Source organism: Pipra filicauda, unplaced genomic scaffold (genome assembly GCF_003945595.2).
Source record: "Pipra filicauda isolate LSUMZ 115617 unplaced genomic scaffold, ASM394559v2 scaffold152_size1767362_pilon, whole genome shotgun sequence".
NCBI classification, from domain to species: domain Eukaryota; kingdom Metazoa; phylum Chordata; class Aves; order Passeriformes; family Pipridae; genus Pipra; species Pipra filicauda.
The window spans coordinates 1,059,238-1,345,853 of NW_024104018.1; the positions used below are offsets into that span (position 1 = coordinate 1,059,238).

The 286,616-nt window shown below is 44.8% G+C and overlaps 4 protein-coding genes and 1 long non-coding RNA gene across 11 annotated transcripts; 4 read left to right on the plus strand and 1 right to left on the minus strand.

Annotated features, from left to right (window-relative positions):
• Nucleotides 1-552: 552 nt before the first annotated feature.
• KIF5C (kinesin family member 5C) lies at nt 553-70,948 on the plus strand. The gene is made up of 26 exons (XM_027721044.2): nt 553-765; nt 23,588-23,678; nt 27,429-27,502; nt 31,638-31,742; nt 34,343-34,391; nt 34,825-34,880; nt 35,769-35,856; nt 37,402-37,526; nt 38,948-39,052; nt 39,386-39,534; nt 42,232-42,380; nt 45,302-45,477; nt 46,796-46,864; nt 50,388-50,594; nt 51,471-51,617; nt 54,101-54,289; nt 56,254-56,371; nt 57,059-57,135; nt 58,176-58,285; nt 59,170-59,271; nt 59,893-59,953; nt 60,453-60,524; nt 61,030-61,134; nt 63,781-63,997; nt 65,092-65,205; nt 69,154-70,948. The coding sequence occupies exons 1-25, from the start codon at nt 640-642 to the stop codon at nt 65,196-65,198; spliced, it is 2,874 nt and encodes a 957-aa protein (XP_027576845.1). The 5' UTR covers nt 553-639; the 3' UTR covers nt 65,199-65,205; nt 69,154-70,948.
• A 4,140-nt stretch (nt 70,949-75,088) lies between these two features.
• On the plus strand, nt 75,089-121,698 carry LYPD6B (LY6/PLAUR domain containing 6B). Of its 2 annotated transcripts, XM_027721031.2 has the most exons (6): nt 75,089-75,134; nt 114,081-114,175; nt 115,353-115,504; nt 116,617-116,715; nt 117,616-117,746; nt 119,541-121,698. In XM_027721031.2, the coding sequence occupies exons 3-6, from the start codon at nt 115,390-115,392 to the stop codon at nt 119,703-119,705; spliced, it is 510 nt and encodes a 169-aa protein (XP_027576832.1). In that variant the 5' UTR covers nt 75,089-75,134; nt 114,081-114,175; nt 115,353-115,389; the 3' UTR covers nt 119,706-121,698. The 2 variants fall into 2 exon arrangements, with proteins under 2 accessions (XP_027576832.1, XP_039234933.1); XM_039378999.1 differs by lacking the exons at nt 75,089-75,134; nt 114,081-114,175 and having other exon boundaries at nt 115,277-115,504.
• A 20,413-nt stretch (nt 121,699-142,111) lies between these two features.
• LYPD6 (LY6/PLAUR domain containing 6) lies at nt 142,112-178,677 on the plus strand. Of its 6 annotated transcripts, none has more exons than XM_027721047.2 (6): nt 142,112-142,456; nt 142,638-142,975; nt 170,412-170,557; nt 172,084-172,182; nt 175,130-175,260; nt 176,142-178,677. In XM_027721047.2, the coding sequence occupies exons 3-6, from the start codon at nt 170,455-170,457 to the stop codon at nt 176,364-176,366; spliced, it is 558 nt and encodes a 185-aa protein (XP_027576848.1). In that variant the 5' UTR covers nt 142,112-142,456; nt 142,638-142,975; nt 170,412-170,454; the 3' UTR covers nt 176,367-178,677. The 6 variants fall into 6 exon arrangements, with proteins under 6 accessions (XP_027576848.1, XP_027576851.1, XP_027576850.1 ...); XM_027721050.2 differs by having other exon boundaries at nt 142,794-142,975; XM_027721049.2 differs by having other exon boundaries at nt 142,799-142,975.
• A 7,893-nt stretch (nt 178,678-186,570) lies between these two features.
• MMADHC (metabolism of cobalamin associated D) lies at nt 186,571-198,952 on the minus strand. Its single transcript, XM_027721045.2, has 8 exons — nt 198,864-198,952; nt 198,482-198,531; nt 196,405-196,549; nt 195,972-196,189; nt 193,991-194,096; nt 193,266-193,396; nt 191,369-191,455; nt 186,571-189,044 (listed from the first exon to the last, which is right to left on the minus strand). Exons 2-8 carry the CDS (start codon nt 198,488-198,490, stop codon nt 188,850-188,852), a joined length of 891 nt encoding a protein of 296 aa, XP_027576846.1. The 5' UTR covers nt 198,491-198,531; nt 198,864-198,952; the 3' UTR covers nt 186,571-188,849.
• A 16,934-nt stretch (nt 198,953-215,886) lies between these two features.
• On the plus strand, nt 215,887-221,007 carry LOC113987914. The gene is made up of 3 exons (XR_005562701.1): nt 215,887-215,968; nt 218,900-219,041; nt 220,952-221,007. It is a non-coding gene; the product is annotated as an uncharacterized LOC113987914 (long non-coding RNA).
• The last annotated feature ends 65,609 nt before the right edge of the window (nt 221,008-286,616 follow it).

Sequence of the window (286,616 nt, forward strand, 5' to 3'; positions counted from 1 at the left end):
AGCATAACCACAAAGTTGATGAGGGGCCTGGAGCACTTCCCATATGGAGACAGGCTGAGAAAGTTGGGGCTGTTCAGCCTGGAGAGGACAAGGTTGTGTGGAGACCCCATAGCACTGTCCAGTGTCTGAAGGAAGCTGGAGAGGGACTCTTCACCAGGAACTGGAGTGATAGCACAAGGAGCGATGGGTTCAACTGAAAGAGAAGAAATTTAGTGTAGATATATGGAAGATATTCTTCCCTGTGGGGAGGGTGAGACACTGGAATAGGTTTCCTAGAGAAGCTGTGGCTGCCCTTGGAGATGTCCAAGGCCACGCTGGACGGGGCTTGGAGCAACCTGGTCTAGCGGAAGGTGTCCCTGGGAAGAGAACAGGATGATCTTTCAGCTCCCAGCATCCCCCCCCCCCCTCCGGCGATCCCGCATCCCTGTGATGCCGAGGGGCGGACGCCGCGGTCCCCGCACCGCCCCCGTGTCCCCGCGCAGCCGCGGCCGGTGCGGGGCCGGTCCGGGGCGGGTCCGCGGGCTGCGAGAGGGGCTGCGAGAGGGGCTGTGGGGGCTGTGAGCGGCTCTCGGCGCCCCGGCCCCGCCCGGCCCCGCCCGCCCGGCGGCCCCATCCCGGCGCTGCCGCTGCTGCCCGGCCATGGCGGACCCCGCCGAGTGCAGCATCAAGGTGATGTGCCGCTTCCGGCCCCTCAACGAGGCCGAGATCCTCCGCGGCGACAAATTCATCCCCAAATTCAAGGGCGACGAGACCGTGGTCATCGGGGTGAGTCTGCCGCATCCTCCTTCTTCTTCTCCTCCTCCCGCATCCCTCCCGCGCGCGGGCGGCGCGAGCATCGCCATCCCCCGCCGGGGACACGGCATCGCTCCCCGCCGTCCCACCGCCCGCGGGGGACCCCCAACGCCCCCTCCCTCCGCCGTGTGTCCCCCCCACCCCGGCCATTGTTCCCGCTGCGGCGGAGCGGGGGGGGGGGGGCGTTGGAAGGATGGATGCGCTCCCCGCGCCCCCCCGGCGGGGCTGCCCCCCGCCCACTCGGTGAGGGGTCCGGGTTCCCCCGGGGGTCTCCGGGCAGGGCCGGGGGCGCGGGGGCTCGGCGGGCTCGGGCGCTGATGTCATGCCGGGCACTGGGCATGCTCGGCTGGGGCGGCCCCCGCGCTCCGCCGCGCCCCTGCGGCAGCGCCGGCGGCGGAGTTACCCCAGGCCCGGGACCCTCAGCCCCGGGGTCCTCACCTCCGGGACTCCCATCCCCGGGATGCTCATCCCCGGGGTTCCCATCCCCGGGATGCTCATCCCCGGGGTTCCCTTCCCCGGGGTCCTCATCCCCGGCACCCCCATCCCCGGGGTCCTCATCCCCGGCACCCCCATCCCCGGGGTCCTCATCCCTGGCACCCCCATCCCCGGGGTCCTCATCCCTGGCACCCCCATCCTCTGGATGCTCGTCCCGGGGTCCTCATCCCCGGCACCCCCATGGCCAGGACACTCATCCCCGGGACCGTCACCCCCGGCACCCGTCATTCCTGGATTCCTCATCCCTGGGACCCCCATGGCCGGCACCCTCATCCCAGGGATCCCCGAAATCCTCATCCCTGGGATGCACATCCCCGGCACCCCCATCCCCGGCATCCCCATCCCTGGATCCCCATTCCCGCGGCTGCGGGAGCGCTCCGTGGCCGCAGCGCATCCCCGAGCGGGCGGTGCTGGCGGGTCCCCGCCGATCATCCCGGGGGGGGACGCGACCCAAGTTTTGTCATCGCGTCTGAAAGGATCCAATGGCCCGAATCTCGAGGGTCCCTCTGCCCGCAGCGCCCTCCCCGCGCTCTGCAGGGGCTCGCGTGTTCCCAAGGGTTGATTTAGAGGGAACAAAGGGTGCGGGATGTGGCTCCTTCCCCGGGGCCGATTCATCAGCGCTTCCCTTTCCCTCCCCGCGGCTGGAGCCCCCCAAAAACGGGTCCCTGGGAGGGGTTGATCTCGGGAACCTGCCGGTGCTGGTTTTGGAGGGGGGGCACGGACAGCACCGGGTGCCTGAACTCGGATTTTTGGTTTGCCTTGTGCTTGGTGCTTTATTTCACGTATTGGTCCTCTGTGGTTAAACCGATAACGTGTTCCACACCAGACAACGGTAAAGAGGTCTTAAAAGTAATTGTCAGTGCAAGATTTGTTAAAATTCTTCTTAAAACCTTGAGTTTGTGAGAAACTCCTCTCGTGAAAGTTGCAGAACAGTTGCAAGGGAAAAATGAGTCGATCCAGGACATAAACGGTTATTACCTTGTTTTCTTATTCTTTTATGTAATTTATAGAAATGTTCCCCCTGTAGCCAAATTAATTGTCTTTCTTTGAAGGTTAAAGCTGTACCACCCCCAGCAGCCTGTTAACAATAGAATAATCAAATTGGTTATCAATCTTGGTCAGCAGGGGAGGACTGGATTTGGCCAGCAAATATCAGGAATGAAAATGTAACTGTAGCACGGTCATTTGGGTGTTTTAAAAAAACAAAGGTCAGCAAATTCCCCTCCCCCCCTTAAACAAATAAACCCTCAGACATATTAAAACCAGATTAAAATACATCTACTGTAAATCCTTTAGCAGGGGCTGTGTTTTTAAGAGAAATGGAGTTTGGAATTCTCTTTTCCCCGCTTATAATGTATCTTTTTCCATAAAGTATCTGTTGTCTGTAGAAAACAGTAACTAAGATGCTCTGGAAGAGGTTTTTTGTTTCTTGCTGACAAGAGAGAATTCCTTTGGTAAAGGTAAAAGGGAAAAATAACAGCAACTGTTAATTTCCTACCACTGAAGTTTAAAAAAATAGAGAGAAACAAGCAAAGCACGTGCATTTATTGATATAAATATTTATTTTATATATATATTCAGGTTGGCAGGTTTGAGGGGGTTATTTTTGCTATCTTGGAAATCAGAGGCTTAGAGTTTCTTTCCCAGGGCAAGGTTTTAGGTGCACATTTTAATCACCTCCACCAGTGCAATATGTCCTCAAATCCAGATTCTGCTTTCCAGAGAGAGAGAGGAACCAACCAGCTGGGGCTCTGGGGGGATCCTTGGAGGTTTGTAGGTGTAAGTGAACATGAAAATCTCTCTCTGTATTCTTTGTCCTCTTTATTTGCAGCACTGAGCTCCTTGGGCTTTGGTGTAACTTGATCCCCAGTGGATTCCACTGCAGCATGAGTAGGAAATGCTACTTGTAATTCTCATTTACTGGTTTTAAGGAGCTGCTTCCCTCCAACAAATAATGCCTGGCAGGGGAAGGAATCCTGATTCTGGTGGAAAGCACTACCAGAGTAGACCTCCTCTTAGAAAAGCAGGGGTTTAGACTTCAAAACCTCTTAGAAATGTTATATAAAGTACAAACAAACCAGAACCAAACACTTCTTTTTTTGTGTTTTACTATAGCACTTGAAAACACTGCAATGCAGCTTTTATTTTTGATTCATATGTTGGAAAGAAAAGGGTTCTGTTGAAATTTAAAAGAACCCAAACCAAACCACCAACCCCTCCCAGAGGAATTGTGTCATCACCTAAGAAAAAAAAATCTTTTTTTTTTCTTTTTTTTTTCCCCAGCAAACAATTGTGGGGAAAATTCCTTTTTTTTCTTTTTTTTTTCCTGAACTTCCCACTGTCATCTCCCATTATACTTCCCTGGGGCCATGAGCAGATTTGCCAGCAAAAAACTGAAGGTTGGGTGATATTTCTGAAATCAGACTGGGTGATGTTTCTGAAAACGAGCAGCAGTGGAGGGAGTTTAACCACTTAGGCGGGAGTTTGCCTTTCAGGCCGTGACTAAAGCTGCATCTCTGTGATGCCTGGGGTTGTGGGGGTCAGAGCTCCTCCTCAGGGAATTCCCAGGGCAATGTCACCCCCCTTTGGAGTTGGGATTTGACCCCGTGTTTTATGTCCTGGCCCCTTCCATCCATCCCATCCCCATGTGCTTTGCTCTCGTGGCACAGCCAAGTGTGGAACATCACAAGCCTCACCTTCAGCTTTCCTTTGGTTAAATCAGACAAAACCCTCTGTGTTTTGATTCTGCTTCAAAGTTTAGGCTATAAAAAGCCTCTCAGATGGAACTCACCTTTAACCAGGGCAGGGAAAGGCGAGGGGCGTAAATCCAGCCCTTTCCTTTGCGCTTGGCTGCCCAACAGAGTCCCCAGACTGCAGCTTCATTTTATCTCTATCTCTGCAACCTCAAGGTGACTCTCTGATTGATTGTGTTGGCTGACACACCTAAAAATGTATTTTCCTAGCTGGCTTCCTTCTCGTGGGCTCGTTGGAGAGCGTGGAGCTGTTTGCTGGAGTGAGCAGTGGGGATAATCCATCGTGGTTTTGTTGTGTTCATCCCTGTTCCTCCGAGGGCTTTCAGTCCTGAGCACCTGCAAAGGAAGGATGGAGAGAATCCCAGGTGCTCCCCAGGAGGGTGCTTTCTGCTTTATGTTTATGGGAGAGAATAATTCCAGCCCTGTTGTAAAATATTTAGGAGTTGTGAGGAGATGATGTTTTCACCCTCCTTTTTCTTTTTAAGTCCGGAGCGACCACTTCCTTTGAGTGCAGGGTGATTTTTCCAGGCTGTTAGGAAGGAGAACATCCAAAAGGCAGCTCGGGAGGCTCGTGTTGTTACCAGGAAGGGGATAAAAGACTCTTCATTGTGGCTGTCAGCTGCTTTGGGCGCTGCAGTGGCAGGGAATGTGTAAAGCAGGGAATGTGTAAAGCAGGGAATGTGTAAAGCAGGGAATGTGTAAAGCCCGGCTTAGCGGGAGCTGCTGAGCTCTGCAGATCCTGGTGTCAGGCACAGGCAGAGCCTTTCCCAGCCCCTCAGTGCCCACCTCGATTGGCTCCTGCCCGTGGGAAATCCAGCAGAGAGCCGGATCAGCGGGAGGATCCCCCAGGATTGAGCTTTACTCTCAGGGGGGAAATTCTGTTGTCTCATCCGTGAAATATTCCACATAAATAACTAATGTGCCTCAAACCAAACAAGCAGACTCATCACCTGATACTCTGCCTTGGTCACTGCTGTTCTGCAGTGTCATGTTCCATGAAAGGAATTCCTGTGCAGGGCTAAGAGGTGGATTTGATGATCCTTGTGGGTCCCTCCCAACTCAGAATATTCTGTGAGAGAAAGGAAAACAAAGATTGATGGCTGATTCCCTTGCAGTGGGTGGGGTGGAAGCTGAGCAAGGTTGTGGTTTTTTTTTTTTTTCTTTTGGAATGTCTTGTGGAGAGATTCTCCCTTATTTCCATCCTTAAAATACCTGGATATGTTTTAGCTTTTCTTTCATATGTGCCAGTGAAGTCAGCAGAGTTTGTGCTAATAAAAAAGCACGTTCTTAATGTGCTTTTAAATCCCTCCTGTACAAAGATCTCTAGTGCTGTCAAGCAGTTGTCACTCTGGGGTTAAGACAGACCTAAAAAAAGAGAAATTTATCCCTGTGATAATAGATAAATGGCTAGTAAAGAAAATAAAAATTAAAGAACTACCCTGTGCTGGTGGGCTTTTTTCCTGGTGCTTGTGACAACAGCCAAGCTTCCATCTCTCCCACAAAATGCACAACCCCTCTGCTTGTGGAGGATTTGTTCGTGGTGGATCTATAAATACCTTTTATCAAAGCTCCTGCTGGATGGAAGATGTGAAGATGTGACTTCTGTCGTGGTGTAAAAGCTGTCAGGGGATACACAGAGTGCTGTTCTCCCAGCAGATCCCTTAGCCTGGGAAGCTGATCCCTGCTTTGTCTCCCGGAATCTGGTGTGTTTTCCAGCTCTTCTTTCCCGGCGAGGGCTGAGTGAGTTTTTTGTGAAGGGCTGGTGTGGGATACAACACCTGGCACGGCTGAGCATGGCATTTCTGTGGAATCCTGGTGTCTGAAGACACCAGAGCTGCCAAACACCTTTGTGGGAGCTGCTGCTGCTTTCAGAAGTGTCTCAAACCTTCCCAGAGCCCGAGATTTTCCTGCCCAAAGCTGCTGCCTTGGCTGAGCAGAGCCAGGACGTGCTGTGCTCATCCCCCCGTGGCTTTGGGAGATGCTGCTTTCAGGCCAGACCATTTGTTTTTTTTTTGGTTTTTTTTTTGGAGGGGGTGATTTTTCTCAGTAGGTGCCTCAGGAAGAAGCAGGAGCCTGTAGATCGTGGCGTGTTGCTGTTCACCTGGGAAAGAACAGGATGATTCCACTGGCTTTTCTGTGCCTTGCAGGAAAAACTGTTTCATTTACTCCTGAAAACTGGTGTGGCCATTCAGGGAGCTGAGTTATTTTCCTCAGGTGCTTCACATACACTTTAAGGAGCTTGGGAGAAGGTTAAAATCCTGGGATGGGGTGGACATTGCTGAGGTGACTGGCACAGGAGTGCCTTGGTTCTGTTTTTACAGTGTGTTGGCTAAAGGATGAAACAGTTCTGGAGCTAATTATCAAGAAATGCATTTATTTCTTGGCACAGCGAGACTCCCATAAAGCACAGAAGCAAATGTACAATATTACACTTCCACAGTACAAGTCAGTGGAAAAAAACCTGTCTTGTTAAGGACACTTGAGCTTCTCCAAAGCCCAAACATTGTTCTTTCCCACCCTGCCTTTGCATCTGTCCAGTTCCACAACCACAGGTATCAGGATGAGTGGCAGCTGATTCAGCTCCTGGGATTCTGTTGGCACTGAACCAAATTTTGGGAGGCAGGGATTCTTCCCATCCCGTTGAGATTCCAAGCAGAATCCTTGGCTGGTTAAACACTGCTTGGAATGGTCTTGCTGGGTTTAAGCACAGACCTGTGGGGACAGAGTTGTTTGGGGGGAGTTCTCTTTGGTTCCCTTCTGAATCCTCTGCTATTTTCCCTCTGGAAAGGATGTTCTTTCAGGCTTGTCTGGAAGTGCTGAACTGGGGGGAAATTATCCATCAGGGATCAGTGTGTGCTGCGTGGATGAGGCTGCACTTGTGTATTGTCTTCTCTTTTCTAAAAAAGCAGTGAACTCAGGTGTGAAAACAGCTTCTGTTTACTGGTGGTGGTGCTAGAAAGATGATTTACTCAAAATAAAGAGCTTGTTTTCTCACCAAAGCGATTTCCCATTTGTGTTTTCTCGGGGCATCATTTTTTTTTAACCTTTTCCTAATCCCACTTGGCAGTTTTCTCTCTAAAAAATACCTTCATCCTCCTCACCTCTCCTGTCAAAAACACGGATTCCTACTTACAGCTTTGAAACCTAAAATACAGCTGATGGATTTCAACAAGATAGGCTGTCAAACAACTGGAAAATGTAGTTTCAAGCCACTCTGTGTTGTCTTTTCCCCTCTGGTACCTCCTTTTGGGCCCAGAAGGTTTAGACCTTGAGGATCTGTCCTGGAGAACCTCTTTCCAGCTTCTGGCAGTGGTTGTTCCTTCCCCTGGGATGCACCAGGGAGTGGCTGGGGCTTGGATTCATTTGGTGAATGTTTGTTGAGCCTGGCACAGTGAGATTTAGGGAAGGATGAGATGCCACTCTGAAGTCTTTAATATTAACTTTATTTTTCCCTGTGGTAGTTTTTTGAGGATTGGGGTTGGGGGGAGGGGAAAACAGAGGAGGAAAGATGATTTAATTTAGTTTTTAACTTGACTGCTGCCACCCTTGGTATTATCTCGGTGTCCTTCCTGTTATCACGAAAATGAGTCACTTAGGATTTGTCTCCTTCCAAAATTCTGTCTGGTTGCTGATGAGTTTCTGCTTAAAATCTGGCTGGTTTAGTTGAATACAAAAGTGCATTTGGAACTGTGAATGAAAACTGTTTTCATGAAAAGATCTCTTCTACACAAGGGGATTTGTTTGTGGTTTGTTGGGTTTTTGTTTCATTTTTTAATTTTTTTCATGACATCTACACCAGTCCTGTGCACTTGTGTCTGTTTTTGTTGGGTTCCTTTGAGCTTGGCATGTTTTGTCTTATGGAACCCAACGAGACCAAGCACAGGAACCTCCCAAATACTTCCAGGCTCTTTGTTTTCCCTTTTTTGTTAGGTTTCGTGTTGCTGAAACCTTTTGAAACCCAGGTGTAGAAGCAGAACAAGTGATTTAGAGTCGCTCGGTAACTGTCTGACACTTTCTGACTTCGACTGTGGTGTTGCCAATGTTTGTTTTTCCAGCCCCAGTGGAAGGTACACACTGGATAATGGTGCTTGGCTTTGTGAACAGGGAAAATGCCTTTATTCCATTTTACTGGATTTTGGAGTGTGCAAACATCCCATGCTTAAATAATCCCGACAAAACAAACCCAACACAGCAGCAGCAAAAAAACCAACCCTCTCTACCTCAAAATATCCCAAATGGGATCCTTCAGAATCATAAAGGTGTGGAATGACAGCTATGGGATTCCTGATGGATTTTATTCATCTCCTGGGAAGAGCCAAACCATTCCTATATATTTATGGCCTCTTTGGTTCTTGACTGTGCATGGGATGTCCTGGAAATGTATGTGATTGTTGTCAGGTTCCCTTTATAACATCAATAATTGGTCCCGTGACAGCTTCAGGAAATGCACATTTTCAAAGTATGGCACAGAGTTTAACTGACACAAGGAATGTGGGATTTTTTTTTCTCCCCCCCCCCGAGAAATGAGTATCCAGAGATAAAAACTTAAATATTTGATAACAGTCCTCTTAGATGTCTTTGCCAAAAATGATTCATTTTTTTCAGTGCCTCTCTGCTAAGAGAAATTTGTCTCTGCTCCCTGTTCACGATGATGGACAGGAGGAGCTTTTGGTTGATGGGAGAGACTGTTCTGGGTCAGGGAGCAGTGGGATTCCTGCAAAACTGGGCTTGTTTCGAAGCTTTTGTTAAACATTTCAGCTGCACGAGGAGGATTCGGTGCCGAAACCAGGTTTTATTACAAGTTCAATGGCCCAGAGGCTTTCAGTAACTTTTGCAGGAGGAGACATTCCTGAATTCGCTTGGACATCATTGCTGTGACAGGCTGTTCCATCCTGCTGGCCCCGTGGCAGCCTCCGAGCTAAAGACCTCCGAGTGGGAGGGGTGAAAGTTGACTTTTAAAGTCACCTTGGGGCCGTGCAGGGAAGGCTGTGACACCCCAGAGTCATTGTGGCTGCTGAATTATTCCCCCACTGAGCTGAGGGTGTGCAGGAGACCGTTCTCAGAATTGGGGTAACTGGGTTAGGGAGTATTTTTAGCAAAGCTGTTACCAGAAGTCGGATTTTTCTGCAGTTGTAATCTCTTTTCCTGCCTGCCCAGCCCTCCTGCATTGCTGGGATCGCAGTATTTAGGCCAGCAGGGAGATGTGGGAATGCTGCAGCTTCTCCCAGAGCCTGGAGGTTTTGTGTTGGTCACTTGGTAATCCTCTGCTCCTCCCAGGTTTTCCTGGGGGTGCTCAGGAGCTGTTCCGTGGCACACACAGTTCTCTGCACTCCCACAGCTCCGTCTTCTTCAACTGCACCAGTTAATTCCTCTCAAACACTTATTTTTATCACTGCATAAATCACACAAATGCCACTGCTCAGCATTAACCTGTTACCCTCAAACTGCTGCCCCCATGTCATGTCTGTCCTCTGCTTCTCTCTCCCTTTACATTACTTTTTTTCCCCTGTCCCCTTTTATATTACATTTATTGTTCCCTCTCTCCTTTTATATTACTTCCCCTCCCTCCCCTTTTACCTTGCATTTTGTTTGTTTTTCTCCTCTTAAAAACCTCCCCGTATTCTTTTTTGTATTTTCTTACCCCTTTCTGGGTCAACCCTAAATATCCACCCTGCTGTCATTTGATAAACACACTGCCTTGGTTATCCCCCACTTTAGGGTGTCTTTCACAATTTAACTTCAAAGCAAACCAGTTCAATGCTGCAAACAAATCTTAGAGCAACGTTAATCTCACTATCCAGGAGCCACATGTTCCTTCATCCTGGAGAGAAATATTTGCTTGTATTGGTAAATAAGGGGATTTATTCTGCCCGTTGCTTGCTTTATGTGCAGCCCAGATTTTCAGAGTGTTATGGAGTAACCTCAGCCATAAACTTCAAACGGAGCTGTTGCCAGCAAAACCAACTTATTTTCATCTACCATATGTGATGCTGGAGCTGTGGAGCTCCGAGGAAGGGTTGCCTGGGCAGGAGCAGGAAAATGGAAGCACCTGAGGTGGTTTCATAGCCAGAATTGGTCATAGTCTGTCACTTAATATGTGATTCCTGTTTTTCTTATAATTAATTATCCCCTTGTTGTGTTTCCTGATATGAGCAGGTGCCATTCCAGCAGAGGCAGCGCTGTCTGAATGTGTCATTTTAATGGAGCTCAGTAGGTTGCTTTTTTGCCTTGATGCAGCTGTAAATCTGTTAGCAGGGCTTGGATTTGGTCTGTTTTGGAGGCAGACTCTGTGCTAGAACTCAACAACTCACTGGATTTGACTTGCCAGTGACCCGAGGCGTCGGCTCCTTCATCCCTGTTTGTGCAGTGGGAACACTCCTTGCTTTTCCCTGCTATTTTGTTATAGGGTTTGGAGCTTTAAATCTCAGGGATTTCTGATTTTTGTGCAGCTGCCTGTGCACGCTTCAGGCTCATTTTGAGAAAGTCATTTGGGACTCTGGGAAACACAAGAAGCCTGAAAGCTGAAGCAGCTGCCGGACGTGGGAATTCAGAGCAATTACTGTGTCCTGGAGTCCTGGAGAGAGGCACCCGCAGTGTTTAGGACCTGGAGAGCTTTGCTGTGTGTCTGCCCTGCTTTTCCAATGGGATAAATGTGTCCCTGGATGCAGGAGGAAGCACTCAGCCCCTCCAGGTCCTCCTTGCTGCAAGGTGGTGTGGCTGGGAACAGTTATCCCTCCTTCCATGAACAGTTATCCCTCCTTCCATGAACAGTTATCCCTCCTCTTGGATACAGGAGAAGGATCAGGTGGAGAGGAGATCTTGCTCATTTACCAGTGACCCCCAAGGCTGAGCTGGTTTGTGTAACAAAAACTACTTGCTTTTTATTTATTATTATTATTATTATTATTATTAAAACCTGCCATTTGGGAGTAGCTTTCAGAGGCTTTGGGATCCCAGAATTGTAAATTGGATAAGCATCGAGGATGGGGGAGATGAGACCTCGGTGGCTTCAGGATTAAGGGGTTGGTTTTCGTTCGGTTTGGCTTTTTTTTGAAGCGGTGCCAAGTGCTGAGGGTGGCTGGAGGCTGAAATCCTGCAGGTTGTGGCTTAACAGGATGAGCAACTGCTTTATACTGATGAAAACAAAAGGTCTTAATGATTATTTGCACCCTCCTTACCTCCTGCTAATTGCCAGCCCCGGTGTGTGTTCCAGGTTCTGTTTGTCTCTGCTGTAGAAAAAAATCAGAATATGAATGATGATTTACATAAGAACAGGTCCTGTGTTTACATGACTCATTTTGCAGGTCCTTCCCTCATTTCCCCTGTCGGTGTGTCAGGAAGCAGCACCAGAACTTTCACTCATGGATACAAGTGTTGAACACCATCACTGAGCTCAGGGAATGAAGCATGGCAGGGCTGCACCCTGCTCTGAGGATTTGGGAATTGCAGGGGGAATACATCAGCATTACTAAATCTGATAATGGAATTACTGGCAAATAATTCCAGGCCCTTTCTGGATAATTTAGCAGAAAGTGGGGCTCCTCTGCTGATCTCATTGCTGTGCTGGAGGAGCTGTAATGCACTTCTAGCTGCAGGGAGAGCACAGGAGGGGTTATGAGCCAGAAAATCTATTTTTTTTTGCTCATAAAAAGCCCAAAAAATGACCAAAGAAGGTCCAGGCAGTGCAGTTGAAAAGGAAATTCTGCAGCTCTTTGTCCTTACAGAGTTCACGGAGGGTGTTTTGCTGTGTGTGCCTGGGTGTGGTGTGTTTTACCCAGCTCAATAATACCACTTTTATTCACATATATATATGTTCAATATGTTCCTATTCAACTCTCTGAGCTGCAGTCTCTGTAGTAACACACTCAGAACCCTTTGCCACCTGTCCAGGAAAGCCCAGCTCGTCACCACCAGTTTCTCAGTGTGGGACAAGGTGGTGTAAATATTCTTGCTGCCAAATGCAGAGCCAGGTTGGGACCTTGGGTTTTGAACGAGATTTAAACGATTCTGAATTTCTTGATGACTGATTTCGTTTATCAGTGATGAATTAACTTATCAGAGATGCAAAAACCAGATTGTTAAATGCTCCATTTTCCTCCTGACAACTGGTGTAAAAAAGGGAGGAAACGGTAATTCTGGCTTGTAAGGAACTTTTTTGTCTCTACTTGTCTAGTCACAGGATGTTGTCACCTTACAGGATGTTTTTATGAACTAGAGGTACAAATAAGAATGCCTTGACTGGGGTAGGATTGCTGAGGATTTCCAAACCAAGCTCTGCAGCACCGTGATCCCAATCCCACAAACACGTGGGTTTGACAAAGAACATTGGGGTCTCCATTTAGCAGGTTCCTATTAAGTTTGTTTTAAAATATTATTAAAATTTATATATTTTTTAAATAATTACCTGGTCCTATTAAGTTTTTTTTTAAAATATTATTAAAATGTATATATATATTTTTAATAACTACCTGATTCCCCCATGCTTGTGCTTGAGGGAGACTCGGATGGCTGGCACCAAAATTGTGAGCTTTGAATAAGTCAAGTAAAACTAAGAGTTCTAGTTCTTTTATTAAATCCAGAGGGAATGAGGGATGGAAGGAAATCAGTGCAAGAAGCAGAAGCTGGTTGTGAGGTTGTGGATGAGGGGTGAGCAGGTTCCTCCTTACACAGAGGTAAGAGGAACAGGGTGAGAGGAACTGGGCTCCAAGTGACCAGGGTTTGTGTCTGGCTGTGCTGGGGGGGTTTTGGGGGAGCTGTGCTCTCTCTTCTGCACCCCCACCTCTCTGAGACTTAGTGTAGTGAAGGGGGAGAAGAAACTGGGCAAACTGGGAGAAGACACTGGGCAAACTGGGAGAAGAATCAGGAGGTAAAAAAAAAAAATTGGTGGAAGTTTTTGGGCACCACAGTTTAAAAAAGACATTAAACCACGAGAGAGCATCCAAAGGAGGATGGGGAAGGGTCTGCAGGGGCTTTATGAGGAGGCTGGAGAAGAGGAGACCAAGGGGAGATCTCATTGGGGTCTTCAACATCCTCACTCCAATCCGTGCCCTGCATGAGCAGGAACAAGACCCCAGGGAATTTTAGGTTGGATCTCAGGACAAGATTCTTCCCCCAGAGGGTGGTTGGCACTGCCCAGGCTCCCCAGGGCAGTGGGCACGGCCCCAAGGCTGCCAGAGCTCCAGGAGGGTTTGGACAAGGCTCTGAGGGACAGGGTGGGATTGTTGGGGTGTCCGTGCAGGGCCAGGGGTTGGACTGATGATCCTTGTGTGTCCCTTCCCACTCAGGATATTCCAGGATTCTATAAAGAGTTACCAGAGGGAAGGGAGGTCAGTGATCTTCTGATGGGGCTCAAACACTGACATTCTGGTGCCTTCCTGGAACAGCTGATTTTCCTCTCTGTTCTTGTTAAACAAGCTTTGAGCTTGTGGGACATGGACCTGGCAGGGCTGGGTGTGCCCCAGGCACTGCAGAACCAGGACAGGGAGAGGTAGAGGGTGCCCAGAACCCCCTCAGAGTGGCCCTGCCCGTGCAGGATCTGTGCAGTGAACGCTGTTCTCCCTCTGTGCCTGAAGAGGTTTGTTGCCAGGAGCAACTTGTCTGCATTAGTTTGTAATTGCTCTGCCAGCCTTGACATCTCAAGGCCCTTCCATCCCCAAGTCGTGGCTGTTCCAGCACTCCTTGAGCTGCAGAGCTGAATGTCTCCAATAGATGCAGGTCAAGGCCTCAACTCATCCAGCTACAAAAAAAGAAAAAGGTAATTTTGGGGCAGCCGTGCATCAGATATCTCTGTGGGTAAAACCTGTGGTGCTTTCTGCCCTCTCAGTTCTTCTTTTGAGTATCCCTTTTCAGTGGAAGAGGTAGAGGGAAGTACATTCTGTCGTCCTCCTTCTGTAATTCTCCGAGTTTTAATTAAATTGCACGAAAGGAGGCTGGTGCAGAGCAGCTACACTGTAGGGTTTTAAAATCCTGCTGCAGCATCAGGTCTGTAAACATTCCAGCTTCCAGCACTCCTGGAGTTTAGTGCCTCAGTTTGTAAATGAGGAAGTGAGTCCGAGTTGTTGTTGCTGGTCTCCCAGTGAATCAGGACCAAACTCGACCAGCAAAGGCATCGAGGGGTTATTCCCTGAGCTCTGGGGTTATGGTTGCTCTGTGAATCAGGAACACAGATATCAAGGGCTGAGGGTTGTTTCCTGAGCTCTGGGAGATGGTTACTCCATTAGGTTGTGAATGTCTTGGATACTACTAGCCTGGACTCTGGAATACTTGAGATTTTCAGTTCTTGAGGGCAGAAGAAAATAAATCTACATGTCCCAGTGCTGCTGTTGGTCCCACAGCTGCTGGTGGTGAGGGTGGGATGAGAACACTCAGCTCTGTTTGGTGCAGAACCATGTTCTTGCTGTGACCATCACACAGGGGGTGCTTTGGCTCCTCACAGGTGGGTTTGGGGGGCAGAGACGTGCCTGGGCTCGATGCTGGTGGGAGTGCCAGCACAGTTTTCATAGAATCATAGAATCAACTGGGTTGGAAGGGACCTCTGAGATCATTAAGCCCAACCCTTGATCCAACCCCACCGTGGTTCCCAGCCCATGGCACTGATGCCACATCCAGTCTTGTCTTAAACACCTCCAGGGATGGAGAATCCACCCCTTCCCTGGGCAGCCCATTCCAATGGCTGAGCACTCTCTCTGGAAAGAAATTCTAATATCCAACCTAAACCTCCCCTGGCACAGCTGAAGACCCAGCCCTCTTGTCTTGCTGATCATTGCCTGGGAAAAGAGACCAACCCCCCCCCGGCTCCCCCCTCCTGTCAGGGAGTTGCAGAGAGTGAGGAGGTCTCCCCTGAGCCTCCTCTTCTCCAGGCTGAGCCCCCCCAGCTCCCTCAGCCTCTCCTCACAGCACTTGGGCTCCAGTCCCTTCCCCAGCCTCGTTGCTCTTCTCTGGACCTGCTCCAGCCCCTCCATGTCCTTCCTGAGCTGAGGGTCCAGAACTGGACACAGCACTCCAGGTGACCCCCCAGGAACTGAGACCCCCCAGGAATTCCCCCCTTGGGATTCACTCACACAGTGAATTAGTGGCTCTGGATTAATCCCTGAACGAGACTAAAGCCCAGCTGCAAGTGCCACAGGGTGCTCGGGAAGCGCTTTCTCCGCGGAACAACCGCGGGCAGTGGGGTGCAAGGATCTCCCTTGTTCCCTTTTGCCAGGGTTTATCCACCCTGACGGGACACCCCACGACCAGTGGTGAGGATTATTCCCTGATCCCCCTCCAGCCCTTGCTTTTCAGAGCAGGCCGACAGCAAAGCTGCTCCCGGGCCCGGCGGTGCCCTCTGGTTTGGTCGTGACCCCTCCTGACCCGAGGTGGATTTGAATCCTCAACTGACAGCGCTCAGGATCCCATTACTAATCTCCTGAGCCACCCAGTTGCCCCATAAATCTGCAAGTGATATGTTTAACAAAGCAGAGATTAACACAGAGGCTGCCAGGGCAGAATTGAGCTGTAGTTTGGGCTGGTTTGTGCTCTGCTTCCCTCCTGCAGGCAGAGCTTCCTCGGGACCGGCACCAAAACTGCTTTGTTTTGAAATGTTCACCTGTTCTGCTTTTTTGTTGGGGTATTATAAACCCTGACAACCTGCTCCACGCAGCTTATTCCCACAGTCCCCACCCACGATGGCCTTGTCTGACCCCTCTTCTGTTGCTGCCCCGAGATGCTGCCTGAGGGAGGTTTTCCTGCATTGTTTTCTGGCTGTGAAATTGTAATTTTTGGTCAAAGAAAATCACAGTGTTCTCCAGATAACAAAAAGCCAGCCGTTTCAAACCAGTTTTGAAGCGCTGAATTTTCCAAAATGGAAATGAATCACGAAAACCACAGGATGGTTTGGGTTGGAAAAGCCCTTTAAGAGCATCAATCCAACCATTCCCCCAGCGCTGCCCCAGGTCCCCAAGTGCCACATCCACATGGCTTTTAAATCCCTCCAGGGATGGGGACTCCACCACTTTCCTGGGAGCCTGTTCCAGTGCTTGATCACCCTCTCTGGGAATAAATTCTTCCTAATATTCATTGTTTTCATTCTCAACTGCTCCTAAAATCCCAAGACCTTTAGCTGGAGGAGTCTCAGGCTTCCTGAATTCATTTTCTCTTCTCCAAAGAATATTTTCTGTATTTCCTTTCTAAGCTGTTAGTTTGCATTGTTTTATATACCAAATAAATTGTCAGATTCTCTTATCCCATTGCTACAAGGAAGTAGGGTAGGTTGTTTGGAATGCTGGAGCCTGGTAAAAACCAGGAAAAATTTGGATAACTTGCACTAGTTTGCACCAGTACAGGTCAATAATAATAATGAGAGAGCTGTGACTCAGAGTATTGCTGTGTCAGAACTATAAAAAATGGATTATTTAACAGTTGCCTTTGTTTTGGGAGCTTTTTATACTTAAAATTCCTATAAAGTTTCTTTAAGAGCCTTTTTTCCACGTGGAAGAAAGGCTTTAAAATAAACTTCTAAGGTTTGATTTCCTAAATTGCAGATCTTTAGCAAAATAAAATAAGGCTTTCTGAAGTGTTGGGGTTTTGGTTTGGTTTTGTTTGGCTTGGTTTTTTTTGTTTGTTTGGTTTGTTTTTTTTATTCAAGGAGTTAAAGGTTCTTTCTGCTGGCAGGGAGAGCTAAAAGTGGATCACTGGCCACGAGCCAAACTCCATCAGCTCCACAGAAATATTCATAAAGTAGATCAATAATTAAGCCCTCTCTGCAAAAGAAATGCTGAGTTTGTCTCAGATTGCTCTGCAGTGCCTGATCATACGTGGTTTAATTTATTTTCCAAATGAGTTTTTGGGAATATTAGCAAGATTTAAGCTTTTTTTTTTTTTTTTTGGACAACTTGGTATGACTATTTGGCTTATTTAGGTTTATTCTGAATAAATTTCCTTTTTTTTTTTTTTTTTAACCCAGGCAAATTCAGAAATTTCATCCACTGGGTGATTTGCTACTGTTGCAGTGTTCTTATAGGGCAAGATGACACAGAAAATGGATTGGGATGGCAGTGGCATTTCCTTAGTCAGTGCAACAGAATAAGGGGAAAATGTAATAACTGAATTTAACATAATAACTGAATTTAACTGCTTTTCTTACATGCTTCTGTTTTCTCCCTCTGTTTGTAACCATGTTTTTGATTCTCAGTAGAGATAAATGGCTTTAGGAGAATAGAACCTGTTTATTCCTTGGGCTTTACCAACAAAACTGTAACAGCCCTGGAGCTGCAGAACCTCTGCAGCTTGTGGGGAAAAGAATTCCCTCTGTCTCATAAGTTCAGTGCAATTCCAGGGGGGGATTTGCAGGGCCAGCTATTTATCCCACTTGGGAATGGAGGAGGTGTTCAGTCAATGTGGCCTCTGCATTTTCAAAGGGAGTGAAGACTTGAATTCTTGCTCTCTGGGCTGGAGGGAAGGAATGTGTTTTATTCCACCTTCTGCAGGAGAAACTCGGTGCAGTGCAGGACGTGCCTGGACTGAAAAATGGAATTGCCACTGGTGATAATTTGCTTTCTCCCCTCTCTGAAAAATTCTATCTTCCAGGCCTGCAATTACCCATCTTTTATTTATAAAACCTTTCCTACAAGAGCACTTAGGGGAGGGAAAACTTATCTGGGAAATAATTGGCCACGTTAATTAAGCTGCTGCACGTCACGTGGTGCTGTTACCTGGCTGCTCTGGCAGTGGCATCGTGTGCAGCCAGTCAAACCCACTCACAGGTCATTCCAGCTGCATCAATAAAACTCCTGGAGCTGGACAGGGAGCCAGGATAACAGTGACAGGGATTCAGCACAGTCACGGTTTGCCAAACGATTCGTCCGATAAACTGAGCCCTGGTCCCTGCAGGGACCAAAAGCTTTCCCCAGCTGATGATTCCATGACTCACTGCAGCTCTTTCACGGGGATAAAGGGGGGAAAAGAACCCTCCTGCTCCTGCTGAGCCCCTTTCCACACCTCCTGGCACAGGGATGCAGCTGGAAGCACGGACACGTGGACCTTGTGACCTGTGGTCCCTCTTTGGTTGCTGGTCCTTAGGTCCCCATAAACATGGATGCAGCCAGAGTGAAGTCTCTCACCCAGGAAGAGAGTTAGAAAGGAATTCTGGAAGAGGATAGGACTGTGCTGATGGGATGTGGGGCACAGCCAGACAAGCAGGGTGACCAGCAGCCTCCTCACAGAGCTGGTGCTTTTCCCCCTTCGTCCCATGTTGGTTCCTTCCTAAATCACCCACATCACTCCCTTTCCCTGCCATTGTCCTCCCACAGACATCCCTAAACTCTGGTATCATCCTGAAATGTTGCCCTGTCAGGGTGGCTCTTCCTGGCTCAGAGCATCCCAGAGAGGTTTTGGGATGGGACCCTAAAGCCCATCCAGTCCCACCCCCTGCCATGGGTAGAGACACCTTCCACCAGCCCAGCTTGCTCCAACCTGGCCTTGGACACTTCCAGGGATCCAGGGGCAGCCACAGCTTCTCTGGGAAACTTCTCTGGGACCCCCTCCTGCCTCTGTGCTCTTGTGCTCCTTGGGATGTGTTGTCTGCTCAAGCAGAACAAACTTGTGCCTCTCTTGTGAGAAATTTCAGTGATATCTCTAATTTTAGGGGATGGTTTCAGGCTAAAACTCCTCATCACACCCGAATGTCTCCTCACAGCCCCCCAAAATCAAAGAAACCCAGCAGTTTGTATTCTCTCTTCCTCTTTTCTACTTAAGCAATTCTATCCCTGAGCTCCCTGCTGGCTCTTGGGAATTCTGTCCTGAGCCACCTCACCTTTTTAGGAGGACTTTGGGGATGGGGCTGTGGATTCAGATGCCTGAAGGTGAGGTGTCATCTCACAATCCATGGCTGGAGTCGACCCTCAACTTCTACCTGAAGATCACAGGGATTTAAGTATGGAATTATATTAGGGCTTCTCATTCTTAGCACTGAGAACTCCTCATTTCCTGTCTGGGTGGAATTTCAGAGAGTTGAGAGGTATTTTATTTTATTTATTTTTTAAACTGGAAATATATTTGGTTATCTTAAATTTTTTTAATTGAGACTGCATTAGCTTCTGTTGACAGTACAGCTCTGTGATGGTGCTTGTAAAATTTGGTAAATTTGGAATTTATGGTTAAAATCCTTTTGGTACTTGTGAAATCCTCCTTTTTTTTTTTTTTTTTTTTTTTTAAAATACCAAGCCTGTAAACTCAATAGGAAACCTTGAAAACGTTAAGCCAGTGAAATAATAATTGGCAATATCTATGAAGACAATCCTTGGTGCTATTGAAGGGCCAGAGCAGAATCCATCTTGCTGTCAATACAACTTCAGCAGGAATTGTGTGGGTGGATTGGAGCACTTATCCCAGCCATTATGCAGCAGTGGCACAAGTTAATGGAACAGATTGTCAGGGGGACTGTAGGAAGCAATTGCATAGGAAGGAAGATGTGATTTATGTATGAGAGATAATACACTGCATGTAATGAGAAAGTTTGGAAAATAATGTATGGAGGAGGTGCACGGATAAAATCGTTGGCATAGCTCAGAAAATAACATTTTATTTCTGGCTGCATATTGCTTCCTCGAATTGCTTCCTGATTTTGGTGTTTAATTCAAGCTGAGTTACATTTGAAAAAAAAAAAAAAACCAACAGTGATGTTATTTCTGAAGATGACAATGGGGAGGAAAAAAAAAGACTGCTTGGGATCAGGCTAAAAATCCAGGGGATGTTTGTGTTTGCTCACCCTCCCTCTCTGTTTTGGAGCAATCCTTTTGGATCTGCCAGCGTGTTGTTTCTGTAGGGTGGGTTTGGCTTTTGTTGCCTTTGAGGAAAGTCTGTGAAAAAATGAAGAGATTATAACAATAACAGGAACAAAACCTAAAAAAATCCACCCCAAAACATAAAAGCCTGGAGCTGGTGGGTGTGGTGGTGAGGAGACAGAAGGAAGGGTCCCAAAGCTGGACAGGGTGAGGGGGGGACATGGGGAGTGCCCAACGTTTCTCCAACATCAGAGATCCAGGCAGGAGCTCCTGAACAAGGAATGAGGGAGGAGCATGAGGAGCTGGTGGTGAAGGTGAGGAGAAGGGGGTTGAGGGAGTTTAGGATGGAAAAGAAGTGGTGGCAGAGCAAAAGAAGCGCAAACCCTCAAGCTGAGGGTGGGCAGAGGGTCTGTCCCTCTTCCCTCCCTCACGGGACAGAGCACGAGCCTTTAGTTGCCTTTGTGGAGGTGAAGCACAAAATCCTCCCCAAAAAAACCCCATAACTGCTCTCACTTTGTGCAGTCATTTTGTCCTTCACATCCATTTATTTTCTTCAGGTACCAGGGATGAGTTTTCCAGCCTTTCAGCTTCCCAAACAAAAATCCCCGGGAAGAAATCTGATCCGTGAGTTGCTGCTTTACCTGTGCAGCTTCTCAGTCTGGCAGATAAATAACACTTTGCAGGCAGTGGAGCACAGTTTTGATGGGATTGCTTTTTTTGGGTGGGGCTCTCTGACATTCCAGGCACTGGAAGAGCTGGATTGATTGCACCAGAGTGGTGTTTGCCTGGAGTGCTGTGCTTCCCACGGTGGGATGATGAGCTGACATTGCTCTCTAAGCCTCAGCTCAGGCATGAAGGAAATAAATGGGACAAGGGGATGTCTGGGGTTGTGTGTCCATGTGGGTTTTGGCCTCTTGAATTAGGGATTATTGCCTAAGTGCTTGGGATGAGCAAAATGGGGGTAAGGAGGCAAAAAGTTCCATTGTTCTGGAATAGTTATAGCAGGGCTGGGCAGCCCTTTTCATCCTGGGAGTGAAGAGCTCTGTCTTGCTGAGAGCCACAGTGTGCACTGGCCATGAGGAGCTGTGGAGAGGCAGAGTTTGGGGTGGGTGCTGTCTGGGTGCCCCCACATTCCTGGGAGTGAGACCTGGGATCGGGGTTGCATCAGTCCTGTCGGTCCCAGTCGCCTCTTTGGGATTGTGTCTCACCAAGTGGGTGCTTGGGTGGCCCAGTTTTCAGCAGAAACCCACAAATTATTTACTAAACAACTTAGAAATTGCCTTCTTATCCTTGAGTTCTGAAATCCCAGGGCAAAATATGAACACACTGGGGTCAGGGGCTGCATCAGTGATGTTGGTCCGAGTCTCCTTGTCAGGGTTGTGTCTCACCAAGTGGGTGCTTGGGGTGGCCCAGTTTTCAGCAGGAACCCACAAATTATTTACTAAACAACTTATAAATTGCCTTGTTACCCTTGAAACCCAAAGTCTCAGGATGGAACATGAACACATGTTGCACTGGGCTCAGGGGCTGCATCAGTGGTGTTGGTCTGGGTCACCTCTTCAGGGTTGTGTCTCACCAAGTGGGTGCTTGGGGGCCCAGTTTTCAGCACAAACCCACAAATTATTTACTAAATAACTTACAAATTGCCTCCTTACCCTTGATTTCCGAAATCCTGGGCTGAAACACGAGGCACACACGCAGCCATCCAACACCTCCCTGTCTCCTTCTCCCCCGTGGCTGCTGCTCAGCCGAGTCTCAGGAGCGGGCGAGGGGAAGCTCCTCATCTGCTTGAAGTCAAATCAAAGTGTGACAAAAATGGTTAATTGAGCAGAGCATTGGAACAGCTGCTGGAGTGGCACACGAGTGGCACATCCCCACGACAGAACAACCTCCTGCATCGGGTACCAGCCACCTCGTTAGCTTTGAAGGCCTCGTTAAGGCGGTGTCAGGTCTCTGATGGCAGATGAGAAGGATGTTACACATCCTCTTAGTGCAGCTTTAAAGGAAGGGTGCGTGTTTTAAATGCAAATGTCGTGCTTGTTGTTGGGTTGTAGGGAGCAGAGCTGCTGTCTGAAGGATTGATTGGCCTTTTAAGTGTCAGGCAGCTCTATTTTTAGGGGTGGTGATGCGTGTTTGTCTTGTAACCCATTAGACTCGCTGCAAAGAGGAATCAAAATGCATGTGCAGGTTGTATCCATATGAATAAGTGTCAGTCCTGGTGTCACCTGGGAATCAGGGCAGCTCCAAGTGGAAGTGGTCCAAAATGTCATTGTGGGGTTGTTTGTTGGGGCTAAGGATAAAAATCACGACGACTTCTGAATAAAAAACAAACTTAGAGCAGCATAACAGCCCGATGGGCAGCCTGGTTTGGGTCTAATCGGGGGTTTTATTGGCACATTTACATGTTTAGCCTAGAAATGAAACCAGCAGAGTGCTGGGACTGGGCTGGGCCACCCCAGACTCGGCACAACCAGCTCTCAGGACCTGCAGACTTCAGATTCTCTCAGCTCTGAGTGCTTTTCTCACGCCAAGTCTCTCAATAGTTTTCGGTGATGAGCAGCAAACCCTTTGCAAATATTTCTATGGCTATTCCCCCAGTATTTACATCATTATCCCCCCAATATTTCCATGGCTATCCTCCCAGTATTTCCATGGCTATCCCCCCAGTATTTACATTATTATTCCCCCAGTATTTACATTATTATTCCCCCAATATCTACATGACTATTCCCCTAATATTTATGTGGCTATTCCCCCAATATTTATGTGGCTATTCCCCCAATATTTACATGGATATCCCCCCAGTATTTACGTGGTTATTCCCCCAATATTTCCATGGCTGTTCCCCCAGTATTTACATTATTATTCCCTCAGTATTTATATTATTATTCCCCCAATGTCTACATGACTATTCCCCCAATATTTATGTGGTTATTCCCCCAATATATATGTGGCTATTCCCTCAATATTTACATGACTATTCCCCCAGTACTTACATGGATATCCCCCCAGTATTTATGTGGTTATTCCCCCAATATTTGCATGGTTATTCCCCCAATATTTCCATGGCTGTTCCCCCAATATTTCCATGGCTGTTCCCCCAATATTTACGTGGCTATCCCCCCAGTATTTACATTACTATTCCCCCAGAATTTATATGGATATCCCCCCAATATTTGTGTGGTTGTTCCCCCAATATTTCCATGATTTTCCCCACAGTATTTTCATGGCTGTTCCCCCAGTATTTACATGGATATGCCCCCAATATTTATGTGGTTATTCCCCCAATATCTTCATGGCTTTCCCCTCAATATTTACATGGATATACCCCCAATATTTATATGGCTATTCCCTCAATATCTACATGACTATTCCCCCAATATTTACACGACTATTCCCCCAATATTTATGTGGCTATTCCCCCAATATTACCGTGGTTATTCCCCCAATATTTACATGGCTTCCCCCTCAATATTTACGTGGCTATTCCCCTGTAACTCCCAGGAGGAAACAACCAACTCTTGCTGATATTTCAGCTCATTGTGTCCCACAGCCCTCCCTGCTGACCCAAATGTGAGCACACAGGAAACATATGCCACGTTTTATTTGCCAGCTCTAGAAAAGATGGGTTTGGAGCACACGAGATGTCACATCTGTTTAGGCCACAAAATATTGCACTGAATGGCTCCCTTTGTGAGCAACTCTGCATTTCCTGATGCCTGTTAAATTGGGATTATAAGCTGTGTTAAATGTGCTTTATCTTATGAGTTCCTCTTCTGTTTGCAGCAAGGGAAGCCGTATGTCTTTGATAGAGTGTTACCTCCCAACACAACCCAGGAACAAGTTTATAATGCCTGTGCCAAGCAGATTGTTAAAGGTAGGTGTTGTCTTTGCTTATCCCTGCTTGGGGGGAGGGAAAGAGATGTCTGCCTGTCCCCTCGAGCCGTTTAGAGACTGGATAATAAATGTTTCGGTGTCTGGGTGGGAATTTAGTAATTAGTGATCCCAAGCATTTCCTTTTTTCCGGGGCTTGTCTGGGTAAAAAAGTAACCACAGAAGAGCTGAAGGAATCGCAGCAGTTGTTCCTTCCTTTCTCCTCGTGTTATTCCACACAAACACTTGCTTTTTGTGCTATAAGGAACAAAAAGTGTTTTCTTCATGCAGCGTGAGACTGTTCAGTCCAGGATGAGCGTGGAATATCTGTACCTTGGAGTGGGAGGGTGGACTATGGAAGGAGAGTGTAGAAAGCACTGGTTTCTTCTTTGCATGCACAGAGCTTGCATTTAAAATTGAAATGAGAACACAGGTGCCTCTCAGATAACACCCTGCTTGTTTGAAACAAAACCTTCATGAGCTGTTGAATTTTCATTTGAGAATCAGAGTTTTTGGGTGCATTTTTATCACTTGCCATAACCCCCCACCTCCCAAATCACCTCACACATGGTCCCGAGGCTGGGTGGTCCCTCCCTGGTGGTATTCATAACATCATGGAATATGCTGAGTGGGAAAGGATCCACAGGGATCATCAAGTCCCACTCCTGGCCCTGCACAGGCACCCCAACAATCCCCCCTGTCCCTGAGAGTGTTGTCCAAACCCTTCCTGAACTCAGCCTTGGTGCTGTGACCGTGTTGCAGCATCTCAGAGGTTCTGAGTAGTCCCTGGTTCTGGTTGTTCCTTGTGTGGTGTCCCTGTGCTCTCCCTGGGTTTGGTCCTTGGGTTTTGGTTCCTAAATCCAAGTGTGTGGACAGTGGGAATGGTGTCAGAGCCAGCCAAGGCTGGGTGGTGAACACTGGGGAATTCTGGAGATACTGGGGGTGTGCACAGAGGTGCAGGAGCTGCTGGAGCCATGTGGGAGGACCTGCTGGTGTTTTAGGGATGGAGCTGGATCTGCTCAGAGCTCCTGTGCTGGGAGAGCTCCCTGGAATGAGCAGCCCCGCTCCAAACCCTGGGTGCAGTTCTGGAGGAAATCGGTTGTCCCGCTCCGACAGCCTGGAGCAAACCAACCCGGTCCCACCCAGGTGATCGGGGGCGAGGTCCAGGAACAAAAATGTTGCTGTTGGAGAGTGGAAACGAGCCATAAAAATTCAGTTACCTCTTCTCAGAGGGAGCCTGATTACAGCAATTCTGCCTTTAGATGGGTAAGCCTTTAATAAAAACTGGTGGGGCTGGAGTTGAGGGATCATCAGCTGGGGTTGCTGACACACCACTCAGCTGTTTGGAAGTTTGGGAAGCTGTTCCAGGACTCCAGGGTGTGCTGACAGGAGCAGCACTGGGCTGTTTGAGGGGATTTATATCCCCTGTGGAAGTTGGTTTCCTCTGAAAATGGTGAGAGGAATAAAACCCTCGGTGAGAGGGATTTGGAAGAACTAAATCAGGGGGTAAATTGCCCTCGTGCCATAAATAGGAAGGAAAATAACTCTCCAAAGTCCTGCTGGGAAAGAGAGCTCAGAGTTACCTTCCACGTGGAAGTTTGGTGGGGAGGGGAAAAAAAGAGAAATGGGGGAAAAAGAGAGAAGAGGAGAATAAAAAAGTGAGGAGAGTGATGGGGAGGAAGAGAAAGGGAGGATGGGGAGAGGAAAGTGTAAGACAGGGAGTGAGGGAGAGCACAGAGTGGTGCGTTTTTTAGTGAAATATATGAAATAAAACACTAAAGAAAATATTAAAGAAATAAAATACTAATTAATTAATAAATAAATATGAAAATATGCACTTAGGATGTGGGGAATCAACACTGGGATTGCATTTTTTCCTAAAATACACTAAAGAAGATACTAAAGTAAAATAATCAATAAAACACTAAAAATAAAATACAGAATAAAATCCCCAAATAAATAAAATCCCCAAATAAATAAAATATTAAATTCTGTGCAATAAATAAATAATAAAATCCTAAAATAAATAAAATCCTAAAATAACACACTGGGGTGTGGGGAATCACCATTGGGACTGCATTTTTTCCTAAAATACACTAAATAAAATACTAAATAAAGTAATAAGTACTATCTAATAGATAAATAATAAAATACTAAAATACACAGTGGGTTGTGTGAGGAATCACCATTGGGGTTGCATTTTTTTCCTAAAATACATTAAACCAAATACTAAAGAAAGTAATAAATACTATCTAATAGATAAAGAATAAAATACTGAAATACACACTTAGGATGTGGGGAATCACCACTGGAGACTGCATTTTTTTTTTTGGTGATAAAATGTTATTTATTAATCAGATTATTTTCCCCCTTGGCTTTGTTTCTGTATGGATTTGATTTGGTACCTTGGATCCACCTGGAGCTAATACCCTTTTTCCTCTTTATTTTCCTCCTTTCTTTCTTTTAATTCAAACTATTTTTTTTTAAATTTAACGCAATTTGGCACAAAGTAGAAATAGTAGGAGTGAACTCTTAGGGAGCACTTACACTAGATTTTTTTATCTGTGCAATTATTATTTCTAATTGCTTATTTCAGCTGTCGTTTCCTTAAAGCAAAAATAAGCAGTGGCTCTATTTTTATAAGCAGATGACAATGCTAAATTATATTCTGTGTTTAATTAGAATATTTAGTTTTAAATGGCTTCACTCCAATTTCATCCTTAGTCTTGCTGCACAGGAAATGTGAGTCTGTGCAGCAGAAAAAAAAAAAAAAATCTCTTTCCCTTTCCTTTCTTTTAATCCATTTCTGTTCTTTGAAATAATTTTTATCTGGTTTTTTTTCTCTGATTTTTTTTTTTTTCATACTTGTTCCTTCTTCATTCCTTTTTGTATTTTTCTAATGTATCTTTATTTAATTGTCCTTCCTGTCCGGACCACCTGCTTGGATACATATGGAGATGCAAATTAAGATATTTTCTGTGTGTGTTTATGTAAATATAATATATATGACATATCCTATAATATATAACACAGTCATGTGTATATATTTACTATAAATACACACACACACACACAGATATATTTATTTCCTGGAAGCCTCTATTAGTAGAGATCCAGAGGGTGGGAAACACAAGTATATTTTCCAGCCTTCCCAGATTTCTGAAAGCTCCTGTGGGCATTAAGCACTGCCAAGTTAAAAATGGATATTTTTATATCTAAACGCAATATAAAATGACTATTTCTGCCTTGAAAGAAGTCTATTTTCAATAAAGCAAATTCCTGCTCATCTGACTTTCCTCTTTCTTTGCTCTCCTGCTTTGTAGACTTGGGGAAACTTATAAATTAATGAGGCCACGACCTGTTGAGGGTGATACAGCAGGGGAAATATAATATGACATTTATAGCAAGAAATGTACATGAATTGGTTTAATTTTCTCTGTGCTTTAAAATGCAGACAGTTAAGCTTTTCCTTTCCCGTGTTACACAGATGTACTGGATGATATGTAGTGTCCAGAGATATTTTTTCCCTGGAAAAATAAGCAATCAATAATCCTGCAATTCTCTAATTTAGATTTTAGTCTGATTTTTTTGTTGTTGTTCTAAAATTAGCTCCATATGCCATATTTTCCCCGTTGTTTACTGCAAAAACACATTTTCTAATTGAGCTTCAACGCTGTAAAGACATAAGAAAGGCTGATAATTCAGCTTTAAGACGTCAGTGAGTGTTTTAATTGGTTTTTTCTTCTTCTTGCAGATGTCCTGGAAGGCTACAATGGCACAATCTTTGCCTATGGACAGACATCATCAGGAAAAACACACACCATGGAGGTACAGTGGGAATATTAAATCAGTTTGGGAGCAGCAGTGGGATTTTATGTACCAATTACCTGATCAAGGCTGTTCTTTGGAGCTCTGAGTGACACAGAAAAAGAGATTTGGGAACGTTCGGCCTCTCCTGCCTTTAGTATTTCATTCAACGTGGAGTGGGGTTTTTTTCTTCCAAGAGATATCTCCAGATATCTAAATAAACTAACAAACTGTGAGTGGAAAAAAAACCATCCTGCCAGCTCAGGGGATGTGTAGATTTTAAAGGACTTGGGTGAGATTGGTTAAGGCACAAATGGAAACAGTAATAAGGGTCTGTCTGCAGAGTTCCCTTTGCAAAGGCAGGATTATGAAAATTCCTGCCTTGCTTATTGGATTTCTCATTTGCACTCCCCTTCTGGGAATACCCCTCTGGCATTCTGCAGTGCAGATGGATGAGTTTGGAATTGCTGCTTTGGAGGAGAATATGAAATTAGGTGAAATTACACCAAATTAGCCCAAATTCCAGGGCCTGGAGTCCTGTGCCTGTTCATTTTTCTGCCTCGTGAAGTGTGGAGGGTTTTTTTCCTCTGCTTTGGGTTCTTTTTTTTTTAACTGTTCAGTGTAGAAGACATTTAGACATCCCAGTTTTGCTGAAAAAGGAGGATCATTCAGGCATTTAATCCTTGCATGGGATTGTTCCTTCCCAAACTGGGTTGTCTCGTCCCGGAGCGTTTTGGTTCAGCTGCGAATTTTGCAGGTCGACAGCAAAGTTTGGCTGAGTGAGAGATGAAAAAAATGAGCTTTGCTGGGTCTAACACCACCAGATGGTTTTTTAACCTGAAGGTTAAAGGACAAGGGAAGCCAGAGGGCCCTGGTGAAATGGCTCCATTCCTGGAGGATGCAATAACTGGTCTAATTAAGCCCGTCCTTGGGAGCGTGGGGGAAATCACTGGCTCAGCCCTCACAGATGGCACAGTCCTGAGTAATCCACCAGCTCTGGGTGTAATTAAATCAAAATGTCTGCAGGGCTGGAGCTGGTGCTTCCACGTGGCACGGGGAAGATCTCCTAAAGCCAATTTATATTCAGAATTACAAGCTGTGATAAAGAAAATGACTGGAGAAAAAACCGGCCGGTTCGCTGCTCTAATAAAGAGAAAGCTGTCATTTTAGAGTGGAATCAAGTCTACATTCAGCTTTAATCCCCCCTCTTAGCCTAACATCCTCTTGTGAAGTTGCTAAAGTATGTTGTGGAAGGAAAAAAAAAATTAAGTCTGAAGTTGGAGAAATAGTAAATCCTCTTGGTAAAGCTGTTATGGAGGATTTTCTGTGAAATGTGAAATACTTCCTAGTGTTGGTGTTAAGCTTCAAGAGGATATGGTGGTATAATAGAGCCAGGATGGGCTTTCTGACAGACACAGGTCTAAATAAAAGAGTTGCCACCTGTATAGCAGGATAAACACCTGCTTAAAAAATCACAATTTTTTTTTGCCCATGGGATTAAATTGATGGGCTTTGACCTCATAGGAGAGTTTTCAGTGCTTGGCCCCCACAAACTGTAGTTATGATGTCAACATCCTGAAATGAAACAGCTCTGTCTCCAATGTTGCACTTCTCCTGCTGTGTTTAAATGTGGAAATTAATGTTCTGCTTAAAATCAGAGGCTTTGATGAGCACAGAACTCTCTGTCCAGGGGCTTTGGTGGAGTCTCCTAATGCAGTGTCAGCTTTGCAGCAGCTCCAAACTCTTCCCGAGGTTACAGCTACATCCATGAGAGTATTTGTGGTTTCTTTCTCTTTTTATTCCAGATTTCCAGGGAATATGGTGCCTTTACCTTGCTCTTCCTTTCCAGGTTGTCCCTTCTAGTGGAAGGTGTCCCTGCCCACAGCAGGGGGTAAGAACTAGATGGTCTTTAGGGTCCCTTCCAACCCAAACCAGTGGGTGATGATATAAATTGTAGTGAGGCCTCTTATTTTAATAAAAACCCTCTGAAGTTTCTCTTGACTTAAAAAGGGAGGAAATCTGAGCCCAGGAAGTTGTAGAAGTGGTTGAGTGTCGTGCACACCTCGTGTTTTTACAGCTTGATTTCTCCTGTGAGCTGGAAGGAGCTGTGGAGAGGAAAACATAAAAGCATTTTCATCACGGGGCTTGTTGGGGCTGGGAGAATGTTTAATTAAATGCTTTTACAAGTTGTCGCTTCCCAACAATTATTAGGGGACGTGTTTATGGGCACAGCGATCCCAAAGGTGATTTTGCACCTCTGTGGCACAACTTTGGGTTCAAAGCCTCCTTTTTCTGAGGCAACAACCCAAAGCCTCTGGGAAAAGGGGCATGGAATGGCTGGAGCATTCCTGGTTCTGGAGCTGCCTCTGTTGCTGTACTTTGTAGTGTATTTTGAATTTTGCTGTACTTTGTGGTGTAGACACAGCTTTGGCTGGATTTGTGTGCCCTGAAGAAATACCAACAAATCTCTGTTTATCCTGGTTTAGGAAAAGCTCCTTTCCCCTCTTTGGGAAAAGCTTTTCAAGGACTTTTCCAGGGAGAAAGGCTGGATAGTGTGAAAATAGTGCTGCTGTCACTGTGTTTTGCAGCCAAGCGCTGCACTGGCAAACAAAGTGTTGGGGGGTGTTTGCACATAAAGTTTTCCTCTTCATCAAGGGTTTACTTTATTTAACCACCCCCTTTTTCATTCTCATAGTCTGGAATAAAACAGTGTCTCACTTGGGAAGGATTTTTTAGTTTTTGAGTAGCTTAATAAGATACTGGTTATGGTGCTTCTGCTGCAGAAGGTGATATTATTTGTGTAATATAAACCAAATATTCGCAGTTTAGGTACATCTGAGTGCTGCTTTATGGGGAAGGCAGTCAGCAAGGGAACTGATTTATCTCTGTTCCCTCTTTTTTCTGCCTCAAGATGTTTATGTAATTCAAGGGCAGAAAAACCCAGTAAACTGCTTTAAACACAGGCTGTGGGATGGAGGGAGAGGTTATGTCAGTTCTTTGTGTTCAATTGCCTTCACCCCAGGTTGATGCTTAGAAGTTGACTGTCATTTCACCAGCTTTAGATAAATGAGGCAGTGTCTAAAAAGCCTATATTTGAGTATGCTAATAAAGGCTGGGGAAACTGGGAAAACAGGTCAATGTGACCCACTAGTCATTCACAAACACACATGATATTGAAAACCACATGCATGTGTGTATAATTTTCTCCCTATTTTGCTAAAAAAAAATGCTGGTGTTTAATAATTTTGGCAATTTGGAGTTGTACCATTGCCCTATATATTTACAAAAAGTAATAATTCCCCACCACTGTTTGGAGTAAGACCCTTTTTGTGCTGTTCTGGGCAGTATTAATTGGCCAAAAATATATTCCAAAGGTGTGTCAGAGGTTCTGGACACCGTGTTCTGATGGAGTCTTTGACTACTGACTTGTTAATGCATATTTAAACAGTTTCATAAAACATTTAGAAATAACAATGCAGTCCAGGCTGTAGTCAGAAAAGGTGGTTTTTTTTTCAAATTAATATTTCTGTTCCATTTCCAGTGGTGTTAGCTCTCCTCTACGTGCCTGGCTTAGGGGGAAAAAAAAAAAAAGCAATGCAAGTGCTGTGCAGCCAGGGAAATTGTTGGGATTAGTTAATATTCATTTCTGGAAAGAATAGAGGAAGGTAGTTGTGCAAATGAATATGGAAAGCAGGAGTGTTTGTGAGGCACAGATCTCTGGCTATAGGCCCAAGCGAGCTCAAATCAGAATATATTATTGTAATCCTCAAATCCTCACAACCCAGATTTTCCTTCTGCTCTGTAGCATAGTGGGGGAAGAGAAACAGGATTGTTTAATGCTCCTTTTGTTGCCGCCAGGTTCCCAAATACCTGGTTTTAACCGGGCTGTAATTTGTGTGTTTGTTTGTGTTTGTTCCTCTCCTTGGTCGGAGAGTGACGGTGCAAAGAGTGGCAGGAGCTGCCAGAACAAATTGGTGCTCCGTGGGGTGAGGAATTCCAACGTTTCTGTGCACTGACATCGAGTAAATCCCTCCCCAGAGCAACACACACCCATAGGGACCCTCTGGAAGAGGGCAGGCTTGGTTGGACAAAGCTCTCTCCCCTCTCGTCCCCGAGGGAGGATTTCCGAATTAACGGGTCGGTTTTGCGTCCGCAGGGAAAACTGCACGACCCTCAGCTCATGGGAATCATTCCAAGGATTGCACACGACATCTTTGATCACATCTACTCCATGGATGAGAACCTGGAGTTCCACATAAAGGTAAATGTGGAGCGACACGTTACGTAACGGGATGGGGTGGAAGTCGGGCCGGGCGGGAAATCTGCCCTCACGCCGCGGATTTTTTTCCTCCCTCCCTCAAAAATCACCCTGTAACTGAGGATATTTCCTAGAAATAACCTAACCCAGCTTCTGGTTGTTGATGGAATTTTTTTCCTGAGCGTGTTTCCAGCTCAAGTTTCCTGGGAAAACCAGCCACCGCGGTCAGAAAACACTGATTTCGCTGCGGCTTCTCCAAAGGCTGGAGCTCAGCCCCGCTAATAATGACCATAAATACCATCAAGGACATTTGTGGGAATACTGACATGCTGCTGTCTCAAGGATACAAACAGCCCTGCACAGTATTTGGGGTTGAAATGGGGGAGAGGTGGCTTTGGGCAATTCGTGGGAGGATGTTTAGAAGTAATTTTTAGCTCAAAAGCTGATTTATGGGCTCTTTGTGGTGGTGCTCTAAGGCTCCATTTGAACACCCATGTTTTTCCACGTCCCTGTCTTGATCCCAGCCACATGATCTCTCAGATTTATCTGAGTGACCTTTAATTCCCACTGTTCATCCAGTCTCCTGGGGAGCTCTCAGCCATGGGGGGCATTGCTCCATCTGGCAGAGTCGGGGTCAGGCTGCAGTTCGTTTCCATCAGTAAAATTATCCAGTGGATTGCAGGAAAAATGGGTCCTCTGGGTCATCCCCCCCAAAAAAACCCACAGAAAACACATCTAGATGGTTTCAGTGAAGTTCAGTAGCTGAGCAGAGGTAGATGTGAAGGCACTGTCCCTTCTCCTTCCAAGGGGGATGTTCCCTGGGAATGGAGCTCCCTGAGAATGGAGCTCCCTGAGAATGGAGCTCCCTGAGAGTGGAGCTCCCTTAGAATGGAGCTCTCTGTCCTTCCCGTGCCTAGAAGTTAAGAGATAAGTGACTTTTTAGTTCTGGTTGCACTAAAGCACTTGAAGCACTTCTGGGGGAATATATATATATATATTTATTTTAATAATCTGGTGCCTCTGAACCAGCTCTTCTGCAAGGACTCAATATTGAGAACCTTCTTAGCAGGGCCTGTTTGTGGGGTGCTCATGAAGTACAGACAGTGGTTTAAAGTACAAATAAACCATTAAACACTTCAATAGACCTTAAATTGTAAAAAAAATGTGCTCCTTGAGAAGAGACACCTCTGAATTTTCACAGAAATGGCTTCCACAGGAATGATTGCCACTGGTTTCTTTCCATTGGCTGCAAAAGCTTTTCCCACGTGATCCCAACAGATGGAGACCCCAAGACGTAGTAAATTCCTGCCCCAGCAGAAGATATCACTTTATAAATCATGTTCTGCCAGCACAGGATTGTTTCAATGGCTTCCCATCATAGTTGACATCCATGAATATCTTAACAGAAAAGCTGCCTAAATAGCAGGGAGTGAGTGAGTGATTGTGCAGGGAGCTGTCAGGGAGAGAAATGCCTGTTCTGTCATCAGGAGCCAGGATTTAACCCAACTGTCACACTCCTTTAATAACTGAGCCAACATTGAAAATTAATATCATTTTTTTTTTCTCCCCCTCTTTAATACAGATCCATTTAGAACAGGGAAGGGAACATGTGTTGGTCCTTAGCAGTGTGTTAATAGGATGATAAGAAGCACGTGGGTTAAGTCTGGCTTAACTGGAATGAGCTGGGCCAGAGCTTGGCTTTAAGTGGGGCACAGGGGAAGTAAAGGCACAAAAGCAACATGTATCTGTATTTAATGGCAGTTGTCACTTAGGAAGATCAACTTGTCCCTATAAAAACTCCAGATAATTTATTTTTCAGGTCAGAGAAAATGAGACTTTACTAAATAGCAAGTTTACTGATCCCTAGAATTTAACCACCTAGTTTTCTAGTTAAATAATCCCTGGATGAAGCTTATTTAGGGAATGGTTAGGCCCCACTCCCCTAACACATTTTGTTTGCTTCTGCAAGTCAAATGCCCTTTTATTAAAAGACTCATTTATTCATTTTCCTTCTTAATTTTTTTTTCCTTAGGGCAGTTGTGTCTCTTTGTTAGAGAAAAGCTGATTTTCAGTTTCTTCTTGATTCATGACAGAGTCGTGGGCTTAATTTAAAACTTTAATATTGCTTAAGCCTTCCTTTAAAAGTTTAATTTAATATATATATATTGTTTAGGCTTATGTAAGTCTTATGTTAAGGGTGCTTTCTGCTTTTGTGGAGGGCAATATCAATATACCTTTTACAGATCTCAAATCTGACCCTTCTCATGATGCACCTGCACTGATATGAAAGTATGAAAATATGAATTGATTGACTCTGCTCAATATTTTTTGTCAATTTTGCCCGTGTTAAAAATAAAAAAATAAGATTTTCCTGAAGGTTGGGGGTTTTTTTGTACAATTTTCTGTTGAATCATTGATAAATGGAGAGGGATCAATGACTTGTAAATCATTCAAGATACAAGTTATGTTCCCAAGAAGGATGTAATTCAAACTGTGTGGGAACTGGGGTTTATTTTAGTTTGGTGCTTTAACAGAGATGGAAATACAGGCACAGAGATTTTTAAATCACCAATGTTTAAACCTGTTTATGATTATTTAATTAGGTTTCCTACTTTGAGATATATTTGGACAAAATAAGGGACCTACTGGATGGTAAGTTCTGTGTTTCTGACGTGGCTGAGTGACTTGACTGGTGCTTAAGGGGAAACAGTTACTTTATTTGGGAGGGAATTAAATTTAAACTGTGTGACTGGCTTTGAGAAGGAGAATTTTGCAGTTTAAATCATCTGATCTGTCTCTTGTGCACCTGCCTCTGCAGTGCTACAGAGCTTGGCTATGAATCAGTGAGCACAGAGGGTTTTACAGACCTCAAGGCAGGTCTGAGCCTCTCTGGCAGTTGATATTCTCAAAGTAAAACTGTATTTAAAAAATAAGGAGAGTGTTTTAGAGCACGTTCAGTTCAGATTACTCCTTGCTTTGCTTCTGTTAAGAGGGTTTTACACATTTAATACATTCAAAATGTGCCTGCCAGGACTACAGTTAACACATGTGGAATGTTCCTGATTACCTCAATCTTCTTTTCTAGTGTCAAAGACAAACCTTGCTGTACATGAAGATAAAAACAGAGTCCCATATGTTAAGGTAAAAGGATAATTTAATCCTCAGTTTTTCCTTCTTTCTCACACGTGCATCTATTTGCACATTTCCATTTACATCCCCCTGAAATGATTCAGCTCGTGTTTGAAGCCTCAAATGTTCAGGTTGTATTGGCTCCTGGATTGAAACAGTTTCCTGAAATATTAATGGCCTTGAATCATGTTTGTTTTATTTGCCTGACTTTGAACATTTCCATTTTGTTGGTATGGTGTTAAATTTTAAGTATTCCTATTCCCCTTTCATGTCAGATATGAAGGAGAACAACCTGAAGAATTTTGTTCTATAATATTTTGTTGCACGGGTGCTTTAATCTTGTAGTACTTTAGGACAGATTTGTTGGGTTAGGAATCAGTTTTGTGGATTTCTGGGCCCTCACTTAAATGTGATGTGTTTGTTATGGACACATGTGAGCCTTAATAATACACATAGAATATTTTTCTGTTTATTCTCAGCCTGAGGGGCAAAAAAACCCCAAGATAAAATAATGTATTCAGTAATGTTGCATTGAGACAGAGAACAAGGACTTTGCATCTTGTCTTGTAGTTTGAGAGAGAACAATTAATTTGGGTATGTAAATCCAACCCAAATTATTAACAGGAATATGTGTCATATGTCTTCTACATAGAGAAAATTTCCTGCTGCATGTTTGGGTTTGGCTGAGTCTTTAATCTTGTGAAGAGCAGTTTCCTCCCAAGTTTTACCCCGTGGACTCCTGAAAGTCACCCAAAGGCAGGTTTTGGTCCATTGCCTCGCTAACGAGCCTGGTGGATGGGGATGGTTCTCCTAATTATTTCGTTCATTAGTGCTAAATACTCCTCCTGACAGCTTTTGGAGCACTAGGAATGTCTCTGATTCCCACTTGCCTCTTCCTAGGGTTGTACAGAAAGATTTGTGTCTAGTCCTGAAGAAGTTCTGGATGTCATCGACGAAGGGAAGGCCAACCGGCACGTGGCCGTGACAAGTGAGTGTTCCCTGGCTCCAGGGTTTGGGTGGTTGTACCTCCTGGTGAACTATTGATCCTTCACAAAGCACTCTGAGTTACTTACACCAACAAATTATAACCCTTTAAAATTAATAGTCTGTGCTTTTGTGCCCTTTCGCCGCGCGCGGAAACGTCGATCGGCTCGCGGCTGCGAGCCCCCGGATTTAAGACGTGGCGTTGTGTTGTTCCATGAGCCATCCCAGCGTGGGTTGTTGCACAGAATAAAGGTGTTTGGGAATGGTGAATAACTAAAATGGTGAATAACTAAAATAACTTGCATTTCTCTTTGTGCTGCAAGGCCAGAACTGGGAGCGATTCACTGGTCAAAGTGCAGCCGAGGAGCGCAGAGCAATTATCAGCCTCTGCCTGTTCATCTCTTGCAGTGACCTGGATGGAGTCCCAGTGATGGCAAAGCAAACAAATCTTCCTGAATTAAACCCCATAATAATCCCTTTGGCCCCTGCCAAACCTGTTGACTTGCTGGCATTGCAGGGATGAAAGGGCCTGTTCCCCAGTTTGTACTGGGAGATGTCTTTGATCCAACAGCAGACTTGGCAGAGCCTCAGTTTATAACTCCAGCCTTGGTGGTGGGGTGGTATTTTGGGTATATGTTTTGTTTTTTGTGGTTGTTTTTTTTTTTTAATTTAATTTAATTTGATTTATTTTGATGGGTAACTCCTTTCTCTTCCACGTCTCTACCTTCTTTCTTTGAGAAATGCTATATTACCTCATCTCTCCCGTGCTTTTCCCATCATACTGATAGAAATTCCTTCTCTTTCTTCTGAGTAGCATTTCCTCCCATTATTTCTGCTATTTTCTTCAACCAAAAAATACCCAAATACATCTTTTTTTCTTTTTTTTTTCTGGGATATTACCTATTGCTTTTGGTGCACTTGGAAAAGTTCTGACAAAGGTTGACAGACAATGAATTTTACCTGGAGAAAATTGGGAAATGTTATTGGAAAAAAAAAAGAATTCGGAGATCGAGGAGGAAAAGGGAATTTAAATAATTATGAACATTGATGGGAGTGGGGGAAATGTGGAACTGGTCTTATGGGAACAGAGAAAACAGATGAGAAAGTGGTTTACTCAGTCTTAATATTTTCTTTTTGCTACTTCATGAAACTCCAAGCATAACATAATTACAATCACGCTTAAAGCAAGTGGAAGCTGAACTTGTAGCTACCTGTGTGAAGGAGGATTGTGAAGTATGTAAGCAATTAAAATCATTCTGAAATTTGAATTTAAATAGTGTGGGTTTAATGAAAACTTCTGCTAAACTTTGGGAGACCTCACACAGTTGCACCAAGACCTTCCCAGCTTCTTTTTATTGCAATTATTATTATTTTGGTCGTGCTGGGAGAGAGTGGAAGCTTGTTTTGTAGCCCATGAGCTTTATTTAGGGCTCTTGCAGTGGTCTGGGCTCTCCTTGTGTTTTTGAATTTGGTGACCATAGCCCAGCTCTGATGACACCCAACCCCTTGTCAGGTTTTAAAGCCATTTAAACCAAGCCTGTGATTGCAGATATGAATGAACACAGCTCCAGGAGCCACAGCATCTTCCTTATTAACATTAAACAAGAGAATGTGGAAACTGAGAAGAAACTCAGTGGGAAGCTCTACCTGGTGGACTTGGCTGGAAGTGAGAAGGTGAGTTTTCCTTTCCCCTGAACGATCCTGGTGGGATCAGTGCAAACTGAGGGAGATTTTACAGAAAAATTACCTTAGATTCTCTTTAGGAAGGTTATTTTCACTTTTTTGAATGTGTGGGATGGAGAAAAGGAGCAAATCTGAACTGTTGGTATGAAATGCCATCCCCCCAAAACCTGCAATCACTTATAATGGAGTGACTTATATATATAACTTTACATTTAGTTATGGGTGTTTGAAAAAAGAAATGTAATTTTTATTGGACAGCTATTTTAATTTGCTTATATTCAAACGTATCCTGTTTCTAGATTTTCTGTAATTATTGCACATATTACAATGAAATGCCAGCAGTTAACACAGTTTTGTACCTTAAGTCTTTTTGAACTCCCTGAATGTCTCTCTTGATTGTGGTGACTATTTCTCCTTTCCAATGTAGAAAAATAATAACCAGAAAAAACCCTTTATCTATTTGCCAAAAGAGTAATGGTCTAGAACAGTATTACAGTGCAAAAATATATCCCAGTTCTCATTCTCATGCCTTCTGGAGTGTTCAAAACTGGTTTGAATGGTGTTTTCAGGTTGCTTGTTGGGGCACACTAATTGATAACCCACTGGTACAATGCAGGAGTTAATAATGTTGATGTCTATGATTGCATATGTTATTATGTGTTAAATTAAAAGCTCTTTATGGTGTTTATAAAATGGGGGCCTACTCAGGCACTGCACTTCTCTGAAAAAATTAACTTTTATGGTTCACTATGTTTGGATGTTGTACAGAAAACCTGAAAGAAGGGTTTCCTTGGTGGGTTGTCTTCTTAAAAAATCCAATTATTTTCTTTTTTATGTCATGTAGCATTTTTAGAGGAAAGTACAGATAGTGTAGTTTTAATTAGAGAAAAAATATGGCTTTATTCTACATTTCTGTGCCTTTCCCCACTCACCCCCTCAAAAAAGAGAGAGAGAACAGACTACAAACCCTGTTGCTGCCTGGAGGAGTGCTGGTCCCAGGACACCATCCTCGGGATCCAGTCTGTGGACAGCAAACCCTGCATTCGGGATGAGTGGGATCACACTTTCCTGTCCTGATACTCTCAGTCCACACAGGCCAAATACAAAGCCAAGATGCTCATTTTGAGTGTGCCCTGAGAACGTCCCTGTGGTGTTCCCTCTCTGGATGGTCTTGGAATTGATCTCCAAGTGTGCTCAGGCGAGCACAGATTTCTCTCCCTGAACAAAATAAAGGTCAACTTGCTCTTAGGGGTGGAATTATTACAGGCCTCCCCTAACAAAAAAGTCCATGTAAAGTTCTCCTCCTTCATGCTCTTGGCTTGTTTTAACTCCAAGAGCATCTTTAGCTGTTGCACTGTAGCTCTGTGTGTGCCCCCATGGCTGAGCCTGACTGTTCCTGCTCTCTTTGGTAGGTCAGCAAAACTGGAGCGGAGGGAGCTGTTCTGGATGAAGCTAAAAATATCAATAAGTCTCTGTCTGCTCTAGGCAATGTGATATCTGCCTTGGCAGAAGGAACTGTAAGTAATCCTGTTTTGTGTCGTTGAAAAATGGCTTTTTATTTATGTGTTTCTTCGCCACCCGCATCGAGGAGGAAAAAAAAAACAAACGAGCTAACATTTCAATTCAGAAGGAAGAAAATATTGGCTTTCCAGCCACAAACCAGTGACACTCGTGCTGCTCTGCCCGAGATAAGAAGCTAATTCTCAGTGATTTCACTCCAGTGGTTATCCAATCTTAGCACAATCAAAACAATTACCCCTCAGAACCGCCTCAGATCTGTTACACCTGTCACCGTTGGCTCTCGTGTTTAAAATGAAATTGTTCTTGTCTCTCGCTTGTGTTTGGATCAGAAAACCCACGTTCCGTATCGAGACAGCAAAATGACCCGGATCCTTCAGGATTCCCTGGGTGGGAACTGCAGAACCACCATTGTCATCTGCTGTTCCCCCTCGGTGTTCAACGAGGCAGAGACCAAGTCCACCCTGATGTTCGGCCAGCGGTGAGTCCTGCTGGGAATCCTGGGGGACGCTCCCCTGGGCTCTTCCACGTCTTCCTGGGACTGAGAGGGAATGAGGCAAGAAGGGAGTTAAAATAAGGAAGTTATGGTTTCTGGAGTCGTTCAGAAATAGGACTGGAGAAGTTGAGAGAGCTGTCCCTTCGTTCCCAACGGCACCAGAAAAATAAATGTTAATGTTGGCCAGCAGCTGCTCTGCTTAAAAGCCCTGGTAGGTTTTCCTGCAGAAAGTACAAAGTGTTATCACAGTGCTTTTGGATTTTATGGGGAAGGTAATGGCACTGGGCAGTTTTCTGTTGGATAACCCAGTGGAAAATGTTCCCTTTTGCTTCACCTGGTGCTGCCCTCGATGCTTTTAAGAGGTGTCTTCTCCTTGAATGGCACCTCAGGGATCGTCGTTAGGGTTCTAAAAAATATCTTTAAACCATTAAGAAAATGGAAGAATGTGGACCCTGGGTAACATTGACAACTTGGATGGATTGCCATGGTGCTCATGGACATTCTTGTGTTTGAAGGATCTTAACAAGCCCTCAGAAACGAGCAAGGACAAGATAAACGTGGATGTATCCAGGAAGAAAATTTCTCTCCCATATGTGTTCGTTGCCAATAATCATATGGAAATGCACTTGGAAAGTTTGCAGAAGTAGGTCAGGCTCATTATGTAATTACTGCTCTTGTGGTAATTGAGGAGAACTTGGGTACTCTGGAAAATTACTCATTTTGATTTATTTGTGTAATAGCAAAAAGGAAAAAGCCTAACAGGTTGGGATTGTTAGAAGTAGAATTTAACAGTCTGTAGGATGCAATGAATTTGTCTGAAAATGGGTTGTTTTCCACCATCTGTAATTTTGGGGCTACAAAAGAAGGCAGTGGCCATTAACTTAATCAGGTTTAGAGCTGCCATGTGGTTTTATTTCACCATTTTATGATAAGTTACAGGTTATTGAATATACAAGCTTCTACTTCCCATACCTATGTGTGCCACAGAAAATTAAAATAAACACAATAATTACCACAGCAATTAAATAAAAGGCATTAACAACTCTGAAGTCCAGCTTCCCTGTTAGATTCCAGTTTACCTTCCTCTTGGTTTCGTTTCTCCTGCCAATATTCAGTAAAATTGGCCTTTCTGTTTGGCAAAACGGTTTTCAAAGCCACTTCTGGCATCCTGACTGGCAGAGCCTGGAATGATGTGATTTGATTAAAACTTCTCTGGGAAGAGGAATATTTCATTTTTCTGGTGTGACACTGTTAAGGACCTGAATACCATTAAAGGGAAGGTACACGACTCAGGGGTCATTACTGGTTCCTCCATTTTTCCTAGCTCAAAAAAAAAAAAGTTATATCATCATTAAAATAAGTGTGAGAAGAAAAATTCATCTTCACAGGCCCACTACTACTAATCAACACATACATATCCTGCTCTCATAGTAGTGAATCAGCTTATTCTCTTTCTACTGCACCTTTACTTGTGGTTTTATATAAATTTTCATTTTAGTTTTCTTCATCCATCATTAGGATAAACTTTATGGTGTGATGGTTTTTTTTCCCCCCGGTACAGTTAAATGAGTGTGGAAACTTTAGCCTTGCTTTTGACAGAGACAATATGTAAACCCTGGCCATTAGGAGTTATTTGAAAAGCACGGGGTTATTTTAAAATACTTTTTTAAGGTACCAAAACTTCCTGCAAAGCACAAACTGGTGGGAGGTTTGTCTGTTATTCCTCTGCTTATCTTCTGTTTTATTCAATGACACCGGAGTCATTTGGAGGGACTCTGTCTGAGCAGTGGAGGGCAAAGATCTGAAGCTTTCTTAATTCACAGTGATTTGTTTGGTTTTTTCTTTTGCAGTGTGGCTTTGCTGTTGTAGGTGCTGTGCCTGGTTTTCTGCTTGCTTTGCATTCCCTGGCACGGTTGTGGAGGGCGGGTCGGAGTTGGGCACTTTCTCAGGAACAAAGTGCTGCTGGTTGTTGTTAGAAGGCTTTAAATTTTGGGGATGTTTTTGCCTAGAGAGGCAGTAAATCATGAGTAAATCATGAGTAAATCATGAGCCAGTGAACTCCAGTGGCACAGGCATGAGTTGAGCCTCCGTCCCTCAGCCCTGGAGTAACCCTGGTACCCGGCGGTGACCCCGGTTTCTCCTCCCTCCCTTCCTTCCACCTGCAAAATTGAATTTATATGGCTTTCAAGAAGGACAGATTTCCATATTTGCCTCGCTGGGTTGACATCCTTTATGCTGAGATGTTGGGAACACGGCTGAGTTTTGTTGGTGGGGTTGAAGGGATGGTTGTGACGGGACGGGGAGAGATGGTGGTCAGATGTTGTGGTGGGTCTCGGGCCAGGAGAGGCTGTGAGGTGACAGCTCACCCAGCACAGCAGGAATGACAGGGCTTGGCTTTGTACTTAATCCAAGCACACATTCCAGAGCTTCTCACTCTCATAGAATCCTAGAATTTACTTGTGTTGGAAGGACCTTAAAACCCATCCCATTCCACCCGCTGCCATAGGCAGGGACACCTTCCACCAGCCCAGGTTGCTCCAAGCCCCGTCCAACCTGGCCTTGGACACTTCCAGGGATCCAGGGGCAGCCACAGCTTCTCCAGGAGTTTCCCTTTGTGTTATGGCCAAACTTTGCACTGAGATAAAAGCCAGGCTGCAGCTGAGCCCGGGTTTTGTTGTGCAGAGCCAAGACCATCAAGAACACGGTGTCTGTGAACCTGGAGCTGACGGCCGAGGAGTGGAAGAAGAAGTATGAGAAGGAGAAAGACAAAAACAAGAGCCTAAAGAATGTTATCCAACACCTAGAGCTGGAACTGAACAGGTGGAGAAATGGTAGGTGCCAGGAATCGGGAATGGGGGAGTGTCTTTGTGGTATTAAGTTACATATGTTTAAATCTTGCCTTAAGTCACTAATTCTAAGTTCACATTCAGTTGTAGCTCAGGCTTCAAAATAGGAACTGAAAGGTGAAGAAGCAAAAACCAGGGAAAGCAGCAACAGCTGTTTACAGAAGGAACCATTTAAATTCTCAAATTATTTTGATGTCAGGTGTAGAGAGTACAGGGAGGCATCGCTACTTTTAAAGATGTTAATAATATTAATAAAGAAAAGGGAAAATGGCATTTTTGGAGGTTTTTTTGAAAGAACTCTGCTCCTCAGGCTTGAGAATCAGTTCCATTGTGCTTTAAGGTAACTGGGCCTTGGGGTTTTTTTAAAATTGGGTTTAACATTAGAATAATTAGTCCTTTAGTACAATGATCGGGAGTGATATCTGGTTGGAAGAATCACCACTTGTCTCCTTCTGTGGCTTTTAAGTGAAGTTTATACTGAGAACAGCCAGTTTTCTGTTTAAAAACAGAGGAAATTGCTGTTCAGGTAGGTTGTAAAATCAAGTGTAGGATGGTAGAGAAAGATTAATTTTTTAATGCATACATACAATTAAAGACGTTTTATTTAATCTGGAATGTTGAAAAATAATTTTGTCAAACCATCCTTACTTCAGATTTTTTATTTCACATTTAAAAAAATCAAACCCCACACTCCAAACCAACAAACAACCCCCCCCAACCCAAAGAAACCAACCCAGCATCCCTCCCGAAATCTCCACAAACCCCTGACAGTAAAACCCAGCTGCTTTGGAGCAATTTCTATTTTTTAAAGTGCTTGTCATCCAGGTCCTGTGTGTTGGTGTGCGAGCCAGAAGCATCTGAAGCAAGAACAAAATTTGTGATTTAATTAGAAGTCACGCTTTGTGATCTGGGTTTGAACAGCCTGGGTGCAGCCGCTGCCTGGAAGATAATACCTGACCTTTGTGGGCTTCCCTCTCTCATCTCCCTGTGCTGTTTGCTTGCCTTCCAGATGAGATGGTTACCTCATGATTGTGCTCCCTGCCTTTCTCTGGAGGCTCCAGCACGGGGAATATTTCCCTTATCAGCACAGTGCCATTGCTATGGAGACGTGGGGCTGCTCTTGGGAGTGCTGGGATTTACAGCCTGCTTCTTCTCCCTCCTTCACCCCGTGTTTGCTGAATGGGACCACTTTCATTTCCTCCCCAGCCCAGAATCTCTTTTTTTTTTGTTTTTCCAGAAATCCTTTCTCTGTGCTGTGTAAACAAGCCTGTCTCTGCTGTTTTGTCTAAATACTCCCCCTCCCCATCCCCCCCATCAGCCCTGCTGTTCTCATCAGTGTTACCCAGCAATACATTCAAAATACTATTGATTTCTTGTCTGACCCTCTGCAATCCCATCCTTTGGAAGGATATGCTGTCAAAGGGGCCTCTTTACAAAGGAGAGTTTCACAGGAATTGCATCTTGGATAATATTCCACTGGCGTGGTTTATTCCAGAAATTCAGAGGATATTATACAAAATAAATAGATATTATGCAATATAAAATGGTAGCAGGAAATGGGTGTGCCCAGTCCTCACTGGGGCTGGATTTCAGCAACCAGGTCTGTGTTTTACAGGTAGGAGGTTGTTGTCCAATGAATGGAAAATCAGACATTCCTTTTGGGAGGCTCCTGATGGATTCTCCACAGCCCAAGGAGCACTGCCCTGTGTACAAGCCTGACTGAGCCCACCTTCCCTACTCTGCTCCAGTGAAATCCAACAATGGAAAAACCCATTTACATTTTTCTCATTCATGACACAGAATGTCACCAAGCCTTTAGAAATAGGGCAAAAAAATATTTTAAGTGAAGTACATTGTTAAAGGTGACAGTACTTGATTTCAGATCACGCTTTAAGCTTGAAAAAAATTATTTACTCTGTTAGTTGGTCTTGCTCTTTCATGCCCTGTTTTGTTTCACTTTGGGGCCTGAATCAGCCTGTCTGGGGTTTGATATATTTGTCCTGTTTCCTTGTTTCCCTGCCAGTAGGATAAAACAGAGCCTTTTGGCCAGAGGAATGGCTGGTAAAGCTTTATGGGGCTCAAATATTGTAGCTTTTTGTGGAAAAGGAAATTTGTGCAGAAGGGTTGGCTCTAACCTTCCCACACCCTGAGCAGTGTGTGCAGCACTCAGGGGCTCAGAGTCTCCCAGCAGGCTGTGATGGGAGTAGATTTAATTTCTGGCATGAGCACTTTGCCTGTCTCTCACCACTGAGCTGCAGCGGGGTGGGAATTGTGATGCACCACCACCACTGAAGGAAATATTCCTTGGAGACAATGATTCCGAAGTAAAACGTGCCTGGTATGCACAGACAACATCTAAAAGTTGGTGTTTGTGCTTTAATTTACGTGGCAGAAGGTGAATATTGCTTTAAACACACCTGTCTTGCTGCTGTCCTGGTGCCCTCCCATCACCTCCCAACACAGCTGGAAATCTGAACAGAAAGGGATATTTAATTGCCAATAGTCTTTAGGAAGTCAGGGCTTTTCCCTCCTTATTTCCACCTCTGTTAAACCACGGAGTTAATCCCATCTGTCCAGGGCTTGAGTGAAGGCAGAGCCAGGAGTTCAGTGTTTTTAAAGGCAGCTGCTCAACCTGTTGCTCTGTTTTCGCAGGATGTTAAGGTTGGAAAAGACCTCCATGATCATGGAGTCCATTGGTGATGCATGTTTGTGTTTCCAACCATGGAGATCATCATCCTAATGAGGATGGCCATCTTTCCACTCCTACTTTTCCTTGTCCTTTGTATCCCTGGCAGTGGCATAAAGCCCTTCTTTGCTTTCCTGAGTCCCTCTCGGTGACTCTGAAGGCCCATCCTAAGTTATCCACGGTTTTGGACACCCCTCTGTCTTGGATTGTGTGCCTGCAGGAGAAGCTGTGCCAGAGGATGAGCAGATCAGTGCAAAGGACCAGAAGAACCTGGAGCCTTGTGATAACACCCCCATTATTGACAACATCACCCCCGTTGTCGCCAGCATCTCCACGGAGGAGAAGCAGAAATACGACGAGGAGATCGCCAGTCTCTACAGGCAGCTGGATGATAAGGTGGGATTTCACCCCATTTGCTGGGTGTAAATGGAAAACTCTGCCAAAATGGGTGGCTGGCTGTCATCCTTGGCCATCCTGAATTGGAAAAATGTTGGAAAATTCCAGACACTCTTCGTTGCATCAAATCAGATCTACCTCTGCTCCCTGTGTGGTTGTTTGGGGTCACTCTCCATGAAATCAGAGCCAAAGTTCCCTTTAATTTTAATGTCTCAGTACAGGCTTTTCATCACTCCTTTTCTTCAGTGGTTTCTGTAAAATCCCTCACCAAACTCTTCTCCCCCTCACAGGGGAGAGAAAACAAGGGGGACTGCATTTTAATATTTTTATAATGTATTAGAATTTTAAGGAAACCACAGATGCATCCCTTGGGTGTCTTTTGTTAGTGCTGTTCTAGCTGGGCCCCAAAGTGCAGGTGGCTTGTTTATTTATTTATTTATTTATTTGCACAGCTTGAAAGTCATCATGGGCACTTAAAGCTCTCAGCAATACACTTACCCAGGGCTGGCCATTAATAGCTTTGGCTTGTGTGAAAATGATAATTGGAGGTAAAAAAAAAAAAAGGCCCACTAAAGCCATTGACCATTGTGGATGAGAGCAGCATAAAAGGCTGTCTAGAGAAAGGGGAGCTTTCATCATGAATCAATATTCAATTCTAAATTTCAGTTGTAATTAGCAGGGAAATGTCAGAGAGGGAAAAAAAAAAAAGCTCCTCTGTGCCCTTGTCTGTTAATGTTGGAGTTTGGCTGCTTGTGAATAGCCAGGGAGGGAGCAGGTTGTGTTTAAACCTTAATTCTGATGTGCACGAGGTCTCTGGTTACACCCAGCAGTGTGTTGATGGCATTGAAAAGAGCAGTTAAGGTCTTTAAGAAATTACACTTATTTTTCTGATGGAGAATACGTGCCCAATCTCCAGCTTTTACATATTGATCAGGAAAAGGAAAAAAAAAAAAGGCAACCATTCTTTCACTTTCCTCCTCAAAAGTAGCAAAGCCCTTTGAATTATTCTTGAGGGAACTGGCAGCAGGTTTGAGTTTTGCCCTAGAAAACACAGGAAGAAAATTTGGTGCATTATTGCAGGACTACAGGAAATGAGATGGCATTTAATCCCCAAAACTACTCCAAAATATCACCATTTATTTGCATTTACTGTGTAGTTCTGTGTATGTATATTTTGCTCCCCTCTCACACCGCTCCAAGGTGCACAAGGTTTGCTGTATTATTTTTCCTTCTTTTCTAGAAAGGGGAAATAAAAAGTGACCAAATGAGAACAGTGAAAAGAAACTAAAAAAAATCTCCAACCCTTTTTTCGTTGCAGGACGATGAAATCAACCAGCAGAGCCAGTTGGCTGAAAAACTAAAGCAACAAATGTTGGATCAAGAGGAGGTAAGCAAGTTAAACCAAAAAAATAAACCAACCAAATGAAAAACTCTTACATTTTCCTCACGAGCCCCTCGTTTAGTGATTCTGTCACAGTTGTTCATATGAACTGGCTAAAATTCAATAGGCAAGAGAAACCTGTGTGTCAGCCAGGTTTAAACTTCAAATTTCATAATACTGGCAGAAGAACATTAAACCTTGATAACTCCTCATAATAACAATCCATCCTGCTGGGAGGTGCTGCTGGAGGTCCAAGGTAGGAGTGTGGCCAGTATTTTTCACTTCAAATGTGGTTTTTCAGCATGTCTGTGCCCTCTCAGGTATCCAGACACTATGGACTGCAAGGAGTTACAGATTTTCTGCTCTGACTGTATAAAAATTACTCCTGGTAATAAATTACTGATGTTCATTATTTTGGGTAATTAGAGACAGTAATGGGAGAAGTCTGTGAGATGGAAAAATTGATTATTGGTGCTGCTACGGGCTTGCTTTAAAATCTTGGATTGCTCACTTGAAACGTTTGATTTCATTGTCTGTCCATAAAACGAATGTTTGTTGGTTTTAAGACGGGGGAAATATGATCACTAAACCTACAGTCAGGTTATTCCCTGGTCTGTCATTTGTTTACAAGAGGATTTGAAGATGCAGAATGAGGCAATAACACTAAATCACCAAGTTGCCCAAACGTTGCTGTGATATTTCTTAGAAATTGCTTTTAGGCTGGCGGGAAATTGGATAAGGGCCATCCAGACCCGGAATATAATCCTGCTGTGGGAGTTCATCCATCACCAGTGTTCTGAAACACTGCTCTCTCTTTTCAGGCCACACTGCTAGGATTCTCTAGGAGTGTCTCTCCCAGCTGCCCAGCTGGAGCACAGCGCTGTTCTGGCTGCTTTTTTGGGGTGTGAAACCTCTCTTTTCATGGCAAAATCCTTCAGTCCTTACCCAAGCCCTCAGAAAGGGTTGCCAGGGCCCCCTTGTCATGTCTGAACATGGCTGTTACTCGTCACTCATGACTTACCTGCCACCTTTGGGGCTTGTCCTCTCTGCAGGAATCACCAGCCTTATCTAATTCCATGATTAAGCTCCTCATGCCCTTGCCACAGCTTTATTTGGCTGCCCATGCCTGTGGCTACACAGACACAACAGCCTTTTATGCCTTCTCAGCACCATTATTTTCTGATGTGTGTTGTGGTTCTATTTGTGTCATCTCACCTCTCCCATCTCTTTCACATCACTCTTCTCACCCAAAGCTGACTCTAAAGCTTTTATTTATTTATTTATTTATTTTCTGATGTCTCATTTTTGGGGGGGGATGTGTATTCCTTTGTGTTAGCTGGTTGGGAGCAACTAACACAATTATTCCCCATTCTCCACGTTCCATACTCGATATCACACCTAGAATATGAACCAGGTTTTCAGTGACCCCTAATCCTTGCCCTCCAGACCACTTTCCCCCCTTTTTTTTGCACTTTCCTAGCTTTGCTGACTTGGGAAATCTCTGCAGCTGATGTCTGACTGCTTGTTCAGAAGCTTTATCTGGTTCATCTCAGGAGCTTGTCTGTCTCTTACCTTTGAAAGCTCATGTGATATTTCATTTTTCAAGGTGTTTTTCCACCTGCTCTGTGGGAGGGATGTACCTGCTCTGTCCTGGAGCTGTGACTGGCTCAGTGATACATGAGCTGAGAGCAGCTGCCTCACTCTGCTTCCCCCTAATTAACCAGAGGCCTTTTTTCTGCTTGATTAAGCCAGCAGGTTAATTATAAATCTGAGGCCTGCTGCAGATGGCATTGGGCTGATATTGGTGTCTTTTGGTGCCTTTTCACCCCTGGCTGCTTCTTAGGGTGCATTTTTGGGGGGATTCTTAATACTCCACCCTGCACCTCCCATGCTGTGAAGAGATCCACGAAGTGCTGCAGCCATTGTCCCTTCCCTTTGTTTCCTGTTGATCCTTATAACGTGTCATTAGTGGCCTTTGAAAATCTCTTTTTTCCCCACATAATATCAGCAAGAACCTTCTGGGGAGCCGTGTTTATGCTCTAGGTGATGCACAGCACTCCTCGAAGTCACAGCGATATCCACGCAGAAAATTTCTTAAGTAAACGTAAATAATAGTTCCATCTGTGTTTGGCAGAAAGATTATTTTAAGCTATTTTGTTGTTTAAATATTTACATGCCATCTGGCTTTGGCAACTCGGCGGGGTTTTTCCATAACGTGAGTGCACTTCTGAGGCTGCAGCATTACCAGAGAGATAAATTTCCCTTACATCTGAATCCTCCCTGCACCACTTTTGGGCACGTGCCAGCCTCTGGAGCTGCCTGCCTGGTTCCCCATTTTCCATTAGAACTCTGAGCCAAAAAAAAAAGGAAAAAAAAAGCCCTGTCTTACCTGACATTCTGCTTTTTGTGGTCTGTTTTAGAGGGGGGGGTGACAGGTCAGGAGAAGTCAACCCAACTCAGTACAGCAGGGCAGGTTTTATTGCACTGTCCAAGAAAGCTTCAGTACAGCTCTATTAAACTAATATATGTATATATGTTAAACTAATCCATACATAGGAATGCTTGGAAAGAAGTGAATTCTGTGAATGAATGTCCAAACTTTACTGTTAGGATAAGCAGGAAAGCCTTCTTGTATTTCCTGCACTAGTTTTATACCTTATTATTCTCTATTGTATGCAAAGTTAAGTCCTGATTTTGTTATTATTCTCAGAAGTACAATATTAGTATTTAATGTTAGGTGGCACCTGTTGTTTATTTTCACATATTCTGCTGGTGGGTCTGGGTTTGTGCTGAGAACCCAGGAGCTGAATTTTCAGGACTTTAACATCTCACTGAACACTGGTTCAAGGGCAAGGGAGAGGACCATGCAAGTGACCTCAGCCCTGTCACTGAAACTCCAGCATCTCCCTTAGCAGTGTGCAAAGAGTAGATTTAATAAGTTTTACCAGTTGGAAATACTCACTAGTCTGTGTGAGGTCAGTATTTGCTTCTTCAGTTAATCTTCTCCCTCAGCAAATATATGAGCAGCTAATCTGTCTTCAGCATCGTGCCTCAGATGATAACTGAGAATAATCATCTTAGGTTTGCTTATCAAAATATTTCTTTAATGCCCCAAGGTCTCTGAGGCTGCCTCAGAGAGCCCTTTCCCTTGGCTCAGTTCAAAGCTCTGAGTCTGTGTTGAAACATTTCACTTTGTGGTGTTTTTTGGTCCTCGCCGCAGCACCGTATTGAGGGCAGAGGATTTCTTTGGAGCTCTGATACTGCTTAAAATAAGTTTCTCTGCCTCAGTCTTGTGTCATAACAGGATTTGATAAAGATTTCGTTGAAGTTCAGAGGTTTTTTTGTGCTTCCTTCAAATACATTTATGCTGAAACTGGTGCTGCTTCTGGCAGAGCAGCAGGATTTCTTTGCTCCTGCTTTCTCTCTTGCACACACGTTTTCTCTCCCTCTGTCTCTTCTTGCTCTTTCCAGTGTTGCCTTTTGAGTGAGCTCTTGGGTGACTTAATGCTTCTGTGATACTTTTTTCCAGCTTTTGGCCTCCACTAGGAGGGATTATGAGAAGATCCAAGAGGAGCTGACCCGTCTGCAGATCGAGAACGAAGCGGCGAAGGACGAAGTGAAGGAGGTCCTCCAAGCCCTGGAAGAATTAGCTGTCAATTATGACCAGAAATCCCAGGAAGTGGAGGACAAAACAAGGACCAACGAGCAGCTGGCTGATGAGCTGGCACAGAAGAGTGTAAGAGCAAATTGTTTGAAGTGTTGGTTCCCTCCTCACCCCCCCAAAGATTTCCACGGGGGTCCCCAAAACCTGTGTCGTGGTCCCCCAGCAGCAGTCAAGATCCACATTTGCTGATGCTGCTTGTCTCTCTTCTATCTTAATTAAACAATAAAATAAGGGTAATGCAGGCACTTCTCTGTGGAAGCTGGTGGCAGATTGTGGCTCTTGCAGCCCCTGTGCTTTGCACACTCTAACAGTGACTGAAATGAATGTGAGCCCTGGCCATTCTGTGTTTTGGGTGTTTAAAAAGTCTTATCGTGCCAAGAAGGCTGTGAAAATCTGCTTTATGCAAATGGCAGCATTCTGGGTTTTTCTGGACTCTGTACTGAGAGGCAGGGCATCTCAAGGAAGGGATCAGAAAAAATAAATCAGCTTTTTTGGCTGATCTTAAGGAAAAAATCGGAGGGAAATCAAGATTGGTTTATTAGCTTAATGCATCCTTTTCCCTTAATTCATTACACAAAGTGATGAAGCTCTTGTTAACAGATATATTTCATTAAAGACTTTGTTATCTACTTCAGTAGAACAGATTAGTATGAAATCCATTCGAAAAAATTGAATTTTATATCCTTCTATACCTATTTCTCGGTGATTAACCTTCTCTGATGTATTATGCAAATAAGATTCTTACTGGATTTGCTACATTTAATACATGTAAAGTAGCCTTGGTAGCAAGTGAGTTGTGAAAGGGGATTATGTCAAGGTGGAAGGGGACGTGTCAGCACGTTGTGCCACGGGCACGTTCAGGAAAATACAAGACAACACCATGTAACCCAAATGCCATGTGAGAATTGGTGGGAGAGGAGGGTAACTCTTCTTTTTAAACCTTCTCAGAGTGCCCTGACAGCGACCCAGAGGGAGCTGGGCCAGCTGCAGGAGCTCAGTAACCACCAGAAGAAGAGGGCGACAGAAATCCTGAACCTGCTGCTGAAGGACCTGGGGGAGATCGGGGGAATCATCGGAACCAACGACGTGAAAACAGTGAGTTGGTTTTGCTGCTTGTCCCCCACACCTCCTGCAGTGTGAAAATGCTCCATCTGATCGTGGAATCACAGGATGGTTTGGGTTGGAAGGGACCTTAATGATCATTTCGTTCCATGGGTGGAGGCATCTTCCACTAGCCCAGGTTGCTCCAACCTGGCCTCGGACACTTCCAGGGATCCAGGGGCAGCCACAGCTTCTCTGGGCAACCTGGGCCAGGGCCTCCCCACCCTCCCAACCAGGAATTCCTTCCCAATATCCCATCTAACCCTGCCCTCTGGCAGTGGGAAGCCATTCCTTTGTCCTGTCCCTCCATGCCTTGTCCCAAGTCCCTCTCCAGCTCTCCTGGAGCCCCTTTAGGCCCTGGAAGGGGCTCTCAGGTCTCTCTGGAGCCTTCTCTTCTCCAGACTGGACACCCCCAGCTCTCCCAGCCTTAGCAGAAGGTTTCCAGCCCTTGGAGCATCAGTTGATGTGGAATATGTGGATCCAGCAGTCCTTCTCCCAGGACACTGCCATGGAAGTCCTGGCTGGAGCTCTTTGTCTGGCTCAGTGTCTGGACACACAGTTCCCACAGTTATTCCCAGCTCAGTGTTTAGACCCAGACTAGTGCAGCCCATCTGTGGGTTGATGCACTGATTAATGGGGCTCTGAGTTCCCTCCAAAACTATTCCCATGCAGCCCCACTCCTTTCTTAGCTGGCACGGCTCAGAATTCCCAGAACCTGAAACAGTTTTATTGGTGGGATTTGGCATCTGGGGTGGCTACTTTTTGTTTAAAGGTTGGTGCAAATTTTGGGTAGCTCTGCTTTGAGATTGGCCTGTCACACTCCTGTGGGAGATAAATAAAATTCCAAGTTTCAGAGGAGATATTTCTATGGTCCGTGCTAAATGGCAGTGATGAAATTTTTCCCTGGCCTGGAAAATCTCCCAGGTGATTAATAACCATCTTGCCTGTCCATTTAAAACCACGTGAAAAACACCAATGATTAAAACTTCATAAGAAATCCATTTTAAAGACGTATGTGGATTCCTTGCAATACACTCATTTTTCTTGCTTTTAGTTGACTTCTTGCTGACGTCCTGCTCAAGCCCCCTTTATTTAGCAGGATGCTCCAGCCTGCTCCTGCTGCAGAGGACACAATCCCTGCTGTCCCTGTGGTGCTGCAGATGCCAGGAGCAGCAGACCAGCCTTTGGCAGATGTCACAGCAGCCTCTGGTGGCCGTTGTGACAGGGACAGTGAGAGAAAAACCTTCGAAAATGGAGGCAGAGGCAGCGAGATACAGATTTTTATATAACTAAGATGTCAGCGTTTTTGAGGACAGCTGTCAGCGTAAACAAGGCCAGATTGAGAAGTGTTTGGAAGAATAATTTCGAATTAGTTGGCAATTAGCATCTTCTCCAAGTGTGTCTAATTTCAGGCCAGACTGAGAGTTTTGGAAGCAGTGTCATTTTTTTAGGCTTTTGGGGATGCAGCACATGTTCCCTTCCCCTTGGCAGTGCTGGGGAAAGGTGAGAAGCAGATGAAGTTCATCCCTGTGCTTGCTCAGGGAGAACCTGCACAGCCAATCTGTGGTTACAGGAATTCAGTAGCTGAAGAAAAATCACAAAGAGAAAGACAACGTGTTAAGCCAGTGAAAGAAATTATGTATAAGTAGAATTATACTAATATTTAGAGATGAGAGCCATTAGTTTTCTCTTGCCAGGTGATTTCCAGACCCCTGTGTGTCTTACAGCTCCTCATGGAAGAAGCACAACCCTTCCAGAGGGGAATTCTTATAGGAGTGCTTTGAAAATGCTCTTCAGCTTTTTGGAATGGTGAAAGAAAGAAAATTTCCCCTGCTGGTGACATGAGAATGTTTCTCCAAAATACACTCTTGCCATGATGGTGGGCTTGATTCTTTTAGGTGTTGAACCACTGGGTTCATAGAATCATGGAATATCCAGAGTTGGGACCCACAAGGACCATCCAGTCCAACTCCTGGCCCTGCACAGACACTCCAACAATCCCACCCTGTCCCTCAGAGCGTTGTCCAAACCCTCCTGGAGCTCTGGCAGCCTTGGGGCCGTGCCCACTGCCCTGGGGAGCCTGGGCAGTGCCAACCACCCTGTGGGGGAAGAACCTTGTCCTGAGATCCAACCTAATACCTGTCAAACTACATGATACACATACACACATATATAAAAAACATACTAGATAAACACACAAATCAAATCAAGAACTTCAAAAGTCCTCACAAAAGGTGTCTACTTAATATAATAAGTGGTCTCTGCTTTGCAGAAACACTCCAGTTTTGATTTTTTGTCCTCATTTGGGGCGTGAATATGAGTTGTTGTACATTCTCAGAAATTCCCACATAATAATTAACATCCCTCTCCAGAGCCTCTTTCTGAAATGATATGTGGGCTGTCAAACTGTCCCAAACCCCAGACCGAGTCTCTACCCGGTTCCCGGAGCAGCACAGCCCAACTTTCTGTGTGCTCAGTTGGCAGATGTGAACGGGGTGATCGAGGAGGAGTTCACCATGGCCCGGCTCTACATCAGCAAGATGAAATCCGAGGTGAAGTCCCTGGTGAACCGCAGCAAACAGCTGGAGAGCGCCCAGATCGACTCCAACAGGAAGATGAACGCCAGCGAGAGGGAGCTCGCCGCCTGCCAGCTCCTCATCTCACAGGTGGGGCTGTTCCTCCCCGCTCCCAGGCCTCCTTCCTGCCTTCTCCCGAGCTTTGAGGGCTTCCTCAGCCTCTTTCCTCGTGGAATGTGTGTGCTCGGAGCGAGAAATGAGGCTTCAGGGGGCAGAAGTGTCTGTTTTGTTGGGTTTTCTCTCCCTTCTCCCGTTCCTCGCCCTCAGTGTTTTTCAACACATTCTGTGGCGAGATCGTGTCCTGCTGTCCTGAAGTGTGTTTTATGGAACAAGGCTGAAAAGGCCGTATTCCTCACCGTGAATTTGTATGGGATTTCCATGTCTATTTATATGGGATTTCCTTACCCTGAATTTGTATGGGATTTCTACACCTGTTTATGTGGGATTTCCTCACCATGAATTTATATGGGATTTCCATATCCATTTTCATGGGATTTCCATATCCATTTTCATGGGATTTCCATATCCATTTTTATGGGATTTCCTCACCCTGAATTCGTATGGGATTACCATATCCGTTTTTATGGGATTTCCTCACCCTGAATTTATATGGGATTTCTGCACCCATTTATGTGGAATTTCCTCACCCCAAATTTGTATGGGATTTCCATATCCATTTTTATGGAATTTCCTCACCCTGAATTTGTAGGGGATTTCTACACCCAGTTATATGGGATTTCCTCACCCTGAATTTGTAGGGGATTTCTGCACCCGTTTGTATGGGACTTCCTCACCCCGAATTTGTATGGGATTTCTACACCTGTTTATATGGGATTTCCTCACCCTAAATTTGTAAGGGATTTCTACACCCAGTTATATGGGATTTCCTCACCCTGAATTTGTATGGGATTTCTGCACTCATTTATATGGGATTTCCTTACCCTGAATTTGTGTCTTGTATCATCTTAAAAGCAGCCTGAGAGAAGAAGCAGTGACCATATTGTTCACTAGCCAAACCTTTGGAGAGCTCCTCATACCTGCTTTGTTAATATGCTGCCAAGATAACAAGGCAGCAGTATATGAAATAAAATGTTATGGAAAACTGTATAGGATGGTGTAGGGGGTTGGCCCTGGCCAGACACCCACCAAAGCTGTTCTATCACTGCCCTCCAAAACTGGACAGGGGAGAGAAACTCTAATGAAGGTTCATGAGATAAGGACCCAGATCCCTCACCAAATACTTCACAGGCAAAACAGACTCATCCTGGGGATAATAATTGAATTTATTGCCAACAAAATCAGAGCAGGATAATGAGAAGTAAAACAAATGTTATAAACACCTTCCCCCACCACACCATCCTTCCCAAGCTCTACCACCTCCAGTGATGCTGGAAGATGGGAATGGGGGGCACAGTGAGTTCATCACAGGTTGTTCCTGGTGCTGCTCCAGTCAGAGTCGTTCCCCTGCTCCAGGGTGGGATGTTTCCCATGGGAGACAGTTCTCCATGAGCTCCAATGTGAGTCCATCCCACTGGAGACAGTTCTCCATGAGCTCCAATGTGAGTCCATCCCACTGGAGACAGTTCTCATGAGCTCCAACGTGAGTCCATCCCACTGGAGACAGTTCTCATGAGCTCCAACGTGAGTCCATCCCACTGGAGACAGTTCTCATGAGCTCCAACGTGAGTCCATCCCATGAGAGACAGTTCTCACGAGCTCCAATGTGAGTCCATCCCACTGGAGACAGTTCTCACGAGCTCCAACGTGAGTCCATCCCATGGGAGACAGTTCTCACGAGCTCCAACGTGAGTCCATCCCATGGGAGACAGTTCTCCATGAGCTCCAATGTGAGTCCATCCCATGGGAGACAGTTCTCCATGAACTGCTGCAACGTGGGTTGTTTTCCACGGGGTCCATCCTTCAGGCACAGCTCCAGCATGGGTCCCACACCAAGGGGACTCAAGTCCTTCCTCCTTGATGTGGGACGGCACCTGAATTCCAAGGAAACAGGCCGTGCTGCTCACATCTCACTGCTGTTCTCCTTGTCTCCACAGCACGAAGCGAAGATCAAGTCCCTCACAGACTACATGCAGAACATGGAGCAGAAGAGGAGGCAGCTGGAGGAGTCCCAGGACTCTCTCAACGAGGAGCTGGCCAAGCTACGTGCTCAAGGTACCACTCTGGGCCTTGTGGCCACGATTCCTTTTAGCAACTGTGTCCTAGAAAATTCCGTGTTGGGTTTTAACGATGGGAGAAATTAAAAAAAAGAAAAAAAACACACGAATTCTTCAGCCAAACAGCACCAGGCAATCTTGCTAAATGTTCTGTAAAATTGTTAGAGGTCTGTCTGATTTCAGTTGTCCCTCTGGCAAACTCCATTCCAAAGGGAGCTGCTTCCCTTAGGTGTGCAAAAGGTGTGTCCTTCCCAGCTCCTGTGCAGGATCCAGATGATTTCCTTTTAAGGATTGCTTGCTTTTCCCCTTCATTTAATGTGGAAAACGTGTATCTATCAAGAGCAATTCTTGTAGCTTTGCTGAGCTACTGTTTTATGTAAAATTCCATCACTCTGGATTTCTGCACAAGGGATTTTCTCTGACTGAGGGAGCAGCAGGTGGTGACAAGACTTTTTTTTTCTTTTAACTCCTCCTGCATTGTTAGAACAGAATTTTTATTCTGTTTCCTGCTCTTCCTACCCCGCTGATAAGAAATGACCTGGTTCTAGAGGCACCATTCCCCCAGTGAAAGCAGAATTGGGATAAGTGGGATTATAAAACAGACAGGCATAGGTTGGGAAATGGCTGGATGTAGCATGTCTTGGAATTGTGTGGTTAGTTCTCAACTGTCTCCACCTTCAAACAGAAAAAATGCACGAAGTCAGCTTCAAGGACAAGGAGAAGGAGCATCTGACCCGGCTTCAGGATGCAGAGGAGATGAAGGTAGTTTAACACTGCAATTTTAGAGGGCATTTCTCAGTGAGATCCTTCACCCAGCTGATAATTGGGGTGTAATTTTGCCTTCCTCTATTAAAAATTGTATTGATTCACCTCTAAGTTACGCTCATTTTTTGCTGGGGGGACTCTGCTGAAAGTCAGTTTGCTCAGGAGTGAGTCAGGATGCTGAGGTTGATGTAATTTAGGTACTAAGAGATTTGATTTACAAAGAGGCCACTTTCCCGAAGTTTGGCAAGAATTCTGACTATCCCCTGGAAGTAATAATAAAATATAAACCTGTTTCCTGGTATTTTTCCTCTGGAATGTAAAGAAGTGTTGGCAATGTGTTGGTTCAATGGGGTTGCAAGTTGCAGACAAGGAAAAAAAATAGACTTTTTAGAGGTTTGTCTTCTGCAGAACTTTTCCCTCTGTTATAAAAATTTAAAGGGATTAAAGCAGTTGTACAGTTCTTCCTTACAGCTGGAAGAGAAAAAACAAATCTTTTATTAGCAATTTAAAGAGGTGCATTGGGTTTTTCTTACTGATCTTAGAATTTAAATTTAAATAACAATTTAAATAGCAGGTCTGTGGATACACAATTTTCAGAGGTGGGAGGAGGGTGGTTTGGGTTTCACTTCTGTCACAGGCAGAGCTGTTTTTTTCTTGGTGAATAGGCAGGTGAAATAGAGCTGTACACATATTTCCTTGGTGGAAAAAAAGAGGTGAAATAACAGAGGACTGGTGTAAAATCAGTGTCATTTGTGGCACTTGATATTCCAGGCCCCTGACTTTCACTGGTGGCAGTTTTTGCAAGGAAATGAGCAGAAATTGGTGTACATCTGTTGCTAAAAACTGAATTAAATGCTCGGATGAGCAGACACACAGTTTTTAATCACAGAAAGATATGCCAGGCAGATTCCTGAGTTAACTTGATCTGATAATTTCCCCTCAAATCCAGAGGAACAGGTTGATTTAGGGGGCAGGTGAGAAGGAAGCTCAGCTGTGTGTGCCTGGATTTGTTTCATACCCGGCTCTGGTGTTTGCAGAAGGCCCTGGAGCAGCAGATGGAGAGTCACAGGGAAGCCCACCAGAAGCAGCTGTCCAGGCTGAGGGATGAAATCGAGGAGAAGCAGAAAATAATTGATGAAATCAGAGAGTATGTTCACTCCTTCCATCACCTTCTCCGTCCTGTGACACTGTAGGGATGTTTTGGGGTTGCTTTTGTTAGTTTTAATGGATGTTTATACGTAATATTCTGTCCCTTACATGTTTATTCTGTCCTTGCATGCAACAGCCAACCCTGTAGTTATTTTATGGGGTGGATTACAGTCCCTACTTCTTTAGTGGGGAGCTTTAAGTCCATAAAATTACAGAGAGGAAAAAGGAAGAGTCATGTTAGGCCTGCAGGTCAGTAGGTAAGAGGAGCTTGGAGGAGAACAGATTTCAAGAGATCACAGAATCATTTAGGTTGGAAAATACCTTTAAGGTCATCAAGTCCAACCACTACCAAAGCCACCACTGACCACGTCCCCAGAAAGGTTTTTTGGGGGCCTCTTACAGCAAGTGCTCCTGTCACAGACTTTCTGAGGGACTCAAATTCTCCCATTTTCACACCCTTAATATTTCCTCCTGACCCACCAACGTATCTGTTAGTCAGATACTCCAGCCCTTGGACAGTGGAGTGTTTTGCTCCTTGTATTCTTCTTTTCCTAAAATCTAGGCAACCCTGGTGTAGTATTTATTATTTTATCGTATTTATTGTGTGGCCAAGGACTAATCATAGGGAAAGGAGGAACATGAGGAAGCAGGACAGAAAGAACAGGTTGTGTCCTTTAAGGTAAAGGAAACAAACCACTGATTTTAGTTCTCCGGTATTTTAAAATATCGTTCTTAGGATTCTTTATGCTTATTTCTTTCAGAATTTTTCAGTAGAGAGTTACAGCTTTTCTTTCTCTGTCCAACCCCACTTTGTTCATGGGGATTTACCCGTTTTCTGGGGTTCAGGCCTGAGCTGTACTGACTTTTCCTTTCTCGTTCCAGCATGAATCAGAAGCTGCAGCTGGAACAAGAGAAACTGAGTGCTGATTATGATAAATTAAAAATTGAGGACCAGGAAAGAGAAATGAAACTGGAAAAGCTCATGTAAGTCAAGAGTTTTCTCATCTGGTGTCCTTCAATCTCTCAGTATGATCACAGGAAATGTGCCAGTGAGAGGCATTTGTGTTGCGATATTCACATTGAAAATACCAACTTGCAGCATTAATAAATGATTACCAATTGCTCCGTTATTTTTATATCAAAGGCTTTTTAGTAGTGGGTTTGATACTTACCCCAAAAGATTTTATTAGAGCTCTGATTTTATAAAATATCACAGCAAGTGTTAAATCTCTCATTCCTTAACGAACAGCAAAAACAAGAAAAAGGCTGAGGAGTTCAGGTGGGGTTTTATTGATTTTTTTTTTTTCTTTGTTTTGGTTTGATTTTTTTTAAGTAATAAATCAACTGTCTGAGTAAAAAACCCTTTCCTGGAAATGAGAGATAAAAATTTCATGTGAGGACATAAAAGATGCAGGTGGTGACTCAGCCCTTCCACGGGATAAAGCTGCATATTTGGGGCAGTCAAAAGCATAATTACAGATGCAGAGATGTGCAATTTGCTCACATTCTGCAGATGTGCTACTCCAGCTGAATGCTGTTTGATTCTCTTCTGTTTAATATGACTTCAGCATCTCTGATTTGTGTTCCATGTTGTGATCTTTCTAGACTGCTTAATGATAAAAGAGAACAAGCAAGAGAAGACCTTAAGGGGCTGGAGGAAACAGTGGTAGGTCTTAATTACACTTTATTGAGCTTTGTCCCCAACATCTGTATATATACCCAGATGATATATATATATATATATATTGATTTTTGTATAAACAGCTTTTAACTACTCAAAATAAAATTAAAAAAGGGTTGCTCTTCTTCTCTTCAGTCTGGCTATGGAGCTGGATGGGGTTGGGATGAGCTGGCCTTTCCTGCACGTGGGTTAGTGTTTCCCTCCAGTCTGGGGTAAGGTGGTTATTTTGCTGAGCCTGAGGAAAAAAAAAAAACCAAAACCACCAAACTGGGAAAACCTAGATTTTGGCCAAAATTTTAAAAGCACTTAAAACTTCTGAAGTGCCTGTGAGTAATGTATTTGCTAAAGAGAGAATCCAGAGCTCTCTCCCCTCCTATCAACTAAAATCCAAGGAGAACTTTTACACCACAGTATCTACTGTATCTTACTGAGGGATTTTTTAATTTTTTTTTTTTTAATGGTTATTTTATTGTTTTTATTCCAGGCAAGAGAACTTCAGACTCTTCACAATCTGCGCAAACTGTTTGTCCAAGATCTTACCACCCGCGTTAAAAAAGTGAGACTCTGCTCCTTTTGAACCCAAATCTTGCCTTTTCCTTGCAGTATTCTTGTGATCTGCTGGAAGCCCTTAGTGCATGTTGTCACCAAATGGGATATTGTCTTTTTTTAACAACAGGGAGAAACAAGATTAAAACTACTCTGCTGTTTGTGAGCTTTTATTTGGTCATCATTCGTTAAGGACTAGTCTTAGTTAAGCAAATGAACCAGTCCAATTGAGTTCAAATAAAAATATTCTCAAAGATGGTATTAATGGGCACCAGAAATCATTCAATATAACTTGATTTTCCTATTCAGGATCCCCCCATAACTGCTCACTAAGAACAGTTTATTTTTTACGTAGCGGGGAACGCGGTTGTTAAACATCAAATGAACAGGCTAAATAATTTTAATTTGGGGCTCTGGAAGACTTTCCTGCCTTTGAGAAGCTTAAATTTCCCAAAGAGCTGAGCTTGCTCTGGAGTTTCTGCCTGGCTTTGCTGAATGCTGAACTCTCTGTGCAGAGTGTTGAACTTGACAGCGACGATGGAGGTGGGAGCGCCGCGCAGAAGCAGAAAATTTCCTTTCTTGAGAACAACCTGGAACAGCTTACAAAGGTTCACAAACAGGTAGGGGCTCCCCTTCCCTTCTCCCCTGCTTCCCTTCTTCCCTCCCTCAAACAAAAAATACACTTTTTTTTAATGTTTCCAAGGATAATTTTGGCGGGTGAGCTGCGCTGCCTGAGGGAAAGGTACCCACAGGTTTTAACTCCCAACTCCTTGGTGTCAAGAGCTGGTGTGAAGCTGCTCTTCCCACCACCTGTATTTCTATGAATGTGTGAAATAAGCATTATTTCCTCCATGAAAATAGACTTTAGCTCGTTTTTGGCACTAAGAAATACGTAAAAAAAAAATAGCTGTGTTTTTTTTTTGTGTATCCCAAATTTTGACTCCTGGGCTAAAGCTGCTCAGGGGCACCTCGGAGGTGACTCGAGGGGGTTCAAGGAGCACAGTGTGAAAGCAAAGAAAGGGAGGTTTTCTGGGCAGCTGAAGGGCTGGTGCCTCATTTGTGGGCATTCCACCCCTCCTTCATGGAATTCCTGTTTCACAGAATCCCAGCCTGGTTTGGTTTGGAAGGCAGTGCACTTTTCTGAAACTGTATTAGTGAGACATACTCTGAAATTCGCTTTATTTATTCCTTTGGAAGTGCCAAGAGGCCAAGTGGTGCTGGGACCACGACAAGTGTCCACTAAGATTCAGTAGTTTGAGATTCCCAGGGAACAGATGGTTTAAAGGCCTACTTTCTAAATGTGGAAATTGGGACATGTTGGAGGAGTGTCTTTTTCTTTTGCCATTTTGCCTTTTTTTGCACTCGAATCACGCATCTGCTGCCTTTCAAATCCGCATTTTTATAGCTCTCATTAGTCTGTATTTACTCAAAACCAACTTGGAATCCACAGCTCTTAAGAAACTTAGAGGGAAAAATGACATTGGACTTGACCTGACTGTGCTGCCATCCTGCTCTGATTCCATATCATCACTATTTCCTAGGACAAGGGTTCAACACTTGCAGAAAAAGCACATTGTGACAAGTTTTTTTAGCTTGTTTGTGTTTTATTTCAGCCCTGAGCCTGGCCCAGCAGGTGTAAAACATTTTGATTGTCAAACAACGTGTGAATGTCAGTCCGTGCTGGTGCTTTACTGTGTTATTAATGTGGTGGTTAAACCACTTTTCACTCTAGAAAAGGGAGGATCACTCCTTTGGAGCAGATTTCTGCTGACTTCTAGCACTGGTTTAATCAGTTCAGTAGAAATTGTGCTGGATTTTTCTGACTGTTTTTATTTATTAAAAGTCAATCCCCTCTCTCTTGGCTGTTGGTGCATGGAAAGTCAGATGTTATTTAGATAATTGATAGACCTCGCTCAGGTTTATATTAAACTGAGGAAGTGCATGAAGTCAAAATTGCATATAATCACCATATTTATAGCTACAGAACCTAAAAGTGATTTCTTAGTGAAGTTTCCAATTTCTTAGTGAAGTTTCCAATTTTCCCACATGCCTGGGGAGGGAACACACAGGTGAATGTGTCAGAACCATTTGAGATGATGAATTTTGGACGGTCCCCAGTGTTGTCTGTAAGGCATATTGAAGCATTACTATTTTGAAATCACGAGGTGATCAATTATTTGCAAAATATTTCTGTGTTCTGAGCAAATGTAGAGCTTCTGCTGCAGCTGCTGTAAAGTCTAGAGAAGCAGATATGGCAGAAGAGTGTCCTGAAGTGACAGGTTTTGTCCTCAAGCCCTCACCCTTCAGGATCAGCTCTGTGAAATTTTGTTGGATGGAATAAACAGTGGCATAAACTCTGTTGTTCTTTGACTTTTCTGGAAGATTTAAATGAATCTCACACCTCAGGCAGACAATTGTGACTAAAACTATGAAGTTTGGACAACTCTCTCAGGGTCATGGTGGGATTGTTGGAGTGTCCTGTGCAGGAGATGGAATTGATGATCCTTGTGTGTCCATTCCAGCTCAGGATATTCCAATGATTCTAAACTTCTCTTTGAAAAAAGAATATTTAAGTGAATATCACACCTCAGCCAGACAAATGAACTGTGTGATTAAAACTGCAAAGTATGGACAACTCTCTCAGGGAGACACAGTGGGATTGTTGGGGCTGTCCTGTGCAGGAGATGGAATTGAGTGTGTCCATTCCAGCTCAGGATATTCCAATGATTCTAAATTTCTCTTTGAAAAAAGAATATTTAAGTGAATATCACACCTCAGCCATACAAATGAAAAAGTATGGACAGCTCTCTCAGAGAGACACAGTAGGATTGTTGGGGTTGTCCTGTGCAGGAGATGGAATTGATGATCCTTGTGTGTCCATTCCACCTCAGGATATTCCAAGATTCTAAATGTCTCTTTGAAAAGAGAATATTTAAATGAATCTCACACCTCAGCCAGACTAATAAAATGTGTGATTAAAACTACAAGGGATGGACAACTCTCTCAGGGAGACACAGTGGGATTGTTGGGGTGTCCTGTGCAGGAGATGGAATTGATGATCCTTGTGTGCCCATTCCAGCTCAGGATATTCCTCAGTCCTACATTTCTCTTTGACATAAGCTTTTCCCAGTCATTTCTGGGAGAAACCTGCTTTATCCACAGCCCGCGAGGCGCGAAGAGGAACCGGCGGCGTTTTCGGCCTCTCCTTGTCGGAGAACCCTTCCCGCGGTCTCTAACGGGCCCTTTTGGACATTCCTTTCCTGCAGCTGGTTCGTGATAATGCAGATCTTCGTTGCGAGCTTCCTAAGCTGGAAAAACGCCTTCGAGCTACGGCAGAGAGAGTTAAGGCCCTGGAGAGTGCACTGAAGGAGGCCAAGGAGAACGCCATGAGGGACCGCAAGCGCTACCAGCAGGAGGTGGATCGCATTAAGGAGGCCGTGAGAGCCAAAAACATGGCCAGGAGAGCACACTCTGCTCAGATTGGTAAGGCCATGGAGCTAAAGGGTTGCCCACATTCCTCGTGGTCGGCGTGCTGGCTCGGGTTTAAGCCGAGCTCTGAGAGCAGCGGCGGAACCGCGGGGGCCGCTTCTTCTCCTGGGATCTTCAAAGGCTTCACTTTTTAATAGAATCTGCCCCACCTCAAGTTTAAAGAGCCTCTGCTATTTAACTCGGTAAATAAGTGGCATAATGGGGCTTGTGTGCCCTTCTAGTGACCTGAAAACTTGTCTCCTTAAATTAGTCTCTTACTTTCTTCCTCCTCCCCCCACGCTCTCCCTTTCTGCTTTCATTATTTCCTTGCCTTTCTGGACCTTGTCCCTTTCTCTTTCTTTCCCTTGATTACTCCTTTTTGTGATTTAATTTGTGGCTGTGCAGAGTCAAAAATTCTTCCTGTGTAATTCAGATGCTTGATGTGTCTCTGTGCCACAATGTGTGCCTTCCTGGACCTTGTCCCTTTCTCTTTTTTTTTCCCTTGATTACTCCTCCTTGTGATTTAATTTGGGGCTGTGCAGAGTCAAAAATTCTTCCTGTGTAATTCAGATGCTTGAGTTATCTGTGGCACAGTGAGTGCACACAACCACGGGGCGGTCAAGATGGGGCAATTTTAGAAATGATTTGTTGGGATTGATGAAACACCAGGGTGATGGTCTGGGTGGTGATGCAAATACTGGTGGTTTAAAACCAAAGAGAGAATCAGGCAGCACACAGTATTACCTGTGTGGGAAACCATCGACAGCTTTGTCTTGGCGTCTTCTGGAGTGATATAAATCCTCAAATTGGACATGGGAAGTGCATCACTGCCCACCAAGTGGCCATGACTCCTCTGTGTTGCCCAGGCAGCCCATAACCTTTGGAGATCCCAAGCATGGGAAGGCTAAAGGGCTCTGTCCCAAGCAGAAGATGGATGTGTTGGCTGAGGGAGGGAATGCCGTGTTCCGCAGAGCTGGATCACAGACCCCTCTGCCAAGCACAGCGCCGTGTTTGGGAACAGAGGGGTTTGTACCAGAGGAGAAGGTGAGGTGGAAAACCTCCTGTGAAAGCTGAATGTGTTGTTTGGTTCCCTCTTTTTCCCTGTGCAGCCAAGCCCATCCGCCCTGGCCATTATCCAGCGTCTTCTCCGACGGCTGTCCACGCCATCCGAGGGGGAGGGATGTCCAACTCCAGCTACTACCACAACACCAAATAGGCGAGAAGTAAGACCAAAATACCTTCCTCATCTGTTCTTCACTGATCACCCACTCCCCTACAGTTGAGTCTTGCTTTCAGCAGACACACAGTGTATTTTTTCCGTTTTTAGTAGGAGTCGTTTGCTGATATTTAAAAAACTACTAATTGAGTGCCTGTTAGAAAGGTTTGATTTTAATGACTTATAAGTTAAGACTTTTTTAATAAACTATAGTCTAGTAAATCTGTACTGAAATTCCCACTTGGAGGCGTGAAACTCATGTAGTAAAAATAGAGTTCCAGAGGTTCCTTCTGCCAATATCATTGGCTGCTTTCTGTGCCATGAAAGTGTTTCCATGTTGTGATATTCCAGCCTGGGGCAGGGGTAGAGCAGCACCAATTTGAATGGCACAATTTGGGAAACATTACTTTTGTTTCTCTTGCTTTGCACTCTTACTCAGGTCTCTTTTAGAAAAGAAAATAATTTAATATTTTACTTTAATTGTAAGGGCTTGAGGATTTCTTCTGAGCAAAAAAAATCTCTGGAAAGACGAGCAAGATATCCCCAGGAGACTGTTTCATGGACTCTAACCTCCCATTTCCTTCTTTAAATGCTGCTTATCTGAGAGATTTTTATATCTGTGTTATTTTAGATGATCACTTTATGTCACAGACAAGCCAAGAGCTGGATGGTGGTGCAGTGAAAAGCACCCAGGGCACTGCTAATTTGTCCCTCCAAGTCTGGCTTTTTCCCCCTCTCCTTGAGGCTTAATTCTGTCTCATGACTCTCCTCTGATGGTCTGTGGTTTCGTGGAGGCACTCAGCATTCTTGGGTGGTTTTCCCTTTATTTTGGGAATGCCTCACGTCAGGCCTGCACGCCAAGCATCCATCACAGCACACTCAGGCTCTCTTTGTGCTGGGGGATTGCTCCTGCTCATTGTGTTTTCCCTGGAGCTTCAAGCAACATATTTTCTCCGTGGGTAAATTAGGGCAAGGCTTTGCTGAGTGGTTTTGTGCATTAGTTCAGTCTGAACTGAAAGTGGCTTTTCCAGCTCACAAGTGAGGTGCCTCTGTCCATCTGCTCCATTGCATTCCCACCTCTGGGACTGAGGAAATATTAAAATATTAGTAAAACACTTCTAAACTTTCATTGCAACAGCTGCTCTGGGGCGAAAAAAAGCTGCTATTTGCCTAAATTAAACTTACTTTTAATATACCAACTGCTGTGAAATTAAGTCAGGCTCAAACAGGCCACACATTAGGTACAGGCACATGTCAAGTGACCAACCTGATTAGATTAATAGGAGCTATTAATTAAAATAAAACTAGATGGGTTTATAAGACTGTGGAAATCAATAAAAAGCAATCAGAAGGCACAGAATACCTGTCAGATATTTTAGATGCTGAAGGTGGTGCAGGATGAGCAGATTCAGGCCACACTTGGAACACATTGCAGAGGAGCTCATGGAAAGTGAGGGTGGAGGAAAAAGAAGAAGGAAGACCTCAGAAAAAAAAATGGATAAAGTTATGGATTTATGGTTTCTGAATAAAATTAGAAAAATTCTGAAAAGCAATTCCCCAGAGGCTGGAATGAAATAATTTAAACAGTGTGCTGTAGATTTTTCTGCTCACACCTAGAAGTAAGTCTGGGAGATGTAGTCAGGTAAGGCCAGGCAGTGATGGAAGAAAGTCAGTTCTCATCAGTTTTGGTCCTTTGGTTTAGAAGATTATTGGCAAATTGCAACTATTTCACTGCCAACATTGGGAGTATCAGAGTAATCTGAATTTTGAGCTGTTTGGATGAAAACCCAGGGGTCTGAGCAAGAATGTTAATAAAGGTACTGCTTGTGCAGGGAAAACTTTATCCAGATTATCTCCAGAATATTGTTGAGACATTCCTTTTGAAAGGTGCAGTTTCACACAGCTGGAATTAGATCAGAACTTCCTTTTATATTCATTTAACAGTGGTGAAATAAAGGTGGGATTTCTGTACCAACATTTGCTGTCAAACCATCCCCATTTCTGGAATGACAACTTTATACCAGGATGAGGAGAGATTTATCTTGCATTCATTCATTATTCACCACAAAGATAATAGACATTTAGTGCTGTTAGAATGATCAGTAATTATGATGGATTGACCCAGCAGCAGATGGAAGAGAAAGAAATGTGGGGTGTTAATAAAATGTGCTCCTGGAATTGCACATTGCTGGTCTCCAAGAGAGAATTCCTCACTCTGTCCGCATTGTAGATGGTTTTGGGAATACAAGTGCAATGATTTTGTTGCTTTTAAATATATTCTTCAGCCTAAATTTAAAAGAAAAATAATTATTTTTGTGAAGGGATGTGTTTTGACAACACTTCAAAGAGCAGTACTCGATGGCTGTGCATTAATTTCCTGTCACTGTGTATTGTCATATTTAAAGCTCTAGATGGGGATAGTTACTAAATATAACTCAATATCTACTCTACAGAGTGTAGATTTCAAAGAATTTAAGTTTTTTCAAACAATGCCTGGACTTCCAAAAGCAAAAATTGTGGTATGCATTTGTTGTTTTGACTCCTTTTCACGCTGCCCCACAAAGTTTAGGCCAGAAACTGCACAGAATTCTCAAATTCACTATACAGTCTGGGTTTATGTGTTGGTTTTTTTTCTGAATCATTAAAGAGAAACTTAGTTAATAATCAGTTTTAGAAGTGGAAATAAGCATAAAGGTGGTGTCTGGGCAAACCTGAGTGTCCCTTGCAGTGTCTGGTTAGTGGCTGCCAGGCTGAAGTGGATAATGGGGCAATTCTATGTTGAATTTTCGTGCTTAAATATGTGGCCAAATCAGTGTTAATAGAAATCAGCTCGTTTTGAAGTTCTGCCTTCAAATTCAAGATGAATAAATATTTTTAATCCAGCCAGAACACTGCTAATGCAGCCAATAAGATGCATAAATTAATAACCATCTGGTTTCCTATAAGGTGTTAATAAAGAGGACAATTAGGAGCCAACTACAACTCCCAACATTAAATTTAGGGCAAATTTAAAAACACTGATGCATCAATATTTATGTATTTATTTTTATAACTTGATCTTGAATTTGGACAAGGGTTTTTTTTTTTAATAACTGTACAAGAAAATGGTTCATTGAGGATCCTTGTAAGGCTGGTTTTGTATCAGTGTATCCAAAAACATTCCAGGCACATTCAGTTGCTTACGTGGTGTTTTCCATATGAAAAATGTGGGGGAAAAAATCCAATTAAAACCCAAGAGCTTTTAAAAGTATGTATGTGGAATGTTTTGTGATCAGCTTTATGATTTGTAACTTTTATAAAGGTGAACCAAGCAACCTTGGCACTTGGTCACGTGCCTTGGACTTTGCTTCTGGATGGAATTATTATAAATTAGTCAGAAAGATGCCTGTATAATGTGCATATGTAAAATTATATACTATAGTGTTATAGCATTAGATTGGATATTATCTATAAAATACTTTATACATATTTATAAATGCATATTTATTTATATATATGTGCACATATATATATATATATCAGGAAAGGCTCTCTGTCAGCACATGTAGAACAGAAGTATTTATATTTTTTCATGCCTTTGTTTTATGTTTTTCAAACACAGCTGCTGTTACTTTCCTTATTGGTACATAAGATAGGCACAGATCTGCTCTTGAGCACATCCAGTGGGGAGAAAAATCCCATTAAAGGAACAGAAGGATTATAGGGAAAAAAAAAAAGTTAGGCCTTTACAGTGTTTAGGCAAGACAAACTGCCAGGTTACAGGTGGTAAAGAATTAGTGTAAATCAAGAGAATTGGCACATTGTGACAAATTCCTAATTCCATGAATTGTTCCCATGTGGCTCCGTTCGTCGCCGTCGCGGAGGCTCTTTGGTTGCTGGACGTCACCTTTGGGGTGATCTCCTTCCTAACCCCAAAAATGGGCTAATTTCCCTTGCTTTCTGCTCTCTTTGGCAGGTCAGTTCCACTTAAGCATGTTAAGGACTGTCATTAAGTCACTAGTTTCTTTTCTGCCCCTCTTCGACCCGACCCACATCCCGTTCATCCTGCGCTTCCTCCGGCCGTCGGCAACGCACCGGTCCCAGGTACCCCGAGCTTCGCAGGACCTCCACGTGTACAGAAGTGTCCAGATCCTTCTGCAATGTATTGGACATTCCCATCTCAGTAAGGATTAGGGAGTCTGCCACTCCGAGCCCACCTTGGCGCTGGTTTAGGTTGGCGCTTCCACACTCAGAGCGATGCTTTTTTTTTTTTTTTCCAAGTCCTCCGTTGCATCGGTAAATCCCGACTTCTGGCATCAAGGAATTAATTATTCACTGACCAAGTGCCACCAAAGGCAGGTGATTGTGCTCTGTCATGACTGATTTACTGTATAATATACATATTATTTTATATTTTTAGGGGATGAAAATGTGCTGCTATATGGTTTTCGTTTTACTTGCTTTACATTTTCAGAAGGAAATTTCCCCAAAGAACCATTTGTAAAATCCCGAGGGAACAAAAAAAAAAAACAAAAAAAAAATAAATAAAAATCTCTGGACTGTGTAAAATAACCTTTATTGCAGTACCTGGTAAAGATCAAACGGGATGCAGAGAAATCTGTTAGTGTAGAGCTAGGATTTGAAGTTTGGTAGTTCCATGAATATTATCTGTGTGACCTATTTTAAAATTAAGATCCGAGCTGCTGCTTGTAGTTCTCCCGACGGTGGTGGGTTTTCCTGGAGTGTGTTTGTGAGCGTTGTTCCCTAGGAAGTTTTGAAGGCTTTTCAGAATGCGGTGGAAATCTTGTCTAGGAAAATCTGACAAGTGTTTCCCCCCCTCTCCTCCTCCTTTCCCCTTCCCACATGCCTTTGGGAATTCAGATCCCGGAGGGAACATTCCCCGACCAGAAAGGACATAGCTTAAAGGAACAAAGGAAAAGAAAATCCCCCAAATCCCAGATACTCCCTTAAAAAATTAGAGAGTCCAAAAGGAGGTGAGAGTTGTACACTCGAGCTGTCCTTTGCAGGCCAAATTTGGGAATACATTTGCAGGGATGTGAGGAGCACATCCCAAGGGGAAAAGAATGTTTTTGTAGGTCACTGTATGCAAATCATCCTACGGATGGTGCTCACCGAGGTAAGGACGAGCCTTTCCTGGATCTCTTTTTCCAGCCAGGCAGCAAATTCCCATCTTCCCAGCAAGGGGGCACTGGAATCTCTCCGGGAAGGTGCTGCTCCTCCTCCTCCCTGCCCGCACATTCCTCCCGGGGCAGGTGACACGGTCGGGCTTAGGGAAGCCGGGATTCCAGGAAGGTTAGGCCGAGCATAGCCCTCTAGTCTTCTTTTGCAGACCTTTGCTCTTATTTAATTTGAGATTGGTTGGTTGGTTGGTTGGTTGTTTTTTAATTTCTGAACCTGTTTGTTAGTAAGAGTAGAACTATTCAGTTACTTAGAGTGTATTTTGGAAGATTGTGAATTGACTTTAGATATTTTTTTTCTACTGAAACTAAGTTGTTGCAAAGTAAGTTGGGACTTAATTTAACTGTTTTGGTTTTTTTTTTTGTTGTTTGTGGGTTTTTTTTAATGTTGCACTATTTTGGGGAGCGTTTTGCTAAACATATTTAATGAAGCTGCAAATTTGCATGTATTTAATTTATTTTGTATTTTTCAGAGTTTTATATTTTCTTTCTTTACGTGCATGTGCACTGCCAGAAGAATGAACTGTGAACTTGCCATATGCAATCTTGAATAAAATCACTAATCCACAACTACTCTGTGCTATCTTACCAGCTGCTGGGAGCTGAAGTTTCTACTCTGAACTAATAATCCTCTTGTTTTGGTTCTGAAACAGCTATTTTGGGAAAGATACCAAACTTATTTGCTGTCAAAAGATTTTTGTGTCGTAGGAAAACTTTTTGTTCTGTCTTTTGAATTGGGAGTTTGGTATGGAATTGTATTGTAGATGCAATATTAGCTTAAAAAAAAAGGTGTGAGTTCCTCAGAGCATCACCAGGGCAGTTCTGGAGGGCAGTTCTGAGAGCTTTCTGCAGCTTGAGGGATAAGTTAACTTGGACATCTCTTAATGGTGCTAGTGCTGATCAGCCAGTCAGTCCCACTAGCCGAGAACAAATTAAGTTTCTCCAAGTTCACTTTTCCATCCGGACTGCAGGAGGATTTCCTCCAACTGGAATGCCAAAAGGATGCCTTGGGCTAAAATTCTCCAAATGTGTAATAACTGGAAATCACAAATTCTCAGTTGAACATACTCTGCTTCTGTATCTATTTTGATTTTTTTTTTTAAGCCTATTTTAATCAGGCGACTTCAGTTTGTACCGCGTGCTGTATATTCAACTTTTGTACCATTTTTAAAGCTTTCACGTTTTATATCGAGAGGAAAACCACACATCTGCTCTGCAGAGATCCAAACCTGTCTCCTGCCGTTTCTGCCACCTGATCCTTACTTTCTTTGCTCTTTGAGTGTTGTGTTCTATTTACTCGAGGCTCATTTTCAAGTTGTGGTTTGTACAGCGCAAAAGAAATTTCACATCTAAAAATGTCATGCATGGGACAAATTTGGGTGGAAATACGAATGGGAAACGTGTTTCAGATGGAACTAAAGTGCATATTGTTCTTTTTGCTAGTATTTAAAAAGTATTTCTGGCTCACTCGAGCTTCTCTTAATGATATGTTCAAATATCTTGTGTTCGTCCTTGAGTTCATGTTTCATCAACTTGTTTTCTGGAAAGCAAGGAAAGTTTTAGGCCTGGAAAGATCTTGGCTGATGCATTTTTAAGTTTGTATTCAACAAGGGTGAGAGTTTGATTATCCTGAATATACCAAAAACTTAAAAATTAAGTCACAAGGATTTTTACTACAGAACCCTGAGTAAATTTTCGATTTCATTTTATAAATCCCGATGGACTAAGGTTGCACGTTTGCCTGAAATCTTTATAAATCAGAGAATCCTGGAGTGGATTGGGTTGGAAGGAACCTTAAAGCCCATCCAGTGTCACCCCCTGCCATGGGCAGGGACAGCTTCCACTGTCCCAGGTCGCTCCAAAGTGGGCTTGGACACTTCCAGGGATCCAGGGGCAGCCACAGCTTCTCTGGGCGACCTCTGCCAGGGCCTCACCACCCTCCCAGCCAGGAATCCCTTCCCAATATCCCACCTAAACCTACCCTAAGAATTTTAATTTGAACACAGTTTAATTTGAAGAAAAGGGTGTTTAAACCCAACGGTGCCGAAGGTCCGACGGGAAAAGGCCCCACCAGATTTCCGCTGCCGGAGGAGAAACACCTCCTGCAAACACCAAGTCCCACCTCGACGGGAAGAGGGGAGGAATCAGGAAATAAATTGATAGCAGGATAATCTTAATCTCCCCTTGCTTTGATATATTTTTTTTGTTTCCTGTCTTCACTGTGCCTGTACGAGCTGCGCCGTGCACCGGCAGCATCCGCCGTGCAGGAGGGAACTGCTCCGGCCGTTCCTTCCCGCCCTCACAGCCCTGCCCACGGACACCCCTCTCGCTGTGGGAGAGCCACGGGGGGGGGCTGAGGCATTCTGTAGATTTATACCTGTCTAGTTTGTAAAGTTGTGTAATGTGTACTGCAGATGTGTATTCTCTGGGCTCTATGTATCTTTACAGTAGTGTTCAATTTAGGATTAAAAAAAACAAAACAAAACAAAACAAAACAAAAAAAAAAAAAAACAACCCAAAAAAAAAAAATGTGGACACGTTTTGCTGGTACCAAGGGGAAATTTTTTTTGCCATTGCATCAAACGATGCTGAAATGTATTAAACTCTTGATAGGAAACCTGAACCCTCTTTCCCCCATCCCGTGGAGATAAGTCTTTTATCTTCATCCTGAAGTTCTACCGGAGATGGATGGATACACTGGCAGACTGCATGAGATGTATCATTCGAAATCCGTTACAGTGGAAAATAAAACTGAGCTAAACTCTGCGGTGTGGGCCTTGTGTGACACGGGACGTCCAGCAGGGACTGCTCTCTGTGACAGGGACAGCACCCAGGGAATGGCTGGAGCTGTGCCAGGGCAGGGTCAGGTTGGGTCTCAGGCAAAGGTTCTTCCCCCAGAGGGTGGTTGGCACTGCCCAGGCTCCCCAGGGCAGTGGGCACAGCCCCAAGGCTGCCAGAGCTCCAGGAGGGTTTGGATGATCCTCTGAGGGACAGGGTGGGATTGTTGGGGTGTCTGTGCAGGGCCAGGGGTTGGACTGATGATCCTTGGGGGTCCCTTCCAGCTCAGGATATCCCATGATTCTCTAAGTGACCCATTCAATGGAATTGCACTCCAGAGCGTGCTGGAGTCCGTGTCCAAGGCCACGCTCTGGATTTTAGCTTTCCTTCTAAACCTGCACCAGGTAATTCATAGAATCCCAGACTGGTTTGACTTGAAGCAACCTTAAAGCTCATCTCATCCCACCCCCTTCCATAGGCAGGGACACCTTCCACTAGCCCAGGTTGCTCCAAGCCCCATCCAACCTGGCCTTGGACACTTCCAGGGATGGGGCATTAATTAGAAGGTTTGGATGGCTGGGAAATGAACACAGCATTTTAAAATTTTTTTTAATAAGTAATTGCATCTTCTCTGTTACCTCTCCATGGACATATTCCTTCTTCCTCCTCTTTTTTAGTAGCCTGGAGTATGACAGGGAGACTCTTCCACTTACCTTCTGCATGCATTTCCATTTTTATAGGAATATTACACTCACTTTATGTACAGTGTAGTGAAGTTCCTGCCTCCTTGCCACCTCCCTTAAGTCATACTCGGGAGCTTTATAAACAGCTTATTTCCAGTAATTATTACTCTGAGCAGTTCTCAATTAAATCATTACCTTTCTCCTCAGCAATGGAAATTCCATTGGATTCTGTGGAAATGGGTTGCTCCCTTTTTTTGGTTGATGAGTGGATTTCTAATGAGAATTACGTGGTTTTTGCACCAAGCCTAGCAGAGGTAGAAATCAGTCTGGCAAAATTTGGAGTTGATTATTTCTAAATCAGAATAAATATTGGATTGTGCTGCTTTCAGTGCGTAAAAGGCACTTCCTCGTGCTCTGAGAAGCTGCTGCCTGCAGGATGAGGATGGATCCATCGGGGAAGAAGAGGCTTTCCAGTATACATGGTTTATGTTAGGAGAGCAGATGGGAAGTCCGAACCTTCCCCCATAGTCCTGTAGAGGAAGGCAGACGCTGTGCGGTGCCAGAGCTTTTTCCATGAGTTAAAACCCTTCTAGATCTCTTTGATAAACCTCGTGCCTGGAGGATGAACTCAATTACAGAGCAGACTGTTTGCAAGTTTATCCCTACAATTTCGCTTTCGGAATGTGGGATCGCAGCAGTTAATTAACTCCATGAAAACATCACAAATTACTGTATCCATTTCGAAGATCCGGCTTACGCAACAGCCCAGCGAAAAACAAAGGGTTTGCATCCCTAGAAAAACACTCGCTGCCAGCCTCTCATTGTTGATTTCAACACTTCTTAACTCCGGCTTAAATACTTTAAATTTACCTTCTAGCACAGCTGCACCCAATGGAGACTATTTATCCTTAAAATGAGGTTGGTCAGTAGTTTGGGCTCAAGTCACCTGGTGGTCACACGAATCAGCTCGTCCTTGATACGCTTTGATGCCACGTTGATGCCGGTCCCGGGGGAAGGGGAGGGTGTCGGGGAAGGTGTCGATGCAGCTCTCGGGGGGATGCTCGGGTGGGGGGTCCCCTCCTCGCCCCCGCAGCCGCCCGGGCGGTCCCGCCCTGCCCGCAGGTCCCACCGCCCCGGGGGCGGGCGCGGGGTGTCCGAGCCGAGCTCCCCGCCCCGGCCCCTCCTCCAGCACCAGCACAGCCCCAGCCCCGTGTCCTGGTGCTCCAGTGTCCCGGTATCCCGGTGTCCTGGTATCCCGGAGTCCCGGAGCGGCCGCCGAGCCCGCCCCTGCACGGACGGTGAGTGCGGGGAAGGGGCCCGGGAAGGGAGCGGGGCTGGGACGGGCTCGGGGCTGCGGGTCCCGTCCTGCCGCCCCAGGGGATGCTGAGCCCCGGCCCCAGCCCCGGCGGTGTCGGGGAGCGGGAGGTGGCACCGAAATTCGTGTGTCCCCAGCTCCGCGGGGAGCCGGAGATGGCACCGAAATCCATGTGTCCCCAGCCCCCCTGGTTTTGGGAAGTGGGAGGTGGCACCGAAATCTGGGTGTCCCCAGCCCACTGGTTTTGGGGAGTGGGAGATGGCACCTAAATCTGGGTGTCCCCAGTCCCGCGGATAGTGGGAGGTGGCACCGAAAACGGGGTGTCCCCAGTCCCAGGAGTTTTGGGCAGTGAGAGGTGGCAGCAAAATCGGGGTGTTCCCAGCCCTGTGGGGAGCAGAAGTGGCACTGAAATCAGGGTGTCCCCAGCTCCACTGGTTTTGGGGAGTGGGAGGTGGCACCGAAATCAGGGTGCCCCCAGCCCCACTGGTTTTGGGGAGTGGGAGGTGGCACGAAAATGAGAGTGTCCCCAACTCCGTGGGGAGCAGGAGGTGGCAGCAAAGTCAGGGTGTCCCCAGACCGTGCAATTTTGGGGAGCAGGAGGTGGCAGCAAAGTCAGGGTGTCCCCAGCAGCTGTGGTGCTGGTGGGAAGGAGCCAGACTGTGGGAAGGAACCAGGCTGTGGGAATCGCTGGGTGTGCAGCGTCGAGGGACCCAAATCATAGCCCGTGGTTTACAAGTCTGTTGTAAAATGCAGTTATTGCACATCTCCTGATGGTTATAGAGCTGTAAAAGGTTCTGTGTTCCACAGCTATGGCAGCAAAGCTTGGGCTCTTTTAAAGTAGGCGTGTTAGGTTTCACTGTAGGAAGTGCCAGAACACAATAAAAATGTACCTAGGGAAGCAAATACCAGCAAGAAATACAAGCTGCCCACCATGAAGGCTGGAGAGGGACTTGGGACAAGGGATGGAGGGACAGGACACCAGGAATGGCTTCCCACTGCCAGAGGGCAGGTATAGATGGGATATTTGGAAGGAATTGTTGGCTGTGAGGGTGGGGAGGCCCTGGCACAGGTTGCCCAGAGAAGCTGTGGCTGCCCTATGCCTGGAAATGTTCAAGGCTTGGAGCAACCTGGGCTAATGGAAGGTGTCCCTGCCCACGGCAGGGGGTGGAACAAGATGAGGTTTAAGGTCCCCTCCAACCCAAACCACTCTAAGATCCTATGAAAGTACGTGAGCAGGTGCTGGGCTGACACTGGCAGGTCGTTGCTGCCTTTTGAGTGGTGTTTCTCCTGAGAAGGGACCCTGGCTCCTTGTACCTATTCCCTATATCCAAATGCATATCCCTGCACTGAATCAGGCTGTAAATCCCCTGGGACAACCACCAGCAGTGTTGTTTGGTATCACAGGCACCGAGGGCTCGGTGCTGAGTGAGGCCCATGGGTGCTCTGCTAATGCAGGGAATGAAAACAACCTCAGCGTTGAGGAGTGTCCGTGGTTCACCCAGAGAGAACTGGTTTGCAAGACTCAGCTGGTTGATTCCTAAGGGCAATCTCAGGAAAATGGGTTTGTGTGATTTCCCATCTGTCAGAGGGTAAGTGCAGGGAGAGCCTGGAACCACAGATGGAGAGATCAGAGCAGTGGCAGAGCCATGTGCTGCAGCCTCTCTCATAAATACAGGACTGGTAATCCCAGATGCTCAGATAATGACTCAAGTTTCTCTCCCTCAGCAAACATGTTTTTGTTTAAAATCATAAAATCTTAAATGCCGAGATCTCTCTTTCTCGGCTCGGTTTGGAACCTCTAAGTTTAAAGTTTTAGAGCTTTTCCTGTAACTGTGAACCTCCCCACTGCGATGCCCCATCCTGCCTCTGCTCCAGTGAGTTTTGAAGAAAAAGACAAAATTAAAAGGTTTATGATGACAAAGGGTTGTGTTTGAGAACACAGGACCAGCTTTGGAGGAGGAGAATTCAGAGCTGTGGTGTCTGTCTCCCGTCAGTCCCTGACCAGGCCATGTACCTGCAGTGCAGGTGAATTCCAGAGGTAATTGCAGATGGATGTTTTATAGCATGGAGGAAGGGAGTTGTCCTGGTTGTTACACAGCTTGGTGATTCATCAGTCTTTGCAGGGTGATGGTTTTGCTCCTCTAGTCAGTCCACAATTGACTCAGTTCCCAGTGTTTTCCCTCTCTCCCCTCCATGTCTTGCTTTAACTCAGTTAACATTTCCCAGCGTGGTAATTGCAGTGCCAGCTCCCAGCCAGTGCCATCCCTTCCAGAGTGGATAATCTCCCTCAGCCTGGCTTTGCCAGAGCTGCATCTCCGAGGTTTGACATCTGACTGTGTGATGTTTGCTGTCAGGGGCCCGGGAAATCCTCTAATCAGCTTGTGCAGGATGGATCCCACGTGCTGATCCTGGAAACACTCGGGAGGAATTCCATCCTCTGGCTGGCTCTGGGTGCTTTATCTGGCAGGAAGAAGAGGGAGAGCACAGCCAAGCTGGGGAGATGTGCTGGGGAACGTGTGCCTTTGGCAAGCACGAGGTGCTGCAGGGAAGGAACCAGTGCTACAGGAACAGGCACCTTTTCCTGCACCCTTGGGAGCTCTGGAGAAGGGACACCTGTGCCTTGGGAACTCCTAAGCAGATTCCTGCCAGGCAGACAGGTTATCACCATCTCTTCCTGCTTGGTCTTCTGTTTGCCCAAGCTTCAGCTGTGGGAGAAGACAGAGGGAATGTTTCCTTTTCTACTCTTTATACAAATTATGTAGGAGAGCCCTGTCTGAAATCAGGAGTTGCAAACTTGAGTTACAAAACAGAGTCACCATGATTTCCACCTTTCAGTGGAAGGTGTTCCTGCCCGTGGCAGAGGGATGGAATGAGATGGGTTTAAGGTGCCTCCCAACCCAAACCATTCCATGATTAAAAATAAAAAAATAATGATAATTTTGCTGCACGAATTCTCACAATTCTGAAAACTCCCCTCTGGTTTTTTTTTTTGTTTTTAAAGTGTAAGTTCCTAAATATTTTAATCCCTTGTGTCCGTGGGCTGGATCTTGTGGATTCAAAGGAAAGGAATTTTTCAGTTATTCAAGTGTGTGACTCAAAGGCCTCCTGGATGAGGAGGGCTCAGAAGTGGTGAAAAGGTACCTCCGATAGTGCCACACCAATAAACTTCAGAAGGAATTTCTGAAGCTTAATTCCTGAATTAAGCTTTCCTTAAGGATTGAGTGGGATCGGGTGATGCCTGTGATGTTGGCAGTTATTGTGCCATTAATTGCTGTGAGAATCTTTTAATCTCAGTAAGAGCTTTCCCCTGGGCTTTGCACGTGCTTCCAGCTGATCCCTGGGCTGGTTATTCCCGGTGCCAAATGTTGGACTGGGCTTGGAACAATCTGGTCTAGTGGAAGGTGTCCCTGCCCATGGCAGGGAGTTGGAACAAAGTGGTCTTTAATGTCCCATCCAGCCCAAACCATTCCATGATTCTGTGATTTTAAGGGAATGCTCAGGATAACTGTTGGCAGTTGTTGTTTTCTCATTGTCCATGAGCAGCCAGAACACAGAGCCCAGACCAGGATCCCTTTTCCCAGTGCAACAGCACCAATCTACCCACACCAACAAAACCAGGCTGGGATTTCTTGCCTCAAGCCTGGGGCCTTTTGATGTACCTGCTCTGAACTCCAGGTTTTTTGGCTTTGAACCAAATGAGGGTAAACTGGTGTTCATTTGGGGTTTTTGTCTGGGCTTTGCTTTGATATTGAAACAAATTTAAACTGTTGTGTGAAACCTGCTTAAAATACACTTGGAGATCCCACTGTTGATATCACTTTGCAGATATGGAAATGGGACAGTAAGAGATTGGAACCTGAGTCTTTGTGCTAAAAAAAAAACAACCAAAGAATCATCCTAGAATAGTTGGGGTTTGAAGGGAATTTAATATCATCTCATTCCACCCCCTGCCATGGGCAGGGACACCTTCTTCTAACCCAGGTTCCTCCAAGCCCCATCCAGCCTGGCCTTGGACACTTCCAGGGATCCAGGGGCAGCCACAGCTTCTTTGGGAAACCTGTGCCAGGGCCTCACCACTCTCATAGACAAGGAAAGATCGAGGCTTTAGCAATATTCTGACTGGATGAATGGCTCTAGATAAGTAATTTATCTTCTTTCAGTGTATTTCTTGTCTCATTCTGGAGAATTGTGGACTCTTAGATCTAATATTTCCACTCACCAGCTCTCAGTCCAGGGAAAGGTCCACTCCATCCTTCATTTTCATCCTTCATTATCCTTCATTTTTTATAGTAGGAGTACATACTGAAAAGCAAAATGGGAGGAGATGCTTGCAGTAAGAAGGTGAAAAATTGGATGTATAAATAGATTGAACATGCTGCCTATTCAAGATTTTGAAGTGGAGTCATTTTAACACTCATTTTAATTAATTTTGCCCATAAATTAGTGTGTCTGTGAGAACAGTTTTCTTTCCTATGTCAGTCGAAATGGCCTTGTAGTTTGGCACAATGTAGAAATGTGTCTTTCTTCCCTGCAGCCTAATTACACTGGTATCATTTGGAAATACCAAATGATAGAGAAGCTAAGACTGAAATCCTCGGGATATATGGATTGAGAACTAACACCAATTGTAGGAGCAGACTTGATTTGCATCTGTATTTTTGCCTTAGGTTTCAATGCAAGATATTGTAATTTTTTTCTGTTATTTAAAAATTGAAGAAACAAAATTAAATACCATCTTTAGTGGTCTGTAGGCCCTCAGGATGATAATAATTCCTTCCAAAATTGCTCCATGTGGTTTTTCTCCTAAGTGTCTGACACACAGGGCAGCATTGAAGCTGTGTTGGGAAGAGCAGGCTGCCATCCTAGACTGGCTCATCCTCTGGGATCTGTGGAGCTGCTGCCCCTGGCAGTGATGAATAACTCGTGCTTCAGGGCAGACTTATCTCCTCCCTTACACACCTTCCCAATTGGGCCATGTCAAAACCAGCAAGAGGTGTAAGATTATCTCCCCGACCCCAGCAGATCGTGCCCTGGAGTGTGGTGATTACCCTGCTCGGAGTCTAAACATGCACAAGTGCAGATGGGAGCACTTACCCGTCATCTAATCCTGTTTTTTGGGAAAAGTGCTGCCCTGGCTTTGTCTTGATGTGAATAAACCTGTTGTGGCAAATTGCACTAATTCAGAGCTCAACTTAATGCACTGAAATGGAGGCTGAGGGGTTATGACATGGGGAGCAGCACAAGGCACCATGATGGGGTGAGTGTTTTGTGTCCTCACGGGGCCTAAAACCTTCTTGCAGGTGCTGGTTCTGCCTTAGATTTGATGTCATTTAAGGCTGGATATGAAAAGCTTCGGTGCCTGCTTAAGGAGCACTTATTAGATGTGAGCTTAAAGTGTTGGTGTTCCTTCTTTCAGCTGAGAAAATACATAGAATTACAGAATATCCTGGGCTGGATCCCACAGGGATCATCGAATCCAACCCCTGTCCCTGCACAGACACCCCAGCAATCCCACCCTGTCCCTCAGAGGATCATCCAAACCCTCCTGGAGCTCTGGCAGCCTTGGAGCTGTGCCCACTGCCCTGGGGAGCCTGGTCAGTGCCCAACCAGCCTCTGGGGGAAGAACCTTTCCCTGAGATCCAACCTAATCTTTTGTGACACAGCTCCAGCCATTCCCTGGGTGCTGTCCCTGCTCCCAGAGAGCAGAGTTGGTGCTGCCCCTCCTCTGCCCCCGAGGAAGTTGTAGACCATGGTGAGTCTCCCTCAGTCCTTTCTCCAGGCTGGACAAACCAAATGACCTTGTCTGGTCTTTCAGCTGCAGAGCATCAGGTGGCTGTTCAGATCCCAGCACTGTTTCCTGGCTGGGATCATAATTTTTCCTTGCAAGTCCACTGTCTCCATCTGTTGTTCCTGGCTCAACCAGTGTGACATCTTCCCTGTGCTCATCATTACGGTTGTTTCTGTAGTTCCAGCTCTTTGTGGCTGCAGGACCCTGTAGGATAATCCCCTATTTGGCTTTCAGGATTTAGCAGCTTCTTGATCTCAGCTGCCCAGGGTAATGTGGCTGCTCCAAAACTGGAGTCTGCTCAAAGGACAGGCCCTGTGTCCATCCTTTAGAACTGAGCCTACAAGTCAAACTTATTAAATAAATCAAGATTGCAGTGGTTCTTCCCTGTTTGGGAAGGTTCAGGGCACCTCATTTGCCTTGATGTGGATTCAAATTAGATGATGTTTATATGAACATATAGGAGTTATTTTTAAGTATATTACAACACCCCAACAGCTCAGATTCAAGAAAGCAGCTTGTCCAACTAAACCCAAGAGCTCCTGGCACAGCAGCTGTTCCTCTGGGGTATCACTTTTTAAAACACCACGTGGTTGTAAGGGTTGAGGATTCTCTCCCTTCAAAGCTCATTTCAGCCTCAGGCTGCATTCTGTGCATCTTAATTCTTTTATTTTTCTAAGATTATTACAGCAGTTCCTGATACCAATCTAGTCTGATAAAATTCAGAATTCACAGCACAGAAGGGAAAGACCAGTGGAGTTTCAGGAAAGAGCTTCCCTGTGGGTTTTTTTGTTTTCATTTCTGGTTTTTTGGACAGTCCTTTCTCCATTGGGAACTTCAGGGATGTCCCATGTTCTCCCCTGCTCTCAGATCAAATTGATGCTCTGTGCCTTAATAATGGTGTTTCGTGTTGAGTTAGTTTGCCTTAACAATATCCAAGGGATTTATTGCTTTAATACATGTGTATCACTACCAAAACACAAATTAAAGTAGGCAAAATGTTATTGGTTGAGGGCTGTACTGTAAGTTTACAGGAGTTATTGTTGAATAGTAGAATAGTGAAAAATTCGCACTCATTCACTAGATCAAAAAATGAACAGGATAATAAAGTGTTCTTTATTTTATATATATATATATATATATATATAAATAAAGCTTTAAAAGAATATCACCATTAGGTTCAGGAAGACTTGCTTACCTCTTTATTTCAGCTTAAATATCTATTTATATGTATATGTAGATATATATATAAACTTATTTTTAAATAACTTTTCAGAATTAACTATTTGGCTTCATTTCTTCAAAATGATCCCATTCAGAAACAAAATTCCCATAATTCATTTCCTTCCCTTTAATAATTCTCCCATTTGGAGAGATCACCAGATTTATGGGATTACAGCTAAAAAATTTACACTGACACCGAGGCTCTCTAGTGCAAAAAACCCTTAAAATAGGTGTTTACAATATTAGTGAGGTATTGAGGAGCTGCAGATTTGCAGTGGATCTGCACAGACTTGAAAACATCTCCTCTTCTGTGAGGCAATAAATGAAGTTAATAATTACAGTACAATTAGAGAAGAACGACGCGTCAAGGGAGGGAGGATTTCTCCTTGGCTGGTCCCAGGAAATGAGGGATTTGGGGTGTAGAGCTGTGAGTGTCCTTTGGACACTCTCTAATGTAGGTGCTATAAAATACTCAGAGGAACAAGTTTTTGTTGAAACCAGGCTGCTAATTTAACTAAAAATCTGCATTTTTTTTTCTTTAGGAGGCAGAGGTGAAGGGCTGTCACTGCCTACCTCGAGAGCCTCCAGGCACCATGAATTCTGTGCTAAATCAAGCTGGAATTCAGGCATTCACCACCCTCAGCTGGAAATGAGGGTAGTGAGGCCCTGGCAAAGAAGCTGTGGCTGCCCCTGGATCCCTGGAAGTGTCCAAGGCCAGGTTGGACGGGGCTTGGAGCAACCTGGGCTGGTGGAAGGTGTCCCTGCCCATGGCTTTAAGATGAGCTTTAAGGTCCCTGCCAACCCAAGCCTTTCTACATCTCTATCACTCTATAATTCAGGGCATCTGGTGTTCAGGCTCTGTGTTTTTCCTCTCTTTATACCATGACTAACCAACTTTTTGAATGTGTTTGGTAGTAGGACTTTCATCTAATCACAGTGCCTGAGGCTGCTGTACTACCTAAATCTTTGGATATGTGAGTATGGACTAAGTGCTGCATCACCTTCCTAAGGATTTGGCATTGCAGGGCATCTGACATGAAATGTGATGGAGTGGAATGCTCTTCATGGTGAGAATATCCCTTTATACCTCACATTTCCTTTGTGTTATCCCAGCTTTCCTCGTGTCCCTGTCAATGAGCTGTAATTGTGTTATCTGGTCCTTTTTGGTTTGTCGTGGTTTGGGCAACAGACTCCTTAGTTATAAGCACATGGAAGTACTTCCTGGGTTCTGAGGAATCACAGGATCATGGAGTGGCCTGGATTGAAAAGGGACCCTAAAGATAATCTCATGCCATGGGCAGGGACACCTTCCACCAGCCCAGGTTGCTCCAAGCCCCGTCCAACCTGGCCTTGGACACTTCCAGGGATCCAGGGGCAGCCACAGCTTCTCTGGGCAATTCCTTCCCAATATCCCATCTAACCCTGCCCTCTAGCAAGTTTAACACCATTCCCCCTTTGTCCTGCCACTCCAGGCCCTTGTCCATAGTCTCTCTCCATCTTCCTTGTAACTCCTTCGGGTCCTGGAAGGCCACAATGAGGTCACCCCAAAGCCTTCTCTTTTCCAGGCTCAACAATCCCAACTCTCTCAGCCTTTCCTCATAGGAGAGGTGCACAAGGGTCCTTGTGAGTCCTTTCCAAGTCAGGATATTCCCAGTAAGCAGATTCTGTTTTCAAAACCATGACGACAGCAGTTTATATAATTTATGGATTTGCCTTGCAAAGAATCAAAACACAACCCCTTTGTGTTAATATACTTAATATAAATATATAGTATATTTAATACAGCAGAGTGGTGCCATTAAATTGAATTGGAAGCTTCTGGAACCAAGAAGTTGGAGCTTGAATAAGAGATCCCTGCTCAGGGTGACTAGTGAATTCACCTTCTGTGTCCTGCACGCTGTGGAATGATGTGAATGCTGAAAATAGATGATCCTTGCTGTGTTTGTTGTTCATTTATTTTTGCTGCAAGTCCTTCTGTATTTACCATAATGTGTCCTTCCAGTGCTTGCCAGCTGCAGTCATTCCTGGTTGGAGGATGGATTGTTTTGTACAAACTCTTGATAGGTGAGATTTATACATCCCACCTCCTTGCCAGAATTCAGAACTCCAGTCACTCAGAGCAGTTCCTGAGCTATTGTGAATGTCCTGAGGGAATGCTCTGCTGGGCTTTACTCCCTTTCCTGACCAACAGGGACTTCAGCAATGCCCTGGTGATTTGACAGATGGGTGGCTGATGGGAAAGAATTGTTTGCTGTGGTTTGAAGCCAGATTTCAGAGGTATAGAAAAATACTTCACTAAGAATTACCAAGAGAAGAAGAAAAGGCCTTTAAAAAGGATAGTTATGAAATGTGGAATTTTTTTTGTTGATGGAGAGGTTCCTTATTTTTTCTTATTTAGGGTGATAGAGTCACATCAAATAATTTCATGCATTTTTTTCCTGTGTCATGTAACAGATGTAGAGATCAGAATTTGGTGCATTGACTGTAGAGAGCTGGGACAGCTGACCTGATCTGATCAAAGGCATTTTTCATATCATATAATATCATATCTCCTATCCTATCCTATCCTATATCATGTCTTCATCAATAAAACCTGAGGTAGCTGTTGCTCAGGGTTATTATAATATTGCTGGGCATTGTTCTGCTAGTGGGAGGGTTGAGTGGTTGCCTCTGCACCACTTATTAAACTGCATTTTTGCTTTTTTTTTTTTTTTAAATTTTGAATAATTTTTTTAGATTTTTAAATAAAGCATTTTTTAAAAGTGCTTTCTAGAGTGTCAGACATCCTATAATAATTGATCACCTGAAACTCTTGTTTGGTATTTTGGCTGCTCTTGGATTTTTCAAACCACCAACTCCCGTCCCTTCCTTGCAAAATAAGACCTTTAAAGCCTTTAGGAATTGCAGCTGTAGGGTGGGATGCTGCCTCCCAAAAAGATGGATGACAAAACTACCCTTGGACATGTTTTCACTTCTTTTTAAAAAAGCACAGGGCAAACAAGCAGCTCTTCTGATGCCTTAATTCAATGGAAAATGCTCCAGGAGCTGCAGAATGGGGTCAGGTTTTTAAAACAGATGCCAGATCTTTTGAAAAATCAACACAGAAATATAGTGAGAGAAGGTACAGGGAAGCAAAATGTAGCAAGGCCACTTTTAGCTGTTTTTAAAGGTTGTTCTGTCTTGGGGAAAAAAAAAAATGTCCAAACACCGGAAAATGCCATTGGACACATGAATTTATTTATGAACACTCTTTGTATCCCACTGTCATGCCAGAGTAAGGACAATTAGGGACAGATGCTGGGATTTTGAAGGCTGAGTGGCTGCATTGTGCACAGCCTTGATGGTCACAGAGATGCACATGGGGCAGTTTTTGGCAGAGCGGAGGGAGGAGGAAACATTTCCTCTCCTTCCTTTGCTTTGGGCAGCCTTGCGTTATTTCTGGGGGCTGCCCTGACTTCAGCATTCAGAAATGGGAGAGGGGGGCAAAAATGGTTTTTTTTAGGGTTGACCTGAAGGCCTGGAGGTCTTGGCAAGGATTCACCCCAGGGCCATTCCATTGGGTTATCAGGGAAATGGTGCCATGGCCATTAAAACCATGGAACCGGGCAGCTGGTGCCTGGAATTCAAACTCCTGGACACCACGAGGACCTGGTGGTTCCAGAGGGAAGGCTACAAAGACTTGTTCAAAATAAGAATCTGGGATCTCCAAGGCTCTATCTGGATGTGCATTCAAGAAAATAAACAGAGCTGATAGACTTGTTGTGCTGACTTACCATTCCTAAATTGCTTTTTAAAATTTTATTGATTATGTTAATATTCTACCTGGGTATTTTAACTGTGGAATTTTATGTATGCTGGAAGACTTTTGTCCTTATAAAGTATAGATAAGTTAACCCTCTTGTTATTTCTAAGGTCTGGGGAGTGGTTAGAACCATATTCCCATCTTCTTTTAGTATTGCTAAAAATGTGGCATTGCTTCAGTGACGATGAGAAAATCCAGTTTGTATCACTCTTCCCACACTCTTCCTTTATTCTGTGTGGATATAAACCCTTTTTATTCTCAGCTAATTCCCAGGTAGGTAGAAAGTATATATTTATTAAAGATGCACTTCTACATGTGGCTTTGTGAGCTATCAGTAGTTTGACCACCCGAAGCAATTACGTGGTGAACTCTTTTAAGAAGAATGTGGAATGGCAAAGGAATCTTTGCCTGTGTGCTTAGTTGCCAAGATAAAGGGAACTGAGATCTGCTCTGAGTTGTCAGAATGTTCTCTTGACTAGTTAAACCCATGTTTACAACCTTGCCTGTGGTTAACCACCACTAGATAAGATCATGGACTGTCTCCCCGTGAGTGCTCACAGGTGAGGGGTTGATGATACAATTCACATTTAAATGAATCTTCTGCATGCTTTATTTTTTTTTAATTGTCTTTGGCTCCCAGGGGAGCTTGCTTTGCTGGGAGGAATGTTATCAGTTTATTAACTCTCTCAAAATAATCCATTGTAGGTGGAGAGGTAATGATTGGCCTTCTAACACTGCAGTGCTTCCAGAAAAAAGGCTTCAGTGGTTAAGGCTGCTCTGATAATGTGTTAAATCACATGTCTGGACATATGCAAGACATGAAACCTGAAACTTGGCAGTTTCTACACTTTTAAGTCAACAGAGCTAAAAGCAGCCGCAGTACATCTCTTTGACTGTTGTTCCTGTTTCTTAGTTATCACGGGAAAGACAAGAGAATTTATTTCAAGCACTACCCTAATCTGGGCTATTAGTGTAAGTCTTCTTCAATTTTCACTAAAGTTTATCAGGTGAAGGTGATATTTGAGCTGGAGCATTTGGGGTTTGCCATCAGGGTCATCGTGTTTGAGTGCTACTTATTTTACCAGAGAAATCACAGTGTGTATATATATATATGTGGAAATATAGTATTTTAAGCTCGTTATGAAATTAATTAATAGCAGTTAAATTAGCTAGGCAGATGAGGGGCTTATCCTCCACCACTGCAGAATTGCTCTGCAGAACAAATCTGAAAAATAATAATACTTGCAGCTGAGTTTCTAGGTAACCTTTTGTGGGGTAAAGTTCTTATGTATTTCCAGTTGGGCATTTAAATGAAGGATTTTGTTATGAGCACCTGGAGCATTTGATTATTCCCCCAAACAATGGTAGGAGCAGGAATTGTGTGGACTGTGGCAAGTGTCTTTCATTTTCATCTCTCTACTTGGTTGTAGCTTTTTTGATCTCTTCTTCATGTGCTTTGCCAGATAATTTGATTCAGACTGTGCATGAGATTTACATTTCTTTGGGCAGCCTCAGCACTTGATTTCCAGACAGAGTAGAAACAGCTGGACTGGGAGCTGTTCCATAATCCCTGGATGAAGAATGCTCCCTCCCATGGGATGGGTATAATAGTGTGATTGTCTTCATTTTTAAAGGTGGCCATTGGATTCTGACCTGCAGGAAACTGGAGGTTTCCACCTGCAGGGAATTTACTTGTTTGGAGCTACTGCCTTGCTGGAAGGAGGCAAGTTCAGCTCTTCTGGCACTTCAGCCAGCCTGGCTTAAGCTTCATTTGCTTCTCTATTAATATGAGATAAAACAATAAAAGAAGCACAGGTCTCGTGAGGAGCTGCTGAGGGAGCTGGGGGGGCTCAGCCTGGAGAAAAGGAGGCTCAGGGGGGACCTTCTGGCTCTGCAACCCCCTGACAGGAGGGGGGAGCCGGGGGGGGAAAGTTGGGCTCTGCTCCCAGGGAACAAGGGACAGGACAAGGGGAAACAGCCTCAAGCTGTGCCAGGTTGGATATTAGGGAAAATGTCATCATGGAACAGTTTTCCCAAGGCAGTGGTGGAGTCCCCACCCCTGGAGGGATTTCAAAGCCCTGTGGATGTGGCACTTGTGGACAGGGGTCAGTGCTGGCCTTGGCAGTGCTGGGGGATGGTTGGACTCCAGGGTCTTAGAGGGCTTTTCCACCTTCAGCAATTCCAGTCCTTATCCCAGATCTCTTAAAAAATGGCTGTTGGCGAGCCTGGATTTTCGAGAACACCATTTCCCTGCTGGCTTCTCCCTCTTGTCTCTTACATCATATTTTGTTTCTCTCCATAATGGACTCGGTGCTAAAATGCACGTGCTGAACCAAGCCCCTGTGATGTCGTGTGGGATTTGGCACCCTGCTGGGAGGGATTCTGATGGGAGATGCCTGGCTAATTCCCAGCACATGCAGTTCCCACAGACAACCTGGAAATGGGTGGGGTTGACGTGAGCAGGAGCAACAAAGGTCTGAAGCTGAGATTGCCTTCTGGAATGGCAGCTCATCAAAGGGCCAGGGAAATCTATAAAATGAGCAATAAAGTTACTTTGAAAGTTTCAGGTTTACTCATTTTACTACCGCAGGAAGACGCTTGTAATGTATATACACGTAAAACACTGGTTAGTATTGGGGATATATTCACATAAAGTGCATATTCTTTGAAGAAGTAGATAAGGGGAAATCCCTCCAGAACTCTTCTAATAACTGTGCTCCTGCAAATGGGTTGCTTTCTTCTGGGAGAATTTTAAACTGTGTGTTTCTTTAACTGAATTGTTTCCTTTGTGTAAAGGATGCAGTAGTTAATCAACTTCTGAGTCTGCTTGGAAGAGGGTTAATTGTTAATCACTATCACCAATACTCAGAAGTGCCTCAACTCATTTGGTGAAATGTATTCTCCCTGCGTGTTTTTCAGTCTGCTCTAATAGACATCGATTATACAGCTTTGCCATGTGGCTAAATCCCTGGAAATTCTGATATGTTTTGAAAATAGCCCTTAGAACAGCACTGAAATCCAGAAAATGCCACATGGAGCTCTAACATCAGTGTTTTGTGTGCTTTACTAATGACAGGGAATTCACAGCCAGCTGTCAAGGGCTCTATTCTACCTGTGGGAAGCTGCCTGGGGCTATGCAGGAGAGGGAGGATAAGGAAATACAGGTTTTTAAACCAGGGCTCTCTTGGAAATAGGGAGCTTTATTCTGGTTTACCAGAGGCGTTTATCTTCGCTGAGAATGCAGATGTTGTATATGCCAAAGTCATTGAGTAAAAGAGTTGATAAGGGAAACAAAGCCTGGAATGCAGGTTTTCCTCCTTCCCAGTGATTCTGTGCTCTGTGTGTGTATGTGGAGTTTTTCCCTCTGTATGTGTGTGTGGAGTTTTTCCCTCTGTGTGCGTGTGGAGTTTTTATCTGTGTGTGTGTGTGGAGTTTTTCCCTGTGTGTTTGTGTGGAGTTTTCCCATCTGTGTGGAGTCTTTCCCTGTGTGTGTGTGTGTGTGTGGAGTTTTTCCCTCTGTGTGTGTGTGGAGTTTTTCCCTCTGTGTGCGTGTGGAGTTTTTATCTGTGTGTGTGGAGTTTTTCTCTGTGTGTTTGTGTGGAGTTTTCCCATCTGTGTGGAGTCTTTCCCTGTGTGTGTGTGTGTGTGGAGTTTTTCCCTCTGTGTGTGTGTGGAGTTTTTCCCTCTGTGTGTGTGTGGAGTTTTTCCCTCTGTGTGTGTGTGGAGTTTTTCCCTGTGTGTGTGGAGTTCTTCCCTGTGTGTGTGTGGAGTTTTTCCTCTGTGTGTGGAGTTTTTCCTCTGTGTGTGGAGTTTTTCCTCTGTGTGTGGAGTTTTTCCTCTGTGTGTGGAGTTTTTCTCTGTGTGTATGTGGAGTTTTTCTCTGTGTGTATGTGGAGTTTTTCTCTGTGTGTATGTGGAGTTTTTCTCTGTGTGTATGTGGAGTTTTTCTCTGTGTGTATGTGGAGTTTTTCTCTGTGTGTATGTGGAGTTTTTCTCTGTGTGTATGTGGAGTTTTTCTCTGTGTGTATGTGGAGTTTTTCTCTGTGTGTATGTGGAGTTTTCCTCTGTGTGTATGTGGAGTTTTCCTCTGTGTGTATGTGGAGTTTTCCTCTGTGTGTATGTGGAGTTTTCCTCTGTGTGTATGTGGAGTTTTCCCATCTGTGTGGAGTTTTTCCCTGTGCGTGTATGTGGAATTTTTCCCTCTGCGTGTGTGGAGTTTCTCCCTGTGTGTTTTTGTAGTTTTACCATCTGTGTGGAGTCTCTCCCTGTGTGTGTGTGGACTTTTCCTCTGTGTGTGGGGAGTTTTTCCCCCTGTACGTGTGTAGTTTCTTCCTGCATGTGTGTATAGTTTTCCCATCTGTGTGGAGTTTTTCCCTGTGTGTGTGTGGAGTTTCTCCCTCTGTGTGTGTGTGAGTGTGGAGTTTTCCTCTCTGTGTGTGTAGTTTTTCCCCCTGTGTGTGGAGTTTCTCCCTGTGTGTGTGTGTGTGTGTAGTTTTCCCATCTGTGTGGAGTTTTCCCCTCTCTGTGTGTGTGGACTTTTTCCCTCTGTGTGTATGGAGTTCTTCCCTGTGCGTGTGTGCAGTTTTCCCCCCGTGTGTGTGCAGTTTTCCCCCCGTGTGTGTGTAGTTTTCCCCTGTGAGTGTGGACTTTCTCCCTGTATTTGTGGAGTTTTCCTGCGTTTGTGTAGTCTTCCTGTCTGCAGGATGGACCTTTGATGTTCCCTGCGAGGTGTATCAGCTTCCACAGGAGAGATCAAGGGCTTTCCCCTATAAATGAACCCACGGGTTGATAGAACACTTTCTTGGAGAACCCGTGGTCTGAATCCCAGCAGGAATTAACCCAGATCTCCCACATCCGAGGCAATGTGTTGCCTAACCCCCGTTGAATAGAGCTCCCAAGAGGGACACAGCCCCTACCAGCAATTCTTCCCTCCCCAGGAGTGCTGGAATCTGCTCTGGGTGCCATCTGGATCAAACCCCTCGCATGAAGCCCTCCAGAAGGGCTTGTGAATACAAGTGTGAGCCTAAGCTGGAAGATAGGGTGGAAAGCTGCTCAGGCCTGTCAGATCTGGGTGTGCCTGAAAGCTAAATTTCGTGGGATTACAGAATGGAAAACTTTGAGGAGCCTGGGGAATCCTGGTAGCAGCCGTGAGGGTGAATGTGAAGTTTGCACTTTTTTGTTACTCTGATTTTTTTTTTTTTTTCAATTTGTTTTTCTTTTTAAACACAAGTTCTCTTTGGTGGATATAAAATCGGGTGCTTGGAAAAACTGCCGGTTAATGTCAGTAAAAAAGAGTCGTGTGAACCCATCTCATCAAAATCAGCCCAACTCTCCAACATCCAATCCCAGAAATAATTTCTGATGGTGGATTTATGTCTAGGGCTCCACTGGAGTTTGGTTTAGGTTTTTCCTTGTCTCTGTGTGGGTGAAAAAGGACTTAAATTTGAAGGGTTGGCAGGTTGTGCTTGGCTGCATTTTCACATCCTGTGAATGAAACACCCAAATGTCTTTCTCTGCTGGAGGATTGACCTGTCATTGCAGTGACCAGCGGTTTAGAAAGCTGGAATTTTTGTTTTCTGTTTTAATAGGAAAGCCCTGAGGCTGTGAATATGTGTCGTGCAGTGCAATACCCCACAGTGTACCAGACGTGAAAATTCATTGTGCCTGTAGCTATATTAGTGTGTTAAATACCAGGGTTATTAATCTTTCCTCGCCTCAGAAACTCTTAGTCCACGTATTAATGTGTTTTTGTGTGAGATTTAATTGCTCAGACTTGTAACAACTCAAAACCTTAAGATCCTGTTTCCCACTCAGTCTTGAGAAATGGGTTCTATGGAAAAGCAGCAAGTGGTTGTTTTGATTGTGTTACATTTTCCGTGGCATATGGAGGCTCATCTGTGGCTTATAAAGGAGTGGAGACCGAGGCCCAGACTAGGGCAGGGATTTTCCAAAAGTAAATAAGCAACCAGGAGTGATGCTGGGAAAGGAATTCCAGAGTTATGGCTTCCTGCACTTAACTTGAATCATGTCAGCACCATATTTGCTATCTGAAAGAAATTACCACAATAAAACACCTTAATGTTTACCTTAACATAATAAAGGAAGGTGTTCCTAACAATAAAATATGATTAGACCTGTGGAAGAAATAAATGGTTGCTAAATTAGCTTCAGATGAAGGCCAAGTGTACCTTTTATTAAAGTTTTGGCTTTCACATTGCATGAGCTCAAGGCAGCAAAGCTTATTTTTAAGGGGTAACAAAAAAATAAAAATGAAAGGTTAGAAAAATTTTTAAAAGGTTTTGACATTCAATCTGTCATCATTGTCTTCTCAGGAATGCACATGTTTGAAATAAAAAAAAAAAAAAAAAGGCAAAAGGAGAGGTCCTGTTGAATGACATTGATCTTCTTTGGAGTTCTCGTTTGGTTTGATCTTCTTATTAAGCTCCTGACATGGAAACAGACTTAAAAAGGCTGAGAACTGTGACGTGAGATGCAGCTTTTAGACTTGTCAGCAGGTCTAGCAATAAAATATAGACTGAACTTGGGTTTTATTAAGTTTTTTTTAACAGCTAGAGCCAATATTTGAAAATGATGGTGCAGCAGCAGGAGAGAAGAGCTGATAGAAGAGACAGTATAGGAGACATAAATCATATACTGTGTATATTTTCTCGTTTAAAAACAGTATGAGGGAACAACTGTGCAGTTCAAATAAATTCAATTGCTGTCTCTGATGCAAAGAGGAGAAATTCATTACCAGAATCATCACTGGATAACAGGAAAAAAAGGGACTCTTCATTTATTTTTCTGTCCTGTAGTGTCAGAAGCAGCTGAAGGCCTCGTGTGACCAGAATGAGAGGGTGGGTGATGTAACCACAGAGCAGCAGCTTCTCCACGGGGGATTTTGGAAGTTTCTGTGTGGTTTTGGCAGAGTTTGGTGGCCTTTTAATAGGCTGCAGCTATTCCTTTAGATGGTACCTGTGGTGGCAGAAATGCTTTGCTTTGTACAAACTGCACAGTGGAAGGGATTTGAGGTTGTTTTTTTTTTCTTTATTTGATGTTATGCTGAGCTTGCTTAGAAAAAAAAAAATTAGAATACCTGGCTCTTACACCACTATCCTTTTCTTTTTGAATTATTTTTCTTTCATATGGTTTTCTGGTACCTATTTATACCCATCTAGAAGAAACCCAAGTGCTTTTTTGTTTAACCCTTCACAGCTGTGTTTGATACTCAGTGTTCTGCCTGAAATGAAGTGTTTTGCACGGGGTTTTTTTGGGCTACTATTTGTGAATTCCATGCCTTAATTTGTATTGTGGACATGGAAGCAAATTGGGGCAATTATAATGCTTTAAATACGTGCCTTCTTTTCTTTTTGAGGGAGGAAAAAAAAGAAAACCCAAACCAAACCACCAAAATAACAACCTTTTCATTTTGAAAATGTAGCAAATCCTTAGCACAAATTAAATTCTATTAAATTTTTATTCTGTAATAGAGTGAGAACGTGTTTGTAGTGGAATTCATTTTAGTGCAAAGTGGGGAGCAGGAGGTTTCAGTGGAGCTTGCCAAGGGTGACTGGGCCTCAGTGAGTGTCTGCATGGAGACTGTGAAATTAGAAGAGACATCTCGTGCTGAAACCTCCTTTTTAAATTAACTTGCACCAAGTGCAAGACTTCAGGCCCTGCTTGAGGTAGAGTCGGGGTCTTTCCCAGCAGAAGTGAAGACACAGAAATCAAAATCAAATCAAATTCTGATCTCTGGTGCACTGCTCTTGTTTAGCTTCACGTGGAGAACATCAAGGGGGTTGGTGAAGCCAGGGAGAAGTAGGTGAAAAAGGCCTGAAATGTTGTTTAAATCCACATTCAGCCTTTTTTGCCCTGCATTTTCTCACTGTTTTCAGGTTACTGAAGAGAAAAAAACCCCAACTTGGTGATCTGGGAAATCTATGGGAGTGACTGACAGGACACAGGAGGAGGTGATGCTCGTTGGGTCTGGCAGGTTGTCCAAGTCCAAGGCTGTGATCACAGGGACAATCCTGGTGCTGGGAATCTCTGCAGAGCTAAGCAGCTGATGCACCCTGTAGTTTCTTAAAATATATGTGCATGGGACAGAAGTAGGTCCTTCTCCCTCCTGGGAAATGACACATGACTTGCACTTTTCCTGGTCCACCAGTGCTGCTCCACAGTCACCCCCCTGTGCTGAAAATAGGATTTTCCAATTTATGAAGTGCACCTTTTATGTCAGGAAAATTATTAAGCAAAGTAAAATAAGGGATTTATTTGCCGTTTCTCCAGGAGAACAGGATTCCATCACACCCAGTGGTGACTTGGGAAGACAAACCCCATCACTTTGAACACCTCCTGCTTCCTTTTCTTCCCCCAGAAGAAAAGCCTGATTCCATACGGTGTGGAATATCCTTTTGGTCTGTTGGAGTCAGTTCTCCTGGTTATGTCCTCCCAAATTCTTGTGCACTCCCAGCCCACTCGCTGTTAGAAAATTCTGTAAGCACTGCTCAGCAACAGCTAAAAAATCAGTGTGTTTTCAGCACTGTTTGGGTCATAAATCCAAAGCATGGCACCTTCTGAGCTACTAAAAATATATATATATAAGTGTCCCAGCCCGACTCAGTACAACCTTACAGGCATTTGTTGATGTTTTCTTTTAGGTTTCTGTTAATCTCAGCATATTTCACATCATTGGTGCTTTCATCACTTGAAAACCCAACCAGGCAGGGATTTCTTTTGCTGGTTAATTCTCCCCCCCCTCCTCCACTTCTTCACTTGTCTGCTTCAAAACGTGGCTCCACATTCCCAAACCAAAGCAGCCTTTCCCCAGGGATTAACTCTCCTCCAAAGACTTTTCATATTCTTTAATCTGAGGAGTTTCTGCTCTCTTGAAGTGTCAGGAATTGATGTAAACCACGGGCTTGTTTATTGTCTCTGTCGTGGAGAAGTGGAGAAAAGTTGTTTATTTTAATGGGGAGGGTTTTCTCCCAGCCTGAAGTGAGCATTAGACGCCCTGTTTTGCCCCACATAAAACAAGGATGCGGCGTCTTTCATGGCACAAAAGGAAACAATTGTTCCTGAATTCTCATTATGTTCTCCTGGTTTCCTAAACAAAACCCGCCCCCCCAGTTGTTTCAAATAATACCCAATTAAAAAATGTGCTTCAAACGAAATGGGATTTGTGGGACTGGAGGAAAAAAAAAAAAAGAGGCTCCTTGTGCTTGATGTGTTTTAAGCGCAAAGAGTGTGACCTACAGGTGTTGAATACACAGTAATTCCACTTGGCTTTGGGCCACTAAATTAGCCACCCTGCTTTCTTTTTTCCTGCTGGGAAAATTGCAAATGCATGGGTTTGTGTCTCCTTGGCAGGCAGGAGTTTTGCAGGACATTGATTCCGAGCAGACTCCAGACAGAGTCCCATTGTTTATCATTAAACTGTGCCAAGAACTTATCAGATGCTGGGTAATGAGCCCCCTTCTCTTAGGGATGCTTTGGGGCAGAAAAGGAGCTGCTGACAATTACTGACATTCATTTTGTTGGGGGGTAATTTTAAAGGAGAAAATAAAAAAAAAATATTAAAAATTCTATTTTTAACTTTTTTTTTTTCATGGGTTTCACCTGGTCTGTCAGAGGACACTCCTTAAATGGGATTTTTAAGCGTTTGTCTGGGGCAGGTAATGATTTCTCACCGTTAATATTGCATTTCCCAGGTGTTGTGGCTCAGGGATTGTCACTTTTTCTCCATCCATGTGCCAACTCTGCAGGTATGGACTCGGTAAGAAAACTGATCCAGTAAAAAAAAAGTCAGAAAAAAATTCCCCAGCACGATCAGAGTGACAGGTGAAAATGTGTGTAGGTGGGGTGAATTAAAGGCTCAGTGCTGCCAAAAGATCCTGTGCTGTTTCCCTGCTCTCCAGTTCCTTCTTCCCCCCCTCACTTCACTCCATCCACTCTCTTGCTCACTCCACTTTTTTCCTTTTCCTTTTCCTTCCCCAACCTTCCCTTCCCTTTGTCCTTTCCTTCCCAAACCTTCCCTCCCTTTCCCCTTGGAAAAGCTTAGGAAGGGTGTCAAATGGGCACTGCAGCTAAAACAGGCAGTGGGGCTGTTTGGGAGCTCAGGGAAATCATCAGGGCTAAAGAAATAAATAGAAATAAAAGAAAACCAATATAAAATTCATTTTTAAGCCAGGCTGCTGAGGGCTGGGAAAAGCCTTGGTGCAATCCCTCCCTGAAGTGCTCCTCGGGCAAGGGTGGGAGTGTCTGCTCGTGGAACTCTTTCAAATGGCAATTTGTAAAATTTCTGCCTGACTGCCCAGAGTGATCTGAGTTTAGAAATCAGGTATTTCATCAGCTCTAAAAGTTTGCTCTCGCTGTTACAAGTGGTTTCCCAAGACTGCAAGTGAATTAAGCATCTCTGCTTTCCACTGGGCCTCTCTGGGCTGATAGACCATACTGGATATGTATATTCAGTGGGTGTTTTAAGTGTAACATTTCTGTTTTGTCAATTATAAAATGCAGCAGAAAGGGCTTTCAAGTGTTAATTTGGGGCTTGGGGCAACCTGGTCCAGTGGAAGGTGTCCCTGCCCATGGCAGGGGGGTTGGAACTAGATAAACTTTAAGTTCCCTTCCAACCCAAACCATTCTACGATTTGATTTTTTAAAAGCCCACCCTAAATTATTATTAGTTTCCTATAAGGAGCATCACGTTAGAAGTCCTAGAAATTGCTTCATTTTGCTGTAAAACTTTACAAGCCTTTTGATTAAAAGGAGATAGGAGGGGATTACAGAAGATAAAATGCAACCAAGCAAACTTTCAGCCCGTTTAGAAAAATATTTGAACTATTACCTCCTTCCAGGGATATCATGATTAATGACCACTGAGCAAAGAAAATTAATCTGGAGTGATAAAAACCTTCCTTGGTCACATCACCTGCCTCAATCCCTCTCCATAAAACTGCTGGGATGCAGGAGGGGAGGATTCATGTGTGGAGAGCCCAGGCTGCACTTGGAGAATCAAATTTAAGAGATCCTGGTAGGTAAATGCAGCATTTTTTGTGGTCCCAGAGCACCTTGTCTCACTTTTCTTCGGGCTCCAGATTTATGGAAAAGCTCTGACATCCCCAAAAAAGGAATTTCAACTGTATTTCCTTGCCCAGATAATCTGGGTCGTGGAAAAACTGTTTCAGTTTTGTTCTTTGCTTGTTTGTTCCCACTTCAATTTTTTTGCAATATAATAAGTTTGTGGCATTCTTGGATATTTGAAGGTTTTTAAGCTAATTGTGAAAATTCTCTCCATAATTTTACCTCTATTTAGAGTTACCTTTCTACTTTAAATCACCTTTTGATGGTGACTTGCAGCCTTCTCTACTGTAGAAATACTTCTCCCATGCTCTTTGTTGAGCAACATGAAAAAATGAAGGTGAAAATACTATTTTTAACGTAAGAATAAGAAAAGAAGTGCTCAGAATGACTTAGTCTTACCTTCTGCATTGAGACAAACTTACACAGAATCATTTAGGTTGGAAAAAAAACTTTTTTTCCATAAGATTCTTTTTCTGAAGTTAAATCCTGATTGATGGGAAATTTTCCTGTTGCTTTCAACGATCAGGAGTTGAACCATTTTAAACTCCTTTAATACTCTGCCTATTTTTTTTTAACATAGAGCAAAAATAAGATTTTAATTTTTTTTTTTCCTCAGCTTCTCCCATGATTTTCTGGGATTTAGTTCTTTGCTTTCTCCTCAACTTTCATTAAGGTGATCTAATTATTAACTTTTTAGTAACTTGTGTGCAAATTCTCCTTTTTATTTATTTTTTTTTTCCCAAATAGTGCAGGACTAATCAGGAGTCCTTAGGTGATACAGTTAGTAAGAAGCATTGGAGCATGAGTTAGCAAATGCCTCTTCTGTCAAATTAAAACCACTTCAAAACAGTTTGTGGTGCAAGAGGAAATATTTGAGTGATATTTCCCCTTCCAAAGAGAGCAGCAGACTGAGAGCATGTCCCTAGTTACTCTGTCCATGTTAATTAATACAGCAGAACAAAGGAGGCAAAAGCAGCTGCAGATGATAATGTGCTGTTCCAATTAGTCAGTTAGACCAGGAAATATGTTTGGTGTCTTTACTGCAGATTTATTACAAATTTATGGCCCATCCACCAGCTGGGAATTGCTCAGTAAATCTTTTCTAATTTCAAGGCAGCCAAGCCCAAATTAACTGTTGTGGTTCAGTTCTTTTCCTCCATTTTATGCTTTGGGTTCCCAATTTTTGCCTTCAGGTCTGGGCTGGACCAGGACCAGACCATTTTGCCATGGTTCATGTGGTTCCTCTGCCCAAAACAGGTTGCTTGGTGTGCCCAAAGTGGGGTCAGTGCCAGGGAGGGCACGAGGCTCCTTCAGGTCCTGGGTGTTGAGTCAGCTCGTTAATCCGTGACTGATTATTTATTAATTCATTTGACACACTGGGGCTTCTCTACACATTCCCTCAATTACCTTCTTCTGAGGCACCACCTCTCCTCTTAGGGTTCCGTGTCTTTTCACACTGGTTGCTTTTCCAAATCTTTGAGTCACTGAATTATTATTAAATTGGCAGTCAAATTTCTCCGCTCTGTTCTTCGCTTGTTTCTGCCTTTTTTATTTTTTTATTTTTTTTTTTTGATGGCTAAATGGAATCCCAGACTGGTTTGGGTTGGAAGGGACATTAAAGTTCATCCAGTCTCACCCCTGCCATGGGCAGGGACACCTTCCACCAGCCCAGGTTGCTCCAAGCCCCGTCCAACCTGGCCTTGGACACTTCCAGGGATCCAGGGGCAGCCACAGCTTCTCTGGGCAACCTCTGCCAGGGCCTCCCCACCCTCCCAGCCAGCAATTCCTTCCCAATATCCCATCTCTCCCTGCCCTCTGGCAGTGGGAAGCCATTCCCTGTGTCCTGTCCCTTCATCCCTTGTCCCCAGTCCCTCTCCAGCTCTCCTGGAGCCCCTTTAGGCCCTGGAAGGGGCTCTCAGCTCTCCCTGGATCCTTCTCTTCTCCAGGGGAACCCCTCCAGCTCTCCCAGCCTGGCTCCAGAGCAGAGGTGTAACTTCATCCACACCACCAACCTGTGTGCTTGCCTGCATGTGGACTCAGGACTATAACCCTGTTCACCAACGATGTCTGCACTATAATCAGGTCAAACCTACCAGCCTGAGCCTCCCAAAGCTGTTTTTTTGGGGCCAGGTCACACCCCCTGCCATAAATCTGCTGCCATAACCCCGCAGGCTTTTGTACCGAGTGGTGCAATTTGCATTCATCTGTGTCTAGTTTTTGTATCACCTCGGTTTCTAAACCCAGGTAAAGCTGCTGAGGGTTTATTGATCCATTACCAAAGCACGTGAGGAATGTGAACCAGCTCCCCAGGAACCGGCTCAGGGCGGGCGGGGAAAGGCCAGAGTTTATTTTAAGACAGACTTGCTGGAGGGGTGAAGTTCACAGGGAGCTTTGTGACAACACAAACCAGCACCCAGGTTGTCTGTTCCTGCTCATTCCTGGGCTGTGTTTGCATAGGCATTTATACAGCTGGGGAGTGAACTGAGCCAGGGAAAGGAAAGTGGCTGAAAGAGCCACCTTTTTTTTTTTTTTTGAGGGTTATTTTCACCTGGAGCAGTTCCTGTGCTGGAAAGCTGCTTTTTGTGAGGGTTATTTTCACCTGCAGCAGTTCGTGTGGTTTGTGGTGTGGCCACACATGAGGGGCAAGCTGGAGGTGGGATGAAATTGGGGGACTGGGGGGTGGCTGCTGCTTGCACTAATTTAAAGAGTATGAATAAATATATGAATAAATGCTGCTGAATGTCATCTTCCAAAGCCTTTTCCCACTTCTCATCCTCCCAGCTGCCATCCTGGGCCTGGCACCCATCCTAAGGAACTTAGGGATGCTGAATGGCTCTACTAGTGCTTAAATTCTCCAAGTGTGGGGAGCCCTAGATAATTTTCCATCCAGACACTTTTTAGGCAAAAATCCATTCCATAAATCTTGAGCAATCTGTGGATAGCAATTTGGTTCTTGCATTTCCTGGGAGAAAGGTTTCTTTTTTGTGCCCCTGCACTGCACAAATGATGTTAATAATGTGATGTAAGGACAGAGAATTTGTTTGTTTTTTTTTTTTCTTTCTGTCTTCTTCATAGGATCTCAGAATGGTTTGTGTTGGAAGGGACATTAAGGATCACCCAGTGCTACCCCCTGCCATGGGCAGGGACACCTTCCACTAGCCCAGGTTGCCCCAACCTGGCCTTGGACACTTCCAGGGATCCAGGGGCAGCCACAGCTTCTCTGGGCAACCTGTGCCAGGGCCTCCCCACCCTCACATTAAATAATTTTTTTGGGTTTATATTTTGATTTGTTAGGGTGTGCAAAACTGGAACCATTTAGTATTGGTTAATACACACAGTTAAAAAAACCCAAAACCCCAAACAGAGAAGTGTGACTACGTTTGCAGGAATGTAGAGAACATCTAAGGGATTTTTATACCTGAGATGGGATAAAAAAAAACTCCTGTCAGCAACATAAAGGGAGAAAATAACAGAGCTGTAAAAGATCCACAGCACAGAGTGTTGGTTTTTAGCAGCTGTGACATTTTCATAATAGCTGAAGCCCTGAAACTTCTGTTCAGCGTTTTCACAAGCAAAACACCACGTTTGGAGATCTCTGCCCACAGCCAGACTTCTGTAAGTAAAGGGATTATGAGGCACAAGCACGTGGATTTTGATTTTTATAGTGTGTGTCGAGCCTGAATAAGCAATGACTGATGAGGTACAGCAGGCTTTATACTTTATATCTTTTCAGAATGGAAGGTATGTGTTTCTAAAAAAAAAAAAGGAATTTTTCAGAAACCCTCACAACATTTGGTATTCAACAGCAGCTGGGAAGAAGAAATTTCTAGCTGCTGAAACCGGTGTGTTGTTGGAGGAGTTAAATCCACATTGGCTCAAAAAAGTGAGAATAATGCTCCTAATTCTTCTTTACTGTTGTGATAGTTTAAAAACAATAGATTTGGGCCTTAAAGGGAATGTAAGGGACACCTTCCACTATCCCAGGTTGCTCCAAGCCCCGTCCAGCCTGGCCTTGGACGTTTCCAGGGATGGGGACAACCTGTGCCAGGGCCTCCCCACCCTCACAGCAAACTATAATTAAGTATTTAGAATCCTCAAGAGCTTCTGCAGCCTCTGTAGGTGTCAGGGAGCTGTTTCGGAGGGTTTTGCCATCCCTTATCACCTCAGGAGATGTGTTGTTGATGTTGGTGAAGTGCCTCTCTGGTGACAAGTGTTGAAAGGAGGGTGGAGAAGTGCAGGAAAGACTTTCCAAGGCTTCTGATCTTTTTCTTACCCAGTCTGTGAATTGTGGAGAGCTTCAGTTGTCACTCTTGGCATTTGTGATTCAGAAGCATCCAAATTCTTCCTTTAAGGTTACTGTGTCTTCACTGAAGTAGCAGTTGCTTTCAATTCAATCAAAACTATCTAATACAGCTTTCTTTTGGGTTCATTTAAAGTTATATGCCAGTCAGTGGTTGGCTTGGTACCTTATTAGTGTTATTTGTGATAATTCTCCATGTTGAAGTAGCAGTTGACGTTTCAAGGACCAGTTTCATATTTTTTTTTACACTAAATACAGCTTTGTAAAGGACCTTGAACTCCGTGTTTGGTGCAGAGGTTACAGTTATTATTATTAAATTTCTTAAAGGTTACAGTTATTATTATTATTATTATTATTATTATTATTATTATTTCCTCCTTCTGCTGAGATGTCAGCAGTTAAATTTGATTTCTTGGCAGGTGACACAAAGAAAATAGGCAACACAAGAGGATTGCTCTATTTGCAAGGAAGTCCAAGAGAGCTTTCTGTTTGGCAAGTGGAGGGAGATCTTGGAGCAGTTGGGAGACATTTCTGCCAGGATTTTATACTCCCTGGAGTGTCACCTTTTGTTTTCTCTCCCTCCCATCCCTGAGTGTTGCTCCTTCCTCTCACCTGCATTCCAGCAGTGGGTAAAACACTTAGACCTGACAGTAGCAACAGGAGAGCAGGAAGAATATGGGGAAGAGATGGATGACCCCAAAGTCAAGCAAGGAGGGGAGGAAAGAAGTTTTTGGACGTGGGGAGAGCACAGTCACACCTCCATCACCCAGCTGGGGAGGCCCTGTGTTGGTCCTGGCTGTAACCTCCAACCTGGGGCAAAATAAGCAATAATTCCAGCAGTTTAGTAAAGAGGAGCATTCCCTCACCCTCTTCCCGTGTGTTACCACTCACGAGAGGATCATGCCAAGTGTTTTCTGTCCAAGGCAGCTTTCTGAGCCCGGGAGGTAGCTGTGATACAAAGCAGGAGAACTTTCACGTGGATGGGATCCTTAAACTCTATTTATAATTAAGTTGGGATTATTTTTTCTTTCACTCCACCCTGTTTTTTCCCCACCCTGCCCTTCCGAGCCTTTGAAGGGAGGCCAACTGTCTGGCACGTCTGTCACAGTTCTCCTGGTTTTCTGGAGAGCTTCCAGTGCCAGAGGTTTTGGGCAGCTCTTGTGGAACTTAATTTTTCCATGCTTAAACCATGGACAAGGCATTCCTCTCTCCTTCAATGCAATATCTGTCAGCACTGATTGGTTAAATCCTGCCTATTTCTGTTCTTTAGGGAATAGAAATAATCACGCTAAATTGTATATTAGATTTTAAAGTGGTGTTTAGAGTTCAACTGTGTTTTTCAACAAACTTGCTTCCTTGGAGACCATTAAGTGTAAAATTGGATTCATATCTATAAGAACACAACATTTATGGCTGCCAACAAATACCTCCCAGTCTGTCATGGATTAAATAAGTTTAAAGTATCCAATTATTCTTTTTATGATGGAAAAATGAGAAGGCTGGTGACTTGCCTTAGATGTTTGCAGAGGAGTGGGACGTTAGACCCTTCCAAGTCTTAGGCTGGTAATAATATGGCCATTTTTCCTTGCTTGATAGGCTCTAAAATCCCAGTCAATTGACTTCTTGGAGGGAACTTAAACCTTGCTATGAATAACTTTCAAAACTAATGCTAATTACCCGTGATCTTTCATCTGTGCAGTAATTTCTGTAGAGGGTTGTACGACAGCTAATTAATTTTCTTGTCTCTAGTTATTGATTACTCAGCTTGCTTTGAGTGATGTGTTCTTGGTTCAGCTGGACCAGCCCTTTCCATGCCTAATCCTTTTGTCTCTGCCTGCCCTCCTACGTGCTGAGTGTTTTTTTCTCTCCACACAGACTTTATTCCCGAGAGTTTAAGCTATAAAAACCTCATGCAGAAGCTTGGCTGGGTTAACTTTTTGACCCCATTTTTGGGTAACAGTAGCAACCATCAGCAGATGGAGAACTTTTATCTTCCTGCAGCACTTTGTGGTGTTTGCACAGTGCCCCATAAGAGCTGGAGGAATTCTGCCCCTGTTTTGGCACCTCCTCCCCGTGTTCGAGGATTGTAGGAGTCCAAAAATTGCTACAAAAAGCAAAATATGCATTAATTTTTTTCCCTCCCAGATTCATACTTTATCCTGTGTGGAAAAAACCTGTCTTTCATATTTTCTCCTTGACTAATGAGCTTCTTTTTTACCTTTTTTACCCCGTGCTCTTCTTTTCCCATAATTACTTGTGGCGATGCAGTTGGCTGACTGTGTTTTGAGTTCTTCAGAATAATGAGGATTTTAACTGGATTTTTCCTTTTAAGGACTGTGTTCTAGGTCTGAGGAGCTGAAGACCCCCAAATAGGTTTCATCTTACAGGTTTGGATAGGCAGAACTGGAGGATGGATGTGGAGCTGCTGCTTGGCTTGCTGTGGGTTAATCACGGCTGTGTTTTTGGGGTAGGATTTTGGGAATTGCAATTTTTCTTTGCATAAAAGGTGGCAGAAACACGTGATTTGGGTGCTGAGTGGGCCATGGGAGTGTGTTGCCACTGCCTTGGGGCTGTGATGAGAACAGCAGCAACCTGATGGTCTTTTTTTTGCCCAGAGAAGCTGTGGCTGCCCCATCCCTGTGAGTGTCCAGGGCCAGGTTGGAGCAACCTGGTCTAGTGGAAGATGTCCCTGCATATGGAAAGGCTTGGAAAAAGGTGGGCTTTAAGGCCCTTTCCAACCCAAACCATCCTGAGATTCCACGGTTTGTAGGAGAAACCAGAGACCTGCCTTAGAGAAGGTCTGTCCCAAGCCTGTGGGTTGAGATCCACATGCATGGTTAGCTCTGTTCCAAGTGTTTTCCTAACTCCATCCTTGAAATCATCTGGCTGTGTTTCAAACCTGGAATCTGCTCTTCAAGGTCCCAAATAAATAAATAGTTCCAATTAAAGGTCAGGCTCAGACACATGAGTTTCTGGTGGGGGAACTGGAGGGTGAAGTGAGGGGGGTGATGAGCTGAAAGCTGTGGAACATCAAAGGGGTTTTTCACACCAGGGTGGGAAGTGCAGGAAGCAGCTCAGGGATAATAACTGGGAATTTGCAGAGTGCTCTCAGGCATCTGAGTTGCTTTCTGTGTATCAGCAGATCAGGCTGGACCTGCAGCAGGGAGGGTTTGAGGGTCATTCAGCACTTAAACACGTTCTGAATAATTTGGGGTTTGTTGTTGTACTTAACCTTTAATCTTGTTCTGCATTAAAAAGGTCATCATACTTTATTTACTTGGCACGTACCTGGTTTCTTTAATTGCTTAAACAACCAAGGATTTCAGGAGGTGATGGAGAGACACGGAGCAAGAGGAAAATAATCTTTTTGCAGTGCACTGTTTCTTGGTCTGCATTAGAGAACTTAGCTTTTAGTCTTTCTTCTGCTGACGTGGTCTTCTCTAGAATGTTTTTCTTACCTCTCTCAGCATCTTTCTACTCAAGGGTTTATCTCAGCTCCTGATTTATTTTGTTAAACAAACACAAGTGCCTTTTATGGACCCTGATCAGCTGTTATAGTCAAATGATCTATTTAATTTTTGTGAAGGTCCCATAGCTAAGTTACAGATTTATACCTGTAGCACAACCAAATACCATGTACTGGTTTATATTTAGTTACCCTCTGATACTTTCTTAGCACAAATAGCTGCATGTATCAATGTAACCTGATTAAACAGTATTTTAAAAGTGGAAATTCTGTTCCATCAGAACCAGATGCACAATTTTGTACTAAGCTGTTCCCTTCAGCTGCTCCATCCACTTCTTTGCAGGTATTGCAGTATTTCCCTGGAAATGTTTAAAGATCCTTCCCAAAAGCACTGAGGGGTTTTTTGCTGGTGCAGCATCCCTTTATCCTGATAACCCAAGTGATTAAACATCACCTGAGAACTGTTCAGGAACGTTGGCCCCTGTTTTCCCTTCCCTGCTGCTGGTTTTCAGTTGTCAAAGCCCATTCATGGGGGATAACTGAGAGCACAGAATTGCAGCAAGAAAAGTTCTCTCATCCCAAAAGGCTGCTGAACTCCTTTTTTCCTGTCATAAAGTTTATTGCTTCCTATATATTTGCCTGGCATTATGGAAGGGAGAGTTTCCCCCTTGTTCTGCAGAATTCTTCAGCTTACACTCAAAGCTCTAAAATTTGCTGGTTCAGCTCACTGTCTAAATTCTTCACTACTTCACTTGTCCTGCCCCTCCTGTCCATATTTTTTTTATTTAATTTATTTTTTTTTTTTAATTTCATGATCTCAGTAAGGTTTATTGGTGCAATATTTCTCTTTTCCCTTCTCTGTCACCACGCAGTGAACACTTTGTTAAACCTCTCCTTTCCAGTGCAGTAACAATTAGGAGCCTGAAAGGATGTTCTTTTTGAACTTTTCTGTGCTTGGGGGATTTAATCCTGTAGCTCACCCAGAAAATTTCGCTCCAGGCTGGCACTTGGGATTGAAGGGCTGTGTTTCAGAATGTTTTGGTTCTGTTATAAGGTGCAGGATAAAAAAAAAATAATAAAACCAAACAGCATCTAGTAAAAGGTGTCCTTGCCTATGGCAGGAGGTTGGAACTAGATGGTTTATATTAAGTCCCTTCCAATCCAGGCCATTCTGGTTCCATAATTCTATGATTTTTCATAATTCTATGACTTTTTGTAATTCCATGATTTTTCATAATAGTGTTTATTTTCTTACTAGTATTTGTTGGTTTGGGTTTTTTTCCTTTATTAGTGTTTGAGGGGATTTTATTAGTAACATTTGATGTTTTTCTTTCCACTATTAGTGGTTTGTTTTGTTTTCTTACAGCTGATTTTTCTTTCCTTGTGTCTCTCCAGGCCCTAATTTAGCAACGACCCAGCAGCCTAAAATCCACCCAGGGTTGTACAAAGGGTTTCTGGAAGGCTCTGAGTAACCTCCTGAAAAAAGCAAGTGGTGCCTTTGATTGTGAAGAGTTAGAATTTGAGCCCCCATGCACAAAAGGAATAAGATTTCTTCTTTTCCCCCAGTGAATCACTTTTTATTTGGAGGGGAACAGCAGTAAAGCGAGTTTTCATCCGTGTTCATTTACATGGATATTTTGCTCCGGTCGCCTCTGAGAGTCCCTGGAATTGGCCTGCAGGGTAGGAAAAGCACAATAAAGAGAAACTCCTACAATAAGTTATTTATTCAGCTTTTCTGGTGTGTTGGGCACCTGTTTGGAAATGCACTGTGCAAATATTGCAGGGTTTGCTCGGTGGTTTGGACGTGTTTTAGCAGGTGAAGAGCATCAATAGTCCCAGGGAGTCAGAGCAGACACCCAACCCTGCATCCCTTTGGGAAAGGGGGGAGTTGTCAGGTGGTGTGGATCAGAAATTTCCAATCAATTTAAAATAAATTATTTAAATAATGAAAAAAAAAAAAAAAAAGGCAGGTTGAGCATTTGCCTCTTGGGTTTGAGCTTAGTCCACTCACAGCAGCTCAAAAATCTTGGAAGAAATTCTGCAAAGCAAGTGCTGGCATTTCCCATGCTGGGATGGGCATTCGCTGCTAGAATACAATGCTTTTATGTTTTTAAATTGTCAGGCATTTATTGGTTTGAATTTTTAGTTTTAATTATTTTAGGAGTTTTAATTTTTTTTTTCCTACTCTACGGTGGTTTCCTGTTTAGCACTGCTCTGGATTTGTGAGCAGAAAATGAAGGAAACAGAAAATTTTGGCACCTTTAATTTGTCAAATTAAACCAGGCAATCTGTACAGTGAATAAATCTCCCCATCCAGGGCATTTCTTACTGGTCCTTGGTGCCACATTACCAGCTTAATTAGGAATATATCAGTGTCTTTGGGGCAGATAAGTGCCCTAAGAGACTTTATTTTTATTGCTCTTCTAATTGAATGAAAACTGGCTTTTAATTCAGATTATAAATGATTTCCTGTGTTTTGTTTTATTATTCCACTGACTTGGCTGAAGGGTTTTATGAATATTAGGCTTTGAGAAGTACCAGCCAGGAGTACCCGCGAGCTAGAGGTGATTTCTTCAGAGGTGTGAAGGTGGGAAAGACTATTTGAAATGTAAATAGGCTTAATGGGCTCAGAAAATATGATGGAAGAGCAGGGATGGTGCTGAACAGAATCATCCTGGCACTTTAATTACATATATGTATATATATTTATATATTTATTTATATATTATATTTATATTTATATATATAGTTTTATATATATATAAAATTGTTTCCTTCTAGCAAGAGAGACAAATTTAACATCATACTGAAGAAATAAGGACAGTGGTGAAAATAGCAAATATTATGGATGGGGTTTTTTTCTTTTTGAATCCTGGGAATGTTCTCTTAGTAATATTCAAAGCTCAATCTTTAGCAAATGAAATGAACTGAAAAATCATAGAATCTTAAAATCACAGAATCCTAAAATCAAAATAAAATAGAATCATAGAATCATGGAATCATAAAATCATAGAATCACAGAACCATAAAATCATAGGATCATAAAATCATAGACTCATAGAATAATAGAATAATGGAATCATAGAATAATAGAATCATAGAATCTTAAAATCATAGGATCATAAAATCACAGAATCAGAGAATGGCCTGAGTTAAAAGGGACCTCAAAGTGTGATTTTCTTCCAGCTGCTTTCCATAGGCTCATGGTTCCTGTCCCAGACCATGGATGTTTATGGTGAAGGGCAGTGAAAGAAACTGTGCAAAGCTAATTTTTCCCCCCCAAATAATTTAAATTAAATATCCTTACATTCCATTATGAATGCTTAATGCCGATTTGTGTCCCTGGATGTGGAAATTATATGCTTCTGCTCCAGAAATTTGAGCTTCAGAGGAAGAAAACGGCGGGTGCAGAGTTTGGGTTTGGAGCTGAAGTTATGCCATAGATGTCAACAGAGCTTTTGTGGACCTGTGAAAGGAGCTTGTTATGTTTGTATTGTCCCTCCCTTTGAAAGGAGGGCAAATCTCTTGTCTCTCACAACGCACCAGAGGCTGTTCAAACACCAAACTGTGCCAAAGGCTGCTTGTGGGGGACGGTTCCGAGCCAGGAAAAACCGGAATGTGCTTTCTGCAGCTTTCTGCTGCTTTCAGCTGTCTGGATTAGGGTGTTGATGGGAAGGAAAAGCCACCTTCCCCTGGCTGAGGTTGGATGGGTCAGCAGTTTGCTGAGAGGGGCTCGTTTAAAGCATTTCCAACCCAACAAAATCCCTCTGAAGCCTTTTTGTGCCTGTAACCACGGGAGGAATCCAATGGGACTCGGTGAGTCCTCTCGGGAAAACAAAGCCGGTTCTCCTCGCCCCTTTCATCTTGATTTTCCAGGGTTCACATTTCCCAAACGAGCCTTTCCCGAGGGGGATAATGCCATCAAGTACATGTGGAGATAGGTTCTGTCAGGTGAGGGTTTTTTTTTCCTGAAGGGCATCATCAAAATGCCTCTCTGATGATCAGCTCAGCTCCCCCTTTGCTGGCAAATTTGGGAGTGAAAAGTTCAGCCGGAAGGGGTTGTAGGAACCAGAGTGCTGCCAAGAAAAGGGGATTTTCATCAACTCTTCTCCATTAGTGTTAGCTACAATTTATAATAAAACTATATTAAAAAAACCCAACAAAACAACAAAAAAAGGGGATTGTACTGTAGGGAAAAGCCAGTATGGAAATATCCAGGATAAATGTAAGAGTGGATGTCTCCCGTGTGATTTAGGGAAAATACTCTGAGGGGAAAGTTTCCAGCAGGGATAGAGACACGTGCTGAGCCTCAACCCACTCTCAGTTTGGGGGATGAATATTGAGGGCAGTGCTCGGGGCGTCTTGTGACTTTTAATTTATTATTTATTATTATTGTGAATTTTAATTTATTGTTTATTATTTATTATTATTTACTATTATTAATCATTTAATATTTTTATATATTTATTATTACATTATAAAATGTAATTTGCAAAAGTTACCTATTATGGGTAATAAATAAATATATTTATATTAATTTATAATATTTATTAATTATTATTTATATTTATAGATATTTATAGATATTTATTATTTATTATTATTATTAATTATTTATGTTTTTATATATTTATTATTACCATATAAAATGTAATTTGCAAAAGTTATCTATTTTTTATGGGTAATAAGTAAATATATTTATATTAATTTATTATATTCATTAATTATTATTAATAATATTTATATTTATAAATATTTATAGGTATTTATTATTTATCATTATTATTAATTATTTATATTTTTATATATTTATTCTTACCTTATAAAATGTAATTTGCAAAAGTTACCTATTTACTATGGGTAATAAAGAAATAAATTTATATTTATTTATTATACTTATTAATTATTATTTATATTTATATATTATTATTTATTATTATTTTTAATATTAATTATTTATATTTTTATATATTTATTATTACCTTATAAATATAATTTGCAAAAGTTACCTACTTATTATGGGTAATAAATAAATATATTTATATTGTAAATATACAAATTCGTATTATAAATAGTTATTAATATATAAATTTATATTATAAATATATAAAATATATTTAGATAAAAATATATTTATATTTATTTATAAATGGAATAAATTTATATTTATTATATTTATTTATTATATTTATAATATTATAAATATAATATATATATTTATATATATAAATATTATAAATATATTATATATTATTTTATTCCACCTGGAGGTGGAATAGCAGCCCTGGGAATTGCTGGTGTCTTCCCAGAAGCTCTCCCAGTGGTTCCTGGTGCATTCCAGGAGCTGGCAGGATTCCAAGGATTGCCCAGGAACACCAAGCTGCTGTAAACACGAGGCAGAGATGGTATCAACGCCGTAAATCTCACACATCACACCCTGCCAATACCAACCTGACTCTGTGTGGGGTTTTTTTTCCCCAATTATAGTGCAATTATTGTCTTAAACTGGCATAAACTGGTGGCAGGAAGGCCTTGGGGTGCTGCACTCGGGGATACTGGAGGCCTTTTCCAACCTAAAAAATTCCACCATTCTGTGATTCTTGGCCATTTTCTTATTCTTGGGGGGAAAAAAAAGGCAAACTAATCGCTCTGGTGTTGTGTTGCTGTAGAAAATATAGTGCCTGTGGGTTCAGTGGAGTGTCAGTTGAAGGACATTTTCTTTGGACTCTTACAATAAAACTAGACAGAGGTATTTTACCTTTTTTCCCCTCTTCTTTCAGCTCCAAAAGCGGGTTTGTATCGGCACATACACGACACCAAACCTTTTGTGGCTTGGGAGGAGGTTCCAACTAAAACCAGAGGTTTAGTTGAGCACCTTGGAAGGATTAAAGAAGTCTTTTATTGATTGTGGTCCGAGGCTGGAAGTGTAGAAGAAAAATACTGAAAATCAGATTTTTCCTCTTCTCTCCTACATTCAATATGTCCTTTAAATTTAATTTTCTAAACTGATTTGTACAGAAGTGCTCAAGAAAAGAAAAACCACTTCTTGTTCCTGTAATCCCTTTTTTTTTTCCTAGAGTAGTATTAAGTTCCTGTTTCCAGTCTGGCACAGGTGAGAGAGAGATTTAAACCAGTTGCATGGGATGTGGAGAAGCCATTCCAAGCTCACGTGTAAAAGCTTTTGCTCATCCATAGCTTTGCCAAAGGGCAGTTCTTCGAGGAAATGGAATATTTGTGGAAGAGAATAGGAAATTTAGCTGGAAAAAAATTTAAATTTATCTGGAAATGCAACGGATTTTGAGATGGGATAACTTTATTTTCTACAGATGATGGGGGATTCTGAATTTTAAGTGAACGTCAGTTTGGGCTATAAGAGGAATGTGAGGTAATGCAGCTTTCATTACATGTTTTCTCCTTGCAAATACCTCACTTCAGTGGTACTTTCTCGGGTTTATCGTGTTAATCAGACATTGTTTTGTTAATCAGACATTATTTTCATTTCAGAGTCACAGCAGTTGGGTGGATTGTGTAGCCAGACACCTCCGTGGCTCCCAGTCATTCCCATCACACCTCCCCGTGCCAACATTATCCCCGGAGCTAAAGGATGTTGTCATTCCCAGCTCTGTTTGTGCTTTGCTTCTCTAAGATCTGAGATAAAGAACTCCATCATTTCTTGTAATTAAGCCCCAGGTTTCATCCCAGCCATTGTTGAGGGTGCTGTGGGTGAACCTAAAGGAACGTGTTTAAAAATAATGTTGATAAGTTCAATTTGATTCTGTCAGTGAAGCGTAAAATATGTTTTTCCTCTGTTATTCTCTGCTCGTGATAACAGGCAAAAAGTCAAAAAGCAGAGACTTCCACTTGGTGGGTAAGAAAAAGTAAAACTTGTATAAATAATAGTTTTAATTTGCAGATCCGCAATAATATTTTGGGTTTTTTTTTTTTAACCCTTCAAAATATTTGCTTTTCACCCCCTTTTTGTTTTAAATGTTTAGATTTTTTTAAATGCCTGTTTCCCAAAGGGGTTTTTCTCATTTTTTCCCACCCATTTCTTCATTTTGGAGTGGGGTAGATGATGCCTTATAGATCAAATTTAAAGGAAAAACGTGAAAATGGCAGTTTTTCCCTAAGAAATGGGGGAGCCAGGAGATGAGTTTTGCCCTTTTTAGATAAATTCAGTTTTCATTTTTTGGCCTCTCTGCTTTGTTGCAGGGAACACCTGATGACGTCAGGTGTTGGATTTAACTTTTTCAGCCCTGAACACACATACCTTTGTGCCTGTGTATTCCCCAGCTCTTATGTCCTGAAGTGGTATTTAACAGGCTTAACAGGAGCATTTGCAATTATCTAATAGCACCTGAAAATTGCTTTTACTAAATGACAGCAGGAAGTTTCATTTGCATTCCGTATCTCCGTGTTCAATCTGCTAATCCTCCAGCAGGAGCTGCCAGCAAAAACAATGTAGACAGGCTAGAATTTTATTAAAATCAGAAATCAAGCTTCCTACTTTTCTGTTACACACTGAAAGGTGAACCTTAAAACCTCCTGGAATATATTAATTAGTTCAGCCATTGTGTGCCTGGTTGTTTTCTTGAGGTGTTCTTTATTCTGGGGGGTTTTTTTAATATGAGCAGCCCTTCCCTCTTGGGTTGTTTTCCCTCCCTCCAGGAAAGCTGGAGCTCCGTGTTTCCTCTTGTTTATATAAGTTAATCTTCCACGTTGTGACAGCTTTTTCCCTTCATTAACGAGGGCTCCTAATTGGCCCTAATGAAACATTTACTCACGCTGCCTGATAATATTATATGAAAGCACAACAGAGATGAGATTTAAAGATTGCGGATAAGATATGAAAGCCATTTTTTGGCCAATATTTTCCTATTTTATTTGAGAAGGGCTCCTGGTGCAGCTGTGTAACCAAGCCCACGTCAAACAACATCCATTATTTATTGGCCTGGTTGGCAAACAAGGACACCTTTGACTACATCAAATCCTGAGGTCGATTTACTGTGCCTTACACCGACCAAAGAGTGGCCTTTTTGTGTTTATATTCTCTGAATTTTTCCATTTGGCATCGGCTTGTCCTGGGAAAGCGATAGGAACTCGGGGGGAGGGGGGGCAGGAGAGAGCCTGGATTTGTAGAAAACTGGCACAGGTGTAATTGTGCCTTTTATTTGCTATCCAGGTGCTTCAGATCCAGTTACACACCAGCCTCCCCATAAAGGGAAAGTTTCCTTAACCCAGCAGGAGCTGCAGAAGGTCCAGGTTGAGGGGATGAGTTTTGCAAATGCTCTGCCATTGGAACAATTCAGTTCCAAATGCAGAGGAAAACTGAAATAATTAAATGCTGTCGAGCTGCTTGAAATTTGATAAAACTCTCCATACTTGATTAAAACTGGGCTGCTAATTTATAAATATCTTAAGATATTCAAAGGGTTGAAGTGTCTCCAAGGCCAGGTTGGATGGGGCTTGGAGCAATATGGTCTAGTGGAAGGTGTGGAAGTGGAAGGGAGTGGAACAAGATGAGCTTTAATGTCCCTTCCAACCCAAGCATTCCATGATTCCATGAGAAACAGAGTAATTTTACAAGGAATCCATGAAGAAGGACGTTGGCCCCCCAAAAACATTCTCCTCATGTTGTTGCCAACATCACTCAAGCAGCCTCTGTGCATTAAGGAGCCCTCTTGGAGTCAGGAAAACTGGATCCCTGATGGTCCAGGGACACAGGATAATTAGGATCAGGAATGTGTGGCTCTGAAAATTGCTACCTCCTTGTACTGGAGTTGTATTTTTAACTCCACACATTGAGGGGACCTGTTTGCTTCATTAGGTTCATTAGGAACCTCTAATTAGGAGGCTGAGGGTTGTCTTTGCTCTTCCAGGTTCCCTTGCTCCTGATTAGTGCTTCTATTTTGGGCACAGCTTGTGTGGAAAGCTTGGATATCTGTGGAGTGTGGAATATATATTTCACCTGGAGTGGTTTGGTCCTGCCCATTATTCACTGGATAAAGATTTTCCCTTGGAAGAGAAGTAAACTCATTCTCATGGAAGGACTGAGCAGCCTCATTCCTTCACTTTTTGCCTTTTTTTTTTTGTCTTTTGTGGCATTGGGATGAGCCAAACCGTGTAGTTCAGGTGCTTCTCTGGATATTTTGTTATAAACCCCAAATTTTTATCTTAGTTTTCAATATGAATAAGGACATAGAGTGTTTCAGCTAATTAGTTTCTTCCAAACAGAATTATAATGATCGGTTTCTGGTTTGTTTTTCACAGGTTCTTCTACTTAATGCTTTAGGTTCTGGGCTGTAATCAGAAGAAATCTGGACCATCCTGCAGAAAATCGTGTTGGAGGTGCACTGGGAGCAGAGGTGAGCTGAGGCTTCCTCAGGATCTACTGAAGTATGGTCATAAAGCCAGGATTTAACAAGCAGATCTTCAGTAGGATAGCAAAATGCACTATTAAAATCGCAATTAAATACTCAGTTCATAAAATTGAACTTTCTGGTGTTCGATTTGTTGGCAAAACCATCTCAGTTGGAAAAAGAAACAGCGAACCAAAACAAAAAATATAGGGAAAAGTGGGAAATTCTGTGTCTTCTCTGCTGTGGTGACTTTTTCAGTTCGGTGCCTGGGCCTGGGCAGGGTGTGTTGGGAGGGTTTGGAGGGAATGCCCTTGGCACCCCAATGCCCTTGGCACCCCAAAGCAACACCTCTGGTTTGGCTGGAGCCTCCACTCCAGCTTGTTTGTCCTGCTGGGAATTTGCATGGGTGGAGTGAGGCTGATCCTGCTTTTTTAATCTCCAAACCAGCCCCTGGTGTCACTGCAGTTTGCCACAAATCCCTGTGTGTGTGTGGACATCTAAACACCAAACCAACCAAAATGTTCAGTGCTTAATTCTCCTCCTCTATAAAGCCTTAGCAGAGGAGCCAGGGGGGACCAAATAAATGTATTTTTGTGTCATTTTATCTCCTCCCTCTGAACTTTCCACCCTGTGCTTCTCCAACCCTTGCCTGCCATTCCCAGGTTTTTCCTCAGCGTTTCCTTGGGATGCACTTCAAATAAATCTGATTTACCCTCAGAATTAGATTGTGGAGCTTATCTGAAGTCAACAGCCTTACACTGATCTGTCTCAGACAAGGAATCGGTTTGGGCTCGAGGCTGGTGGTGTTAAAAACGACATTTCCCCGCTTTTTTGCTCTCTTTAATAATATTATATTCCAGTTTCAAGCAGCATATAAAAGGAGTTTAATTTTCATGTCAATTTTTTAGGAGACCTTTCAAGGAATCTTTGAGGTTGACATCGGTTGGAAGGGCAAACAGATGAGAGGAATAACGTGAACTTGAATTTTGTGGGAGTTTCAGGATTCTGGCCAGCAGAAGGCACTCCCAGCTCAGCTTTGTGTCGTTCAGCAGCTCAGACTCGCTGCCTTTAGACCTCCCCACGGAATTCCCAGGGCTCCAGCCGTATTTCATAGGAAATTTGTTGTTCTCCACCCTCGGGTCCTCAGATTTCCCCAAAATAATGTGTTTTCTTCCTTTGCCAGGGCTGACTTCGGCTTTCCATGTGCAATAATCCTCAGCATGTCCTTGTTCCATCCCACTCTGGCTGGGGCCTTTCTCCTGCTCTTCCTCCTTCCAGGAATTTGGGTTGCAGCTGAGAACATCAACTTCTATGACGTGAGGCCTCCCCTGGACCGTAAGTAGGGGCTTCTTTTTTTTTTAATTTTACATATATCTGCAATTTTCCCTTCATATTTAACTTAATATAATATAATATTTAGCTTAATATTATAGTTACTCCCCATATTCTTCCAATCTTTTGGGGTTTAGGTGGTTTTCCCCTTCAAACACGAGAAAAAGTTTAAAATAACCATTTTGCTTTCCAACCCACAGCGCTTTATTTCGAATATTTTACAAGTTGACTGTTTGAAAACAAACAATTGCAGGCACTGCTAAATAAGGAGTTCACATTTTAAGGTCTTTCCCGTTTTATTCTGTTTTTCTGGCTCTGAAATGTCTCCCCACAGAGCAGATTATGCAGTGGGTTTCTCATAAATAATACAGGACAGGTGGTTTTTGTCTTTTATCTCGTTGGGGGTTTTGTGAAGGGAAAGAATAGGTGTTCTGTGTGCAATTAATTCAGTCTGAAGGTAATTAAAAACCTTGTGGGACCTGTGAAGCCAGTTGTCACTAATGGCATCATTTTTTTTGGCCTCTTATCTGGCATCAGAAGGGTTCTATCCCTTCATTTTCATTATGTGCATCATTAAAACAGTCAGGACAGGCAGATAAATTAGATATCTATGTGCATCTAGGGAGCTGTGCACCTTAAAATAATTGATTTAAATAATGTAAATAAGATTTTAAGCCAGTCCTCCCGATCCCTTTGTTAAAAGGATCCAGCTTCTCCTTCAGAGTTGAAAATCAAGCTCTGAAGCTGCTTTTTAAGGTGCCTTTTTTTCCTCATCAAAGGAATCCAGAGCCATTTGAATGTAGATTGAGTTTGTGTGTCTGTGCAAACCTCCACGAGGATGTAAATAAACTGTTCTCTCTCTCCTGCTTTTCCCACTTCAGTGATTTATTTTGGTTTGGGAGAGAATGAAAACACAAGGATACATTTTAAAGTTCAGGCCTTGCAAAACCAGTTGAAAACGTAAAACTTCTTTTATTCATCTAACAGTAGAAATACCCTGGGAAATAAGCAAATGTGTGAGGTTTTTATATGCGTGTACAGGAAATATTTCGAACGTTCTATTTTTTTTTTTTTCTCAATGCTTGCAAACTTACTGTGTTTTAATGCTTTTAAAGCCACCCCGTTTCCAGAGAGTTTTAAGTGCTTTACCTGTGAGAATGCAGAGGACAATTACAGCTGTAACAGATGGGCTGAAGATCGATGGTGCCCTGAAAGTAAGTGTGAGTAAGTCTGGACTAATGTGAGACTTAAGTGTGACTCATCACCTTGTAGAAGTGTGATTAATGAGATTAATGTGCCAACTGTGGGGCCCTCAGTCTTGTTATTGATGATATGAATCATATAATTTCTGCTGAGGTGAATATTTTGAGCGTTTCAGAGCTCAGAGCAACAGTGAAAAAATTATTTATACGTATCTCTGCATCTACAAAACGTTTTGTATAACACATAATATGTAACAATACATTATCAATATACTAATTGAAGTCTTAATAATATATCCATATATATAATATCAGTAATATTAATTATATATGTCTTTCTGTGTGTGTATATATGTGGGCTTCCTAGGAGTTAATTTTAAAGATTATTTTTTATTTTAAATCTTAAAAATTGCCTTTGTAGCCTCATCCCACTCCCTTTGGATGCCATCCCAAGATTTAATGGCTTCCTTGTGAGCAGCAGGACCTGAATAACCAATATCATACCTGTATGAGGGAATGATGGATCCATAGGAAAGAAGGGAAATACGTTTCCTCATTTTTCTTTGCACTGATATTCCCAGTAATGGTGGGAAAGGGGAAGAAGTAAATTAGAGGGAACGTGTCTGAAACAAAGTGAGAATGTGCTGCCAGAAAGAGCAGAGAACGGAAGATAAATGTGTAAATTATAGTGCTAATAAGGAATTGAAAGGGTAGCAGCCTCCCTGGAGGTTTGAAGGGTCAGTTAAGCTTCAGGTTTCATCACTAATTAATCGCTAAATGCTATTTTAATCAAGCTGAAAATAGCTTTGTGCCGCCAAAATAATGAATTTCCTAGGAATATTTTTCCGAATCACGTGAAGTCTTTAAACACGTACTTAATGCAAATAAACCTCTCAAAATCTTATTTTCCAGGCACTCAGTACTGCTTGACAGTTCACCTCTTCACGGACCACGGGAAGAGCACGTCAGTTACCAAAAAATGTGCCACGGGGGAGGAATGTCACCTCGTCGGCTGCCACCGGCACGGAGAAAGTGGCCACACAGTAAGAGCTCCTCTTGCCCCACTCCTTGAGGAAGAGCAGCACGAGTTGGGCTGGAGTTTTGCATTCCAGGACTCGTTTTTCTTGCTGAGCCGAGCGGGATGTGCCAAGATCCGCTGCTCCGTGGTGTTTAACAATAGAAGTGGGGTTTCTGCAGCCCTTCCTTCCTCCTTCCCTGTTCGTGTGGGACAGGGTGGGACAATAAGTCTTGAAGGAACACCTGAGCTTTCTAGGGCATGGCTGGGGTGTACCCAAGGAGGTTTGGGAGTTCTCAGCGAGGTTGTGCAACGCTCTGTTTGTCTTGAGTTTTTGTTCCATGAGAAAGAGCTAAAACTGCTGCCTTCTCTCGTCCTTGGGTGATGGGTGGGAGTTTATTCTTAATAATCAAACATAGCTCACCAAGGTATTATTTCCTGCTGTAAGTAACCCACTAATTCCTCAGTAGTTGTGAAGATTAATTATGTTATTTTTACCATGAAATGTTTCAGACACCAAAAACGAAGCAGACAACATCCGTGTTATCCATGTTAAATATCAATGGATCTGTCCATGTTAAATATCAAAAGATCTGTCTATATTAATTATAAAAGGATCTGTACGTTTTCTGGCACGATTTCCAGTGATTCCAACAGGTTTTGGTGGATTGAGGGAATGAAATGACTTTGCAACCTGCCTTCTATATTCATGGAATCATAAAATCACAGGCTGGTTTGGGTTGGAAGGGACCTTAAAGATCATCTCGTTCCAAGCCCCTGTCACGGGCAGGGACTTTATCTTAGAACAGTTCTTTGCCTTTGGATTAGATAAAAGTTGGCATTTTATTCATTTATTCTCTTGGCTTTTCTAGTAAGGAGGGTCAAGTAAGGAAAATTGTTTTCAGATCCCCTTTTGGAAGTCAGCTGTGTCAGTGGTTCTGTGGCACCAGAAACTGAGAAACAAAGTATGAATTCAGCACTCAAAACAACACTGAATATAAAAGCTGAGGGTAAAAATGAATGAGAACAACAGTTTTTTACAGCCAGAATTTTTTAGTTTAAAAAGCTGAAACCTGAAATGTTCAAATGCAGGTTTTTAGCTCATGTGTTAGAAGGGGAGCTAAAATAGGGCTCTATTTTCTCCAGTGTTGGTGCACTTGTCACTGTGTGACATCCCATCCCAGCCTGGTGACACCACCAGGAGATCAGTTGCTCCAGGAAGGCTGTGCCCAAGATTTGGAAGAGATTTGATTGGTGTATGTGTTTAATTTGGAGATGATTTGTAGCATAAATGCTCCTTCTGCTGCTCTGAGTCAGGCTGCCAAGTGGAAGTGATGGGTCTGTTCAGCTCAACTTGGCAACCAATTGAAGGAACATTCATAGAATCACAGGATATGCTGAGTTGGAAGGGATCATCCAGGATCCAAGAGGATCATCCAGTCCAACCCTTAGGCCTGCCTAACAATCCCACCCTGTCCCTCAGAGCATTGTCCAAACCCTCCTGGAGCTCTGGCAGCCTTGGTGCTGTGCCCACTGCCCTGGGGAGCCTGGTCAGTGCCAACCACCCTCTGGGGGAAGAACCTTTCCCTGAGATCCAACCACCCTCTGGGAGAAGAACATTTTCCTGATATCCAACCACCCTCTGGGGGAAGAACCTTTTCCCCAGATCCACCTAAACCTCCCTGACACAGTTCCAGCCATTCCCTTGGGTCTGTCCTGGATCACAAGAATAAAGAGATCAGTACCTGCCCCTCTGCTTCCCCTCCCCAAGCCCCTGCTGAGCTCCCCTGTGTCCAGTGACGATCTTTTTTTTCCCCCCCAGGAATGTGTTTCCTGCTGTGAGGGCATGATCTGCAACGTGGAGATCCCAACCAACGACACCAACGCCGTGTTCGCCGTCCTGCCCGCCCGGAGGACGTCGGGTGGCAGCAGGAGGACAGTCAGCGTGGCAGTGCTGGTGTCAGCCGTGATGGTCACCCTGTCCTGACCCTGCACCCCCACCACACACCTCCTTGGGCCATCAGAACTGTCAGGATCCTCAAGGAGAAATCTCTGGTAGTTCCTAATTACAGAAAATGCGAGTGCGCATCATGGAGTCCTTGGATATTTTAATGAAGACGCTTCACGTGGCCCCCGGCATTTACAAATATTTACAAATAAACCCCAGGACAACCCACTTGGACTGAGCAGGGCGGGGTGAACTCGAGTCCTAATTTACTGGTTTATGATGAAAATGCACATTTTCTCGGCGTGTTTTTTGGACAGAGAGAACCGTGACAATCACTCTCCCAGCTGAGACGAAAGGGAGCTTTCCATGGACGATGTGCCAACGTGGAAACTGCTTTTTAACTGCTTATAAAGGACCCAGAGTTTCTTGTCTTGGTCAACAGGTGTATTTAAGCTTGTCTTTAGTCGTGGTTTTCATAGAGAACATATATGAGAGGACTTCTTCTGCTTTGATCAGAGCTATAATTCCTACTGCCAATAATACAAAACGATCCTTTATATCTTGCTTTTCTTCAAAATGTGTCACCCTCCAGTTCTGAAACAGTGTGAAATGATGGAGGATTCCTAAAAATGACCAGAATTCCTGATCCCCTGCCCCCAAGGGATGATTTTCTTGCAATTGAGTCTCACCTCAGCTGGATTTTCACCTTTGTGATGTTGGAATCCCACGACTTTGAAATTGCAGCTACAACCAGGCAGCTTTGTTGTCATAAAAATTGTAAGTGGGCACTTGGTATAAATAAAGAGAGAAGTCTCTGTTCTCTCTTGATTTGCAAGAAGTTTCTCCCAGAAATGTTATTGCCCTTGATGGATTTTCTAGGTCCAGCACTGTTGGATACCCCAGGCCTCTGGGGATCATCCTTGTGTAACTTTGTTTGAAAAGTCTGGGCCAATATTCTGCTTTTCCTGACAATATTCTGGGGTTTAATGTGGTTTATTTGCATGGTTGGACTGTCTGACTCCTCATTTAGGTGATTGTTCACCTCGTTCATCAATTAGATGAACAGCTGCAAATCTGACAAACAGCAGAGTTTAGATAATGCACATTATCATACTTTAATTTATTTGAGAAAACTGATTTTCAGGCACTCCATAGTGTCTGTATTTCAGCTTGGGGTTCACAGGTGTTATAACTCAAATATGTTCAATTTAATGCCTAAATTAGCCACACATTTTGGAAATTATGTTCCTGTCAATGCACATCCATAACTTTAAATGCCCTTTGAACCTGAAAATAATTCACAAATAATGGCAAATCCCTCAATTTGTGCAGCTGAGGAAAGAGAAGTGTATTTTTTATGATATGTAAGTGTAATATGATTTTTTTTTTATTATTTACATTGCACTGAACAGCCTATAGAAGGTTTATTTTTAAAAGCCTAAATACTGATAAATTCTTCACTATTCAGTGTTGTTTGTATGATGTTTCCTGTCTGCTGTGTTACTGGTTTATATCTTCTCCAGAAATGGCACTTTTAATTAAAAATATTCAAATATTTGCTGGTGGAAAATATCTGTGGTGACAAAAATTGTTTCATAAACTCCTGGCAAAATCTTATTTTGGATTAAAATCTCTCCTGGCCTCAGTATAGTTTAGAATTTCATCTGCTTTGGCTTTTCCCAGTTTTGGGGAATATTTACAGATGCCAATCCTCCCTTTTTGGAGGGTGATTTATCCTGGTAGAGGCACTCTGTGCCCAGAGACATTAAAAAGGACAAGAAAAGTTGATTAATTTGCATTTCTCAAACTTTGATCGCTGGAATCATTACTAAAGTGTAGTTTTGTGGTGTTCAAGTGGAAATAAAATTTACTGTTATATTTCATAGAATATCCTGAGTTGGATCCACAAATCATCAAAAGAAGATGAAGGTTTAAAAAGAATAAATTAAAAATATAAGTATTTCAGAGCACAGAGCCATTTCCGTAGAGTGGGAAGACAGAAAGGAATAAATATGTTTAACATTCATAATTATTTCAGAGTATTTCTATTTTGTGGTGATTTGTTAAGGTCATTTTTAGCATCATCAGTTTTCTGTGTTGAGTTGCTTTTGAAGGAAGGAAAATTCGAGGTTTGATGAGATTTGTGCAAAAAGAAAGGGACTTTTTTTAGCTTTGTGGGTGCTTTGGGGGATATTTATTGGATTTTTTTTTATTATTTTTTGATCTTTTTGGATCCACTATCCCAGGTTATCAGCCTGTATTGGCAGTAAATCAAATTCTTTACAAATGTCTGATGGAGAACATTATATTAATGAGTTTTCCCTGCAGCACCCCCCAAAGTGGGACATCATTCCTCCAGTCTGGAAAGCAGCCCATGAGAGTTGTCAGTGAGAAGGAATTCCTGGAATTGAGGTTTTTCTCTTTGTTCTTGGGTCAGAATGGAACATCCTGGGGTTTATTTGGGTTTTTTGGCAGTTGGTTTCTTGGTCTTTGGGGCTGGTTTGTTTTTGGGGGGGGGTTCTGGAAAGAGTTTTTGAAGGGTTTTGTGATTTTTTTGTGGGTCTTTTTTGTTTGGGGTTTTTTTTTTGCTTGTTTTTTGAAAGGATTATTTTGCACTGATGGAGAAAGTGGGACATGAATTGAAAGAGCTGAGAGAAATTGTTGCAGGTTCTGCTCCTGTGAATGGTTCACTTCCATCTTGTTAAATAACGTTGGGATTTATTTGGGACGAGAAGAAGAAGAAGTGGGAAGAGCAAACCTGCATTTTTGCAAAAAGAAATTGCATATGAAAAATTTTCTAACATATTTCTGGATAAGATATTGAGGTAGGAAATGAAAGTGTGACACTTACTTTTTAAACCCAAATTGTCCTTTGCCCTTTGTCTCTTCACAGGATTTTTTAAAGTTGTTTAGATCCACAGGTAGCACTTGTTCAAAGGAAAGCTTTCAATTTGCTTTTAGAGGACTGTAATTTGGTTATAATTTCATGGCTGAACTCATTTGTGCATTTGCAGGCAGGTTTCAAAGGGCTACTTGAACTTAATTTCAGGTTTCCTTTGGTGTTTTCCATAGTTGTCATCTCTGTGGAAGTAAAGTTTTGGAGAATGTCAGAGAATCCCAGAATGGTTTGGGTTGGAAGGGACCTTAAAGCTCTTATTTATGTGTGTTTTATACATATATATGTGTATAATATACATATATATGTGTGTATCTATTATGCTGTAATGGCTGGATTTTACCTAAATGGAATTATCTGATGCTTATGAATTTAAGGGGATTTTAATATTACTTTAAGTCCATATATGAAGAGTTAGTAAAATTAAAAGTAATTAGATGAAAAGTAATGAAAATAGATTAAAAGAACCTGGTGAATACTTGATTATAGTTTTCATTTATCAGTGAGAGATCAGTCCCTCTCTCTGTGACTTTGGTCCAGAAAATTCAGAAATTCAGAAAATGCTTTGACTAATCCAAGTTTAAATGTTTCTCTTAAACCTAATGTGGTTGCAGCCCTAAATGTCAAAAATCAGTGATTTGGCTGAGTGACATTTGACTCCCAACATGTTCCTTTCTGTTTGTGCATTATTTCTGTTCCTGAGCTATAAATGAGTGTTCCACTCACACACATAAAACATGTCAAGCAATCCCAGACCTGCTCTGGACACTCAGTGATCCTTCTTTTCTTCATATGGACTGTTAATATTTCCTAATAACTGAAGGTTCTAAATCACATCTGTCCTTCCCTGAGTCCCAGGATTTTCAGCAGCTGAAATGTTAAATTTTGAAGGTTTCATTTGGAACATTTCCCAGTTAGAATATCCTAGAATTTCATATATAATGATCCCAGAATGGTTTGGGCTAAAAGGGACCTTAAAGCTCATCAGCATAAAGGTGGTGGTGAGGAGTGTGGTGTTTGGTGAGGTCAGTATTCCATGGAGGGACAGGACACAGGGAATGGCTTCCCACTGCCAGAGGGCAGGGATAGATGGGATATTGGGAAGGAATTGCTGGCTGGGAGGGTGGGGAGGCCCTGGCACAGGTTGCCCAGAGAAGCTGTGGCTGCCCCTGGATCCCTGGAAGTGTCCAAGGCCAGGTTGGACAGGGCTTGGAGCAACGTGGGCTATGGAAGGTGTCCTGTCCATGGCAGGGGTGGGACTGGATGAGCTTCAAGTTCCCTTCCAACCCAAACCAGTCTGGGATTCCTTTTTTTGCATCATAAAGTGTCAAACATCACCCTGAGCCTGATCATCTCCTGGATCATCAGGAGAGCTGGCAAGGCCCTTCACAGGGGAGCTTTGTTTCACTGCCTCCCTCACCGAAAAATAACCTAAATTAAGTGTGGGGAAAAGGGGAAATCCTGCAGAAAGAGGAGGATTAGGAGAGTGCAAGAATCAGGAGAGGACGAGCGAGGAAGGGTGGTGGGACAGCGGCATCTGAGCTGTGCCTGCACAGCCTGGGGAGGGGCTGGGTGGCCACACTCTTTGGAAAAACCAATTACAGAGAACTCTGAGAGTCGATGTGGGGGAGGGAAGGCAAAGCACGGTGGCAGCGTGAGGGAACTCGACTTCTGGAAGTGCTCTTTCCAGCGGGATGAAAGCGCGGTGGCGGTTCCGGAAATCGCCGCAGTGATTCATCTCTAACTGCAGGGTGGGGGCTGGATTGGAAACCTGAGACCTTTTTCTTTTTTGGCTGGGCCAGAGAGAGAAGATCCGTGGGGAGGTGGGAGTTTGAACATCCCAGTTGTGACAGTGGATGCAGTGACACTGGGTGTTGGACTCAGAGGGGCTAAGTGTGGTTGGCGATGCTTCCGGAGACGCCTGGATTCCAGAAAATAAGTTATCCAGAGGAAAATCCTGCCCTCCACGAGAACATTGGCACTGCACAGGTATCAGGACTATTTTCCATCTGTCATCAGAGCATCCCAAACAGTCATTATGCCTGAGCTTCCCTGCAACTGCTGCGGAATTTGCTGTCCTGAGGCGAGGAATTTCGGAGCTCCCTGACCTGACCTCCAGCCCTGGCTGCCATTAAATCCTGTAAATCTCTCAGGTATGAAAATCCAGCACGGGGAGGTGGTTTTGGAGATAGTAAAAGTGACTGAATCACGGTGGGTTTGGGGTTTTTTTTCTTTGTTGTCTTATTTTTGACCAAAAAAAAGGATGGGGAGTAAACCTTTGGAGTAAACCTTTGGAGAAGGATCTTAGGGGTATAGATAAAAGAACGATCTGATGGATAAAAGTGATTGATGGATTCAAAAACTGATATACTAATTTAATTTTTCCAGGCATTTTATAATTGAGATGAAAAGGTTCTGATGTATTTAGATTAAGTGAAAAAGTCCCTGATCAGAGACAGAAAAGAAATGTCTCTACAGATTGAGGTGCTCTTATGCCTCTGCTTCCCTCTCCCTGGATTTCGGGGGCCAAAACCTGTTTGGCCTTAAGGTCCATCAAGAACTTGCTCCCTTTCATCTTCCAGAAGGCATTTAGGTGCTGCTTTAAATCATGGAAGCAAGAGGTTTGGGTTGGAAGGGACCTTAAAAATCACCTTATTTGAACCACCCCAATATGGGCAGGGGACACTTTCCACTATCACAGATTACTCCAAGCTCTGTCCAACCTGGCCTTGGACACTGCCAGGAATGGAACAGCCGCAGTTTCTCTGGGCAACCTGTTGACATCATAATTATTAACTATTTATTTAATGCTAATTTAGTGTTAATCTTCACCTGCATGCTCAGCCCTGAGTCTGTTGGAAGCACATCTCCAACACTTCCCCCACAACATCTTCCTTTCCAACAGCTCAGAGCAGCCTCTTTTTACTGTGTCCCAGACTGCCTGAGGTGGTTTGGAGACCTGTTATTAATCTTTCCTCGGAGAAGCAGCTTCCCTTAATAGCTGAAATGGAGCCTAAATGCCATCCAGGGTATCTCTTGCTCATCTGACCTGTCTGTGCTGTCTCGTGGCCTCATCCCAGACCATCCCACCACCACCCCACGTGCTGGTGTCGGACTGATAAAGGCTCCAGAACTGGCAAAGAAACACAAAGTCTTCCCTTTTGTACCTCATTTTCACGTGCTGAGGGATTATTTCTATTTTTTATCATTTTTTTCCCTTGTGATGAACCTTGCAGGAACCTTTGAAACCCACCAGAACTGTTTTAGGGTGTGACTTTTGGGCTCTGTGGGCTCTTATTTCCCCCATATCACAGGCCATATATGACAACAAGAATCGTGGCACACGTGGGTTTTATTCTGCTTTTTTTTTTTTTTGTTTCCTGACCAAAAGCTGGAGGCAAAACATCCATCAAGGAGGGAAGAATTTATGTGGGGCCTTAGGCTAAAAACTCTCAGGTTTCCTTCTCACTTGCAAAGTGAAGCAAAAAGATCCATCTGACAAAAAAAACAACCAACACCCAAACTTCAGAAAATAAACTGTGGGTGAGTGTTGTGCAGGAAAATTGCTTTGTAGGCAAAAAAATTTCCATTTTTGGTTTATTCTCATGACTTGCTTTGGTTTTTAACAGGAAGTGCCTCCACGGGTAAAATAATACATTAAAGCAGAATGATTTTTGTATCCCATTTGTTTCTCCAAACTGCAAGTTTTATTTTGGATTTATTTTTCGTGCCACTGCCTTTTATGAGATTTTGTTAGTTATTTATTTGTCCCTTTAGCCAGATTACGCAATATACCTGTACCAGAGGTCATTTGATATACAATAATTTAATATGTACAATTTTATATAGCCTTGTCTGACACTGATGCCCTCCAGAATGAGCTGTTTAAACCCCTGATACTTCCTAGGATTAACCAGTAATTAGTCCTCTGAAAAAGCTTTGCTCATCCCAAAGATTTGGGGGAAAAAATACAGATATTAGTGTGTTTTAAATGTTTGAGTAATTCTAATTATTCTCCTGCAGTTCCACCATGTAATTCTCTCTATATTTGGCCTCCTGTAAAATACATATTTATTGTGTCAGAGGGGTGCTGGGGATGTATTAGAAGGCACCAAGTCTGGTTTAATTAAGTTAAATGTTCCTGTAATTTTAAGTTATCGATGTTAACAATGTTTAAAAGGTTAACAAACGATAATGTCAAAATGTTGATAATATATATAATGTTATACACCATATATAAGTATATATAATTACATATAAATATATAGGTATAAATATATACATATATGTATACATATAAATAGATATATGTAAATATATACATATAGAATTACTTGGAAAGTAACAATAAATAAATAAATAAATAAATATGTTAACATTTGTAATAAATGTTAATGTAATTAAACCAGGGGCTACAATAAGCTAGACATTTGTCATCCCAGCCAGTTTTGTGTAACCCTGAAATGAGGCTTCTCATGGCAATATAAATTTAATTTCTGGGACCCTGAAGTACCAAAACGTCCTTTCCAAACTGGAAAAGGGAGAGAGTGGCCAAATTTCTTCTCACTTTTAGTATCAAACAGGCTCCTCAGGGTCAGATTTTGAAGCTGCTACTTCAAAATACTTTTAAGAGTATTTTACAATACCCTTCAAAACCTGCCCCCCCAAAAATTATCCAAGCCAACTTTTCCAGCCTGGTAAATCAACGAGCGAAGCTTGAAAGTCTTACCCACAGAGAACAAAAAAAAAAAAATCCAAATAATTCCTATTGCAGGGAAGATCCCTGTGGTTTTATTGCTGCCAGGGGTGCATTAAGGAGCAGATTTTTGAGGGGTTGAAGCATCTGACTAATCCTGGCTGGATTCAAAGGGAAGGACCAGCAGGAACACGCTTTTCTCAGCTCAGATAAAGCCACAGCAATTTGTCTCACGTGAAAAGCTGCTTTGCTGGGTTTTTTTTGTGCCCCTCCCTCTCATGAGCTGCTTGTCACCGGCCTTAAAGCAGGAACAGGAGTTTCACCCAAAAATCCATGAAAACTGCTGGCAGGGATCTCTCACGGGCTCATTTTTGGTTTTTTCTTCTTTTTTTTTTCTGTTCTGGGTGTTTTAACTGAAGGTTATAATTAACATATAACTGATGTTATAACTGACGGTTATAACTGACATATAATAAGGTTATAATTGATATATAATAAGTTTATAACTGATAAATAACTGATGTTATAACTGAAGGTTATAACTGATATATAACAAGGTTATAATTGATATATAACTGATGTTATAACTGAAGGTTATAACTGATATATAAGTTTATAACTGATATATAACTGATGTTATAACTGATATATAATAAGGTTATAATTGATATATAATTTATATATAACTGATGTTATAACTGAAGGTTATAGCTGATATATAATAAGGTTATAACTGATATATAACTGATGTTATAACTGAAGGTTATAGCTGATATATAATAAGGTTATAATTGATATATAACTGATGTTATAACTGAAGGTTATAGCTGATATATAATAAGGTTATAATTGATATATAACTGATGTTATAACTGAAGGTTATAGCTGATATATAATAAGGTTATAATTGATATATAACTGATGTTATAACTGAAGGTTATAGCTGATATATAATAAGGTTATAATTAATATATAACTGATGTTATAACTGAAGGTTATAGCTGATATATAATAAGGTTATAATTGATATTATATATCAGCTATAACCTTCAGTTATATATCAATTATAACCTTATTATATATCAGCTGTAACCTTCAGTTATATATCAATTATAACCTTATTATATATCAGCTGTAACCTTCAGTTATATATCAATTATAACCTTATTATATATCAGCTATAACCTTCAGTTATATAAGATTATAATTGATATATAACTGATGTTATAACTGAAGGTTATAGCTGATATATAATAAGGTTATAATTGATGTATAACTGAAGGTTATAACTGATATATAACAAAGTTTTAATTGATATCTAACTGATGTTATAGCTGAAGGTCATAACGTGGGTGATGTGGGAGCTCTGAGATGGTCCTGAGGGACAGGGGAGCCCATTGACCAGCCTGGAAAAGTTGGCTTGGATAATTTTGGGGGCAGGTTTTGAAGGGTATTGTAAAATACAGACTTCAAAATCTGACCCTGAAGAGCCTGTTTGATACTAAAAGCGAGAAGAACTTGGGCCACCTCCTCCCTTTTCCAGTTTGGAAAGGATGTTTTGGTACTTCAGTGTCCCAGAAATTAAATTTATAATGCCATGAGAAGCCTCATTTCAGGGTTACACAAAACCGACTGGGATGACAAACATGTCCAATTTATTGTAGTCCCTGGGTTAATTATATTAACATTTATTAACATTATAAACATTATTTATTTATATACTACTTTTATAAATTTATAAATATATATTTGTAATATATATTATTAACATTATAAACATTATTTGTATACTACTTTTATATATTTATAAATATATATTTATATTATATATTATCAGCATTTTAACATTATTATGTATTAACCTTTTAAACACCATTTATTAACCTTTTAAACATTATTATTTATTAACCTTTTAACATTATCATTTATTAATACTTTTAACATTATTATTTATTAACCTTGTAACATTATCATTTATTAATACTTTTTAACATTGTTAACATCGATAACTTAAAATTAGAGGAACATTTAATTGTTAATTAAACCAGGCTTGGCGCCTTCTAATACATTCCCAGCACCCCTCTGGCACAATAAATATGTATTTTACAGGAGGCCAAATAAAGACAAATATAGAATTACATGGTGGAACCGCAGGAGAATAATTAGAATTCCTAAAACATTTCAAAACACACTAATTTCTGTATTTTTTCCCCCAACTCTTTGCGATGGCAAAGCACCTAAATGTGAAATGCAGCCTCCTCTGGAGCTCTTAAGTGCACAGTAATTACATCAAATTTGCTCAACTCTTCCCCCTATCCCTTGAAATCTAAGAGAGGGGGAATGTGCAGTTGGACATTAAGATTGATAGAACCCTCGATAGGCCGGAGCAGCTCAATAGCTCTGTGTTCCCTCCCTGGATTCCTTCAGTATTCCCATTGTTCCCTTCAACTTGATAAATGCAAGGAGATAGTGCAAATGCAAGGCTGGGCTGTTCCGTTCCTGTGGAGGGGACGGGGTTTTGCCCGGTGAAAATTCACATTTTGGGTTCTGGTTATGACCCCGAGCGACGCGACGTTCATCCTCCGGTGTTTGTTTTTATGCTCTGATGCCTTTTAAAAACCCAAACGTTGCTCCTTGTTAGGAGGGGTTGATCCCAAGGCTGCTGATTTCCAGAAGTGCTGTAACCCAAGCGTTTGGGCACTGATATGGGGCAACAATGGTGTTATTCATGCTGGGCTTCAGAGATTGGAAATGAGTGATTACAGGGGCTGCACTGCTGCCTTTGAGAAAATGGGGGCTGTGCTCCCTTCCATATTTATTTTGGGGGGGAAAAATAGCATTTTTCGTTCCCCAGGCAGATTTGTTAAACAATTTCCTAGTGCTGAAAATCAGATGCAGGAATACATCTGATATATCTAATAATATACAGGGCCAAAATGCTGGTTTTGAGGATCTGATCTAAGCTGCATATTGGTGATAATACTTTGTGCTTCTAAACAGCTTTTCCCCCAACCCCTTCCTGTTTGAGGTCTGATTCTCTGGGATGTCAAAGCTAAAAGTGATGGTTTCACTCTGGATGGAGACTTGAGTACCAGGGCACCACGACTTCCCTCCTGCTGTGGGTTTGGAATTCAGGCTGAATCCTGAAGGTGTGAAATGACCCACCTCTGTTTCCCAAGATTCAACAAATGACATCAAATTCATCAAAACAAGGTACTCTTCCTCAAAACCAGTACTTCATCACTTACTGGAGAGAGATGACCGAAGTCACAGAGCCCTAAAGTAGGTTTTTCCAGAAGCATTTTAGAGCTGGTACTGTAGGAAAAATCTCATTGAAAATAATGATTTTAGATTTTTCAGCTTTTTCTTGGCCTCTTTCTGGGGCTAAAACAATAGAACCACACAATGGTTTGGGTTGGAAGGGACATTAAAGATCATTGTACTCCATCCCTGCCATGGGCAGGGACACCTTCCAGCAGCCCAGGGTGCTCCAAGCCCCATCCAACCTGGCCTTGGACACTTCCAGGGATCCAGGGGCAGCCACAGCTTCTCTGGGCAACCTGGGCCAGGGCCTCCCCACCCTCCCAGCCAGGATTCCTTCCAATATCTCATCTATCTCTCTGGCAGTGGGAAGCCATTCCCTGTGTCCTGTCCCTCCATCCCTTGTCCCCAGTCCCTCTCCAGCTCTCCTGGAGCCCCTTTAGGCCCTGCAAGGGGCTCCAAGGTATCCCTGGATCCTTCTCTTGTCCAGGTGACCCCCCCAGCTCTCCCAGCCTGGCTCCAGAGCAGAGGGGCTCCAGCCCTTGGAGAACCTTCCTGGCCTCCTCTGGCTCCATCTCCAATTCCATGTGGCTTTGAGCCATCTCAGACAGTGCTGAGCATGTTCAGTCTGGTTTGGTCCTGCCCAATTTTGCTCATGTTCCCTTCAGACCCTTCTCTCCAGCAGAGTTTTCCCATGTTCTCCACACATCCTGTACCTGCCCAGGCCCATGTGCACACACCTGATGAGCTGAGTTTTGCTGGGCTGGGCTTTGGTTTTGCTCCTGTTCAGGTGTCACTGATCTCCCACAACTTCACGTGTATGGAAGAGATAAAATTCCCTTACAACCATTAAGAGAATTTTCCAGAATTTATGACCAGTAAGCCATTTTCCACGGAGAAAATGGCTTTTATAACCATTGCCATCCAAAATATCAACCTGGATGTGAACTATTGTTCACAGTCAGGATAACGTAGGATTTATCTGTGGCAGGTGGTGTAAAATTCATGGAGCAAACTCCAGGCATTTGTCTTGTCTTGTGCCTTTTCTCCCCTCCGACTTATTTAAAAATAATTTTTATTTGTTTTAAGCAAACTCTCGTGGATTACTGTGTTCATTATTTAAAATCTATATTTAAAATCAATGTTAACTCTCTAAAATCGATGTTTAAAATCAGTCTTCATTATTTAAAGTAGATATTTAACTTGAATATTCATTATTTACAATCTATAAAGAAGGGCTTTGGGCTCCAGGTAGCTCTGGCTCTACATGAAGTGGCCCATGTAGAGAATTTTGGCTACTTGGGAAGGCAAAATATGGATGCAGGTGCATTCAGAAATATCATAGAACTCTTTACAGAGGTGCAGAAGAGCAAAGTGTGAGTTTATATGATAAGTTAAAGATTAGCAGTGGTAAAACAAGTGCTGCAGAAAAACAGAGGAGCCAGAGAAATACAGGCTTGGGTTTTCAGGAGACACTTGAGTGTTGAACATTATGAACCACTGTGAAGAGAATTAAGCCCTGAATTTGGAATTCCACTTGGAATAAAGCAGATTCAGTGCCTGTATAGCAGCAAACTAAATGTGGTAAAAGATTCACCATCTGTGCTTAGAACAAAAAACCAGAAGGAAATAGTCCAAGTCAACAGAAATGTTGTTGAAATGCTGCTGGAGAGGGGCAGGACCATGACAAGGCTCCCCAAATCACAGCCAGGACAGTGGAACCGTGGCTTTTGTATGAGTTGGACCTGGAGGAGAAAAGACCTGGTGATCTGGACTGGGGGGTAAAATAACATCTCTGGAAGCAGCTGAGCCCCTAAACCAACACTCTGGTTTAAGCCCAGGGTGAAGCTTTGGTGTCTGTCTTGCTAAAGCTGAGAAAAGGTGGGGAACCTTGTCTTCTTCACTCCACTACTTGGAAAAAATGACCTCAGATCTGTACAGACAAGCCTTGGAGAGGGCACAGTTCTGACCCATTGCCACGGCTATTCCCAAATTTTCAGGTGTTTCAAAATAGCAGAGGATGATTCCCAAGAGGAGAGGACCTGCCTACAGGAGAATTCAGGGCTGGGGACTTTCTGCAGCTCTGAACAAAAGCAGCTCTGAGGGTTTTACACAGAGGCTGGGCTCCAAATCAAGGTGCTGTGAGGGGAAAGAATCTGATGATTAAATAACTTTCCACAGGGGCAACAAATTCCCTTCTGTATTCAGGTTTGGGGCTCAAACACCTGGAAGAAGAGAAGAGCCTAAACACTTTCCCCATACAATTCCTTGCCACAGGAGCTGCTGTTTGTGTTCAGTTAAAACCAGGTTTGCACAGGATCTGGCTTTACAGAAAGGTGCTTTGGTCAGAGCCTGATTTATACTATAAAGGGAAGAAAAAAAACCTGTGCTGACAGTTCGTTGGCAAAAATCTTAATGAGAGGATTTTTGGAGCTCGTTCTTTTCACCACTCATTAAAATCTTCACCCATAAATCAGTTCAGACAGCATCAGACTGATGGAAGGATTTGGGATGTGCAAATGCAGCACGTGCAGTCGGTCTGCAAGTGTGAGGGCAATGTGACATTAGCAGTGACATGTTTGGTTGTGGGACAGCCTCTCCCTCTCTTAAAATACCCCTCAACTCGTAGTCCACAGGAATGGGATTCATTCTCATATTTAGAATGAGTACTTTCATAATTTTCTCCATTAATATAACATCTCCCTTGCCATTAATCATCTTCCCTTAGCAAAACATGCTCTTGGAGGAATTTTGTTTCATGTTCCCCTCCTCCCCAGTTTCTGCTATTAATCTTAAAGACAGTCATCTCTTCCCAGCTTTTCAGATTAACAAGATAAATTATTCACTAATGTGTTGGAAAAACAAGTCAGAACTCCCAAACACTATCTGGAGTGTCCTGTGCCCTTGGAAAGGGTCGGGGGCAGCTGCTCCCTGTAAAGTTTTGTACCGTCCAAGCAGTGAGAAATGGAGCAGATGTTCCTCCTGGTGCTGTTTGCAGAGGGTGTTCCAGAGGGGTGCTGGTGTCTGAATGCAGGGAATACCTGTGGTCAGCTTGCCAGTAGGTGCAACTGGTGTTATGGATCTGAAGAAGACTCAGAGAGGTAGAAATGGAGGCAACTCTGCTCCCTGTGCTCCTCAGCTCCTCCTGACCTGGACTGGAAGATGGACCTCTACTGAGGGCATGGAAAGCTCTTCCTATTTTTCCCTGCCCTCTCTGTTAGGATTTTACTCCTGTCTAGTTTGAGTGGTTTTTGCTGCATTGGGATGTTCACTTGAAGGCCAGGTTGGACAGGGCTTGGAGCAACCTGGTCTAGTGGAAGGTGTCCCTGCCCATGGAATGAGATCTTAAAGGTCCCTCCCAACCCAAACCAGTCTGGGATTCTGTTGTGAACAGGCTGAATAGATGGTCCCCTGTCAACCTTTAGGGAACTTGCCCTTTCATTCTGTCAGAAAATGTCTGTGGGTTGAACAGCTCCCACCCATCAGACCTTTCCCTGAAGGTCATGAGCTCTGAGCTCTGTTCTTTCTTGTTTCTCTCTTTGATGCTTTTCCTTCTCTGCTGGTTCAGCCTCTGTGTCTCTCTCTGTTCCCCTCCTGGTCCTGTCCTGCCCTCTCCTAAAGTGCCAATGTGGGAGGATGTGGGTGTCTCCAGGGCAGAAGGCTCTGGGAAGCAGGACAGGGGTGGGCAGAGGTAGAAGACAGGGAAAAGCAGGAGGAAGAGTCTGTGTGAGGCTGAAGGCAACAGGGAAGCACTGGAGGGTCCTGTATGAGCTACAAAATCATGAGAACCTTTCTCCCCTTCCAGCTGGGGGTCCAGATATCCCTCTGATGAGCCTGTTCCCGTTGCCAGCTGGACTGAATCCTGGTCCAAAACTATGTTGGAAACATGGAATGGTTTGGGTTGGAAGGGACCTTAAAGCCCATCCCATTCTACCCCCTGCCATGGGCAGGGACACCTTCCACTAGCCCAGGATGCTCCAACCTGGCCTTGGACACTTCCAGGGATCCAGGGGCAGCCACAGCTTCTCTGGGCAACCTGGGCCAGGGCCTCCCCACCCTCATCACAAGCATTTTAAATATAAATATATATATATATATATATATATATATTTTCAAGCATGTGAGGAGCCCAACTGAATCCAATTCCCATTTTGGGGCTGGACCATGGTAGGTGAGCTGGGGAGCTTCATGGCCATGAATGAGGCATTCCCATTCCTTGGTATTCCCAGTGCTGAGCCTGTTTGCCAGAGCATTCATTATCCTTGAACAGGCAAGTTTTTAGCCATTATGTTTTCTGTGAAACTAAGTCATCTGGGTGATGAAGATTTCTGGGATGAAAATAGTCCAGACAAGATCGGTTTCCACTGTGCTATTTTAAGAACAGAATCAGTCAAGTGACAGCTAATGAGCTTGAAACAATGCCAAAAAAAAATTATCAACAGAAAAAAAAAAAAAGTGTAAAAAGGCTTTAACTCCCACTGGTTTCATTTCCAGTGAAGCAATTTATCATATGCAGTGTTGGATACTCGTAATCAGGATTCAAAGAAAAAAAGAATTAAATGAAGAAACACAAGAGCACATTTAAAATTTTTCAAGGCATGTGAGTATTCCAGTGACAAAAATCTTTGGAAAGCAGCCCTTGAGCAGCCTGACTGCAACCAGGGATGGGGAAAGGGCTGGATTTCAGCTGAGTTCTGCAGTTTGGGAGCGTTCGTGTGTTGCCCAGTTACTATCGGGGAGCGTTTGTGGGAGATCTCATCTCACATTCCTCCCTGCTCGCTGTGGATCCCTGTCTCTCCCAGGTGAGGGAATTTATCTTTGCACTGATGCAATTTTTTACAGCTCCTCTGGTTTCTGAGCAGGAGCAGACAGCTCGGCTCCGGGGCTGGGAGCACAAATGGTTACTGGGAAGTAAACAGAGAGGAGGAGTTGTGTTTGTCCTTCAGGTTCCTTACAGATCCTTCCAAATATTGCCTGTTCACCCACCAGGAAAGAAGATTCCCAGGTAAAGTTGTAATCCCATGAATCAGTTTTAAGATTCCCTAGAAATTTCTATTATTTAATATAAAAATGTAAAGTTAGTGTTATATTACAGATATCATTTATATATGTTTATGATATGATATGATCTTATATATATATATACAAGGGGCTGGAATTATGGGACAAGGGGGAATGACTTCCCACTGCCAGAGGGCAGGGATAGATGGGATATTGGGAAGGAATTGCTGGCTGGGAGGGTGGGGAGGCCCTGGCACAGGTTGCCCAGAGAAGCTGTGGCTGCCCCTGGATCCCTGGAAGTGTCCAAGGCCGGGTTGGACTGGGCTTGGAGCAACCTGGGCTGGTGGAAGGTGTCCCTGCCCATGGCAGGAGGTGGGAAAAAATGATCCTTAATTTCCCTTCCAACCCAGACCATTCTGGGATTCCATGACTCTGTGATCATCTGAACAAGATTCCAAATAATTTCTGATATTTGTAACGTTTTAACAGTTGGATCCTTGATTAAGTACCAGGGAAACACCTCTGTTTAAATCCTCACTCACCCACGTCCCCAAGTGCCACATCCACGTGGCTTTTCAATTCCTCGGGGATGGTGAATCCACCACCTCAGGATCATCAACACTGGATTTGTATCGACGTGCACAGCACTGTAAATAACCAGAAACTCTCTCCTCAGCCCCAAAAGATGCTACAGAGTGGGAGGAAAATCTAGCTGGGCTTTCCTAGCTCTGTCACAGCCTCTCTTCTCAGTGACTTTTAGGCTCCCTCACCAGCTCACCGCTGGATCCAATCTGTCCAGACCATCTTTGCATTCGAATTCCCAAAGTTTCTCTCCTCCTCTCTCCTAAAGATTCCTTTTAGGCGGCTTGGGAGCAGCTTAAAAGACAGTTAGGAAAACAAAGATGTGATCTTGGAGTGACACCTCCTAACGAGACCTCTCAGGCTCCCAAACTTTCTCGTTCATGTGCCCCAAATGCAGACTTCCAAAATGACAAAAAGATTTCCTCTCCTGGCCCAGAAATAGTCTGTGCTTGGAGTATAACACGTTGTCTCCATCTTCTTGGCTCCTTCCCAAAGCAGCTTCTCTTGGCATGCTGCACTTGATGGGAATGTTACTGTAGGAAGAACAAAGTGCTTTTTTTTTTTTCCAAAGGAAATAATAAATCTGCTGTGGGCTTTCAAAGCAAACTGACATAATCAGACAGGGAGGTTTTTATTTTATTTTTTAAGAATGTAGGAGGAACACAGGTGTCATTTTGGACCATTAGCATCTGAGCTATAAAGACATGCAAAGTATTTCCCAATGGCTTTTCCTCCTTCTTTTGTTTATTTTCTTTCTTTTTTTTTTTAAATTAAACCCAAAGCTTTTTTTCATCCTGTGTATTAAACATGGCAACACCACGGTTCTGCCAAATTGCCAGTATGGTTTTCTGAGCAACTACAGCTGGATATTTAATTTTCTTTTTTAAATTGGCTTGTCATTTCGCCACTTAATATTTCATCTCCTTGATGTAAAACCCCAAATAAAATATCCATCTGTAAAATCAAAATATACAACAGGCAATATGGTTTGCTTGCTGACTTCAGATATCAACTAAAAGATACCTAAAGAGGGACAAAACCCAAGATGTTCTTGATAATTAAAAAAAATATTAATATGTTGATGGAATTTAATTATGGGGAAAATAGACATATTTGTTGTTTTATTTTTTCATAGAACCATGGAATGGTTTGGGTTGGAAGGGAAACTGAGGATCATTTTTTCCCACCCCCTGCCACAGTCAGGAACACCTTCCACTATCCCAGGTTGCTCCAGCCTGGCCTTGGACACTTCCAGGGATCCAGGGGCAGCCACAGCTGCTGTTGACACTGAATGAATTTTAGTGCTGTAACATTTCACTTCCAGGTGTGAAGAGCAAAAAAAGCAAGAAATCCTCTAAAGCTGCAAACAAACAAAAAAATCCTCCAGAGTTTTCCTGTGTTTCCATTTTTCTGAGGAGTGGATGGAGCTCAGAGCTCTGGGATTCATTTCCAACTTTCCCTCCCGACTGCAACGAAGTTCCACAAAGCCTCCAACCAAACCTCTCATTAGTCTCATTATTAGTTTTCACTCTGTTAAATACAGCAGTGGTGCTACTCCCAGTTAATAAGAGGCAGTCAGGGTCCCTTTCATGCCTGTCACTTGTCTCCCTGCTCTTTGCAACACAAAAATAGCTGGTGGGGGAAAAAAATTAACCCCCTTTTTGCTCCACTAACTCTCTATTTTTGTGCTTTCTTTCATGGTTCTCTGCTTTTTGCGGCTGCTGCTGATCCAGAAGTGCTCCTTCATCCAGCAAAAAGCCTCACAACTGGAGTTCCTACTCGGGGCCTGCCTCTGGAATTCCCTTCCTGGCTCAGAGTCTCAGGAAAAACACGCAGTAAGTTGTTTGCTGGAATATGGGGATGGGCTGAAACTGCAGTTTATAAATTGTGGGGTGTGTTGTTAAAACATCCCACACAACCCTCAGTACCTCCAACCATCCAACCCGGCCTTGAACCCTTCCAGGGATGTGGCAGCTTTCTTGGGCAACCTGGAATTTCTCCATGCCTTTGAAACATTCCTACTTTTCCCCCTCCTCCAATTTTCCTTCGCCTGCCCATCTTTCTAATTCCATTATTTCCTATAATGTCTTCTTATTAATTTGATGTATTATTTTTTTAAAATTAAACTAGAAATACATTTTTTTTTCTATTAAGCCAGTCCCTCTCAAAGGGATGTCCAAAAGGAATAATGTCTGAGAGTTTTGAAAATTAAGGAATGCTGAACTGATATGAAATCCTTTTATTTTGGAGATTGCTTTGGTGGTTGGGGTGTTAAACTGGACGGAATGAAAACTTATAATTGATTAGATTTTTCACTCTCTTCAAGTGATCCTTAATCCAGGAAGTCTGAAGTCAAATGAAGGGTACAGGAATTCCCAGTATCTCCTGTTCTTCATAAAGTGCTGTGATTTAATAATGTGTTTCCAGTTTTACTACTGGGAAAGTAGTTTCCAAGTGCTGGAGAGCAGGAACACCACAGATTTTTACTTTCATTCCCTCTGTAGGACTGGAAAATTCAGTCTTAATTTAGACTTCAGGCTCTGCGTATCTGCTGAACATTATTAAATGTTGTTAATTATGTCACTAATTCCATGTGAAACCAAGGATTGTTTGGGCATGTAGGAACCCAAACCTTCCATTTGCAATAGGACTATAAACCACCAATAGCTTGGAATATGTCTCCAAGGTGTGTTGTCATTGAGTCTCCCACTAAATGAGTGAATTTGGAAGAATTTTGGAGCTTAAAACTTTCAAAACTCAATATTTTTGGTCGTGTTTCTTTGATGGAAATTCTAATGTCCTTGACATTGATTTTGGAGCTCTTTTTTGCTACCTGGGTCACGTGGAGCTTCTCATCCACCAACACCCCCAAGTCCTTCTTTTCAGAACTACTCCAACATCCAGCCCCAATTCCACAGGCCCAAAGGTTAATGATTTAGGTTTTGCCTTCCAAAATCTTGGTTTAATCCAGGAGGTTATTGAAAATCAGAGACATAAATGGGACCAAAACTGGCAGAAGGCTCTCAAAGGAGGACATAACAACATTTAATTTAGGCAGATGTTATATTTGATGCTGTGGGGAACTATAAATAGTTATGCTTAATAGGAGAGTTACTGTTCTGAGACACAGATGCCAAGCCCAGCCTTGGGCCTGGACTAGTCTAGGTCATGATGGACACAGGGAATGAAATGACAGTCCCGGTTTAGCTCTTTTCCCAGTGTTTATGGGGAATTTGAGGAATCCTTTCTAGCAGTGCTGAGCAGCTGCTGCTTGTACAAGAATCAGCTTTCATCTCCCCCAGCCATGAACCGATGGTTCATCAACCACTGCAAGCAAGAGATGAATAAAAGCAAGAAATGAATAAAAGCCATTGAATGCTGGCACAGAAGCCAAGGGCTGCACTGGAGATACTGTTAAATACTAATGGGTTTCATGTCTGGCCAATTAGGAAGTGTCTGAAGATGTGTGAAAATCTAAATCTATTTTTATATTGTGCCCAAAGGCAGAGCCTCAGCATTTATGGCCCCCAAAATCCCTGAAGGAACAGATGCCAGTCACTCATTCACCATAAGGGTCTGCTCACAACAGAGCTGGTGTTGCCCTCTGTGAACATTAATTCTTTCATGTAATATTTTAAATTAATGAATTAATAACAGCTATTAATAGCTGGGCTTTGATGCTTTGGGATTCCCCAGGTTGGCTTGGCTGAGACACCAGAGCACTCACTGAGCTGTTGGGGTTTAATTGCTGCTCAGGACCTGCCTCCAGTATCACATGTCAGGGCTCAGACTCTCAGCAAAGGGATGCACGTGATGCCTGGATCCTCCTCAGGAGGAGAAAGAAATGCCTTTCACAATACATTACACAGCTTTTTTTACGCTTGACATCAATTATTTCATTAATCCTCCACTCTGTATGGGACTCTTAAAACGCTTTACAATTTGTTTCAGAGCTGACATAATTTTATGAGTTGTTTTAACAATGGGTTTGACACACAAAGGGTTTGAAATAACTCTGTACATGCACACACAGGCAGGGAGGTGTTCCCTGCTCTGGGTACCAGTGGAGAGAACTGGAATAAATTCACTCATCTAAACCCCTGAAAATCAGACATTTTGACCTCATAATCTCCCTACAGGAACACAGGGCTTTTGTAGCCTTCCCAAGACTTACAGCCCTTCTAATCCTCGCACTGTGTTGGGATTTCTTGCCTGTCTTGTCAAACTTTTCATTCCCCTGATGTCATCTCACAGCTCTGTTGCTCCTTTTCTCTTCTCTAAGCTCCTTGTTTGGGTATCATTGATTCATTGGGATGATTCACCAGCACTGAAAGCACCAAACAGGTCATTCTGTTCCTATTAATGGTATTTGTGGGGACAAACGTGGAAATCATTAGATATGTGTAATTAAATCCTGTATGTCAGGTAAGGGTTTTTTAGTCTGATGGATGATTTGAGCAGAGTGAGGAGCTCTGTCCCAGGCTGTCCACCCTCTGTTGGCAATGCTCAGTGTCTGTTCCACTCTTCTAACCATGTTTTCTGCCCTGAAAAGGAGATTTCTTTCTCTACTCATTAATTTTTGGGGTAAGGCTGGCTACCACCTCCATCCAGAGAGGATCACTGCGGCCACTCGATGCGATCCAGGGAGATGCCCCTCCTTAAACTAAAAGAGGAGAGATTTAGATTAGATATTGGGAAGAAATTCCTGGCTGTGAGGGTGGGGAGGCCCTGGCACAGGTTACCCAGAGAAGCTGTGGCTGCCCCTGGATCCCTGGAACTGTCCAAGGCCAGGTTGGACGGGGCTTGGAGCAACCTGGGCTGGTGGAAGGTGTCCCTGCCCATGGCAGGGGGTGGAACAAAATGATCCTTAATTTCCCTTCCCTTCCAACCCATTCTGTGATTCCATGATTCCTGGCCCAAGCAATTCCCTGTCTCTATCTGAGGCTGCCACAGCTTCCTCCTCACACAGAATTCCCAGCTCCTGCTCTCTCCATCCCAGTGCTGCCTGCTCAGCACAGAGTTCTTGTCCTCCACACCCAGCCCTGACTAAGTTCTTACACCCAGATCTGGGACCTGCCTTTCAGCTCATGGTCCAGCACCACCCCCAGCTCTGGTCCTGCAGCAGGACAAGGACAGGGATCAAGTCCTGCCCATGCCAGGGTTTGTTCCTCAGTCCCTTAAAGGTTTTCCCAAATCTCTTTATTCATTGCCTGCTCTTCTAGACCATTTCCCTCTTTCCCAGTCACTTTCCAAGTGCTCCTCCAGCCTTTATGTGACTTTTGGGATGCAAAAGGAGGTCTGCCCTTGACCCTGAGTTAGGGCTCAATTACACAGTATTTTTCAGGCAAAACCCTAAGGAATCTTTAAAATTAATATTTATACCTTAGTAACCCTAAGAGAAAAATACGGACTTCTCCAAGAGGCTGTGTAGGTTAAAAAAAAAAGGCAATTAATTCAAGAATTCTGACTTTGCAACCTTTACAGTAAGAGTGGTTGTATCAACAGAGCAACTCTTAGAAAGTTAAATTATACCAAGAGTCTACACGTGGCAGTGCTCAAAACCCAGAGGACAAAAACACCTTTGGCCATGTCAGAGAACTGTTTGAGCGAGCTTGTTATTTTATAGATGCTGTTCCCATAATCACTGCAAGAGGAAGCAGGAGCAGCACGGAGCAGGAAAGACCTGCCGGAGCCCCTGCCCCTGATTTGTGTGCTGGGAGAGCAGTGGGAATGGGAGACAGGTTGTGTAGCTTCTCCCAAGAGCATTCCTGCCTTTATTAGCAGCTTCCAACTGGCAGCCAGAGCTGATTTAATAGTAATGCTTTTTTTTTTATGAATCGTTGCTTAGACTGTTTTGAATACTTTCTGCATGACTAATTAACGACCCGAAATGATTTAAATTGCGCTGTTAAAACTTCAGGGCGTGCGAAACAAACGGCTCTTCTTCAATATTTTATCTAATCTCGGCAGTCGCGGGGACTTGGGGGGGTATCGCTCGTTATCTAAAAGCCACTTAAGTGAGCTAAAATGTGATGTCATGTTCTCTAAATACACGGAGGTATTTGTGCTCAGTCTGCCGAGACGCAGCCGTGACTGCGCTGTGATAAACCTAATTACGGCCTTTTAAACGATAACAAAACCCGCTGGAAACTGGCAGGAGATGAAAACCTGCAGCCTCGTACGCGCAGTTTTGCTTGGGTAAAGCGTTCTGTAACATTATGCCGGGATAAACCGGAGTGATTCATCGCTGCAAAGACACTCCCAGCCTGGAGCAGGGAGTTGGAACTCGCTCGCCGGTGACCCTCGGGAAGAGCGGCATCAGCCCCGCCGAGCGGGAAAGCTGCTGGGAATAAGGTAACCCCGGAGCCAGGAGTGCTCGTGGTTCGTGTTTGAGGTGTTTGGGTCGCTCTTTGCTGCTCAGGATACGATTCCTCTCCCTTTTCGGCTGCTTAATTCCCTTCGCTTTTGAATTCACGTTTATCCACAGATTATTTTTTTTTTTCCTCCTCTCCCCCCTTCACCCCCCCGGAACAAGGACGGCTTGTGTAAGAGAGCAGGATAACAACCTAATTGTTCGATGTGTATATAAACGCTTGAAATAATGCGGCATCTAATTTTTAATGAAGCATGAAGGAAAGCTAGAGCTCAGCACAATCCCTGCCCGCCGGAGATCCTAATCTTCCCTTCCCAGCGCAGGAGAGTGCTCCATGAGCCGGCCCCGGGAGGGAGCCGAGCCCAGCCTGCAGCCCCGGCACCCGCATCCCTGGGTCCCGCATCCCCGAATCCCGCATTCCTGGCTCCCGGGGTCCCCCGGCCGCCGAGGGCGCGATGGAAATTCCCTGAACGACCGGCTGGAAAATACGTGCTGCAAAGGTACGTAACCCTTCTCTCTAACCCTTTTCTTTATTGTTTTCTCTATTTCTCTCTCTTGTTTTCTCCGTTGCTTCTCTGTTGTCCTCTATTGTTTCTCTATTGTTTTCTCTATTGTTACGGCGAAAAAAAAAGCCACTTTTTCTACTCGGAAAGTCACTCGGCTTGACACGTGCTTAGGAAAACAAACCGTGTCTGTGTCAGGTTAAAGGGAAAATGCCCTTTTTCAGCTCGTTCAGCCCTCGGACAGTTGATTCCAGCTGGATTTATGGACCATCGCTCCGTTCTTGGAGCAGAACCGGCCCCGCCTTTGCGAGCGGGTTTGGGGGCTTTCAGGGGGTTCCAGCCGAGCCCCCCGGGGGTTGGAGCCCTCCTTCCCCTCCATGTCCCTCTTTTCCCCCCAGAGTCACCGGTTTGGGGGGTCCCAAACACAGGAGCGGGTTCTCCGGGTGCTGGAGGCGCTCCCGGGGCTGGTCCTACCCCGCTCCCCAGCGTTTGGCAGCAGACTCTGAGCGCGATTCTTATTTTTATTTTATTTTTATTTTTGAGAGCCTGCTCCTGGAAATGTAGTTCTTCACAAATCGTTTCCCGAGCCAAAGCAAATGGAATAATTGTAGGTGTTGTGAATCTCCAAAAGAGAAATGTCACTGCTGCAAAAAGGGCTTCCCGAGCTTCCCTGTTAATTAAAAAACATCACTCTGTAAAAAATCATGGAATGGTTTGGGTTGGAAGGGACCTTAAAGCCCATTTCATTCCATCTCACTGCCATGGGCAGGGAAATCTTCCACCAGATCACGTTGCTCAAAGCCCCATCCAACCTAGCCTTGCACTCAATTAAATCAAAAATTAAATTAATATCATGGATAAATAGTTGTGTTTCCAATTGTAGCCGGTGTCTGCGCTCTTTCTGGCTAAAATATACTTTTTTTTTTTTGGAGGGAACATTAACCATTTCTTAATTATAATTACATTCTGTAGCTAAACACTCAGTTACATCACTTGCCAGTACAGTAAGCTGTACAATTTTTCATAAACCCACGTGATTTCTGTTATATTTTGTAAATTTTTATGTGGCAATAGATATGGAAACCTGCCCAAATTGTGGGATTACCTGCAGGAATATCCCTTGTGTGTAATACAGTATGTTGTCAGGTGTGTGTTGGTTGATTTTTCCAGCATCAGGAGCCCAGACTGCACAGAAAGGCTGTGATTAGTTTTTTTTTATCACTTTAAGATTCATTGGCAGGCCAAGCCAGACAGGGCTGATGCTTATCATGGATTGTGAAATTCCAATGGGCAGAACTGGCAAAATATGTGTATTTTTTATTAAAAAAAAATTATTATGTTGCGTCAGAGATTTTGTCGTGTGGAAATTATTGTAACTAAGGCAGATCCCAGTGTGAACGGGGTGGAAATCCCCACCTTCAGAACAACCTCTGGTGAATTTTTTCCTGCTTTTATTGCTGTGGAAATGCTGTTTGGCACCGAGACAGGAGTATCTGGATGGGTCAGAGCTCGGGGCCAGGGGTGGCAGGGGGTCGAGCTGGCTCCGCATCCCGATCCCGCTCCATGGCCTTTGGATGTCAGACCTGTGAGTTTGGTTTCCTGGTGTGGAAACACTGCCATCCTTTGTGTAATGAGTGTTCAAGGAAGGACAGGTGGAATGGAAACTTAGATATTCCTGCTCTGGCTGTGGTTAGGGATGAGCTTTCAGTGTCCAACACCGGGAGCGAGGAGGTGTCAGGACGAGGTTTCTCCACTCGGCCGTGGAACGAGGTGAAAATAAACCGTGGGTGGAACACTCCCGGGTGGGTGATCACCAAAAGGGGCACAGTGATTTAGCTCATTAGCATTGCCCAGCTAAAATGATTCCCAGCACTCCACTGATTAGTTATGCAAACACCCAGGACAGGCTTTTAATGGGGCTCGCCCTCGGGTCTAACCCTGCTGCCTCCGGACAGCCCCGGGAGGTGCCAGCAGGGAGGGAATCCGACCCTTCCAGTTTCCACTGGAGGTTTTTTAGGCCGGTGCTGACATAAAAACATGTGAAAAGCCATCCTGGCCGTGTTACAGTAGAAGATTTGTTCGCTGTAAATCTAAAACTTTATTTATGCGTCAGCGATCCGCCGGTTTAATTATTTGGCATCCGCGTGTCTGATCGTGAGTCTGATTTCCTCTGGTTCTCTGGTGTAAAAGGCAAAGTTTAAGTTACAATGGAGTTTGGAAATAGAATAAATTATTTTCTTTCAGTTCTGCTCATGAGTAGGGGTGGGAACCCAAGCCCGAATCTCATGATTTACCCAGTTAGGAACCGGATCGATCGGCAACAAAAGAGTTTAAAATAATCGCTGCCCGTCCTTCAGGATGTCGTTCAGCCACCTTTGGGCCTGAGGGCAGTAAGTTATAACCCCCTCTCCTTTTCCTGGCTCCCAGGTTGCACCTTGTGTCTGTCAAACTGATGTGATGGAACGGGCAGAGCGAGTCAACGGGGTCAAGTGATACAACAGCCAAGCTTGGGCCAAGCAAACTCCGCAGGGGAGGGTGGAGTATCTTGGGGAGCCTGATAGTTTGGTCCCACAGGGCTCAGTGAGACCTATTTAGTTAAAATGGACTCATTTGCCTCGAAAAACAAACTGTTATTTTAATCCTGGGGCGGCCGACGTGGTCCCTGGGTAAAAGGTGGCGTGTCCTGGTTGCTGATGGGGCAAGAAGGGATTTACTGAGTGACAAGGGCACAAAGTCGGTGGGAAGGTAGAATTTCTGCTGGTTCTTTGGCACTCTGGATAGGTTTTTACATTAGGCAGTACCTTCTTGTGATGTAATTGGTGAGGAAGGGCAAAAATACAAATATATCTCATGCTTATGTCATTTATTTTTTAAATTATTTTGGATTCCATGATTTTTTTCGGAGGACGAGTCAGTTCAAGCGACAACACTCATCCGAAATCCTTCTTTCTGTGATAAAGTGGATAATTCCTCGTGGTTTTCCGTGCTGCCAAGTGTTACAATATCTGGGGTAGACCTTAGATGCCCATTTTCCCCCTGGTGTGTTCTTTGTTGTGTGGTGTGACCTACTGAGAGAGGAGCGTGGTTCTTATCCCTCAGTCACCATATGTTCCCAGAAATAATCATCGTTTTCTGTCGGTCCCAGTGTTTGGCCTGTTGTGTGTCCACAGGACCTTGTTGTCTTTGGCAGAGTTTTCCTAAATTTACTGTGGAAATTCTGATGGTTTCCACGGTAGGGATGGAGATCTGCAGGCAGCACTGCTCTGTCACAGGAAATATATCATTGTTAACTCCTTAAATATTGAATTTTGCATGCCAAGCAAACCCATGATTTTGTGGTGTTCTAAAATAAATGCAGTTATTTTCTTGTTGTTTTTTTTTCCCCAGATAAAAGACATTTTAAACAGCTTCTACTTTGGTATAAGTGGATTTTAGATCTGATATTCAGGTAACAGAAAGGCAAAAGGCTTTGTCATTGTTTTTTGTTCTCAGAGTGTGGTTCTCATGAGGAACTGCTTTTACTGAGCACATTTCAGTTGAGGCAACCAAGAGTTGAACCACTTGTTAAACGAATTAGGGTTTACCTGCTTAGCAAAGGTAGAGTTTTATATACACTAAAATCTGGGAATAGAGTTTGGTGTTCAGACAACAAGCCCCTGGTTTTGGGGAGCTGGTAAAATAAAAATCCTTGAGTCTGACCCAGTTTTAACAACAAATTCCCCACAATGTGCCTGGCTCCAAGGAGACCCAGTTCTGAGGAAGCTGCTTTCTTAAAAAACTTGTGTCTTACCCCGGTTATTGCTTGGCACGGGTTAAAAAAGGGAAAAATCCCGTATAAATGGAGTCACAATTTGTGCATTGCCCAGCTTTGTGCCTACGTGATCCCGGCTCAGACCCTTCCCCGGCGGTGCATGATTCCCTCTGAATCCACAATATTCCCATTTATTGGGTGGCAGCAGTGCCAGGGCATTAAGACTGGGGCTCTCTCCCGAGGGATGCTGCAGATGCACGGCGGGAGCTGCGCCTCGTGCCGGGACTTGGCTTTGCTGGAATACTCGGAAAATTCTCCCTGGGAGCCTCAAAGTTAAAGACTGGGAAGTGCTTTGGGTGAGGACATAAAATATCCCATCTGCTCCTCTCGGGGTGTGTTTCTGAGTAAGCTTTGTCTAGTTTTATATAAATATTTTTAAAAGTTGATATAAATAGCTGAATATCCTATATATGCTAAAAATGACAGGAATCCGTGGGAGGAATTAACTCGATTATAATTAAAATTTATTATATCTTTTACCCTTTTACGTGTCTCACTTATACAAACTATTTATAAGTATATAAAATTCGTGCATTCTATTTAAATTCTGAGCGGTTCATCTGCCTTTTAATTGTCTTCCTCCACGAGTGCCTTTCGTAGAATTACATAAATTACTGTCGTCAAATTGTGCCTGCAATTACTTCATATCAGTCAACCCCTCTGCTTTTGTGTGTCTCTGCTTTCATCTCCCTAGCTGGGGTGCAGACCAATTATGACTTGCAGGCAGGTGACTGGCTCCCAGTGGGATGATCCCTGTGGATACAGAAGGTATTTGACTGGCAAAACGGGCATGGAAATATTTCAGCACCGGGCAAGTTGCAAAATTCCCGAGGTTTGAGCTGTGGAGGGTGTTTCCATGTGCTGCCAGAAAGAAAAGTGTGTAAATTGATTATCAGACCGAATTATTCGGATTCAGGAATTAGTTATGGTGCAGTGAGTAAAATGACTCTGGGAAGCTGGAATTAGGGCAAACAGGGTGTTTTCCTGGTGTTTTATATCCAGAAATGCTGAAGGCTGAATTAGAATCTTGTCTGATTTTGAGCTTGTTAGATCTGGCTGTGAAGTGCCCAAGGGCAATTTAAAAAAAAAAAATCCTCAAAAATATCTTTTTTCAGAAAATTATACGAACCATTGCTCTGTTAGTGTCTATTTATTTTTTATTAATTAATTACATTCTCCTCCCTAAATACTTGGAAATCACTAACTGCAGTCCCTGTTCCCTTTCACTGTTACTGTTCCTTTATCCATGAAGAGATTTTCAGATGGAATCACGTCTCAGTGTGAGTCCGTGCTGTTTTCCAGCACTTGGACCGGGGTGATTGCAGCTCATTGTCCTTCTGTGCCACGAGATTCATGCTCCCATTACAGAAATCAGGAATTTTTTTGGTCTGGCTGATGGAGGGAGAGGCCTGACCTGCTCATTTCTGGAGTTTAATCAGCTGTAGGATGGATTATTAAAGTAAATAAAGTGCGTCTACTGTTGTGCCCTGGAAGACGAGGTAAAGATACGCCATAAAGTCACTTGAAAATAAGGTTGTTAGGAAGGAGAAGGTCAATCAATCCAGAATATTTTTCACTTGAACCCCTGGATTTCTCTTTGCCAGCTCCAACTTCCTCCTGCAGATTTTAATTCATTGTTTCGTGTCCACGTGCGTGATTTTGGAACGAGCGAAGTAAATTCCAGCGGGTTCCTTCTCAGATGTGATTTCTGAATAATTGAATCAAAACTAATTTGGGCAGATGTGTGAGATAACCAGTTCCCCCAAACAGCACTGATGTGAGGGCAAACAATAGCTCTTGTCTGCAGAAGAATGGAAGCCCTTGATAAAATTTTAGCATCTTAAGTGATCGCTCTGTTGCTCAAGTCAGACGGTCTCGTGGGCTTTCACTGACCACGGTCCCAAGGAGCAGCAGTTTAATCTCATCCCAAACTGACTGTTTTCATAGTTGTGACGTCCACTTGCAGTTGGTTTAGACTTGATTTGTATTTTTGTATAAATACCCATCTCGTGCTATTTGAGTGTCATCACGTGAATCTGATGTAGGTCCAAATACATGAAATAAAACAGAACCTTTGAATTGTCATGAACAAGGCAAATAAACACAGTTTTAACATGAGCACGAATGTATTTTCATGACCAATTTGGCTTATTCTTTTATTGTGTATGTTTAAATAGTTAATGGAGTTTAAGTTGGTTTTTTGTATATTTTATATTTATTACATCTATGGAACTCTTTGTTTTCGTGGATGTCATTAACAGCCAGACTTTTCTGTGGATGTTAACAAATCAGACCATAAATATTTAGCCAAGGCAGTTTGTTTTCCTGAGATTCTTGTGTTAGCAGGACAGGATTCTAAAGCTAAACCAGCGCAGGGCTGGATTTCGTAGAAATCCCGCCCGGTTTGTCTTCCCAGACAAACATTTGGGGCTAAACTGCCGAGGAAGCAGATGCCAGTCTGCAGATATTAAGAGTTAATACATCTCTTGAGATGTGTTCATGCTCTTAAGGAGCTTCCAGCCCTCAGAGAGGCTCCTTGTCAGCGAGATCCGAGGGGCTGGAGCGGCGTCTCCGGCCACGGCGTCGAGCGGCGTTGGAGCAACGGGTGAGTGAAGGGTTGGGAGACGCCCTTTGGAGCCAACTTCAACCTGTGTCCTTGGGATAGAGGTGGTGGCTTTGGGCAGTTTTCCGGGGATTCCAACATGTTTATTTGGTGGGCGACAATTGTGGTGGGTTCGAGCATCCGAGGGAGTCAACAAGAAGGGGTTTGAGGGGAGTGAAAATGTTATTGATTCCCAGGAAAAGATTAAGTGTCCTTGTTGTCCTTGTTTTACCTCCTGTCTCTGCTGAATGATGAGTGTGTGCATCCATATATATATATATATAAAAAACCCTATATAAATATATATAAAATATCTATTTTAAAGTGTATAAAATACGTACATAAAGATAGAGATCTATATATTTGTTAGTTGGTCTTCAAGGGTTGAAAAGATTTTAAAGCTATTTTGTCAGCATTAGACAAACTACTTTGTAAGAATGAGAGTTTCCTTGCTATTAAGTGGTTTTCAACAAGAGTTTAGCTTGTAAGTACCAACCCTACACTGCTTCAACATATAACAGGGTACAAAGCAGTTTTGTGGGGTTCTAAAAATAAATGCAATTATTTTCTTACCTTTCCCCCCATAAAAGGCATTTTAAACAGCTTCTGCTTTGGTATAAGTGGATTTTAGATCTGATATTCAAGTGGCAAAAAGGAAAAAGGCTTTCTCGTGGTTTTTTGTGTCGTTCTCATGAGGAACTGTTTTACTGAGCACATTTCAGTTGAGGCAACCAAGAGTTGAACCATTTGTTAAATGAATTTGGATTTGCCTGTTTAGCAAAGGTAGAATTTTATATACACTAAAATGTTTCTTTCATTTGGGAATGGAGTTTGGTGTTCAGACAACAAGCCCCTGGTTTTGGGGAACTGGTAAAACAAAAAATCCTTGAGTCTGACCCAGTTTTAACAACAAATTCCCCACAATTCAGACCATGAGCCCCAGTTCTGAGGAAGCTGCTTTCTTAAAACCTTGTGTCTTATCCTGGTTTGTAATTCAATTTTTTCCCCATTATTGGGGCACCTGAAAGATTTTTCTTTCTTTTTCTATCAAGTTTGGTGAGGGTATTTTTTGGTTTGGTGGCCTTTTTGGGTTGGGATTTTTGGTGTCTAACGAGGTGCTGATACAAATTGCAGTGTTCCCTTAACTGAGGCAGTTGGAGGATGTTCCCGGTGTGTGTTCCCTAATTTCCCAGCCTTCTGCCTTCACGTCCAGCCTGTTGAAATGCCACTGATGGCTCTGGAGGAACCATTGAGCGACCCAGTGGTGGTGGGAATTGAGGTTTCTCCCCTCACCTTGAAAGTCTGCTGCCGGTAAAACTTTTCAGCACTTCTAATAATTGAAAAGTACTGATTTCCTCGCTGGCTCTTAAATGCCTTTTAGTGGATTAGCTTGAATCACATCCACTAAGAGCTTGATCATCTGCCAGCCCCTAGAGTTGGGCCAGAGCTTTGTAAATTAATGAGCTCAAGGTGATTAGTACAGGTTGGGTGCTTTGGACCGTGCACCAAATTGTTCCTGTGCAAGGTGTGCAGCCCTGGCTGTCTGTCACGTTTAAATCCCTGTGCTGTGAGGGGTTTTCTTTTTTCTGGCTTGGCAGTCAAAACAAACATGGAGGAACTGTCTGATTGCAGAGAATGAAAATTAGATTGAGGTTCCAAAAGCAGGACCAACATTATAATCACAGCTTTGTTGTGGAGACACTTGTTGCTGTGATAATTCTGACTCAGTTGGAGACTTGTTGTGTATTTAACAGGTTTGTATCCAATATCCATTCACGGGACGTGTTATGGGAAGATGTAGCACATAAAACCTCTGTGGGAAGGGGTTTTTTTAAGTCTTGCAGCAACACTTCAGTGTCTCTTTGTGAAGGGAAAAATGCCTTGGAATAACTATGTTGGGAGCCACACGGAATTCTGTAGACACCAGCACATCTTCCCCATGAACTGTTGGCCCCGAGTCAAGGAGAGGAACTGAGCTCTTGTTACCCAGCAGGGCAAGTTCTGGTGATGTGTTTAGAACTCACATTATCTGCAGAATTTTTTAAGAATATAGGAACTTTCAGTGAAAGGCAGGAAAGACCCTTTTATTTCACAAGCTCTCAGACAGACCCAGGTGACAGAAAAATGATGTGTGCAGTGGACATCCGAATTCCCTCTGGCATTTGTGGTGCCAGTGAGAGTTTGGCAGGGGAGGTCTCATTCCTGAGGCTGGTCCCATTCCTGCCTGCTACCTTGCATCCAGCATCTTCAGGAATGGAGAGCACTTCCAAGGCCACTGGCTTGAGTTTTGGTCTAAAATACCTGATCAGTGTGTTCAGTGATATTTGTCTTCTCTCACTTTTTCTGTCTGATCAGCATCCATGGAGAGGAGGTTGGAACTAAATGATCTTTAAGGTCCCTTCCAACCTAAACCACTCTGTCATTCATTCTGTATAATTGATTTTCCAAGCAATTTTTTCCTCACAGTCCTGTTCTTCCCACGTATGTTTGGAAAAGCTTTATGCTTGTTGGGTATCATCAGCTTTCTGGAGGGAGGATTATTTTCGAGGTGATCTGTCTTGAAAAGATTCCATGTGCTTCCAGCAGCTGTCAGCAGCATCTGACAGGTCTGGAGCAGCAGTGCTGGATCTGTCTGAGCACTGTTGGATTTTTCCCATTATTCTCAAGTGTTTCAAGTAAGACTTTAAGATCAGCTTGTTCTTTTGAAGTCCCAAATACCTACAGCTCTGGGTCGGTTAACTTGGCATTTTTCAGGGCACTGTGTGTCACAAGAGTTCCACTCAGATTGGTTTATCCTTCAGGAGTGAAGCTCTCTCTGTGGTCTCCAGTGGGGCAATAAATCTCCTTATAGCTCTAAGAGGTGTAAATACTTTGTCAGTCCTTGGTTGTCTCATCTCCTGGTGTGTAGGTCCATCCTGTTGGACTCATGGAATACTTGTGGTCCATCCCTAATTGTCTGGGTGGCTGGAGAAGCAGCCAGGTGCCTCTGAAGCACTAAAAATGTCCTGTCCCATGGACACACCTTGCAGAACGTGACACTTGACTGTATAACACAGAACTTTCTGTGTCATCTGGATTTTTTTGGTCCTCTGACACGTGAAATGAGGCACTGAGGCTGCTTGAAGGAAGCACCACCATCACCAGGCCTTTGTCCATGGTTTGCTGGTGGTGGAGAGCCCAGCTCAGGCTGTGTGTGACAAACCTGAGCCCAGTCCTTCATGGGGGGCATCTTCCCTGGCCAGTACTCGGGGACAGTGGGGTGGTGACTCGGGTCATCAGTTGGGTGGTGACTGTGCCCTGCTCAGGTGAGACCCCCCTGCAGAGCTGCCTCCAGCTCTGGGGAACATCAGGAGGACGTGGAGCTGCTGGAGAGAGTCCAGAGGAGGCCATGGAGATGCTCCCAGGGCTGGAGCCCCTCTGCTCTGGAGCCAGGCTGGGAGAGCTGGGGGGGTTCACCTGGAGGAGAGAAGGCTCCAGGGAGACCTGAGAGCCCCTTCCAGGGCCTAAAGGGGCTCCAGGAGAGCTGGAGAGGGACTTGGGACAAGGGATGGAGGGACAGGACACAGGGAATGGCTTCCCACTGCCAGAGGGCAGGGATAGATGGGATATTGGGAAGGAATTCCTGGCTGGGAGGGTGGGAACACCCTGGCCCAGGTTGGGCAGAGAAGCTGTGGCTGCCCCTGGATCCCTGGGAGTGTCCAAGGCAGGGTTGGATAGGGCTTGGAGCAACCTGGGCTGGTGGAAGGTGTCCCTGCCCATGGCAGGGGGTGGAATGAGGTGGAATTTAAAGTCCCTTCCAACCCAAACCATCCTCTGATGACAGGGTGCACTAGTGCAGGTGAAGTGCTGTTAAAACCAAGCCTTGCTGTGAGTTGTAACATCTAAATGTCAGATTCTCTCTTAATCTGACCCATAATTGTACTCTTGATTTGATTTGGTTAAACCTCCTTGGTGTCTCCAGCTCTCAGGACTGGTTGGCAGTGGTGTTAAACCAAGATCCAAATGATTTCTTGTAATTCCAAACAAACAGTAACTCCTCTGCCTCCAACTGTTGTTTGAAGTTTCATCTTCCATCTCTTCCATGTGCTCCCCATTTGGGAAATGAGGACATTCCTTGTTGGGAATGTCTGTGGTGGGCAGATCTGAGCCAGGGGCTTGATCCTGCTGTTGTTCTTAAGTGTCTGTGTGTCTGTCCCTGATTTAAATATAAACCCATCACGTTAGACCCCACAAAAAGTGTATTTTGTTCAGTGCCTGGAGGAGCTGAGAGTGTGATAAGATGGTAACTGTGCCTGGAGTTGGACATACAGATTCCTATTAACCCTCGGGGTAGTGAGGAAAAAATGCTCTTTTGTTCCCAGTTTAGCACAGGAAGCTCATTTTGGCTTCTTTTAATATCACTGCTCCAGCTGGCAGGGAGTCAGAAATGCAGTTACATGACATCATATCTCTGGCACAGCAGCAGGGTTTGGAGCTCCAGGAACCAGCCCCCCTGATAATAAATCAAAATGTGAGGTATCTGAGCAGGTCTGTCACGACAAGAGAAGGTTGTACAGCACATTTTTGATTTCTTCTCTTCTACTTCAAGAAGAAAGACGAATTTTTCTGAGCTGTTCTCTGGATACCAGAGGATGAGCAAGCCCGAGGGGGGAAGTTATGGGGTGTTCTATGGGGATGGGGACCTGCCCTGTCTCCTTCTGTGGCTGTTGGGGCTGAAAAATCCCTGATGCCCCTTCACTTTGGCTGGGATCTGCTGATTTAGGGCAGAATTGGGGTCAAGAGGGTTGAATGTGATTCCAGTCACAAAAAATCCTAAATCTGTGCTGGCAGGTGAGAACATGTGGTGGTTTATCACAGACCATGGAATGGTTTGGGTTGGAAGGGACCTTAAATCCCATCTCATTCTACCCCCTGCCATGGGCAGGGACACCTTCCACTAGCACAGGTTGCTCCAACCCGGCCTTGGACACTTCCAGAGATCCAGGGGCAGCCACAGCTCCTCTGGTAACCTGTGCCAGGGCCTCCCCACTCTCCAGCCAGGAATTCCTTCCCACTATCCCATCTGTCCCTGCCCTCTGGCAGTGGGAAGCCATTCCCTGTGTCCTGTCCCTCCATGCCTTGTCCCCAGTCCCTCTCCAGCTCTCCTGGAGCCCCTTTAGGCAGTGGAAGGGGCTCTCAGGTCTTCCTGGAGCCTTCTCTTCTCCAGGGGAACCCCCCCATCTCTCCCAGTCTGTTTAACCTGCAAGAGTTTCAGCTAGTTTGCTTTTGGTGTAAAGTTTTATTTTATTATTTTATTTTATTATTATTTTTTTTTACTTTATTTTTTTAATTACTCTTTACTGAAAGAGCAGTTTTCGTGACTATTGGGCAAAGTTTTAGGGTTTATAATGGGTGAGTCTGGAAGAAAGAAATCACTTGTTTGGGATGAGACCTTTCCTGCTTTCCTATTAATTCTATTACACAGGTTGAAAATATAAGACCAAATTGTACAGACTTCTACTTGTTGTTTTTTCCCCCTCTTTTCTCTATAATTTTTACCTCAAATAACACTTTTTGTCTGCTGGTTCTGGAGGAGTCAGGTGTGGTGCCCGTCCTCCTTGTAAACAAAGCTGTAACAGAAAGAGCAGACACCTGATCAGAGGTGGGGACCTGCCTTCTAATTAATTCCTGCTGCTTCTCACGCTGCTGTATAACTTTATAAGGAGCTCAGAGAGATCCTGTTGCTTGGTTTGGGAGGCTTGGTTACTGCTCTCCTTATCCCACTCATCTCAGCAGGTCTGGACCTCTTGGGTTACCTGTGCTCCACAAAAAGGTACATTTTTAAAAGCACTTCTTGTTTTGGGAGGGCTTTTTTTAATGCTGCTGTGTCAGAGAGGGGTGGTTTCCTGGGGCTGTGAGGTGCCAGGGTGGTGCTGGGGCGAGCTGGGGGATGAGGAAATGAATTTTACTGTGATTTAGGAATTGTGGCGTTTGGAGCTGTGGCTGCAACTGTGAGCTCATCTGTAAAGCTACACTGGTGGGAGGAGGTGCCAGGTTTGGGTGGCACCCACAGCTCTGGGCAGGGGCTGGTCTTTGCTCAGCCCTTGCAGGAGGATGCTCATCTACAGCTTCCTCAGGAGGGGCAGGACTGAGCTCTGCTCTGGGGGGACCAGGGACAGCACCCAGGGAATGGCTGGAGCTGTGCCAGGGCAGGGTCAGGTTGGATCTCAGGAAAAGGTTCTTCCCCCAGAGGGTGGTTGGCACTGCCCAGGCTCCCCAGGGCAGTGGGCACAGCCCCAAGGCTGCCAGAGCTCCAGGAGGGTTTGGATGATCCTCTGGGGCACAGGGTGGGACTCTTGGGGCTGTCCTGTGCAGGGTTGGACTGGATGGTCCTTGAGGGTCCCTTCCAGCTCAGGATATTCTGGGATTCTGTGTGATCTCATTGCTCATTCCCACAACATCCCTATGGAAGTGGTGTTAGAGGTCAGTGAAAGGGTTTCTGCTCACTTAAATGCCATAGCACTGAGCCCCAGAATTCCAGAGGAAAACAGAGCAGATGAAGTGTCTTCTCCTGGGAATTTCTGGTTTCCATGTGCTTTTGGAGTCAGTAAGGCTTGACACTTAAATATATAAGCAAACCTTGCTGACTTATGCTAAGAGGAACACTCAGGGTGTAATCACGGAGATAACTGCACATTTTCCAGCCTGAACTTCTACCAGGGATTCGTGGAATTGTCAGAGAATCACAATGGTTTGGGTTGGAAGGGACCTTAAAGCTCAAGTCATTCACCCCCTGCCATGGGCAGGGACACCTTCCACTAGCCCAGGTTGCTCCAAGCCCCATCCAAACTGGCCTTGGACACTTCCAGGGATGAAGAATCCACAAGTTCTGGCTTTAAATTGAGAAAGAGTAGGGTTAAAGTAGATATTGGGAAGGAATTTCTGGCTGGGAGGGTGGGGAGGCCCTGGCACGGGTTGCCCAGAGAAGCTGTGGGTGCCCCTGGATCCCTGGAAGTGTCCCAGGCCAGGCTGGATTGAACTCTGAGCAGCCTGGGATAGTGGAAGATGTCCCTGACTATGGTGGAACTGGATGGGCTTTAAGGTCTCTTCCAACCCAACCCATTCTATGATTCAAAATGAATTATAATATTATAATAAAGAATAATTATAATAATAAGTTATTATATCTAATAATAAATTATAATATTATAATAGGTAATAATTGCAGCCAGTGATGACACCCTGGAATGTGCCAACGCTGTGCCTTCATTCCAAGATATCTCCAGAGCTGCCCTCCCTCATGAGCTGGGTGGGAGTGATCAGTGCCCAGAGCTCACAGAAACCTCCCCAGGGCTGTAATTCCTTTTTTAAATGCCTTTCTTGCATTGTTAATTTGAGATATTTCCAGCCAGTGTGTGTTTTACTTACAAAGAGAACAGAAATGCCATTTTTCTTTAGTTGCAACCCAGCCTGGCTTTAAGCAGATAGCTGGTTGTACAGTCAATGACTCGTGGCATAATTGGACATTATGGAATTAAATCAGTGTTTCAGTGCCCAAATGTGTCTGTTGGTGAGCATGGAGGGGGTGGTCACAGATGCTCTCAAGTAATTTATGTTTAATCTATAATTTTCTTGGAAAGTCAATCATTCCATATAACAGAAGAACCTTATTCCATGATAACAAAAGAACCTTGGTTTATTTTTTTCATGAGGTCTTGATGACATATAAAAGAATTAATTAAAATACTGGCATGGAAAGCAATTTAAAATTCCTTTTATCAGACTTGTTCTCATGTATCCTTTGGACCAGTAAGATTTTTGAATTTACAGCTCATTTTCTAGTTAGTCTGTTGGCTTTATGGAGTTAACTTCTGTCATATTTTATTCTAGAGTGATTTAATTTTATTTTTGGTGGTGTTTTTGTTTGGTTTTTTGTTTTGCCCTTTTTTGGTTGCTTTTTTGTTTGGTTTCTTTTTGTTTGTTTGGGTTTTTATTGGTTTTTTGTTTGTTTGTTTTGGGTTTTTGTTTTGGGTTTTTGTTTTGGGTTTTTGTTTTGGGTTTTTGTTTTGGGTTTTTGTTTTGGGTTTTTGTTTTGGGTTTTTGTTTTGGGTTTTTGTTTTGGGTTTTTGTTTGTTTGTTTTTTCATACAATGTTGTGGGCTGACTTGATTGTGCTCTCAAGAATATCTTGACCCTTATGATGATACAAAGGAGCTTGCAGCCTTTTGTAGGTGCTTTCTCAATTATTAGGGAGTCCTTTGCTAGAAAAAAAAAATGAAATATAGTGATGTTTACCCAGTGCTTAAGCTGGAAAGCAAAACTGGGCAAAGCTTCAGTTCAAATGTTTTCAAGAAAATGGATTTATTTTGTCTTAAATATTCTATTGTGTTTGGTTTGGTAAAAACAGCAGAGTTGTGGCTCTGGTTGGGGAGTATTTTTTCTAGAAGCCTCTTTTCTCCCAGGGCTGGAGGAGGAGGTGCCCTCAGAGGGTCATTATCTACAGTGGTCTGTGTTTACTGCCAGCACTGAAGTAATTGTCAGAAAAGGCCAATTTTAGAGAAATTAGTGGGTGAAAAGCTGTGTATTTTCCAGTCAGATCCACATCTCGTGGATCAGACGTGGATTCCTCACCCAGCTGGGGGCAGGACTGAGAGTGGAGATCAGATCTCCTGAAAACCAGTAAATCACCATCTTTCAGCAGTGAAAATGTCAGTGGGGACATAATGAAAGTTCTGTATCGTGGCCTGTGGAATTCCAGATGATTCACGGGTGAAAATTAAGCAACTGGTTAAATTGGGGGGGGCCCCATTTTGAAGACTTTGTCTGTGGGTGAGTGTTGGAGGCTGATGAGTTGGAGCATGATTTTGAGGTATTCTCCAGCCATGCTGGAGATAACATCTCTGAGCTGGCAGACACTGGAATTACTGATGATGCTCCACAAACACTCTGTACCTTGGGAAAGTGGACTTTCTGATGCCAAGATGATGAGGCATTCGGATCTTGCAAGAGGCAGAGCAGATGAAGAGATAAGTGAGGAGTCTCCAGGAGGTTTGATGGATCAGATGGAGCAGCAGGACCTCCCAGCTACTGAGACTGAATGTTTCACTTAATGTCCTATATAATATTTGCCATCTGGTGAACTCGTGGTACTAAAGCATCTCAACCGACTGAAACGGTCGGTGGCAGAGATTCCAGGGCGTGGAATGGTGGGGATGGGAGGAGTTAGGAAAGGTGTTGGGGCAAATGGAGGAGGCAGCAGGGTGTGGGGCTGGTTGCAGGTGAGGGCAAAGGGGGGCTGAGGGAGTGGAAGGCCTGACCACCCCGTGTGGGAACCTGCCCCAGTGAGGCTTGGCACTGAAGAGGTCACACCTCCTCCACTGCAGATGAGCCAGGATGGAGGGAAACATTTAATTTATTTTTTTTTTTATTTGTTTAAAGTTTAATACCAAGAAGGTGTTAGAGTTTAATTCATGAGCCAGGAAATGCTTCTGTGTTTTCCTCATTCTGTTATAGGGTGAAGTGTAGAGAGACGTGGAGCTTCCAGGGCATGAAGAGGCTCCAGGAGAGCTGGAGAGGGACTGGGGACAAGGCATGGAGGGACAGGACACAGGGAATGGCTTCCCAGTGCTAGAGGGCAGGGATAGATGGGATATTGGGAAGCAATTCTTGGCTGTGTGGGTGGTGAGACCCTGGCCCAGGTTGCCCAGAGAAGCTGTGGCTGCCCCTGGATCCCTGGAAGTGTCCAAGGCCAGGTTGGAGCAAGCTGAGCTAGTGGAAGGTGTCTCTGCCCATGGCAGGGGGTGACACTGGATGGGCTTTAAGGTCCCTTCCAACCTCAATCATCCTGTGATTCCATCATTACAGGGGGGATTTTTCAGTGCTGAATGTATGAAACGTAAAATGGGTTCAGTAATAGAAGAAATGTATCATATATTGAATACTGGAGGCAAACACTTCAAGATAACTTTATTCATGTCCTCATTATTTCTGCCAAAATGAACATGTGAATAAAAGTTTGTTATTTTGAAAAAGTATCAGTTAGCCAGGAACCACAGTTTCAGGGAGATTCACTTCTTCTATCCTTGGGCACTGTTGGTGTTTGCAGCTCACCATGAATAGACACAGCAAACAAGTGATGAGCTCCAGGGAATTCTTTCTGGTGGGTTAAAGTAACAATTGAAAGAAAAAGAAATTAAAAAAAAAAAAAACACAAAAGAGAACTAAAAAAAAAAGCCCCAAGCAACAGGAAAATCAACAACAAAAATTCCTTTTCTGATATTCCTTACAAATGGCTGGGTTTGTTCTGGAGAGAAATCCAGGAGGATGAGAGCCTGGGTTTGTGCTTGTACTGATTCCAGTGCAAATGTTTACCCCTCTTCAGTATCTTATTTTATTTATTAAATAAATACTTATTTGATTATCTATTCACTGCTCTTTAAAATTAGCACATAAATTTATGCATCAGCTTCATGACAATGAGCGATCATGGGAATGTTTTCCTTTCTAGCTGTGGAATATAACAGCACAATTTTTATTACAATATTGTGTTATGCCCATGCCCTTGTTTATGTGATATATATACAGTAAAATTGAGGAGGGGTTGATTAACCACAGGTGAAATGTAGGGGGGGTGCAGAGTTTGTGTGAAAAATGAATGGAAAATTAAATGCACAAGGGAACTGATGCTGGGGGGAATGAATATATTTCCATTTTATTCCTGCAGTTTTCTGTCTGCTGTTAATTCACTGTATAAGCATCTCCCTCCAAACTGAAGTTGGAACAGCGAAGCTGTTCATTTTGGCTTCAGAAAGATGAATTAAAATTAGAATTAATTCAGTTATTTGGTGAAGGGTGAGCACTCTGTCCGTCTGGAAATTGTAGTGGCATCAACAAGAGGGGGTGACTTTCTGCACAAGGGGAAAGAATTTTCTGTAGGAAGGCACCTTAAGTGCAGCTCAGCTTCCCAGGATATGGATGGATGGATAAAAACCAGGGAGCAGAGCGAGGTCTCCACCTCAGGAATATCCACTGAGCTGGAAGCTTGAAACCACCACGGGAGCAGTGACCAAAATTGAGGATGGTGTTTTACAGCTTCCCATCACGGTGGAGATGATAATTTTCTTTTAATTAGACCTTTTTTTTTTTGCCAACAAGTCGGAAAAACAAAGGAATTAAATGGCTTTTTCTAGGAGGACAAGTGGCAATTAACTGGCCATTGAATTCAAATAACACTGGAAAATCATATGGAGCAGAGGGAGCCTTGTTTGTTTTGGGTTATGCTGAGTTTTGTTCTTCTGGAAAAACTAATGAAAATCTTAATGAATTACAGAGTTGTTTACTCTGTGGATTAACAGACAGCTGAAAGAACATTAATTGGTCAGTTCTCATTTGGGTTTATTTAATGATAGATAGCTTTTCTATTGTTTATACCAAATAAAATATGCATTAAAAGCAGAGGGACAGCAGCGGCATCAATTTGAGTAAAGCTTTTTGAGGAAAGTATTTAAATTTTGGTATCACAGTATAGAAAATACCAAATCAGGTGAATTTTGCCGTTTTAAAGCAACTAATTATGGCAATTTCTGCAAAGAGACTTATGACAAAGTCTGTTACAGGAGCAAAGGGTGGCAATAGAAATAATCAAATAGAGCAAGAGAAAGTCTGATTTGTTTTGATGTAGAAAACTGGTTTTGGGAGCCACCTCTGACTCTGCTCCATGTGGGCACAGACAAACACAAACTACTTTATTCTACCAAGAGAAAAATGAGATTGAGATACTTATCCAAAGGGTGGTTGTGCCAGGGTCGGGTCGTTGGCCATTAAAATTTAAGTAGGTGCCAAAACGGAATAGCTGGGAATGGTCAGTCCATTCCCAATTCCCAATTATTTCCCTGGGGGTTAATGCCGACATCCCTGCGGTGTGTCCTCCAGCCTGGTTGGAGATGTGCCCTTTGGAAAGGAGTAAAAGCAGAAGTGTTGTCCTCCTCCATGTCCTCTCCCTGGGTTTTTGATGCCTCATGCCAACGGGAATTCACGGGCGGGTCGGGAAATGAAAAATAGGATGAACTCTGGGTGAACTGCCAGGGGAACAGAGCCTTTCTGCAGCCTCATCTCTGCGTGGCCAGGGCTGGAAAAAAACCTCCTGGTGTTCATTAACTGCTACATGCAAATGTTAAATTGTTTGGGGGTGAAAAACACGGCATTACAACGGGAACAGGCAGAACAAGGAAGCTCATTAATATCTTTCCCGTTTCAAGGAGCAATAACGGCCCAACCAATTTTATGTTGGTTTTGGTGACAAAACGCTCTTCAACAGGGGAAAAAGCTCAAATTTTGAATCAGTTCACGGCAAGAAAACCTCATTTCCACAAGCTGATGTTGCCAGGGCTGATGTCTGAAGTCGTACAAAGCTGGCTTGGGGTGGACGCCGAGCGGTTTGTGACTCGGTGCCTAATCTAGCATGTCAAATGTGTGGGGTGATGTCCCAGAAGAACTGTCACAAATCCCTCTGGAGAGAGGGGGGGGGAGGCATCAGGAGAGCCAGGACACAATGGTGCAGATTGATGTGTGGTTTTATTAAAGCACAGTTTGTCGCACGACGACTCGCTCGGCCTTTAACGTCCTCGCCGGCCTTTCAGCAAGAAGTTTCTTGTCAATACTTCTGGGACAAAAATGTTGAACCTAGACTTGCAGGAAAGCGGTGGTGGGGGGGGAAAAAGTAAGTATTTTCATTTGGAGGCGCCCTTTTCACCAATTAGATTTGGAGATGTCACTAAGCTGGGTTTTAATTTGGCCCGGGCATGCCTGGTTAATTGGGTAGAACTCGGTTTTGTAATCACAAGGGTTTGGTGCTTTGGGGCTGTGCTTTGGTCTCTCCCCAATTATTCTGTGTAACAGTCTCCTTTCACAGCCAGAGCCGGAATCCTGCCCCTTGGCAAACTAGGGGTTTGTTTGGAGACCTCTTTTTCCACAACATCCACAATTTTTATCCATCCATCCATATCCTGGGAAGCTGAGCTGCACTTAAGGTACCTTCCTACAGAAAATTCTTTCCCCTTGTGCAGGAAGTCACCCCCTCTTGTTGATGCCGTTACAATTTCCAGATGGACAAAGTGCTCATCCTGCACCAAATAACTGAATTAATTCTAATTTTAATTCACCTTGTGATTTTTTTTTTTTTACCACTCAAAATACTTCTTTCTGTAGGACAAATAAACTGCTCTGTGAGCTTACCCAGGATGACCTCAGACTCAGCAGTTGTTCCTTTGAGCCTTTAAAAATACTGAGTTTGTGCTGAAGATCCTCCTGGTCTCGAGATTGTCTCAATTTTCTGGAGGTAATAAAAATACGTCCTTAAAAGCTCAGCAGGATCATCTCATTCCTCTCAAAATGCTGTTTATATGTATGTGCCAAGTGGAACATAGACTAGAAAAGTATTTTCTTGACAAGTTTCATGTCTTGGTTGCAGATTAGATCATTTTCCAGCCCTCTGATCATAAACATGGGGCACGTTTTGTTTGATTTCACTTCTCTTTGGCATCTCTGTGACTATTTTATTTGGTAACACACTGAATTTCTTTCCCTTTTTCCTAGTTATTTGAATGGTCTTGCTGCTTGGTTTAAATGAAAGTAGGAAAGGTGGTCTGGGATGATCCCAACTGAGCTTCACCAAAATTTACCTTTAATGCTCAGGATCTTGGACCTCATTTTACTTTTCCCTAGGAGAGCATCACCACCTTGCCCTCTGCTCATGGTGGGGCCACCACCCCTGGACCATCAGTCACAGCCTCCCTGTCCTGAAATATCCTTCCCTGGGTGTCCCCTTCCTCCTTTGCTCCAAGATTTTCACTGGGAGCAGAAAGGAGCTGTAGGAACCGTGGGATCCACAGGGATTACATCCCTGCCTCGGGAAGTGGAGCCCTTCCAGTTGCCCCTGTGAATTTAAATGTTTATTTAGGAAATTATTTAACCCCCCTTCTCCAATGGAACTCAATGATTGGGGCTTTTGGCTTCTTATTAGCAGGAAAATCCCGGGATTTCTGTGCTCATGCGTGGTTTCCTTCCCCTCTGGCTGTGTGGAGCCGGGATGTCTGAGGGCTCCCCGTGCACTGAGGTCACTCCATGTGCTGTGGGACACAGGAGGGGTGGTTCCTGCCTTCCAAAATTCCCAAACTGAGCCAAATCCCGATCTTCTGCATCCCACTGAGTCCAGGGATTGCTACCCCTGCTGCCTCTATCACATACCATGCAAAATCCTGGGGGATAGGTCTTGACATGATTTCTTGGATCATCCATTTCTTCTGATTCTGAAGTGTTTATGCTCAGGGGTTTGGATATCCTGTGTAATTTAAAAATAAAAATAGTGGTGTCCCTGCACCACTGTGTGTTCTTTATGGAGTAAAATGGGAATGAATTATGCCTAACTTTTAATATCTCCTCAGCTGGACAATTAATTTGCAGAAATTCTATTTTCTCATATGAACATCATGCCCTGCTGATTTTAAGTTAATTTTTTCCCCTTAATTTATGCCAAATATGACTCATCTGAACTACTCAGGTGAAATATCTCTGTTCCATCCCCTCTCTGTGTTTATCTGAAGCTGAACTATCCAAAGGACACGTGAACAGGGGTTTGTATGAGACCCAAGAAAAGTTTTACTACCGAAAATAGAAGTATTTCAGGTTGGAAAGAGAAGTATTTCAGGTTGGAAACAGAAGCAACGTGCTGCTGGTAAAATAATCTTGGAATCACATCCTGGTAAAGATTAAATTGCACCCGAGGGAAGGTGGCTTGAGAGGGAACATATTGTCCCCCCCTTCACTTGCCCAGGACATGGGCTTTTAGCTCAATGAACTCCAGGCTTGGTAATTAGCAGCAAGGCGATTAGATTTCTGGGAGTAATTTGTGCACTAATTGTGTTTGATTGTTTAATTACTCTTGCTTACTGTAATTGAGGAGAGGCAGCGAAGCCCTTCTCCAAGAGGTTCTTTAGATCCAAGCTGGGTGTGCTTCACTATGTCCCAGGTTATGAGGAGACATGTTTAACCATTCCCAGGGAAAAACTGCAAGGAAAAGCCTCTAAATGGCATGTGAGGAGAAGCTGGATTTTAAGGCAATAATAAGAATTCCAGTTTTTGTTCAGAACCTTTCTTATATGTGTGGTGGGAACTAAAAGAAGAGAAACGAACAGAACAGACAAAAATTAAAAAAAAAAAAAAGGTAGGAAAAAGGCTAAGTGGGATAGAGGAAAACAGGGAAAACTACAATTAGAGCTGGAGAAGCTGCAAATCGTCTCTGGGATTGTTGTCTGGGATCCACAGTGGGCAGATGGGAAAGGTTCCATTGCCATTCTGATTTGTCTCTGGACAGTGATGATGTGACACAGGCAGAGAGCTGGGCTTGGATTCTGAAGCTGTGGAGAGATGCAAATGAATCCAAATACTGTAGATTCAGTCATGGAAACCCCAACCTGCAGCTTGGTGTGAACTGGGAGAAAAATCAGCTGAGTGAATTCTTACGTTATTTGGGAATGTCCCGCTGGGGTTGTGCATGAGGAGGAATTCCTGTTGGGGAGACCCTGCACCCGGGAGCAGATCTTCCAGCCTTGTCATGCTGCTTGTAGCTCCCATAACTTCATTTCCTCCTGGTGAACAGCCATCCTAACCCAGGGCAGGGACGGCCCAGCTGACCCCGCACAGCGGAGTTCGCGAGAGCAAATTACTCGCGCCGAGGTCTCTGCAGTTTCTCACAGATGTTGCTGCTTGGACATGCTGTGCCTGCTGCTTTAGGGCTGGTGAGTCCCGCTGGGAGGGAACTTTTACTTGCTCCTGCTGGTTTGTTTAGCTGAGGGCAGCGTTGCTTTGGGGCGTTCTGAGGTGGAGGCTCTTCCATAAGCGAAAATGTCAAGATGAAATGAGGTAGGAACCTCGCAGGTACTTGGAGGGTGGCCTAGACAGCAAGAAGGAGATGCAGAAGGAAGGTTGAGGTGAGATTTCAGCAGAATCATCAACCTCCTACGGCATTAGATGCCAGGGAGAGCAGGGAAATGCTCCATCTCCCATGGGAGGGAGGTGCAGGGACACTGCCCACTGCAGCCTGTGCTGTAGGTTCATGAAGAGAACCACAGAAATGCCCATGAACTGGGAATTCTTTCATGCCTGGCTTTGTCCAAGTGTCTGTATGGGAAGATTTGGTGTCTGGCTCCTTTTTTTTTTTCCATTTTTCCCCCCTGAAATGGTGTATTTCCTGCAAACTTGCAGCTGGCAGTGGCCCAGCTCACGGGCTTCAGTCGTGGTCAGTTAGGAGGTATCTGCTGAGCTTGTGAGAGGGACAGGAGGGACAAACACATCCTTAAAAATAACTGTCTCCTCCATCAACACTTCTCCCCCAGACTGGAAGTCTGACATCCATCCGGCAGCGCCTCTGCTCCGGGGCTCCCTGTCCTTCCTCGCAGGACGGGGACCTTCCATTGTCCCAGCGCTGGTGACAACGAGGACGAGATGTCACCTCCCTAATGAGACCTGACAAATGGGCAACTGGGCTCTGCTCGGGGCCTCCAATGGTTCATCTCCATAGCGCCGTGTCGGGGCAAAGGGCAGGAAGGAGTAATCCCGGGATGGGGATGCCTTTCCGACTGAAAGGTGCTGGGGAAGCTGGAAAGATGGAGTTTGAACCAGGATTTCTGTGTCAGCGCCCAGGACCTTTCACAAACAGACTGTATGATCTAAATACCATGTGATGTGGCCCCAGACTGCAGCCCGGTGGCGGATTCAGAGCAGGTTCCATTAGGCTGGGAAAGGAGCCTGGAAAGGAGCCGCGTTAATCCAGAAGGAAAAAATCTGTGCCCGTGCCCCGGAGAGGTTCTGCCAGCAGAGGTTTAGCCCTGGGGTAGCTGATCCAGCACCAATAACTCCATGAAAAACTAGTTTTTTCTGTGAAGTTTGGCACTTTCGGTGAAAGTCATGAACCAGAAGGAGCAGAAGAAAAAGTCTTTGTGTTTTTGGTGAGGCTTCTTAGGGCTTTGGGCACCCCCAAAACTCTCCCAGGTACCCCAAAACACACCCAGATACCCACAAAACCTCCCTGGGGACCCCCTGAACCCTCCCAGATGCCCCAAAACCTCCCTGGTCCCCCCTAAAACACACCCAGGTGCCCCCAAAACCCTCCTAGAGGCTTCCTGAGGAGAATCCAGCATTGCAGGAAAATATCATTTAGGATCATTTTGGGAACTAAATCTATTTTTTGGGGGTCAAATGTCTGCAGGTTTTAAGATAGTGCATCCATATATTTATCTCTATATACATTTATCTATATATATTATATTATCTAGTCCTTTAAAAGCAATTAGATTTTTATTTTTATGCATGGGTGTAAAAAAAACCAGGGAGGATGAGTGTGCAGAACAGTAATTATTGAATTTTTTTTTTATATTTTATAGTTGCTTTTATTAAAAACATCCCTGATGTTCCTGTGAAATGTTGTTATCACCTTAAGCATCAATGAACATTTTCTCGGGTGGAGGTCACATATTTATACCTGTGTTTTGCCCCTCATGAAAGAGAGAACTGTGTGAACCCATGTGTTTATGCTCAAAATATTTATGAAATATTGAGTATTTGGGTTTCTGACAGCAGTTAATGCAGAAATGCCTATTTTTATACTACCTGTGTGTGTGGAATGAGCAGGGGGGACGTGCCCTCTGTGGCAGGTGTTTTGTCACTAAAGACTTTCTACTTCACCAAGTGCCATAATTCAAAATATTGGCCCTGCTGGCCTTGCCCTGGATCATTTTGTAACCCACAGTGTTTTTAACTTGAATTCTCTGCCTGCAATTAAATGTTCCAGACATACAAAATAGAGATGGGAAGTGAATTCTCCGTACTCATTCACGGTTCTTTCTCATTAGAAGCGGTGGCGGCAATTAAGCTCTTTGCAATTACGAGAGGCACGATGTGAGCATTTTTAGAGAGCAGCTGGAGGATTTCTGCCACCCTTTCAGGCAGGACTAACAGCCACTCGTCCTCTGAATCTGATGAGCAGGCAAGTGCTAACAGGGTTTGGAGACGGGCTGAATCAGCAATCGGTGCCACAAAAGGGAGCGTGTGCGAGAGAGGGAGAACCGGTGTCCTCCACTGGAAGGCTTTGATCAGCACTGCAAAGACAAAAGCTTTTTGTGGTTGGGATGAGCAAACTCAACAAATTCTTGTCTTGTTGCACTTGGGAGGAATTCACGCCATTGTTTTAACCTTGTTGTGTTCGAACTTAAAATATTGGTTAAAATATTATGGTTGGACTCGATGATGTTGGAGGTCTTTTCCAACCTTAATGATTCTGTGGCTCCTTTATGTTGATACCATATGTTAATCACTGGTTGCTGATTAGCACTGAGCTGAGCTCCTCTCTTTGGGATGTGAATCCCAATTTTTTGGGGCTATAGCTCAGGGTTGCGGCTGCGACCACACGAACCCACGGTTTCACTGCAAACAGCTGATGTATGGAAAGGAATAGTGGGGCTTGTAAAATCTGCCTTGAGTTGTTTGGGATAAAAAAATAATCCCAAAATCCCTCTCCCCTCCAAACCTTTGTAATCTTAAGGGTATGAATACTGAGCAAATTCCATGTGTTGGGTTGAGTGGCTCTGGTTGAGCTACGAGCAGAGAGGCTGATTTGTGTGTGATGATGGAGAGACTGGGCTCAGGAGCCCAAAAACATCTTGTTTCCACACTGAGCATCAATGTGACTTGTGTTATGCACAGATCCATGTTCTGGAAGGGAAATCTCCTGGAGTGTAACATGTTTACCCAGCGCTGCTGCTTGTACAGCTGATGGCTTCTGTTGTCCTCAGCTCAGGGGCATCAGGGCGATGTCAGCATTTGGCCAGCTCAGCTCCAGGTCCATTTGGATCCATGAGGAACTCAAAAATTCAGGACTATTCAGTCCCAAATCCATACACATACCTCCCTCACCCAGGTGGGCTCCAAATAGATTTGCTGTGAGCTTTCCCTCCAGACCCCACGTGGAGCTGCTGGACCCATTCCTTTCATCTTCCACAGGACTGGGAGAGGTTTGTTTTACTTCCTGTCTGCTTCTAATCAGGCTTTCATTTTCCCCTGCCTGATAGGTATCTGTGGAGTAAACCCAGGGAAAACTGGCATTTCCTTCTCAGAAGGTTAAAACAACAACATTTAATGCACCACGTTGTGTGTTATCTGTTCCCCTCACTATTTTTATGGATTTCACTGTGTTTTAATAAAAGAGCTGTTTGCACACCAGAGCAAGGACAATGACAACCCCCCCGATGGCCTTTGTGCTGCTGGGCCTGTGTGGTCTCTGCTGAGAGACAAACATTTGGAGGCAGAGGTGGAAGGTCCCCACCCCCGGCACATCTTTCCTGAAAAACAACCAACACAAAATATTTGTTAAATAACAGTTAGCACACATTCAAAGGTGCCTGGGAAATATCTGGGTATTGCAGATCTCTTGGTCAATCTGGGTGGGAGAAGAAAAATCCCAACCTTGTGTGTTGTGGATGGATTCCAAGGGAAACCAGTGGCTCCTGCCTGGCTCGGCAGCCACGTCCTCCTGGGATTTTCCTGTCCCGTTCGGTTTTTGAGGCACTGTCATAATTTGTAGGGACTTGTAATAATATGAGCCACATATTTAATGATGTATTAGCATTGTCTGCTCCTGGATGGCTCCCCACAGCTTGGATGCAGGGATTGGGATGCTCCTGAAAGCTGTCTTGGGGGTGGTTTCACATCAGTTCCCATCAGTCAGGAACATGGGAAAAAATATGTTGCGCTGTGGGTCAACGGTGTCACAGAGGGAATAGGACCCTTTGGAGCATGGATGAGGAGAAAGCAGGGGTCACTTTGTGTTATGAACAGCAGCCAGGTGAAGGCAGAGCCCACCTGCAGCAGCTGGAGCTCCTCAGCTTCCCTGAGATATATGGGAAGTGATGTGGAGCTCCTGGTTTGTACACTGATGGAGGGTGGGAGCCTGGGCTGGGGCTGGAGTTGTGGGGTGGAGTTGGGTTGGAGAGTGGCTGGGGGAGACCCACCCCTGCTCTCCCAGATATCCCAATGGATCTCCACCTACTGTTTCCTTTCTTCCTGGTCTAATCCTGCAGTTTTCCATTACTCTCTAACAGCTGTTAAATCCTGTCACAGCACAGTCTCTCATGACTTTATCAACATCCTACTGAGGCTTTTGCCAACCAGTCTCTGACTGTTTAAGTTCTAAACAGTGACAAAGTCGACCACCTTTGTCCTTGGCTCCTGTTTGCAGCTCTCCAGCCAGGAGAGGGTTTGTCCACGTCCTTTTCCCAGGCAGTGCCAGGGATGTCTATGCCAAATTATTTTTTACGAATTTATAACTTGTTCATGTAACTTAATTAATTGTATTTCTTTATTTTAATTTAATTCATTTAATTAATTTAAATGAATTTATTATGATTTATGAACACCACTGCCTGACCCATGGGAGGGCAGTGGAAGGCTCAGGGGAGCATCCAAAGGAGGGCAATGAGGATGGGGAAGGGCCTTGATTTGAAGCCGTGTGAGGACTCTGAGGGCATTTGGTGTGTTCAGCTGGAGACCTCAGTGCAGTTCCAACTGCCTGGGCAGGGGCAGAGGAGGGGCAGGGACTGAGCTCTGCTCTGGGGGACCAGGGACAGCACCCAGGGAATGGCTGGAGCTGTGCCAGGGCAGGGTCAGGTTGGATCTCAGCCAAAGGTTCTTCCCCCAGAGGGTGGTTGGCACTGCCCAGGCTCCCCAGGGCAGTGGGCACGGCCCCAAGGCTGCCAGAGCTCCAGGAGGGTTTGGATGATCCTCTGGGGCACAGGGTGGGACTCTTGGGTCTGTCCTGTTCAGGGCTGAGGGTTGGACTGGATGCTCCTTGTGGGTCCCTTCCAACTCCACACATTCTGGGATTCCGTGACCGTGTGGCCGTGCCTTTGCCGAGGTCACATTGCCGGGGCTGAGGTGGTGGCCCTGCTCCTGGTGGCTCTGCTGTGCTCACCCCTGCTCTCTGCTCTTGCCCAGGGGAGGTGTTTCGGCCGCCGCATGAGCACGTCCTCGCCGGGCCATGGCCCCGCCGCCCGCGCCGGCCTGGCTGCTGCTGCTCGGCCTGCTCAGCGCCCACGGCCGCGACTTCACCCGCAAGGACATCGTCTACCTCCACCCCTCCAGTAAGTCACCTCGGGGGGGAGCGAGGGCAGGGACAAGGGCAAACACACCTCAGGGTGGAGCTGAGAGCAGAGCGAAGGGTAAACGCATGTCCCCACACTCATGGAGCCGAGTTGGTGTGCAAGAAGAAGAACCAAGTTCTCTGGACCCACCTCAAAGTTTTTCCTTCTGAATTAACCCAGCAACCTGGGCTAGTGGAAGGTGTCCCTGCCCATGGCAGGAGCTGGAACAAAATGATCCCTTATTTCCCTTCCAACCCAAACCATTCTGTGATTCTACGTAAAACCAGACCAGGGTTTATAGGACAGGTTGGGGTCACAGGCAGCTGCTGGGCGTGTCAGGAGCCTTTAGTTCACTATTTTCTGTCCCTCAATAATCTCCCTGGCCAGGAGACCATGGCCACACGACCCTGAGCACACGGACAGCTGAGAGCAAGGGCCAAACACCACCATTAGCAGCTGTGGCACCAGCAGCTCCTGGCTTGATCTCAGCGAGTCCTGGAGCAATGCTGTACCAGAGTTGGACATCTTTAGCTCTTCCCTGGTCTCTCACTAGTCTGTTCACTTTATCAGACACAAACTTAGTGAATTCCATGAGAAGAGGGTGCTTCTGGAGCTGTTCCTGCCATCTCTTCCCAGAGAAAACTCACCACTTCCTGCATTTGGCTGGAAAATTTATATTCTGCACAAGCAGGATGAAACTCTAGTTTTACACCATAACCACAACCAGCAGTCCAGAGTGACAGGGATAAATTTAGTCTGTGCTGGTGTGTTTTCCCACCCCAAGCTGTTCCTTGAGGGCAGCACCAGCCCCACCAGAGATGCTCCCAGGTGACTCTGGCCCAGAGCTGAGGGACAAGGGAAAGAGAGGAAGAGGAGGGAGGGTTAAGATGTGATCCATGGGGCTGTGAAGGTTCAGTTTACTTCACCCCATGAAGATAAACATGACCTGTTCACCGTTTGGCTTCTGAGAAGGTGGCAGCACCTTGGAGAAGCATTGGAGGTGCTCCAGAAGTGCTGCCAGGAGAGCACTTAAGGAATTATGCTCTTTGTTTGGCAAGAGAAATTAGAACAGAGGCTGCTGGTGAAAGCTGGAGGTTCAGCACAGTGATTTTTCTTCCTTTTGGGAACATCAGCCTTCAACAGGAGCAGCTCTTTTCCTCGGTGGGAAATTTTCCAGAGTATTTTAATCCATCTGATATTTTGTTATCAGCACCCATAAAGCAGCAGTGTTGGATGTGAGCTCTGATTCCAGGGGAATAAGTGTTCCTTGCTCACATTAACTCCCTTTGAAGTCAGTCTGCTGGGTAAAAACACATCTGAAACGAGTCCATATGTACCTAGAAGTGCCTCTGCCCTGCTATAGGTGACGGGGTTTTCCAAATCAGGCCCAACCTGCCGAAGCTCACAGGTGTGTATTTGTAGAAAAACAGATCTGAAGAGAACAAACGTTGCTGTGTGCCCGTGAAAAGCACCATGGAAGCAGATTACCAGGCTCATTTTAACTCCGTGTTATCCATTCCTTCCAGCCACGCCGTATCCTCGGGGATTTAAGTGTTTCACCTGCGAAAGGGCCGCGGATAATTACGAGTGCAACCGCTGGGCTCCGGACGTCTACTGTCCCAGAGGTAACGTTAATTAGTGTTTAATTAAACCCACCTTCCCACTGCTGCTCCCTGTTCCTGCCACAGGCCACGCTGAGCCCCCGGTATTCCCAGATCTGGTGGTTCTGCTCCTTTTGCCTGGGAAGTCTCCCCAGTAAAGGAAGATGTGTAAGCGATAGGAGTAATCCTTTAAGCTTTTCTGTCTCTGTGCTGGATGAAGTTTAGGACTTTCATCTCTTCCCTGCACTCCTCTGGTTCAGCTGGGGATTAAATCAGGGGGATGTTTATTTTATAGAGTCGTGGAATCATGGAATGGTTTGGGTTCAAAGGGACTTAAAGCCCATCTTGTTCCAATCAGGGACACCTTCCACTGGACCAGGTTGCTCCAAGCCCTGTCCAACCTGGCCTTGGACACTTCCAGGGATCCAGGGGCAGCCACAGCTTCTCTGGGCAACCTGTGCCAGGGCCTCCCCACCCTCCCAGGGGTGTATTTTTAAAGGTTGTGTTTCATTTACTGGGAAATACAGGCCTGGTTCTGCCTTTGTTCACTTCCCTCCCCTTGGGCACGAGCCCACACTCAGGGCAGCTGAGGCTGGAATTTTGGTATTTTCAGTGGTTTGATCTCATAACTCCCCTTGGAGTCTGAATTTTGGAACAGCTCAGGAAAACCTTTGGAATACAGGCACTCAAATATCATATCCAGGCACTGGTGAGATCCCCAGACCTCCCCTTCCCTTCCCACTCTTTTGAGACACTCCCAAGACATTAAGATTATCCAGCCTATGATGCCCCTTTAGTTGGGTTGGGTCTGTTTTGGGACAAGTGCCCTCAGAAAATATTGACTTTGGAAGGAGGGAGGCCCTGACCTGCCCTGTGTGGGGACACAGATATGTTTGCAGCACGTTATCTGTCCCAGAATTGGTTTCCTTTCAGCTGAAATCAGCACAGCAACAACAACAATAAAAGAGCTCAGGCTGCCTGGCATGGGATGAGACAAATATTCCCAGACACTCCCTGTTTTGACAGGAGAAGGGGGTATTTAGGTGGCTGTGTGCAAGGAGAAAGGGGTGGCTTGCAGGGTCTGCCTTTAGAAACAACCAGCAGGAATGACTTGAGCAAACCCAGTTCTGATCTGGAAAGTGAAATCAGTGACAAATGGTGTTTTAAGGGAGAGGAAAACTGTGCTTTGGTGTGTCCAGAGCATCCCCATTACTTAGAAGCATCAACTTTCACGCTTGCAATGTTTGATTTTAATTGCTCTAAATTTCTCTTGTTATTTTTGGTAAAAGTTTTGGGTCCATGGTCTTCACAAGCTCAGCCTGGAGTTCCTCCTCCATCCCTCTGGGCAGGAGGGCTTGATGTTCCCCTCCTTTACTTTCTTCTTGGCTCTCCCAGTGTTCTCTGGCTCAATCCTTACACTTGGAATGCCTGGAGAAGAGAGTAAAAGTTAATTTTCATTGGAATGAGTGGATTTTATTGCTTATTGTGGATTTGTGTGGAGCCTTGCAGGAGGTGACAGCCTCTCCTGTGCCTGGTGTTCTGTGCCAGGAAAATCTGTATCTCCAAGATGATTGCACAATATTTTCTAGAGGAAAGGAGGGAAGAAAGAATGAAACAGCCTTAAAAGAGTTGTTGAGAGAGGGTGTTGGAAGTTTTATTCATTCCATCTGGGACTGGTCAGGGGGAAACTCCACTGCCAGAGCAGGGATGAGAAAGCTCAGAATTGCTGGGAATGGCACTTCCAGGCAAAGTCCTGGGAGGAGCTCACAGCTGGGGCACAGAGGGTGCTCTCCTTGGGGTAAAACCGTGAGTTTGAGGGCAGGAGAGGCTGGAAAACACATCAAAAGCCCTGGGAATGAAGGCAAACAGCACACGGAGAGACTCCATCCCCCGGTGATAAGTTAAGTCTGTTCTGTGATATCACACTTGAGTCAAGAGCAGGTCAGAGATATGACAGATATCTGGGGGGTTTTATTGCCTAAAGAATGACATGTTCAGTCCACAAGCTCGCTGGGATGTTGCTGAATGCCTAAAACACGAGAGGAATGCAGGGTTTGCCCACTGGGAACCAGGGCTGGGCAGGAATGGGGGCTTTAAATGCACCACACTCCTCCTTTTTGCCCCTGTGGAAACGACAGTTTTATTCACAATAAGATGGATTAATTAAAGAAATGTATAATTTAGAGGATAAATATATAATGGTGTGTTTCTTGTGTTGAAAATCCAGTGTTTTCAGCTTGGAGTGCTTGGAAGAAGGGGAGCAGCACCTTCAGCTTCTCTTTAATGACTAAAGCAGGAAATAAATCTGAATTCCTAATGCTTGGAATTGTCAGTCATTTGTCAGTCATTCTGCTGGGAATTTTGGGTGTGGTTTACAGATGTCACTGGAGAAATGGCTTAAAAAAGGAGGAGGAAGAGGATGGTCCCTGTTGGGGACGAGCAGAAGGTGCAGTGGGAATAGCAGGAATACCAGCCCATGGCATGGTGCTTTTTCCAAAACCTGGAAAAACTGAGAAATACTTAAATCCTCCTGAGTGTTCTATAGGTATTCTGGCATTATTTTATGTATGATAAAAGTGAAGGACAGAGAAGGTGAAAGATCTTCTCCAGGCTGTGCAGGAGCACAAGGACAACTTGCCCAGGTTTTTAGGATATAGGGAAAAGTGTCTCCATTGGGGCAAACCCTAATTCCACAGAATTAATGATGCTGCATGAAACCAGGAAAAAAAATCGTATATATATATATACAAAAAAGATATTATCTAAAAGTATCTATTTTATGTTGTACATTGTATATATTTATATATCAAATCTTTTCACCTAAATGAAAATAAGCTTCAGACTTAAAGAGGTATTGGGAATATTTTCATCTTTAAAGGCTTCTTTCCTATTTCTTCCTCTTTGCAGCCTATCAGAAAACTGGAATTTGACAGATAAACACATTTTTTCTGTTGGGTTTTTTTTTTTTTAGGTACAAGGTACTGCTTTAGCCAACATATGATGAAAGTCACTGGGGAGAGTGTGTCTGTCACCAAACGCTGTGTGCCACTGGAGGACTGTCTGTCCACAGGATGCACGTATATAAAGCATGAAGAGTACAAGGTATGGCAGAAAAAACCTGCTTTTTTATTCCATGGAGTAACTGGGAATTGGGGTCTGACAGAAGCCTGACTGGTTCCATGGCCAAGGGCATCCTGGCCTGGATCAGGAATAGCGTGGCAGCAGGACCAGGGAAGGGATTCTGCCCCTGGACTGGGCACCAGGGAGGGGCACTCGAGTGCTGGGTCCAGTTCTGGGCCCCTCAGTTTAGGAAGGATATTGAGGGGCTGGAGCAGGTCCAGGGAAGGGGCTGGAGCAGCAGGAGGGGCTGAGGGAGCTGGGGGAGCTCAGCCTGGAGAAAAGGAGGCTCAGGGGGGACCTTCTGGCTCTGCAACCCCCTGACAGGAGGGGGGAGCCGGGGGGGGGTCGGGCTCTGCTCCCAGGGAACCAGGAACAGGATAAGAGGGCACAGTCTCCAGCTGTGCCAGGAGAGGTTTAGGTTGGACATCAGGAAGAAATTTTTTGCAGAGAGAGTGCTCATACCTTGGAATGGGCTGCCCAGGGAGGTGGTGGAGTCCCCGTCCCTGGAGGTGTTTAAGGACAGAGTGGATGTGGCATCAGTGCCATGGGCTGGGTGACAAGGTGGGGTTGGGTCATGGGTTGGACTCGATGATCTCAGAGGTCTTTTCCAACCCAGTTGATTCTGTGATTCTGTAAATCAGCGTTGTCAGAAACGAAGTTTCTCTTGGGAAAGATAAAAAAGGAGGGGCGAAAAAAAGGAGAAAAAATTGGTCTGCGAGTAGATGGATTAAAAAAAGAAGGGAGGGGGAGGGAAAAAATGGGCAAAATCATCAGACTGGCCACTGTGCTCCTTTAAAAATATCATATTATATTCCTTGTGTTTTTATTCACCAAAAAACCAAGTTGTGACCTGTTCCTCCCAGGTGTGCACGTCCTGCTGCGAGGGCAGCATCTGCAACCTGCCCCTGCCCAAGAACTCCACAGACGCCGTGTTCACCACCCTGTCCCCCCTCAACAAGGCCCAGAGACTGTCCCCTCCTGTCCTGCTGACCACAGTGTGCCTGTGGCTGGGGCTGCTGGCCCAGCACTGGGTGACAATGGCACAGCTCTGGGTGACAATGCCACACGTGGCCCGGCCGGGCAGCTGAGCCGGGCGGGAACATCTCATGGACATCCAACCTCTCCCTGCAGAGCTGGAGCTTCGGAGTTGGCTCTGAAAGGCTGGTTTTCCTCCTGGTTTCTCGGTCATCACGAACTCCCAAGCCTGGGATCGGGATGGGTTCAAAACCTCCACGTCCCTACTGGGTTTTTTTTGAAGAAACTCATGGAAAATATTCCCAGAATCCAATGTGCTCTTCACAGCATCACTTAGGTTGAGAAAGACCTCTAAGACACCGAGTCCAGCCTAACATTTGTTGATGCCTGTGTTATCTCTGTGAAGAAATGTTCTTTCCAAGTACTACACCCCTGCTCACGTCATCACTTACTGGACATGGCCCTTTGCCACCTCCCCCTGCACTAATTCCGGTGTCTCCTTAACCTGCTTGAGAACCCACAGTAAATAACACACAGTCCGTGTCCCCCACACTTCCTGATCCTCTTGGAGAGGGCAGGAATTCGCAGCAAGGAAGCAGCAACCTGGAAGGGATGAGCTCAAGGGACCGGCAGGAGCTTGGAGCAACCAGTGGTGCCCAAAGGTGCTTCTCCCGAGGTGTCCCACGGCACAAAGACCCACCCCCAGGACCCCACCCCCCTCCAGAAAATCCCTGGAGTTTATAAACTGAACCAGCAAAATTCAAAAAATCCTTGTTCTGGTGTGACTAGAGGTGTGTCATCCCCAACCCTCAGGTGTGAGGAGGATGGAGAGCTGGTGGATCCCCACACTGAGGTGCTGGTGGTCACCAACCACCATCTCCACGCTGGTTTTGGACAATATTTTCCTGTTTTGGCACCCAGCCCTCGAGTATGAGAGAGAGAAAACTGATCCTGAATAGCTGTGTTATTTTATTTAATGAAGTCTGGGCTACCCCAGCTGTGTTTTGGTGCCCTGTGTTGCTTGTTTTGCTTGGAAATCTCGGATGCAATATTTATTTTTCTACGTTGAGTAAGGTCTGAAGTGTTTAAAAGATTCTTAATGCTGATATTGCCAGGAAAAAAAATGGGTGTTTTGCAAGTCAGTGAGCCTGTAATATATAAATTATCAGAAATATATATATATATAAATATATAAAGAATCAACTTTGTTTGCAAAGTCAGTAATAAAAGCAGGGTGTCATGGACTTGCTTAACTAAAGTTAAATCAAACTGTTTTATAATTAATTTTTTTACACCATTACAGTCATAAATTGTCCTTTTATGAGCTAATCTTTTGCTGCTCAGGCTCCAAGGTAACTTGAGCTCAAGTTCCAGCATGTTTTTGCCCTGAAGTGCTTTTTTTGGGGGGAGTTACAGTGAAATGCAGATGAAGGAAGGCAAAGTTGGAATCCAAAGGCTGTGTCAAGGGATCCTGGAGAGTCCCAAAAAGTCAAATCTATGTGTGGGATACCTTGAAAAAATGAGGAATCTGAAGATCTGGGCATGCAAAGGGTTGTCCTGGGTTTTGTGGCCTTGGGACTTGTGCTCCTGGGAGGTTTCTTGGAAGCAGAGGAGGAGGATCAGGAGCAGCACTTGCTCCCCACTGACCTTCAGGTGATTTCTCTGGGGAAGGAAAGGCTGGAAACCTCAGTGTGTTGTCATTAAAACATGTATATATATATATATATGTGTATATATATATATACACATAAAAATGTACATATACACCACTGGAAATCTTACCTTCCAACACTGTTTATTTTCAATTTTTTTAACATAAAACCCTTTTTGAGGGGGGTGCTGGTTGACCTCACACACAGCCAGACATTTTGGTGTCCTTTCAGTCCTTCTGTGACTTGCTCACAGATCTCCAATATCAAGAGGGTTGTTGCAATCTGTTGTTCTATGCAAGTTTAACCCACCTCTGGAGATTCCCAAAAAAATCAACCCTGCAGCCTCCTTGAAGCCTGTCCCCTCCTCTGTATTTCGGGAATCTAGGGAATTAAGGTACTGAGGGGCTGGGGGAGAACGAGGCAGAGGGGGTTGTGACTTCTCTGACATTAATTTAGATATTTATTATTATTTTAGCCTGCAAAACGGAAGAGTTTAAGATTGAACCGAGGTGGGCTCAAGGCTTGGGCTGTATCCCGAGTCCTCACTGTCCTCAGGGCTCAGGCAGGGGTAGCTCAGCTGGGCATTTTAAGGGGATTGCATTTTAATTTTGGGGGCCTTGTAGTTTTAAATATGTGTATTTAGGGGATGGCACCTCCTGAGCTGAGCTGCTGCCTTGGGCAGGGGCTCACAGTTGGGTTTCTGCCTTTTCTTTGTGTTCTGTCCCTCAATTTATCCCTGACTGGTTTGGGTTGGAAGGGACCTTAAAGACCATCTCATCCCACCCCCTGCCATGGGCAGGGACACCTTCCACCAGCCCAGGTGGCTCCAACCTGGCCTTGGACACTTCCAGGGATCCAGGGGCAGCCACAGCTTCTCTGCCCAACCTGTGCCAGGGCCTCCCCACCCTCCCAGCCAGGAATTCCTTCCCAATATCCCATCTCTCCCTGCCCTCTGGCAGTGGGAAGCCATTCCCTGTGTCCTGTCCCTCCATCCCTTGTCCCCAGTCCCTCTCCAGCTCTCCTGGAGCCCCTTTAGGCCCTGCAAGGGGCTCTCAGGTGTCCCTGGAGCCTTCTCTTCTCCAGGTGAACCCCCCCAGCTCTCCCAGTCTGCCTTCACACAAGACACATATTTTGCAGTTTGTTTGTTATTTAAAACCCTTCCCTGTGGTTCCTCTGGGCTAAATCTGTGGAACCACAGGGGCTGAGCTGCAGGAATGGCCGGATTTCTTGATGAAATGTTGGATTTTGGGACCACTCCCACCTCCTGCAGGGTGTGGTGCCTGCAGTGAGGCGAGGTGGGCTCGGTGCTGGCTGGGGGGCACTCTCAGGTGGGATCTCCGTGACCAGAGACATTTTTGGGTTCTCTACCCACAAATTCTGGGATGCCACTGATCCACTGTAGTTATTGGTGTAGTAGAGAGATTAAACCAAGCCATTACTTCAACTCCCTCTGGAACCAGTGGAGGACAAAGTGGCATTTCAGGGGTTGATTTGTTATATATGAAGGTGGAGGGTTAAATTCCCTCAGCTCAGGCACATGATGGATGTGGATAATACACCCCACTGAAGGTGTCCAGCTCCCAGGCATGTTAAGCCAAGACTAATGCTTTGCAAAACCTGTTTTAGGAGCCACTCCTGAGCACGTCACCAGCTTTGCTCCCACCCGGACGTTGCTGCAGATGGAGAAAATCCCAGTTCTTGTGCTGTGCTGGTGCCTCTCCCTCCCCACTGGGCCACCATCCTGCTCTTCCACAGGGACCTGGGCCCTGCCCAGCTCAGCTGCTCCTTCCTGGTCTGAGGATTTTGGACACTGAGCTTAAAAAAAAGGAAATTAAGGTGACTGAGCCCACCCAGCACCAGCAGCTCCCTGTGCCCGCTCTGCCCACCGAGCTCTCGGGGGGTTTCTAAGCCACACAAATGCTGAGCTGCACCATATTTATTTTTTAGGTTCTCTCTGTCTGTGCTGTCGCTTTGAAATGTCTAATTTTTTTAACTCTTGTAAATGCTGTACATTTGTATAAATAAATGTTTTAAATATGCACACGACGTGTGAGGTGGTGTCTGATCAAATTGTCCTCACCAGTCCTGATCTCCCATGAGGTGCCACCTCTTGTCCTGTATCCCTTTTCCTTTCTCTTCCCTTGTCCTACCAGCAAAAAACCCAAAAGTCGAGCTGTATTTAGAGAATTTTTGGAGCTCTATTTAAGGAATTTTGTTTTAACTCTCCCTGTAGTTAATGAATCTTTCCCATGGTTCCTCCCCTGTTGAGCTCCCGTGGTTATTGGGTACAAATTGTTTCATGTTGGACAATTATTATTTAATAAATAAGTCTGAGGAGGTTCCTGTTTAATCTCTGACCCCTGGATCTTGCTTTCCCTGCTCTGGGAAAACATGTTCTCCATAATTGTGCTGTCACACTAATTTAGTCCCAGCGTGTTCTGGGGTTTTTCGTGGCTTTGCTTCTCATTTCCACTCCTGAAACCAACAATTCCTTGGATGGAAACAACTTCCTGGAGCTGATGGAAAGGTTTCCAAATTATTTGCGGATAATGCTAGGTCAGAGGCAGCTCACAGTGTTTCTGCACAGCCCCAATTCCCACAGCTTAAAGTGGAATAAATGCAATTTATGGTAGCACAGATAACTACAGAATATGGATTTAGAGCTCCTGAAATTCCCAATAATCCCAAAATAAGCTTCTCTGGTGGTTTGGTGTTCAGTGCACCTTTGGATTACAAACACTTTGTTATCCCTTTTTAACCTACCCAAGGCAGCCAAAGTGATGCTGAACCTCCCAGTTATTAATCCCTGATATTTAAATTTTTGAGGATTCAAACCAACTTCTCCATTTTCAGCCAAAACCCAGCCCAGCCCCGCGAAACCCAAGTTGAAATAACTGGCTGGGCAAAGCTTTTAAAAGCATTTTTATCTTCACCAGGTTCTAGACAGGTAACATTCACACCTTTCATCGAGTGCAGCTCAACCCTACAAGCCTCAGGCTGAAAAAATTCCGGGATATCTTCAAAAAGATGGACTTTATCCACCATAAAGGCAAACATTCCCAGCTTCCAAGGATTTCCTTGTTGGATGGTGTTGGGATATTTATCCAGAGAAAAAAACCCAGCTAGTTTTTATCCTAGGAGCTACTGTGTAGAGGAAAACCTCATTCACTACACTTTAAATTGAGAATAATAGAGTTTTTTTCAGTTAAATTGTCATCGAGATGCTTTTTGGAACCTATTTTTTTATCATTTTATTGCTATTCAGCTCACTGATAGTTCAGTGTTTTTAAACTCATTGATAGTTCAGTGATTTTAAACTCTTTGATATTTCAGTGGTTTTTTTAAACTCCCAGATTTCCCAGCTGGCCCCACAGGTTGGGCCTGACCACCTCCCCTGGCCCTTTCCAACACCAAATATTCCCTGAATCTGCACCCATTTTCCAGCATCAGAGCCAGCAGAAAACCTGACCAGTAAAAAAAAGCTGGCAGGGAGAGGAATTATTTTTAAATTGTTAAATATTATTAATAATAACACCCCCATCTATTACTTCTGTTTGTGAAAATCCTCTTTAATAGGGGATTTCTACAATTAAATATAGATTTTTTTTTTTCAGCCTTTCTGTGCACCCACATAGACCCTCAACTCCTGCAAGAGCCAGACACACATGGGAGTGTCCACCTGTCTATAAGTACAATATATATTTATTTGATATATTTAATATCTATTATTATTTATATATCATTTAAATATGTATTATATATTTATATTTTATATATAAATTATTTATATATATTTATTTATATTTATATATTTATTTTGCCAGAAGAATGAGGCCAGGACATACCTATGGAGGAGGAGGAGTTGATCACAGTCTGTTGTTAAATATGCACAGAAAAAGGTGATGGATCACACAGCCCTGGATTTCTAAGGAATAATAAACTAATAATTAGTTTTCCAGCTCTGTAGGGAATGATTAAGGAGTGTTTTGTGTGGAGGGTGAGGAGCAGCAGGAGGGGAAGGGGCAGGAATGGGGGTCCCATCGCCCCAAATCTGCAGCACAACCAGGAGGGTGTTGGTTTGTAGGGAAAACTCCTGGGCTAAAAAAATCACATGTTGCTCTGGATGTTTCCATAAATACCAGGATGGGGTTAAATACCTACATTTCCTTTGATTCCTACTGGGATGCAGGAGTTACTGATGTTATTACCTGTACTTTTGTCTCTGAATTCCCAACTTCCCTGATCCCTCTCTCCTCTCTCAGACCCCAAAGTACCAAGTCAGCAACAATCCTGCCCTCTCCCCTCACTCCCTAATTTCCTTTTCCACGCTTCCAAACAAACCTACCTCACTCCTGCACCTCTTTTCTTATCTCACTATTCATCACCAACCTCTATTTTTCAGCATTATGAAAATATTATGTATTTCTGGACTTCAAACACACAACACTCCTCCCCTTAGAGGGAGCAAACTGCACAAAATGAAGAGAGAAACATCTCAAAAATCCTGCAAGAAACCAAAGGAAATTACTAAATAACCACCTCAGCATTTAGTTTCTACTCAAATTAATAAGTTACCTGGTTCAAGATGTTTCAAATTCAGTTTTTCCTGAGCTAAGCCTGGGGTTGAGCAGCAAAAGGAGCCCTGAGGGAAAGCCCAGCTGGCACAAAACCACCCAAGTGTTTGAGTTCACTGATACCTTGAGGCTTTTTCTGCTGTCACCACATCAACTCCTCAGCAAAGACCGACAAAAATGCCACCCTGGAGTCTCCTTCTTCCTCCTCTCCCCCCTGCACAGTTCCAGATAAATCCCCTCCAAAACCTGTAGAACTTTCACAGGCTCCTCATCGCCTCAAAACCCAAATATTCTCAGGGCAACTTAAATTATTTTAGAGTAATTTAAATTATTTTCACAGCATTCAGAGCCAAAAGCATCTCACAGACACAACTTACCTGTGTGGAGGCAATAAAACTTTGATTAAGTCCTCTTGGGAGAGGCAGGATTAGTTGAGCAGCTCAATAAAAACACCCCAGCACAGGTTTGGTTGTTTTTTTTTTTTGATGGGGACAAGCTGCTCAGGGCTAGGGGGAAGAAATAATTAACTAATAATTAGTAATATGGGTAGTGATTATTGAGGGGTTTGTGCTGGTGGAGGGGATTAGAGGAGCAGCAGGAGGGGAAAGGGCAGGAATGGGGAGTCCCATCACCCCAAAGCTGCAGAACACTGAGCCCCAGTTTCCCCACCTGCTGAAAACCAGTAACCACGGGGTGAGGGAGGGGTTGGTTTGGTAGTTTGCAGCTTTGCCAAGCTAAAATTTGCTTTTTTATGATTTTTTTTTGTGCTTAAGTGCAGTGTTTAGGGTGGGATTGTGAGTAAACAACTCAGACTGAGAGCTCTGGTTAAGAAGTAACCAGGTTGGAGAGTTAAACCTGTGTGTTAACAGGGCAAAGCTCAGCTTTGCATCCTTAAACCAGACCTAAGGGTGTCACCCAGACCTAAGTGGTGTCACCCACCAGCTGCTGACAAAGGAAGCCCTGATTTCCCTGGAAACAAAGGGAATTATCCCAGAGCAGGATCCTCTGAAGAAGCCAACACACAAGTGATTCTTGCAGCTGGCACAGGCTGCCCTTGTTGTCCCCAGGCAGCTGCTGGGAGTGTGTGTGGATCTGGGCATGTAGCTCCTGGATTTAGGGAAAAGTCCCCCCTAAACCAGTGCCAGGCTGCACGAAATTTAGGGATTAACTGGAATTAAATTAGCCCTGAGGAAAGGGAATAATTTATTTTGTTTATTTTATTCTGTTTCAAATAAACTGAGGGGATTTTCCGCTGTATTAATGTTATTTATAATTAGATCTCTCTCTGCTGGAAATTCTGACTGTTGGTGCTGTGGCACAGCAATTGCATAAAGGAGATATTTTTTGGACCAAAAATATAGACTCCCAGGATGGTTTGGGCTGGAAGAGATCTTAAAGCTCATCTTATTCCACCAGGGACATCTTCCACTAGCCCAGGTTGTCCCTCCAGCCTGGCCTTGGACACTTCCAGGGATGGGGCAGCCACAGCTTCTGTGGGCCAGAATTCCATGGATATTCCCATGGATACAGTTCATTCTCCTTCCTCAGTCCCAGCTCAAGAGTAAGGGGAGGAATTAATTTAACAGCCACAGGCCCATGGGCAGCTTTTAAGTGGCAGCACTGTGAGTTTGTCACCTCGTTTCTAAAGTACACAAATTCAGAAAAATGTTTATATTTATATTTATATATATGCTGTGTACCTTGCAACACAACGATAACCTCCTTATCTGCATCCATCAGCCATTTTATTCCATGCAGCCATGAAAATCAATTCCACACAGGTCTGAACCAGCAGCTTTCACATTTCCCTCAGGAAAACTGCAGGGAGAGCTGCTCTCCAGAGCTGCAACACAGGGAAAACCAAGCAGAGCAAAGTGTGCTCTGATATCTTGGATCACACAAATCACTCCAGGAATAAAAATGGTGCTGCCACTCCATAATTATTTCCAATTATTTGAGCAACAGCATCACTTCCAAATTGATGTTTTCCCATATATATCCAGATTTGTGCAGTTAGTTGAACCTGACTGGGAAGCTTTTAGAGCAAGACCAGGTTTGAGGGTTATTCCTGTGACAAATAACTCCCATCTCGCGGCCTCTCCGTTCTGGATCAGCTCCTGGAGCTGTCTAAAGTTACACCTGGCTTTCCTGGGCTTTAGGAATTGCAGGATCCCTTCAGCTGGGGCTGCCCCTGGATCCCTGGAAGTGTCCAAGGCCAGGCTGGACAGGGCTTGGAGCAACCTGGGCTAGTGGAAGGTGTCCCTGTCCATGGCAGGGAGTTGGACATAAATGGACTTTAAGGTCCCTTCCAACCCAAACCATCCTGGGATTCTATATTTTTGGTCCAAAAATATCTCCTTTATGCAATTGCAGTTGCATAAAGAATAGTCAGAATTTCCAGCAGAAAAGTATAAAGAACATTAATATAGAGAAAAAATTCCTGCGGCTTATTTGAACTAGAAGAAAATAAATATAATAAACTATTCCCTTTCCCCAAGGCTAATTTAATTCTTATTAAAGGGTTGATGGACTGAAGTTTTGAGCCTGCCATTAAAACTTTTGGCCAGAGAACTTCATCAGCCATCCAGACCTCCCCCTGATTTTTGCTGCCACTGGAGCAAGCCAAGCTCCCCGAGCATGTTCCTGTGACAAATAACTCCCATCCCGCGGCCTCTCCGTTCTGGATCAGCTCCTGGAGCTGTCTAAAGTTACACCTGGCTTTCCTGGGCTTTAGGAACTGCAGGATCCCTTGTTGAATGACACCTCAATTAGCAGGAAAGGGCAAGGAGCCCCCAGCCAAGATGGCAGGCACAGCAAAGGGCCCCTCTCCCCTCTTTGACCCTCGGGATTGTTTTTTCCAGCCAGGTGGCTGCCAGTGGAAGGGCAATATTGTTCTTTGCTGTTTATGCTCTTAGAAATGGGAGCTGCTCCATGACCCAGCTTCTTTTTTCCTGTTCTTAATAAAAAGAGGCTTTAAAAGGAGCAGGCACATGAGGCAGGGCAGTTATTTCGCTCTTGTATTTCAGCTCCTCATCACTAACGGGGTTTTTATTCCCTCCACGTGTACAGTGTTAATTTTTTAACTCCAAAGCCCAGTTTCTTTGCTCTCTCCCAAGTTAAGCAGGGCTGAATGTAAAGCTGAGCTGTAAATCCTGCACTGTGGCACGAGGATCTCATGAATAAAGCAACGAATTCCCTGAACACAAGTGGCTGAGCAGAGGATTTGGAAAGGATTCCTCCATCCCAACCTGGAAAATCCCCACCTGGTGTTGATGAGGTAACAAACAGCTCTGACAACAAGCTCTTACACTGAACCTTTAACTTGCCACTTCCTGAGAACACACATTTTTGGGGCTTCTACCTCAACATTTCTACTGAAGTCTGATTAAAAATGATCACCAAGTCTGAACCTGAGGAGTGTCCACGTGGAAAGATCCCAATCACTGAAGACCTGAAGATGATTAGGCAGGAAAATGTGACCTTACCTTTCTTCCCCCTAAAAAGGAATTCATTTTGTAACTCTGAAAGTTGTTCTGGCTTTTATTATCAGAAGTTCAGTCACACTGCATTCAAGGACTTTTATTTCCTAGTATATTAATATAGTTAATTAACACACAGTTTGGGCTCTTCTGATGGGAGGGGAATAGAACTGGAATAGCTCTTTTGGGAATTAATATGTAGGTGAAAGTTCTTTTTAGAAAAATATCTGGAAATCATCCCTCCCTTCAAATCCTGGCATGAAACATTAATATCAGTGAAGGCAAAACTCTCGTTATTTCCAGTGAGGTTTCTGACAAGGAAAAATCCTTTACAGGACAAAACTTGACATGAATTTAAAAATGAGCATCCCAAGCTTAACTGGAATAACCTGACAGCTCCCACCCTTTCTAAAACACAGGAAGTACAGGGAAAGGTAACATCAAGTTGTCAGGATATTTACAATATATATGAACTCTTTCACAACTTGATTTTTCTAATATTTACCCAACAAAGTTCTCCCCGAGTCCAGCAAGACACCACCCCTCTTTTATCCCATGAGCTCGTTTGTGCTCACCAAAATTAAGTGTATTTTGCAAACAGACAAGACACGCTGCAGCTTCTCAAGCTTTTTTAATCCTCTTGACGAGAATGAGGAAATCAAACAGCAATAAAAGACTTTGAAGTGACAGTTTTCTTGGACAGCAGAGCAGAGGGCAAGAACTGGGGCTCTGGAAATACAGCACAAATTCCAGGACAAAGGGAAAAACAAATCCTGCCCCAGCAGCCACACACTTAAACCTTGGAATGTGGGCAGAGTAGAGCCAGTGAAGGGAAGGTGAGTAGGACAGCCCTGGAATTGCTGGCTTTGGGAGGGAATTCAGGGTGGACAGCACTCACTTCTCCAGGGGAAAGGCTTCCTCACTTCCACCTCCCTGATCCAGCAAAGCTCCCAAGGACAGGGACAGGCACTTGGGAAAGGATCTGGTTCTAAAGCCATTAAAGCCAAGAAAAGGACTTTGGTGGAAACTGGCTGAGACCTGAGTAGGGAACAGAAGAACTACACACACCTAGGACAAGGTTCAAATCCATGGTGTTGGTGAACACTGGGAAAAGACAGAAGGATAAAATCCCAGGCTACCTGGCAGGAAGCTGAAACTCTTGGATCCTCATCGTGGGCAGTCATTATCCTCGAAATTCAACTTTCTGATGGAGTCAAGACTGAGGGGTTCCCACTGTTACATGACTGCAGGGGTGCCATAAAGAATGGCCCCAAAACTGTGATGAGATTAAAATCTACTTTATTCCTTCATCTCTGGAGCCAAATTTCAAGGCATCGAAATTCCAGGTATTCCAGGTGCCTTGAAATGTCTTCCCTGTTCTTCCCCCAGTACCTTCAACTGATCTGATTGTTTTTGTGATCCCTGAAGAGCCTGAACTGATTTACTGAAACCCTCCTTTTATAATTGCACTAATTGATCATAATTGCTCTTTGCACAGGCATTTCAAAATTCCAGAGACAAGTCTAAATTGCATCAGAGTCCAGGAAAACAATGTTGATATCCAAGCATTGCTCTATTATCTTTTTTTTTCCCCCTGTATTTAATGACCTAAGTAAGTTACAAAAGCAACTTTAAATTACCTTTATATATATAAACTAATTAAATATATTTAGCTAACACTGCGAAAATAAATCCCAAGCACCATGAAGACAAAAAAAACAATAAGAGATGACTGATTTTAGAGTAATTTAAGACTTTTTATGGAGTCTGTGGATGTAGCAGTTGAGTGAACACTTCCTTATTGAAGCATTACTTGTATTTAGAGCTTATCTCAATATTCTCATTTTAAAACACTGAGTGATTAGTCCAGTATTAACTTATGTAGTTTTTATAAAATTCTCTATTCTGGGAGCACAATTCTATTGCTTATTCCACTTTTTTTTTTTCGCCACTTAGTCATTTCAGTAAGTGGCAGAATTCCTAGAAATTTCAGTGGCATCCGGATTTTTATTACTAAGCAGATTTGTTGGACACTGAAAGACAAAATGGTTGAGAAGTGTGGCTTGTGTGATAAAATTAAAAAAGATAGCTATGTCCTTTTATATTTAAACTCATTTAAGATGAAGGAAACTCACAGCTGGAAACTCGTGTGGCACAAAAGGATCTGTTTGGATGCTGCCAGTTCATCTTTCTAAGTCACATGTGGTGACCTATTACTTTTATTACTTATTCTACTTTATTTTTTTGCCACTTAGTCATTTCAGTAAGTGGCAGAATTCCTAGAAACTTCAGTGGTATCCGGATTTTTATTACTAAGCAGATTTGTTGGACACTGAAAGACAAGGTGGTTGAGAGGTGTGCCTTGTATGATATTAAAAAATAAAATGCAAGTAACTATGTTTAAACTCAGTCAGGGTGAAGGAAACTCACAGCTGCAAACTCGTGTGCCACAAAAAGATCTGTTTGGATGCTGCCAATTCATCTTTCTAAGTCACATGTGGTGACTTATTACTTCTATTACTTATTCCACTTTTTTTTACCACTTACTGAAATGATTAAGTGGCAGAACTCCTAGAAATTTAGCAGATTTGTTGGACACCGAAAGACAAAATGGTTGAGAAGTGTGGCTTGTGTGATAAAATTAAAAAAGGAAATGCAGATAACTATGTGCTTGTATATTTAAACTCATTTACGATGAAGGAAACTCACAGCTTGAAATCTGTGTGGCACAAAAGGATCTGCCTGGATGCTGCCAATTCACCTTTCCAGGTCACGTGGTGCGGTGAACACAAAGACTGAAAATAAATAACAGCTACTTTATTACCTAAGAACACTTGAAAATGTGGCATTTCCTCGGAGAGGATCATCAAGTCAAAGGGTGCAAAGGGGCTTTAATTGCCACTGAGTTTCCTCATGATGGGGCTGTCGGGCTCGGCGTTGGTGAAGATGCTCCCCACCACCACGTGGGTGCCCCAGAGGTTGTGCCGGATGACTTTGCAGCAGCCGAGGTCGTCCACGGAAAATCCCAAGTGCCGGTAACGCTCGTCCGTCTCGAACAGGCTGTTGTTGGTGTAAGGCCCGAAAAACTGCGAGAAAAATGAAGGTTTCGGGTCAGAAGTGAAAAAGAACTAAAAAAAAAAAAAAAAAGAGAGAATTTTTTGCCTCAGAATTGAAAAAAGGAGAATTTTTCACCTCAGAACTAAAAAAAGGAGAATTTTTCGCCTCAGAACTAAAAAGGAGAATTTTTCGCGTCAGAACAGAAAAAATTGAGAATTTTTTCTCAGAACACAAAAAAGGAGAATTTTTCGCCTCAGAACTAAAAAGGAGAATTTTTCGCCTCAGAACTAAAAAGGAGAATTTTTCGCCTCAGAACTAAAAAGGAGAATTTTTCGCCTCAGAACGGAAAAAAGGAGAATTTTTTCTCAGAACGGAAAAAAGGAGAATTTTTTCTCAGAACACAAAAAAGGAGAATTTTTTCTCAGAAGAGAAAAAAGGAGAATTTTTTCTCAGAAGAGAAAAAAGGAGAATTTTTTCTCAGAACAGAAAAAAGGAGAATTTTTTCTCAGAACAGAAAAAAGGAGAATTTTTCGCCTCAGAACAGAAAAAAGGAGAATTTTTCGCCTCAGAACTGAAAAGAGAAGAATTTTTTGTCTCAGAACTAAAAAAAGGAGAATTTTTTGCCTCAGAACTGAAAAGAGGAGAATTTTTTGTCTCAGAACTAAAAAAAGGAGAATTTTTCACATCAGAACTAAAAAGGAGAATTTTTTCATCAGAACTGAAAAAATTTTTCACCTCAGAAGCGAAAAAAGGAGAATTTTTCTCATCACAAGTGAAAAGAGGAGAATTTTTCGCCTCAGAACTGAAAAAAAGGAGAATTTTTCGGCTCAGAACTAAAAAGAGGAGAATTTTTCACCTCAGAACTGAAAAAAGGAGAATTTTTCGGCTCAGAACTAAAAAGAGAATTTTTCACCTCAGAACTGAAAAAAGGAGAATTTTTCGGCTCAGAACTAAAAAGAGAATTTTTCACCTCAGAACTGAAAAAAGATTTTTTCACGTCAGAATTGAAACAAAGGAGAATTTTTCACGCCAGAACTATAAAAAAAAAGAGAATTTCTCACATCAGAACTGAAAAAAGAGATTTTTTCACGTCAGAACTGTAAAAAAAAAAGAATTTTTCACGTCACAAGGGAAACAGGAGAATTTTTCACGTCAGAACTTCCCCTTTTTAAACAAAACCTAAGCCTAGAAATAAGTTACATCTGTTGGAGGAAATTTTATGTATATTTTTACTTAAAATCTAAAGGAGAAATTCAGCAGAGCAGCTCTGGGTGTACTGGTACCATATTTTAAAGGTTTTCCTTGGGCACTGAAGTGCATTTGAAGTCTCATCAATCACACCCAGAAAAACCTCACAGGCTTTGGAAAGCTTCTGATACTTCTTTAGGGATTAAGGACAGAACCCCTCTGTGAAACAGCAAAAATAAGACCTGTGCTAAGAATAAAACTCTCTGTGGAACAGCAAAAAAAGCAGAAATGTACCTTTTCAGTGCTCCCCCTGCAAAAAAAGTTGCTTTGAAGAGCAAAAAGGGGCTTGAATTGGAATTGGAAATGGGTATATCAGTTTTTTACCTCATCAGGAAGCTTCTGACTCGTCCTGATGTTACCACTGAACTGGATTCTGAAAACAGAATCTTACTTTCATCAATCCCTGACTATTCTTTAAATGCATGGAATTTCTGGGAAGTTTTTAAGCCCTACACGCCCCTTAACTGCCTGTTCAGCTTATAAACATCCCCTATTAAACCTGTTTGCAAACAGGGATATTTGTAAGGTGAACAGACACATTAAATATTATTAACAGACACATTTTGTTGTGTTTTTAAATAAAACCCCACTAAACTGAGCTTTGCTATATGGTTTTAATAGTTCTCAGACAAAACCACACAGATTTCTTGCTTTGATAGAAGTTTTCTTAACTCTCTGTCTTGTAAATTTTAAGATTCTGTTTCATAAATGTCTTGGTAACAAACTCAGCTCCTCCAGAGAGCTGTGTGATCTCACAATCAATGCCCACACTGTTTGATAGGAACAATTATTCATTTTTTTCTGCTGCAAAGAGGCTTTTTAAACCCTCCATCCACACAAACAGGTGTCAGGGTTACCAAGTTACCCTGGCAGGGCACAACCAGCTTCTTGTGCAGTGAGCAAAAGCTTTTTTTTTTTTATGGGCATAAAAACTCCAGCTCTCTAAAATCCAACTTCATTTCCTCAAAGTGCCAACTGCAACGAGAGCTGACACCCTTTGGGAATGGCTCAGGCTTACTATCTTTGATTTATTAAAGGAATTATCCTTTTGGACCACTTGAAAAAGTTGGATTTAACCCATGCAGAAGACAAATTTCACACTTACTGCCAGTCCTGAGGATGGATCAATGAAATCAGCCCAGTAGCCCTCAGAAGAAATTGCATAGCAAATTTCCTTGGCACCATTAATGAACTGAAAAAGGAAAAAAAATGGGAAAGAAGGATATCAAATGAGATTTCTGTTACACATATCCCTGATCTCATAAAACAAGAAATATTTCTAACTTTATTCTATGTATTTATATCTATTCTAAATAAATCCTTTATTTACTTACAGTTCTAAGAATTGTTCTTCACAATTATGGCCCTCAGCAGCTCAAGGTTTCAATTTTATTCAATTTTATTTTAATATTATAGTTACTCAACTTCTTAAGGGTCCAAAATACAGGAATTTTACCCCTTTCCAGTAAATTCTTCCGTATTTTGAGGTTTGATGGCTCTGCTGATTCTTAAGGGTCCAAAGTAAGGGAATTTTACCCTTTCCAGTAAATTGTGTATTTTGAGGTTTGATGGTTCTGGTGGTTCTTAAGGGTCCAAAATAAGGGAATTTTACCCTTTCCAGTAAATTCTTCTGTATTTTGAGGTTTGATGGCTCTGGTGATTAACTATGTCTCAACTATAAGTCACCAATAAAATCAAACCACCTGAAAACAGCATTTTAGACATTAGATTTCTGACCCAGGACATCTTTTGGTGTTGTAACAACCCCTCAGCAGCCACTTAATAAACATTTGAGAGGCACCACTGTAAAAATTTAGATTTGGCTGTACATGACCCTCATTTCTTTAGCACAGGCCACTCATATGAAATATTTTTAAGGTTAAATCTCCCAAGAAAACATCCCAATTCCCTGTGAATTTTGCTGTTTGTAACCTCTGGGCTGGGAGGTTACAACCAACATCCTCACACCCCAACAGTGACTGGATTAGACCTGACAGGGAGGTGCACAAGGAAGAAAGATGCCAATTAACATATAATTAGACCAGATTACAAAGCCAAAGACCAACAGACCAGAAATAATTCAAAGAGAAGAACACACTGAAATGAAGGGAATTTTAATTTGTGTGTAATCTTTGTGTTGATCCTTCACATTGTTGCTTCCTTTTTTTCTTCCACTGCTTTAGAGAGGCCACACTTGCATTTATAGGATGGGAAGGATGTTGCCAGATTATTTTAAATATAAATTTAACACAGATAAAAATCCCACAGGGTGACTTTTTGCTAGATTTGGAAGAATTGTGACAAGTAATAGATAGAAATGTTTTATTTTGAGGTGCTAAGGGAGAATGGCAGCAGTGAACAGCGACACTTGCTGGGGGAAACACAAAATTCCTGAAAAGTGGGAAATAAAGTGATTTTCAGAGCCCTCTAGTGGCAATAGAACAAGACAAAGTTCATGAGGATGGTTAAGATGAAATAAATATAAATGTAACAGGTTAAAAGAATTAACAGTGTCCATTATCAGAATGGAAAAACCAGAAACACCAGAGCAATTGGTGGTTTTTTACACCTTTTACCAGTGAGGCCACAGACTCTGTACTGGGATCTTAATTAAATCACAGGAAAGCAAAGATAGCAGTGAAACCCTACAAAATATACTGTACTGAAGCTGAACTGAGGGGAGAAAATAGTTGCTGCCCTTTACCTGGATCAGGACAACATCTTTATTAATCTTTGTGGCATTTCAGCCTATTTTTGACTCACCCCACTATAATGAATTCAATAATTCTAAGGAGAAGTTTCACAGAAAATAGTCAAAAAGCTCTAAGCCTGCAAAAAATTACCAACCATTTTAACAGCAAGAGAACACAGGAATAGCCCAAAAATGCCTTAAAAATATAATATATTACTAGCAGAGCTAGAAACGAACCAAAATACACAGGTAGGTCAGAAAAGATTCATTTCCAAACCAAAAGAAGCCCCTGCTGGTGTCAGGTACTCACATTTTCTAAGAGCATCTCTCTCTCATCCTCCACTTCTTGGCTCCACACAGTCATGTCATTTTTGGTCTTCTGGGTGACAGTTAACACGGTCAGGCGGTTGGGACTCACCTCTGGGAACATGGATTCAAAGTCTGCAGGAAGAGAATCCACCAGCTTATATTTTAATCCTACATTTTCCTCGCGTTTCCTTCCGTTTGAGACAAATCAGGGACCAATTCCAGCCACATTTCAGCCTCTTCGCTTCTTAAATCGGGTTTTATTCCAATTTCATTTCAATGCTTTCCTTCTTGAACTGGTTAAAGATACAAACCTGATGCTGTCAGAAGTTTCATGATTTCCATTTGCCATTTTAATACTGCCAAAACATTTGATAACTGGTTTGGGGATAGTGGATTAGCTCCAGAATCCACCTGACACTAAAGCTGAAAGTTACTCCCTGCCCCAGCTGATCTGAAATATAAATGTGAATTTTATATGAAATACTAAATGTTGTCAACAGCAAAATTATATAGTATGTTTTTGCCAAAATATTAACTCTTTTCTACTCCACATCCTGTGGCATCAATTACAAAGTATTTACTTAACTATTTAAAAAAAAATTACACAGAAATAAAAATATTTTTAAGATATTTAAAAAAAAAAAAAGATTTATAGAAATAAAAGTATTTTTTAAACATTTGCAAAAAGTTGTGATTTCTTGGCTGCAAATTGAAGTGAAACCCCACCTTTTCGTAGGAGCTCAGGGCAAGCTTGGACTGCACATTCCACCTTGGCATTTTCAAAGTAGGTTTCAGCATTATTTATTTGCTGCTTCTGGGGAGCACCAGCACCCTGAAAAAAAAGGAGAATTGCAGCTTTCTCAGTTAATGTGAGCACAGGAATAACTTTGTAGACTTAAATACCCAGATACGCTCGAGCAATTTCACACAAAGATGATCTGCAGTCAGATTTAACATTTTTTTAAATATTAAAAGTGGAATTGATATTGGTTTTACTTAAACCCACACAGAAATTTTATATTTTTTATATTTTAGTGTTCTCCCTAATCAGAAACAGTACAGAAATTTTTATTAATAATATTAACTAAAGGTACCAGCACTAAATATTTGTGGGAATGTTGTGATCAGGCTGCAAATTTATCAAGTTTTTGCTGTTCATGATGTGTGTGATTCAGTGCCAGCTCTGCCAGCACCACAATCCAGATTCCTTGGGAGATGCTGATTTTCCTGTGAGAATTCCATGGCTCTCACAACTAAACACTGTCCAAATTATACAAATCCACATCCACTAAATGAAATACTAAAGGAATGACCAATTCTATTTATTAAATGGTGGCAAGACTTGGTAAGCAGCAAGTTTTAAAAGTGATTTTTTGCCACATCCACGTAATTAAGTCACTTCTAAAATACTACTTCCAACAGCAGTGAAATATTTCTTTCTACCTGAAGTTTTGAAACTGAAGTCCTCCCATATTCATACAATTAAGTCACATCAAAAACACTATTTCAAAACTCATCCTGAAATATTTTCAGCTGAACATTCTGAAACTGAAGTTCTCCCATACCCACAGAATTAAACACTCAAAATGCTATTTCAAAACACAGCCTTTCTACTAAAGTTTTTTTTACTAAAAGTTCTGAAATTGAAGTTCTCCCACATTCACAGAATTAAGTCACATCTAAAATGCTATTTCAAATAGCAATGAAATATTTCTTTCGACCTAAAGTTTTGAAACTGAAGCTCTCCCATATCCACAGAATTAAGTCACATCAAAAATGCTATTTCAAAACACACCCTGAAGTATTTTTTTTCAACTAAAAGTTCTGAAACTGAAGCTCTCCCATATCCACAGAATCATTCAAAATGCTATTTCAAAACACAGCCTGAACCATTTCTTTTTACTAAAGGTTCTCCCTTACCTACATCATTAAGTCACTTCTAAAGTATTATTTCAAATAGCAATGAAATATTTCTACTGAAATTTTTGAAACTGAAGTCCTCCCATATCCACAGAATTAAGTCACATCAAAAATGCTATTTCAAAACACACCCTGAAGTATTTTTTTCAACTAAACATTCTGAAACTGAAGCTCTCCCATATCTACAGAATTAAGTCACATCTAAAATACTATTTCAAAACACACCCTGAAATATTTCTTTCTACTAAGATATTTTTCAACAGGATATTTTTCAACTAAACATTCTGAAACTGAAGTTCTCCCATATCCACAGAATTAAATCACTCAAAATGCTATTTCAAAACACAGCCTGAACTATTTCTTTTTACTAAAAGTTCTGAAACTGAAGTTCTCCCATATCCACAGAATTAAGTCACATCTAAAATACTATTTCAAATAGCAATGAAATATTTCCACTAAAATTTTTGGAACTGAAGCCCTCCCATATCCACAGAATTAAATCACTCAAAATGCTATTTCAAAACACAGCCTGAAATGTTTCTACCTCCACTTTTGAAACTGAAGTTCTCCCACATCCACAGAATTAAGTCACATCAAAAATAATATTTCAAAACACACTCTGAAATACTTCTTTCTCCTAAAAGACAAGACTTGATACTGGTCCTGTGTAATCTCTTGCTCAGTCCAGCTGGAGTTCATTTTACAAAACCAGCCAGAAAATCCATTTTTCAGGAGGGAGGAGAGATGAGTTCTGTTCCTCTGAGACAACACAGGAGTCTGTTCTTACCTGGAACTCATTGATGTATTGTGCCATTACAAATTCATGCCTTTCACTTGCTGAAGGCTCTGCTAAAATATCAGGGAGGCTCTTGGAAACTTGGTTTTTCCTCTGGGAATCGGTGCCATTGAGGTGACAGCCAAAGCCAATGTTTCCAGGCAGCTGGAATCTCTGATCCTGAGGTCCAAAGGGACCCATCACTTCATCTGGCCACACAGTCCTGGGACCTGCAGGAGCCAAGGCCTTGTTTTAGTCACCACACCCCCAAAAAAAAAGGGGAAAACCCAAATGAAACCCCCTCTCCCACGCAAATATTTGCTCACCAAGTAACCCCAAGGCACAAATCAGGGCCCTGCCATAAAAACCACACTCAGAAATGTCTCTGGAGTGCAAAGTTCTGACAGCACACGGGTTCAAAGGAAAGGAATTTGCTTTTTCTTACATAAATCAGGAGGTGCAGCAGCCACATGAGGCTCATCTGAGCCAGAGGAACCTGCTGTGGAAAAAGCCTTGGGATTTACAACTCTTTTGACTAAGGAATAAAACCCTGGGAGGTAGGTGACCAATCTTGCTCTGTTACAGAGCACCTGAGAAGACAAAAAACAAAAGGACAATTACAAACTGCTCCCCAAAAACTCAGAGTTTAACACAGCCCCGTGGGTCACAAAGAAATCCCTGCTCCATAATTCAGTTACAACTTTAAATGATGATCAACTGTAGCATCACGTTTCAGAAGTACTGGATTGTTATTCTGATATTTTACTGGTTTATTTTCAAAATATTTAAATATTTTACTGTTTATTTTCAAAATCAAAACACTCCTCATAGGAGGAAAAAGCCCTGAAAACTTGAAATAGCACCAGTGAAACCCCACAACCTAAAGTAAATTATGGATGGGGATTCTTTCCATGATTATTTCCATGCATGTCACTGTTTCCAGGATTATCACAATTCCAGCATGAGGGTGATTACCAGAAAGATTTAGAAATATTGTTAATTATTGTTAATTTTCAACAATAGCTCATTGTTCATTTTCAGAATTAACTTTGAAGCCTAATGACAATATTTTAAGGAGTAACGCAAGCAACTGTTATTGGTGTTTTGTGGTTGTTTTGTTTTTTTTAAGAAGAAATACCCAGGTGGTGCCATTAAAGAGAATTCTGACCTGTTTTTTATGCTTTAGAAAAACACTGACAACTTTCAAGCTGCATTGACACACTCAGAACAGAGAAATAACCAACCAAACACTCCAGATGGAGAGTTAGGAGTGTAATTTTAAAAAATCAAGATTAAACTCCCCAGCACAAAACTGCTGCTATTTGACAAAACTGCACCAATTTTGCAGGTATTACTGGAAAATACAAATATCACCTACCAGAGGGTGTGGTTTTTTGTAAAATTCTATTTTCCAGGTGAGGGAGAGAAATTGTTTTCAGAAAATGACACAAAGGGATTTTCCTTAAGTGCTGCAGCTTTGATTCCATAAATATTTATGCACCTGATTACCACTAAATATTTCTGCAGCCAGGTTACTTCAAAAGGAGGGAGTAAATGCTGCTATTTGTATGTTTAATATAAAAACTGTATTTAAAGTATCAGCACTTAAGGAAACAAAAGCACCAATTTCTCCCACACCACCTCTGTGTAAATATTAAATAAGTCCTGCCAACATCATAAAGACTCAAATGCTTAGAGAAGCATTTAATTTATGATTTAAATCAATTATTTAAAGCCTTAAGCTGTTTAGTTATAACAGAGGTTTAAAAGGCTCCTTTAGCACAACAAAAATCTGATGCCACTTAAGTTCTTTTTTTTTCTGTTATATAAAACGACTACTGAAATTAATTTCTGCATAATGATTGTATTATAAACAGATGTAAACAATTCCAGCTGACACGTAATTACAAGAGAAGAGCTTTTTTTTCCCTTATAATCAGAGTCACTTAACATGGAGATGTCATTAATTACAGCTATGACTGAGCTCACTCATGCAAATATTGACACACCTGGCATTACACAAGCGAGAAAACACCGCTGAAATCAATGAATTATTCATGGCTCCATGGCAAGAATAAATCAGTAAAGGGGGTTTTATTCTCCAGCCTGAGAGGAGCCTGGTGAACCCGAGCCCTGCAGGATCACAGAACTGCACCCGAGCTCGGGATGTTACAACAAGCACAAAACAAACTGCACTTAATCTTAGATCAACCCTGTGACGTTTTAGGTAAAAGAGAGCAAGTTTAGATGGGATATTGGGAAGGAATTCTCGGCTGTGAGGGTGCTGAGGACTGGAATGGAATTTCCAGAGAAGCTGTGGCTGCCCCTGGATCCCTGCAAGTGTCCAAGGCCAGGTTGGATGAACTTGGAGCAACCTGGGCTAGTGGGAGGTGTCCCTGCCCATGACAGAGGGTGGGACTGGATGAGCTTTAATGTCCCTCCCAACCCAAACCTGTCTGTGATTCCATTTAACCCTCAATTGGACTATTCCCGCGATATCCACGGAATTCGGTGTCACTCACATTGGCCATGGCAGACGCCGCTCTCCTCTCGCCAACAGGCCCGGATGCCCCTGGAAAAGAAGAAGAGAGGAAGGAAGAGGAAAGAGAAGAGAGAAGGGGAACGGAAGGGAAAGGGAAAAGGGAGGGGGAAAGAAAAGGAAGAGGAAGGGAAAAGGAAGGGGAAGGGAAGGCGCTGGACTCCGCCGCCCCGGACCCCCCTCACGGCCGATCCCCTCAGTGCCTCCCCCGCGCTCCCCGGACAGCGGTGCCCGGTGTCACAGGGCCGGAGCTGCCAAGGACAGACGACGGAAAGAGAGAAGGGGACGGAGAAAAGAGGATAAGGAGCAGGGAGATGGAAAGGGGGATCGGGGAGCGGTCCCGGGGCACTCCCGGCCCCTCTCACCTCTTCCTGCAAAATGGCGGCGCCCGCCCGCCCCCGCCGCGCCCTCGCCGCGCGCTCCCAGCCCGGGCCAGCCGAGCCGCCGACACCTCGATTAGAGACGGTGCAGAACCGGCCAGAATCGGCCGCTCGGCGCTCGGTTGCTCGGGGCTGAGGATGAGGCGGTGGGGGGCTCGAGGGGAGAAGCGGCGATGGCGGCGGGGACGGGACGGCGACGATCGTGGTGGGGCTGGGGCGGCCCCTCGGGGCGGCCTCCAGCCGGTGTTATCCCGTGCTATGGCGCGGCGAAGCGCTCCCGTGGGTGCGGCGGTGGTGGCTCGGCGGGCGCGGCGGTGCAGTACCCGCCGGGGGCACCAGGGGGCGGTCACGGAGCGTCAACCGCGCTCACGGTATCCCCATACACTCATGGGGATAGTGAAGTGGAAAATGGGGAGAAAAGGGGGCTTTTCTCCTGGAAAATGCGGAGGAAAGGGGATTTTCTATGGAGGGAACGAAGAAGGGAGTGTTTCCACCACTGCGATTCTCGGGGGATCCCTGGGAATGCGGAGCGTCAGTGTCGCTGCTGCCACAACACCAGGACTCGGAGGCGAGACCTCGAAGAACTGTTGTGCAATATAAGAATAAAAACCTTCAATGTCTTTTGTTGTTGACTTTTTTTCTTTTTCCCTTTTTTTTAGGGGGGGGGGGTGAGGGAAAGGCACTGCCCAGGCTCCCTAGGGCAGTGGGCACAGCCAGAGCTCCAGAAGGGTTTGGACAATGCTCTGAGGGACAGGGTGGGATTGTTGGGGTGTCTGTGCAGGGCCAGGGGTTGGACTGGATGGTCCTTGAGCGTCCCTTCTGTTAATTTCTGTACTTGCTGTTAATTAACTGCAGAAGTTATTAATGCAAACGGATATGTAGGCTCTGAAACTGTTCTTTGTGTGGTGCTGGATCAGCTTGGAGGGATCCCAGCACGGGTCTGTCCAGCAAAGGGAAGGGTCGTGGTTTTACTCCGCTCACCATCTGAATGTCCCAGAGAAGCTGTGGCTGCCCCTGGATCCCTGGAAGTGTCCAAGGCCAGGTTGGAGCAACCTGGGCTAGTGGAAGGTGTCCCTGGAGGGCTGGAGCCCCTCTGCTCTGGAGCCAGGCTGGGAGAGCTGGGGGGGTTCACCTGGAAAAGAGAAGGCTCCAGGGAGACCTGAGAGCCCCTTCCAGGGCCTAAAGGGGCTCCAGGAGAGGTGGAGAGGGACTGAGGACAGGGGATGGAAGGAGAGGACACAGGGAATGGCTTCCCACTGCCAGAGGGCAGGGATAGATGGGATATTGGGAAGGAATTCCTGGCTGGGAGGGTGGGGAGGCCCTGGCCCAGGTTGCCCAGAGAAGCTGTGGCTGCCCCTGGATCCCTGGAAGTGTCCAAGGCCAAGCTGGATCCAATGAAGGTGCTCCAAGCTGGGTTTATGGGCAGATCTTTGTTGCTCCAAGGAAAACAGGTGACACAAAGGTAGCTGATGTTTGCTGTTGAGCCCTGGTGACTCCAGGGGTTCTGCTGAATAAAGAACTTGTTATCCACAGAGAATGTGTCGAATATACACAAAGTCAGTGGGGCTCAGCCAGAGCCATTGATCCCAAAGCCATGTCCCTGTGCATGTGTAGAGCTCCTGCTCGTGATTTTTCCAGAACTCTGCTGGTTTTCCAGTCCATAACCTTGGTTCAAATTGCCATCCTTTGTTTTTTTTTAATGTCACCTGGAACGTGACACGTTTGTCCCGCTCTGGCCTGAAATGTATTTGTAGGAAGGACCATTTTAGCTCCTTTATCATCATCCCTTCAAACACCTTAGCCATCATTCCAAAGGAGGATGGAATCCGGGATCCCTGGAAGTGTCCAAGGCCAGGTTGGATGGTGCTTGGAGCAACCTGGGCTAGTGGAAGGTGTCCCTGCCCATGGCAGGGGGTGGAAAAAGATGATTTTAAGGCCTCTCTAAACCCAGACCATTTTGGAATTCTGTCTCTCCCAAATGCCTCCTCACACCCCACATCTTTTCAGCTTTTCCAACAAAACCATCTATGAATTTTCTGCTGCTGAGTCCAGAGCAGCCCCCACAGACACTGTGCTGAACAACCTCCTCGTCTTTGTCTTCAAGTCCGGTGTTTTCTGTTTGCCCAGCACCAACCACCCTCTATTCCTCCTTTTCACAAGCCCTGGCAGCGCTGGAAAGGGAAGGCAGAAGCTTTGTGGGCAGCTTAAGGCTGGGTATTGTTTTCAGGTACCTTTTTTGTGGCGTGTTCAATATTGTGATTTCATTTAAATCAGGAGCTCTTTGAGGCAAAAACCTCCCCACTTGCATATGTGGGGAGTGCTGTGCATACTAATGCAACTATTTAAATGCTGAATTAAAAATATCAGGGGAGAGGTGCCCAATCCCAAATCTGCTTTAAAGCTCATATAAAAGAGCTGTTTTGCTGCACTAGAGGGGAAACACAGACAAACCACTTCAGAATACCAGGATTAAGACTCTTCTTTCTTATTTTTTTTTGCCATTTCTTTGCTGTCGGTTCCAAGCTAGTCAAGAAAAAGGAACTTTAATCTCTTCAGAATAAAAGATTGGGCATTCAGATCCCTCAGTGACTCTGCACATGACCTTTAATGTACTTTATTTATAAACCAGGTATTTCTGGACATTTATTTGGCTTTGCTGCTGGTTTATAAGGGTAAATTTATTAGCATAAACCAGGTTTCAATATATAATAATATATAAAAATATGTAATAATATAATAATAAAAGCTTTCAATATATCACTCTGTAGTTCAAAATCAGAGCAAGAAATTGGTTTTGTGGTCATAATATTCAGCCTACAATGTTCTTATTGCATTTAATAAAATTTTGGCTTTATTTGATGGCGATCAAGAGGAAGTTATTATATCCAATTCCAAACATTATGATATATTAAGGAGCTATAATGTTGCAATTTCGATTTTTGGGCTCTTTCATGAGAACATTTGCTCACTATTGCACGCCACCCAACTATTTTATTAATTCCATGTTAGCACACTTAATTCTCGTTTGCTTTTGAATTAAATATTCATGTTGAATCTCTGAACTTCAGCAAAAAAAACCCCAAACAACAAAATGCTGGAGAAATTCAACTTTAACTCTTTACAGAATATAATTCAGATAAATTGGATTCCAACCAGCCTGTATTGACTTGTCCTGAGGCAATCCCAGTTTATCTCCTCTCCAGGGTGAGCACTTGGAGATACTCAAATCAATCAATGAGTTATCACCCCCCCTGAAGTTTGTGGCCTGAATTCATAAAGATTCATTTCAATCAAGTTTCTACCTCTATTCAAAGGGGGCTGCGAAATCAAACAATCCAATTACGGATTTATCAAATATTAATAATGAAAATCTCCCAGATCTTTTGGATGCCAACATTCCTCTCCCCTGGTGTCGAGAAAGTAATTAGCAGCTGGCTTTGATTAAATTCTTCCCTCAGAGATTACTCCTCTCGGTTTGAGGAAGGAATGCACACAAGATGATCCCTAATTCCTCATTTTAAAGCCTGTTTTGGTTCAGTTCAGTGAAGCTCAGTCTGTGCCCAGGAACCCGCAGCAATTTTGGGGGTGAAACCTGAAGAGCACGAGTGGCTTTTCCTGAGATGCTCTTTTTCCTTGGCTTTGGGCTCCCCAGCACAGGAAGGACGTGGAGATGTTGGAGCGAGTCCAGAGAAGGCACCAGGATGATCAGAGGGATGGAGGTCCTCTCGTGTGAGGAAAAACTGGGAGAACTGGGATTGTCCAGCCTGGAGAAGAGAAGGCTCCGGGGAGACCTGAGAGCTCCTCCCACTGCCTAAAGGGGCTCCAGGAGAGCTGGAGAGGGACTGGGGACAAGGCATGGAGGGACAGGACACAGGGAATGGCTTCCCACTGCCAGAGGGCAGGGAGAGATGGGATATTGGGAAGGAATTCCTGTCTGGGAGGGTGGGAAGGCCCTGTCCCAGGTTGTCCAGAGAAGCTGTGGCTGCCCCTGGATCCCTGGAAGTGTCCAAGGGCAGGTTGGACGGGGCTTGGATCAACCTGGGCTAGTGGGAGGTGTCCCTGCCCATGGAATGAGATGAGATTTAAGGTCCCTTCCAACCCAAACCATTCTGGGATTCTGTGTTTCTGCCAGTCTCTGGTTTTGGTGACAGTGGTTTCCTCGCAGCTGCAGTACCAGGAAGAGTCTCAGCAGCTGCAGGAATGTCAGAGCAAGGAGGAGGCAGAAGGGAGCTTTCCCAGCCACCACCACGCTCTGAAAACTGAACTCCCAACCTCCTTGGGGTTCTCCTTCCCCATCCCCAGACTTGCTGGAATCCTTGCTCTGTGAGCAGGAGCAGCCAGAGGTGCCCGAGAAGGTGTTTGGGTGCCTACAACAAGCACAGGGTGAATTTTCAGCCCTTCCCTCTCTGCTCTTCCATGAACCCAGAGAAGCTGGGGAAACTCCACCCTTGGAGGCTTTCAAAACTCAGTGTGATGAGGTCCTGGAATTGGACTGGAAAGCTCCAGTGTGGAGATGTGGCTTTTCCTGTGAACAGGTGCTTCCGTGCTCATGAAAAACAGGGATCTCCTCACACAAACATCAGATGCTCCTGGATGGTCCAGTGTTCCTCAGCACCTGCACCAGGACAGGTAGGTGTGGGATCTTCAGTGTTTTTGTGACCTGTTTATTTGGGACTGATGGACCTGGATTCCTGGGAGGTTGGCCTTCCTTGTCCTCTTCACTTGTTGCACAAACAAGACCTTAATTAAAACCTCTTTGTCACCATCCCTATCCATTACCTTACAGGTAACATTTTTGTTAAGCCTGTCCAAATAGAGGCTTTTGGAATCCTTCCCTAAGCATTAGAGCTGCAGCTTTTCCCTATTTTCCCTAATTTCATCCTTCATGTGGATTTTGCTGCTTGTATTTCCCATTCCCCCCTGCACTTAACCAGCTATGATTCACTGGTTAACTGGAATTGCCCCTGGTTATGGGAGCAGTGGTTTTTTTTCATTTGAATACTGCAGAAGCCTGTTAAGTGGTCATAAAAATAAGGAGATATTCTTTATTCCCGTTGCACATCTATCTGTGCAATGATGGATAGAGCTGGGACTTGCAATTTATCTAATGGCCTCCATTAAACTTCATTAGGACTGTGTTAAACCCAACTTAAAATCGTTGCCATTGATTTTGGATCTCTAAAACCTGCTCAGGGCAAATCAGGAATGAGCATGCCCAGCTCTCTGAACATTCCAACTGCATTCCCTGTGGTTCAAGAGAGCAGAGGGAGGGAGGGGGATCTCAGCCTGTGGTCCTTGGGATATTTGGGAGCACCACGCAGCTCGTCTGAGCTGACAGTCCTCAGCCATCACATCCCCTGCCTCTGTCACTGCCCCAGCCAGGGAATTTCCAGCTCTACCTCGACCTTTTCTGTTTATTCCTCTCATTCCCTGTATTTATTTTTCCTTGCATATACAATCACTACTCCCCCTCTGCCTGACCTGCTAAACCCCATGTTTGGAATGAGGAATGTCTGTTCCCCTGATGAAGTGGAAGGGAGGAAAGGTTTTAACATGCTCTTTTTTTTTTTTTCCAGAAAAGTAAACATCCTCTGGCTATAGGAAGAGTAAACTTCCCCTGGAAATGTATGTGTTTATATGAACAATCTCTTTCTTCTGGCATTTCCAGAGATTTGTTCGCTGCCACTGGGGAAAGAGGCTTTTAAGTCGGGCGGTGCAATTACACAAGATAAGTCTTTGCATGATTTGTTTTCTTTTCGGAAAGATATCCCCCCTGGATCTGTTTCTGTGAACCTGAAAGGGATTTCCTCCGTTATCTCAGGGCGTTGCTCTGTGTCTCAGTCCTTTTTGAATGTCCATCCAAATGGACAACTGGAGGAAGCCGGAGGAAACGACCATTTCCCTGAAAACCGCCTGGCTCTGACTCTGCTTTACTGGGGGGTTACTGGAAATCCTTTAGCAGCATCACTTCTCCTGGATCTATAAACTACCAGTTTACATTTTTACCAAAGAGAGACATTTATTAACCAAACCAACCTGGGATGTGCCCCATTTCCACCACCCTCGCGTGTGATTCTCCAAATGGATCTGAGGCTGTAAGACAGACATTAATTCATCTCCATTCTTATTGCAGCTTTTAATGTTCCATTGGAGGCAGCGAGGTTGAGCTTTAAAAGCTTTATAATTTGTTTGGGAGGGATTAAACAGGGATATTTTTCCTGGGGTGACAGCATGAGCTGCTCCTGCCTTCACCCCTCACATGGAGGGAAGGGGAGATTCCCATGTCCTTTCTTTCCAGGTATCACTTCCACCAGCATTTCTGGGATGCTTCTACATCCAACATGGCCAGGCTGCCTGTGGAGAACAGGAAGAGTTTGCAGGTTGGGTATTTTGGGAGATATTTACATTTATGACGGGGAGGTGTTGCTCCCTCTCTGAATCTGCCTCTTTGTGAGAGCAAATAGGGAATTTAGGTATCAAAAATTCACTGCTGAGACTGTCACCAAGATTGGAGGCCAGAAGGAGCCTGGAATAACCTCACTGTGACCTGAGTTTGGTCCATATTGAACCTGAACTCAGAAAGGGACTGTTTTGTTTCAGAACTGCACCCAAACGTTGCTGTTCTGCTCGACCAAGGTCCCAGGTCTTGGGTGGAGAGATCCAAAAGGAGGAGGAGGACGAGATGGAGCTCTCCTCTGCGATCTCCTGGTGGGAAAGCCATCCGTTTGGCAGGCTGGAAGTCCTCCAAGTCCCATCTCCTGGCTGTGGTGGTCTTCAGGTGCACATCTGCCCTGAAACGTGGTCCTGCAGGCTCCTGGCTCTGGGTCTGTGTGCCAGATGTGCTGGGTGGCAGCTCAGGAGACAGGTTCCCCTCACAACTGTATCAAAATCAGCCTTTTATAGGGTCTTTCTATCTTCTAAAACATCTATCTAAATCTTTATTTTTTCCCTCGAGAAAATGTTCCCTTAGAAAAGACAAGAAGCCAAAATTCCTGCCTAAACACAGTGCCATTGCCTAATGGGCTACTTATTCCATTAGATTCCTCATTTTATTGTTTTTAAATATATGGGGTCGTATTTTTTAGCCCTCCTGGATATGAGATATTCCTTGCAAAAAGGTTTCTGTGTTGCCTGTGAGTTATGAGACTGTTCCTGTCTGGCAGTGAATGAAAGAGCCCAGCATCTGGCACTGGTGGAAAACCAGCTATCCCAAAACTTCTCACTCTGAGGAGATGGGATGGAGGTTGTGATAAAGTATCTCTTTTGACATGTGAGTCAGGACAGTTGGAGGCCCTTTCTGTAAAAATTTATGGAGTTTATCCAAACCTGGCTGGAAGCTTGAGGAGATCAGTCCCTGTGCAGCCTGTGCAGGGAGGCCTAAATTCCTGCCCTTTTTGTCCTGTGTGTCAGGAGCAAATCTCAGCTCAGCTCTGCAGAAAGGGAGGTGCCCAGAATTTCAGGGATCAGTCCCCAGAACCTTCTTGCAAAGTCTCACCGAGATTCTTGTTACCCACACTCAGAGCCTGTTAAAGTTTATAGAAGACCTGTAGTGAAAACTGGACATAAAAATAGACATTGAGACATTGCATGTTAGTAATTCCCCAAATACTTCTTACCATGAGTCACTGAGTGAGGGAGAATCCAGGTGGAAAGCCTCTGTCCAGGCTCCCCAACATCGATCTGGTACGTGGGGGTAAAATTATTGATGTAGAGGAGATTTGGGTGGAGATATGAGATGAACTAACAATTATTCAAATTACTGCATTTTTCCTTCTCATAGACTTAAACCTTTGAACGTGGGGAGTGCCTTTATTGTTGAGAGCAAAACACTTCTGCTGACAAACCCGGTTGGGTGCTATTACATATTTCTGTCAACGAACTCTCTTTCCTGATTTGCTGTTTTGCTGATGCATTTTTGGCCTAATTCCAGGGCACAACACTTATTTATGCTTCAGGAAGCATACGAAATAGTATCATTTCCAGAACACATCCCCAGCAGGTTAAATATTCTCTTTTACCACTTCAGGAATAACAAACAACCCCCTGACTTGTCAGTGACAGATTCCTTTTCTCCGACTAAAACAAATGACTGAAAACTCCATTTTGCACGTGTCAACCTCCTCTTTGCTAAAGGTATTTCAAAATAAAGGCCCTTCACTTTTTTACATGAGCTTCAGAAGAAAACATCAGACATGCTCTTCGAAAGTTCTGATAGGAACAGATGAGACCTGTAAGATGATCAAAGGGAGAGTGAAGTGAGCTGCAATTCCCTGCCTGTGTGATGGAGCCATGAAATGCTGGGGGTTCACACTAGGGTCTTTACTGAAAAAAAAAAGAAAATCAGTGGTGTAAAAGATTGGCTGATCCTGTTGGATAAATCAGTGTTATCCTCTTGGATAAATACTGCTCAGAATGGGACTAGTCGGGACAAACTGCAGTGCTGCTTTGGAAGGGATCATTCCAGGTCCATGTTACTGATTCCCTGCTGAATATTTAGTTGCATCTCCCAAACAGGCAAAGGCCACTGTTGATGCACAGCTTTGGCAGCCACAGCTTTGGCTGAAGCATCATTTCACTGGAGTTGAGTTAATATTTGCTCCAAACCTGTAGAAGAACTGTGTGAGACCCACAAACAGAGCAACACACACACACTTTTCATGAATATATAGTTTTATTCAAGCTCCCCACAGCAGACCCAATGTTTTATGCTCTCTTCCAAATGTTATCTTTAGCTTCCCTTTGACAGCAAGTATAAATCAGGGCCTGGGGTGTCTCACAAAACCCATCATCAAGGATCTCTCTGTGTGCTTGAGTATTCAAACTCACATCTTTATTCATCTCCCTACGAAGTTGCTCATCACCAACTATGGAGATAAACCACATGAGCTATGAGCTCATGGCAGCTTTCTCCACAGAGGGACAAAGAAGTCCCATGAGGTCATGGTAAGATCATCATTTCATCATGCTGAGATTCCTCTGGGAGCAAACCCAGCTGAGCTGCTCACAGCCAAACCTAGAGAGCAAAGTATAGATCGAGAGAAAGGAGAAGGGAGCCCTGTACTCCTCTTTGCCAGCCTGGAATAAAACAAGTTTTAGAGTGAATCAGTTTGAGGGAAGAATGTTTGGGGACAAATATTTACTTGGGTAAATCAGTTTGGTGTGGAAAACCAGCAGAGGGGTTGAATCTCCTTTAAAGCTTTTCCTGTTCTGTTGTGTTCACTTTTTTTTCATGGGGAAGAAGTTTTTGGGCAAGCTGCCTTCAGCTCTGTCCCTGGGTACACCTATTTCACGCCTCTGTGCTGTTCCTTTGAGAGCTTTTTGGGACAGAAGAAGCAACTTGTGGAAAAAATGAGATTTCTTTTAAGTGTGGGCGTTCTGGAAGGGACAAAGGGAGTGGGTTTTGAAAGGTCACTGGGGCAGGGTGGCTGTGGTGTTTGCACATCTCCTTTGTAGGACATTATTGCCTTGTTTGGAGCATGCCTGTCCCTCTGGGCTTTCCAGTGTTGTAGGGAAAGTGTCCACAGCTTGTGCAGGGCAGGGCTGTCACTCCCAGAGAGGAAATGAAGGCCCTGCTCCCTGCAGCACCTCGTGAATATTTATGGTGGCAGTGCTGAGTATTGCTATGGAGCTGCTCAGCCTGGAGGGATCTGGAGTTGATTTTGCTGCTGCTGTTTACTTTACAAAGTGCATGCCAGGAACCATCCCAAGAGACAGCTGAAGTGCCTCTGTGCCCAGCAGCGGTGGGGCTGTGACACCTCAGAGAGACCCCACGTCCATCCATGTCACTGCCTGTGACAGTGGTTGCCCCTCACGGGCCCGGCCAGCAGCTCTGGGGTGGGCACAGCAGGGCAGAGCTGATCATAAACACACTGATCACCCCCACAAACACCCCAGGGTGCAAGTACAGGGAGCAGAAATGATTTGTGTCAGCAGAGGACCTGCTTGGCCAACTGTGGGAGAGGACCCAGCTGTGGCACAGGTTGCCCAGAGAAGCTGTGGCTGCCCCTGGATCCCTGGAAGTGTCCAAGGCCAGGTTGGATGGGCTTGGAGCAGCCTGGGATAGTGGAAGATGTCCCTGCCCATGGCAGGGGGTCGGGATGAGCTGAGCTTTAAGGTCCCTTCCATCCCAAACCATATGATCATTCCATGACCCGATACAGTCCTCTGGCTTTGCCCTCTCCATCCCTTATAGCCAACCCAGGGAAGGCCACAAACTCTTCCAGACTTGGCTACTGAGTGGTTTAACCACTTGGCAGTATTTAAACTGAGCCCTTGGCAGTAATAAAAGCCAGTGCTGTGTGTTTGTGCACTGACTGCAGAGAGCCTGAGCAGGAGAGGAGTGGGTTAGGCTCAGCTTATTGCCTTTGTCCACATTACTGACCTTTTGCCTTGCATATTGCGTGGCCTGAGGGTGGAGGAAGGAGGATTAAAGGTTAAGAAACCTCTCTTGAAAGAGTTAGGATGCCTAAATGTTTAAAATGTTTCCTTTCCCCAGTAATTCCAATATATATTAAAGCTAAAACCCTTCTGAGAGGTAATAAAACAGCACAGTGGAGAAGATCATTGGGAAGATTAGGAAGAGGAGACTTAAGAGCTTACTCTTGATGCTTCTGGTTTTATCCTTTGTTCTTGTTTTACTCTGTCAATCTCTTCTAGTGTTTCTCACTGTGATTTTATTGTGTTTTTATGGAGCAGGGGTGGCTCCATAGCTGCAAACTACCAGGGAGAAGCTTGTTGTCATTTGGTGGAGAGGGGAAAGAACATTCCTTTGCACATTTTTCGGTGTTCCTGTTATATCTCAAATTTAGAAAAGTAACAAGAAGTAGCATCCAGTTTTCATTAATGCCTCAGGGGTTTCTTGGCACATATGTTTTCATTTCCAGGAGAGGCAAAGGAGAGGATGAAATTCCTCCTCCTCCCAGCCAGGGATGGAGCACACCAGGACCAGGGGGAATCCCTGGATCCTGCTGCCAGGTAGGAGCCTGGTAACCTGCTTTGTGTCTTTGCTCTGCCTCTAAAGCAGCAGCACTGGGAAGTACAATGATGGTTTGTCAGGACAAAGGGTCGTGCTGTGACTGCTTCCCTTACGTGAGAGTTCCTTCTGACACAGCCTGGCTCGTGGCCCATATTAATTTGCTCCAAAAAAAGAAAAAAAGACATGATATTCACATTCTTGGAGGAGTTGTGTGTTCCATCTGGATCCTGCAAACCTGCGAACCCCGTCCAAATAATTCCCATGTTCCCCTTGCTCAGGGAGTGATTTTTGTGCATCTTGTGAGTTAAATATATCCGTGAGCTCCTGAGAGTGTCTCGTGCCTGTCCCTGCTTCCTCGCAGCCCTTGGGAGATGGTCCCACGAAGCATTTGCTCCCAGATTAAATCCCAGCAGTGTGTGACTCCATTTGGGACAGCTCACAGGTCTGGGTTGGCAGGAATGCTGTAAAATTCCCACGGAGATGTGTTTTGTCAGCTCGAGCACGAGCAGGCCTCGAAGCTCCGGGCCTGGTGCTCGCTGCTGTGCTGGAGGGTGCCTGGACTGGGGGACCTTAAAAGACTTCTCTCTCCCTTAATTTTGGTGTTTCTATGGAAACGGATCCTGAACAGAAATCGTTCTTTCCTGCTTTTTCTCCTCACGGTTTTGTCGGTGGGAAAAAGTGAAACTTGGGATGAAAGGCAGAGCACGCAGCGGTAGGTGTTCCAGGGAGAGCTGGACCGTGTCCTTCCTGCTCCTGCTCCACTTCCAAATCAAAATACGTGGAAATAGGGACCTAAAACCTTTGGTTCTTATTAAAGAAATAATTTCTGCCTTGTGTGACCATGACGTTGGCCAGAGTGTTGCCACCAGCTGGAGGGGAAGGAGGCTGCAGGGTGAGGTCTGTGGCTTCCCAGATTCCTCCTAACCAACCTGACCTGCAGCACCTCTGGTTTGGGGTTTCAGGAAGAGAAACTTGGGCTCTGAGCACTGTGCCATTGTGGGAATTAAATGGTCACTCAGGTCAAAGAGAATTTGGATGAGAGCAGTTTGGGGCCATGGGGCTGGCTGGTGGTTGTTGGGAAGATGAAAGTCAGCTAGTTTCTGCTCTCTGGGATATTTGGGTCTCATCTTCATCACCATCCTCCTGCACAAGGTCAAGAGGTGCCTGTTGAGGTTGAAGCTGGAAGGAGAAATGCCTCTGCAAGTCACCAGTGAAGCAGCTCCTTGGCAATAAGACTTCCAGGGATTGTTTTCCCTTTGGAGATAGACTTTTAAGTCTGGATGTTGAATGTCTACTTGGCTGGAGTTCTGTGGGGTGGGGGCTGCAGGGCTCCCTGCACCCAATGGCTTCTGAGGCAATTCTGATGCTCCTGGTGGCTGTCACTCAGTGTCACAGCAGGGTGACAGCTTCCCCTGTGGGCCAGGTGTCTTTATCTTTACTGCAGGGTGTTTCCACTGATGGATCACATCTTGTTTCACACCTGTCTTGCTGTGGAAGGTGGCAAATCCTTCAGGCCCAGCTATCCCAGACCTGTCAGAAATGCAGAGTGGAATAAATCCCAAAAAATCAGGTTGTTACTGATCAAACTCCAGTGGCCCTCTGGCTACACACAGGGAAGAGAGAGTGAAAAGGAGAGGAGGAGGATGAGCAGATGGACAGGTTCTGCCCTCAATCCCAAACCAAACCAGAGGCTGATCACACAGAGAGGCTCTCACAGGTTGGCTTGTGAATAAATCACTTTTTATAAGATTACTCATCTCCATGGCATTCAGAGACAAAGCACAGAGCTCAGGAACACCATCTGCTCCTGAAATCTCCAGCAGGAGGCAAAGCTGTCCATTGCCCTCTTAGTCACCCTAAGAAAGGAAAGCAGAACTGCCCAAAGATTCTGAGGCTTTCCCCAAATCTCCCCATCCAGAGGGATGTGCCTGAGCTGGGCTAGAGCTCCTGATGGGATCTTAGTTGGAATAGCTCTCAGCTTCAGCCACCTTGTCATGGGGGTACAATTCTTCAGCAGCCTGCTCTGCTCTGTGTCTCTGGTCCCATCCTCTCAAAGGAAAGGGAGACATCACTAGAAAAATCTGTGCTGCTTTTTCATACAGAAAAGCAAGAGTTAATATTTCTTTTTTTTTTTTCTTTTTCTTTTTTTTTTTTTTTAGGGCTTGCTTTTCTCTAAGTCTCGGTATTTAAAATTAATGAAGAAAATGAGTAAAAACCGTGGATCAGATTACTCCTCCTCAGCTGTTTTGCTTTTTCTGGCGAATTGTTGCTTGTAGAGGTCTGGCATTTTATTTCTTTTTGGTTTGTGTGTTTGTTTTTGAAGCACTGACATCTCTCATCATGCTCCATATAACTCTTTCTTGGGAATTATATGATGGGTGGATGGCTGCTCACTGCTGGTCCTGCTCCTCAGGGCACCCTTTTGCAAAGCCATTCTTCTCCCTTTTCCTCCCTCCTCCGACCTGTGGGCGTCTGACTCAGAGAGCTGGAGACTCATTGTGGAGTTTTCACGTGGAACTTTTCATTAATTAACTTGTGACTCAACACGTTCACGTTAGAAAAGAGATAATTTAGTGGTTTACTTTTGCTTTGCCTGTTTTTGTGGGTGGCATCGATGGGTTATTGGTCCCTTTGGAGATGGTAACATTTGTAGGGTAGATGAAGTTGTGGAGGCCCCATCCTGGAGGTGTCCAAGGCCGGGTTGGACAGGGCTTGGAGCAACCTGGGATAGAGGAAGGTGTCCCTGCCCATGGCAGGGGGTTGGAACGAGATCATCTTTAGGGTCCCTTCCAACCCAAACTGTTCTGGAATTCTATGATTTATAGGAGAAATCAGAGACCTGCCTAGAGAAGGCTCTGTCCCAAACCTGTGTATTTGTAGGAAGGACCATCTTCACTCCTTCTTTTTCATCATCCACTTCAAACACCTTAGCCAGCATTTCACAGAGGGGTGGAATCCAGGATCCCTGGAAGTGTCCAAGGCCAGGTTGGATGGGGCTTGGAGCAACATGGGCTAGTGGAAGGTGTCCCTGCCCATGATAGGAGGTGGAACAAGATGAGCTTTAAGGTCCCTTCCAACCCAAAGCATTCTGGGATTCTCATTGTGGTGCTCATGGTGGTTCTGCTGTGCTAAAAACAGGCCTGGAAGGAAAAGATCTGAAAGCAACGAGTTTCTTGAGGAAACTCCTCTGCCCGTGTTGACCTTTAGGAGCTGGATCGGCCGTGCTGGTGATTCCCGGGCACAAAATTCCGGCACAGTTGGGCTCCTTCCCTCAGCCCCAAGCCCCTCATCTCCCATCTGCAGAGGGGCCAACCCCTCCGGCTGTCAGACTTGCAAATGAAGAGGCGTTAACGAGCGTGGAGGCTGCTGCTGGCAGCAATTCCCAAATTCTGGCGAGGTTTGGGAAAGTGCCGGGTGTCTGGACTCCACCTCCGCGGGACGGGGACCGCTCCAGAAGGAGACATCGCAGAGGGGTCTGGGCTCGTCCCCACAGTCAGATCTGCCCGTGTTCCTCGGGGGGGGGGGGACGGGACACACACATCTCCCTCCTTGGGAACTTTAAATGCCCGTAAACCCCCCGTGTTTCCCTTTCTTCCAGTTTGCAATTTAGGAATGTTTTGAAAACCGGAGCAGTTAAGAGAAGGGAAAATGGTTCAATTGAGTTGAGCATCGAGCCGCAAGCCCAGGGCAGGAAAATCAACTAAATCCACTCCCCAGCTATTCAAAACACCCCAAATAAGTACAATAAAAAGCTACAAACCTAATCTTTAACTTTTGCTCGCTGTATTGGGGTTATTAAAGTTATTAAAATCCAGTCGTTGGAAGGCTTGGGGACTGCGTTAAGGTATCTGCGGCTCATTGAGCCTCGCGGAGGAATTTTGCCCGGGGGGGATTTGCTGCTTTAATGCATCTGTTGACTGGCAAATTGCTTTCTGTCTGCAGAGCTGGCTGGGGGAGTCCTGGGATGCTTCCATATGGAGGGACCGCTGCTGCTGCTGCTGGAAGTGGAGGGACAGAGTGGGGGAAAAACTCACAAGTAACTCAAAACCCGTGTGTGATTTACCCTCCTGCTGCTCTAACCCAGCTATAAATATTAAACATGGGCTTGGGGTGGGATTGCAGCTTGGCCTGTTGGCTCCTCTTCCCGATGTGCAGCAACCTCATCCATCTCCAAGCTCGGAGGAGCAGGACGTCTCTCTCCTCTCCTTATCCATTTTTCCTCTCCTTATCCATTTTTTTCTCTCCTCAATTAATCACACTAATAGCAGGCTGGGGGAAAAGGAGTCTAAAAATCTCAATTTGTCTACAGGAATGTCAGAATTGGAGCCGTTTCTGCCCCACTGGCGAGGACACAAAGCGTCGGGGAGGGGGGAAAGCTCTGGATTTTGGGGTCTGGGGGATGAGGGATCCCCCACTGCTGGGGGGTGGGACCTGCCAAGGGTGCTGCAGGGTCACAGAGTGCTGGATTTACTCCTTCTGAGGGCTGTAAAACCTCTTTGCAAGGGGCATGTTTGAGTTATGAGTTGCAAAGTCCTGCAGAACTGAGTTTCCAAACTGAGCCCCAAAGTCTGGGCAGGAATGTTCCCCCAGTTCATTGTAAACACAGGCCTGCATTAAATAGGGTTCAATTAGCAGGAAAAAGCCTGGAAAACCAGAAGTTTTTTTGCAGTTAGAGAGGCTGGAAGAGGGAGAAGAGAGTCCTGGTGCAAGCCCTGGGAAGGCTGAGCCAGACCTGATTTGCCTTGAGGAAATTGCTCCCTTTTATATTATATTTTATATTAAGTAAATGTAAAGTTGGAAATAAATCTGACCAATTTAAGTTGTACCAGCCTAAATTTCAACTTCCAGCTGTGATAACTTCTGACAATGTTGCCTGCCAGGCTCAGAGCACTCTCCTGTTAGACTGCAGAGTATTAAATCCATGAGATATTGTGGCCAAGCCACCTGTTGATCTTTTCCTTCACGAGAAGATTCATCTATTAAGCTTAAATTTTTCACTATAAAAATGTATTTAGTGTTATTTTTTTGGAGTGAACAAGCTTTTTCAACCTACCAGCCCCATGTATCCTTGGCTCCAGCAGTGGGAGATAATTTTTCACGTAAGAGTTCTGCAGAGGACGAATTCAAAGGGAAATATCTCTTCATGCCTTCCTCCCGAGGAGATATATTGCATTTTGGGGGGGAAAACAATACTCTTTAATAAAGAATATTGCATTTTTTCCAAGGCATCTTTCCCCAGTCTCTTCCATTTTGGGTGTTTGCATCGTTTGGGCAGAGCATTTAAACTGAATGATCTTAGATTTAGCTGAGATTAGAGATTAGGAAGGAATTCTCGGCTGTGAGGGTGGTGAGGCCCTGGCACAGAGAAGCTTTGGATGCTCCATCCCTGGAAGTGTCCAAGGCCAAGACTTAGAGCAACCTGGGCTAGTGGAAGGTGTCCCTGCCCATGGCAGGGGGTTGGAATGAGCTGAGCTTTAAATCCTTTCCCCCCCAAACCATTCTGTAGTTCTGTGATTTGGAGTTCTCACTGAAAATTCAAACCTTTCCCGACGGTCTTTTTATAAACCCTAAAGTTATTTCATTTTTTGGAAGACTTTTTCAGAGAGGGGGGGAGAAAAAAAATCTTGGAAGAGCTTTCCTGGCTGAGCCTGAGAAAAGCCCTGGGAGTCTGTGTTACTTATTCACTTGGATAAATGTGTTTAGTTCCACAAAAGCAAAGGGGCCGGTGCTGCAGGTGTGTTACTGGGTGATAAGTGCTGTTCATACACTTACTAAAGCAGTGTGGAAATAAATGACCACATTTCAGATTATTTTAAACTCCTGACGGGTTCCTTATGGAAAGGAAACAGCCAGCACAAATAGATTAAGCCCAGAATTTATGTTTAATGGATGAAACTCTTTCTGAAGGCGTCAGGTGCTAAAAAAGCGCTGCGGGAAAATGCAAAATCCCACAGAATTGGGACAACTTTGGGGATTTTGCAGACAGGAAGGCTGACAATTATTGCACAGTGATGGTCTCCTTCCCTTTCCCATCCTTTCCAGGCTGCTGTGATGGATGCACATCATTCCCAGGCGGAGAGCATCTCAAACAGTAATGAAAGCACCGCACAAAGAGGTGGGTATTGGCAGAGCACAATCATTAAGATGATTTTCCTCCATAATGAGGTGTTGCGGAGTACAGCTCCATTCAAACCCCTTTAAATAATGTTAGCATTGAATATAATAACCTGACAGGGAAATAAAATCCCTCGCTGGGTCTGTTTCTGTCTCTGAAAGGGAATCAATTTGCTTTGCCTGATGGCTTTCCCCGGCACTTAACGGGGAGGGGGGAAGGGGGTTATTGTGAGGGTGGCCCATGGATTGCCTTCTGAAGGTCAAATCTTTAAAAAAAAAAGAAAGGAAAAGAAAGGAAAACAAGGTCTTGTGACCCCTGGCCTGCTGCTGCTTCGATGGGGTTCATGGTAGGGTACATTTGTATTAATTATATGTACAAGGAGGCTGTTTGTGCCTTCCTTAAAACACCAAGAAGGAACCCAATCATAGCCTGGGTCAGTCATTTGGGCTCTGTGGCTGTTTGGGAGTCTCTGTTTTGGTTGGTCCATCCAACCCATCACTTCTGTGGCTTTTGGGACAAAGAAATGCAAAGAACCAGTCCAAAAATTCCATCTTCCTGGCTGGCTCCTCTGTGGCTTCGCAGGGAAATCCCCAGCAAGGTGCAAAATCAGGGAGCCCTTTAATAATCCACTTAATTCCCCTTCTCAGGGAGCATCCAAGGGAGGGAAGGCGCTTGTTGCCCTTGGTTTGCTCCGCTCTGCAGCTCTAAAAACCACGAGGTAACATTTTGGGGTGAAACCAGGTGGGTTCAGGCCACATTCCCGAACCACAACCCCCCCAAAGGCAGGATTAACAGCCTTTAAGGAGCTTCCCAGGGATAAGAAGAGGCAGGATTTGGATCTCCTGCGGGATGCAAAGCCCAGGGAAGGTGTGGGTCAAGCGATGAGATGCCTGCAGTCAGCAGAGGGGGAGTTCAGCTACAGGGGGGGAGCATTTAACAGCCAAATCCAAGTGGGAAGCAATTCCCTCGTAAAATTCCAACTGCAGAGTGTCACCATAATGCACCTTAATGACGGGAGGCGGGGGGGGGGAATTTTAGAAAGTGGTTTTAAAACACCACTCTGGAATCCATCTGGATTCTCTTAGGAACAAGCAGAGCCTCCTCAGGGACCACTTCCAAGAGCATTTCCTCGTGCTTAAATTATCCCACCCAAGCCCGCTCTTGCATGGACATCGTTACATTAGGGATGATTTCTGACTGCTCCTGATGGGAACAAACTGCACAATATTCCATTAGTGATTCCCAATTTGTTTGGAGTCCTGCACACAGCCTGCCTTGCTGGCTGGGCTTTGGAAGTGGGAGCTGGGGGGGAATTCCACAGCCCTCCAGCGAGATGTCCTGTCTGGGAGCTTTGGAAAGTGGAATTAATTGTGGTTTTTAGTAAACAGGCTGCATTTATATTTATATTTATTCGTATTAATAATGTCGTATTTCTAATATTATAATATTAGAAATATTTATATTATTATAATTATGTATTTCTAGTAACGTTGCATTTCTAATATTATAATAGTGATATATTTACACTATTATAATAGTTTTATAATAGTGTTTAAGTTTGTTATAATAGTGTTTAAGTTGTGTTATATTTATATTTATAATACTGTTGCATTTATAATATAATAGTGTCATACTCCTCATAGTGTTTGAGTTGTATTTATATTTATAATAGGGTAATATCTATAATATAATAGTGTTATAATAGTATTTAAGTTGTATTATATTTATATATATAGTAGTACTGTATTTATAATGTTATAATAGTGTTATAGTGTTTGAGTTATATTTATATTTATAATAGGGTTATATTTATTATATTATAATAGTGTTATCACACTATTTATAACACTATTGTATTTATAATATTATAATACTGCTATACTCATAGTAGTGTTTGAGTTATATTTAAATTTATAATAGAGTTATATTTATAATATTGTAATAGTGTTATAATAGTGTTTAGGTTGTGTTATATTTATTTTTACAATAGTACTGTATTTTTAATATATGTTATATTAATAATAGTGTTTCAGTTGCTTTCAGTTTATATATATAAACTAACGTGTATAAAATAGTATATATAATGTATCTTTTAATATCATCTATATGTAATGTTATATTTATAATACTGTTGAATGTATATAATCGTGTTTAAGTTGTTTTGTATTCATATTTACAGTATTGTTATATTTATAATATTCTATGTTATAATTATAATAGTTATATTTATATTGTGTTATAATAGTGTTGTATTAAATGTTATATTTATAATAGTGTTTAAGTTGCTTTCAGTTATATATATATAAACTAACATGTATAAAAGAGTATATATAATATATACTATAATATATAATGTATATATATACTATATATATTATATATATACTATACTATATAATATATAATATAATGTATATTTTTATATCATATATATAATGTTATATTTATAACAGCGTTGCATTTATAACATTATAATAGTGTAATAATAGTGTTTAGTTACGTTATATTTATATTTATAATATGTTCTATTTAAAATGGCTATAATTTATTATTATATGTTATAATGGTGATGCATTTAATGTTATATTCATAAGTGTTGAATTTGCTTTCAGCTACATATATATCAAATATCATGTATAAAATAGTATTATGTAATGTATATTTGATATCATATATATGTTTATTTGTATTTATCTTATATATGCAATTATTTATATTCATTTATATTTATTTATATTTATTTATATTTCTTTTTATTTATTTTTATTTATTTATATATTATATTTTAAAAATATTTATTTCTATTTTTTTAATATTGCACAGGTCTGATGGCCAATGTCTGCACCCCCTCCCTGGGATGCAGGTCCCACAAGCTGCTGCCACACCAGATATCGCCTTGTTTGATCCTCTTTCCTCCTTTTCCCTTTTTAGCTGCTCTGTAAGTGATGCAAATAATTCTTGGGCAAAGCCCCGTGCGTGGCAGGGATGAGGCAATGATGTCATTTTGCTTCCCAGTGAGATTCCCTGAAGGATACAGCTGCCTTTCCATGCCAGTGCCAGGATTTGCACAAGGGTGAGTCAAATCAACCCCGTGGAGCGTTGGGGAGCCTGGGATCTGCCTGGGCTTCTTCCTTTGCTCTTTTGTCACCTGGCATGTGAAGGGAGGGCAATTCCTGCCCAGCCCAGGAATTGGAAAGAAAATCGAAATGTAAGACCTTAAAATGGATGTTTGGTGGGAATAAAGCAGGGTGATTCCATCCTGGTTTTTGTACCACCAGGGAATGTCACCAACTTCCTTTTTATTGTAGAATCCCAACTGGTTTGGGTTGGAAGGGACCTTAAATCTCATCTCATTCCAACCCCAGGGACACCTTCCACCAGCCCAGGTTGCTCCAAGCCCCATCCAACCTGACCTTGGACACTTCCAGGGATCCAGGGGCAGCCACAGCTTCTCTGGGCAACCTGTGCCAGGGCCTCCCCACCCTCTCAGCCAGGAATTCCTTCCCAATATCCCATCTAGCCCTATTCTCCACCCTGGACTCCTGTACTTTGAACCAGGAAGCAATTCCAGGCCCTGCTCATCATCCCAACACTGACCCGGCCCGTGCAGCTGATGCTTCATCCCTGCTCCTCTTCAGGAATCTCCTGCAGGAACAGGCTGAACCTGCTCCATGCTGAAGAGGAAAACAGAAAATTACCTATTACTTCATTTTATAGATATTAAAGAAGATATTTTCATGGCTCATCAGCACACCGGGCCATTTTGTTCAACGTGGTTTAACGTGTACCATGTACGAATCCAGCAGCTTCAGCCCTGGAATTTTCCAGCAATCCAATAAACCCACAGTGGATTGTTGTTTTTTTCAATCGACTCCAATATAGCTTGAGGTTCATATTTGATATCCTGACATTACTTCTGATTTGATGTCCTGTGCAATTTTCTCAAAGCTATTTGACTTCCAAATCAGCACTTCTGGCTGTGCTTTATTTTTCTGCCATTGGTGGGTTTGGGGGAGGGGGGGGAGTTTATACCCCCCTCCCCCACAAATTTTGCTGTACCATAAAAATTCATAACTTCTGAATGTTTAAAGAAATGAGATTTCCAGGTAACTCAAGTTTGCTCATACTAAAAATAAAGTAAAGCTGTGTGGATAATGGATTTAAAAGTAATTAATGGCCAAACCGAGAGAAAGGAGATTCAAATGAAATAAAATATTAATGCTTTTCCTTTAGTGTCTGCCTAAACCATCTCATTATATCCCTGTTGGAATCTGGAGGGCTATTTGGGGTGAGTTAATCTTGCTGTTTAACCTCTTTTCTTTTTGGAGTGGATCAAGTTTGCCATTTTGAAATGAGGCAACAGGGGGGAACCTTCAGCCATTTCTGAACCTGCCAAATTCAGCCTGAGCTCGTAAATCATTTCATTCCTCCCGAAACACTGTTCTCCTGCTAATTTTAAATTAATCTGAATTTATGCTCCACAGAGAGGAAGAAACAAGTGGGAAGAACAGACTGGATTTTTTTTTTTGCTGAGACTTTGGGGATGCAGCTCTGGTGAGTCCTGGGGAAGCACCAGAGACAGCACTGGAGGTCTTGGAGAGGTTTTGCACATTTTCTCCCCCCTTCCCCACTCAGACACAACCTTTCTCTTTGCCCAAGTCTGAACTGAGGGAAGCAAACAAAATAGGAACCCAGCAGCACAAAGTCTGTCTCGCCATCTACATGGTTATGGGGCCACGAGCTGAAATAATCTGATAAAATTCATGTATTTTTCATAAGGTGTTCCCGATATTATTTCTGACCTGGATATTTGCTAATTCTGTGCAGAAAAAAAGAAAAAACAAACCCAAAGTCGGGGTGATATTTTTCACAGCTCCTTTTTGCTCAGCGAAGGGAATTGAAGAAGACGAAACGTTTGCGATCTGTCACAAATCAATATCGCCCTGGAAAGGCTCTGACACATCCATATTTTTTTTTTCCCAGGGAGCACGAGAGGATGGAGAACACCAGAAAAAACCACAGTATTACAGAGCACGAACACCTTTGTCTGTGATCTGATGGGTTATGACTGATGTACCCCCGGCTGGGAAACAAGCAAAGCACGACCCGCAAACAAAGAATTGAGATCCGAGATGAAACCAACTCCCCGGTGGCTTCCTTTTATTGTAACAAATGATATTCATGTTTTATGAAGTGCACAATAAATCTATCCTAGAGCTGAAGACTGAGGTGAGTTTTATCCTCTGGTTTGAGAATACAGAGTTTTGTTTACTGGAGGTATCTGAGATTTGTGGCCGAATGGTGGTGAGGACTCCTTGCAATGACTCCTATATCCATGTTCCTTCTGGGAACAGCTGGATGCAGAGGGTGGGGGGGTCACAAAAGTGGCAAAAAATAAATTGTGGGTTTTCTAGAACTGTGGTGGCACCATATTAAGTAAAACATAACTGTGACTCTGTCGGTTTGTTGTAGAAAGGGTGTCCCGGGTGGTTTGACACAGTTTGCCTACTTTGAGATCATTTTGTGATTTAATGTCTCGTGCTAAAATCAGCCAAAGTTTTGACAAGAGCTGGGAGGAATCTTTGACAAAATGTTGGTGAAGTTTGACAAGGCTTTGACAAAGAACCAAGGGAAAACAGCTGTTTTGACTGAGCTCTACTCTGAGTTTTGGTTTTGCAGGCAGAGCAGGGACATACACAGACAAGGACATTTTGGCAAGAGCCAAATCACTGCTCTTTTGGACCCCCTGCAAACCAAAAATGGGAACTGCTGACCACGAGCCACCTCTTTGAATGGATGGAGAGGAGGGAGCAGATGTTGCTGTGCTTGCTGGAGGAAGGCAGTGAAGGAGAGGTGTGGGCAGGTTCTCAAAGGCTCCTCCTTGTCACATAGACTCTGTTTATTATTAATAACAATTAATTTAAGAAGAATAATAATTTAATTAATTCATGAAGAATTTCCTGCCTGTGAGGGTGGAGAGACCCTGGAACAAGTCACCCAGAGAAGCTGTGGCTGCCCCTGGATCCCTGGAAGTGTCCAAGGTCAGGTTGGATGGGGCCTGGAGCAACCTGGGTCAGTGAAAGGTATCCCTGCCCATGGCAAGGAAGGAGATGAGTTTTAAGGGCCCTTCCAACCCAAACCATTCAGGAATTCTATGATTATATAACATAATGGAAAGGTTTTGAAACTAATGCAAAGTAGAGCTGCCCCATGTCTGCTTTTCACTTGCAATTTTAATTCAGGGCATTCTTGTTCTTATAGAACCATTTTGGTGTTTCAAAGGAGGGTGAGTTCAGGTGCTTTGGGGGTTTTCAGCATTGCTCACCTGCGTTGTGGCACTCATTTAAATAAAGATGGAATGGAAAACTTGATCCTTGCTGTGAAGGGATCGAAGGAAACAAGAACACGTGGGGGTTTGCGTTTAAGTTCCTCTCATTTACATGACACACATTACTCAGATACAATGGAGTTTGAAGAGACCAAGAGAAAATGAAGGTGTGATTTCCTCTGCTGCCACTCTTGGGTTTGTCCTATATAATTTCGAAAAACACAAGACCCCATGAAAACATCCTGCAATTGCCCACGTCTTTGTTCCCTGTCAGAGCCGTCCCCGGCTTGTTACGCTCCCCGTTCTTGGCTTTCCCGCAATCTTCCGGCTGTTTAGCCCCGGAATAATGTAATCCAATTTTCTTTGTTGCCATAAAGGCCTTAATTATGGCTTCACGGGATATTGTAATCAGGAGACGTCGGGTTTGCTCACACGTCAAAGCCGCGTCTGCCTCCGATCCATCAGTGTCCTTGTGTTGTCGGAGGCACCGGGAGCCGGGGAGGTCGCGCCTCGCTCCACGTGTCGTCGCCACAGACGAATTTATTCAGCCCCAGCTCTCTCCTGCAGCAACGCAAACTATCAGCTGGCTTTGAGTTTTTGTCTTTATCTTCGTGTTATTGCGGCAGAAACGTGATAACCTCTCGTTTGGGCCAGCGCTGATAACGTTGTTCCTGCTTTGACTTCTCTGTTGACGTTTTGCGGGAAGGTTCGGTCGCTCCTTTCGCCTTGACCTTGGGCCGTGGGGTGCTCAGGGACCACCTGGGCTGCTGCAAAGGGTGGGCACAGCAAAGGTCCACCCTGGGCACTCAGAGCTTTGCTGGAGTAACATGAGGGCTCTGTGTCTGAAGCAAAAAAAAAAAAAATATGAAAATAAAGTGTTTGGAGAACGCTGTTATCTTGCACTGGCCAGGGAACGGTTTTAAGGCAAACACATTTTTATTGCAAAGCTGGTGTTGGCTCATCTCCAGCCCCTGTGTCTCCAAGTCACCTCCCCAGAGGTGATGGGGCTGGAGCCAGGCTTGGCAGGGCTGCCAGGAGGGACCTGCAGCCTCAGGCACCAGGAAAAACAGGAGTTTCTGAGAGCAGGAGGGTTTTCAGCCCCAGAATCACAGAATCATGGAATGGTTTGGGTTGGAAGGGACCTGTAAAGGTCATCTGGTTCCAACCCTCCTCCATGGGCAAGGACACCTTCCACTGGACCAGGTTGCTCCAAGCTCTGTCCAATCTGGCCTTGGACACTTGCAGGGATGGGGCAGGTTCTCTGGGCAGAAATAAATACATATATAAAAGGAAGAGTGACACAATGTGGACTGAAATAACTTCACATAGAGCTGAAATCTTTACCTGTGGGTGAGACGGGAGGTGCTGGAGCAGAAATGATGCTCCTGCACAGAAGAACTTCCCTGGGGCCTCTGGATTTGTTAAAATTCCCAGCGGTGCTGAGCCTGGCTGCAGAAAGGAGGCACCAACACACTGGGAATGTGGTGGCTGGAGATGGGCTCACTCCACCCAAACCTTGCCAGCCAAGCTCTTCTGGGTGTGGGCTGGGGAGCTCTGGCTTTCCTTCAGTTAAGCAAATTAAATGGCTTCTGTTAATTGATTATTTCCAAAGTGCTTTGCCCAGGGTGGCTCACACGGACGAAGAACCTTGATCCTATTTTTCCCATCCAACCTCCAGTTTGCCCCGGTTGGCTGAAGGTGGGATTTATCCTCCTCCGAAATACTGCTGTTGGATTTTCCACGAGGGTTTCCAACACTGCCTAATCCCTCCCCATTTAATATAAAAGCCCGGGATAGATTATAACTATTTCCCAGTTTTAATCGCTAAATATATTGGGAGTGATTTTATTTTCCCAGAAATACCGTTCGAGTGGTGCCGTGGCCGCCCCCGGGGAGCCGGTTTAGGAATGTCCTCTCCAAAGGGAACCCAGCTGGGCGTGAAATGAGCCCTTTTGTCTGTCAGGGATTCAGGATGGGGGTCGGGATGGGTGGATCGATACGGCCACGCATCTGAAAGAGCCCAGCCCGGCACCTCAGACAGCAGCAAACAAGGTTTAAAAAGCTTCCCGCTGAACGCAGCCAATGGCAAATAATTACAATTTTAGCAGGAGATTAAATTGCTCCTCTTGCTCCTGTTTTAGTGGTTCAGCTGAAGCCCTGAGCTGGGAATGGTGCCCTTGGATGTCGTTAGTCTTTTCCTAACTTTAAGAGCGACATTAAAGCCACAGCTCCGTGCAAATCCAACCTTTGGAATATTTTTTGGCCAGGCTCTTTCCCTCCAACAGCGTTGCTCTGAAAGGTGTTACTGCATCCTGGAGCAACATGGGAAAACCAGCCCGGCTTGGTTTGTTAAAATCCTTTTGCCCTCTGTTTCAAATCAATTAATCCACGTTTCTTCAGACTCCCAATTCTTTGTTCTGAGGTGCTGCTGCACATTTAATGTTGGTTTTATTGCAGCTTCTGCTGCTTGCCAGCGTTTATGGCCCAGTTCGGTAAAGGCAAAGGCAGCTGGTGTCTCCAGCAGGGAAAATATGGAATGCTCTTTGCATATATGCAAAGTGTCTCTGCAGGAATTTCGGGAGGGGGGGAGGCAGGTTGTGGGGATGAAAAGCTCAGTGTGAGTAGGGAGAAAGCACCAGGCTGGGACCTGATGTTTCCTCTCTCCATTTTGAAGCCAATCCATAAAAAAACCTGCCATAAATGTTTCCTCTGCAAGGGAAAAAAAAAAAAAAAAGGCTGAATTTTGATGTTTGTGGTGTTTATTTTTCCCTGTACATGACATTTATTTCCCATTTTATCGCCTTGCAGATGTAGAAAGTCACTTTGTGAGGAGGCAGAGCATTCACTCAGCTTTGAACCACGGTCTTTGTGTCTTCCCAAGCGGAGCTGCATGAATTTTCTTAGGCAAATACTCCAAGAAAATGTAAAATCAGGTCTTTCAGTGTTATTTGCACAGCCCTCTCTACTTACACAGGTATTTTTTTTTTTGAGACTGAAAACCAGCCTGTAAAGTTCACTCCAGCATTTCCCAAGTCCATCATTCTGATATTTGGATTCAAGAGAGCATTTCATTTGCCTCTTTTAATCCTGAAATGCCAGTGAGGGGCTGTGCTGGAACTATTTCATTTTCACGGGGAAAAAAAATGATGGTTTAACCCTGACAATGGAGGAGTGAATGAATTTGAAATGGTTTTTTTCCTTCCCAGGAAAGCAGGATCCCAGCCCTTCCCAGAGCTCCATCTGGGGAACATAAATCCCATCAGGTGTTGTCCCCACTCTGCTTTATGGTGGGGGATAATTTAAGCCTTCCCAGGCTGTGAATCTTCCCAGTTAAAGTGCTCTCACCCAGCCTTTCTCTCCCCTTGCTCCTAGTTGGGAATGCTGCATCCCTGCTCCCACTTCAGCTCCCTGGGAGTGCTCTCCAGCTGGATTGATCTCGGTGACAGCTCTGTGATACCTCGGGGCATCTTAAAAACATCAGGGGTTATTTTATTTTCCGATTGAATTTCGATTTGGAAGTCGCCAGATGAGGGCTTCGCATTCATTCTATTTTATTTGGGAAAAATTCCCATCAAAATATCCCTTATTTCCTTGGCTTTGTTTCTCCCACAGAATCCCAGGCTTGTTTGCTCTGATCCTTTTTGCTTTAGTGTCGTGACCCTGCCCTTTTCTTCCTCCTTCCACACGCTGTGCTTGTCATTTAATCTGAAGGTTATTAAATAAAGTCATTTCTACTCCATGCATTCCCCCCTCAGCTTCCAGAGGTCTCCTCAGGGAGATGGGGATCTATCCAGGGACAGCACAGCTCTTAAATAACACTTCTAATAATCCTTAAAGAGTGAGATATATGGTAATTGCTGCCTTTAGAGCACTAATGTGTGCTCAGGCTGTGCCATTCCCTGCGTGGTCACAGGCAGAGTTTCCCCATCCACCCACTGCTTTGGGTTGTTTTTACATTTATTCCATAGAATCACAGAATTCCACAAGGGTTTGGGTTGGAAGAGACCTAATTTAAGCTCATCACATTCCAACCTCCTGGCAGGGACACCTTCCACTAGAGCAGGTTGCTCCAAGCCTTGTCCAACATGGCCTTGAGCGCTTCCAGGAATTGGGAGTGGGTTTGTTTTTTTCCTCTTAATTATGGCCTGGGCATGGAAGAAGGAGCCCATGAAAGATTAATGGTGCTATTGATCACTCCAGTGCTGTAACAACTCCTCTTGCAAAGCTGCTGCTGACATCCAAGGGCTGCTGGCATTCCCAGAGATAAAAGCTGGAGCCATCATGTGGATTTGTCAGTGTGACATCGTTCCTCGTGTGGGTTTTTTTTTTTTTCTCCCTTTATATTTTCCCTCACGTTCTGAGTATGTAAAATAAAGCCCTGCCAAAGGAACAGGAGAATAATGAGGGTCAGGTGGCAGATTTGTTATTTATGATGAACCCCCTTGTAGTCTTCAAAATAATTTCCAGTGTTATTGGGTAATCAAAGGCAGGAATAAAAAGGGGAAGATCAAATAAATAACGTGGAACTAACGAAGCTCCAGCAAATGTCAGGAAAAAAAAGGGCTGGGCATGCAAATGCCTCTTCATCCTGCTCCCCAGGGAAAGGTTCAGAGGGACTGAAGGTCATCTCAGACATCGTGATTTAGGCATAAAGTGATGCTGGAAGAAAGAACCTCCACAGGAATCTTTCTCTTGTTTGCAGGATTTGATCCCCAAGGAAGCCTTAAATCTGAGATGAGCTGGAGCATAAATGGAGTTCTGGGCTGGAAACTGGAAGGTGTCCATGTCTGGTGATGGTAGGACAGGTGGAACCCCTTGATCTGCTGGAGAGAAGCTGCTCTCACATCAAATAAATGTGAGGGAAGGGAGAAATCATTCTTATTTCTGGATGTCCCAAACCAGGACCTGTGATATCTTTGCCTACAGCCCCAATTAATTGTGTTATTTAATGGTATACTGGAGGATGCTCCTGAAAATATGAGGAGCAATTCTGCCCTGACAGCAGGGAGGAGTTAGATGATCTAATTCCCTGAAGTCTGAGATTTCAGATGGCTGTTCCAGCTCCATGTCCCAGGGTAGATATTTCATACCATACCATGTCATTCCTGAGTTGTCCAGCCCCAATTGGTGTCCAACAGGTACATTTTTATGTCCAAATTCCACCCAGGACTCTGAAAATGTACCTATATACTTTTATATGCTCTTTTTTTTTTTAACATATCAAGATACCTTTGATGAGCAACTCGAGCAACAAATGTATAAACCTTTTAAACTCTCATTTATAAACAGCTTAAAACACTGAGAAAAAAATAGATGGAAATGAGTGAAAGAAGAGCTTCTGACAAAAGCAAATAAATACTGCATTTAATAAGGTATCTAAACAAAGATAATGCTTTTTTTGTGTGTTAAAAACATATAAACCTCCACCTATCAGAAGAAATATGAATTACAGAGGCATCAAAGCCTATTGAAAAAAACCTACATTGCTTGTGATGATAATTTAAGTCTGGGGGATCTGATAAGATCTGTGAGGAACAGCTCTGCTCCCTCTTAACTCCCACAAGATAATTGGGAGAACTGGAAGGAATTCCAGCAGCGGGAATTCTGAGATGGCTGAAGCTCTTTTCTGTTTGTTTTATTTAAAACCCAGATTTTCTCTTCCTTTGTTTCTGAAGTAACTCCATTCTCTTCCTTTTGTGAGAATCATCAAATCATGGAATGGTTTAGGTTGGAAAAGCCCTCCAAGACCATCAAGGCCAACCATTCCCCAGCACTGCCAAGGTCACCACTGACCCAAGTCCCCAAGTGCCACATCCCCATGGCTTTGAAATCCCTCCAGGAATGGGGACTCCCAGCCTGTTCCAGGGCTGGACAACCCTTCTGGGGAAGAAATTTTCCCAAATATCCAACCTAAACCTCCCCTGGTGCAACTTGAGGCTGTTCCCTCTCCTCCTGTCCCTTTTTCCCTGGGAGCAGAGCCCGATCCCCACCTCCTCCACCCTCCTGTCAGGTGGGAGATGCGATTGTGAAGGTCATCCTGACTTTGCTCTCAAGGCAGTCAGATCTCACCACCTCCACAGAAGAAGACCCAACCAACGCAACCCAGAACCTGTATTAAATTTTCCCCTCCACAGGCAGGGAATTCCAAGGAACACGAGTATATTTTGGCATCAGCCAGCCCTTATTTACCCTGGCATGTGGTTTGATCTGAAGGCCTCAGTTCATGGTTGGATTTGATGATCTTAGAGGTCTTTTCCAGCCTTAATGATTCCATGATTCCGTGACTTGCTGCATTGCTTCCTCGTGCCCGGAATCCTTCCCACCAGCACACTTGGAGGCCGGGGTTGGTGCTGCCTGGCTGGACATGCTTTTAACACCACTGAGGGTGAACAACCAGCCAGGTTTGGGTGTTGGAAGAGCCAAATGTGTCCCCACATCAGCTCAGGGACCTCAGTGACAACTCCAGGGCGGCTCCTCTGGGAAGGTGTCCTGTTCCAGCCCGGATTTGTTAAGCCACCTCCTGGCTGCTCTCCAAAATGTAAACAGACTTCAGGGCTGGGCCTTGGGAAGCAATTTAAAATGTGTTAGCTCTAATGTTGGGAATTTGGGACTCCTGAAGCCCAGGGCCTAAAAAGAACATTGTTTGCCTTCTCATTAGTCCTTTTGCTGAACTCCAGCCACGGCCTCCCTGGATTTTCCCACCAGTATCTCTTTATCTAACGGGGCTGAGAAGGAAAACCTGGTGCAAGCATTACATATTTTCTGATGGGTCATGTGCTTAATTGTGTCTCTGTAGGATCATATTTATGGGCCACAGAGCTATTCTGACTGTTTCTTGGATTACAGCTTTAAACCCTGAGGACACTGCCAGCTGTGGAGGTGACCTGCCTGGGGAGGGACACAAGCAGGGTTTTTTGGGAGAAAGCTTTCCTTCCTGTGCTGCCAGTGGGTGATTGCTCCTGCTGGAGGGATCCTCAGCAAACAAGGATTGTGCTTCTGAGCTGCACTTGGGGGGAAAAAAACATCTTTGAGAAATGTCTCTGCAGGAAGGACTCAGCCTGGGAGCCCTCTGGGATGTTTGGTCCTTCCCACGTGCATGGAGCCTGGAGAAAGGGCCATGCTGGCCACAAGGTGCCTTGGGGACATCTCCCTCCTCCTGCCTGGGATCAGCTTCATTCACTCATGTCCTGCTCTATTTTTTGTCTTTGAACTATTATTCCCCCTGCAAAATAAGCTGAAATTAGGGCTGGATATTCCATTGATAATCAGGATCACTGCATTAAATCTGATGGATAAAATAAAGATGTGGGCCACTAATTTATTGAAGCCACTGGTGACAGTGGCTGAGTTTCTGCCTGCCCACCCAGCTGTTCCAGTGGGATAAAATTCATCTGCTTTACCTATTCCCGGCTATGTTTGAAGGGAGGTGATATTCCTGTGGCCTCAAGGGGCTGGGAAATGATGCACAAATACCCAGGGGGCCACTGGAATTGCATTTTTTGCCTCCAAGCACTCGAGGAAATTCTCCACATGTGGTTTGCCTTCCTGATCTATGTTTTGGGAATTTTGCAAGGGTGAGGGTTGGAGGGTGGAGGATGAAAGATGCAGGGTGGAGGATGAAGGGTGGAAGACGAATGATGGAGGGTGGAGATTGGAAAATAGAGGTTAGAGGATGGAGGGTGGAGGACAAAGGATGGAGAATAGAGAGTGGAGGATGGAAGATGAAGGATGGAGGGTGGAGAATGAAGGATGGAGGATGGAAAGTGGAGGATAGAGGGTGAAGGATGAAGGATGGAGGATGCAAAGTGGAGGATAGGGGGTGGAGGATGGAGGATGGAAAGGGGAGGGTGGAGGATGGGAGATAGAGGATGGAGGGTGGAAGACAAAGGGTGGAGAGTGGAAAATGGAGGGTCGAGGACAAAGGGCGGAGAGTGGAGGATGAAGGGTGGATGATAAAGGATGGAGGAGTGCCCGCCGGGATCTCAGGGCTGGATTTGCCAGCGTTTCCTGCAGTTTTCCACAGCCATCTTAAGGTGGCAGAGTTGCCGCCTGCTGCAGGCTGAGCCCTCGGGCTGCCTGGTTTGCGATCCAAGGGGAGGAAAGGTATTCCAGCAAAACGCTCATTTGTCTTGCAAAGCAGCCCGAGCTTTACAGGAGAGAAAAAGATCTGAAAGCAAATTAGCCCGGACTAATTACAAATGGGCCAGCGCCGGAATATTCAGGTCATTACAAATTTGTGGCTCCCTTTGAGCTGCTCCGCGCCAGCAAATGAGCAGATGGTGAGTGATCCCCTGCAGCCGGTGTCCCACCCTGCCTGTCAAACGGGGGCTGGATGTGTGCCCCGAGCCGGGCTGGGTGCCACAGCAGCCCCTGTGCCACCCCAGGGCTTTCCCGGCACCTGCGGGACACGGATGCTCCTCCTCCTCTTTTCCCTGGCTGGAGCCGTCGCAGCCAAACGCGCTGGAAAATCAGTGGCACTGAGGGCTGGAGGGAAGGGTGATGCCCCACAGCATTCCCATGATCCAGCGGCTGGAGGCTGAGTCGCATTGGATGGGTTTGGTGAAGGGCTGGAAATGGGAGCTGAGTGTGTCGGGGTCACTGCTACCCATGAGGGCACTTGATGTCCCTTCCCACCTTTCCACGTGCTGCCAGAGGAGGGATGTTTGAACTTGGCAACGTTTTATTTCCTCAAGAAAAAAATGAGATGGAATCACATTACTAGTGTTCTCCTTATCACTGGCATTTGCTTTCAAATAATAATCAGTTCTATCCAACGCAGCCAAAGCCATTTCCCTGCATTCTCCAGCTTTCAGATGCTGCATTTCTGTGCTTACAGCATTTAGAATAAAAACTAAAACAGTGGGAAATTATCCTTGGCGCTTCAGTGGAGCTTTTGATGTGTGGACCTGGGAGGTGACCACACAAGGAGGGCAGAGTCACACCAGGGGATGGAGAAGATGGTTCAGGGATGGAAAGTGGAGGACAGAGGGTGGAGAATGAAGGATGGAAGATGGAAAGTGGAGCTGCTCCTCTCTGGTTTGTGCAGCCCATGAAAGAGAACCTGTCTGGACACACCTGACCCACCCTTTGGAGTCAGAAATTAAGCAGAACTAAGGGAAGGTTTACTCCATAAAGAGCAAAAATGCAGAATAGCTCTGTTGGAGCAATGATTCCTTCTCTCCACCCTTTGGGAAGCAACATGGATGTGCCCATCCTATGTTTTGCTGGTACAGCAGCACTAAATGCTGCCCTCAGGAAACCCTGGTCCCAATCCTTGCAATGCGCCAGGAGAACCCCCCAGAATGGAATGTTAAATGGGAAAACCCTCTGCCAGCTGCCCTGCATGGAAGATGGGCCACCATTAGTGTGTGGTGAGCTATCCCACATGGGGCTGTTGGAATGCTGCCAGGATAAAGAGGTCCTTGGCTTTCAGGGGGTCAGGAGAGCTCCAGAATGTGGAGATTTGGGCTGGAATCCCCTCTGTGGGCGTGTTGAACTCAGCTCAGAGCACCGAGCCGGGAGGAGGACAGCAAGTGTGGCTTTGTATGCTGTGGCACAACGGGGATTTCTCGACGTGTAACAACTGAAAAAAAAAATAAATTAAATAATTTGGGGCTGTGTCTTATCTGCTGTGACTATTTGCAGTGTTCAATAAGCCGTGAAATTCCTCATTTCTCAGCGGGGAAGCAGTGGGCGACTGGGAGCGATGCATTGTGGGCTCCCCGCCTGCTCGTGCTGTCAGTACCTCCAGGAGCACAGAAAACCAGGGAGAGATGATCCAGGCTTCAAAGGATGGATAGAAAACGCAGATTTGGCCCTCAGTTGGTGTTTAACCTCTCCCATGACAGCCAGTTGCTGAACAACCAAACAGCAGAGCTTTGGCTGCTCTGGGCTGGACCCTCCTGGGATCACGAGCATCTGGTCTCACAGGGTGGAAGAGGGAAGTGTGGTCAGGGCAGCCCTTCAAACCCACTCTCCTGCTCCCCACTGAGGGCACAAACTCCCTGATGAAAGGACAGTGGCCGGTTGTTTATGAATTTAATTGGTTTAATTGGAATTTAACGGTCACTTGGCCATGGCAGGTACCTGAAGCACAGAAACCACCCCTCCTTGTCCTGCCAGTCCAGGACCAAAAGCCCCTCTCCAGATCTGTTGGAGGCCCTTTAGGTACTGGAAGGTGTCCTAAGCCTGATATGACAGGTGCAGGATTACTCCTGGAGCATCCCTTGAGGAAAGGATGCATCAAAGTTCTGCAAAGTGCCAGGGTGAAAGGACAAGCTCGTCTGTGAGACGGTCGTGTTTTCAGGTTCTTTAGGTCCATCCCTGCTCATACAAAGATCCAAAGGCACAAATATCCTAAATTTCATCTCTGGACTGTCTCTGCTCTCCCACAAACATAGATATCCTCTCCTGCCCCTGATTTCATCAGCAATGCCCTCTGGAGAGCCCATCAGGCAGCATCAGCTGAGGTGCAAACACCCAAAGGGACGGAGTATCCCGGCCCTGATCACCACCTCTCCTCCTCATTATGCACTTCCAGGGGCTTGGAGCAATCAGGCATCCCGGGATCAGGGACATTGACGGATTAGCCTCATCAGTCCCCTGCTGTGACCGCCAACTTTCTGTACATTAATCAGAAAAAATAGCTCCCTGATTGCCATTTCAATTGCACAAAAGATATATTTGTCTTCTGGTGGTCCACGACATTTCCACGTGAGGCAGGATCGTGGTGTCTTAAAGGAGCTTTGTTGCTGTGTTTCCCAAGAGGTTGGAAAAGCGGGAATCTCGTCAATAGAAACATTCTGCTTTGTTTTCTCGGTCTCCAGCTGAACGTGCATCAATTTAAAAATGCAGCTCCTCTCTGAGCTGTCGTGATGGCAAATGGATTTTACTGGGTGATATTAAACAGATACACAGTCACTGTAATTTGGCTTCTGATTCAGGCTCTCCATGTCTCCCTGCTTTTGGCTTTGGCTGTGCTGCCTCGTTTTCCCTTCTGAGGTGGCAAGGAAAGCAGTCTTTACCCCATAACTGAGATGACTGGGGTGTAGGGTTGCAGGAGTGTTTGTTTTTCCTCCTCCTCCTCCCCTCAAGGGCTGACACCAGTCACATCACATTAATGCCTGGGCACTTTGTGAGGCCATGGTCCCCTCCTCCCGCAGCCACAGCTGCTGTTGTACATCACACACTGACAACGAGACATTGACCCAAATCCTGGGATGAAACTGGACTTTTGTGCATCATGTGCTGGGCATTCAGATTTTTTCCACAGCCATAAGAGTGGCTGGAAGGTGAGACAATAAATGTGGAATTAAATGTGTGCAATAGAATCCACAGGGTCAAAGGATGGTTTGGGTTGGAAGGGACCTTAAAGGTCATCCTGTTTCAATCCCCCACCATGGGCAGGGACACCTTCCACTAGCCCAGGTTGCTCCAAGCCCTGTCCAGCCTGGTCTTGGACACTTTCAGGGATCCAGGGGCAGCCACAGCTTCTCTGGGAATTCCATTCAGTCCCTCCCCACCCTCACAGCCAAGAATCCCTTCCCAATATCCCACCTAACCCTGCCCTCTGGCAGTGGGAAGCCATTCCCTGTGTTCTGTCCCTCCATCCCTTATCCAAAGCCCCTCTCCAGCTCTCTGTAGGTACTGGAAGGTGCTCTAAGCCTGATGTGGCAGGTCCAGGATTACTCCTGGAGCATCCTTTCCTCGAGGATCCTTCCATTGAACCTCTGCAAAGTGCCATGGTGAGCCCATCCAATGTGTGTGTGTGTGCCAGCACATCCTTGCTCAGTGCCAGGTAATCACCCAGCAAAACATCTGGGAGGATTTTCCAAACCACCCTCAAGCAGCAGCAGCTGCCAAACATCTCCCAGCAGGATTCCTGTGCCCCCTGCCCCGTGAGGATACGAGGCACGGGGGATTTTGTTTTTCAAGGGTGTTTCCAGTGCCTTGTAGAACTATTTAAAGCCTGAAAAGCTGCAAGAAATCTGTCACTACACCACATGGTGTCTGTGTAGCACCTCCTTGTAAACCAGGTTGGCGTGCTCCCCTCAGGCAGTGATAGGTGAGGAATTACACATGATATCCATTAATGTGTCCTTATAAATTACTCATTTGCAGAACAGCTGCACCTGCAGGAACACAACATGCTTGTCCTGTGTTAATTACTGTGGCAGGTAATGCCTCTGCCACAGGAGATGCTCGGCATCATTCATGCCACCTTGGCTCCAGCAGTGCTGTCTTTTCCAGCTATTTATCCACCTATTTATTCCAGCTATTTGTCCTGCCCAGGGTGAGGCCCTGGGAGCTCCTTTGCACAAGCCAGGGAGCTGCCCCCTGCCAATTTTAACATGTATAATTCGAAATAAATTTGGAGGCGTCTAAAAGAAGCTGAGAAGTGGGTTTTCCAAGCTCCTGTGATCCCCCCTGTACCCTCTGTCTTTTCCAGCTGTTTATCCACCTATTTATTCCAGCTATTCCAGGGTGAGGCCCTGGGAGCTCCTCTGCACAAGCCAGGGAGCTGCCCCCTGCCAATTTTAACATGTATAAATCAAAACAAAATTGCAGGTGTCTAAAAGAATCCAAGAAGTGGGTTTTCCCAGCTCCTGTGATCCCCCTTGTACCCACATTTCCCCTCAGCCTGTCCAGAGCCCACGAGGCTGGGAATCCTTGTGGTTTCAGTCCTCCAGGGATTTGTTTTCTCCCCTTTCCCACTAATATTTTCTTGCTTCATTAAGTGCCCACGTGCTCTCCTCTCGTTGATGCCCTGACCTTGCAGCTTCCCATCTTTTCCAGGAAATTACGTCGCAGCCTTATTTGAGATGATCTTTCAAAGATCCCAGTCATAGTGTAAAAATTATACACTAGGCCCAGATATAATAGGAGAATGTTTATTTTCAGAGAGAAAACAGCTCTCTGTGGAGTGATGGGAGAGGAAAGATCTGTTTCCATCGAGTTTTCCTTATTTTGCATTAATTTTAACATTGATTTTGGGGGTTTTGGACAAATAATCATAAATCATAGAGTAGTTTGGGTTGGAAGGGACCTTTAAAAGTCATCTTGTTCCAACCCTTATGCCATGAGAAGGGACATCTTCCACTAGCCCAGGTTGCTTCAACCTGGCCTTGGACACTTCCAGGGATCCAGGGGCAGCCACAGCTTCTCTGGGCAACCTGGGCCAGCATTTTACCACCCTCACTGCAAAACCTCCTTCCTTATATTTAATTTAAAACAACCTTCCTTCAGCTTAAAATCATTCACCCTTGTGCTGTGGCAACAGACCCTGTTAAAACTTTGGCTCCATCTTTCTTCTTGGTCCCCGTCAAGTCTCGTCTCTTTTTCCACCTGGGAATTTTGCCTGTGACAATTTAGGGAATTTTCTACGCTTGTCCAAAAGCCCTCAGATGTGCCATGGACCAGGATGTCCACCTTTCCCCAGAGGGCACTTTCTGATGCCTGCACTCTGGCCAAAAAATCCCTCCTTGTCCAAAAATTCCTGCTGACAACAAGCACTGACCCGTGACAACGCCTTTGCTTTCTCCAGAAAGCCACAAAGTCTGTTTAAAACTTTTCTGAGTGCATTGGTTGCATTAGTAAATGCTTTTCCCAGTGGCTGCCAGATAAAAAGCCAAGATAAGAACCAGATTGATGCCTCAGACCCCAGCAGAGCATGTCTAGAGCAGAAAGTTAAAATATTATGGAATTTCCCCCCCCCCCCTTGGTTTGCTGGGTGAGAGCCAGGCACCCCAACCCTGCTGCCCATTACCTGTGTGATTGATGGGATTGATGGGATTTGTGGTGGGGTTCCCACAGCAGCTGGAATTGCTGTGGGGCACTGGGGGGTGATGTGGGATGCTGGGAATGCGTGAAGATATGTTAAGTGGAGAGGCTGCAATCCCAGCACGCTGGGAATGCCTGGAGTTTACGTGGTCCCAGGCACATCCCACCCTTTGGAAAACCTACAGGGCATAAAACGAACTATTTGCTCTGTTTATAGGCAGAAAATGGAGCAAAAAGTATATTCCTTCAAGAAGTAAAGAAGAAATTCTTGGAGAAATTTCTCCAGAGTGACATCCAGTGAGGATTTAGAACCATGGAATAGTTTGGGTGGGAAGGGGCCTTTTAAAGACCACTTCCCTGCCATGGGTGTTTGGGTTGAAAGGGAACTTAAAGGTCATCTTCTCCACCCTCCCACCATGGGTAGGGACACTTCTTCTAATCCCAGTTCTAAAAACATTCCGTGTTTGCTACGAATGTTTCCCAAGGACACGAAATAAATGGGGCTGTTTGCTTCATTTTTGTATTTATTTCTGAGATTAAAGCCCTCCCCGATGCACACACCTTTTTAATAGGCTGACCAAAATGAAAACAGCAGTGAGGAGTGATTTTGGAAGTGTGGGCAATCGAGTGCCTGATGGGTTTGTCTGAACACCGTTATTATCCAAGGAAAATGCAGCGAGGATGTGAAAAGCTCGGGCTCATCTCAGAGCATCACCCTGCCCACACACCTGAAAATTTGTTTTGATTTTATGGGCTGCCCCTGTGTTTTTCCTGAGCTGCAGAATTGGCCATTTCTGTTTTAAAGGAGAAATTGGGCAGGAAAATACGCTGATGTCAGAGCCAGTGGCGTCCGTAGGTGCATCCTGAGAGGAATTTGGGATGAACCTTGTTCTTCCTTTCCCACTGGATGTGGCATCAGACCTCCCTGTGACCATTCTCACAGATCAGAGCTGTGCCAATCTGCCTCCCTCCACATCCTTCCCCAAAATCTTTCAGCAGAGGACCAGGAGGACTCAGAGCAACCACGTCCCTTCCCTGCCCTTGCTGTGCCCATCCAGATGTGCCACCACCTTCCAGTTCCCTCTTCACTCCTACTCTCCCTTGGGACTTTCCCTGGGTTTGCTTCTCTTTGCCCTGATACTTTTGGCCCCCTTTTCCCTCTCGTGCATCCTTTATTCCCGTGGGAAAAGCCACAGGATGTTGAGTTATTTCTCCATCCAACTATTGTCATCTGCCAGCCTAATTTCAGGAGGTGACATAATTTGCTGCAAGTAATTTCCTTAGGAAAGATTTCAGCTTTAGGTGGAGTTATTTCAGTCCATGTTGTGTCACTCTTCCTCTTATATATGTATTTATATATTTATTTCTACCCAGAGAAGCTGTGGCTGCCCCATCCCTAGAGTGTTCCAGTCCAGGTTGGACAGGGCTTGGAACAACATGATCCAGTGGAAGGTGTCTCTGCCCATGGCAGGGGGGTGGAATTAGATGGTTTTTAAGGTCCCTTCCAAGCCAAACCATTCTGGGATTCTCTGGTTTCATGACTATAATGGCATTGGAGAGTCAGAAACACGTGGACTTGAGGGCATTAGTCACAAGCACAGCTTCAAAGCTATTAAGTCCAAGGTCAAAAATAAATTTATATACACCAGAACTCCAGCGAAATGTTTTAAGTACCTATAAAATAAATAAACAATTAAAATCAATTGCTGTCTGTTCCTTTTGTTCGTGAACCAGTGCTCTAATTTGATTAAAGGTTTTAACAACCACAGAAAACTAAGGGTGCTGTTCATACAGGCTTTTTTTTTGCCTTGTTATGCAGCATTTTCAGCTGTTTATTTTTCCCTGAAGAGGCACAGAAGAGGTTTTGGGTAAATGAGGGAAGAACCAGGTCTTCCATCAGAGAAGATGCACGTAGGGAAGCTGCTGCTGGTGCCAGAAAGCTCATCCCTGTCACAAACATCCCCGTTCCTCCTGTGACTGCAGAAAGCTGCTCCCTTGCACCTCATTTACCTGGAATTTGGGGCGTTTTGAGGTCCAAAACCCCGCAGGATCTCGTGAGGCTTCTGATCCCAAGTACCAGCTGGTCGGATAAAACAATTAAACCGAGTGCAGGTTGGATAAAACAATTTCCTCTCTGGCAGCACCTTCCTGCAGCAGCTCCTCATTAGCAGCACGGAGCAGCTCCAGCATCTTCCCTGCCCTTGCAAACTGTTATGCAAATAGCTCTTGCTGACAGCACAAATACATTCATTTTTGGTGTCTCACTAATTGATTTTAGCTCATTAGGAGCGATTTCGCCCTAATTTGATAAGGAAGTGTGAAACTATTTTTTTTCTCCCCCAACAGCAGGTTTGTTATTTGTTGAGGTATTAAGAAAGTGTTAATTAGACACAGCTCTCCTGTCATGTTGATGGTTCGGGGAGTCGTCACCGCGCGGGTTCCGAGACAAGCGCGCCTGTTGCTCGTTGCGGTTTGTCAAATTAAGTTAATTAGGAGAAGGCAGGAGGCGTGTGGCACATATGGATGTGTGTCCAAGGCAGCAGAGTGCCCTTGGTCTCTGATTTAGGGGAATGTCTGAAGCAGGAGGCTCAGGAGCTGGTGGGATGCGTCACAGCCAGGTGGGCGTTGAGTGGTCTTTGAGTGGGGTCTTCTCAGACCGAAATCTCCCTGTGGAAAAGACCCTTCCCAAAACACATCCAAGGTTTGATTCTTCAGGTTACACGGAGAGGATTTGCCTCTGCATTTATTTCCCAGGGCATTGGGGGTCCAAAATCCTGCCATAGAAACAGGATTGGATTTGATGGATCAGTGTTTGCACGCACATAACAAACCCCGTGGTTCGTTCTCCCTATTTTGTCTCCAAAATGGCAAAGCAGCTGCTGGTGTCTCTGGGGCGGATTGTCCCAAGTGTTCCTAAGGGCTTTCTGGATTCAGAGCTGTCTGAAAGTTTGGAATGTCTGTTTTACTGTAAATCTGGATGTTTCAAAAGCTGTTTTCATCGTGCTTGAAATAAAGCCAAATATTTTCAGACTTACACGAGCAATGACAGTTCTTCACATCAGAGTTTCGAAAGCATTGTTTGCTTTCCAAAAAGAGAACTTCCCAATGAAAATTATTTATTTTTTTTTCCTTATAAAATGTCATTGACATCCTTTTTTTTTTTTTCCATGGAAAAACTATTACCATGTGTGAGGGGAAAAAAAAACCTCAAAACAGAAGAATGAAAAATTGGGCATCACTTGGGTGTTTGCAAAGGGGCTGTGGCAGAGTTTTTGTCAGATAAACCATGAGAAGAAGGGCTGTGGGCTGCTCACAGGTGGCAACTGGAGACAGAAGCAGTGGTGGGACGTGGACTAATCAAGGGGAGAAAATAAAGGGGGAAAACGCTCCATAAAATTGAGTAAAAGTTGATGGATTAGTGAAATGAAGGGTTTGTGCTCTGCTTTCCACCATTCCCTCCCTGGTGGTTGCTCTTGGTGTGGGAGGTTGTTGCCTTGACACTGTGTTGTGTCACCGTGAGGCTCTTTGAGTGACCCCACTGTGAAAAAGGCCAGTTCCAGGTGAGAAAGGATAATCTGGAAAAGGAATGGTGGGATAAAAGCCCTGCCACCTCTGTGGGCATGAGGTGTGACCTGATGTTCAGCCCTTGGCCAGGCAACAGCAGTCCTTTATAAAACTGCTCTAAATTTCTGCTCTTAATGTTTCCCACATCCTTTTATTCCTTTGTTATCTGTGTTTTTTTTTTTTTTTTTAAGTTCTGCTGAACTTAGGCTGGATTTAGGTCCTAGAAAAAACAGGGGGATCCCTCCCTCCTGGCAAAGCACCTCGTCCCAGCCTCTGGGCTGATCCATGCTGGGCCATAAACACACGTTGCAGCAACATGTTGGAGTTAACCAAGTGTGACAGCTCACCCAGTGACCCCAGACATCTCTCTTAAATAGTTTATTTGTGCTTTTTATCCCACAGTTTTTGCTACAGAAGATATAAAGGGGTCGAAGCCGCAGATGGGTTGAGATTCAGATCTTTGTTTTGGGCAGGAGGGCCTGGATTCAGTTTTTTCTCTTTAGATCGCTCACAGGTGTGGGCTCTGACTCAAGGGAAAAATGAAGTTTCCCTGATTTGCTGCCAGGAGGCTGAACCAGGTGTGGGTTGTGACCTTGCACAGCGTGATGGTGTCGAATCATCCAAGAATTCTGGAATGGTTTGGGTTGGAACGGACCTTAAAGCTCACCCAGTTCCACCCCCTGCCATGGGCAGAGATGCCACCAACTCTCCCAAGTTGCTCCAAGCTCTGTCCCACCTGGCCTTGGACACTTCCAGGGATCCAGGGGCAGCCACAGCTTCTCTGGGCACCCTGTGCCAGGGCCTCCCCACCCTCCCAGCCAACAATTCCTTCCCAATATCCCATCTAACCTGGCTCACCCTGGTTTTTACTCCCCAGTGTTGAGGCTCTATTTGCTGGCAGTGAAGTGCCAGGGAAGTTTTTATGACCACTTTCTCATAGGACTATTCCTTTCAGCCATTCCCAAAACGACTGGCATTATCAAATCACCCCATCTCCATGTTAAAGCAGGTAGCTTTAGAATAAGGAATGTATTTTTTTTCCCCATCATTTGCAGTCCTAAACTTTCCAGCCTGCTTCGTGAGCTGCTTTATTCTCTTGTGAGAATGTTTCTCCCAGGTCAGACTCTCTGAGTGAGGGGCTGGAGAGGCAGGACAGCAGCAGGCTCCTGGGAAAGCCACAGGCATTGCTCTGGCTGGGGCTCAGCCTCTGTTTTCCAGGTTAAAAATCTAGTTTTCACAATCCAGCCCATAATAATAATAATGAGTCCTGTTTTTTACCACATTCCAGAAACGGTGGTTTCTCAATCAGATTTCCCGTAAATTGCCTTGTCGCATCTGAAATTATGTTAATGAAATCATGGAATGATTTGGGGTTTCCATTCCCATTTGGGAATGGAAGGGACCTTTAAAGGGCCACCAGTCCCACCCCCTGCCATGAGCAGGGACCCCTTCCACTAGACCAGGTTGCTCCGAGCCCCATCCAAGCTGACTATGAGCTTTTCCAGGGATGCACCGGCACTTCCAGGGATTCAAATCCACTCAAAAAAATAACATTTCCAGCAGTAGTTAAGAACATTTGCACCTCCAGTAGGAGCACATGGATCAGGAAGAGCATGGAACACCACCCTGGAGCAGTGCAGAGTCAGCTCACACGAACTCCCAAGCTCTGAGTCATCTGTGCTGCAAAACAACCAGGGAGGGATAAATTTAGCTTGTTTTTTTTCTTTTTTTTTTTTTATTGTAAAGCACTGCAGAAGAGTCTAAAATATTTGCAAGTAAATATTTTGGGAAGGATTTTCCAAGTGTGTACGCTCAACAAAGAACATTGCTGAGGATCCAAGAGGGGTGTTGCTTTTTGGGTGGAATTCATCTCTCAGTTGCTGTCGCTGTGACAGGATATTTTGGCACTGGAGGTTTCTGGCACGTTTTTGGGGAACACCAACCCTCTTCCCAGCCCTCACCAGGCAATGACTCAAGGTGCCTGATCCTGAACTCATCACTCATATCACACCCAAAAAAAATGAGAATAATCCCTTAACGAGAGCTGCCTCAGAGAGAGGGAATTGTGAATTTATCACCCCGCCAAGGATGAGAAATTCCTGGATATGGTGGGTTTTCACTGCCTGAAAGCTCCATCTTTTTTCCAGAATGCATATTCCTTCAAATTCTGCAGCTTGAAAAGCCCACAGCCATCCTTGCCCCACTTTCCTCTTGGAATATTTATTCCAGGCAAGGCCAGAGAATTTATTGTATCAACATATTGATCTCTCTAAATCTCGTTAAGAGGAGCAGCAGGTTCAGGCACGTCTCACAAATACATTTGTACCCTTCCCCTTGGTTGATTTTTTTTCTGTTCCTGTTTCTGTATTAGATTAAATCTAAAAATAAACACTATGTAAATACCTCCCATGTTTCCACAACAGATTTTTCTCGGTGGTGGTTGAACTGAAACAAAGTGAAAGCCTGGGTTAAATGTGGTTATCCAAGATAATTCTGTCTGGGACAAAAGGCTGCTGCTGTCTTTGCCCCTGAAGGTGGATTTAGCTGCTGGGAGGGTGAAATCCTCTTTTCTCCACAGAATGGAGAGAGGTTGAAGTCGTGAAATTCCATGTACAGAGCTCTGCTCCAGGGAGAGGATGCCCTAAATCCCACAGAGTTTGGTCCTGAGACGTACAGCACATAAATGCATCTCAGTGCATCATTATCCCAACAAATCTCCTCGCTGGGCTCAAGAAATTTATTTCATTTAATTAATTTATTTAATGTCTCCACTTTACAAGGTGTGAGATGGAACAGATTTGCCCTGTTTTTCTGTCTGATGCCAAAAGCATTAAAAAAATCCCTCAGTGCTTTGAGATCAGCACCCAGAAAGCACCATCTGAGGGCAATAATGTCCTGACAAGAGTCATATTTGGCCCTTTTCTAACCACTCCTTGCAGGTAAGAAACCCACTAACCTGAATTTAATGTCATCACTATGAAACTTTCACCTCTGAAATATTTATGTTTTTCCGTTTACACTTACATATTCAATTTTATCTCCAGGTAAGTGTTTATCAATTTAAACTGTTGCCTACTGGGAATGTGCAGAATTATTTAGCACTTTGCTGTATATTCTCAGATAAATCAAGCTAAAATTCTTGGAGGCAGTCACAGCTGACTTGTTGAGAATTCAAGATTTTATGCTAACATGTTTGAATCTTATAATTAAAAATATTTTTCCGTTAAGGCTTCAGTCTTTCAGCTTTTCGTATCATAATCTCCAAAATTCTTCCATGATTTGCTGTTCTTTTTTAGACAAAAAGACACAGAAATGAATTTGGGACTATTGATGGTTTCCTGGATTCAATCTCTTCTTTCTGCACCTCTGAATAATTCCAGTCAAGCAGAGTCCTCATCCCTGGAGGGATTGAAAAGCCACGTGGATGTGGCACTTGGGGACATGGGTTAGTGGTGGCCTTGGCAGTTAATGGTTGGACTTGATGATCTCAGAGGGCTTTTCCAACATAAATTATTCTGTGATTCTGTTCCTGGACCGAAACCAAACCTGAGATCACAATTATCCCTTTCAGGCAACACAATCAGGGAAAAAAAAGGACATAAATAAATGGAATAACATCCTTCCTTCCACCCAAGCATCACATCAGGGTGTGAAAACTGCTCAGTCCCCAGTCTGATGGAACAACCAAAATGCAGCACAGAGATCGAAAACAGAGATGAGAAACAGAGGTGAAAATGGGAAACCTCCCAGGTGAAGATGTAGGGAAAAAAGGCAGATTTGCTGGAAGAGGTTCTAATGGGAAATTTGCTGTTCAGTGCTTTCAAAAGCCTCTTCAGGTGCCTGCAAGTGTGAGCTCACAATCTGTACTAAATAAAAATGGGTTTTACTTAATTAATTAACTGTGGGTATTCACAGCTCATCACCTACTTTAAATAAGAGAGTGAATAAACCAGAAATGATTGATGTACTCACAAAACACAAAATAAACCTACATTGGATTTTACCCTCAGATGGGCACAGCAATCCTTGTGGGTTTGGGGAGATATTCATCCTTTTGGGTAGAACAACCCTAAAAAATTCTCTGTGGTCTGTTCCCTTGAACCTGCTGTGCCTCAAGGACGTGGGAAATTCACTGTCACCAGTAAATAAACATCATTAATTTGGTCACATAAATCTTGGGAAATGGTCATCTCAAAAAATGAGCTCCACTCCCCCCACCCCCAAAAAAAAAAAAACCAGACTCAGGAAAGGCAAGCATTAAAAAAATTATCATCAAACCCTTTGAACAGCGACCCCCACCCAGCCCCAGCTTGCCCATCTTCCCTTAGGAAGGAGCTCAGGACGATAAAAACACGGATTAAAACGTGATAAAATCGCTGGCTGACCTATTGCAGATGACAAGGTTAATGCTCTGCTAATCCATCACCACACGCCGGGGCAGGTGCTGCAGGAGGGATCCCTGAATCCATCATCTGGAAGGCAAAGGCTGTTCCCCCACCTCTGCAGGCCGGCTGGGTCTGATCTAGAGCCCCCATCTCCTTCCTGCTCACCATCCCTGTGTCCTTTCACCAAACAAACTCACCTGGGGGGGTTTAAAGCATTAGAAATCCTTGATTTTCCCTCTGGATCCCGGTGCAGGTCCTGTCTGTAAGTGGCTGTGCTTGGACAGGACTAGGACAGTACTGGGCTGGTGGTTACATGTCCAAGGGCATTGAATGTTGAGCCCACCAGAGCAGGAACTCAGGGATTGAGTCCCACCACAGCTAAAAAAACCTTGATTATTATCTAGGAAATTTTGTCATGAGGCATCGGAGAGAAGGATTTGGGTCCCGGCTCTGTTTGCTCCATGGAAGATTTCAGGAAAAGAGGGAATGGCTTTAATTTGCACCAGGTTGGATATTCAGGAAAATTCCTTCCCCAAAATGGTGGTCAAGCCCTGGGATGAACCGCTCAGGGCAGTGGTGGGTCCCCATCCCTGGAGGGATTTAAAAGCCCTGTGGATGTGGCACGTGGGGACATGGGGTCAGTGGTGGCCTGGGCAGTGCTGGGGGTGACTGGACTCAGAGGGCTTTTCCAACCTAAATTATTCTGTGGTTCTGTGACTTCCCAGGGAGGGCTGTAACCCCCCACCCTGCTGGAGCCATTCTGCCAGGGATGCTCCGGGGTTTCTCTGGCTCTGAGAACTCCCATGGGAGCCCTCACAACTGCTGCACCATGGAGAACTTGTTCAATTCCTGCATTTCCAAGGTCTGGGGTAGGACAGTGGTGTGGGAATGAGGATGCTTTCAGTAGGAAGATGGGAGGACCACAAGGATGAGCAACACGATTTAGCTGAAGATGTCCCTGCTCATTGGGGGGGGGTTGGAACTAGATTGCAGAATCCTAGAATCCCAGACTGATTTGGGTTGGAAGGGACCTTAAAGATCATCCCAGTCCACCCCCTACCATGGGCAGGGACACCTTCCACCAGCCCAGGTTGCTCCAAGCCCCGTCCAACCTGACCTTGGACACTTCCAGGGATCCAGGGGCAGCCACAGCTTCTCTGGGTAACCTGTGCCAGGGCCTCCCCACCCTCCCAGCCAGGAATTCCTTCCCACTATCCCATCTCTCCCTGCCCTCTGGCAGTGGGAAGCCATTCCCTATGTCCTGTCCTTCCATCCCTCGTCCAAAATCCCTCTCAGTTTTCCATGGACGATAACAGCCGACAAAGTCAACTCCATCTGCCCTCAGAGTGGCCAGGAATGTCCTGTCCCTTGTTCCCATCCACAGGGACATCACACCTTTAAATGTCCCTTCCAACCCAAACAATTCCATGATTCAGGGATGCTCTGAAGGAGCTGGGACAGCGGGACAACCCTGGGGGAATCCCTGCCTCCTGGAGCAGTGCCTGGTGATGACGGGGAATAAACTGAGACGAGGCTTTGGCTCGTAAAATCAGGTTTTACAAGACTGAGCTTCCCAGCCCAGGCACCACAGAGGGGCCTTTGGAAACCCAGCTCCAACAATAAACCATGCAGCTGGAGCAGATAATGTGAGTGGACACATGGTTATTTCCGTGTGTGTCTGCCAGCCCAGCGAGGGGGAAAACAGCAAGAGACACCTCCAGCAGATCTGGGAGCTGAGGGGGCACAGGATGGCTGAGCCACGATGGGAACTGGCAGAATTGAGCCCAGCAGAGGCACAGAGCCCTCTGCAGCCACTCGGTGTCGTGGCAGTGAGGGACAGAGCGTGGGGGAGGAGAGTTGATCCCTGTCCTCTCCATCGTGCAGGAGGGCACCGGATTTTGTGTGCTTTGGTCATCAGTGAAAACTCAGGATCACACAGTCACAGAATCCCAGAATGTGCGGAGCTGGAAGGGACCCACAAGGATCATCCAGTCCAACCCTCAGCCCTGCACAGGACAGCTCCAAGAGTCCCACCCTGTGCCCCAGAGGACCATCCAAACCCTCCTGGAGCTCTGGCAGCCTTGGGGCTGTGCCCACTGCCCTGGGGAGCCTGGGCAGTGCCCAACCATCCTCTGAGGGAAGAACCTTTTGCTGAGATCCAGCCTGACCCTGCCCTGACACAACTCCAGGACATTCCCTGGGTGCTGTCCCTGGTCCCCCAGAGCAGAGCTCAGTCCCTGCCCCTCCTCTGCACCCCCCCAGGAAATTGGAACTGCAGTGAGGTCTCCCCTCAGTCTCCTCTGCTCCAGCTGAACACACCAAGTGCCCTCAGTGTCCTCACACAGCTTCAAATCAAGGCCCTTCCCCATCTCCTCTACCCTCCTTTGGACACTTTTTAGTATTTAACATCTTTCTTATATTGCAGTGCCCAAAACTGGCACAGTATTCCAAGTGAGGCCTCCCCTCATGTTGAAGGCACGTGGACCCAGAACTCAAGGTATGTGTTGCCCAGCTCCTTCTGCCAAGGCTTGGTGACAAATGGATGAAGAGCTGAGATGGCAGCAGAGCTCAGAGCTGCTGCCCTCACCCCAGTGAGCATCAGCACAGGGGCAAAGGGTGGGAGAGAAGTGATGAAGGTGTTTCTGCCCAAATTCGTGCTGGGGTCTGGTGTGTGTCCCGTAGCTGAGGTATCTGTTTCTATATAAAAACATAATAATGTTATGTGACGGCGATTTCTGGCTTTGTGGGAGTGCAGGGTCCCAAAAACATCCCAAAACCACGGAGGTGGAAGTAGATGGGAGGTGAAGTTTGGTCACCTCCACCGAGAGAGCCCTGTGGGAGTTGAAATTAAAACAAAGAAGCTTTTACTGAAAGAAGAGCTGGATTTTTCATCGTTGTCTAGTTTTCTTATTACAAAGCAACGTGTTTTAAATGAAAATGGAAACTTAATGGTTGCTGGGGACTCTGTGACCCAGCCTAGTTTCTCCTGGTGATAGCACCAGTGCTCTAATTAAGGTGATGTGTGCACAGTTAAACACACACACCTCGGGGGCAGATGTACCAGCATTTATTTAGCCTTGAAATAAAAGCTATTATGCTGATTTTTGTCATGCAATGCCCTTTAATATCTACTTTTCTGTGCAGGAGCACCCACTGCTGATAAAGTCTTGATTGCACTGAGGAAATACCCAGTAATTACTGCTTGAATCAAAGAGATGCATTACCCAGGTGGATACAAAGGTCCCCTTTGCCAGGAATTTATGGGAACATTAAAACAGTGGGAATACAGAGCTAGAAGGAGCATTATCATGTTTTTAATGGTGAGGTTCACAGGAATTTCACAGGTTGCCCAGAGAAGCTGTGGCTGCCCCATCCCTGGAAGTGTCCAAAGCCAAGTTGGAGCAGCCTGGGCTGGTGGAAGGTGTCCCTGCGCCCATGGAACCAGATGGGCTTTAAGGTCTCTTCCAATCCAGGCCACTCCAGGATTCTGTGTCCTCAGCCATTAGTGAGGACAGCACAAGGAGCAGAGAGGAGCCACTTTGCCTCAAACTGTGCATCCCACAGCTGAGACACAGAGGGTGCCCGTCCTCCTGCCTCCAGTGCTTGCTGTTTGCTCTTCCCAGCTGTGCATGTGGGCAAACAGAAATCCCGGGAACTGCTGGGGGTTAATCAGGGAAACATCTCTGGACAGAGAGTGTAAACAGCTCGGAGAGTGTGTATGTTCCTCCACCACAGGAATGAGAGCCATGCAGGCTGCCTGTGCCAAGAACCTCTCGTTAAATGCACTAAAACCAAGACTAAATTCCCTGGGCTTGGAAGGGGACTGGGAGCAACGTGCAAGCGGCTGTCTGGTCCTGTCTCACAGGGTCACACGGCGGGGCAACGGGAGCAGGGATCACAGGAATGTTGGCTGGACACCCACTGAAAGGCTGGATGGGTTTTATGCATAATGGTAAACAAGGCTCAGCGTTTTCCTCACCCGTCTTCTCTCCCAAAATTCAGCTTTCTCACCACAAGAAACTGGAAAATGATTTGGCACTGGAATGACTTCGCATGCGAAGCTGAATTTTTTTTCCCAAACCTTCATTTTTAGAAAAGTCAGGGCTGGAAATCTTCCTTTCAACTGCTCCTTCCAAGCTCTCGCTGTGCCAAATCTGTGGATTGTTTTGATTCTGGTGCTATTACGACTTGCTGGTGTCAAGATCAAAGAGAAATCGGGGTGTTGGTGGCTTTGTGTGTGGGTTTGACGTCCTGTTTTCTTTTAACTCAGCTCAGAAGCGAATGAAAGAGGAGAGCCTGATGTTATTCCCAGGGGAAGGCGTTCAGGGAAGCAAGAGGCACGGAGAAATGAGAGTCCAACCCTTTGGGGCATTTGAAATGGTGATAAAAAGAAGAGGGAACCCAGCCTGGGGAGATGTGAGGAGCGAGGGAGGGTGGACGGCGTGACAGGACAACAGAGGAGGCATGAAAGGGAAACAGGCAGAGGTGACAAAGGGAACAAGGCAATTAAGGCAGATTTTGTCTTGCAGGACCCCTCTCCTTCATCCATGCCCGTGGAAAACAGTGCTGGCTTCACAGGGAGTCCCTGTCCCCACTGCAGCAGCAGCATTCCCTGCTCTTTTCAAGGATTTTGCCATGCCTCCAAAGGTCCTGTTCAGCCTCAGAGGCACCTGATCCTCTGGGTGTCTGGCTGAGCACGACTCCTCTACTGCATAAAAAAAGTGGGACATGAGCCTTTCTCTGGGTCAGCCTCAATGTTTCCTTTCCCATCAGCAGTTTTCCAGTGATCTCCAGTAAAATCCAACACCCCAATTCTTTCTGACTACCTGGTTGGGGGACACCAAACCTGCTCAGCAGCATTAGTGGGGCAAAGTGTGTGTAAAAGGGGTCAGAAGCTCCCCGGTGCCAAAATTTGGGATATTATGTCCCCAGCGTGGTTATTTTACTTAGGACTGGAGGGAAGAATTCTGCATCACCACCATCCCTAAGCCCTGGAGCATTTCCAACAGAGCTGAAAGGATTTTCCCCATCCAGGGAGGAATGCTGAGCAGGGACAGTGTCCCAGGAAACTCTCATGGAGCTGCTACACCGCTGGCTTAGAGGAGCTGCTCGTGGAAGCAGGAGGGATGTGCATTAGGGTTGGAGCCTGGAGCCCAGGGGGGTCACATTCAGGCTTCCAGACCTAAATTTGAGGAGCAGGAAGTCTCCTGGGACACGTTTTGCAGAGTAGCAGCAGCAGGCTGGGAACCAGCTGTTGAGACCAGTGGGACCCTCTGGGGAGCAAAATGACAATACCATGGGACAAAGGGAACGGGAACAATGTGGGAAGCTGCTAAAAAGCAACTTTTTTCTCCTCTGTTTTCGAAAAAGAAGCTCATCTCTGCAGGGTGAGGCCCTGTGGGGGGGGTGTCTGTGCCTGTGCTGGATGTGAAAACACCCCAGTTTTTCTCATGCTGAAAAAGAGGGAAAATAGGCAAAAACTTGAAAATGAAACCAAACAGACACGTGAACAATTTGCCTGCCATGGGCTTAGAATCATGGCATTATTAAGGTTGGAAAAGGGCTTTAAGATCAAGTCCAACCTCCAATCTAAATGTTGATTAACCTTCACAGTGGGTTCTTAAGGGGTTGGTGCATCTCGGCTGTACCACGGCATGGAATGATGTGGGATAAGGAGAAACCTGGAATTTCCTTCCCAGGAAGAAGGAACAGGCCTGGACAGTGAATGTCAAATATTTCCTGCATTTCCAAGTGATAGCAGTGAACTCACTCGCCCCACAGGCCGCCTGTTTGCGGGTTTTACAGCTGCCTTTATGGTCGGGGAGGGAGAGCTGAGAGACAAAACAGGGAAAATAAAGCAGCTTGGGAGAACTTCTGGAATATATTTATGCGCTTTCTCATAAAATGTGGCAATATTTTAATCCCTTGCCTGTTGTTTACATAGTTCTATCTTCATTTTCCATTCTTTAGCAGGCGGCCACGGCTCCCACTGCGTGTGGGGCTGGGGCTGCTTGTTATTAGAGCACATCCCTGGGCCTGAGGCAGTTCTTTATCTCCACAATACAGGAAAAATCACCTTTCTTGTCCACTGAAGGGAGATGAGCTGGTGCACACAGAGGGTTTAACAGAGCAGAGGTTGCAGAAGCATCTCCCTTATGTCTGGTTGGCTGGTGCTGCTTTAGGAGCTGTGTGTCCTCATTTGGGGGGGGTGAAATAATTGTTCCTGAGCATTAAAAACCCTGCTGAGGCTGTGCTGGGAAGCCCATCTCGTTTCCACTCTGCTTTTCCCCTCACTCAGCCGCTAAAAATAGTTTGTCTTGTTTAAAGAATAGCGTGTAAAAAGCCCTGAAATTCCCTTGCCATTTCCAGACACGGAGATAAAACACTGCAAATTATGACTAGACAATATGAATGGTCTGTCTGGGCAATTTATTACCACGAGCAAAAAAACCCCCTTTTTCCCAGATATTCCCACTGCGTGCTAACATTTCCATCAGGGATGACACAACTGGCTGGTTGGTAGAGCAGGAGACAGATCCACACAAATCTCCCCGCTCGGATGTCCTTCCCCGTGCTGACAGATCCATCACAATGGATGAACGATCCCGATATCCTCGTGATTTATATCCCAGCTGGACCACAGGAAAAATGAAAATAAGACTCGTAGGAGTTTCCCTTGATAAATCCCAACCTTATCATCCTCAGCTCCGCTGAGGTCACTTCATTTTCTCCCAGAGATTGGCAAGAGCCAAGGAGATATTCCGTGGGCCAAGATATTTATGGGAATATAGAGCAGTGTCTTTATTAAGATTAAAGACTTTGGGAAAGAGAAAAAAAAAACCAACTCTTGGTATCCTTCTAAGAAAAAATTGTTAAGAAAATCTTAATTAATTAATAAGTAAATATGGAAAATTCTAATAAGAGATTATTAAGAAAATATTAATTAATTAATTAAATGATAAGAAAATATGGAAAAATTAGTCCTAATGCAGGGATGGAGGGGAGGGAGGGGGAAGTGCTGGTGCAAACTCTGATATTTCCCTTGGCAGCCCCAACGGCGCCGAAACACGGGGCGGGCAACGGTTGTGAATAACAAAAGTTAGCAAATACAATGCCATGGTTTCCAGGGAAACCCAACCTTGGCCTTTGATCCCATATTTCAGCGGGTTTCATTATCCTCCCTGGGTTTGGGATAATGAATTGGCTGTTGATGGGAGCTGCTGCCTGGCTTTCGGGAGGTTTCCGCCGCAGCCCGGTGGAGATGGGATGTGGGTCACGGTGGAGGTGGACCATAGGCACCAAAGGCATGGATGTCCCTTTGGAGAGGTTTCTCCTGCATCCAGATGGCAGCAGATTGGGGAAAGCTCAAGAATCAGTCGAGGGTTTTATTTGTTGAAGGTTGGATGTTCATTTTCTGCATAAATAACACAGGCTGGGAGAACTGGGGGGGTTCACCTGGAGAAGAGGAGGATCCAGGGAGAGCTGAGAGCCCCTTCCAGGGCCTAAAGGGGCTCCAGGAGAGCTGGAGAGGGACTGAGGACAAGGCATGGAGGGACAGGACACAGGGAATGGCTTCCCACTACCAGAGGGCAGGGATAGATGGGATATTGGGAAGGAATTGCTGGCTGAGAAAGTGTTGAGGCCCTGGCCCAGGTTGGGCAGAGAAGCTGTGGCTGCCCCTGGATCCTGGAAGTGTCCAAGGCCAGGTTGGACGGGACTTGGAGCAACCTGGGCTGGTGGAAGGTGTCCCTGCCCATGGCAGGGGGTGGAATGAGATGAGCTTTAAGGTCCCTTCCCACCCAAACCGTTCCATGATTCTATAAAACCACTTGAGCACATCACTATGTCCTTCAAGTCACTACCATGGCCATCTCCATCTCCATCTCCACCTCCATCTCCATCTCCAATCTCCGTCTCCAATCTCCATCAGCTCTGTCTGACTCAATGACTGCAGGAGAGGATGGAAACACATCCCCTCTCAGCATCCCTAAAATCCCAATCTGAGCCTACCCGGCCTCCAAAGAGGATGCTCCAGAAGGATGCTCATCTTTTAAAGCTCAGCCACCTCCTCTGCTCTTTCCCTTCCCTTTCACAAACACCCTCGGGCAGGTTTTTTACGATATTTCACAGCTTGGGCCAAGATTTGACAAGTGACTCATCACTCAGAGAGCCAAGGGCAAGAAATGTTATTTTAGTAGTTAAATGCTCGACACATTCAGGAAACAAATCCCCTTTAAGGTGTCTCCCAAAGTGGATCCCAACAGGGAAGTGTTTGCAATTAAGTCACGTTAAAAAAATGTTGACTTCTGTGCTCGGTGGCTGAACTTCTTTCATCTGCTCTCGGTAAATATTGGTAGTGGATTTGGGAAATCTGAGAAAATTTACTGTTTCACCTCGTAAATGAACAGACAATGAAACAATATACTTGAGATCTCGAAATCCGGGTTAATTATGTGGCTTGTGACGCTTGGAATAACCTATAAAATCCCAACCGACCGGAGAGCCGGGATCGAATCTGGGATTTGGGTTTGGATGTGGATGGCTGGTGTCTCCGTGCAATTAGGGGAATTCTAGAGCACACAGTTTGCTCTTTGAGCTGGTTCTTTTATGCTTCCCATATGTATTTAATTTTGTGAGCAGCACATTTCCACTCTGCCCCATTTTTGTGCTCTTTTCTTCTAAAAGCAGCAAAAGATGTGATCACTAAAGGGATTCTCGTGTGATGGCTTCATTCTGAAATAACCTCATGGGGACAGAGTTCAGAGCAACCCTTACCTGCTCTTAATTTACTGTAAATATGATTAAAATTTCATCTGAGGGTTTTGTTTTTTTTACCCCTGTACTCATTGCTCTGTGTTTTCACCCAACACACAAAGGGGGGGGGGGGGTTTCCAGCAGTTTAACAGTGATTGGAATTCTCTGAAAGCTTCCACTCACTTCATCACAATTTTCCCACCTTAAAAGCAAACCAGGGAAGGGAATATAAAAAGACAAGAAGTGGGAATTTGAGTGTAAAATTTTGAGTGAGTTACACCCCATTCCTCCCCCTGGGGCACCTTGTCTTTTCAGATGGGTTTATTTGGATTTGTAACCACTCCATGCTGGAGGATGAAGCTCTTTTCCCTCACATTTTCATCTGTCACAGGATCAGCCAAGCTCATTCTTTAACTTCTTTCTTTGTGCATCACCAGTATCATTAGAAAAGTGCTCTTGGCTCGGAAGGGAAGGTTTATAAACAGATTTAAAACACGCTGTAAACGTCATGCAAACAAAGGTAAAATAACAAACAGCCCTGGAAATCACTTAAAGAGGGTTTCTGCAGCTTGTGACTGCTCTCCTTGGCAATTTCAAGTTTCTTTAAATGAAACTTAACAGCAAGAAGCCTTTTATTTTCCTGGTGCTTCCAACAGCTCGGCCTTTTGCTCTTGCTGTGGATTCATTCTTCTCAGAGCCACGTGGCTTTTACATCCCTGGCATGATGATTCCCTCACATAAATTAGAATATCCTGGCTTTTATGGGCAATTCCAGGTGATTGAATGCTGGTTTTTAATCACTCTTCTCTCGTGGACAAACAGGTCAGTGAGGATGGAGCTTGGGCAAGCATGGATGAGGCTCAATTTTGGGATAACAGCTTCTAACATGCTGCAGTTCAGCACAGAGCTGTATTTCCCCCCCCTGAGAAGGTGCAGGGCTCCTCTCACAGGATCAGGTGCTCCAACAATAATGGAAGCATTTTGCACATTTGTATTATAACATCTCCTGACTGAGCAGCCCCGGGAAAATGAATTCCATCTCACACGGGTCCCTGGAGGGTGATATTTCCACGCCAGAAATGTGGGCACTTAGAAAGGCTGATGGTAAACACCTTAATTAGGTCCTGGTTGGGGTAATTGCAGCAGCTCTGGCTGGTGGGAGAAGGGGAGGAAAGGCTCTGCTCCAGTCCTTGGTGGGGAAAGCAGAGGGAATATCCATTGCTGTTGTGTTCCTGGGCTGTTCCAAGGGAAATGCATTTATCCCTTTGGTTTTGCTCCCCGACTCCCAGTGAGGTCAGGGGAACCACATTCCCTCGTTCCCAGCTCCTATCACTTTGGATCACACACTTTGTGATGGGAGCTGCACTAAATTAGGGGTAAAGTCTGTAACAGCTTTTGCACAGGGTGATGGAGCTCCGGCGCCTCCAGAGAGCGGCTCATTTTCCCTGGCTGGGAAGGAGGAATAACTGAGCCAGGCAGGGAAAATTTGGACACACAAAGCCAAGGAAGATGGGGACAGTCCCAGGCTCCGTGTGCTGGTGCAGATCCAGGGATGCCAAACTGGGATGGAACAGGAAACCACTCAGACTGCGATAAACTTGTTATTGTTTTCAAGGAAGGGGATTAATTAACTATCTCTGGAATGAGCTGGATATTTCAAGCACGAGGAGCAACTTCCAAATCAAATAAATGATTCCAAGGCTACTTCCAAGTGGCTGCAGCAGGGCAGGTTTGGAACCTGGGGTTCCACGTTGCCCTCCAGGCTGTCACCTCTAGGAATTTGTATTTCAGGGCTCATGAATCATGGAACACCCCGAGCTGGAAGGGACCTCCAAGGATCATCCAATCCAACCCCTGGCCCTGCACAGACACCCCAACAATCCCACCCTGTGCCTGGGGGTGTTATCCAACCACTCCTGGAGCTCTGGCAGCCTTGGGGTCATGACTGCCCTGGGGGGATGGCTGACCATGGGACGATCCAGTGGGTTTGTAGATCCTCAGGGCCAAGTCTTGGCCACGATTTCCCAGTCCTGTCACACGTGTGCATCATGCCCTGCTCATCTCTGGGGGCTGAAGGCACCTAATGATCATTCATTAATTAACCCTTGGGACATCCCTGGGAAATAAGTGCTGTCCACACACTTCCCATTCCCTGGGGAGCTTGGATGTTGTGCTACCAGCAAACCTGCTTGATTTCCCTGTTGTGGAGGGGAGATCTCAGCAGAAAACCGTAGGAGGCTGCTCAGGGGGTGTATTCATCAGCAAAGTGCTTCCATGCTAAAAAAAAAACTGGAAAGAAGAATGTTTTATATCAAGGATCCCAGGGAACGGGCTGTGACTCATGAGACCTGAATGGGAAACCTGCCACCATCTGTCTTCACTTCCCCACCCCTCCTGACTCAGCCCAGCCGTGCAGGAACAAGCTGCTACGGATGCAGTGGTGCCAATGGAGGGGTGGCATCGCCTGGCACGCTCCTAACAGGACACCTCACCTCACATTTCCTCTTGCCTGCAGCGTACAGAGGGCTCAGGAGAGCTGGGAAAGCCCTGGGAAGCTCAGCCAGGCAGTGTTGCCCCTGGAAGTCAGCGGTACCGCAGCATCCCTGGGGTATGATCCGTGTCCTCCCTTGTCACCCAGCCTTTTTCTGTTGAGCCAACAGGCTGAGATGGACCTTCACCTCCAGTTAAGCACAAAAACAAACAAGCAAAATACATTATGCATGTGCAGCAAGAGCCTGAGTTAATGAAACATAGCCACGGCCTTCCAGACTAATAGAACATTTGCATTTTTCTAACTTTAGTCATTTGCCAGACTTTGGCTGTGGCTTCAATGAAAGAATAATTACTTGTTTTCACGAAGAGGAGTGTTGATTTAAAAATGCTGGCTCCACTTTGTGAATTCAAGGGGAAATGCTTTCCTTCAGATCAATCAAGCTCTTTTAAGCGACGCGACTTCATTTCACGCTCTTCTCCTCGATTCCGGTCCCTTGTGTTCAGCAAAGCACCGAAATAAAACCGAGCTGGGTTTGCAAAAATAGCTTTTCCACAAGCACGTGGAAGAAGTGGAATGTTTAGAGCTGATGCCTTCCTTTGTCCTGCCTTGTTTGCCGGGAGCAGGCAGGAGAGTGATGAAATGGGGGAGTGTTTTGTGCTGCTCCAGGTGCCCGCCTGAAATGCCCCTTCCAGGTGTCCTGTGTGCTCGGTGGCACTTCCAAAAGACAAAGCCCATCCAATATTTTGGCCATCAGCTGGAAATGCTCCACTCCCTGGGGAGTTTGGGGTGCCTGGTCCCAAATCTTTGGCATCTCCAGGGACTGGGTGAAGCCAACTTGAATTTCTCCACGAGATGTTGGCAAACCTGGGGGTGGATCCCAGGAGAGGTCGGACAGCAGGGAATCAGGGAATCATTAAAGCTGGGAAAGACCTCTAAGATAATCATGTTCCACCCCACATGGTTGCTGAAGGAAACTATGGGAGGATCAAGGGACAATATTCACGTTAATCCTCTCGCTGGCATCAGCCTTGGATCAGGGAATCCACTCACAGTGAGGATGGTGGGATCTGCTTTCCAGCTTAAAAGGTCTTTGAGTTCATTTCCTGCTGAAAATCCTCATTCTGGAGAGTGGAAAGACCTCAAGAAAATTGCAAAGATATCATGAACCCTCAAAAATGTGCCTTGTGGTATCTGAGTAATTAAATCTGTCTGGTTTAGCAAGGTTCACCTCAGTGAGCTGTGAGGGGCTCAGGGTGGGAACGTGGAAGAGATTATGGAAAACTCCCTAATCCAGTGGAAAATGGCATGAGATCCTGCCATTGGAAAGGCAAGCTGGGACCAGGAATAAGGGGCAACATTTAAACAGGAAAGAAAATACATATAGAGATAGGTTATGAAATGATGCAGAGGGGATGTGCTGTTCTCTGGCCGAGTGTCCATCGCCATCCCAATAATTCCTACTCGGATAACGTTTTTGGTTTTGGATAAAAAGTTGCTGCTTTGCTTCTTGACAGATTGGAATCTTTTTTTTTTTTTCCTGGTAAAGCTCACTTTGCATGCTGGAAAATAGGATGCATTGTCCCTTTTCCTGCCTTTACTTATCTCAGTGCAATTCTAATTGTTCCTGTAAACCCTGATTCCCCGAGGGCTAAACCAAAAGGGCTCCTTCCAGTTCCTAATCCAGTGGCTGCAACGCTCCGTTGTGCTTTTAGATCCCTTTCTTAGCAAGTGTTTTGGAAACTTGCCATTCTTTAAAGTGGCTTCAGCTTTGATATTGCTGTTTATTGCTCATGAAAGCAAGAAAAAGAGGCTGCTCCTCTTCCTTGTTTCCTCTCCCAAGACACGAAATGAGCAGCCTCCCGACCAGCTTTTGTAAATGATCACCGACTGACAGCTCCAATCAACGCGCTTCCGGGAGCGACACGGCGGAAAAAATAGGAAAGGACCACGAGAAGAGCATCCCATTCAACCACAGAGCACTCAGCACTCTCAGAGGTGCTTTCCTCACGGGGAAAAACACCACCAAAAACAAAGGAAAAAAGGAAGAAACTCAAAACTCTGCGCGTTCAATCCGCCGCTCGCTTCGTTCCGTAATTGAGGATATTCCAAATGGTCACGGGGGTGGTGGTTGGAGTAGACATGGGCCAGAGAACACAATTGCAGGGCGATTTCTCTCCATCCTTAATGGATTTGTGTTGTCCTTGTGGGCAGCAGAGTGGCCTGATCTTTTCCTGGCGGGATCGCTCTCGCCGCGGGGTCGTCGCGGGGACCTTCTCTCGCCCAGCCAATTCTTCACGGGCCAGATGCTGCCACCTTTATCCCCTCTAAGTGCTGCCTGGCCCGGGGCTCCTCATCCAGAGGGGGGGAATATGGGCACTGCAGGGATCCAGGGGGCACTGCAGGGGGTCCCTGGGAGCTGCTCATTTTAGTGGGGATTTATTTGTGAGCGGAGCAAACCCAGGAATTTCTCCTTAAGGGAAGAGGAAAAAAATAACATCCCAAACCCACACCAGCCAAGGAACACTTCTTCCTAGCTGTGTTATTCATGGATATTTTTATCCAGCATTTTTGGCTAATTATGGCTAATTAAGACTGGCTATCCTTTTCCCAAGCCTTTCCACAGCATTTCCCAAAAGCATTCACTCCCTTTACCTGCGAGGTTTAGGCAGAACTCCTTTCATTCTGCCATTTCTTCCAACTTTTTTTAGTATTTAAAATATTTAATAAATCAAATATAATATTTACTCTAATAAGATATTGAAGTTTGGCAGCACTTTGAATATTCACCTCAAAACATGGCTGTACCTCCAAAGTCTTTCCACAGCCTTTCCCAAAAACATTCACTACCTTTATCTGCCACATTTAGGCAGAACTCCTTTCATTCTGCCATTTCTTCCACCTTTTTTAACCATTTGCAGTATTTAAGTATTTATTTAATAAATGGAATATTTAAGTATAATAAAATATTGAAGTGTTTGAGTATTTGGCAGCACTTGGAATATTCACCTTGAAATGTGGCTCTACTTCTGAGTGCCCCTTTCCCAAACCTTTCCACAGCCTTTCCCAAAAACATTCATTCTTTATCTGCAACATTTAGGCAGAACTCCTTTCATTCTGCCATTTCTTCCACCTTTTTTAAGTCTTTAAAGTATTTCATAAATACAATATTTAAATATAATCAAATATTTGGGTGTGTGAATATTTGGCAGCACTTGGAATATTTGCCTCGAAATGTGACTGTACTTCCAAAGTCTTTCCACAGCCTTTCCCAAAGATGTTCTTTAAAAATAAAATAAAATAAATAAAAAACCAAAATCAATGCTTTTTTAACCCTCTGCCTGGAATAAAATGGAATAAATAAAAAAAAACTCCCATCACAGGTACAATATGGAAATAAATGATGGAGGTATCCAAGGGATTTCCAGAGCTGAGCACTCAGAAAGCTCTAAGATCCACCTCATTAGGTTAATTGAGCAATTATGGTTTTGCAAACTGTGAAGGAAAGGTAGAAGAATTATGGAAAAACACCAACTGAATGGATGTTTTTCCTTCGTGTTATTTACATGACCTTAGGGATTGACAGTGGAACCATGGAGAGAGAGAAAAATGGGAATGAGAGTGTAAATCCAGCCAAGATCTTGGAGGTAGAGGACCCACCCTTGTCTTTTGCCACACAAGGACTTATTAAATATCTTTATCTCAAGTTCAGGGCAACATTTAGGGAAAATTCCTTTTATTCTGCCATTTCTTCCCTTTTTTTGCCAAACGTTTGGCAAAAATTTGAGTATTCACCTTCAAACATGTCTGTAATTCTGTTTTCTGCTTCCCTTGTAGGGACTTGAAATCAGAGTTGGGTTGAGTTTGTAAAGTTTTGAGAAGCTTTAGGAAATTTTTGGCTTGGAAATGGGTGCTCTTCAGGTTATCCCAACTCACCAGAAAGAGAAGATGTGCTTGGTGAAGCACGACATTGGGTGGTTTGGTATTTGCCCCATCAGATGTTTAGAGCCCTGGGTGTGTTTATCTTAAAATATAATCCTGGAGGATTCTGGGTTGGAAGGGACCCACGAGGATCACGGAATCAGTGAATGGATCATATGGGGACCAAACCCACAACGTTGGTGTCGTTAACCAAGAACCAACTGAGCCAATCAACAGCTCCAATCAATGCGCTTCCGGGAGCGACACGGCGGAAAAAATAGGAAAGGACCACGAGAAGAGCATCCCATTCAGCCACAGAGCACTCAGCACTCTCAGAGGTGCTTTCCTCATGGGAAAAAATCCACCAAAAACAAAGGAAAAAAGGAAGAAACTCAAAACTCTGCACGTCCAATCCGCCGCTCATCATCCGCCATCATCAGAGTGATGATGGACAAAAAAAAACCAAAAAAAGGATAAAAATGGAGCTGAACTGTCCTTTCAGAGCCATTTTCATGCCCTCAGATATTTATTTCGCTTCTCTTTCCGAGGCACACAAAGGTCTCCATCCCTCCTGCATTCCCGGGACGACATCCGTCACCGCGCCAGCGCCGTTGGATCCTCCCGTGGACGGGAACATTCTTCATGTCTGTCACGGGCCTCCTCTCACGTAGATTTGCCTCCGGGCTGAACTTTGGTGTAATGTATTTTGACACCCCAGATGGCCCTCCCGGTTCTCTCCGGCACCGCCTGGAATCTCACTCGCGTCGTTGGCAAGCACCGGTCTCTGGAAGCAGCCTGGCTTTTTCTCTCTTCCACGTTTGGGAAGATTAATGTGATGATCAGGCACCGGCGAGGAGCTGGAGTAAATGACCTAATAGGTCTTTCCACCTCTAATTCCTGCGTTTTATTCCGAGGGATTCTTTGTTGCCGCGGCACCGATTTGTCGGAGCTGTCACCGCGGAGGGAAGGCGGGAGAGGTGGCACTAACAGTGTCATCTAAATCCATCTTTTTTTTTGGCACCTCTGCCCCTGTGAATCGAGTGGGCCATCTGGCGAGCGGGCACGTTGCCACGCAGGCAGATGGGCAGGAGTGTAGCGAGCTATGAGCCCATGTATGATTATCAAATGTGCTGTTGGGCGAGGATTTCCAGCAAGGAAGAGTGAAACAACTTCCCGTAATGAGCTCCTGACTCCACGGGGAAAGAAGAAGGGCTGTTTAGCTCCCAAAAAAAGCGGGCAAAATTCAGTCCCTGGGGCTGGAACCAGTCACAGTTCCGTCCCTGGGACGAGCGATGTTGAGGCTGGCAGGGGGAGGGAGGCCAGGGATGATTCCCATCTTGCCACTGGGTATTTTGGCGAGGGGCAGCCGGATGCTGGCAGCCTACACTGCCCATGGCACCGCCTTGTGATCCCTCCTGGAGGCAGATTGGAGCAAGGAGGGATCCCACTTCTCCTCTTGGAGCTGCAACCCACAGCCGCAGGTTTTGGTGCACGACCGTTTCACACACAAGTGGTGAAAAGGTTCTTCCAAGAGTGAAAAGGTTCTTCCAAGAGCAGGGACCTGTAACATGAGTGTATATATATATATATATATATATATATATATAAATATATCTAATTATAACTCCTAATTATCATAATTAGACAACTGCCATGCACACGCCTTCCTTTTACACCAACAGGAGCGTTTCCCCTCAGGACTCGTTCCTGCAGCTGCGACATAAACACAGACAAGGCACTATTTGGGGCCACAGAATATTTTTAGCAGGTCATCTATTATTCCAAAATTCTTTCTTTCCCCCGAGATGGGGAGAGCTATTTTTCTCTTAGCATCTAATTTATTTTCTTTTGAATTCAGACAAAGCCAAACGTTCTCCACCTGGGGACAGCAGGGACTGTCACCGTCGGCGGCTTCTCTGGATGAGCCACACTGGATGGAGGCACTGGGGTTCATTTTCTCCTTCTCCTCACACCAGTCCCCTTTGATCAACCCAAATTTTTTGTTTTAGGGTCGATCTAGCCAGTCCTCAGTACCCACCACGTTTGGAGTCGTGGCTCTCCGGTAGACCGGGGAAGGTGGTGAGGATGCTGCTGGTGCTCATCCAACAGGGTTTATTATTTCAGCATGGGCTCTCTGCCACCCAGAAGTGGCTGATTTTAAGCTGGGTCCAAGCTGGCACGGGACGTGGCTCAGCTCTGCCCATGCCATGCTGTGCCTGGGCTAACGAGCCCGGGCTAACGAGCCTGGGCAGCGCTCGCTCGGCACGGAGCCGGTCCTGGTCTGCAGAGCAGGATGCAGTTCAGCTGCAACTGGATAACCAGGAATCACATCCCAGTGGGAATTCACTGGGGGGGAATTTTTAATAGGTGGTACTCAGAGCTGCACACAGATTGTGACTAAACAGGAACTGCAGCAGCAAAATTGAGTCACTTCATCCCCACCGAGCTGGACCCCCATGAGCCCTCCTGGGATGCAGAGCTGGGAATGTGGGGGGAACAGCATCTCCAGCAGAGCTCTGGTCCTTGGAAAATGGGCAAAAGTACTGCAGAAGTGCTTTCTTTTCTTCTGCAATACCCCAGCAGAGATGGATTGACAGTGAGGGGATGATGGTTCTTGCCTCATTGCAGCCAGAGGGATTTATGTGGGATGGATGGGATCCTGTGATGGAAAAGCTTTTTTAATGTAAACCTGATTTTTTTTTGAGGTGGTTTTGTTGGTCCTTCAGCAGATCTCCTTCCAACACACTTCCTTGTGCTCCAACACTGTTCCCTGCCCAAAGTGAGCCACCCCTCTTCTCATCTGGCTGTGCTGGGTACCCACGGGAGGTGAACGACTGTCATGGTCACAGCCACTGCCACATCCAGGGAAATCCTTTGGGAAAACCTTCCCGAAAGGTTGGCCATGCTGGCTAGGAGGCTCTGGTCAACTGAGCCACTCCATGAGCTGGAAACAACACCAGGGGAACCACAAGGCTGTGGAGATTCACGAGCAACCTGTTATTTAGGGCGTCTCCTGCCTGTGTCTCTCTCTCTCTGTATGTGCAGATTTTTCAGCAAAAATGTCATCTCAGGACACATTTTTGTTCCTGGCTCTCAGCCCAAACTTGAGGATCTGCAGGAGGAATATGAGTATCATGTTTGGGAGCAGATCTTTCCTTCACTCAAACCCCGCTGGGATAAATATCATCCTGTGAAAGCCCTTTGTGGAATGTCCAGGCATCCTGTGATCCTCATGGTCCCACCCCCCAAAAAGATGGGTGATCACCTTCCAAGGTGATGTTTTTCCTGGGGGTTTTCAGGCTAGAAACAAAAAGAGGAAGAATACTAAACATGGTTGGAAGATTGGTCGTGATGACATTAAAAAATAATGAGATCTGATATCGTGTGCCCAGAAAATGGAGATGCTCCCAAGCCCAGGAGCTCCTGCTGGACACCTGGACAGGGTGTTTCCATGCAAACCAGCCTGCAGGGCCTGGACCAGGCTGTTCCTGGGGGAATTCCCAAACCCCCAGCCTGGGAGAAATCCCAAACCCACAGTTTGGGATGCTGCCACCAACCAACCCCTCAGCAAGGGCAGAAGCAGATCTGCAGCCAGTGTGATCCCACAAGGTTTCGTTGCCCTGCCAATACCAAATCCACTACTTGGGGTGGAAAATACTTAGTTCCTCCCAATTTTCCCAAGGTTTATGTGTATTCTAAGATTGAAGGACTCATTTTTTCCACTCCATGCCCTGTATCTCTGGGATTCAGGAGCACTCAAATGGATGGTGGGTCCCAGCCATGGTGATTCCTGCAGATCTTGTGTTTCCCCAAGAATATTCCTGTGAGAAGGCAGAGCCAGTCCTTGAGAGCTCAGTATAAACCAGATGTGAATTTAATGAACTAAATTGGAAAATAGATAGAAAATACAAAGCAGAAAATAAAACAGAAAGAAAGGAGGGGCTGCATTAAATGTTTGGTTGGTTTTTTTTTAGCACCACAAAGCTGCCCAGCCAGGAATGACTTGAAACTCGTGCAGATTTCCCAGTGGAAATGCAAAAAAAGTCTAATTATTCAGGAATGGCAAGGACCAAAAGAAGAGCAATTTCCAGAAACAAATCTGCCATGCAACAAATATCAGTGTGTTAAAGGCCCCTTTTCCATGCTGAAAGGAAGATAAATTTATATTTATTCCTCACACTGATGGAAAATGGGGATTAGAGCACAGGAAATACTTCTTGCTAATAAATAATTCACTTCAGAGAAGCAAATAAGGCACAAAAAAAGCAGCATAAAGACCTGAAAAGGTTTTGGGGTGAAACAAAGAGGTGAACAGCCTGACTGGGTCTTCCCCACTAAAGCTCCTCCAGACTGTTTGATTTTAATTTCAGATCTCAATTAGGGGTTAGTCAAAGGTAATTGGAAAAAGAGCTGAGATGGGGAATGAAATGGCAGCTGCCCACACATCCACAGCCTTCCCTGGACCGGTGTGGATGTGGGTTTTTTACCACAAGCTGGGCAGATTTGTTCCTGCCTTATTAGGAATAATTCTCCCAGAGCCCCAGAGCCCTTTTGCTACAAGCTGAGAGTTTAATTATAATAAAAGACTCCCCTGAACATCCCTGCTCCGAGTGCATTTGGAATCAGGGGCCGTTCTTAGCCGGGGAAGGAGCTGCTTGGAAATCAGCTGCTGAGTTTTTCCTTCGCTCTCCAAATCCTTTGAGCATCAACTTGGGGGTTTTTGCACTTTTGGGAAGTGCCCCTACTTAAGTGTGATATAATATCCTGGCACATGATTTCAGACATCCCAACAAGCAGCCTGGGTGACAAAGAGCCAGATAAACCCATGCAAAGTCATTTATTAACAGAGCTCCTTCCTCTGGTGTTTCTCTAAACTCTGCGTGGCTTTTTTTGCTGCCAAATTCACTTTTTAAAAAACTAATTTTAATTTTTATTTTTTTCCCCCTTATCAAGATAGTGATTTTCCACTTGGCAAACACTGAGTTTTATTAGCAGTTCCTAATGGAGCCTGAAATTATTATGGTGGGTTTTTCCTCCCCCATTTTTATTTATCTCGTATGTTCTTCAGGACCGAAAAATCAGCTCATTCCTTGGATCTGGATGATTTTGGTGAATGTTACCATGGAGCTGAGTGGCTGGTGGGGTTGCTCAAGTGCCAGGCCACCCATCAGAGCCCTGCCCTGCTGCCACCTCCCACCTCTGTGAGAAAGAAATCATGGAAAGGTTTGGGTTGGACCTTAAAGATCATCCAAAGACCCTCCTGTTTGCTGAGGTATGACCAAGGTGCTCCAGGGCATCCTTCAGACCCTTGGGCTGATGCTGATGAAGGTCCCAGGTTAATTTGCTTTGGGGATTTGGGTAAATAGTCCTCCTGTTCTCTCAAATCTGCGTCTCCATCCATTATCCCTACAAAACCCCGGTGCTGGGATTTTCAGCCGCTTCCCTGCTCCATGTCCTGGTTCCCAGCTGTGCCACCTCTCCTGGGTTCCTCTGCAGCACCTGGACCAACCAGTCTCCTGGAGCAGCCTTGGGTCTCCTCCACATTTCCATGGACAAGGAGCCAACCCTCAGCTCTTTTCTGATGGATGCACAGACAGAGTGATGGATCTTGGTGTTCCTGGTTGGGCAGATCCCTATTTCCAGCTCTGTGACTTGAACAGGACACCCAACCCAGCACCAGGCTGGACACCCACTAGAGACACATCCTGTGATAGAGCTGAGAGTGGATTTTCTGAGAGCAGAATCTGAGCTTGAACTCCAGGTCCCTTCCCTCCATCCGTAGATCACCACAATCCTTTGATCCATATTATCCCTCGTGGTGGACTTGGCTCTGGACACATCACTCTGTGACTTCTCCCCCCCTCAAACAACCCTTGAGCTGACCAAGGCAAGCTGATAAACACCTCCAACTGTGTCCCTGCCCCAATTTCCTTGGTTTCTGAAGCACTTTGGGCCAGGAAATATGTACCCAGAGTATCCTGTGGTGTCCAAGACATCTGGTGTTGGCTGTTTCCCACCCTAAGGCACCTCTGGAAGGGAAGACAAATCCTGGTGCATCCTGGAACAAACCCAGGTGGAAACCCCAGCAGCTGAACCAAGTGCTGTGCAGCAGCCCGTGGAATTAATGCAGAAACAACCACAGGCTCTGCAAGGTGATTTGCAAGCCCGGGATGATCCATGAGAAGTTGAACTCCCAGGAATTCTTCACAGCAATGGCTGTGATTTATCTTGCACCTCTGCAAGGTGAGCATTCAAAGTGCTCATAAAGGTGTTTTATTGAAGAGGTTCTCGCTGTGTTCCTTCATTTGGGCCCTTTCTCATCTTTCACAGGTGCCCAGATCCCAGTTCTTCTGGAAGCTCCTCCAAATCCTTCATGCCAAGACACCTGGAGAGGGGATGGGGAGCTCAAAACCAAGGGCTGGGATGGACTGAGAGCACAGCAAGAGGCTTTCCCTATTGAGGAGCCCAGTCATTGTGAGATGTCTCCAAAGAGGAGGTGATGTCCCAGCCACGGGAAGAGCTCTGGATTTGCCTGGATCCCTGGGAGCTGCTGGGTCACTCCTGGGGCACTGCCTGCACGGCTGGGGGTGCTCTGACCCTTCCCTGCAGGGACTCCCTGGCATAAAGCTCATTTCCTAGGGGGAGGAAAGAGTAATTCATCCATGGTGAGCATGCAGATCCATCTAGTCCTCCAAGGAATGAGTCATGGGGAAGGGCTGGATCCTTCCCCCATGCAGAGCCCTCTTGTTTCCTCACCCCTCACCACCCCACAGCCACCCAGGGTCCTTGTCCTTAAAGCAGAGACCCCAAAAATGCTGGAGTCGTGTTTCATGAATTCCCTTTGAAGCAAACACTGCCCTCAGCAACCGGATTCATGCCTGGGTTTCATGGATTTTTAGTCCTTTTTCTCCCCAGAAAATCCTTCTTAGTTTCAATTTTTCACTGCTTGTAAAGTGTCCCATTAAAGCGCTCGGGGCAGGAGGAGATTAATGTCAGCTCCCATTTATGAATCCCTTTGGATCAGAAGAGCTTGGCCAACCCTTTGTAATGCTCTGCTCTTTGGGGATGGGGGGGGGATGGGATTAAAAGTTTGCTGTTGCAAAAAAAAAAAAAAAGATAAAAATCCCCCATTGTGACTGCCCGAGTTACGGCCTTGAGAGAAATTCCCTTTGCCATAATAACTGATTTATTTTGGTTGGCCAGCTGTGAGGCAGCTGAAAGTGGGTGATCCCTGCCAGACTCATTAAATGATTCCCAATGTTGATGGAGGACTTTGTATTGTGGTTATGAGAGCAGGAGTTTCAGTATTTGCTGGAAAAGCCTCTTTCCCGAGGGCGAGGAGAACGGGGAGGAAGCTCTCCAGCAGGACCCATGTGCAAGCAATAAGGGCAGGAATGCTCTCAGAAACTGCAGCTTGGAGGATTTACTTTGGCATCCTTTTGGTTGCCTGGGAAGCTCTTGGGAAAAGCAGGGGTGCTGGGTGTGGGGTTTGGGCTGGCAAAGGGAATTTAGGCCATTTTTGTGGTGCAGGACCAAGGCACTCCGGCTCCTGGATGCTCCTGGAGGAGACATGAAAACATCCAGCTCCTCCTTTCCCTCTGAGACAAGTGCTTGGGATGTTGAAATGGAAATGTGGCTGCGCAGTGGGACATCCCTTCTGCACACAAAGGGTTTGGGGCAAAGCCAGTGCCACCCTTGGCACCAGCTCTGCCTTGGTCCCAACCACTGGGGAACATCCCAGCTGGAGAACTGCCCCCAGTGCCTCTTGTTTTCCCACCAGACCTGCTGTGTTTTGCTTTCCACAGCCAGCACTGATTTCCTTGGGAATCTCAAGCTTGGTGTCGCTCCCTTTGCCACAAGGATGATCCCAGAAAACACCAATGCCTACAACCAAGGAGGAAAGAGTGACCCAAACCCAAGGTATGGCCTGAAAATTATGATGTCAGTGTGACCAACCTCAGCTGGATGAGCTTCTACTGTCTCATCTCTTCCAGGATGCTGTGAAGAGGTGTCAGGGGGCAAGAGATTCTTAAAGAACAACAATGTGGCACCAGGAGAAGCCCAAGACCTCAGAGAGGAAATCTGAGGTTTAACCAAGGTTAAAGCCTTGGTTAAAGTAACAAGGAGGCAACTCTGCTGGTGGTGTTCTGAAATGTTTGCTTCTCTCTCTCAGCCCTGGGTTTCCACCTCTCAGAGGTGGAATAAATAATATTTATTGGAGCCTTTTTCTCTTTACAGAGTGGCTTTTCTTCCCTGTGGTTTTTGGCTGGTAATGGGAGGGTTGGGGCTGCAACACCACAGGGATTTGCAGGATTGCAAAGGATGGTCCAGAGGGAGAAGGGGAAGGAGAAGGAGAAGGAGAAGGAGAAGGAGAAGGAGAAGGAGAAGGAGAAGGAGAAGGAGAAGGAGAAGGAGAAGGAGAAGGAGAAGGAGAAGGAGGGGAAGGAGGAGAAGGCCCCTCACAGAGGTGTCTGGGGCAGTGAGGGGATCTCCTGCCTCCCCCAGCACAACTTCCAGGTGCTCCCTGGGGTCTCTCTCCAGCCCACGGAGAGTCCAGGTTCCCTCTGGAAGCATCCCCCTGGGAAATGGCCCTCTGGGAGGATTCAGGCAGTCCCAGAGGCTCCCACAGCGGCGCCTGCAGACACAGCCCTTGCTGGGGACCTGCTTTGATTTCCTCTTCAGAAGATTCTCTCCCCTCACTTGAAAGGAGAGAAGGGTTGTTATTTTGTAAAGAGGGAGGGAAGAGCAAAGTTTAAACAGGCACTTACAGAGGGAGCCACTCAGTAATGAGCAGAGATCTGAAAAATCAGCCCTGGCCCGGTCACAGAACGTCTCTGTTGGCTTTTTCTCTCTTTTTTATTTTCCTTTTCTTAATTGCAAATCTCTCCAGCCCTGAACCTTCAAACAATTCTGCCTCTTCTTCCACCTTCTTATGTATTTAAAGCGAGTCCCTCTTATATTTGGAGGTGGAAATGTGCAGCTGGGGCTCCAGCACCGTGTTGTGCTGGGGGTGGTGGGCACGTGCAGGGGGGAGAAGAGCCCCTCTGTCAGCCACCCATCAACGTCTCTGCAAATATCAAACAAGCAGAAAGGAAAAACAAACCAAGAAAAAAAGGGTTTCTCCCTCTCCCAGCACCCTCCCTTTCCCTATATACACGGAATTTCTTGATTACAGCCTCCCTACAATTCCCTGGGGGGAATTTCTTACGTGTTTGAATTCCGTGTAATAACATTTTAGAAAAGGCTCCAATTGAAAAATTGGGGGGGGGGGGGAGGAGCAAAACAAAAAAAATAAAATTGAAAGAAATCATCTCCCCAGATTGTTCTCCCAAGCTATTTTCCAAATGGCTTTGCTGCTGCTGCTGCTGCTTTGGGTGTGATTTCCTTGGCTGGCATCACACTTGAAAGCCAGGAGAAGAATTGCAGTTGTTAAGAGTCATCTCTGAAAATATTATTTCAGATTATTCCAAATTACTGCAGTGAAAGAGAAATCTGAGGGTATTACCTTTAATAGCAGAGCTGCAGGAAGAGCACAAGCCCATTTCCATTTTTCTACCCCCAACTGAAAGGATGAGAAAAATACATATTCACCTTTACTGAAAAATCACCTTTATTGAAATCACTTCCCTCCACCTCTCCCCTCTCATCAGGTGGTTCCTTGCAGCCCTTTTCCTGGTCTCCAAGAGGGGCTGGAGCAGCTGCTGTACCTCTTTTAAATCCTCAACTCAGGATAATTCCATGTTCGACTCAACATCGGAGGCATATCATCAAATCTCCATTTTTTTCTCATTTGTGTCTCAATTTTTACTCTAATTATGGATAAATGGATTTTTTCTGTCAATAATCGAGGGTCAACCACTGCTGGTCACATCCATCCTTTGCTGCCTTCACCTCAGGAATGAGCTATCCCACCAAAAATGATGGAACAAGACATTGAGAGGCTGAAGCATGTCCAGAGCTGGGGAAGGGGCTGGAATACCAGGAGCAGCTGAGGGAGCTGAGGTGGCTCAGCTGGAGAAAAGGAGGCTCAGAGTGAACCTTCTCCCTCTCTCCAACTCCCTGTAGGGGTCTGGTCCCCCAAAATAGAAGGTGAACACTAATGAAGCTCAATATTCCCGTGCCCACCGTGCCACGACTCCGTGGCAAATTAAGCCATCACCTCCTTAACCTTCTGGAAAAAAATGCCACAGTCACTTAGGACAGAAGAATCTGAAGGAATGTAATGTTTTAATTTGAAACAAAGAGTGATAAACCAGAGGCCAGGAAAAAGAAAAAGTCAGGAGTATTACACGTGTCATAGCTCATTATGGAAGTGCTGTGGAGTCATTATTTTAAATAAGTGCATTTCATTCCAGTGGAAAGCAGGATGTATTTGGTGTAAAATAGATTTGCATTATTATTTATTCATGGGTTTTAAAAGGATCATTATTTTTGATGGACAGCTCCTGTCAAAAGGTTTATGTAGGGGAGCTCGTGTTTGCCCATAATGATGATTAATCAATAAACATCTGAAAACGGTGCTTAAAATTCAGTGTTACCAGGATACACATCTACCTCTAATTAGGAGCAGGTTTTCATTTGGGAAACCAGAGCACTTTCAAATTCCTTCTAATTGCACAGAAACAGAGGGGGCAGGTGATCACCCACTGCTGGCCACGGCAGGGGCTTTATCCCCCAAAAACCTGGGAGCGCGGCGGTGGCTGGGAATGCTGCACATCCAGGGGCATCCAGCTGTCCATCTGGGAGTGATGCTGAGTGGCTGAGAAGGGTCACGTCTGGAGGGCAAAAACCCTTGAAGGGGATCAGTTCAGAGAGAAAATCTGCTTCCTTTGATTTTTCCTTGGTTTATATTTATGGAATTTTCAAGGCATCTCTGGAAGGGAGCAGGGCTGGCTTGTCTGCTCCAGCAAAAGCAGGGTGGGCAGCAGGAGAGAGGAGGATTCTACCCCACTAGGGTGAGACCCCCCTGTAGAGCTGCCTCCAGCCCTGGGAAACAACATCAGGACATGGAGCTGCTGGAGAGAGTCCAGAGGAGGCCATGGAGATGCTCCCAGGGCTGGAGCCCCTCTGCTCTGGAGCCAGGCTGGGAGAGCTGGAGGGGTTCACCTGGAGAAGAGAAGGATCCAGGGAGAGCTGAGAGCCCCTTGCAGGGCCTAAAGGGGCTCCAGGAGAGCTGGAGAGGGACTGGGGACAAGGGAGGGAGGGACAGGATACAGGGAATGGCTTCCCACTGCCAGAGGGCAGGGTTAGGTTGGATATTGGGAAGGAATTCCTGGCTGGGAGGGTGGGGAGGCCCTGGCCCAGGTTGCCCAGAGAAGCTGTGGCTGCCCCTGGATCCCTGGAAGTGTCCGAGGCCAGGTTGGACAGGGCTTGGAGCAACCTGGGCTGGTGGAAGGTGTCCCTGCCCATGGCAGGGGGTGGAATGAAATGGGATTTAAGGTCCCTTCAACCCCAACCATTCCATGATTCTATAAAAACACTTGAGCACATCACTATGTCCTTCAAGTCACTGCTATGGCCACCTCCATCTCCATCTCAACCTCCACCTCCACCTCCATCTCCATCTCTGTCTCCATCTCCATCATCTCCATCTCCATCAGCTCTGTCTGGGTCAGTGATTCCCATTCCCTGGACAGGGACACCACGGCTGATGCTTCCAGGCAGTCCCTGCTGCTCTCCCCACCTGCCTTGTCCATTCCTGGATTATTTAAGCCACTTTCAGCCCCCTGGAGAGGGGCTTTTGTGTCCTCCTGTGTTGGGGAGAGCGAGCCCGTGGAATATCAACTCCAGGGACTTAGTCTAATGCTGCATCCCAAATCCAGCCCTGAATTCAGCCGTGACAATTAATTAGCTGTGTTGCTTAATCCTACTATAAGTCTCTAATGACTCAGAGCTTCCTTGAAAATCCAGGAATGTCCTTATTGCTGCTCAGCCCCAAATGAAAGCAGAGGAAAGTGGAGGAGCAACGTGAGAGAAGCGTGGACCGAGCACCCCTGTGATCCTGCTGGGAGTCTCTGCTTCCCAAATTCCTAGAAAACAGGTTATAAAACCCTGTGCCAGCCTTCAGAACCCACCTGGCCACGTGGAGCTGGGACCTCACAGAATCCCAGGATATTCTGAGTTGGAAGGGACCCACGAGGATCATCGAGTCCAACTCTGAAATGAATCTCTCCAAGGTTTTGGATAACCTAGGAGGATGAGGATCCTGCTTCTCACCACCACTGTTGCCACTCTTATTTAAGGTGATTTGGCCACAGGGCTCAGCAAAATAAATATCAGAACATAAAACTACGTCTCCCAACCCACAGAAAAACTCCTTTCCCAGCATTTCTGTTTTATAGGTACTAGTTTATAGAGCTATATTTTAACTCAACTTTTCCTCTTTGGTTTGTCCAGCTATTGTGTTGGTTTATTGTGGGATTATTTTCCCTGGGAATTAAATTCCAGCTGGATGCCCCCGGGGGAGAGGTTTTGCTCGTGCAGGTATTTCTGTGGATCTGCCCTGAGGAAAACTTTCCTTTCTAAACAAGGATTTATTTGTTTATCAGTATTTCCCAGATTTATTGGGCTGTAAATGTGGGCTTTAAAGATCCTGCAGCTTCCCAGTGTTCCTGATGGGGGGAAAATCCTGTCATCCCTGAGTGGCATCCCAGGACGTGAATGACCCACACCCTGCTGGGAACTGGATGCTTAAATATGGGCATTTCATAATAGTAAAAGGATGTCAATCTTCCTTTTCTTGCTGGGAAGGAAGACCCCAAAAGTGGGTCCCAAGAGCAGGGATGGATATCCTGAACCCAACTGGGTGTCCCTGTCAGCACAGAGTGTCAGATCCTGAGGGAACTTGAGGTTTGGGTGGAATCAAGGATGGAATCAAGGAGTAGCTGTGGGTAAATAAATGGAAAGGTTATAATTATGTCAGAGAGAAGAGACTGGTCATCCTGCTTGGGAACATCTTTTAAATCTTCCCTTGCCTTTGTGCTAAAAATCAGCATTTAGGGACAGGTTTTAGCAGGGCCTGTGGTGACAGGACAAGGGGGAATGATTTTAAACTGAAAGAGGGTCCATTAAATTAATAAAAGTGAGTGGATTTTTACAATGATGGCGGTAAAACACTGGCCCAGGTTGCCCAGAGAAGCTGTGGCTGCCCCTGGATTCCTGGAAGTGTCCAAGACCAGGCTGGAGCAACCTGGGCTAGTGGGAGGTGTCCCTGCCCATGGCAGGAGTGGAATGAGATGGTCTTTAAGGTCCCTTCCAACCCAAACCAGCCCATGACTCCATGATCATGTCCCCCAAACTGTTTCTCCCCAGACATCCTCCTCCCACGCTCTGAAGCCAGAGCATCTCCAGGGGGAGGAGAAACCCCTCCTAACCAGAAGCACTGGGGTTTGCAGGGCCTTAAAGGCAAGGAACACCCTCAGCAGGGGCTCACCGTGCCCTTAATGCTCACAAACCCCACATCCCTAATCCAGGAGACTCCTGAAAACCCTCCCAGCCTCTCCCAGGCCCAGCCTAACCCTCAGTGGGAGCTGTTCTTACTGAGCTGGGCTTAACCCCGGCCTGGCTTAACCAGAGGTGAAACCCCAGCATCAGTGGTGGCAGCTGAGTCTCAGGCCACACTTAAGTAGATTTTAATATGCAGATGGGTCACAAAATCTCTGGGACCCGAGGCTGAGAGAGATGAAATGAGATTTTTTTCCTGGTTTTATCCAGTATTTGTGTAGCTGCAAAGCTGAGCTGCCAACAGCCCTGACCCACCAGTGGGGAAAACCTCAGTTATTAGAGAGATTTCACTTTTATTAATGGCTAAACTTCATCTCCATGAGCCCTGTGCCCCGCTGACTGCAGCACAGGACCACAAATATTTAAGAAAGGTGCCTGTGCTGCCCAGCTCCCCCCACCTCCCTCAGCAGCTGGACAAATTTCCACGGGTGGTGAATTCAGGTGGGTATTTGTGCCCATATTTTGGGGTTTTTATTCCAGACTTGACTTTGCTGTTGCACCTCTCTAAGGAGCAGCTGGAGCTGCTTGAATTTCCTGGGAAGGTGCCTCATCCCTGGGGATCCTGAGCTCCCACCTGCACCTGCCACAGCTTTTTTACCCGAAACATACCTTCCTAAAAATGGCCCAAACTGGTGAAAACACAGTAAATCCCAAAATCTTTCCCACACGCTGGGGCTTGTTGGTACCACGACTCTCATTTCATCTCCAATATGACTTTATTAACTCTCCTGCTCAATTACTCCTCGGTGAGGGGACTTTTCTGTGCTCTCCAGAGGAAAGCAAAGCATCAGGAATGGCCAGCAGCTCTTCCCAGCTGTGCTCTTTGCCTGCTTCCAGATGTGCAAATCAAAGGAATGCTGATGGGCAAAAATGCTGTCCCAGCCCAGAGGAAATGAAATGAAATTAAATTCACGTCCTGTTTCCCAAACCCTACCCACGCCCTTCCATCATCCAGCTCCCAAAATCAATATTGGCATTTTAAAACCTGGCTTAATTTGAAAGGTTATGGGTCGGATAAAAGCTGGAAAACTTCGTGGTGCCCTTTGAAGTCGATTTATTTTAATGAGATACCTGCGAGTGCTCCTTGAATATCATGAGGAAACACAGCCATGGGTCAGGGATAATGATCCTAAACCAGTGCCATGGACATGGAGATAATTCCTTGTGTTCCACACACTCCTGATGGTGAAAAGCGGAGTGTGGGCAGAGGAGAAAACCACCTGGTGTTTGTAGAGCAGGTGAAATCCAGGTCCAGATATCAAATCCCACTCCTGCAGGCAGCAAAAGGGAGCAGAAACATAAAAACTGGCAGGAAACCATAAAAAAAACCCCTGTAAATGTCAAGAACAAAATGCAGAGGAGAGAAGGCAGGCAGGTGGAGGTCAGGAATGTGGCAGGAAGAAGTCCTAAAGTGGGAATTACAGCAGGGAAGTGGGACAGGGGCACGTGGTACCCAGGAGCACTGGGAGCAAGGGATGATGGAGCACAAGGAAAGGAGCACCTGGAAGCCTAAAAACAGGACCAGCACCTTCTTGGTGCAGGTTCATGGGGTCCTCACAACACCCTTTAGGTTGTCACCCTTTGCCAAGGGATTAAATCCCTCTTTGTTCCACCCCAGCTGCCTGGAAACCTCGATGCTGGGATATAACTCTGTAATTCTATTCCATGATTATCCACGTGTTCCCTGCAAACAATCAATCTCTCACGTGGGACTTCTTCCCCCATGAATTCTGGAAGGTGTTGGTGGGGAATTCAAAGCCTGGGGTTCCAAGGAAGAGACATCCCCCTCCTTCCCATGCTGGGAATGACAGCGATCCCACGGGAGCCCAGGCTGGCACTGGGAATTCTGCCCTGTAGCAGTGCTTTGAAACGAGGTGTTCTTAAGGAAAAAGGATGGACACTGCCCGCATCCAAGGGGAAAAGGAAGCCCGCCGGCTCATGTGCTCCAGCCACAACTCACCAGCGCGTGATCCCACCGTTGCCATGGTTATCTCTCCCAAATTATCGGCAAACAAGGCAATTAGGCCACCACAATGCAGCCTAATTGCCTGTAGATTTTCCGGCCCGCTCTCCCCGCTTTTCCAGAGGGGATTTCCCCCCCCCCGGCACAGCCGTTTTTCCCCCCCCCCCGCGCATCCTGCACCTTCCCCACCGGCAGCTTTTGACAGCTCCCTCCCCACGAGGAGCCCCCGGGATAAATTGCTGAATTCCAGGTGCCAGATGCTGCACTAAACCTGCTCCTAATTAGGTGATATCAGAACCCGCTCATTCAGAAAATGCTGATATTACCAGCAGGACAAATGTGCTCCCTTTAATCTCAGGCTATTATAGGCTGGGCTCAGAGCCAGGTTTTAATAGCTGCACACTGGGATGACACTGGATATTGTTGTGGAAGCGTTCCTGGAGCACCTGAGGATGCTCAGGATGACACCACACGGACAATGAGCTGCTGGGGAAATCCTGCGGCCCAAAAGCACCCCAAAATCAGGGATGGAGAGAGCAGCTTCCCACCCAAAAATCAGGGTTGGAGGCAGCACCTTCCCACCTCAAAATCAGGGATGGAGATACCACTTTTTCAACCTAAAATCAAGGTTGGAGGTACCACATTCTCACCCTAAAATCAGGGATTAATGTACCACCTTCCCACCCCAAAATCCAGGATGGAAGTACCACCTTCTCACCCCAAAATCAGGGATGGAAGTATCACATTCTCACCCCAAAATCAGGGATGGAAGTGCCACTTTCTGACCTCAAAATCCAGGATGGAGGCAGCACCTTCCCACCTCAAAATTAGGGTTGGAGGTACCACTTTCTGACACCAAAATCCAAGATGGAGGAAGCACCTTTCCACCCCAAAATCAGGGATGGAGGCACCACCTTCTCAACCTAAAATCAGGGATGGAAGTACCACCTTTCCATCTCAAAATCAGGGATGGAGGCAGCACCTTCCCACCCCAAAATCAGGGATGGAGGTACCACTTTCTCAACCTAAAATCAGGGATAGAGGGAGCACCTTCCCACCCTAATCAGGGATGGAGGCAGCACCTTCCCATTCCAAAATCAGGGGTGGAGGGAGCACTTTTTCATCCTAAAATCAGGGATGGAGGCAGCACCTTCCCAAAATCAGGGATGGAGGGAGCACCTTCCCACTCTAAAATCAGGGATGAAGGTACTATTTTCTCACCCCAAAATCCAGGATGGAAGTACCACCTTCTAACCCCAAAATCAGGGATGAAGGTACCACCTTCTCACCCCAAAATCAGGGATGGAGGGAGCACCTTCACACCCCAAAGTCCAGGATGAACGTACCACTTTCTTACCCCAAAATCAAGGATGGAGGGAGCTCCTTCCCACCTTCCCAGAATTTTATCCCCAGTGCTAAAAATGGACGTGCTCCAAAAAAAACTCCCATTGCTGAGCTCGGTGATGGGATCCCACAGGGTTAACACAACCTCTTTAAAGCCCTGGAAAAGGGATTTGAAGTGGAGCAAGGGAGAGGATGTGAAAAGAGTTGGAATTTCCACTCCCTCACCTCGTGCTGGGGAGAAAAGCACATCTTTTCTTCAAACCTCATTTTATTGTGATTTTAATGAGCATTTCAGGTCAATTCTCCCTCTGCCTTTGAGGCATCTCTTGCTGTACAGTTGTGAGGGCATCAAATATTCCAGTCAGCTAAATTGAAATGAATTTTGGGATTTTTTTTTTGTCACAGATTTCTCCAAAGAAGACTTTCCTGAGCAGAGTTCAGCCTCTATTTCAAATAGATGGGACTTTGGTGACTTCTGGCTGTTTTTCCTGCCAGCACAAGACCTCCAAATTTTCCTCTGGAACATCAAAAAGCCTCCTGGCACCACGGGAAATACAAGCTATTACCAGAGGAGGCACCTATTCAGGTTGTAAATTTATTAAGGATCAAATTATTCGGAAATATTTAACATTCAAATTCCAAACCTGTTACAAAAGCTCTGTGAAATCACCTTCCCTCCCACATCTCCCTCCTGGGTAGGGTGGAGGCAACCAGGGAAAAGTTACCTCGGTAAATATTGTCCTTTTTTTTTTGGAGGGGGATTTGCTGCAGTGGATCCGTGGCTGGGAATGTTTTTGAGGGCATTTTTGCTGCCTTGGGGTTTGGGGGGCTGCCTGCCCAGCTCCCTGATTTTTTCCTTGCAGATCCAAAGCAAGGAGCAGCCCAAATCCATCTGCTCCAGTGGTACCTGAGAAATTAAATAAAAATACCTGAGCCGAGGTTTATTTACGGGCAGAAAAGGAGGTTTGGGGTTTGAAGGAAGGGTTCACCTGGCAATTCCCCCAATAAATAGGATGGAGCCAAGCACTGGGATGTGCTGGGGGGAGCAGGAAAAGCAGGAGCAGTGGGATAATCCGTGGATGCCCAGGAGAAATGGGGCTGGTGCTCCCTTCCTGCCCTGCCCAACCAGCTGCATTTCAAGCCCACCGAGGGGTTCCCCCATTTCATCTGCTCCCAGCCCCGTGGATTGACATTCCCAGCCCCCTGGATTGGCATTCCCAGCCCCATGGATTAACATTCCCAAGAGTAGAAGCTCCAGGCCAATGAAAAGGCAGGAGACAGGGACACGTTTCTCCTGGTCCTTGGCTCCACGGTGCCAATCCTGCAGGATAACCAGGGTGAGGCCACTCCTCATCAGGGCTGGCACCAATTAACAGCTGCTAATTGTTGCTGTTATTGCCCACCAGCATTTCCAGCCCTGGGGAAGGAGAAGGAATTTGGCACGTGGAAAAATGGTGAATACAATCCAAAAGAAAACCTGGCTTTTTACTGCCTGGTGATTTGATAATGTTGTTGTTTGAACCATTCCTGACATTCTTCTCCTGTGTTTTTCTGCACTGAACTTGGATTTTCATACAGTTTTCAAACCTTGGGAGCAGCTTTAACTTCCATGAGGCTTCCCTCCACCTTGGGATGAGGAACAGCACAAGGGTGGGCAGAAAATATGGATTATCAACCGTCCCTGCCTCAAAACCCGGCCAAGGAGGGTTGAGGGCAGGGCACCAACGGGGTTTTTTGCAAATGAAACACATCCTAAGAGGAAATTATTAGTCAGGAACGTTCGGAAAAATGGACTTTGATCATAAGGCAATAAAAAGATGCTCTGCTGTCACTGAACGTGGCAACAGTGAATCAGGGCAGATAGAAACTGTCACTGGTAATTCATTTTTAGAAGTGATGTGAATTCACAGAAAGTGTCTGGGTTTGGTGGCAAGGGCAAAAATAGGCTTTCCAGAAGGGTATTTAGGGGTAGAAGTAAGCCTGGGATGGGAAAAAGTATAAGAACAAATAGAAATATATTATAAATATAAAAATATTATAAAATAAATATTATAAAAATATTATAAAATAAAATATCCTTTTTTTTTGCAGCGATGTTAAGCTGGGCTGGGGGGTTAAACCCTGGTTTAGACCAGCTGAGCAGCTGCAGGGAATTGCAATTCCTTTTGGGAATTGCACTTGTCTCAGGAAAAGCTGAGGAGAACCAGTTCAAAACCCCAGGGTTTGATACTGGGGACACACTGAGGGGCTGTGGTGCTCCACAGCCAACATTCCCAGCAAAGGGAATTCAGCCTTCCCCGAATTCCTGGCTGGAGGCAAAGCCCTGGGGCTGCTGGTGGCAGTTCCATCCTTGTTCCTCAACAGCTCAGCAGCAACATGAACAACCCATTCCCTAATTAACCTCTGCCAGCTGCTTTTCCAGGTGGAAACCCCATGGAAGGTGGTGTGGAGACAGTGCAGGAATGTGGAGAGCAGTTGGAACAGGAGGGTCCCTCCCCTGAGGGTGCCCAGACACGGAGCAGGGCCGGGATCTGAGTGCCATAAATAACCAGGACAATAAATATTCCCACAAATAACCTGTGCTCCCAGCTGAGAGGGAACAGAATGTGAATTATTTACCTCCAGCTCTCACCAGCTCCCCAGGGATTTACTGGCACCCCCCTGGCACTGGCAGAGCCAGGTGAGCCCTTTCCAGGCACCCTGGGAACAATCCCCCCCCTAAACAATGATGTTCTTCCACGTGCAGCCGCTCCAGGATGTTTGTTGGTGGCAGGTTATTTTAACCCTCCTCGCTGGGAATGCTGTAATTTCCTTTCCTGAGGAGTTTTCCAGCTCTTTGCCCCTGGGCTATTGTTTGCCAAAGCCCCCCAGGTGTGCTGAGAACCCCCCAAACCCACAGGGGAGCAGATGCTGGGGCTGAGTCCCTGAAGCCACACTTGGCCTGGCAGTGGGACCTCTGATTTCTCATTCTGGGGAGGGGGGGGGGGGGAAAGCAGGACATTCCCACTTTGCAAGGTGCATCCCCAACCCTTGATCCCAATCCCATCCTCCTGCCCCCCGGGATGCACAGCAGGGCTGTGTTTCACAGCACAGCCAGCTCATCAGGGAATTCAGAGAATCATGGAATTCCAGACTGGTTGGGGTTGGAAGGGACCTTAAAACCCATCCAGTCTCATCCCCTCCACTATCCCAGGTTGCTCCAAGCCCTGTCCACTTTCCCACCAGGAAAGGTGTTTGCAAAGCCATTCTGAAGGAAACTGGGAATAATTACCTGGGGTATTTTAATTTCATTTTAAAAGCAAACAAACAAACAGATCATGTTCACCTTGAGTGGGGCAGAGGTTTATGGATTTGGTGGGACTGTGCTCTGTGTTTTTCCTGATATTTGCTCTGCTTTCAGCCCTGGGAATGCTGGGAACAGGGAGCAGAGAGGAGCTGCAGGTGCTCATTCCCTGCTGGCCCACGGGAATCCATCATCCCAGCAAACAGAAAAAGCAGAATTAGAATAAAAGAAACGTTTATAATCATTTTCCTTTGGAGCTTTTCTTTTCCATTGCTGATATCAGCCAATGGAGCTGATCCCACCTTCCCCAAGGCTGCTCCTGAGAATGTCCTGTCAAACCCCTCCCACAGGAGCATCACACAAAATCATGGATCACACAATGGTTTGGGTTGGAAAGGAACTTAAAGCCCATTCAGTGCCACCCCCTGTCATGGGCAGGGACACCTTCCACTAGCCCAGGTGGCTCCAACCTGGCCTTGGGCACTTCCAGGGATCCAGGGACACCCACAGCTTCTCTGGGCAACCTGTGCCAGGGCCTCCCCACCCTCCCAGCCAGGAATTCCTTCCTAAAACCTTCTCATTCATTGCAGCAGCTTCTGGCTCAGGGTTGGTTTGACATCTCCAAACATGACCCATCCTGGAGACTCCCCCCCCACATCCCTGTGGGGAGAGGGGTTGAATCGATATTGGGATTCAACCACGTGACATTTTTCCCCCTAAAAAAAAAAAAAAGAGAGAGAGAGAGAAGATCTCAGATAAGAACACAAATGTTTTTCTTCCTCCAGCTCCGAGCAAAAAAAAAAAAAACATCAACCACCCTATTTTATAAATCATTTCAGATAAACAGAGACAATCAAATCTTTGTTTCCAATTCAGGCTGGAGATGCTGTGCAGGCACTGATAGCCTGGGATTGCTTCACTCCCCAACAATAAATCTGCCATTTGCAATACAGAGGCTGCCAAAAAAATCCCCTCAGGCTTGGTCTGGTTTCAGCAGAGGATATGTGAACAAGACTGTGTAAATATTGCACTTTTAGGCCAGTTCCCCCTCTCACAGCTTTTGCAAACCCAAGCAAGTTTCCTCTTGCTGATGTGCACGAGGGCTCCTCGGGGTTTTCTTGTGCAACCTGAATTTTAGATGTATTTTTTGTGCTTGTTATTTATTGTTTTTAGGCACTGGTGGGAGACTGAGAGCAGAGGATGCTGCCACAGCCCTTTTCCTGGCCTTGCACAGCCCCTTTGGAACCAGGGAATACTCCCTGCCACCACATCCCAAAGCAATGCCACTGTGGATTTGTTCCTGCAGGGTCACCTGGGGATGGGGAACATTCCTGGAATAAGCTGGTGCTCCAGAAGAAGGGTAGAAAAAAGTTTTTCTTCTTTTCCAAGTCCTGGATTTGATGCTTCAGGGCCACCTGGGAATGGGAAACAGTGTCCTTGGAAGACTCCAGGAATAAGCTGATGCTCCAGGAGGGTAGAAAAAGCTCTTTCCTCTCAGATTAAAGGATTTCTGGCAAAATCAGAGCCCTGGCATTGAGTTAAAAACCCATGACCTGTCACACAAGTCAGGTTGGTGGGGGATTTTTATTGAAACAATAGAAATTAAGGATATTCTAGAACATTCCATGTATTTTTTTAATCCTTTTTTAAGGGCTGGAGCAGGCAAAGCTGGTGGTGCTGGGCAGGGCAGTCTCAAGGCTGTGCCGCTCCTGCCTTGGCCCCTGATGCTGAGCAGTGTCACCACACGTGTGGCATCATTTGAAAAGACATTTTTGTTTGCTTAGAACAATTTAAATATATTTTCCATGAACATGCAACAGTGTGATTTGAGTTTTTGTAGAAGCTGGGGAAATTCTGGATTTCCCCTTGGCTACAAGATATGTCTCTGTGTAGGAAATACAGTGATTTGGGGGAAAAGAATCAAAAGCCCATGAATAAAAAGTCAAGGTGTGTCTGTGCCACGCACAGGAGCAGGAATAAGTTATCCCTGTGTGAGGCAGGGAATTGGCTCCTCTGTGTGGATAACCTCACCTTGGGAGTGGCATATGGCTCCTGGAGGCAGCATCAGCCACGTGTGGGATGGGAATCCTGCCAGGAGCAGCTCTGGGATGGCCTCAGCTGGATGTTTGGTGCCCCTCAGCTGGATGTTTGGTGCCCCTCAGCTGGATGTTTGGTGCCCCTCAGCTGGATGTTTGGTGCTCAGCAGCTGGAGGGAGGCTGCATGTCCTGGTCCATGGGGGCTGAAACCCTGCAGGTGTTGGAGGGTGGTGGTGAGAGCAAATGCTGTCCATCCATCCATCTGCACTGTTCATCCATCCATCCCTGCCCTGTCCATCCATCCCTGCACTGTCCATCCATCCCTGCCCTGTCCACCCCTGCCCTGTCCATCCATCCCTGCACTATCCATCCATCCATCCATCCATCCATCCATCCATCCATCCATCCATCCATCCATCCATCCATCCCTGTACTGCTCATCCACTCATCCCTGCCCTGTCCATCCATCCCTGTCCATCCATCCTTGTCCATCCATCCATCCTTGTCCATCCATCCATCCCTGCCTCATCCATCCATCCCTGTCCATTCATTCCTACACTCTCCATCCATCCATCCATCCATCCCTGCCCTGTCAATCAATCCCTGCCCTGTCCATCCATCTGTATCCATCCATCCCTGTCCATCCATCCCTGTCCATCCATCCATCCATCCATCCACCTATCCCTGTCCATTTGTCCATCCATCCATCCATTCATCCATCCCTGCCTTGTTCATCCATCCCTGTACATTCATTCCTGCACTGTCCATCCATCCATCCATCCATCCATCCATCCCTGTCCATCCATCCATCCATCCATCCCTGTCCATCCATCCATCCCTGTCCATCCATCCATCCCTGTCCATCCATCCATCCATCCATCCATCCATCCGTCCATCCATCCACCCATCCCTGTCCATCCATCCATCCATCCCTGTCCATCCATCCATCCATCCATTCATCCATCCATCCCTGTCCATCCATCCATCCATCCATCCATCCATCCCTGTCCATCCATCCATCCATTCATCCATCCATCCCTGTCCATTCATCCATCCATCCATCCATCCATCCATCCATCCATCCACCCATCCCTGCCTTGTCCATCCATCCCTCCCTGCCCTGTCCATCCCAGGATGGGACCACCCTGGGAGGGGGATCCCAGAAATCCTGGGAGCACGCTGATGATCCATATCCAGGCCTGGATTGTGGCCGTGCTCCAGCTTTGCCTGTGGGAGCGAAGCCTCCTCCTTCACATCCATGGAGAAGGCAGCAGGAAACGTGGCCCCAGCAGCTTCCTGGCTGAGGGAGTGGGATGCTGGGCCTGCTCCCACTGCTGGGTTGGTTGTTTTTCACGGGAACAAAACAACATTATTTTCCCTTTGCTTTAGGGAAATGAGCCATTCCCGTTGCAGCCACCTGGGAAAAGCCTCCCCAGGCAGGCACCTGCCCTGGGAAACAGCCCCACAGCAGCAGAACTGGGGCTCTCCAGGACCTTCTGCCTTTCGTGGGGGCTCCTGGGGCTCCTCAACACCCCGAGTTTGGGCAGAAATTGGGGCTGTGAAGCCTGAGCTCCATCCTGGGAATGTAAACCCTGGCAGGTCACAAAGAAGGAGAAAAACTGAGGCAAAATATTTTCCTTCATGTCTCAACCCCCCTCACACCCCATATCAAGAGGTGAAGTTTGCAGTGAGAGCAGTGCAACAAATCCTGCATCCCTCAGGGCCCCGCTGCCCTCCTTTGGTCCCCTGCACTCCCTGGTTCTGATTTGCTCCACAGGGAAGAGAAAGGAAGGTGACTTTGCACCTTCATGTCCAGTTGCTTGGGAAGGGGAGACTTGAGCAGAAATCCTTGGGGTGCTGTTGATGGGCTGGAGATGAGAATTCAGCAGAGCCAGACCTGGGAAAATCCCAATCCACGCCCAGGATCAGAACTGGGATGCTGATACACCTGTGTCCCTGTGCAATCCATCCAATCCATCCTGGCTCTCCCTGGATGATGGAGGGGAGCACTGTCAGGAGACACATTTGTCCGGGAACAAATCCGATTGCTGGGGCCATCAGAAAATTTTGACCCTAAAAACCCTCTTTGCCTTGTTCTTGCAGATTATCCCCCTGGCCCTGCCTGAAACCTCTGCCCAAAAACATCCCTGAGCTTGTCTTGTGCCCTGGTCATAAAAATCCCAGACTGGTTGGAAAGAGGAGTTTTTCCTGCTGGATTGCTCAGGGAATGCAGAGCTGGGTGTGAGCTGCCCTTAAAAACTGAGCAAAAAGGGTGCTCAAACCCCAATTCCTGCTTTTTATGAGGAATGTGTCATGTGAAAATCAAAGAAAGCAATACTGGAAAGAGGAGTTCTTCCTGCTGGATTGCTCAGGGAATACAGAGCTGCTCTGCAATGAAGGATCCCTTAAAAAATGACCAAAAATGTGCTCAAACCCCAATTCCTGCTTTTTATTAGGAATGTCTCTTGTGAAAATCAAAAAAAAACCAATATTGGAAAGAGGAGTTTTTCCTGCTGGATCGCTCAGAGAATGCAGAGCTGGGTGTGAGTTGCCCTTAAAAATCCCTTAAAAACTGAGCAAAAAGGGTGCTCAAACCCCAATTCCTGCTTTTTATGAGGAATGTGTCATGTGAAAATCAAAGAAAGCAATATTGGAAAGAGGGGTTCTTCCTGCTGGATTGCTCAGGGAATGCAGAGCTGCTCTGCAATGAAGGATCCCTTAAAAACTGAGCAAAAAGGGTGCTCAAACCCCAGTTCCTGATATTTTTCAGGAATGTCTCTTGTGAAAATCAAAGAAAGCAGTATTGGAAAGAGGAGTTCTTCCTGCTGGAGTGCTGGAAGCAGGGCTGGCCGAGCCCTGAGCATCACCCCGTTGTGTCCCCCCGCTTTGTGCTGTCCCACAGAGGACTGGGATTATGGAAACGTGGAATGTGCCATGATGTGCAATTTCCTTTTTAAGTTTCCTTTCTTTATAATCATTCCTATTCCTTGGGTGGACAGTCTCTTAATGGAGATAAAGACCTTTGCAGCTGCTCTGCCGTTGCCCCCGTGGTTAATAAGCGCTTTCTAATTAGCCTGGAAGGGAAGACCCCTGGCTGCAGTCGGGCCCTGTTCTCTCAGATCAGTTTTAATCTGAGCCAGGCTCAGCTGGGAAGGGCTGATAAGCCCTTCTGTCCATGACAAACAGAGCTTTAATCTCCTCTTTCCATTTCTAGTGCGCTCATTACCCAAATTTGTCTCCGGGCGACCTCGACGCGCGTTAAAAATGATCCATTCTGGGGGCTGGATCCTTTCTTTTAAACTTCCTTAAAACCCTCAGTTTGACCCCCCCCCCCATCCCCTCGGGATTCACAGCAGGGAGGGGGGAGGTTTCCACAGGGGGTTCCCAGCAAAGGTCACCAATTCCCTCCTACAACATGTTAAACCCCTGGCTTTTGATTGATTTTTATTTTCTGGATCCTCGAGTAAATCCTTGGCTGGGTGAGGACCCTTGTGGTCCCTGGGGGATTTAGGAGGGATGCTGCCTGTGGGGGTTCCTCCTGAGGAGGATTAAGGAATTCTGCTGGCTGGAGTTGGTACCTGGGCATGCTCTGGTGACACACATCTTCAATCACGAGGACACTTGAGACCCTGACTCATTTCTCTGGTGATTTTGGCCAAGTCAGCCTAGTTTTTGCTCCAAAAGAGATGTTTACAGTCCAAAAAGACATGGAAAGCACGATTTTAATGCTAAATTTAAATGCTAAATGTGGTGGACAAGGTTTTTCATTCTTCACCTGGAAGAGGTTGGGTGAGAGAACCTTAAAGTTCACCCCTTCCACCTCTCAATGATCACGTTACCAAACCAGATTTATTTTGCTCTGGAGGAGAAAAGGCTCTTCCCACCCAGAAATTCTAAGTGGGACACTCTTTTCTTTTTCCCAGAAACCGCATTTTTGGAATTCCTGCACATCTTTGGATGGAGAGAGAAAGGAGCTCGGGGGTGCTCTGACCTGCTTTCACTCATGTCCCCTTTGAAGGAGACCCCCCCCAAAATTGCAGGAGAGGGGAGCAGGGTCCTCATGGGGGTCCCAAAAAAAGGCCACCCCGAGGAGGTGACGTGGTGGGACCTCCCGTGGTGGCAGTTGCTCCCTGTGCAGCCGCGGCGTCTCCGACCACCCCGTCCCAGACGTGTCTCCTGCAGCTTCCGGGACAGAGAGACAATAAAAGCCGTAACAGTTAATCAATCCTGAATTAATTCGAGCAGGATAAGGATGTGGAAACGGCTCTGAACTTCCTAAGAGCCTTGGAAAAAATCGCTGCTCGCTCCTGGTGTGTTAGGAATGGGAGTGTGAGGAACGCCGGTGTCACGAGTCAGAGCCAAAATTTTACTGAATGTAGCATTTTTTCCTTTAATAAACCATCCCAGATGAACCAAGATGAATGAGAAAGAGCCCCAAAAAACCAGCAAGCACAACTCTGGGAAGTGTAGCTCGACTTCCTTTCTATCAAAGCGGGACCCTTGCTGAATAAATTCACATTAAAATTGTCGTTTTTGGCCTTGATATTGATTTTGTGAGCGATGCAAACAGTTTGGAGAGAGACATAGACTTTAATCTGAACAATAAACAGGCACAATTCATCAACCTTAAACACCTCAGAGGGCAGGAGGAGATGAAGATAGAGCGGATCTGGCACCGGGAAAGACATTTCCCCTCCACTTCCAACAAGGTTTAACTCTGACCCGGGATCGTCCTGTTGGGAGCTCTGGCATTTGCTTTTCCAGAGAGGAAAACCACCACTATTCTCTGGTTAAGTCACAGACAGGAGAGAAAAATGATTTTTTTTTTTTAAATAAAATGCCAAATTGCAACTGTAATAATATCTTGGTGTGCCCCCAAATCCATCCCAAACAATGCCATAAATAGGTATTTTTTTACTCATTTTGCTCATTCCTGCTACAGGGAGAAATAATTTGCATTTATACGTTTCTGGCATTTGCAGGGAAAAAAAAAAACACAAAAGAGAATTCTATAAGATAAAGAGATTTTTTTTTTAAATTGGATTTTAAGACTTAATGGAAAGAAATAAGCTGGAAATTTAATAAAAAGATGCTGATGTGCTCATGTGAAATGTCAGCTTCTGGAGTTCCATGTTAGTTGTCCTTAAGAGCAAATAATGTTGTGTTTTCACTGGAAATTCCCAAGTGGCCATGAAGGATTCCCACCCTCCTGGAGCTCACATGGCCAGGAGAACCATAACATTCAGAGAGTCATGGAATGGTTTGGGTTGGAAAGGACCTTAAAGACCATCTAATT

Coding starts and splice junctions, on each gene's coding strand:
- LYPD6 (XM_027721047.2), top strand. CDS start 170,455: ATGGCCCCGCCGCCCGCGCCGGCCTGGCTGCTGCTGCTCGGCCTGCTC. Junction 172,183..175,129: donor GGACGTCTACTGTCCCAGAG/GTAACGTTAATT, acceptor TTTTTTTTTTAG/GTACAAGGTACTGCTTTAGC. Junction 175,261..176,141: donor TAAAGCATGAAGAGTACAAG/GTATGGCAGAAA, acceptor TGTTCCTCCCAG/GTGTGCACGTCCTGCTGCGA.
- MMADHC (XM_027721045.2), bottom strand. Junction 191,456..193,265: donor GAGAGATGCTCTTAGAAAAT/GTGAGTACCTGA, acceptor TTCCTTTTTCAG/TTCATTAATGGTGCCAAGGA. Junction 189,045..191,368: donor ATCCATCCTCAGGACTGGCA/GTAAGTGTGAAA, acceptor TTTTTCTCGCAG/TTTTTCGGGCCTTACACCAA.
- LYPD6B (XM_027721031.2), top strand. CDS start 115,390: ATGTCCTTGTTCCATCCCACTCTGGCTGGGGCCTTTCTCCTGCTCTTC. Junction 115,505..116,616: donor CGTGAGGCCTCCCCTGGACC/GTAAGTAGGGGC, acceptor ATGCTTTTAAAG/CCACCCCGTTTCCAGAGAGT. Junction 117,747..119,540: donor ACGGAGAAAGTGGCCACACA/GTAAGAGCTCCT, acceptor TTTCCCCCCCAG/GAATGTGTTTCCTGCTGTGA.
- KIF5C (XM_027721044.2), top strand. CDS start 640: ATGGCGGACCCCGCCGAGTGCAGCATCAAGGTGATGTGCCGCTTCCGG. Junction 34,392..34,824: donor AATAAGGGACCTACTGGATG/GTAAGTTCTGTG, acceptor CTTCTTTTCTAG/TGTCAAAGACAAACCTTGCT. Junction 58,286..59,169: donor ATAATTGATGAAATCAGAGA/GTATGTTCACTC, acceptor TTCTCGTTCCAG/CATGAATCAGAAGCTGCAGC.